Source organism: Homalodisca vitripennis, chromosome 7, assembly GCF_021130785.1.
Source record: "Homalodisca vitripennis isolate AUS2020 chromosome 7, UT_GWSS_2.1, whole genome shotgun sequence".
Lineage (NCBI taxonomy): Eukaryota > Metazoa > Arthropoda > Insecta > Hemiptera > Cicadellidae > Homalodisca > Homalodisca vitripennis.
This window is the reverse complement of record NC_060213.1, coordinates 58515238-58742483: the sequence shown is the minus strand read 5'-3', so window position 1 is coordinate 58742483 and position 227246 is coordinate 58515238. Positions and strand designations below refer to the sequence as shown.

Below are 227246 nucleotides of genomic sequence, written 5' to 3'. Positions count from 1 at the left end.
ATTGAAAATCACTGTTTAAATGTTGTATTTTAACCCTTAAACTGCAATCTTCTTCTGTTGATTAAAATCCCTTGCTCTCAACACCTATTATAGTACTCGTGGTTTAAAAAAACAATGACTTATAAACAATTTGAAACATAATAAACAGCTTAATAACTTTATTTCTTTTTTTAATTCTGATGTCAGTGACAGTTACTGAAAACCAGTGATGATAATTTTGTTCATCATTGTATTGTAACTTATGCTACTTCTATCTGCAGCCTTTGGTCTTGTTTTTGTCATTGTTTTGAGGTAAATATATAATATTTAAATTGATATAATTTATATTATAATATTATTAATATATAACATATTAAGGACCAAGAGTATGCTGTGGTATAAATTGATGTGTTTTATGCTATATATGAGGTCAGTTTCTTTTTTAAAACCTCACGATATGTCTGCCAGACAGGTGGCAGATCCGTGGTGTTGGCAATAGTCGGTCGTGTATATTTCCCTCTACATCGTCACTCTAGATTCCATGTAGGTAGTGTGCGCTGAGCAGCAGTCTCACAAACATGGCTGCCTCTATTGATTCTCCCGCAAAATGTGAATTGAGTAGTTTTATTTGTTTCCTGCTAGCAAAAGGGAATAGTGCAACAGAAATTCATCAGAGAATGTGCTTTGTTTACGGAGGAAATGTTAAGAGTGATGGTGATTTACTTGAGTGCTGTAAAAAGATATTGACTGACACCCACAAAAATCACTGAATGCCGTTAAAATTGAATGGTCTAAAATTTTAATCTAATCTATTTGTTAATCCTAAATTCTAAAAAAAACTATTGCACAACACTGTGGTATCAATCAACACCCAGATGGCAATATAACAAACAATTGACTCTCCCTAAAAAGCCAATGCACAAACAATATACTCTACAGAATCTTCGATCACAACTGGTGGCAAACCTCCACATCGCAAAACTGCTATTTATGTTTAAAGTACAAACATAAAATATTAGAAAAAAGAGAAAAGATCATACAGCATATAAGAAATCTACTTTATACGAGTACTTCACTTGAGAAATCATCACTTTTTCCACACACTAAGAACTAGAAAACATTATACTCTACCTATGTACTTTTGACATATGTGTGTAGATCTGCTGCAGGCTGTGTCGTATTGGCCTCAATTTTATTGTTATAAACAAATTTGTTCAGTTTGTATGAATCTTGATTTGATGCAGGTAACAAAACAATGGAGCTAAAAGACTAGGGAAAGAATTATTGGTGTTACACTTTCTCATGAAGGAAATCTAATATTTATTTCGTACCCACAAGTTATTTGGTAGAAGGTGCAAAAAAGTCTTGTATCTTGAATTTATATTCTATATTGGTTTTGAAATCGTTAACAAACAAATTGAGAGAGAGGATAAAGCTATTGACTTTGTACTTAAAATATACACCATCACCCACATATGTGTATAAGAGCAGGAGCAAACAATATATCAGCTTTTGAATCAGAGGAAACAAGACCATCTCAGTTTCAGTAAATGGTGCTCAACTGTTACTTTTAGAAAACAAATTTGGAACAACTCAACAAAACAGATAAACTTGTGTATTAATATGTTTGTATATCATGTCCTTTTCCTTTTAAAAAATATAAAAATAAATAACAAAATTGTAGAAACAATAAATATGCAACTTAATGTTTGAACAGGTCAAAATATAATTTTCTCAAAAGATTCTCCAAGCAGTCCATTTCCAAAGTTTTAAAAGGATCCATTTCAAAAGGATTACCAAATCTCAAATTTTCAAATGCTTACATACGAGTATAATAGGATTTTAGATATTTTCCATAGTAATTTGTTACGTAAATAAGAACACTACATTTCAAGGATTGAAATCTACCATCTTCCTAAATTTCTAAACCTCTAATAAATTATAAGTGGTGGCAAATGTCCGAAATCTTATTATTTTTTAAACCATCCATTGTAAATTTAACAAACCTTAAACATCATTCTGTTCATCTTTTCAAACCAAACCACTTTTTTATTGAAAATTTTCTGGCTCCAATAGTGATTGGCACAGAGGTTCCAGTGATTTTGAAACATTCTTTTCGAAAATTGCCAATAAAAGTCTGCAATTAAGGTTTGGAACCTGGTGTAAGCGCTGCTTAACATAGATGAATCACTCCAGACCACCGTCAGGATTTTTCAGCTCTGAGAATTTCATCAATAATAAATGTGAAACATACAAATGTTAGGAATTTTGTAAATCTTATACACAATTATGAACTTAAAATAGTGAAACTACCTATTGACCAACTCACATGTATGTTGTTAAAACATTCGAACTACAAATAATATCTATGCTAACAGAACTCATAAACACAGAAATTGTACAATGAGAAAAGCTCATATGGCTCTTTCGCAAAAGGAATGTTTTACTAACACAACATTATCTACCCGAGTTTACCTTAAAATGAGGTCGTAATTGAGCATAAGGTATCACCAGCTTCAAGTAAAAGAAAAGTTAAGTATTATTTATACTTATTCGGGGAGAGCAGGTTTGAGGATTGTAACCCCCATTAATACAAATATTGAGGCAATATTTAAAGTGAAAATATGCTAGTTGAACTCAGTGGCGTAGCGAAGGGGGGGGTCCGGACCCCCCCCCCGAAATTTTAAGACGTATTAAAAAATAAAGCATGGAGCAGGAGAAAAAAGGACAGTTATCATTACTCTTGTCTACAAACATTAAATTGATTGATTTCACTGATTGAAGTGACCGTTGTTAAAAATATAATTGTCCTTTCGTTTAAATCATAAGGTATAAAACGATACTTTTGGGCTCGGCCTTTCGAATAGTGTTGTGTAATCACGGTATTTCTATAGGGCGCGGTCACGTGACGTCGCAAAGTAACCTGAACCGTAACACGGCGAACAGTTTAAATTAGCGACCACTTCGTTCAAATTCGTCGTGGGGACGTAAAGTGACTGCTTAGAATTTAGTTACGACGTTGATTTTAGGTATCATTAAACTGTAAACGTGTATATAATTATTGGAAAAAATCACTTTCGGTCGGAAAATACACTTGAAAAACTACTGATTAGAACTTCAACTAATTTGGACTTCAATAATTGAGGTAAACGTGGGGTTTTCGATTGAGTTAGGACGACGATTTTTGTTATCATTAAACTGTACACCGTACCTATATAATTATCGAGAAAAAAAATCACTTCCGGTCGGTAAATACCGAAGAAAAGCTCTCAACCAATTCAAGTTTTGACGATTTTGGATTTCATTGGTTGAGTGGTTGAGGTAAAAGTGATACTTAGGATTATGTTAGGACGGTGATTTTAGGTATTAATTGAACGCCGACTAATACATATATAATTATCGAGAAAAAAACATTTAATCATTTTAAATTAGAAACTATGGAGTCCCACAGGGATCTATACTTGGACCAGTCTTGTTCCTTGTGTACATCAGCAGGCGGAACTCATCGCTTCTGAGAGGGAAAAAACTGAATTCATGTATTCAGTACGATGTCCTCATAAAGGAAACTGATTCCACCAAGTTCCTCGGAATGTACCTTAATCGAAGTCAGACTTGAGACAATCACATTGAAAGTACCTGCTCAAAGGTTTCTTCAGGCATTTATGCTCTACGGAACCTTTCAAAATTTTGCTCCTGGGATGTACTAAAAATGGCCTTGTACACCCCCATATAATGTACGAGTCGAGGCTATGGGGCAGCTGTTCTAAATACAAATTTGAGCGAGTATAGTCAAAAGAAAGCTGTCCGCATCATTTCAAAATTTAAATCCCAAAATTCATGCAGAGATGCCTTTAGGGAGCTTGGATTCCTAACTTTGTCCTGTCTCTACATCCTCGATGTCGCCCTGTACTGCCGATTTAAGTGCGAGTTCGTCCGGGGCAGGGACGTCTATCAATACGGGACAAGAGGCAGGGACAACCTTCGGTTACATCCGCACAGAACAGCCGCATTCAAACGTTTGCCATCCGAGGTTGGTGTAAGCTGATCAACAAGCTCCCTGATGAAATCAAAAATTTGAATTAACCAACAAAATTTAAAGGTCGATTGAGACATTTTTTGGTGTCGAGGGTGTTTTATTCAGTGGAAGAGTTTATAATGAGCCGCTGGGATGAAATTTAAAGTAATTATTCGATCATCCTCTATTTCTGGTGGTAAAATTTAGAAGATTTTAAAACGTATGGCTGTAAGTATGTATCAGTCTTAGGAATGAGTGTGGACTGTGTATGAACGGGTATGAATGGGGGCAATTTAAAATAGATATACATATTTCTAAATAATTTAATTTGACGATTGTGTGTAATTTTTATTATTGTTGACACAATAAAAAGTATTTTTATTATTATATTATTATTACCTCCGGTCGGAATATACCGAGGAAAAGCTCTACTGAATCAGATTTTGACGATTTTGGATTTCACTGGTTGAGTCGTTGAGATAAAAGTGGTACTTAGAATTATGTTACGAGGGTCAGTCAAATATAAACAGGACTTTTATTACTATACCCAACGTCCAGGTTGTAGCAGATAGCCATGTTGCAGTAGTGGTAGGGGGCAGCCTGGGGGAGGGGGAAAGCTGCAACAATGTGTTCTCAGTGCTGTTTTATTTGTCATTGTAGCCATGTCTGAACAAGTGGTTGTACCTGCAGTTGCGCAACGAATTATTATTAAGTTCTTGACAAACGAAGGTGTTAAACCAAGTGAAATTTTTGTTAGACTGACAACTCAGTTTGGGGATAAGACTTTATCACGTTCTCAAGTGTACGATTGGGTTCAAAGGCGGACGTGAAACTGTTGAAAATGAAAGTCACAATAGGCGTCCAAGGACCAGTTTGATTAATGAGAACATTTGTGCTGTTCGTGAACTTCTTGGAAATGATCGACGCTTAACGATATATGAAATTGCCAATGAAGTGGAAATTAGTCATGGTAGTGTGCATTCCATCGTCACAGAGCATCTGGGTTTTCGGAAAATTTGTGCAAGATGGGCCCCTCGGCTTCTGACTCTCGATCAAAAACAAACCCGAAGAGACATTTGCCAAAGGCTTTTGAATCGGCTTGAGAGAGAGGGGAATGGTTTTTTAAATCGCATAATAACCTGTGATGAAACGTGGGTCCATCACTACACTCCTGAATCCAAAATGGCGTCAATGGAGTGGCTAAGGAAAGACGAAACTCGCCCTGTGAAAGCCAAAACACGGTTGTCTGCTGAGAAAGTTCTTCCCACCATCTTTTTTGACTGCAAAGGCGTTTTGATTATTGACTTTTTACACAAACGTCGTACTGTGAACGCTGCTTATTACTGTCAACTTCTTGAGCAAGCAAAAGCAGCCTTTCGGAACAAAAGGCGTAATCAGCCAATCAGAGATGTCATTTTGCTTCATGACAATGCTAGGCCTCACACAGCTGCCTTGACCCAAGAGAAATTACGCCAAATTCATTGGGAAACATTGGAACATCCTCCCTACAGCCCAGATTTGTCTCCATGTGACTTTCACCTCTTTGGTCCTCTCAAAGAAGCACTTGGTGGAAACAGTTTTGAAAGTGATGAGGAAGTACAGGAATTTGTGTGCAATTGGTTCAAGACACAACCTCAAATCTTTTATGAAGAAGGGATCCATAAGCTATCCTCACGCTGGGAAAAGTGTGTGAGAGTTGAGGGAGACTATGTAGAAAAGCAGTAACATGTAATCATTGTATTGTTTAGCTTTAATAAACGTATAAGTTAAAAGTCTTGTTTATATTTGACTGACCCTCGTAGAACATTGATTTTAGGCATCAATTGAACGCCGACTAATACTTATATAATTATCAAAGAAAAATTGAAAAAATCGCTTCCGGTCAGATAATACACCGGAAAACCTCTACTGATAAGAACTTCCGACTACTTTGGATTTCACTGACTGAGGTATTATTTCATTTTCCTTAGTATATTCCGATCGGAAGTGATTATTTTTGTTTTTTTTTTTCTCGATAATTATATATTTATTAGTCGGCGTTGAATTAATCTCTAAATTCAATGTCCTAACATAATTATAAGTACTACTTTTACCTCAACCACTCAACCAGTGAAATCCAAAATCGTCAAAACGAATCAGTAGAGAGCTTTTCTTCGGTATTTACCGACCGGAAGTGATTTTGTTCTCGATAATTATATAGGTAGTCGAGTACAGTTTAATGATAACAAAACATCGTCGTCCTAACTCAATAAAAAAATACCACGTTTACCTCAATAAACGAAGTCCGAAGTAGTTGGAGTTCTAATCATTAGAGTTTTTCAGGTGTATTTTATTTCCAACCGAAAGTGATTTTTTCCGATAATTATATACTCGTCTACAGTGTAATGATACACAAAATCGTCATTATAACTCATTCATAAATACCCCAATCAGTGAAATCCAAAGTGGCCGAACTTCTAATCAGTAGAGTTTTTCCGGTGCATTTTCCGACCGTTAGTTTGATCTGTACCCGAGCAACGCTCGAAAATCGCCCTTCTTTTCTAAAGGGTTTTCGGCCGTCAATGGTCCAATGTCCCCGAAGGGGTATTTCATTTTCTCCACAGAATATAGTTGAGTCAATTATAGGCTTGAATGAAGCTCTGTTTTGTTTTTTTTCTTTCTTATCCAGTGAATCCAACATCACTTTGGTGCCTTCTACTCGGCCAAAATCGAACTTCGTAAAGTTTCTGTAGCTATACAAGAAAATTTGTGGTAGCCTACTAGAGTTGCTGTGAGAGTTTAATTTGCCTATTACATCTTTCCACTTTCTATAAGGCGTAGTTATTAAAGCTCCATATTTTTGGTATTTACCTTTTACCAGTGAATTCATTGGCAAATAACACACAAAACGTCCCCCTGATCCTCCGGTTTCGGACCCCCCCCCCGAAAGAAATTTCTGGCTACGCTACTGGTTGAACTATTTTTTTTATTTTTTTTTTATATATTGTAACTATTACAGCAGACAGATAGTGTATCACAAGACTCATACCTGAATTTTTCACGGGGAGACGAGTCCATCTGCATTCTTATATGGGGTTGATAGTAATACAGCCACACTTCCAAGCTAAAGAGACATTAATGGCAATGAATACCTACCAATTATTTCATTGAACATCTGTTTTTTTTATTAGTTTACTTGATCTTAATCGTTTTTGAAGTTTACTTGTTGCTAATCTTATATTATTGACTTTTGTTGATAATTAATGACGATAGTGCTAGTAGAAAGTAGTGATGCTATTGCTGAGTGTATTAATTTAAAATCTTAAATTTCTTATCACACAATTTTACTTGCTATTACCGTTACGCTTTTCGGTATTGTTTGTACAAGAACTTCAGCAAAACTTTTAGTTACAATTTGCAAGTAATGGATGAGGATATGAACTCTGTTTAACAGACCTATTGTCAGTAACACACTCCCTTGGAGAAATAAGTCATTCTGGGTTCCCTATATAGTTCTCAAAAGATCTTATATCTTATAATTATAACTGTCAAGAAACAATTGTATAAGGAGTATAAACAAAAGGTCGACCCAGTTTCTTACTACAGAATCAGATCAGGCATCGTTGCAAAGTAATCACTGCTGAGTACCATAATAGTTACTTGAGGCATATTGAGTTATCTATCCCTTACAATATGCATGCTTTCTAGGATCTTGTTAGGTCTTCTCTGTTTGGCCAATTGAACTCCAATATCGTCTGGTTTGCAGATCAAACTGGAAAGTAAATGTCAACTTCTTGCATCATATTTTGCTCGTTCCCAGTATATGTTGTCACAGTCACAACATTTTAACTTGACACCAGTTCCTGAGTTCCAGTGTTTGGCCCGTCATGGTTGTTTGCATTCCTGTTCAGAATGTTACATACTCTGTTTCTATTTGTGGACTATTCCTACCAAAGTTAGCATTATCATTTAACATTTAATGATGTTTATAAAACTTTCTAGTAGTAGCGAAAATAACTTATCTAACCCATATCTCCTAAATATCTTATCGTAAATAATATCACATTTGAAGCGGTTTTATTTCAAAAGGCAACACGTTAAATAAAGAACTATGTCTTTACTATCATCTGATTATTACTGTTAACTGTAGTTTCTTCTATTGTAATTGAGGCTTGAAATAAAAAAAAAAAAACTGTGGTTGTAAAACAAAATGTATACATTTAATAAATTTAAGCTATTACGGGTAATAAATGCTTGCAGTTGAAGTTGGCAATACATTAGTACATGAAAATTCCAATTTAAAGGGTGTGTAAGGTTTAGTTTAGATTAAGGTTGTGAAATATTATGATGTATTGTGAGCAAGGGCTGCTGTGAGAGGATTTAATAATAGGTCAGATTGGCAGATTGAGAAAACTTTCTTTTAAAATATCTAAACATTTACATACATTTACATGATTAAAACAAATGAGTGACTTTTCTACATATAAATTAAATATATGAAATAAGAAAATATGAATTCCAATATTAAACTATTCATTTGATTTCTACACATTATAATCCTTTCTTTTCATTATTTAGGTACAGGTACCTTGGAATTGTAAATGATTAATGAACCCTGATATATAATATAGTAGTCCTAAAATTAAATACAAAATTATCTTAACTTACATTTTTTTTGCACTTGACACTTATTACGCCTAAAAGATATTTCCCCGCACACGAACACAATCACTGGCACTCCCGAACGTCGCTTTTCGAATCCCGTCCTCAACTTCCTCCTCTCCCTCGTTGTGGTGGTTTTTGATGTTGTTGCCCCCGCCAGCTCTCCAATGACCACGCCTATGCCAAATCTCTCCATCATAATTGGTGAGTACCAATTTTTCATATCAGCATGGCTGTCCCTTACATCGTCGCACGGTTTTTAGAAATAAGCATTTCCTGTTTGTTCATCATCAGTGTCTGGGCGGATGTGCGTATCCACTTACATCCGGAGGATGTTTGTCTCGAATTGTAATACAAGACTTCCTTTCCAGCAACTATCTGTACATTGATTCTATGAATTTTATTATACGAATAATTACGTATGTCTTACAAGGGAAAATTAAGCTTTTTAAAAGAAAAGATCCTGAGATTGAATGGTTCATTAGCTAGCAAAGAATATGTTATTGAGGAATTTGAGACAAAGGCAGAGAGGTATAAAAATATAATTGACAAGCTGCTTAAGGGAATAGAGGGCTTACAATCTCAACTGGATAAAGAAAAACTTCTGGGGCAAGATATTCAGAAACTTTATGAAGGTAGTGACCCCCTTCCTTCAGCACCTGGGTTGATTAACCTTAAAAAGAGACAAGATCACATGGACTTTGAAATTGATACACTCAGAAGAAAATTGGAACAATTTTCAAAATATCCTCAGGGAAGACCAATATTATGTGCGTGTACTCAGGAAACTTTAAGTACAGAGACAGCAGTCGGTATCTTCAAAAGAAATTGGCGGGAAAAAATTAATTCAACTATCAATCAATCAATCAATCAATATTTCTTTATTACATGAACATTAAGTACAGTAATATAGTCAAACATAGTGTAATGTAATATGAAAAGTCACTTAGGTGTTTGTTGCATCCAGGAACTCCTCCAGGCTATAGAGTGGCGTCTTGACAAGGAATTCTTGAAGTGCTTTCTTCAGTAAGTTTCCAGTTAGCAATTGGAAGTCTTCTGGCAGTTGATTTCTGAGTTTTCGTCCTTTGTAGGATGGCTTTCTTTCAAAGAGAGCTGTTCGATGGCGGGGTAGAACATATCTGGAGGCATGTCGTGTGTTGTAGTAATGGAAATTGTTGTAAGTGTCAAAATTGAGTCTGTCATCATGTAGAATCGTTTCGTATACATACAAAGCTGGTACAGTCAGAATACCCAAACTTGGATACGCTTCCCTGCAGCTTTGTCGAGATTCAAGATTGGCAAGGGATCTAATTGCCTTTTTTTGAAGGGTGAGTATCCTTTTCAGGTTTTCAGTAGAGCTGCCCCAGATGATAAGACCATATCTAATGTGGGACTCTACCAGTGCGTAATAAGCAGCTTTGACGGATCCCTGAGTACCCACTGATTTGAGTCGCCTCATAACGTATTATGCCTGCACATATTTTATTGGAAATGGTGCTCACATGATGACTCCATGAAAGTGTACTATCGATAGTTAGGCCCAGAAATTGTGTTTTATCAACTACTGATATGTCTGGAATATTTGTTGGTATTTCCTTTTTCCTACTGAAATGCACTTGCGTTGTTTTATTAGGATTTATTGCCAGATCATTCAGTGCACTGTATTTGATGGCTTGTTGGAGAGAAGTCAAGGAGTTAAGGGATAGTTCATCTGCTGTGTCATTTTTTTATAAGAAGGGTAGTGTCGTCTGCATACATTATGCAGTCAGTACTGGAGCTGCTGATGAAAGTAGGGAAGTCATTAGTTAGAAGAATAAAAAGAACTGGGCCGAGTACCGATCCTTGAGGCACACCTCGTGCCATTGGTTTTGGAGTTGTTGTGTACGATCTGGTGATGCAAGATTCAGTATGCTGTACCTCCACAAGTTGTGATCTTCCTCGGAGGTAGCTGGAGAACCATTTGTTCTCTATGCCTCTTACTCCCAGATTTTCCAGCTTTTTTAAGATTAGGTCATGTCCCAGACAGTCAAAAGCCTTACTGTAGTCAAGAAATAAGGCTGTTACGTACTTTTCGTCATCTATGCTGTCAATGATTGATTCTACTAGGCTAATAATTGCTGATATGGTTGATTTTTCTTTTTGAAATCCATGTTGGTTGACTGTGATTAAGTCATGTTGTTTAAGGTAGGCCATCAATCGCTTCAGAACAAGTTTCTCTATGATTTTTGCAAATGTAGATATTAGCGAGATGGGTCTATAGTTCTGAGGGTCTGATTTCTTCCCTTTCTTGTGTTTTGCATAGACCTTTGACACTTTAAGCCTTGAGGGGAAGTGACCGTCGGCAAAAGATTTGTTAATGATTGCTACAAGGGGTTGGGTTAATTCATTTGCACAGAACTTCACACTCTTTGAAGAAAACTCTAATATGCCACTGGACGATTTGTTTTTCAGGCTGCAAATTGTTTGATTCACCTCGGTCCAAGTTGTTGGTGTCATGCAAAATGACTGTGGCAAGGGAATGTGTAATAAGGTCGGGTTTTTTCCTGTCCACCCAGGTGTTAGGGTATGTATTATTTTGGTTTTGAATTGTCATGCCAGCCATCTGAGTAAAGTAAGTGTTAAGGCTTTCGGCTACTTCTGTAGGATTATGTAGGGTGGTATTGTTGATGTTTAGGGCACTCCTGGTTGCACTGTTTCCCACGCCTCTCATTATTAATCAAACTCCATAGAGCCTTGGTCTTGTTGTCAGATTCTTCTATGTGCTTTGAGTTTGCTTGCCGATGCAGTGTTCTTAGTTTTTGGTCATATATCCTCTTACTGCTTCTCATTATTTCTTTGTCTCGAATGTCTCCTGTTGTTTCATAGGTGTTGAGGGCTCGTAGGTAGGAGGCTTTCATATCGGCAGATTCCAGGTCATATTAATGAGATGGTTTGGTAGGGCCTCTGTTCTTGTGTTTCCTTTGTGGGCAGCAGATATCTAGGGCAGTACAAAGGGTGTCATGGAATATATTATATGCAGTTTCTGTGTCTTCAGCAGTTTGTAATTGTATCCGCAAGTTAATCTCTTTTGATAACTTATTTTCCAGTTGTTGTATGGTATCTGTAAGGGATGCTGATCTACTCAAAAGTTTTTTATTCTTATTTTCCAGTTCCTCAATTTGTGTTTCGTATTTCATGTGGCCCAGTTGGTCGGAGTCCATTATTTGTTTAGCCAGATGGGAGTTTTTTTAGAGTCAATTCATGTAGGTCTTGCTTTAATTTATAGTTTTCTGAAAGAAGTATGTTGCCAGCTTCAGTGGCAAGAGAAAGGGATGTTTCTAGATCTGAGTCGTTACTATTCTGTATTTTAGTTTGAATGTCATTTATGATTAGCTCACATTCTTGTGCCTCCACCTGCTGTGTGTACTCAAAATCCTGTTTGGAGTCATGGAGAACACTATTTGGGTCATCACATTTACAGCTATTCTAAGATTGCTCTGCTTCCAGTAGTGCCTGATTTATTAGTTTATTTTTAAAGTTGTCTGTTTTTAGTTGGCCAAAGGTTGTCTTATATTCTATATAGGGGAGCAGATCAGCGTGTTTGATTTCTGCAGTTTTATTATCACCAAAAAAGGTAACTCTGTATTTGTTTTTATTTTTGCCAAGATTTGTGTCAATAATAACAGCTGGCCATTGTGGACAACCTTTTAGTTTTGCAAACACATGTTCTCCTACAGAAAAAGTTGTCTTATTCTGCTTGTCCATATTATACAGGCCTGTATAAATTTTGTAATGTAATATCTAGTAGATTTTGTCAAGTTGTTAAAAATAGCAGAAAGAAAAAAATTAAATAGCTATATAGTAATAGAGTTGAGGTAGGCTCTGTAGAAATGTGTGCCAATGCTGAGTTGTTGCTATTATGTCAGCTTGTTGATGCTAGGCTGTGCAAAATATTGCCAGTTGGCGGCCTTCATCACTTCTGTGTGTAAGTAGGTCACCACTACTAGGTATGATGTGACAATTTGTACTTGTCCATATGGCTCATCTTATACTTTATTCAAAGAATATAGGCTATTATGTGGCAACTGTAAAATAATTTTGTGTCTAGTTAGGAGTGCGTTACTCTCAGATATTCAGTTAAGTATGCAATGCATGTACAATGTATGCAACCAATTGTAGAGTAATATGTTGTAATGAAAGTTAGTATAATGTTTCAAAATTCTGAATGTAAACAAAACAATGTAAACACAGCAGACAAGATCACAGCAGAAGACACTGAGGATCAGAGATAGTCAGGTGGCCAACAGCTGGTTTGACCTTGACCTGTTACTACAGGTGGTTTGATGTGAGTTTGGTTCTTAGGTTAACTTTTGATTGGTGAAGCATAGACCGCCTGTTACTACAGGGCTCAAGTGCAGTGTAACTTCCTGTTAGTGCTATCAATTAGATAAATATTAATTTGTAACCATAAGTCTCTACAAATAATTTACAACTAACAGCCCCAGTTCAGTGGTGAATGTTGCTACAAGCTTTCAAGCTGTTGGTGGTCTCGATATTTATTAAAATCACAGTTAAATCCTCACTAAAAAACATGTGCTTTCATCTTCTATAAAAGTAAGTGACCTATTTTTTAATTTAACTTTTAAAATGGTTTATTAAAATTCAAACTGTATGTCCCACTTAAGTCTTTATTTTTAAGTTAAATGTTTTATTCACTATAAAAAGTCAAATCATTACTGTATGTATAAAATTAGATATTTAAACTGTCACCTGCACCACACCACCATCACCACCTAATCACTGAACAACAGAACAACAGAAAGAACAACAGAACTAAAACCTCCTACTCAATTAACTTCCCCTTACTTGGACAATATTAATGCTAAAAGGAAACTTAGAAAGGAAAATCACTTCAGCATTTCTTTACAAGTGGAAAAGAGTATGTTAACCATGTCACTTTATTCTGGAAAAACTAGGTTACTCAACAATCCTCCTCAGCAGAACATTAATATCACAAAACAGTCTCCACCTACTATAAATAAAGATCAAACTCATTCACTCAACCCAGAACAGGAAAAATATCTCCACCAAATACTGCCAAGTTACTCAGAGAAGGGGAGACTTATGAGGAGTCAGCAATTATATTGACAGGCTTACCGGTACTGAAACGCCAGGACTTTTAACCAACGGACATAACTTGAAGATGAGTAATCACCCTTTAACTGAGAGAGCCAGCCAAACTATGTTAAAGAAACTGAATAAAAACACCACTAAGGGAGCCAGCCAAACCCTGACTAAACCATCAATCAACCCTGCACAATCAGTATATGTAGCATCGAATAAAAGTAAAGCAGTTTGGAGAATCATAAAAAAGCTCTGAAAACTTGTTCCTTCACCCATTTCACTCTAAACATGAATAGAAAAAGGTTGAGGACACCGACATTTGGCTAATCATTTTAATGACTAAGTTACTTTTATACCATTGCAGAGAAGACTACAGAATAATGGATTGTATCCAAGGCCAACCTCAAACATATCGTCAAAGAGTAAGTACCCCATGGAGAGTAGACGGTAATCTCAATTCTCTCACACATATAACTTTATGGATACACAGCATTTTAATTAACCTCATTGAAACACACACTGTCTTCAGGTATTGACAAATTCCATCATGACTACTAAAATATAGCAAAAAAGAACTCTCTTATTCCCTGACACAATTAGTGAACTATGGCAGAAGGCATTTTCCCCTCCTGTTTAAAGATTGCAAAGGGGTATCTATTACACAATCATCATCAACATGCATCAAAAGACTGATTTATGTTAGTTGCATGTGGTGCTAACATGTTGTTTGCTGAAATGTTATGCTCCAAATGGCTTGCATGAAACCTTTCTACTGCATTTTTGCATTGAATCCCGAGGCCTTATTGTGGAGCTGATTGAAATTTTGCTGCTATATTGTACTTCTTAATTACTCTTCTGGCCTATCGAACATGGCGTATCCATTAACAACATGTCCATATTGTTTCAAGAAAGTCCTTAATTCTAATAAAGAGATAAAATGTGATAAGAAGTGCAGTCGCTGGTTCCATGCGGCTTGCATTAGTATGCCAGAATCCAAATATGCAGAATTGGCCAGAAATACAAGGAAGAAATGGCAATGCGAAAGGGTGGATTGTTTGCCTGAGTCTCCTTATACTGTCCTATCGTCACAGATGCCTGAGCTACTTTCTAAACTTTCAAATTTAGCATCTAAGGATGAGATTAAAACCATCACTAATGGTATTAAGCATATAAATGACTGTTTACAGGATATAGCTACGAACCCCGCATCGCAGCTTCTGGAGAGAGGATAGCTAAGTAAGGAGGAGAATGTTACTACTTTGTCAGAAACTGGGGTTAAGTTGGACACAATGACTGAAGATATTTTTGCCGAAATAACTGATCGTAACCGCCGTGCTCGGAGTGTCATTCTATAGAACGTTCCTGTGTGCCAAAACTCCAACATCGCTAAAAAGAAGGAACATGACATAAATCTGTCACTTAAATATTTTTGACTATTGAACAAGCCCTTCCTGATTCCCTGCTTCTCTTTCGGTTAAGGGGCAAGGAAAAGAATACCCGACAGCTGAAAATGATATTAAACAGTGAGCATGATGCACGTTTGTTTCTCAAGAACTTTAGTCCTGAAAAGCTCTCACTACTCGACGGTTCGTTCTCAGAAATCACTGTTTCTTGTGATAGAACCAAAAAGAAAAGGGACCACTTAAATTCACTGAGGAAATCACTTCAGGAGCGGATAGGTGCTGGTGAGCGGGACCTCACAATTAAATTCGTTGATGGTATCCCAAGAATCGTCAATAAATCAGTAAAAAATCAGGAACTGCAACCGGAGTTCCGCAATAAACATATACTATCAGAATGTAAATGGCGATTTGAATGTCGAACTTGCCAGTTGCGTTCACGATGTGGTGATACTCACTGAAACCAATCTACTACCCGAGATTCAAGATACAGAACTAGGATTTAGTAATTATATTGTATACAGGAAGGACAGGTCTAATATAACTAGTTCGAAACAGAGCGGAGGAGGTGTATTGGTTACTGTGGATAGAGAGATACCATCTTCTTTGATTCAATGTAATACACAGGACATTGAGTGTGTCGCTATTGCCCTCTACCTTTGCCATGATTTTAATATAGTTCTGTCTGGAGTGTATATTCCTCCTATTCAACCCCTCCAAGTATATAGGAACTATTGTGAGGTCGTAGAAGAAGTTATGGCTACAAGAAATTATGACTGAATCTGTGCTGGTGAGCGACTTTAACCTTCCTGGTGTGGATTTGCCAATTCCTGCTAGTACCATTGAATCGTCCTCCGTGCGTTTGCTAAAGGAACTTGTATCACTGCTTCGTGGTAACCAGTGTAATGGTGTGAAGAACAACCGCTTGGTACTACTGGACTTGGTTTTCTCTTCCATTCCGGATACTATTGTCCTTGAGGATTGTCGCCCACTGGTGAATATTGATCCTCAACATCCGGCCCTGAATGTGAGGGTACACTTAACTCAGTTAAATTACTCCTCTGCGTTACTCCAACTTCAGAAGATATGATATGCCAAACGTATTTCTCGATCTTCAGTCGTTGGGATTTCATGAGATGGATTATCTAAAGAGTACGGACGAACTTTTCAGTGCATTTGGTGAGAGTATTAGGGACACAATATTGGCCCACACTTATATGAAGAAAATTGGTACTTCTAAGTTGCCATGCTGGTTTACGAAGGAACTAAATCACTTAACCTTGAGGAAGAAATCACTCCACAATAAATATAAAACAACTTTCTATTCCAGTGATTACAACAAATTTTCCCACATCCGTAATCAATGCAAGCTGCTATCCAATAAATGTTACAGAAACTACATCGCTTTTACTGAAGATAAGCTCAAAAACAACCCTAAGGTTTTCTGTGGTTTTACTGAAAATGCCAACAACTCACCTGCTGCATTCTCGCCATGAGGTTTGGAGATCTTACAACTACCGAATCAGCATTAATGAACTCGTATTTTGCTCAGTTCTTTTCTTCATCGTTTTCCAAACCCAACTCCAATCAAAGCAACTTGGTCTTGCCTATCGAAATAGACTCGGAGGACTTAATGGTTGACTGTGATGTCACATTTGAGGAGGTTGAGAAAGCTCTTGCCAATCTTGATGTTTATAAAGGTTGTGGACCAGACATGATTCCGCCAAATGTATTGAGATATTGCAGTCCAGTTCTAACCGGCCAAATCCATACACTTTTCAGCAGATCGCCGCAGAGTGGCGTCTTCCCTGAGGCTCTCAAGCAAAGTTACAATGTGCCAATTCACAAGGCGGGGGGGGGGGGTGCTATTGATAATGTTTGTAATTATCACCCTGATGATTGTAAGTTTCTTCAAGATGACTTGACTGCAATACAGGGATGGTGCGAGCAGAACAATATGGCGCTTAATAGCAAAAAGTGCTTAGCAATTACATTTCACAGGGTCAAATCACCAACACATTTCAATTGCAGTATTGGTGGTGATTTCATACGACGGCCTCCTTCGGTTTGCGATCTGGGTGTGGTATGGACACCTACCTTGAATGCCGACGCTCATATTGCTAAGAAGTGCCTACAACCCACACGAGCCCTTGGTTTTTGATGCGATCTGCTAAGCCTTTTAATGATCCTGTTACACTAAGAACGTTGTACTGTTCAATGGTAAGGCCGACTGTCGAGTATGCCTCTGTAGTGTGGTCCCTGCACCAGTCAACCATGATAAGTGATCTCCAAAGGATTCAAACCAAGTTTTGACGTTATCTGGGCGTCCGAACTGGTTTCCTGCACAGAGAGGTACCTGTGGATCGTTTGGATGAAGCGCTGTGTATTCCACCATTGGCAGCCAAAAGAAAATTCCAAGATCTAATGTTTCTTTATAAAATCATCAATGGTCTGATTGATTGCCCTGAGTTGCTAGAACGTGTGTTTTTCGTCTGCCTTCTCATACAAGATCCAAAGAACTTTTTGGTAGATTCCACCATGTGACTAATTATGAAACGAACAGCGCCATGGTCAGGATGCAACGTCTTGGAAACTCATTGCCTGAAGAGGTGGGCTTCTTCTTCCTGTCGGAAGCTACTTTCCGAAGATCAATCAAGGACTTCCACTTCTCTGGTAATCATTAGCAGTTGTGCTGTTTGTGTAGATATTTAATTGGTGGTGCCTTTAAAGGACCACAGTATCACAAGTTATCAGTAGTCCTGTGATGTCTCACTGTGATCAGTGCCAGTATTGCGAATGGTGGTGCACTTAGAGGACCACATAGGTATTTTGGAGTGGCTGTGTGATATATATATATATATATATATATATATATATATATATATATATATATATATATATATATATAATATTCTCTTATTATGATTATTATTATTTATATTACTTATAGTATTGTCATTGGTTGTATACGCTGTCGCTTTTTTTACTGGGATACCTCTCATGCACGATGGACTCTTGTTTAATTAATGTTATTGCCTGCTGCCATCCGTGTAATATATAGCTATTGTGTACTTTTTTCTTCAAATATTGAATGCTTATTATAATGTAGTTGCATGTAATGGTTTTCCGTTAAATAAATAAACCACTCTAAAGATGAAGTCCAAAACTATCGGCCCATTTCCTTACTACCCACTGTTTTTAGGGTGCTTGAAAGCGTAGTCCTTAATAGACTCATTGAGCACTTAACACGAAATAATGTACTAATAAAAAGGCAACATGGCATCATATCAGGCGGATCTACAAGTACAGCACTTGCAGATCTTGTAGAGTTCATTGTAAATAATCTAGATGTTGGAAATACTGTTTCAAGCTATAATATTTTATGTAGCAAACTGGGTTCAGCAATTCGAAGAACTAGAACAATTTTCACTGTAGAGGCAGTTAAAGTTGCATACTATACACTTTTAGAAAGTCGTGTAAGATATGGAATTTTGGTTTGGGGAGGCACATCAGAAGAGAATCTCTAGATATTTTAGTCCTACAAAAGCGTGCTGTAAAAGCACTAACTTACTTTGCTGTAGCTAAGAGAGTCATACAATGATTCATTCAGAGAATGCGGAATACTTACAGTACTCTCCATCTATATGGTTGAAGTAATTATGTATCCTGTACAGAATCTACAGAGACTTGTTCAAATCCATCAACATAATACAAGACATTCCCAACAGTTTGTCCTATCTACACATCTCCTAGGACACTTCCAGAGAAAGCCATCCTATGCCAGAGCAAAGTTTTTCGATTGAACATTGGTAAGACGGGTTCTTTGCTGGGAGAAGACGATTTAGATTTCAATGTAGTATTGTTGTCGACACAGTTTGTTTTTAAAAACAGTAGATTGATGTTTCTTGGTTATTGTTTATTATTTATATTGGGACTCAGTTCACCCATCTAAAGGTTAAATAAAGAAAATAATAATTTAAAATTGATTATTTTTCTTGAAGCGTTGCCACCACCAAAAGTCAAGTTCCTAGCATTGTCAGATTTACTGTAGTAAAAACTACTTGTGTTAAACTGCTTTAATTTGTAATAAATTTGTATTTTGGGTCAATAATCTGTAAAATATGAGCATCAATTGAAGCCCTTGTGATAATACTTTTATGATTAAACAAATTTGGCTTATTATTCACTGATATTCTTTTGTGAATTAAAACGGACACATTAATAAATGGTCTGTAATATAGCTATATATCTATCTTCCTGTTTCATTGAAAACAATGTTCTTGTTGTAATAGTTTCCGAAAGTTTTATTTAGTTTATTACTAAACATTATCGTTTACATTTATTATTCAGTTTTATTTTTTTAGGTTCAGTGTACTTGCTTCTGAGAAACTGATAAATAAATGACCTTGGTCAGACAACCAAGATTCGATAGTCAATTATGTAAATTTATTACTGTATGTGCAAGAATAATAAATGTTGCATTACTGTGCCTCCTCTGTTATATCACAGATTGCTGTATGTAATAGTCGTTTAATTCAGTAACCAAAAAGAATATCGAATATGTCATTAGAATCTGTGTTATGACTAGTAGGATGACATTAAAATGTCCAAAAACAAAAATAAATGGATTTTCCTTCGATTTATATTTGTGCACATTCGTTTGTTATAGCCTCATTTTTTTGTTGTCGGGCGATCGCCAAAAGTTAAATTTTCATTTATATTATAGCCGTTTGTGAACATCATAAATTAATAATATGCTCTCAGAGGCTGTCAAATTTGCAATTTGTAATATTAGCATTTAAGCATATTCCAGGGGAGTGCTCCCATACCCTGCGGTATGACTCGGATATACGGGAAACTCCTAAATTCCTTGGCATTATTAAACACCAGTTGGTCATCCTAGATATAACATATAACATGTATATGATGTTATAATACAGCTTATAGACCACCAGTGTGCAAAATTTAATTTAAGCGAATAATTGGGAATAGCGTCAGGAGTGTTGTTTTAACTAGGAACGCGCGTCTAACAGTCTTTTAATTTCTACGACAGATTCCCTGATGGCCGATACATCATGTTTGGCGATTCTATGTTACTGATAGATTACAGAGCAACTGTATACAAAATTTAATTGAAGTGAATAGTTCAGTACAGCTCAGCAGGATCTTACTAAGACCGGTAGTTTTAAACAAATTTACTGGGGCCCGGGCCGAGCTCCGCCACACGTTCACGTGGTAATGGGGGCTGGGCATGACGGAGCCCGGCTAAATATCTTTTCCGGGGCCCACCAAAGCTGAATATGACCCCGAGCGTCACCAGTGATTTTTAATCATGAACGCGCGTCTAACGGGTGTTTAATTTATATGGTAGGTCTCCAAACGGTGGACACCTGATTTTGGCGATTGTATGTTGTAATATAGCTTTCATAGGATTTGTATATAAAATTTCTTTGAGGTGAATAGTTTAAAATAGCTCATGTGTGATGTTTTAACCATAAACGCATGTCTAATTGATATTTAATTTAGAGAATAGATTCCCGGACGTTTGACACTTTAAGTTTGGGCTTTTGTTTTATTATGTAACTAATATGGCATATTTGAGAGTAGAAAATTGCAACTTTTGCACACAGAATATAAAGAGCAAATAACTTCTTGAGGTGTGGACGTCAAAGTGACGCTAACTTCGCGGTGGTAGTGGTAGATCTCATTTATTTCAACGAATCCCTGGCCACCTAGGTATTCACTACAACAAATACGTTGACAAATTAGATAAAGACGCAATAAAATAGCACCAAAGTGGCAATTTTGTACCTTCTATCAGCTGACTCCAAGGCCCACCGACGCGCAAAAAATATGCAGTTACAAATGAACAGTTGTACCAACCGTTACAAAGGGCAAATGGTACAAGCAGATAGAAGAGATAACATTTCATAACCTATGGTACAGCTGAACAGATCTAAAGGGGGTGAGAAATAGTGAATATTATTATATTGATTTGGATATGCTAGAGTCAATTCTAGGCTTTTTGATATTAAACAGTATTTTAAAAGGTTGTGTTTAAATTGGTCTTTTGCTCAACAGAAAAACGCTACCCCACACTACCTTGCAATGTCAACCTAAACATTTGCAAAAGGTTAATGTTTCAAGTAATTAATAATTTAATTTTAACACAGCATTAAAGGAATTGCATGGTTAAAACACAAAAATATAACAATATATAAAGAATTAAATAGATTTTTGTTAAAATACAAGAATATATTTAATTACAAATTGGTTACCATTACACATAAATGCTTTCCTGGTGTCGGGTTCTACATCCGTGGCCTAAATTTCGGTTTAGGAAATGTCTGAATGAGAAGACATACCGTGATACCTTGACCTAATGCATCCAAAATTAGAATCCCAGCAAACCCCTCTTATAGTAACCAAATACAAATATTGTCGGTATATAAACATCATCCCAGTAACATTATATAGACCTATTATAAAATTGATTACAACAGAAGTTTAGTCAAAAGAGAAGTACGAGGCTGTATGGGTCACCATCAAGCCAATAATACGAAAACAAAATTCCGAGACCTTTGCCAAAATTGACCACCAATTTCACTTTCACTATTAAAATTTAAAATGGCCGATAGTTAATGTTGTGATTGTTTTATTTAACTATTATGCGTTTGAGAATACATCAATTTGTGTTAAAATCATGAATTAAACTTCTAACAATGTCAAGAACTGTTGAAGTGACGGACCAAGGTAAGCTTTATTGTTATGTGCCGAACGATTTTCGTCAATAAACATAACCTTTCTTCGGTTGGCACAATTTTTCTATAATTTCGGGAGAGTTGTTTAAATAATAGACACACAAATTTTAGTTTCTCATACTTTAGAGTATATTTTAGAGTATTGAGCTTATATACAACTTAATACATTTTTACTGAAGACCCTCACGTGGTAGGCTTATATCTCAAAATAACTGACCCTGTTTGTATAATGATGAGAAGGGTGTAATGGAATTGTAAGTCGCATTCTGTGCAGTTTTATAAATATAAACTTTAATTTATTTAATGAATGTTGTGTAGCTAAATGTTGTGTTACAGATTTTTCGTTTCACTGAATGATGGCTAATATCTGAAAAAATCCTGTTTCCTTCATAAATGTATGCTTTATTCCAGATTAGTCTATTTAAAAAAAAATGCTTAAAAAGTGAACAGAAAAAGAGTAAAAAAACGGTATTTATTTACATTAGCGTGACCATGGAAAATGGACTTTTTTTCATGGGTTGGGCATTTATAGCCAAGTATTATCACAGGTGCATATGAACTGGGGGGAAAGTATATTATTGTATTTTATTGATGCCTTTCAGACATTATTGCGTTAAGGAGCAGGGGCATCACGTGATCTGGGATTCGACTTTTGCAAGCTCGAGTTAATTTTTTTTCTAAAAGAGCAAGCAGTGCGCAGCACTGTGCAGTGGGCAGGCATCGTTGACAGGATTAATGTATTCCATACTTGTCTTTACGAATTGCTTCCACGTGAGATACCGAACATCCAACACAAAGGTGTGCCATTACCACTACTGAACTAGGAGGTTAAGAATAGACGCGGAGGAACAACAGTAGTTCAAAATGGCGTCCCTTCTTTATTTGAGAAGGCGCGGAGTAATACCAAACTGTCAAATATGGATAGTGTTGCCAGAGGTACAATAATTATCGTAAGGGTATGATAATTTCATTGATTTTATGTGCCGGTAAGATACACGATGGGTAATTATTATCGTACCATGAAAGATTTTTGACAAATTTATACAAGTAACAAACCAAAAGTTAATTATAACATAATTTATTATATGAACATAACATACTTTTTCATTAAATGTGTTTGGTACGATTATTTTATATGAAAGTACGATAATTTCTCGTTGTTGGTATGATAATCGGTTTTTAAAATCTGGTTATACTGAGTTTGAGCAGACGCGGAGTTATAGGAAACTGTCAAAAACGGAGTTTTCAGAGGATTTAAAAAAATCGTAGCTCCTTTGATTTTCGTTGCCGACGAATTTTTTCTTCAATATTGTTTTCAGAAAAAATTGTAGTTTTCAGGGAAAAAAATGAACATTCCTTTCCATGGTCACGTTAATGTAAATTGATACCAAAAAAAACAGTTAAGTTGATGAAAGCTTTAAGTTTTAAAAAGAACATAGAAAAACGAACTTCAGCGGCAGCAGTATAACTTAGCGGTCACTACAACAATTTAAATCATCATAACCAAATTATCGATTAGTAATTCCTGAACTATCAAATGTTCTAATTATAGTTAGTCAAAATTAATTATTTCCAGCTCTTTTGGTTGTTTTAAATTACAATTTTTGTTTAAAATTTAGGGGAGACTTTAATAAGCTGCCTACACTTGTTATTCAATTGCTATTATCGAACAATTTGAGATATTATCCAACTTCGATGTATGTAAAAATCATACATAATAAGAGTTATAATAAATTACCATAACGAGAAGAATCTCATACAATACAATTTTCAACAATAAGACAACAAAACCAACTATGGCCGAGACTCAGATATTAAAGAAACCTTCCAATATTTACAACTTGCCCAGCTTGATATCAATAAGTAACCGCTTTTGTGAAATGGAGGAAACAATTCTCCCCATGTAAATTAAATGAGCCAAACCCACATGTTGAAGTTACTTCAACAAATCTCGTCACTTGTAAGAAATATCTCACACATTTTCCTCACATTCATAGCCATTTTCAAAGTCTCAAAATATTAGTTACTTCTTGTTGTTTACTGTTTACATTAAAATTACTATATAACTAATAAGTTGAAATCATATGATAAGTTAAATAAATTGTAATATCGAATTATCCTTCAGATAAAAACAATCAAACCATTCGATGAAAGTAATTGAATAACGAGTGTAGGCCGCTTATTAATACTCTGCCCGAACCACCGGTCTGTGAGACCGGGTGCAAATTTTGATTTACTTTGTTGGCAATGTTATGAAGTATTTATCGCTTCCCTCCATGGTACCTTCCCCCCAACTCTCCCTCCACATAGCAGACCTGTTTCCATTCAGTTGACGTATGACGCACATGAGACCTTCGTCTATTTTTAAAAACGTGCCGCTCTCTCATACCAGATAGTTCTTTTAGCGCCCAAGTTTGTGACAGTCTTACTGACCGATGGTTCATTATACGCCACAACAGGCGCTTATATTTTTATTATACTGTACTTAATTTGTTTTTTGTAATTAGTTTAGAGTGTAAAAAATGGATCCAGGACAACCAGGCACTGGATGGTCAACATAGCTAGCATCAATGCTTACGTCTTCTTCCTCAGCAATTATAGTAGTCTAGTGATTACAAGATTCAAGTTTACCAAGGCATTGGGAGAGAATCTTATCAAGTCTCATCTTGAAAGAAGATTGCGGATCCCTACATGTCGGATTTGCGGATTTGAGACATGACGTAAAAGACACCATTCAAGATGATTCTGGGGAACAACGAGGCAGCAGTAAGACCAAACGTTCCTGATGACAAAATGAAGAAGAGAAAGACTTGTCCATCAGTAAAAGAGAGGAAAACTGCCAAGTGCTTAAGGTGCTCAAAACCAGTTTGTCTTGAATGCAGTCGGAAGTTGTGTAAGGACTGTGCTATTGAATGTGTCCAGTAGGGAATGCTGCAGACTACAGACTGAGACTACTGACAATTATATTTGTGTCCATACACTGTTTTCTTCATATGTTCATATATTGTTAATATATACATGTAATATATAATGTTATAGTGTGGATTGGAATATTAATTCATTATTTTCCAGACTGGAATTACATAACTCACTTTTAAGTACTTATAAAATATAAATTACGATCAATCAGTCTAAGAGACCAGTGGTTCAGATAATGTACATTACAGAGATGGTTCTGGGAGAGTGTTAAAGTCTACCCAAAATTAATAAAAAAAAAGAAATTATTCAAAGTGTATTATTTGAGAAATGGCTGTACATACAGTGGCGATGAACATACATTATTTGTGTCACAAGCTGTGAGATACATTTATTTTTAAATACAGTAAGAAGTGACTTAAGTTTTACGCTGCTTTGTTTTTTTAAATTAGATAAATACATAAATTTAAGACTGCAGTATAATAAGCGGCCATCTCCATCATTGATATTCATAGTTATTTATAATACCAAACCCAAACAACGATCTGAATTACATTATAGATCTTTCAGATTATAGTGTAGTTTCAGCAGTTTTTATATCTAAAAAATTAATAATTTAATGGTGAATAAAAAGCTATCTAGACTATGTGTATTTATAAAATGTAATAAACAAACCAGTGTAACATTTAGTTACTTATTACTTTGAAGTATCACCATTGTATTTGCAGCCATTACTCCAATACCACATAAATAATTTTAATGATAACTATATTGTTATTAAATATATTAAAAAGAGCTGGAAGTATTTTATTCATAATATTTAAAATAGAAAGTAGGAATGCACAAATAAACAAAAAAAATATTAATATACAAAAACCTAATTTAAATTGACTATAAACCATGGTTTAGCTCTTAAGGGTAATGTAATTACAATATCGTGCAGAAATGCAGAATTTTTTTGTATAAGAGAAAAGATGGAGTTTTTCTTACTTTTTTATTCAATCAATAATAATATTTTTTAACATATAAGAGTGTTTGTGTATCATTTCATCATACAATTACCACATTGACCTATTAATTTTGAGCGATTTTACTTTTAATTTATCCTAAATAATCCTAGGAATTTTATTAAAAAATATATTTCATTTTTTGAGTTTGATCTTACTACATAGTTTTTGTTTTTACGTATTAATTTAAATGTTTTGAGCTATCTTGCTAATTAATCATAAATTCCCAGGAATTTATGATTTTTGGGATTATTTCCTCCATTTTAAATTCCCAGGAATTTTATGTCACTATTTTTGAGTATAAAATGCTAATTTAGTATGCACACCAAAATGAATAGACTGGAACTGAATTAGCTGTTATTGCCTACTCAATCAGCTGTGTTAGTTTTTAATTGTTGCCACGTCTTTTTTCTTTATTGCGTTTTCAGGAACATTTCAGTCTTGTACTGTATCTGTAGCTGGTGTTTACAGGATCATTCATCCCTGCATCCCAAAGACCAGATGGCAGTTGGAGAAAGCCGCGGAGGGTGAAGGAGGGCTACGTACCCCAAGAGGAAGTGCCACTATACGAAAGCAGGGGGAAGCAGTGGCGAGAAAGCCAGGTCCGGCAGTACCCAGTGGGTTATGACCCAAGCATTATCCGGGCGAAGGAGGAGGCCAAGCAAGCAGCAGTGCGCACACAGATACCTGGTCTTGTCATCGAGACTGAAGGTACTAACAAGTTTAGATTATTTGTAAATTTTGTATTGTTGAGTAAACTCTGTAACAAAATTCTATAAGCAAGTTATCTTATAGATTTATATCTATATCTCTGTAAGATCCCAATCTATATTATATCTATATCCCAATCATCTATAAATTGGGAAAAAATGTAACTTTCTTGTAGCATAACTTAAACCTCCTTCTGGCCAGTGACTTATTTTAAGTTTCTCTAGATTCATTATGTAAAAACCAGCAACTCATTTTGAGTTGCTATGTCAACTCCACTTCTTTGACTTATTTAATCATCAAATGGGGCTTTAACTGTGACAAGTATGATAGATATCGAAAATAGGTGTTGACATTTCTGATAAACTACATCACTAGGCTTTAGCAACTTATGAATTAGTAGTTGAATAGTCAGTATTATAGTTGCAAGAAGGGTGGAAAAACTAACTATATTCCCAAGTATCATACCAAAAAAAATTTTAATTTTGTATTATAAGTCAAATCAAAATTCTCTTTATTTATCCATGTACAGCTGGGACTTGAAATATCATCATTTTTTGTAACTACATAACTAAAACTTTCATTTGATTTGAATTGCTTTGAGCTATTTTCATTCTTTAATTCATTGGGCAGTTTTTGAAAAAACTCCAGTATAAGTAGTTTTTTTTTTAATTCAAAATTGTATTTTTTATACAAAAATGTTCCCTTTCCTCTAGTGTCATATGAATGTTGTATATCACTTTCCTTATATTCTTTGCATCTTAACCCATTGCGGATCGTGAAAACGGCGCGCGTGCGGGCCTTAGAGTACGAATTAATCCGTATTGCAACGCAGCACCCGCAGTGTTTGCACGCCTACCTGCCTGCTTAGCGCGCTCGCTAATTATACATGTTTTGTTTGTTTATGTTGTTATTTATGTTATATAAACATTATACAGATCATATTAGACAAGTATATTATACTAGAAGTATATTCAAGTATATTCATAAATATCCTCGGAAGCACTACTTTGAGCGTTTTTATTGATATTGAAATGATGTTGAAATAGAGTTTCCACATCCGGTGATGTCCCAGGAACAATGTCTGAAATAGTCTGAACATCTGAATCATGGTCACTAGCCCGCTCGTCACTGTCAACATTAGTATCCGCGTAATTATGAAAACGTGGACAAATACGCGTGATAGAACCGTCTCCATCCTCAATAACACTATCGATATCACTTTCATCACTTCCACTTTCTAATAATAGTCTATCTAATTCAGATGATCGTAAATTGTCACCCATTTTATTTACGTACACGCACACGAGGAAAAGGAAAATAGAACGCCACGACTGTACGCCTCAGACAAACAATTTGTCGCAAATAATAACGTTATTGACCGATAACGAGGGGAGTATATGTATACGAGTATCAGAGATAAGAAAGGAAGCCAGTCCAGGAAAACTGACTATAAATATCTCCGAGACTTATAACAGCGATAAGCGTTCAAAACAAATGAGTCATCCGTACCACGTCATCCGCGTGAGGGTCACGTCATTGTGCTTTTGGTCCACGCCTCGCTCCGCGTCACCCTCACGTCGTTGATCCGCAATGGGTTAAGAAAAGAACAGATTTGAAAACATAAAAACTTTAAATTTGAATCTCGCCAATTAAGTTTATGGATAGCTAGCTCTCAATGCTTTTTTAATCTTAAGAATTCTATCCAAGTTTTCCTTAGAAGTTGCGCTATATAAACCAATACCATAAGATATATGGGAATATATGTGGGCAAAATAAACTAATTTTAAAACATTTAGGTTGCATAAGTGAGACATTCTTCTTATGGCGTACAGGCCAGAGCTGAGTTTTGCTAGAACATAGTCAGTATGTTTGTTTCAGTTTAAATTGGCATCAATATTCATACCCAAGAATTTTATTTCTTTAACCTGTTCTATGGTATCTGTGCCTATGATTATATGGGGATTTATTTGGCGCTTATTTTGTTTTATCAAGTAATTAATCAAATTTGTTTTTTGTTTATTTATACAAACATTATTTTAATTACAAAACTGTTTATTATTAGCCAATTCATAAAAACTCACTAGTTCAATTTCTTGCTGTGACTTTGCTGGCTGATATTCTCAAATTAGAATCATACAAGCATAAATTATCTGGTAAAACATAACTAAGAGATTGTAGTAGACCTGTAAGGTAACATAAGAAAAGTAAGAGGCCAAGAATAGTTCCCTGAGGTACGCCATAAAGAATTGGTTGCAAATTAAACATAGTTTTTAAAATTTTGGTTTGGTTTGATACATTTGTAATTTCTACGAATTGACTTCTTTTAGAAAGATATGTAAGTCATATATTCCATATATTATTAATTCCTCTCACTCCAATATCATGCAACTTTTGGAGCAAAATAGAAAAAAATGAAATGAAATGAAACGTTTATTCTCTCTTCACAATCAATTAATTGTAACAAAACAACAACAATATTATACTTCTATACCTAGTGTTTGATCAAAAACGTGTTAACTAATTAGGATGTGTATTTCTATTGTTGAAAACAAATGTTATAATAGGAATTAATAAACAAAACATAATTATAAGCTGATGCAGAACTGCTGAGAGAATAAGTACACATGCAAGAGAAGATAAATTCTTCTGTTTTTGCATGGGAGTCACCAGTATTTTATATTTTCAATTTGGAATTTTACTGTTGTCTCCTGTTAACCTGGGCAAGCACACATGCACACAAACACACACACATGCACATGCACACACACACACACACACACACACACACACACACACACACACACACACACACACATACACAAAACACATATCCACACATCCAATATGAAAACATATGCTATCACATGTAATATCATTACCGTATCTATTCGATCGTATCTCACTTGATGCAACTACTTTTGAGGCAAAAATAATTTACGCAAAAGTAAATCTGTTTATAACTTTATTTTTTTAAATAGATTTTTTACTTATTCTTTAGGGGGACATATTATCTTACCTGTTTGGTTATTATATTATTGTTTAAGAAAAGTGTAGTTAATAACTAGTTTAATACAGCAAACAATTGTTCCAATTGATTAGTATCATGATTCAAGAGCCAATCCTTGACACGGGTTTTTAAGGTTTTCATTGTGGGTGAATTTTTAATGTAAACAGGTAAACTATTGTAAAACTTGGGTCCGAGGTATATAAAAGACTTCTGTAGCAAAGAGCTATTTACTCTCGGTGGCCTGATCATGCCGATCTGCCTGGTAATATATCCTCCATGTGTTGTTTGCAGATCAACAGTGACTCCTGGATTACCACTAATTTGGAAAAATAACCATAGCACTTTAAAAACATATAAATGTCGCAGTGGAAGTATTTTTAGCTTAAAAACAATGGAAAAGCATGTTCACGTCTATTTTTCCAAGAAATAATTCTAATGAATGATTTTTTAATACTTGTAATTTTCTTTAAATGTGATTTTAATGTACTGCCCCAGCATGACAGACCATAGTTTAATTTAGAATGAACAAATGCATAATACATTTTTATTAATACATCGTCATGACAAAGTTGTCTAATAAAATAAAATTTTCTAAGAAATACAAGTAAATATGTTCTAATTGTTTTTATATGTATTTTCCAAAGAAGGTTTTCATCAATGTGGAGTCCCAAGTACTTCACAGTGTTGCCCTGAGTAAGGGTGACACAATCACATTGATTCTGTTGACAACTCAAATTATGGTACTTCAAAGGTTCATCATAATTGAAAGTTTGAGTTAATGAAAAATTTATATATAGTGATTTCTAAGCATTTAATGCAAGTGCATTGTTACTAAACCATAATCAAAGATAGTATAGATCTTGTAGGCTATATAATTCCACAGAAGTCGTTCAGTTGGGGCACTATAAGATAAAAGCTGTATCATCAGCGAACCCAGTGAGTTTACCATAAAAGGAACCATACCATACCATAGAATGCTCAACACTGTCAAATGCGTTTGACCTGTCCATAAAAATTCCTACTACACTTTCACCTCTATCAACAGACTCTATTATAGGTTCTAAAATTGAAATTGTTGCAGACAAAAGTGACTTCCCTTGAGGAAATCCATGTTGCATGTCATCAAAGATATGATATTTTTCTAAATAAATAATTTTTCATAAAATTGCATGTACATGGTTTTTTCATGTCTTTCTCATTGCTTTTTTTGTGTATAGGTATTACTTTGGATAGTTTAAGCTTAGGAAATATGCTTGACACTAGAGAAGAATTAACCAAATGAACGACAACTTTACAGAATTGTGATTTAGCTGCTTTTATCATTGTCATTGGGATCTCATCATATCCACTTGAGGGTTTACTTTTGAAAGAATCAATAATACCACATATCTCATGTTCACTAAAGGGTTTACAGCAGAATATTTGCTGGTGACACTAGTTATTTGTACCATTATACTGCTCGTGTTGACTTGGTCTGCTACTTAACTGAATCTTACATAAATTATTATGAACTATGTTGACAAAACAGTCATTAAATGCACCACTTATCGTAACAGGATCTGAGATAGTTTTCCCATCTAAAGTAATATTAATATTCTTTTGTTTGTATACATTTTTATTTCCAATTTATGAGTTTAAAATTTGTCAAGTTGTTTCATTAATGTTATATGAATTCAATATTCCTTATCAAAAAAGACTTTTAGTTTTATTCACAATCTTTTTATAAATATCAGATTTAATTTTTAAAGTTGGTAAAAGTTCTTTATTTTTTGTTGAAAAAACTTGTTTTCTTAAGTTAATAAGGCTCTTCTTTTGTTCTGTAATTTAATTTGTTCTCCAACATTTGCTATCTAGATTTTTCTTGAAATTTTTTGGAAAAGAAAAATTAAAGTAATGCATAAAAGTCTGCAAAACTAATCATATTTTTAATCAGCATGGGATAAGTAGATGTTAAGCCAATCTTCCTCTTCCAAACTTTTAACAAAACTATTGATATTTTCTTTGAAAAATGTATACGTTATTTGTGTTAGATTTTGATTTTTCCAACAGCTGGTATTAATGGGTAACTCTAGGAGTTGGCCATCATGATGAGATTAAATTGTAATAATACCTACAATTTTTAACTAATTGAGAGGTATGCTTGTCAGAAAATAGTCTAAACTTGATGTGGAATTGGGACACACTTGTGGGAAAATCTACTAAGTAACCCATACCATAGGTTTAGAATATTTTTTAATTCCAGGTGCTCTTTAGAATTGATTAATACATTAATATTTATGTCACCTGCAATAATCAGATTTTTACATTTTTGTAACATAAAGACTATTAAAAGGTGTAATTTATCTAAAAATTCAAAAGCATTACTGCTGAGTGATCGATATATCCCTACTAGTTTAAATTTATTATTTTCAGCAGAATACTCCACTGCACAACAACAACATTCAAATCTTTTATCTTCTAAAAGCCCAGTCACTTCCGGAATAACCACCTGCCTACACTTCACACATGTGTTTGAGAGTAAAGCCACACCGCCCTTTGTGGTTGAATCTCTACAGTAACAAGCATTGATCACATAGTTATTTAAATGTAGTCTTTCTGTTTTTTTTATTTAAGATTTTTTCAATAAAATTGTTAGTTATTTTGGATTTAGTTGAACCAAAATAACTTGCAATGCTTATGCACGTGTCATAAAACTTTCTATATTCTAGTGGAAGATTTTTAATGATTTTTTATGTTTTATGTTATATTATAAATTGAAGATTCACTTATATCAGAATTTCTTTTTGTTCGACTAATAAGTTTAAAGTGGAGTCAAGAGGCTAAGACCATGATTGCTTAAGATTTTTTGTTCATAAATTCTTAAATTACTACCAAAATGGCTTTGTTTTTCCTCTTCATTATTTGGAGTGTTGAAGCCCTGAAATCCATTCAAAAGGCAAGAAATGCTGGTCTGGTTGCCTGTGGCCATGAGGTGGCAGCAATCACAGTCCTGGTTAGCATCTGTGGACTGGAGATCAGAGCTCCCCTATAATATTATATATATATATATATATATATATATATATATATATATATATATATATATATAACTGTATATATAATTTGTGAACTAGAATTTTAATATTGAACTTGAAAAGATATTAACACTCGCACAGAAGAATCCTTACAAAGACTAGTGGTTGCTGAACAATTTTAGTGAAATGTATATTTATATATAATACGTGTACCTTTGCAAATCGGTCAAAATGGGCTTTCCAGTGCAGAAGTTACAACTGGTCATAACCAGTTGGAGGATTAATAGATTAAATAAATTTCTGTTTAGTAATAAAACAATACGCTCTATGACTATATACCTCCAAACAATGTAATAATAACAAATTTTATGAATTTTCAAATCAGTTAAAAATGTATTCAATTAATAGTGGTGTATTTACAGGCAAGAAGAAAAAGAAAAAGAAGAAAGGTGGAGAAACCGTGGTGAATGAACAGCCACAAAGCAAGAATGCAAAGACTGAAACAGTGGTTAACTCGAACTCTGAAGCTGTGGACGAGTGGCAAACTGTCCAGTCAAAGAGTGCAAAGAACACAAAAGCTACTGAATCCTCAACACAAAATGCTGCTCCTGCTATGGTTGACCCATCCAAGCGTTTAAAAAATCTTAAGAAGAAACTGAGAGAGATAGAAGCGATTGAAGCGAAGATTGCTACTGGTGAAATAAAAAAACCCGACAAAGATCAGGTTGATAAAGTCAATAGAAAAGCTGATGTATTGAGTGAAATATTTGCTCTAGAGTTGAGTGTAGACCAGTGACGATTATTGATATACATAGAGTAAAACATTGTACGTTACGTCCGATCAAGAGTCATACTCTAGCAATCATTGCAATTTTTTTAGGTTACATGAAGGTTTTAAAATTTTTATTTATATTGTAAATATTTGTTTTCAATCATGTCTTGTACATATATACATTCAATGTTTTGCAGTAGGCATGAGCCAGAATTTTCATTTAAAACACATCAATGTTTTATAATAGTCGTATTAGGAGAAATAAATCATTTATCACTGAATAGAACATTATCAATGTTTTTGTAAAGACTTGTTTTTGTATCCATACCTTCTCTGATCTTGTATTGTATCTTCCCTCTATATATCATCATTGAGCTAAGCTCTTATTATTGTCTGAGTTATGGGTTGAATTATGTTGTATGGATCCCTTATGTTTGCTTGTATCTACTGAAACTAAACGTAGTCCTCTGACAGCATGCTACTAATGCAAGGTGTTATTTAAACTTCATAATGCTTTATAAAACTAATGTTGGTTTTGATCCAAACAACTAGCATTGATTAACCACTAACATATCCTTCTAGTCAGACGTAGGTGGTGGGTCAACGAATGGAAACATATTGTGACCTGTATTCTGTAGTTCAGTTTTAATAATTAATTAGTGTTGTGTTTAGTACAGTGGAACTTGGATAATTCGAATCTCAAGGGACCAATAAAAAAATTCGAATTATCCAAAAATTCGAAATAAAAAAGTTAAGAATTAAAGGCTTAAAATAATGACACTTCACATCTTTGCTGAAAACCTTTATTGAAAATAACATGAATGGTTGTAAATGTATGTTTTTTTCTATGCATTTCTACTAAGCAAAGTAAGGTAAAACAGTGCAAAATTGAAAAATTGAATCATGAATTGTTCTAAAAAAAATACACAATTACAGTATATGTTTATGAATAAAAGAAAAATAAGTTGAATAGTGATAAGAAACATTATACAGTACAATATTATTTAATTTTTTCGAAAGAAGTCGGAAATCTTTAATTGTTTTTCGAACGTTAAGTCTTTCAGAAGTGACAAAAGATTCTGCCATATTCAATGAATTGAAAAATAGACTCACTTACGTCATTTTTACTTTCAAAAAAAGTCTTAGGTTTCATGATGTGATGTGCTGCTGCTTCGGCCGCACTCGGAACGTTTATTTCCGCCCCAACTGATGACTCACACCGTCTTCGTCACTCAAAGCCATGTCGCCATCTTGTTTATTGTTGAGCACTTCAGCGATGATCTCCGCGTATGTTATCTCACCCACATACTGCAACATCTTCATCCACGTTGACAAAATCTTCAAAAGAAATGGCAGGGTCAGTAATGACGTCCTCCCAGCCGTCAACTGAAGGTAACGCTCGTCCGCTATAATGTCGTTGGCTTTTTCGGCGTCGTCCTCCTTTTTTACAAAACCAGCTTTTTTTTAAAGCAATGTTTTGATCGTTTCGCGCGTTACTTTGACCCAAGCTTTCTTGCACATGCGAGAGGCTTGAAGAATGTCTAACTTGATTTTTTAGGGCGTCACAATCTTCAGTCAGTACGTACTCAACCAATAAACGTCTGTAAAAATGTTTTAGATTTTTTATGATCCCCTGGTCCATAGGCTGGACAACCGAAGTCATATTGGCAGGGAAAAAAAATTACTTTAACATTTTCCATTACTGAATCTGTGTTGTGCGCAGTACAGTTGTCTATAAACAAGATAACTTTTCATTTTTCTTTTATGAACTTTTTGTCTAAGTTCAACAACCATTTCTCAAAAAGGTGACTGGTCATCCAAGCTCTTGCGCTGTTCACATACTCCACTGGTTTTGATTTGACGTTCTTGAAACAACGGGGACTAGCCGACTTGCCAATCATTAGTAAAGGCAGCTTTTCTGATCCGTCCATGTTTGCACCAACCAGGAGAGTAATTCTCTCTTTACTCAGTTTTCCTCCGTGGCATTTTTCTTCTTTAAATGCGAGTGTTTTTGTCAGGGGTGCATTTAAAAAAGTCCCGTTTCATCAACATTGAAGATGTCCCTTTCATCCCGATCCTGAATCATCTCCTCCAAATCTGTTTTCCATTGGTTGGCTTCTTGTTGATTAACGCTTCCACTTTCACACAAATGGATTTGAAACGAAATTTTGTTGCGATATTTGAAGCCGTCAAGCCACCCTGTACTAGCCTTAAAATCTTTTTTTCCCCCAATTCAGTAGCAAATTGTTCAGCTTTGATTCTTATGAGAGGACCACTCACTGGAATCTTCTTATCGCTAGTTTGTTTTAACCACTTTAAAACACAATTGTCCAAATCTGGATTTTCTGGCTCCCTTAAACTTTTCCGGTCTTTAATGTTCTCACTTTCACTCCCGAGAATTTTTTCTTTATTCTTTAAGTAGGTGGACAATGTGTTAGGAGGAATTCCAAAGTCCTTGGCAATCTCAGATTTTTTTTAACCCCCTTCTCTACTTCTTTAATTGCCGCTATTTTCTGAGCCAAAGACAAAGTTTTGTATGTTCGAGGGATTAAGATACGAGGCGACGACATTTTTGCTCAACGAACAAAGAGTCAAACACTAAACAAATCATATGTAAAATTACGGAAGACAAACAGCACTGTATGTAAACAAACGACAAGCGAGAAAGTTCACACACCCGCATAGTTTGTCAAGATAGGACTAACCACGTGAAACTAACGGTTGAATCAATTTACAAAAACAAAGAGCTGGTGGGAAGTGGAGTGGGTGGGGGTGGAGTGATCTTGCAGGCAGCGAAGCTTGTGTCAGTCGCGAAGAGTCACGTCTACAAAACAATAGGCGCGGAAGCATACAGCCGAGCCGGCCGGCCTGGCGGGAGGGTGGCTAGATCTGTGTCCAATGGCCTTGAAGCAAGTGCCTTGCGATTAGAAAGAGTGCAGCGTATATTCGCGAATCTTTCCACTTTAAAATCGGAATTGGGTTCGAATAAAAAGTTCGAATTATCCAAAATAAACTTTGAATTAACCACGATATTTTTACATTACTTATATAGAAAATGCTAGGGACCAATATAAATATTCGAATTAAAGAAGATTTCGAATTATAGAAGTTCGAATTAGCCAGGTTCCACTGTATTTCTACTAAGTGCATGTTTTAAAGTTAGTGAAGTTGACACATAACATGGTGGTTGTGATTCCTGACATAGGCGTGTAACAATGCTCTGGTATGATTTGTTTATTTTAACCTAGTTTGTAATTATTCGTTAGGTTAGTTATTTACCTGAAGAAGAGATCAGTTTGCAGATCTCTAAACGTACTGTTACTGATTTTTTGTTTCACTGAACGATGGCAAATGTCTGGAAAAATCCTGTTTCCTTCACAATCCTTCCATCGTCAAAAATAAACTTCAAATAAAGAATATCCTTCTGTTGAAGTTCTGCCACCCCTTTTACTTTGAGATAAAAAAATAATATAGAACAAAAATGTCTGTCCCACTCCCCCTCAATCATCACCAGACTTTCAGTCTATTGTTTTATACATACATATGCTACGGAATGTGCCGATATTAATTTTTTTTCTTCAGTCACATCTTTTTGGTGTGTATAGCATATTTTGTGCAGTACATTATGTTAGCATGTTTAATTTTATGGTGTGTGACTTGTCAAAGCTCTGAATTTAAGGTACATGCTTAAATGTCTTGACTTACTTTGTCTTGTTAAACATTTTTTAATTTGGCTAATCCTTTGCCTGTATATGGATTTGTGTTTCCATTCCTATATATTAAGTTTTTGAAACCTGAAGAAGGGGATAGATGCCTATCATCAAAATGTTATATTTTATTCTTGTTACATACAATGATGTCAAATGTCCTAAATCTGTTATCCTTTCATATCACCCATTGTTAATAAATTTTAAACTACGAAACTTATGTTCGGCCATGTGGAAGCTCTAAAATTGGACAGAATTGCATGTAGTGTTAAGACTGAGATAGACTCCCTTGCACTAGTCATACTTAATTGACGGGCATTCACGTGTTCCACCCTCAAAATACAGTAGTTATATGAGGTTAAAACTTATCTGTTTAAGTAAGTGAAAATAAAATGAGCAATACTTACTTGCATTTCAGTTGAAAATGTTACTATAATTTAGGGCATATTATAACTGTATCTGATAATTTTAAGTAACAGCAAACAATATGTATTATTACAATGTTGAGTTTAGCTCCAGTTCACTTTTCTTTTAGTGCAGCATCTAAAATCTGACACTGTCCCAGATTTCACTACTGGAATCTGGAGTCATGTTCATCTGAAGGGAGCCAAAAAAATTGGCAATGGAACTCTTTACATCGGTTTGACATCACAGGTATCTATACTATGAAATATAATGTAATCCAGGTGAAGAGGTGTTCTCCTTGTTTCATCAGATGTACTATGATGTTTTTACACGATCTCTAAGCATGGTGGAGCAACCGAGTTTTCTACACCTAAAGTAGCTATGGTGAGAAAGGTTGATTCAATGTGGTTGAGTTCAGCTCCAGTTCACATTTCTCTTAGTGTAGCGTCTGGAATCTGATGCTGTCACAGACTTTAACTCCTGAAATCTGGATCAGCTGCACAATTGAGCTGATCTCAATTTAGCCCTGAAACTGGCAATCGTCATTTATACATAGTACGGATACATAACACTTAAAAAATGGCTTACCATCTGACAAAAAATTACTGCCAGTTTCAGAGTTAGATAAAAAAAAAGGCGGTAAACTAGGGAAGTTAGAACTATTTTTTCCTTCCTGAGAGAAAAGTGAAAGGACAGTTTGTCCTGGCCCTTAGTCCTAAAAAGGACCTTTGCACCTCCCTTACTTTAATTTTGTATCTTTTAAGTTAGAACTATACTTTAAATTGTATTTCTGGACATTTTAACCTGATAAATCAAATAAAGTTTTTATACAGTAAGTTATGGATTATGATAAAAAAACATTCTTACATTAACCTCAGGCTTAATTATTGACCTTGCAGTGTTTTGTTAGTTCCGTTGCATATAACAATAGAAGTTTAGAACAAAGGTAATGCAACTGTATGCATACCTTTCCCTAAGTGTGATCTCATATGACAAAGTCACCTTAAATCATTTCATCTGAAAAATCATCCAACATTGGAAACCAGATCAAAATTGGTCAAGCCGTTCGACCTGTTGGTTAAACTATATTTAAGTATATGAAGCTTTACTAAACTATATATTTAGTTGATATATTTTAGTAGCTATATTTTAATAGCCTTTAAGTATATGAAGCTTAATGGGGAAATTTTGAATTTTAAACAGATTCCAGTTTATTAATTGCAGAAAATGCAAAATTCCAAAAAAGAAAAAAGAAATGTTTGAGGGCGATTGACACCAAACCGTACAGTTGGTAACTTTGATTTATATTCTAAGCAGCTGCCAATAAACTTAATATAATCATTTCATTATCTCATTTTTAGGTATGTATTTACAAAACTTTGGCTTCTTCTGATGTCTCCGTCTAAGTATTTAATATAAGCAAATTTCTGAATTATAATAACCACTTCGCATATTTCAAATAAGATATTTTGAAAAACTAAAATGTTGAACATTTGTAAGGAATGGTAGAAAGAAAGATGCGTAAAATATTTTTGTTACTATGTGTTAAAGACTTGTTTAATATAATGATGTAAATAGTAGCTCAGCTAGGTCCAGCACTCCTACAGTCCTTTAGAAGAATTTAAAGTTAATGATAGCAAATCTGCCATATTTTGGTATTTTTTATCACCAATACATAACTTATATAAAGTAAACAAAAGATATGAGTGTAAAGTACATATCTCCCTTATAAACAGGTTCGAAATGGAAAAACAATCGAGTTTAATTTGATGCATGTATAAAGTAATTTCAAAACTATTAGCAATTAAGGAAGCAGAACATAATCACTATTTGGTGGTAGAAAACCAAACATTGAACCTACCATGTGTTGAGTCTGATATTCAGATGTAAATACATGTACAACATGAGTCCCAGTTAATCAGTTTTTTCCGATACCAGTCAATGTTGTAGATCAAATTTTGATTTTTCCATTTTGACCTTGATTTAGGTTGCAAAAACTCCACTGTGCGGTGATGGCAGTGCAGCAGTAGTTTCTCGGAAGCTATGCTACCAGTCCCGAAAACTGCATTGTGTGCCAAAAAAAAAAAATCATTTGAGGGGATAAAAACTTTATAATATATCAAAATGTACTGAAAAAACAAACTAAGTGGGAAAACATTACAAGCGGAAATCCTTAAATGCAGATTTTTGCACTTAAAGGTCCAATTTTTTTTGTTAAATACAGAATGGACGTTATAAACATGAAAATATTATAACAAGTTTTCACTGTATGTTACATGAACGAAAAACAATGTTAAGTTAATGTAAACAAATGCCATTGTGAATAAGAGCAAGATACTAGACTTGTTTGATGTACAAGCTTATGGATTCCTCTATTTTATAGGTTACATAACGAGGTACATAATTTGAAAATGTTGAGTTGGTCTTTATTCGATCTCCTAATTTGCTAATAATAATAATAATAATACTGCTCCTAATATTAAGAGAAATAATACAATTAAATAATGGTTAAAAACAAACTTTAAGAAGTCTAATAAATAAATTCTAAACCTTTTCATTATGAAAATAAAGTTAAGGAAACATTTTTTATTTTCCAGCCTATATATTTTGTACAAATATTTAAATTTGTAAATCAAATTTTAACATGTAACTACAAACAGTGACCTTAATGTAAGTGAAGAAGCCTCAATTGTAATGAAATGTGCATCACATACATTTATTCATGAAATACTTGGCACATCCATTGTAAATAACCATATCAAATCTTGTGACTGGAATCATTACACAAATCATGACAAGTTACAAAATATATAAAACTTTATTTACATTAATTCACAAAATGTACAAAAGCTAAACTGTAATGTATAACATTGATACAAGGTAAGATAAAATGATGGAAAACTAAACCTGTAACTCTTACAATTTTAATTCAGAACAATTAAAATACATAAACAGTACTTCTACTTGCATTATTAACAATCTTTTACGACAGTTGTTTGCTGGTTGCAGAATATGGCACACATGACATTGCTAACCAAGTGAGCAGTACCAAAAACTCAAAAAACAATAGTGAAAACTCAAACTTTCCTCTTCCAACAGTCATAAGATATATAATAACTAATATGTTTTCTTCCAGTTTTTGTTTGAAAATAATCCTTTCTTCGCGCAATGAGTTTCTAATGGGTACCCGCTATCACCTTTAACTACTGGATTAATCTTAATTTGTAGGAGTTTCACTTGAATGAGCGGATCTCAGTTTTTAAAATGTTGTGGTTGAATTAAATTTTACAACCTGGTTTTTATTTAGGTTATTGTTAATTTTTTACTTGTAATAAAACATGCCAATAAGCAAAACGAAACTTTTAAGTATTTTAACTTTTATTGTAGAGAACATCAAATTAACTATTTTGGGTAAATCAGTTCATAGACTTTAAAAGTTTATATAAAAATGTTGTGGCTTCCCTTTGTTCAATATACGGCAAGTGGTAAAAACGGCACAGAAAAACCACAAGGATCATGTGGATACAGGGTTGTTATCAAAGTATAAAAGAGTGAAGGGTGTTTTCAGACTATAAAAATAATTTGAACGCATTGGAATCTCTAGAGAAATTGCTGTATTTTTGTAATAAAAAAATACATTTTTGATATATTATTAGAGGAAGATCTTTTAATATTTTACTCCACCAACCATTCCATACCTGTAAATTAAGCAGTTTTGTAATTTCCTGTATTTATTTAACTTTTTAGACATTTCAATTTCTTCATCTAAGCAACTGTCTTGATTTTTACTTCATACAATATTTCAAATTAACAAAGAAATTAAACTGTAAAGATTGTTTTAAAAATACTTTAAATGTAATACAATTTTCATTAAAAGGTATATTATAACAAATCTGACTTTTCAAACTGTTCTAATAATTGGCATTTAGTTGTAGATCTAATTTAATTTTCAACTCTACGGCTTCTATCATTCAAGTTAATTGCCCATCTCAGGCCTATAAATAAAAGTAATAAATGTGTATGCTAAATAAACAATGTTATTCTTTCCAGAAGTTCATTGAATGATATGCTAGTTATTATTTCCCTATTAATTGTTTCCTGGTGTAGAAAAGGGATCTTGTGCGTACAATGAACAGATAAAAATATAGACATTGTTTGCTTTCCTTCAAATACCACTCTGTGCTATGGTGTAAGGCCACACTTAATTCTGCCTCAAATAAGTTCATTGCTTAAATATCAGTCAATTCCGTGGGAAATTGAGGACTGTGTAAAAACAAAGGGGTAGTTAGTACCCAACAAGTGGAGTCTGTAAAAATCACCAAAAGGTACACTTGGATGGTGGGTTCATAGGAGTGCCCAAAGGACACTGGAAGACCTGAGAGAATTCTGGAGAGTTGGTAAGGCTGCCAAATACCCGGAACATGTGAGGGCTGTGAGGATCGCTCAGGACCTCCTGGAGAAGTGATTCCTTTGTGCTGGACTCACACCAGTTCTAGAACAAAGAGAATCGGGCATTCTATCAAGAGGAAAAGAAAGCAGAAGGGACTACTTCTGGTGAAACCCATATGGCATTCTTGGCTAAGACAAAATTTACAATTGAGATACAATGTGAAATTGGTGCAATTTAAAAACTTCTAATCAACAAGGTACACAAACTAACATGTACAAATCTGTTTGCACTACATTTCTGTTTGCATGACAGTTTTTCAGGAAATGGCAAAATCAAATCACACCCATTTCCCTTAGTTACTTGGCCAAGGATTTGCAAAGACGACTTATGGCTACTGGAAAACTAATGTTCTTAACTGGGCAGAATCCTACTTCAGTATTGAAAATTACTGATGCCAACCAAATGTGTCATTGAAGCATTGTTTCACAAGTAACTTCTTGAAATATTCCAGTCTCAATGTGGAGACCCACCTCATCAGTCAGCTGAATTAAAACTGAAAAACTTCCAGAAGTTCATTACGTAAGCAATGTTTCGACGCAGAGTGAACTAGAAGACTGATTGCCACTGCCAAACAGTATTGACGCCAGGTGCAAAGTGTAGTAATCAACACCTTCTAAAATACACATACATTGTACAAGAATAATAAACTACTCTTCCAAGGTACTGATACTGATAAACTTGCAAGTACTATGTTGGGACTCCTCTATCCATTTAACTACATAGCTTTTGTATTCGTGAATTTTTATTTTCCCACTACCTATCAACTGTGATAAAAAGGAGTTACAAGAATATCATGCTTTTTTCCAAACAATTGAACTAGAATTAACACACACTAAATTAATTCATTACCCTTATGCCTATTACTTACCCAGAAAGTCCTTCCTTAGATTTCAGAATAAGGTGAATTTAAGTGTTTCGTTAACTAAATTCAGGTGATAATCATTTTCCTTTTAGATGCTTAATTTTGAGAATAGTTAAAGACATTTACCATGTTTAGGATTTTAAAAAAAAGTAATAAGTTGTTTTAAAAGGTCTTTTTTTATTCAAAACCTAATTTATGGCATATCTTATTTTGTAATATAGTGTAAGCTTGTTTAATTTAATTTGCATTATTTATAATTGATTTATTTCTTGACGTTCACTTTTAAACATGTACTTGTTTTGGTATTACTACCGAATATAAATATGAGTTTTTTAACACAACCATCTCAAAGTCGTAATCTCACCCTAGCAAATGCGACGAAGAACAACTGTTCAGGTGAAAACTGCTCAAGCCCTGGGAGACGTTTCTCAACTCCATTGGTCTGTGTGAAACGCCGGTAAGCTGCAAATGCTTGGTGAAGACCCCCGTTATCAGCCATGTTTTCACCCAGTGTAACCACTCCATTCATCTGTAAAATTTAAGTGTTTCACTAAGTATTGTATTTAATAAGGAACAAAATGTTAATGGACACTATAAATCCATTCTAATGTTCTATAAAGATTTTAAGATTAGTTGGTGAAGTAAATGAACGAAATCAAACACAAATCTAAACGCACATTGTAATACTCTGGATCTGCATTGAAGCATTCACAATGCTTGTGAGCTTCATACAACCTAAATTTAAGGTGAGACAGACCTCAAAGAATTTGGGAGAATAATTTTTGGGATAGGGATTACTAAAAAACTTTTCAAATGTAAAGGTTGGTCGAGCCATACCTCATTTGAAGGTCTTTATTCACTGATAATTGTAGAAAAAAAGTTTAGTTCATTTTGCTTCTTGTATACAAGGTGGTCTAAAATGTCAAAATTGTATGGTTTAAAGTCTTTTTACTGTTTATTTGTTATAAATTTTAGTAAATCCAAATTTTTATTCAAGGTTACCAAATAAGTACTCTTTCTAAAAATATGTTACAGTTGTTACTTCAGCAAATTTCCTTTTTTTTAAATAGTTCAAACTTGTAAAACATAACAAATTTAAACAGCAAGGTATGATTTTTATTACACCTATTTTGAGAGGTGTAATAGATAGCTCTCTTAAAAACTAAAATTTTTTGTCTTTGAAGTCTGGCTTTATCTTCTTGGATGGTTAAGAAATAGTACCAAATATACAATTTTATATGGTTAAGCTTGTTTGGGGAATTAATTTGTAATAATTTTTGTTGAAAGAATACATTACTCTGGTATTGCACTATTCCACCACGAGAGAATGATAGAGTACAAGAAAAAGTTGACCACAGACATGTGGTTCCAGTCATAATGATTTGTGCTGTTTGTGACGTGTTAGAACTTGAAAAAACTCACATAAGCTGTTTTCATTAGCATCTCATCCAGTTGAGGCACCCTGTAGTTGCTGTACTGCCTGACGAAACACTTGGTCTTGTCGAGATATCTCTCCACGGTGCCGTCGGTCCACCACTGCGCCAGATTTCCAAACCCATCACTCTGCCTACCTGAGAATAATCAAACAATACTCTTTACTCCAGGGGTGTAGAGGTAAATTTTATTGTGGGTTACGGGTATATAAAAAAGATGTGTGATATTTAATACTACCCAAATAAATGGAGGTAAGGGGTCCTATTCTACAAAATGTTTTAAATGCAAGCTAAGGTTACAGATTTTTAGTCTACCTAGACTTGAGCTTTCTCTATAATCAATAAAAGTGATAAGAACAAACGAAGCAAGTAATAAATTATTATATGCTTGTGCATCGTTAGATAAATAAATTTTGTTGTCTAAATAATTTATACTATCGGTGCAATAGAAATGTTCTAATTTTCTAAGAGTAATCTGATTAAAACTTACTGCCTTTTCACAGTTTGTTTTCTGTTACAAACACAACAAAAAATTTTTAAAATTATGAAAGCATGTTATGAACTTAATATACTTGTAAACTATAACTAAACAAAGGGTAAAACATGCATAACTACATACAAAATAATATACAATTTCACTTGTCTGCTATCGCTGCAAAAGTCATGTAAAATTAGGAAGAACAGAAAGATCTTGTACCTTAATGTGTGGAATTTGGAAGACATGATACATGACACAATACTAGCCAATTGCTCCAATTTGTGGCAATAAATTATATGGTTTTTTATGTGAGGAATCAATGAAAAGGGAGGAGAGTTCGGTTAACAGTCCTTTGTTACTCTTTATTCTAAAGATTATTATTAACGATAGATGTTAGAAGAGATAATATGACACAGACAAAATAATTGAGCCATTACTTTTCAAGAACTTCCGGTAACAAAATCAAAAAAGCAATTCATCTCAGAGTTGAAGCAATTCATGCTCCTGAGTAGGAGTGATGACTTGTTGCGAATTCTGTAATAAATATATTACTAGCTGTTACCCTGTAACTTTGTGTCTCCGGAGAATAAAAAAAAATAATGGCACACTTTAATAGGCATTCTAAACATTCCTCTGATTACGTAATGGTAGTTGGAAGATTTCTGGAACCATTTTAGAATGATGAAATGTCACAGACCAGGACATCGGAGCTCTGAGGTGAGAGAGAAACGTTCTCCTAGTGTGCACCAATGAGATAACATGAATGTTTGTGCAAAATTCATCCTATATCTTTGAATAGTTGATTTCAGTAGTTGCTACTAAAAATTTAAGACCAGTGGAATGAAGCTCTGAAGTTGGAAACCATAGCAATTTTAGTGCATATCTATGAGATAGTATGAATGTATGTGCAAAAATTCAAGGTATTATTTTTAAAGTTATGGTTTTTAAAAACAGCAAAAAGTGTGTGGTGACCTACTTTTGTATTAGCAATAAATGCCATGGTGTTGATTCACCGCCACCCCATATACTAAATTCTTTTTTAATACCTATGTTTGAATGTTTTGTCATGACATAATGTGTGCGTAATACTCTTCTTTTAACATTTTATGGTATTTAAAAAATACATGTGGATTGAGTCCCGAAAAAATAGAAATGATCAAACGATTACCATCACAGCACTGCCATCACCCTTGCAGCTAATAATGCAGTTTAGAGGGTTGAAATTGCATCAAAAATTCTATTTGCCCCAACCAATATGTTTTACATCTGAGAGGTACACAAGGTCAGTTTGGTACTCATACAACCAACAAATAAAATTGGAATAAAGATCCAAAAATTGATCTGATTTCTACTTTGAGCTCTACTTAAGAAATTGAAGCTTCAGTTAAGTGAAAGTTATGGAGTTGAAAGTGAATTTCATCCTTCAAGAAAGAAACGACTGCTTTAATTAGTTTTGATTTACTTGACAATATTAAATTCTCATGACATTCCTCTTGTGATTTTTCTCTAAATTAGTCTACTAGTTGTGTTCTTGTCTGTCTTCTATCCGTGTCTTCTATTCGTGTGGTAGAGACTTGAAATTTGGTACATTAGTTCCTCTTTGTCGAAGAAAACGTATTGATTTTGGAGTCAATTGATCAAAATCAAAGGAAAAATAAAAAAACTAACATTTTTACAATTATATTATCAGTAACCATGATGGCAATGAGAAAATTATAGAATATAATTATAGAAATTTGAAAACAAACTATAAACAATCACAACATTTTATTATGTGACACAATAACATGTAATGTGATGAAGAGTTTGGATTATTTTGTAAGACTTTCGTTACATTTTGTTGTGTCCCTTGATACTCCTTGTATTGGTTTATTTGATATAATTTGTATGTTTTATTTTAGCATAAAATGGGCCTTATTGGAATTGATTCAGATTATATGCACATCTCTCAAACTATGTAAAAATTGTCTCATAACAATGTACACAGAACAGTGAAAACTATACACAGTGAGATACATAAATTATTATTAATATTAAATTTTCATAATTGCTCTATTGCCCTATCAAATTATAAACTGATATCCCAGCTTTACAACTAATGCTTGAGTTGTAAATATTTTACTTTTTTAAATTTTTGATTCACGTTTATAAACGTTATTACGTTGCATAGAATGCTAGTGGTTTGTTTAAGTTTGATCAAACTAAGGCTTACCAACGTCATCAAAAGCATGTGTGATCTCGTGGCCAATAACCACTCCTATGCCTCCATAGTTCAGAGCTCTGAAAACATATTTTCTTTAGAAATCTCAAATAAAAATTTTGCTTTATACTAAAATAAAAAAAATATTTCTATTCAAATATATCTCTTTGATATAATAACAAAATTATTTAGATGTAAATTTGTTCAAAGCCACCACACATAAACTTGTTCAACTTACTCGGTTCTACCTTTACCAAAGAAAGGTGGCTGCAGGATACCAGCAGGTAAAACTGAAACAATCATTAATAATATAAATGAGAACACACATATATATATATATATATATATATATATATATATATATATATATATATATATATTAATATAATATAATTATTTAATTATGTATAGAATAGAATGGAAGATCTTTAATGCACAAATGTTTGATTGGTTTTCAATCAGTGTAAAACAAACTGGTGCATTGTCAAAATATAAAATACTAATACTAAAATTAAAAACAGCATAAGCCAAAACTAGGTTAGTGAAGAATAATAAAAAAAATACCATTTAAATATTCACCTACACTGTAGTAACATATTTCAATTAAAAATCTTTAAGTTTTGCATAGAATTATATGTAATTTAACGATTTAAAATATACTGGAAGTTTGTTATATAACCATAATTAGTGGACTTCTTTCAAAAAGAGTTAAATTATGTATCTGATACCTAAAAATGGTTTTATGTCTAGTGTTGTACATGTTTTTACTTAAAATTGTCAAATGATAAAGGGTCTCTGTATACTGCTATAAAACTTTCATAGATATAAAGGCAAGACAAAGTAAAAATTTTAGTTTGTTTGAATACAGGTTGGCAGCTAGCTCTATTATTTGTCCTCATCATTGCTCTATACAGGGTGAGGCAAACCACCCGTACAGTACGTATAGCGGCCAAACCAAACGAGGTAGATTATTCGTAACAACTTAAACCCCCCTATTTCCACCCCAAAGAATTTGGAGAAATTATTTTGAAATCTCTAAAAACTCCCCAAAAGGGTAGTTTTTTTGGGGGGTAGGGGTGGTTTTTGGAAAATTTTCAAATGTAAAGGTATGTTGAGTTATACCTCATTTTAAAGGTATTTCTCTGCTGATTATTTTGATACAAAAAGTTTGAACTTATCTTGCCGCTTATGTACAGGGTACACCAAAACGTTAAAAAATCGGGGGTTTGTGGGTAAATTTATTGCAACTACCTGCAAAAATGTAGAGAGACGATATTTTTATTGAAAACTAATGATGAGATGGCTTATCGAAAAATATCATCGAATGCCACCCTACCCCAAAATTTACACATTTTTAAAAATACATAGAATTTTGAAATACTTAACAGCCCCAATCTAAAAAAAAATCAAATAGCAACCTAGGTTTGTGTTGGTACATCATTAGAAAGGTCTTTAAAAAATAAACATTTTTCTACATTTAAAGTTTGTCTCTATCTCCAATTGTTTCAAAACTGTAGTACAAAAAATAGATTTTTTTAATAACTTTACTCAATGTATTTATTAAAAAGTCAGTTTGCAATGTGCAAGTAAAAAAAAAGTTCCAACAGTAAACTCGTCTCTTATGTTTATGATTGAAAAAATACTGTATCCAATTTTTTAAAAAGAGTCTTTTAAAATTTAAAAAGGTATTGGAAAACTGTAAACTACAATGTCTTACGATAAGTGCTGAGTTCTCTCATGAAACAGGAAAATTACCCAGTTATTAAAATTAGTACATTTTCAATTATAAAAAGTTTTACACTTAAATTACACAAAAATGTATAGGAGAAAAACCTGTTGTTATTTAACCATTGATGTGAGTGCCATGGAAGGAAGGAGTATCCTGTCATTATTTAAACAAAATAAACACTTCAAACTGGCTTTGAAACAAATCTACCATGTTACAGCAGCATCATGGTAAACTATCAATATGACAATTATCAAACTAAAACCAACAATAACCTAACCTAGTAACTGACCTCATGAAGAGTTAAAACCGGTGCTCAAACTGCAACCCATTGTTTTCCAGACCGAGTTCAATCCTTAAGGTGAAGCTATCTACAGCTCTAATTATCTCTTCTCTACTGGTCGTGTTTATTAGCCTCCCTTATCCACTGCATCATGTCGTCTCTAGTTGTTGGTCTTGATTTATACACTAGTTCTTTTAGTCTACACCACAAGTAAAAGTCCATACACGTTAAATCAGGAGATCTCGCTGGGTAGTTCACAGGGCCGCCTCTTCCAATCCATCTGTCAGGGTATTGCTCGTTTAGAATTAATCGAGAATCTTCGGCATAGTGTGCAGTGCATAAACCACATACATTATAAGACTTCCTCAGGGATTTCGATCAATAAATTAGGCATGTGACCAATGAGAAAGTTGATATAAACTACTCGGTCTAGGCGATCGTCAAAGAAGAATGGCCCTACAATTTTGTTACCGATAATACCGCACCAGGTATTTAGTGTCCAGTACCTTTGGTTGTCCACTTCTCGCATCCAGTGTGAGTTTTGAAACGGCCCAGTATCTCATATTTTGAAGGTTCACTTCTCCATTACTCCTAAACGTGGCCTCATCCCACCACAGAATGTTACGGTGAAAAGTTTTGATTTTGTTGTAGTTTTTCTCGAGCCCACAAACAAAAGTTCAATTCTATGAAAGTAATCATCTCCATGGAGTTCTTGATGTAATGACATCCTAATGGGTGCATTTTGTGATCGTGAACGATTCTTAAAACAGATCTTTGACTCATACCAGAATCAAGAGCTACTCTTCGTGTAGAATCATGCGGATCTAGTTCAAAGGCTGCCAAAACTTTGGGTGCCCTATTACTTCTCACGGGTCTAGCGAGTTCCTTTCCTTTGTTGTGGTCAGGTTGAACATGACCTGTATCACGAACTCGACTAGCAAGCCTTTGAAAAACGTTCCTGGAGTGATGTTCGCGGTCTCTGGGTAACGTTGGGCATAAAGAAGAGCAGCAGCTGAGTAATTTGGAAACATTCCCCTAACACCATAAGCTTCTGGAATGCCTCCTCATTTTAGAGCGGCATTTTAGAACAAACAAAACTTACACTACGTACTTTAAAAAAATTTAAATTAATTCTTGTGACCTCATACCACGTGGTCACAAGAACAACTGAATAGGGAGACGATAATAACAGAGATTAGATAAGAGACTAAGGAATTGGTTCCAAAAGTTCTTCTAGGGGCAACTCGTGTATTTGGGATTGTTAGAACACCACGGTTAGATTGCTTTTGAAAACATGTTACACTGATAGAAATCCTAATGTGTTTTGTACTAGCATTATTTAAAAACAAATTAAACTTAAAAGTCCAACTTGTTTTCCATTTGTTTCATTAGATTTTGATATTACTACAAACTAACTTAGTAAAAAAATTATTAAAAAATCTATTTTTGTACTACAGTTTTGAAACCATTGGAGATAGAGACAAACTTTAAAATGTAGAAAATGTTTATTTTTTAAAGACCTTTCTAATGATGTACAACACAACCTAGGTTGCTATTTGATTTTTTTTAGATTGGGGTTGTTAAAGTATTTCAAAATTCTATGTATTTTTAAAATGTGTAAATTTTGGGGTAGGGTGGCATTTGATGATATTTTTCGATAAGCCATCTCATCATTAGTTTTTCAATAAAAAATATCGTCTCTCTACATTTTGCAGGTAGTTTGCAATAAATTTACCCACAAACCCCCGATTTTTTAACGTTTTGGTGTACCCTGTACATAAGCGGCAAGATAAGTTCCAAACTTTTTGTATCAAAATAATCAGTGAAGAAATACCTTTAAAATGAGGTATTAATTCACCATACCTTTACATTTGAAAATTTTCCAAAAACCACCCCTACCCCCCAAAAACTACACTTTTGGGGAGTTTTAGAGATTTCAAAATAATTTCTCCAAATTCTTTGGGGTGGAAATAGGGGGGTTTAAGTTGTTACGAATAATCTACCTCGTTTGGTTTGGCCCGCTATACGTACTGTACGGGTGGTCTGCCTGTATAACTGGAAGAGAGTGAGAGATATGAGTAAAGGAGATTTTGGGTTTCCGTGAAACGCTGAAGTTTTATGAATCTCAGCTTCTAGTTGGCATTTGTATTTTCAATTGAGTTTTCATTCAGATTTTGTTTGGAAGGATAAGGAGTTAAGTGCAGCATTCAAAAGTTGTTATTCTGTAGCCAGGAGTCGTGAAGGTGGAGGGAACCCCTAATTTTGGATGTTCCCTTTTATAAGTACAATTTTCTGCATACTATATATAATAAAATACCTACCTATTATTATTATTATTGATTGAGAGATAGTGAAACCTCACTCGTGGGGCTGAGACAATGTCATTTATGTCTGTCTATCTGTCCACATGATAATCCCAAAAACAAACTGACCTGAAGACAATATTCTGCCTTCATTTCTATATAGGCAATATCTACAATGATTGTGCATGTCACTATCAACGAACTATACTACTGGAACGCGCACTGCCCATAAGCCACATGTTGTGTTTTCCCCGGTCGCACACAGCTGTGCGTTGCGGGTGTATCCATGGACTTGCAGGCGCTTAAAGTGGGCAAGAACTCACCGAGTTGAGCGGCGATCAACGGGACGATACGGCATCACGTCTTCTCATGCCGAAACACGACTCGTTGTTTAACGCGAGATTTTGCTTTGTTGGTTACTCTTCGTGATCAGTACGTCAAGACCTCTGCTCTGAGCAACTCAACTGGTTTTTGTTGTTAATGTTGTTTCGTAATGTAGTGAAGAGTTGCGCTGCGCACAACTGCACGTCCAGATGGATTAATGGCAGCCACTTTTTTCACAAGTACTTTTTGTAAATAAAACTTTTGACATGAAAAAAAAAAATCCAACTTAGGAATAAGGCAAACGTTGGTAAAAATAATTTTATTTTTCTAACACGTAGATTAAGTATGTCATGATTGTACATTTTATGTAGTTTACTTTGAAATAAAATACTGTCAATAAAAAAGTTGTTTTTTTTCACCTGGGAAATATTTTAATGTCTGTAATCTTCGTTTCCGTCTTTATAAGTAAATACCAAGTCAAAATCTGTTATTTTGATATTGTACAAAAATCTGTTTTTATATTAAAAATAAAAATCCACAGTAAAAAGCAGTTATTAACATTTGTAATAATAAATAAATTGTGGTATCTAACAATATTATTAAGTCTAGAAGGCGTTTTAAAGTGATGTTAGATCATTACTAGAATGTCTGCCATATGGGCGGAGTGAGTTCTTGCCCATTTCCAGCGCCTGCAGACTCGGAACGCAGGCCAGGATTTCGGCTCGGTTTCTCCGGCCCAGTGCGCGTTCCATTAATATAATTCGTTGGTCACTATAGCATTTGGATGGAACTGAAATCACTACCTGCCATTTACTCACTGTTCTTCTTTAATCACAGCTCGACATAGTTCAGTTGGGAATGCTCTTTACATTGTTTTATCTAAACCGTTAAGCGCAACAAAAACAAACTTAAAAGTACGTTTTCATTCCTCACTGTACCATTCAGTAGCACTGTCGTGCTACTGATCCAGATTCCCACAAACTTTTTGTTATCTGATAAATACTCATTGAATTCATGCTTTGAATTAATTAGCATTTTCTAACACAAATTAAAAGAGGGCCTTTTTGAAAGTTTTTTAATAGCTTTACTTTAATATATGAAAATATAAATTATCTTACAAAACCACTACTTATAACCTAAGATTTTTTTATACCTCGTGAAATTATTAATTTCTCATTAAATGAATTAAAATATTAAGAAAAACAGTATGGATTATAATTTTAAGTTGTTATGCCAACAAGCAAAACCACAATATTTTAAGGTTAGGTAAATTGTTTGTATAAAATTTTCTATTTAAAAATTGAATTAAAAATGGAAACCCTTTGTGTAGGAATTCAAACTACATATATATTCGCTTTTCATATGAAAAATTATATTATTTATTTAATAATTAGCCAATAGAATTTTCAAAATAAAATACAATATAGTATATTACGTTGTTATTAATTAGCTACTGTTACAACAAATATAATGTTATCACTTTAAAAAAGCACATAAGCTCATATTAAACCAGTCAATTACAACGATAAAATGTTCTTTTCATTGCCAATGGTAGTTTTCACAAAGTCAACTAATGATATTGAAATTAAATTTCTATAAGTAAAAAGCCATGTTTGAATTTAAGGCAGGTATGATTTTCTAACTGTTTATGTATTCACTCAATAATTCACATATTTTAACATTCAACAACAATATTCATACTTAAAATACATACTGATTCTGCTACATTTCTAGGAATACACCAAGATAAAGACTTTACCTGGAAAGTTCACATTGAAAGTGTATGTAATAAATTAGCATCTGGAATTTTTGTCCATCGAAATCTATCAAAGCTTTGTACTACGGTACTGATGTTTTAACGATAGCTTACTATAGATTAATATTTCCATACCTGTCCTACGGAATTTCATATGGGGCAGTTGTGCCATATCAAACTTGGAAAGAGTATTCAGGTTGCAAAAAATTCTGTTCGAATCATAGCAAAATTGAACAAGAGAGAGTGACGTCGAAGTGTCTTCAGGGAGCTCAACTTGCTACCTTTACACAGCCTATATATTTTAGAGACTTCATTACTGTCGATTTAAGTGTGTACACAAGGCAGTGATATACGCAGGTATGAGACCAGAACCCGGGAGCGCTTTCGAGCCCAACACCATAGAACAGCAGCATTTCATGCCTCCCTTCTCAAGCTGGGATCAAACTCATTAACTAATTAACCCAACAAACCAAAAAACCCAATTAAAACACTACCTGGTGTCTTGCACCATTTACTCAGTTGATGAGCTCATGGAGCACACTCAGGATTGATATTCGTGGTAGTGTTGCAATCCTGGGGGTTGATCCCACAAATTTAGTTTTTTTGTATGTGTATGAATGTATGCCTGTATGCAACTATACAGAAAGAATGGGTTTAGTTTTTAAGATAAATAGAGTGAAAGATTGGTATTATTACTGAATACCGTAATATAATGTAAAATGTACTGTAAACGCAATAAATATATTCGATTCTATTCTAGGTATCATTACAGAAATGAATAACTCTAATCCAACATGGCGGACACCCATCATTCTACATGAAAGTGGTCCAGTTTTAAAGTGTGATTTAAGTGGGAAATTCAACAAAATGCCTACTTTTCTTCACAACAAACACAACCTTTAAACTGTAAGTCCATTTATTTCCAAAAAAAAAACTACACTTAGAAGAACTTGAGAATACTTTATTCAAGGAACAAAAATTTCAAGCTACTTAAATTAATCAATCTTAAGCATAAACGTTCACTACAAAACAATTATTTATCAATATTAATGATATTTGCAAAATATTTAATTTATACCATGAATGCACAAGCCTATAAAAATTAGACATACCATATGGAACAGTACACGCGTCATACAGTGACCTACTTTGAAACTGTGTGGTAATATATCAATGTATGAACTACACAGACAAGTAGTCGTGAGGTGCTAACAACAACATCGCTGACTGTGCAAACATCAACAAACTCCTCACTTGACCTACCATACTGCTGCTGGAGCACTGACCTTGAGCTGCTGACTGTGCAACTGACAACGGCACCAACACTCGGCTGTTATTTATCTACATCTGACTTCCATCACCTATCTAGTTTAGGCTGTCTGGATCTTTCTACTTGACAAGGAACTAGATTACTCCTCAAAATCAAACAAAATTGTACACTTCTTTTTATTAATTAAGTATTAATACAACATTTTATTCATCATGACAACAGCAATCAGTCAAAGCTAGAATAAAAAACTGTTTACCATTTTATTCATCAGGACAACAGCAATCAGCCAAAGCTAGAATAAAAAACTGTTTACCATTTTATCACAACTGAGAAGCACTAGTGTACTACAGGCGGATCCCAGAAAATTGAAGGCATTATGTCATCTTTTCCTTGTGGAATCTGCTATATCAGAGTGAGATATAAAGGCATATTGTGTACAGGCAATTGTAAAAGCTGGTTCCACTCTAAATGTCTGAATTGGTCAGGTAGCAAAATCAAAAAACTTAGTAAAATAGAAATAGAAACTTGGCTGTGTGTAAATTGCAAATGTAATAACACTATTGAAACAAAGCTTGAGAACCTGTTAGAAAATAACACTTCCACTCAACCACAATCTACGATGGAAGATGTTCATACTAAAATACAACATTTTGAAAATACAGATGACTTAGAAACCTCTCTAACATTAGCTGCTGAAGCAGGAAATGCCCTACTAGCAGAAAACAACAAACTCAGGCAGGACCTGCATGCTTTAACACTAAGAAATTCCCAACTGGCAAAACAGATCTCCAACCTAAATACTTTGTCAGAACTAACATATCAAGCTAAGATAGAGGAACTTGAGTCGCAAAATGAATCCCTACTCAGTAGAAATGCCATGCTAACTGATGCACTAACAGAAATTGAGAACCAACTTCTGAAAGAGAAACAATTACAAGTTGCATTAGAAAAAACATTTGAAGAACAAGACGCAAGCAAAGAAAAAATAATCGATATCCTTGAAGGAAAAATCAAACAGCTTGAAGACAGCATTAAAAAATTAAACAGTACAAAAAAATGTATCTATAATAAAGAAGAAGCTACTGTCATTGACTCCGGAACCCAGACGAATAATCTTGACACCCCTAAACCAAGCAATAGTTAGCACATATCCTGGTCGAACTAACCAAGGCTAAAATGTTGACATGACCACATGGAGTCAACAATAAATGATTTGCAATGCAAACTACAAAACACAATGACACCTGCAGAGCTAACTTACAAAACGTCTCCAGCTAAACAACCTCTATCACCAAATTGCACGAATAAAAAATTTAAAAAACAAGGATCTTGCGACCTCGTGTCGTCGCGACCGGAAGGGGGCACCTTCCAGAGGAATAATAACCGTGGATCCGCCACTAGATTCCCTCTATCCAAAACCTAACCAGCTTTGATGACTAAAGATTAACTAATAATTTGGATATAGTTCCGAAAGGTTCCCTAACAATTATACCAAGTCCCAGGCCACGTACACTCACTTCTACCGTACACTCTACCCGATCGCTGCACAACGACTCCCCGCACAACCTCCGGTCTCTAACCTAGCAGGAATCATCCTACCAGAACCTGTCCAGAAGAATTCCGGATGGTAGGAGGCTCCTATTGTTCAAGCTAAGAGCCAGAGGTCGGCGCAGCTGGCTATCGCGTTCGCGGCTACGGAAGAATTACGCGCGCCAAATTCAAATCTATAGCGGCACTCGCCGCATCCTCCCCTCCTTCTCCGAGGAGTTCAAAGGCTTAGCCATTAAGAGTGGTAGAATGGGTGAGAGGAAAGTTATCTGGAAGTGAATCAGTTATAGTTAAAATGAGCCAAATATCTTAAACTAGAACACAGAGCTTATAAAATTTCAAAAAACACTACTATGCAGAAAGGCGGTGCAGAAACCGCGCCCATTCTCGCTGAACAGCTCCAGTCCTCAACCACAGACAAATTCAACCCATAAGTAGAAAGCAACTAAGATCTATCTATCACCAATATGTCACGTACCTGCTATATACTTCTAACTCTTCCAAGGTTAAGGTTGGGCTTCTTTAAAAAGTTTATTTAAATTATAGAAGATAATCTAGGTCAAAGGAATCAGGATTCTGGAAACCGTGTTTGACTGAGAGTCACAACCTTCATTCAGCCCCATCATCAGACTCAGATTTCCCTCCAAAAATAGGCCAAGTAAGAAAGGAGAAGTTAAGGATATTTTATTCTTGTGTAATTCATTAGAATATTTCTTCCATTGTAGCTGGCCATTATCCTAGTCCTGTTCCCCTTACTTCCCTCCCCCCCTCCTTACAAAAGGAAATGTTATTTGTAAGGTGTAATATGAAAGAAGAATGAAAACAAACTCAAATTAAACCTAATATCACAATGGCTTTTTCGGAATAGAGGAAATATCTAGTGGCAGATCATTGTTGTGGAGTTGGGAGAATGCACTTTTTAATATGGGATACATGTGCTGACCTCACAAATTTCTTGGTTTTGGGGTCACGCAAGACAACTGTTACAGGGGAAGTAAAGGTCTCAATTTCCAAAGGTTTAGACCACATAAGTTGCAACTTGGCTGAGATGTGTTTGGGTGCATTACTCAGGTTAAATAGTCGATACATTACAGTATCACCCACTCTAAAGGGAACTTGTGCTCGACCTTTATTATACTGTTTGGATACTTTATCCTTAGCATGGATCAGATTGTCTAGAGCTTTACTCCATCTCTGTTCCATGTTTCTTGGTTCAGAATTAGATTCTAGAAGTTGGTCAAGATTCCATTTATTTTCCAAAGGAGTGCGTATAGAGTATCTAAAAAATATTTCAGAGGGTGATGTGTCAGTGCTCTCGTGCTTAGAAGAATTAAAGGCGGTTTGAAAAAAATGTAGGTTTTCATCCCACTGAGTATTGTCTTTGTGGTGGAAAATTCGCAAGGCAACTCCGTTTTTTTTGTTCACACGTTCAGCGTGCGAACTTTTTGGGTAATAAGGAGAAGTCCTAATGTGTTTAATCCCAAGCTCATCGCACATGTTTTTGAACTGATGAGATTTGAAGCAACTGCCAGAATCGGAGACAATAGACTGGGGAAACCCAAAGTAGGAAAACAGGCTTTGTTTAAGGGCATTTACTGTAGTTAAAGCTGTTGAATTCTTAGTTGGGATCATGACTGAAAATTTGCTAAACGCGTCTACAATGGTTAGTAGCCACTGGTGACCACGTTTAGTTCTAGGGAGGGGACCAACATATTCAATCATGATCTTTTCAAAAGGTCTTCGTGCTAGATCAGACGATAGATAACCATATTTTGTGTTTGGGGCTTGCTTACAGCGCTGGCACTGCAAGCATGATTTAACCATGTTAGTTATTGTTGTTGTAAGATCAGAACTGTAAAATGTTCTTTTTAACCGATTTAGTGTTTTGGAGATTCCCAAATGTGCTCCAACTGGGGACGTGTGATACATGGCAAATAGCATGTGGTGTAGTTTTTTGGGAACAACAACACGCGGTCTGCTCTGGGAAAGGGTTTTATAGACTAAGACATTATCAATTATTTCATAGTTTGCAGGGTGTTGTCCAGACTTAATTGACTTAATTATATTTTTTAATTCTGGGTCTAGGGCTTGATGTTCTCTTATGTCTTGGAAGGCTTCTGGTAGAGAGAAAGAACTAAACATTTTGAGGTAGGATTTTGGGGTTTGTTTGTCGAAGGTGTTGAACTTGTGTCATGATGTTGGGGAGTTGTGGGGCCTTCCTCGTACAAACGAGAGAGGCAGTCTGCAACAACGTTCTCTTTGCCCTTAATGTGACTGACTTGAAATTTAAATGTATTTATTAAGGCAATCCATCGTGCTATTTTTCCAATTTGCCTGGGGTGGTTCAGCAACCAGGAAAGAGCACTATTATCCACAAAAAGAGAAAATTCTATATGCTCTAAGTAAATTCTGAACTTTTCCAAAGCAAACACAACAGCGAGAGCCTCCAGTTCAAAGGTTGAGTAGTTCTTTTCATGGAGGTTCAGGGCACGACTGGCGTAAGCAACAGGTGCTAGGCTGCCATCCAAAGTTTCCTGGAACAAGACCGCACCCACAGCCATGCCAGAGGCATCGGTCTGCAACGTGAAGGGTTTTTCGAAGTCGGGTAGCCTCAAAACAGGTGAAGATACTAAAATTGCTTTAAGGGTTTTGAATGCCTCCTCCTGAGAAGGTCCCCATATATATGGAACGCCCTTTCTTTTTAAAGAATTTAAAGGTTCCGAAATCTGAGAAAAGCTTTTAATGAATCTCGAGTAATATGAGCACATTCCCAGAAACCTAGAAAGTTGTTTTAAATTCTTTGGTGTTGGGTAGGAGTCGATAGGTTTACTTCTGTCACGATTTAGACTGATTTTACCATTATGAAATATGTGACCCAGGAATTCGATTCTAGGAGACGCCACAACCATTTTTTCAGGACTAACAGTCAGACCAGCATCTCTAAGCCTGTCTAAAACTATTTTAAGATGCTGTACATGCTCGTTGAAACTGTTACTGAAGACAACTAGGTCATCAAAATAAACAAAAAGGAATTTGAATTTTATATCTCCAAAGACTTTGTCAAGTAGATTTGCCAAAACCATGCCACCGGATGCTAAGCCGAAGGGCAGATAGTTGTACTCGTAACAACCTGTGCTTGTGACAAAAGCCGTGTATTTTTTGGAATTCTCGTCAAGAGGAATTTGATTATAGGCGCTTACCAGGTCCAGGTGGGAAAAATGAGAAGCCTTCCCTAAATACTGGAAAGCTGACTCCACAGCATGGGAGTGTTCTCCAGCTCAACCATCTTATTTATGAGACGGTAGTCTACCACCATGCGACTTTTACCATTCTTTTTCGGGACTAAAAAACGCCGGACTTGAATATGGAGAGTCACTAGGACGAATAATACCCTTACTCAACAGGTCTTTAATATGGCTGTTTAGCTCTTTCAGTTTGGGAGGAGCATAATGAAAAGGCTTTGAGCGGACAATCTTATTAGTTGTTATACGGATGGTATAAGATATTAAGTTGGTTTTGCCAAGGCATGGTGTTATGGTATCCGGGTACTGCTGCAATAGGTTTTTTAAAATGTGTTTTTGTTTTGTGTTCAAGTTTTCTCCTAATGTTGGTGCTGTATGTTAGGTTGAGCTGACTGATCCTGGAATTGATTAATAATTAAGGTTGTGTCTTATGTTGTTTTTTTGTGTACTATATTGGCCTGGATGGTTATTTCCTGATTCCAAGTGTGAATGACCGCCATTACGACTATTTTGAGGTTTATAAGGATTAAAGTCACGTGACCGGTAATTTTGGTAGTGGTGTTGACCGTTAGTATGGTTAGAGTGGCCACTGCTTCGGTTGTAAAACAATCTGTTGTTCTGTTGAAAACTTTGATTATATGGTATGGAACTATGAAGGGATGTAGGTGGGGTACGTTGGTTGTTTGTGGAGTGCGGCACTCGCCGCAATCTAAGAAACAAAATATCTTCAGTATCTCGCTACAGGTAGCAAAAAATAAAGAACTCCAAGAAATAAAAAAACACAAAAATGAAACCGTCAAAAAAACACCAGCTAATAAAATTGCCAAAGAGTTTGGTACTTTTCGTGTACAAAACAGGCCCCCAATTACAGCAACACAACTTAAAGGTAAAACGCTTGAAGAATTTTTAATGGAACACCTACAATAAGTGACAAGAAAAACAATCAAACTACCAGACGTTGCTCAGGACAAAATTCCAGATACCAGCGCTTCAACTCATTTTTTAGAAGACCACCACATGACACAGAAAAATACATAACAACACCAAACCGGATCATGATGCAAGACAAGACCCTGCTCCTACCCCAATACGCAACATAGAGTTAACAAAATTAAACCTGCTAGAAACCAATGTACTCCTCCCAAAAATATCCTAAATAAACAAAAACCAACAGATGCAGCACCCAAAAAAAGGAAAGACCCACAATTTCTCCAAAAAAAGACACTTCACTAACAATACTTCATCAAAATACAGATCGAATCTCAAATAAAATAGATATAATGACTGACCTCCTCACCAATACCTATCCAGATGTCCTCATAATAACAGAACACGGCCTCTCAAAGTCAAATCTAGAAAATACCAACCTAGAAGGCTATACACTAATAGAGAGTTTTTGTCGAGAGCACCACCAAAAAGGGGGAGTGGTGATACTAGTGAAAGATGAACTCAAGAACTACACTTCTGGACTGGAAAGAAACATACATAGCCAGGAACTTGTATGTGAGCTGTCTGCAATAAAACTGACAATAAAAAAACAAATCACATACATTGTCGGAATCTACAGACCAAACACGAATTTGGACGAAGCCATTGACATCTTATCTAGCGCGCTAGAAACTATACCTACATGGAATAGCCCAGTACTGATAATCGGTGACATCAACATTGACTGCCTTGAGACATATAGAAACAACAACCAACTCCAAGAGACCCTTAATTCACACAATATCACAAGACATCAACTACCACCTACACGTATCACCCTGAACACTGCAACTTCCATTGATATGGTCTGCTCCAATCAAATTCCCTGCAAACCAACAGTCAATGTCATTAACACTTTCATATCCGACCATACAGGACAACTGGTGACACTGAACAACAACAAGTTCAATCCATTTGACCAAATTATGTATAGTAGACATTTCACTGACAGAAACTTGGAACTGCTTAATAGGTTATTCAAACAGGAGACTTGGAATGACATTCTCAGATTGGAAACGGTAGAAGACACTTATAACACATTCCTAAGAACTCTGACGTATAACATGGATGTAGCATGCCCACATACTCGAACTCGCAAGAGGAAACCGCAACAGCCAACTGTACTTAACCAAGAGACAATAGAAAAGCGAAATCAGTTCCTAGCTGCACAGGAAAAATATCTGCTTACTGGCTCACATGAAAACAAGGCTAAGGCAACAGAAAAGAAAAGGGAATATGACATTCATCTCAAAAACCAAAGGAAACTTAAGACATCTGAACACATTAATAAAGCAGAAAATAAAAGCAAGGCAATATGGATTATAATTAATAAGGAGAGACACAAAAGTAAAAATGGTAATGAAACGATAAAACTTAACAATAATGGAACTTTAATTTCAGATCCCATAAAGGTAGCAGACCACTTCAATAAATTCTTTGCTAATGTCGCTAATAACACCCTACTACAAGCTACATATGACGGTCACCTAGTTAAACGACCTTCCACTATACACAACATTCAAGACACGCTTACTCTCTCACCGACAACTGAACAGGAAGTTAGGAAAACTATACAGAAAATGAAACAGAAAAAATCAGCTGGTTTTGACGACATCTCGACTAAACTTATTAAAGCATGTAAAGATCATCTAATATTACCTCTGACCAACATAATAAATAAGTCATTCACACAGGGCATCTTCCCAACAAAATTGAAGTTAGCTAAAGTGTACCCTAAACTCAAAAAAGGGGATCCAACACAAGCCAGTAACTATCGGCCAATATCCCTACTGCCTGCAATATCCAAAATTATCGAGAAGATTGTGTTATCAAGACTATTAAACCATCTCAATACTAACAACCTTCTTCCCCAAGAACAACATGGCTTTACGGGAGGTAAATCTACATCAACTGGACTGACAAGCATTGTCAAATATTTAATAAAAGCAATAGACAAAGGAGATACAACAACTGCTATTTTCTTGGATTTTACAAAAGCTTTTGACTGCTTAAGCCATGACATGCTAGTGAAAAAGTTGAAGGCTCGGGGAGTGGTAGGGAAAACTGCTGACGGGGTTTACGAGCTACCTAACGGACAGAATGCAAACGGTAGAAATAAGAAGCACAACACAAGGAGTGACAACAAAAACTACCTCGACACCACTGCCAGTCAGTAGAGGAGTCCCACAAGGCTCAGTTTTGGGCCCCATACTGTATATAATTTTTGTTAGTGACTTCCCTGACTACCTCAGAGAATACTGCTCTATGCTATTGTATGCTGACGATACAGTACTCCTGTTACAAAACAAAAAGCCCACGAGACTGGAAATAGAATCATATATAGCTATAATTATGGCAATAGAATATTGTCAAGCCAACGATCTAGTACTGAACAGCACTAAAACTCAGCAACTAATACTTGGACGAAGCAAAGGAGAAGTTTTGGAACTACCAGAGGCTGAAAGAATGCAAAATGTAAAGTACCTTGGACTAGACATAGACGAAACTCTCTCCTGGAATGACCAAATAGACCAGCTATGTGGAAAACTCAGTACATCATTGTATGTGCTAAGGAGATTAAAACAAGTTGGTGGTCCAGAAATAATTAAATGTGCATACTATGCTCTCTTTGAAAGCCACCTGAGATATGGTATAGCCATCTGGGGCAGCTTCTCGAAAACTAACACTAACAGGATCATGGTGCTGCAAAAGAAAGCAATCCGCATAATGTCAGGATTAGGACCAATAGATTCATGCAGGGAAGCTTTTAAAAACTTAAATATTCTAACAACAGTTTCCCTATTCATATTAGAAGTAACTGTCCATACCAGTCAACAAAACATACCAAGAAGAGGAGATGTACATTCACACAACACAAGAGCAGCAAACAATTACTCACTTCCCTCTCATAGATTGACTCTATTTGAGAAGCAAACTACTTATATGGGCGCCAAATTCCTGAACATACTACCGCCTGAAGTTAAAAATCATACTGCAGACAAACAGCAATTCAGAAGGGAACTAACCAGATGGCTCCAAGAACGTCCCTTCTACTCAATTAAAGAATTTCTTAATTGGAGAACTGATAACTTATTTACACTTACACAACCATTGTAAACTTTATTAGATGTAAACTTTATGACACCATTCTAATCTTGAAGATTATGAATAAAGAATTTTGTCTATTGTCTAATAAATGAATGAATTAGCTTATTTCCATCAATTTACAATATATACAGGAACAGATTATACACGTAAATGTTGCAATACAGGTATACTGTGTTGTCTGGTAAGTTTACTTCAGATGTCTACCACACAAAATATAATACAAGAATACAGTTTGTGTATGAGAAAAAATATGAAAATTCTCACTATAGACGATGCCATAATTTGTTATTAATATTCTACACACTTTTAGCAGTTGGAATAAATACTTACTGATAGAGTTAAGCTGGAAGTCTATGTAAGCATTTACCACTGCAGGGCTGGCTGACCATCTGTAAAAAGACATTCCTTGATAAAATATAAAGACTCACATTTTTCTAGTAGAGTAGGTACAGCATGTAGCCCTTACAGCACTGTAGTCTTTAGTCTCTCCTGCATCCTTAACTATAAGTACTCATTAAGAGCAGACTATAGCAGATCTGCTTACTTTCAGGGTCTGTCGCTCACATCTCAGGAAAAGCTTTTCCAATCCACTCTTGCCAACATTTGAGATGATTGGAAAGTCCAGTTAGTGGTTTACTGTTGACTGTGCCTCTTCATTCCAAAATCTAAAAACTCTTAAGTTACTTAATCTAGGTCTCGAAAAAGATATTTAGAGAGGTTCCTCTGGTTCGAGAATATTTCCAACAGAAGTCTTTTTTTTTGGCAGGTTAAAAAACTGTTACATTACTATTCCCGAATGGTTTTTAAACAGTTTTGGCTGTCTGAGTCAGCTGTTATTTAGTCATTCTGCCAAAATGAAGTTTTAACCTTACTCACCCACTTTTTCAAAATTATCTCTCTGAAAGTAAGAGACCAGACCTGACTACTTTTCTTGAAAATGAGTCCGTTTTCACATTTCTCTCAATGTTCTAGAAGCTTTGCATGAGAGGTATTTTGTCAGTTATTTTAACATTTGGTGACAACTTATTATAAGACGAATCAACTTCCAGCTGCTTCTCTGCATTGAGAGATAATGTATGACCCCTTAATCCCTTTGAGTATGTACATATGTTGTCTACAATAGTGGATCTATATCCCACTTGCTAATCGTTCGATAGAACATGCTCTTAAATTTTTCTTCGTACAATTCTAAATTATACAATGTAATTCTTCTGTTCATGCATGATGATTGGCACATAATAGCATATTATTGAGCGTCTTGTCTATCCTATACCTATTCATAACTTTCTTCATTGTCCTAATGGAAGCAAGTAAGACTAGCCTCTCTATAGCATTTGGCAGGTAAAGTTCCCCTCAACCTGTAAAAGATCCTTTTCCTAATGCACAATACTAAGACTAATATATGTCTTAAAGAGTAAACTTTGACCTAAATTCCAATTATAATTAGGGTGTCCAAAAAGTCCCGGGTCGGTTAAATATTTTTCAAAATATTTAAAATAGAACTAAAAAACCTTACACAAAGTTACTGGACATAAAAATCTATTTTATCACATATTCAGTGATCCGCTACTTCCTCAGGGGGGCGGCCCGCTAGGAGTCAGAAGAAAATCTTAAATGTAAGCATAGGTTGATATGCATATCAAATTAAAGGTCTATATTAGTAGAGTACAGAGCCGCAAACCCGACCTCAAACGGATAACCGAGTCAAAAGTGACAGCCGTTCAAAGATGGCAAGAGTTTGGGTCCAAAAAGTCCCGGGTCGGTTAAATATTTTTCAAAATATTTAAAATAGAGCTACAAAACCTTACACAAAGTTACTGGACATAAAAATCTATTTTGTCACATATTCAGTGATCTGCTACTTCCTCAGGGGGGCGGCCCGCTAGGAGTCAGAAGAAAATCTTAAATATAAGCATAGGTTGATATGCATATCAAATAAAATGTCTTTATTAGTAGAGTACAGAGCCGCAAACCTGACCTCAAATGGATAACCGAGTCAAAAATGACAGCTGTTCAAAGATGGCTAGAGTTTGCAACTTAGGTTAATGTAACAAAATACACTGATGAGCTTTTTGATTTTAACTTTACTAACCCAAAACTGTTTATAATTGAATCAGTCATTCAAATGACCCTCAAACACCTCAAGAAACACATCATGTCCATTTTTTAATGTTAATAAAGTTAAAGTCAAAAAGCTCATCAGTGTATTTTGTTACATTAACCTTAACTGCAGTTCACAGAAAGCCTATTATATGGCGCAAAAACACACTTTTATTGCTGTTGGTCAGGAAGGAGTTTTAGATGACCTATATTCCAGGGAGAGGGGGAGGGAGAGACCTTTGCTCAGCTTGCCTCATCTCGTCCTGCAAACCTGCTCTGCATGTTATACAGATAAACAACCAAACACGTCCATAATATTCTTGTGACATATGTAACTTATCGATCTGTTGTCACTAGTGCATCTACTGTGCATCGCATTATCGTTGTTCTTTGTGTGATAGTGTCTTGTACATGATAAATGTTTTATCTTGTGTTATAGTACATTACAGTTGTGTTGAGTTCAAATTATAACATTATATTAAATTATTATAACTGATTTATTATTTGAGTTCAAATAAAAAAGATAAAATAATAGCCAAGGTATAGAAAATAGAGTAATAATTGGTAGTTAATTTTTTCAGTATTGTTATACAGGGTGTATATTATGTCTGGAAACACCCAAATATATCCTTTAATAATTTAAATATAAATTTTGAAACCTCTTACAATCGTGATAGAGATTGGGCATCTACTTTTTGGAACAATGTTTTGTTATGTCACACCAACGGGGGACGTCCTGCGAGGGTATCGTGAATATTCTTATTGGAAGCCTATACCTTGTGATACATAATTTTAAAGGTAATAGCTTACTGAATTGAAATGCCACAAACCGCATCTCAAGGGAATTATTCTATCAGAAAATAGAGCATTTTTAGTATTGAAATTTACTGATGTTTCAACAATGTAATTTTAACATGGTTCTTGCCACAAAATGTGTTACACTAATTTTTTAGCATTTTTTAAATGTTCAATTAAAATAAAATAAACAATTTATTTTTAAGCTGGTTTCATTAGTACAAATTTACCAGTTTTTTATTACAATGAATAAAACTTATGAGTCACTTTCTCTGATTACTTATGAATCTGTACTTGGTGTTTTCCAGTCAGCAGGAAGGGTTTAAAGAGACAAAGGTCACTAGCCTATGAGAAACATTATTGTGTTATAATCATCTGGTCTATCTGTCTACAGTTTCAGTTTGTTGAGCATGGAGCTTTCACAGACAGGTCTAAGCTTGGGAATTACAAATGGACAAAGGTCATATCATTCCTGTCGAGTTAATCAGTGTCTCTGAAGCATTGCTGTCAACAAGTTATCTAATTACAGTAGTTCAGTGTTTTTATTTTGGCATTTTAATGGAAATTGTCTGAAAGAGAACGAATTACTCTGTTGATGATGCGAGGATATGGCGATCGTCAAAGATCTTATCGGGAAGTTTGTAATTTGTTTAATGACAACTTTCCCAGAAAGGAAATCCCATAAGTGTTTTCAACAACATCAAAAACTATTGAGCGTTTTGAAATGACAGGGAGTGTACGTAATCGGCCAAAGTCGGGTAGGATACAATCTGCAACAGATGAAGAACATGCACTAGATGTTTTGCAAACATTTATTGAAGACACCACATACATCGCTCAGAAAAGCTGCACAGCAACATGATATGCACACCCTATGTCTGTGAGTAAGATTTTGAAAATTAATAAATACAAACCCATTTAAAGTTCATTTAGTCCCAACAGTTAAGTGAGGATGATTACGACAGAAGAGTTGAGTTTTGTGAACTTGTGATGCGCAAATGTGATGACAATAGAGATTTTCTGACCAACATACTATTTTTCTGATGAGGCAACTTTTTTCCTAAATGGCAATGTTAACAGGCACAATTGCCGTTACTGGGCTAGTGAAAACCCACATTGGATTACTGAGTCCCATTCACAGCAACCACAAAAACTGAACGTATGGTGTGGAATTTTAGGTAAACAAAATTGTTGGACCCTTTTTCATCAATGGAAATTTAAATGCCGAACTTTACTACAATATGCTCCAAAATGAAATAATCCCAGCTATTCAAATTGCATCAGGAGAATACTTTGATAATGTATGGTTTCAGCAGGATGGTGCTCCACCCCATTATGGGAGACAGGTAAGAGAGTATTTGGATTTAAGGTTTCCTCATAAATGGATTGGCCGAAGAGGAGAAATCGAATGGCCTCCAAGATCTCCGGATTTGTCACCAATCGATTATTTCCTATGGGGTCATTTAAAATCCAATGTTTATAGAAGAAAGCCTCATAATTTGGAAGACCTAAGAAACAGGATTATAGAGGAGATTGCTTTGATAACTGAAGAAATGTTAGGCAACTCTGTCGAATCATTTTACACAAGATTGGCTCATTGTCAAACCGTAGAAGGAACACAGTTCGAACAATTGCTTTGACACCAAATGCAGGTAAAACGTTTGTTGTAAGACTTTTCTAACAGCATACATTATTTTTTATGTGTAATAAGAAATCAATAACATAAGTATTTCCATAATTGTACTGTAATAAAAACTGGCAAATTTGTGCTAATAGAACCAGCTTAAAATGAAATTTTTGTTTTATTTAATTGAACATTTAAAAAAAAATGCTAAAAAATTAGTGTAACACATTTTGTGGCAAGAACCATGTTAAAATTACATTGTTGAACATCAGTAAATTTTCAATACTAAAAATGCTCTATTTTCTGATAGAATAATTCCCTTGAGATGCGGTTTGTGGCATTCAATTCAGTAAGCTATTACCTTTAAAATTATGTATCACAAGTATAGGCTTCCATTAAGAATATTCACGATACCCTCGGCAGGTAACGTCCCCCGTTGGTGTGACATAACAAAACATTGTTTCAAAAAGTAGATGCCCAATCTCTATCACGATTGTAAGAGGTTTCAAATTTATATTTAAATTATTAAAGGATATATTTGGGTGTTTCCAGACATAATATACACCCTGTATTGTAACATGCATTTGATCAGTTTTCTAAATAGGTATTTGTAGATTGTTGTCAATGAAAAGGCTAGTTTAAGGGTTTTAATTTCTTGCTCAACTGTTTTGAGAGTTTGTCTTTTAATGCTTAGTAATAAAAAATTAGCTTTGAACCTTCCTAAAACATTTTTTAGTTATCTTGGCACTAAAGCGAAATTATAAAAATCATTAGCAGTCTGCCAAAGGGTTAAAATGAACAATTTCGTACTTTTAATTTAACAAAAATAAAATTTTTATACAAAATATAAATAAACTGGAAATTTAATATCAACCTACTCATATCTATCAGTTGGTTTACGAAGCTTCGTAAAAAGCCTCTTCACTTGAAATGTCTTTCCGTTTTCAACATTCTTCAGATGATTCGGTCCTGCAGTCAACTGAAAAAAAACAGTTTTTATATAAACACTATTAAATGTTTCTTCCGCTCTAATGAGAGCTAAGAATGATCAAGTACCATTTCATCATTATAAAAAATTATTAAACACAATTATTATACAATTCTCTTATTCTTATCATTTAATTATTTGAGATTACAAATGTCTAATGTCTTTTTTAGTAAATTTTGGGAAGTTATTTCATTTTGTATCATAATAAATAGTCTTGAATAACTTTATTTGATAATTCTAATATTAACATTACGTTGAGATTAATTTATAGATAATGATCATTTAGTTACTAAATGTCTAATTTCAGGTTAAATTATGTTGATTTTATTGTTAATCATATTTATTCATACAAGCAAATTAGGAAATAAATTAATAATTTAATGTTTAAATAACTCAATCCAATAAACTCTAATAAAAAGATAAGAACTTATAAAATTGTAACAGTATTTTATTTAAAACTAGTTCATACAATTGGAATTTGAAAACATAATTTTGATTTTTAAGTTTTTAAAACATTTTTGTGTACGGAATTTTGTAGTATCACTTGGATTATAAGTTTAATAAAAGGAATAAATTAGAATAAAGACTGATGCAATACAACAATTCAAAACCTTTTTATGAGCGATTTAGCCCAGTTTATCACTTTCAATCTTAATGGGGGAAGCACTATGTATGGGTTTGGAAATTTGCCAGAGTATATACCTTTTTATTGAGGCCTAAAAAAATTGTATAGTTTTTACGGGATTGGTTGCAACATTAACTGTATGTAGGCTGTCATTAACTGGACTACATGCTTAAAACAATAAATAAATGTTGGTCACTCACACTAAATATAACAACTGAAGATTTTTTTTTAATATCTACAACAGTTTAGAAGCATAGTAAGAATGGAACAGACAAAACAAGTGAAACAGCTGATATGGGCAGGAAAAAGATAGATGGGAAGAGTGCTGGTACCTCAAATTGTATAATTCACATTACCATAGGGAGACAGCATCAAACACTTTATGTGGAGTGTTACCTCACTATAGAAGTGCTCCAGGTAGGACTGATTGTTGAACCAATGTGGATAACCAATACACTGTGTCATCTGGTGAACCTTGAGCTGAGCTGCTCTCCTGGTCTCCTCATCCATCCAGGATACCTTCTCCAGTTGTTCCAGTAGTCCAGCTCGGAGATGACCCACCATCTGGAGAGCCTGGAAACAAACATGGCTGGAGAAGAAAGAGGATAAAAATATGTAACTGTACTTACTTACCACCTAATTTAATGAACAACTTGTTTAACTGCAAGATAAGCAATAGTAACTCTAATGCAATTCCAGAAAATAAAATTAGATTTCAGGAAAAATATTCACTTACAGACTGTTTAGCCTCATCATCAAAATGTAGTTGGACATATTTGTAGGCTACGGCAAATCTCCAAAGCATATTGGTACCCAGCACACACTCTTCCCATCTGTAATAATTAATTTGGTATAAGAATTCCAACAATCTTTCATATTTTGTTTATGAATACCCATATGTTATAGTCTGGGTGTTTTTGATGTCAAAATTAAGTAAGGAAATTGTTTTGAATGTATTTGTTGGCGATCTTTTCAGACGTGGACTCCAGATTCCCAGAGGTTAATTAGGTTTGATTAAATTTGTGCCAGCATTCGCGGTAAAAACTCTTAAAAAACATCTTTCTTACAGACTATAAGCATGATTCAGCTATGAGTAAGCTTCACCAAAACAAGTTATGTTGATTGAATTAATAACATTAATGGTAACTAGCAGTAACTGCGGCTTCACACACAATTTCGTCTTGAAAAATACGGATACCATGGGCAAATTCTTTTTAAATGAAATTCCAAACAATCCTGAGATAAGAGATAGTCACTAAAAAATATCCCAATATTTTTATTCATTTTATATTTAAGTTTAAAGAGCAGTGTTTTGGAACCCTGAAGTCAGAGAGTGAAACATTAATAACATAAAAATAAAATAACGATAAAAATAAGCATACTAACATTGAATAGCATGCAAGTGAATGTGCTTTTTTACATTTTTGTAAAGTTAGTTGATGTAGAAAAGTGTAGAAGTAAATTTTTTACTACAAAATTAACAAAAAATAACAAAAAAGAAAACAACAAACGACGATTCAACCACATCAGATTCCATTAGTGTCATGAATATCACTTGATATACAAGGAGTTCTATTATCAATAAAAATGATACTCAATGAGTTTTATTATCAATAATTATATCATACAGTAATAATTTGGGTATGTACTTTGCACAATTTAAATAAAAAGACATCTGAACAAAGAATAAAATGATTTGTGTACAAATAGCAATATACACTGCACAGAAATAAACAAAAAAATCACATCTGGGGAAACCATAAAAATTTGCAACTAGAAACTAGCACCTATAAAAATGAAAGACAACTGAACATAAAAAAAACTCATTGGCTTTCGATCAATATATAATTAAAAGGTCTGTGACTAGTAATTTATTGGTAAAATACTAATCCAAACTTTCGGTGTCATGATCAAAAAAATATATCAAAAGTATATATTTATAGCCATTGTAATTGAGTCCGGTCTTAATATTTTTTGTGCCATGGCTCATTTTGCTTTGTTTCCCTGATAAAAAGAAACAAAATATATACATACATACATCGGTCTGAGTCACTTACTTCTGTCAAAAGACAGAATATAAATTAGCTTTTACTATAAATTTAAAGACTATATATCTAAATAATAACTTTGTCTTTAATATCTGCATTACAGTAGTGACCAAGGACTGCATTCTTAATATTTGCTAAAACGTACAGTTAAAAGTAAGTTTCCTAAAACTTATAATATCTGGATAAACTCTGCGCCTAACAGCATTTCCTGAAAAAGTTGTAATAAGAAGTTTTGTTACTATCAAGCTTGCTCATTGCTTCTAAGACGTGTAAGCAAATGTAAAATGTAAAAAAATTATAATAAAAGTTAAACTATTAAACATGTAGTTGTGTTTTAAAATACAATGTTTTCACATAACAGTTAATTACATTTAATAGGCTCTTTCAATTAATAACATTTATTTGCTGTAATGCATTTATGGGATTCTTTTCAACATTAATAACTAGTGGAATGTAGCTCAGAGAACAAGAATAAAGTAATTAGTGCCTTTTATGACATGTTAAAAGCATTTGACACAATCTCACATGACAAACTGCTATATAAACTTACATTTTATGGTTTCAATAGTTTGGTAGTTTAGTTTGTAGGGTCTTACTTATCTGAAAGGCTACAAGCAGTTTATTATGAATGCTACTTTTCACAATACTTAAATGTAAGAACTGGTGTCCCACAGGGCTCAATCCTGGGCCCAGTATTTTTTATTACTTACATAAATGATTTACCTGGTACTATAGCTACTAACCATGCAAGCTCTTATATGTTTGCTGATGTCCTGGCTGTACAAGTTAAATGTAATAATATTTTATTTGCTAACGATGTTCTTTCTAATATTAGTGACACTATCGAGGACTGGTCAGCTACCAATTCATACTCAATGATACTCATTTATTACTGGTAAAGATTACATACATTGTCACATTGAAAACACAATATTGACACTTTGTCTTAATAAAGGTAAAACCACCATCTAGACAACAGAACGTTGACTATGTTAAATTCTTAGAAGTTATTCTTCAGAGTAACATCAAATAGGATAGGCACGTTTAAATGTTATGCAATAAAGTGTCTAAGGGTATTTTTATATTAATTAGGGTAAGATATATTGTAACTACAAACATCCTCTTACTGTCTACTATGCCTACCTTCATAGTTTCTTATCTTATTGAATTATTGTATGGGGCAATGATTGTAACACACAAAAATTATTAATTTTACAAAATGTGCTATTAAGATTATAGCTAATGTAAACATAAGGACTCACTGTAAACCTTTATTTAAAAAGTATGGTATTCTTACAGTACCTGCACTTTATATTTTAGATTGCCTATTGTATACAAAAAGAAATTTACTTGCCATACCTACAAATAGATCTGTACATAACCATATGACTAGAAACTAAAATTCTCTTAGAATATCTCAATGTAGTCTTAAAACCACTTTAAATGGTTTTACTGAAACAGGCATTAAACTCTACAACTCTCTTCCTTCTCATCTGAAATCTCTTGAAATTAATTGTTTCAAGAAAAGTATAAAAAGCTATTGATTAATATCAGCCCATATGACATCAGTGATTATTATGCTGTAATTGTCATTGTGTAATAGACACTTGTTACTAGGCTTAGGCAATGTATATCATAGATGATAGTTCACGCTAAATTTGTTTCTGACACTGCTATACGTTGCAAAGATGTTCTGGCAATAAAGAATTTGAATTTGAGGAATTTTTGAAACAGAAATAGGCTTATATGTTATCCAGTGAACCTAAGAATGTCCATGTGCAATTTTAGTACAATAGGTCCAGAAGTTTTTACGTAAACGTGTAACACACATATGAATATACAGACTCAATTCAATTTTTATACAATAATATAGATTCATATTTTCTTTAAAAAAAAATTCTGTATCTAATTATTTCTAACTGTGATAGACTTTAATTATAATATTGTTTTAAATTGTAGATTTTTAAACTATTTGAATCGGTTAAATATGTTCAGAATTTCGAAATAATCATAATAAAAAGAACAGAAGTCAGTTTCTATATGGGAATTATATTTTTTAGTTACTATCAATATTTTACAATAAACAAAAGAAACCTATCTGTTTGTGTGTTTAGAAAGATAATTAAATAATGCATTTTGCCCACCTGGGCAAATCTTCTGTTGCTCCAGACAAAACTTTATCAAACTCAAAGGAGAGTTGGGCCATCTCGTAGTTCAGGTCTCGGTTGATCAGCTTCACCAGTCTCCAGTGCATGTAGTTCGCTGTCAGATCATAAAAGTAATTATTAGGCCTAATTGTAATGAATGATCTCAAGTTTAAAAAATAATAAAAAAATTAAAGAATAAAATTACTTTTTTAAACCTTTGAATGTTTCTAATATTTTTTGAACTATCATTTTCATGTAATTGTTTTGAAACATACACATAACAAATTGATAAAAGAAGAAGTTGCATAATGAACTATTTACATGACTTTTAGTAGTACAGTATCAATAACAACAAAATTGTATTTTCTATATCCATTTAAATTACAATATATTTTAATAAAATATTTTCTTAAAATTTAAAAATCACTTACATTTCTTAAAAATTTGATTCTCAAATTTCAAATCCTAATAGCTTTACCCAGATTTTTTAAAAAATTCTTTGCTAAACCAATTTTTACTTAAGCCTTTGGAGACTACCTAAGAACACAAAAAGTGATCCCAGAATACCACACCATTTTAAAGGGGTTTGCAGATCTTAAAAACTGTTGAATCTACAGCAACAACATCAACATCAACAACAACATCAACATCATGAAGGTGGGGGGAGACCCACAAGTGAATAGCAGGAAGTATTATGCTTGTGCTTTTTAGCTTAAAAATTGTGGTTTAAATAATAGCTTTATGTGTTGAATTTTGTGCCAGTGTGTAAAGTAAGTTTCGCTCTTCAATAATCAGGTGACAAATTTAAAACACTTCCAAAATTAAAAGGAAGAAGTTAAAATTATTATATCTTTTTAATTGTGCATGGACATGAGAATACATTTATTGTTATCAAAGATTGTAGATCATAAGATAAGATAGACAGTAGCTGGACAGAGTTTGTAGTTTGACTCCACCCTTTTATCAAGGATATAGATGATGAGATGAGATAATCAGTAGCTGGACTGAGTCAAATTTTCTGGACTGGTAACAATTAAGTTTTCTTATCACAGTCACCTGATAGTAGCTCACTCGGTAAAGACACAGTCCTCTCTGACTTCTGGTGGGCAAGGGTTCAAATCCCACCTTGGACATTTACTTTTTGCATCAGAGTTGAATAAATATGTCTGTATAAATTCATTTGTTTTTTAATTGTTTTATTGTACATATTATTCTTTTTGTCAATTTAGGACATTTTACTATTACAACAGCAAGTGAATTTAATTTTAACTTAAATTCTATTAGGTCAAAAGACTTATAATTTTTATTTGTGTTATCCCTACGCGCAACTATTTTCAATACTGGAAATAATCTACCTTTCTGATAATGTGCATAACTAAATAGTAAAAACAAAATTTATACAAATGGAGAACGCAAAATTTAAAAAGGAGATTTAGTTATTGCAAAAATTAGAGGGCACTCGGCCTGGCCAGCAATAGTTGAAAGTGTTGAACCTAAAGGGAAATCACATGTATTTTAATGTGATTTTTTTTACTATACCAAGGAGAAAAGCGTTTGTAGGCCAAGTGAGTTGACTCCATATGAAGAAAACAAAACAACATTTTCTTCAAATGAATAAAAAAGCTAAAAATGATAACCTTTTTAATGCCATTAAAGAAATAGAAGATGCCTGTCAGATAAAAAAACAAAGAAAAAATCACAAAATTTAAGCAAGAATATCACCATGTCACCTGTAAATAGTTCAAATCATACACCCTACCCATCTACATCCACACCCTTAAATAATGAAAAAACTGTGGATAGTCACAATATCACTAAAGATGCGGCGGTGAACACAACTATGACTTGGATTTAAATTTTCGGTTGAAATGCCCTAACAGATAGGTGTATCAATTGGATCTAAGCACAAGGCAAGATAATAATCCCTCTGAAGTGCCAGAATTAAACAAGGATCAAACAAAAGAAAGTAATAACCCGGATTTCCCAAACACAAATACTTTTAAAAGAGCTTAAAATCAGCAAAAAAAAATGAAATAGATAACTTAAAAGTTGTTATCGATTTGCTTAGGGTGGACAATGAAAAACTGACTGCTGAACTTAATGAAGCAAGGAGTGGAGTGAAGCAAAAGAAACAAATATTGGTCAAAAACAGATGTTCTCGTATCAATGAAAGTAATCAGCTTGTGATTATGGCAGATAGCCATGGCAAAAATATTAGTAGTCTTGTCCAACAAAGAACTCTCAGAAGTGTTTTTTGTCATAACGTTAGACCTGGAGCAAAAGTTCAGCAAGTCACTGATGAAGTTACAAACGTAAGAAAAACTTAACAAAGGATGATTATCTTTTAATCATGGCAGGGTCTAATGATGTGGAGACTTCAGGGATCAATCGTCTAACACAAAATGTGCAGGAACTAATAAAAAAATACAACTGACACTAATCTTATCATAGCTACTCTGCCAATGAGACACGATCGACCGACCCTGGATTTGAAAATTTCTAAATTAAATACAGAACTGGAAAAGCTAATATTAGAATCTCCTCTAAAGCCTCAGATTTTTACCCCTTCATCTTCTTCCTCGCCATTTGTTCACAAAATCATGGATTACATTTGAATAAAAGGTCAAAGATAAAGTAGCTGAAATGATTGCTAAAATTACTTCTGCAAGCTTGTAAACCCAACATATCTGAGGTGAAAGAGTTAACTATAAAGATGAATTGTGAAAACCCCAAAATAACTTAAAAAAGTAGGAAAGATTCAAGTTTGTAGAGGCCGAGATAGGCGGTGTTATAGAGGAGTACAAGAATGATACATCTGTAAGCATTTGCTCATGCGATCTCAAAGCGATTTCCATCATTATCGACACATGTCGGCTGGCGTGCTGTCGTATTTAGGAATAAATTTGGGAGACCTCAGCCAAAGGATTGTGTTTTGGGAAAAATTGGCTTGTCAAGAAATAGATGATGGAGCTGTGTGTATACAGTCTCGTGACCAAGTCTAGTTTACTGTGGTAAGCCTGAACTGATAGACTACGGTGCTGCCTTCAACCAATTGACGCAAGACTTTACAACCAGGGGTCTAAAAAACCCTCATTTGTTCGCTTACTATGGGATGTCTGAGGGACCTTATCTTGCCCGAAACAATTTGCCCACTAACATTGTTAATTTTCAAAACGCCACAGGCGCATCTGTCTGCATTGTGTCCTGTGATCAACCAACAGCGAGAAGGTCACTCTCAGATGCAGACTCTCCCACAATGAGTTCTTACAAAAACTGAAGGAAGCAATCAATAACTGCCAAAACAACACTCCAAGACCACAAGTAGAGTATCCAGAGCCTCAACCAAAGACCCAGAACAATTTTTTCCAAATGTACAACCGGTTGAGCCATCTTTAAACTTTCAAAAAATTTATTGCACAAAACCCAAATAATTAATAAACTCAAAAATTATAAATCTTTTTCCATCAAAATATTCAACATTTACAGTCACGCAGAGAGCAATTAGAAGTTATCTTGACAGAATTAAATCCAGACATAATAGTTTTAACCGAACATAATATGAATAACATTGAGCTGGAACGATTTTAATCTTCTAAATTATTTCCAAACTACAAATTATACATGCAGCACTACAACAGGAGGCGGCGTAGTTATCTTGGCCAAAGAGAGTTTAAAGATGAAACAACTGGTTTCCACAAAAATAGATGTACTGTGTCAAGATAAGTTGTTTGAATGCTGTAGTGCTAGATTTGAAACAGACAAGCTTAGCTTTTTATTGGTAGGAATATACAAAAACCCCACAATTCGAAAATTCAGAGTTTTTAATTCGCCTGAATAACTTGTTTGAATTTTTAATATCTAAAGGAAAGTATGTCATCATCATGGTTGATTTCAATATTGACATCCTTAAAAATACAAATGAATCAAAAGAGCTAAAGAATATTCTTTTAAGAAAATGGAATGAAGTATTTAATTGACTTCCCAACTAGAGTCACTGCCACGTCTAAGACATGTATTGATAATATAATACCTAATATAAGTATGGATCAGTTAAAAGTTGAAGGAGTGGTAACTGCACTATCAGATCACGATGGACAAATAATAGAACTAATGAATTTTCAAAACAATACAAATAATCAAAATTTAAAATTTTTGGACACACGAAATTTCTCTCTAGATAACATGAATTTATTTAAATCACTTTTAGAAAAAGAAAATTGGCTAACCCTTTTTGAATCATCTATTGAAAATAAATACAACACTTTTCACAACATTTTTCAATATTATTTTAATTTATCTTTCCCGAAAATTCTAAAAAAATCCAACAAAACCAAAAAAAAACATGGATTTCAGAAGAACTAAAGGAAGAGAAAAATAATCTCATCCATCTAAACAAATTATGTTAGAAACTCAGGCTTAGAGATGTTTAAGAGAGATCTTAAGAATAAAAATCAACAATATAAATGTAATTTAATGAATGCAAAGCGAAGTTTTTATGATGAAAAGATTAAAAACTCTGAAAACATAGGTAAAACCTCATGGGAAATCATAAATAAAGAAACAAAGAAAACTTCATCCAAGGTAGCAGAGAAAAGTTATGTTTTAAAAGTCTGATAAGGGACTGTTTCAGACCCTAGCCAAGTGGCAAATAGTTTTAATAATTATTTTGTTAATATTATTGAAAACCTGTTAAGTAGTATGCCCCCAACTCATGATGAAGATATAACTCCTACCAAAATTCCCGAATTTAGGTGTCCCCCATCAGATGAAAAAGAGGTAAATGATAATCTTGAACTCTCTAAAAAACAAGTGGTCTAGTGGGTACGATGAGGTCCCCATTAAAATCATTAAATTTGCAAAGGACCCCTTAATAAAACCCTTAGTACATTTAATAAATGCCTCTTTCATCTCAGGGATTTTTCATAGTCAACTCAAAATTTCAAAAGTTATACCAATCTTTAAAAAAGGTAGGAAACTGAAATTCAAAATTATCGGACCGATATCCATTTTACCATCAATTTCGAAAATGTTTTGAAAAAGCAATGTATTTAAGACTAGTGACACATTTAGAAAAAATATGATCTTTTTGACTTTGAACAACACGGATTCCGAAAAAAACAAATCTATCATTACTGCTTTAATTTGCTTTTATAGAATCAATTATCGAATCAATGGATAGGAAAAAATAAGTAGCTGAATCTTCATGGACTTGTCAAAAGCTTTTGACAGTATTTCCCACATTAAAATGATACAAAAATTTGAACAAATTAGGAATAAAAAATTATTATTTAAAGTGGTTTGAATCCTATTTAACAAACAGACAACAATTTGTAGAAATAGCCAAAGTAAACAACAACAGAATTTTGAAATATAAATCAAAAACCAGAAGTAACTAAGTATGGGGTACCCCAAGGGTCAATTTTAGGCCCATTGCTATTTATCTGCTACATAAAATACATGCCTATGTGTCTTAGTCAAATTAACCAAACAAAAAACCAACTCTGCATTTACGCAGATGACTCCCAATCTTATTATCTCTACAAAGACAGATACAGAACTAGAAATAAACTCTTTTTATTCAACTATCAAAATTACAAGAATTCTTTTTTAATAAACAATTTAATCTTAAACGCTCAAAAGACTAATTACATGTTGTTTACAACAAAACAAAATAGGAAAGATAGCCAAGTCCCAAATTCATATTGATACTGAGGTCATATCCCAAGTTCCTAAAACCAAATTCCTAGGTATTTACATTGATAGCCATCTGAGTTGGGATCAGCATATTGACCATGTCTTAACTAAAATTAATTCTGGAATTTATGCTCTAAAAAGGTTGTCTAACTTATGTAATCTAACTGTATTAAAAAAGTGTATTTCATGCTCACGTTCAAATCGCATGTATCTTACGGAATATGTGTGTATGGAGGTACATCCAACCAAAATCTCATAAAATTTTAATTTGCCAAAAAAGAGCTGTAAGAGCAATGTTAAATTTACATAATGATGACTCGGTACGACCAACATTTCATTGATTTAAAAAAATTTTAACAGTTCATAGCCTGTATATTTTAGAATGTATTATTTATGTCAAAATTAATTTAGGAAAATTTTTAACACACAATGATATTTACCATTACGACACACGTAATAAAAATAAAATAGTTTTGGATAATCATAATTTAGAATTGTTTTAAGAAGAAAACCACATATAATGGGTGTAAAGTTTTTTAAATCTTATTCCAAAAGAAATTGGCAAAATAAATGATCAGAAAAAATTCAGGTTATTGCTTAAGAATTTCTCGCTTAAAAATGCTTTTTATACATTTGATGAATTTTATAGCCTAAGAAACAACATGCAACTTAATTGAAATTTTAAAATGTTTTCGACAAGGTATTAAAGCATAGATTTAGACATTTAACTATAAGGTTTTAGATAAAAAAATTATATCTGGAACATACTTAGATATAGTCTGATGAATTGTGACACTATTTATTGTATTTCAATGTACAAATATGATAAAGATTATTTGAATTGAATTGAATTGAATTGTCTAAACATGTTTTAAGATTTTTCAGCGGCTCTCGGGAGTCATTAACTCCTCAGAATGTTCATACCATCTGTGAGGTTTCTCAAAGGACCCTAGCCATATAAATATAAAACTTCATATTTATATCTTTTGTAGCTGCTCAGAGATGTAATATATTTGTATTTTTGCATTATTGTAAATTGTAATTACTTTTATTAAAATTAATGTTTCTCACTTTTTGATCCATTTACTAGTGAACAAACATCTTCTGTTAATGTTCATTCCTAGGTAGCAAACACTGTAATACACAGAAGTTGCATAACATATGCAAAAAATTGAATACATAGAAATTGAATTGGTAGATATACATGCCCCATAAAGGAAAATATTATAATGTCCACATTTTTAATTACTTACATAATATGTTTTTATTAATGCTCTTTACTTGTTCAACACAATGTTCATTATTTTAATACTTATACTGACATCATCTTTGCAATACAGTACTCTTGCAATAAAGATGACAATGTTTTTAAGGATTCTTGAACTGAATCCATCACTTACCAACGACTCTGGAAGATGTGGTCTCCAGGAGTTGAACCATTTTGAAAAGGAAATCCAACTCTCTCACCACAACTCTCTCAGAGTATTCTATCTTAACATCCATGTCCTTGAACAGTCTCCGGACCATTTGCAACCAGTCTATCTGTGAAAACCACAACAGATTGATTTAAAATGTATTTTAATAGCTAATACTTTGTTTATTATTATTAATACCATACTATATAGTTATTTTTCTTATCATATGATATATCACTGATCCGTGCACAGTGCTTAGAGAAATTATATTTTTATAAAAAGCCAGTCTACCACGTCATTGTTTAAAAATTTTAAGTCTCAGAAATCGGAGTTGTACTTATATAAAGGGTATTCTTTAACAGTATGATGTATTGTCTGCAAAGGTGTTCCATACTCGCATTCGGGAGATTCCATTCAGTCCCATTTATGCCTCATATAACCACACCTACCAAAGCCTGGACCAAGCCTTCCTCAGGAAGTCCATCCCTATGGGTTTACAATTAGGTCTAAATTCAAACAGATTATTTGTGGTCGACAGGTAGTAATGTTTAATATATGATCAAACACTCCAATAAATGAAAAATTTTTATTTTTATTTTGTGAGGCCTTTCGTGCTCAAAGAACACATCGTCAGACCCACATAACTGAAATAAAAGTAAAGTAATAATACAAACAATTTAGATTTAAATAAAAACATATGTCTTGAAAAATACAAAGAGATAAGATTTTAAAGGCCAGGAAGTATGTCTACTGTATATATATAAAAATTAATATTTAATTAGATTAAAGGCAGTAACGGTGAATTTTGTAGAGGTCCAGGCTCATTATTTACTAAATAATTTTGGTTCTTCTGCATAAAAATAGTTTTGTAAGCATCGAGGAATTTGTTGTTTTTTATTTCTTTTAATAATTTGACTTGTGAAAAGCAGTGTCCAGTATGAAGTGCATGTTTTGCCATGGCCGATCTTTCCTCTTGTTGATACTTCAGACATGCTTTATGTTCCTTTACTCTCTTTTTATTTTCCTTTTTGTTTGGCCAATATATTTTAAATCACAGTTGTCACAATTAATTTCATAGATTCCAGATTTTTCATCATCGTCTATTTTATTCTTTGGATTTCCTAATATGTTTTTTAGTTTTATTTTGGAATTTGAGGATACATTAATACTGGCATGTGTTTTAAAACTTTTAGCAATTTCTGTAGTTAAATTGTTGTAAGACACAGATATCCATTTTTCAGGTTCTTTGCATTTAGTTTGATAGAGAGTTGTTCTAGAATTCTTTTTTCTAGAACAACTCTTTTGTTGTTTTCTTTTTCTTTTTTATCATGCTGTCAATCATTTCAATTTTGTAACCATTAAATAATGCAATTTCTTTAATTTTCTTTACTTCCTTTGTATAATTTTCAATTGATAGAGGGGTATGTAAGAACTTCTTCTTCTAGTTTACAATAAGAAGAAGCTGGTAAAATGTAGGTAGTAATGTATTTATTTGTTACTACATCAATGATTTCGTCTTTAAACATATAGTGAAATTTAAAGTAGTATTCCAAAATGAAATAGGTTCTGACCATGAAATATAAGAGAAATAAAACAGTTTGAAAGCTCTTATTATCAAAACAATGGGAGTATGTTTGTTTGTGTGTTACTCATTTACGTAAAAACTACTGGACCTATTGTACAAAAATTTAACATGGACATTCTTAGGTTCCCTGGTTAACATATAAGCCTATTTCTTTTGAAAATCCCTCTGAGCTACATTCCACTGGTCATTAAAGTTAGAAAGAATCCCATATCCCATAAGAAATGCATTACAGCAAACAAATGTTATTAATTGAAAGTGCCTATTAAATATTATGTGAAAGCACTGTATTTTACAACACAACCATATATTTAATTAATTGAACTATTATTATGAATTTGTTTACATTTATAGTCTTGGAAACAAAGAGCAAGCTCGATAGTAACAAAACTTCTAATTATAATTTTTTTCTGGTAATGCTGTTGAGTGCTGAGTTTATCCAGATATTATGAGTTTTAGTAAACATACTTTTAACTGTACATTTGAGCAAATATTAAGAATTACTTAAGATAGAAATATCTGTAAGTAATGTTTGTTTTCAGCCTTTGTCCAGTTATTTTCTAGCCACACCTCGTATTAATTTGATAATTTGAAACAGAAATATCTTTGCCTCATAGCAGGAAAATTGAGATAAATAGATTAAACTACAATTTGTTTGTATATGGCTGCAACTTAAACTTTGGTTTTATAAAACTATTGATGAATAAGTATTAGAAAGATCATGACTGGAACATGAAGATATCACTGACACATCAAATTTACAATTTGATATTATTCCTTTCAATGTGGTTTTTAATATGTAAGGTAAATAAGAGAAAAACGTTTCCTACACTCAAATACATCAGTACTGTGTTTGTTGGATACAAGAAAAATAATGGTATGTTGATTCTGGAAATGAAACTGGATTAAACTATAATATCTTACCATAGGAGATTCAACAGCTGCAGAATCCGTCCATTGCTGTAGCTGACGCAGTGTCATATCATTGTACATTCTACGCCCGTCTCTGCGCATCTCATTGGGAGCTGTCAGCTAATAACAAGCATTATGTGATTTACAATTAACACATTGTGTCTAGAGTTATAATGGCAGCAGAATATCAAATTGAAAACTGTAGGAAGAAGAAGAGCAGAATTTTTCACATACCGGGGAGAGCTGTAATATGGCCAAAACTGGTTGTGCATCATATCTTTGGTAGTATTTTACATTAAGAATAAATTATATTGCTTAATTTATTAAAAACTAAATTAACCATTGTTTTCATCATTCACAACATTATGAAAGTAACAGTGCACTGGCAACTGTATTCTTGCCAAAGTCTGGTTCAATTTACTAGATGCTGTCAATTAAAATTGCATATCTAATTTGTAATACTTTTTGAATTTGTAATAATAAATATCAAATTTAAAGCTTCAGAAGTGTATAATAGGCCATTTAGTACTTTTGGTTTTGTTGCATTTTTTTTTTAGTTCCCATTACCTTTTTTTGATACCTTGTAAGGTTTCAAGATCGTGGCTGAATACATTTTTGAGAAGTATAAAATAGTTTATCTGTTTTATAATAGCCAGCTGATCAATTTAGCTGAATCATGCATTCACCTTGTCAAGTCAAGTCAAGTCAAGTCACCTTGAGTATGTTTGTGAGCCAAAATTATACCTCAACAATTTTAAAATAGCACTTACATACTTAGTCTTACAAAATAATCAGAAATTATTGATTTAAAAAATAAATAATGGTGATTAATGAGTTTGAACTGTTAATACTGCATTTGAGAAAACAAAAGCCAAGAAAAGAGGTATTGTAAATGGATATTGTCCAAATGGGTTTTATATATATAATTCTCATTTCCACAATGGAATATCGTAGTAAGGTATAATACGTATAAAACTATATATTTACAGTAGAAGACATGTAGCTGTGTGCATGAACAGAGTAGGCCACAGTTGTACAGTCATGTGTAAAAATATTGTTTAGTGTAAAATCACCAGTGAGCAAGAAAGATAGGCAGTGCCTAGTCTATGTTTGAAGAAACGCATGGGGTTCACCTTTGCACAATGCCTTGTCACCACCCTCACTAGTCAAGGTTGTGGGCACAGCTACACGCCTCCTACCGTACTAGTAATGTCTTCAAAACATACGAAAAGGTATTAAATATGTATCTTATTTTCAATAAAAAATTAAATAATTTATAAAGTTAGGACAAACGTTTAATGCCATTTAACATGTTACACTGTAGCAGATCACATCACACCTACTGTAGCCAGTTCCATCTCAAACTGTACAACGTCAGCTGCATCTTGATAGGCTGAATCCTCAGAGACCTGTTCGCCAGTGGCCTGTGCGAGTAGCAATGCGGCCTGTGCCACCCAGTGGACGTACGCAGTCAGCTGTTTCTTGTAGACAACACTATCAGCCAGCATGGAACGTGGCAAGACTAGTGATGGCTGATCAATCTATCAACAGGCAAGTGTTAACAGCAAGAATAGCTGTGGTTTTACATGTGAGATGTACTTCTGTGAAGGTCATCAGGGTTACATCTTTGGGAATAGAGTATAGGGTAATGTGAAAAAAGTAATCGAATACACAGAAAATTATTATATTTTTTGCTAATTTGTTACAGCACTATTTATTTGCAAACAAAATTCTTGTATTGCTTATATTAAAAGTAGGTTCTTTAAAACTATCTGCCACGTATTTTTCAGCCCATTTTCTAGTCATTAAATTGCACGAAATATATATCCTATGGCTAAATGCTGTAAGGATTTATTATTATTTTGAATATGCAGAAGATCAATTTTTAAAATTATGATTTTATGGTTTATTTCAGATAGTGAGAATAGTAGAGGTGTGCGTCTGCCATCAATGTGTTAATGTTAAAGTTGCACACTTAAGAGGCAACTGTTTTGGCGGCAGGCCATCTTTATTTTGAAATATATAAGAAAAATGCTACTCTCCTTTTTAGCCTCATTTTATCTGTCCCCTGGATCTGATCAAAGTATAACAAGGGGAGATTCAACACAATATAGAGTATTGTCTTTAATTAATAAAGCCATAGGCAGAATTTGATCCTGCAATAACTAAATGTCAACTTCCAGCGACTATTCTTATTCGTTTATTAATCATTGTAAATGTTATTAATTACTGTTATGAATGTAGTTAAGAATGGAATATATAATTATATATCTATAGCAGCAATCATATTTTGTAATAATACATTACAAATTGTTGAACATGTATTGTTTTTAAACTTAAAAGTGTTATTCGGATTTCAAAACTCATGATATTTTTTAGATTATTATTTTAAACTTTTCTGTTTATTTCCTTACAAAAGGTTATACAATAGTTATTGATATGTAGTAATAATTTCACTTTCTGTTGACAGCTTGATTTTTCCCATTGTCTGCATTAAATAGAATACACCACAAATACTTCCCTAGCATTTTCCTTCCTTTTAATCAAGAGCTGAACATTCAGTATTTCTGGAGTAACACCCAGTCAACCTCAGAAGTTATGATAGTAAACATTTTTATTATAACAAGTTTGGTGTTGTTTTATTTATAGAAACTGATTTGATGTGCAGTTAAAAGATATTTGTACCTAGTTTACTCATTCAACAATTGGAAGAATAACAAGATTATAGGTATTTATCATTGTAGTAATATGTTAACCAAATCTGAAAAACAACATAGCGAGAGCTCATATCCATACGTTTCTTCAAGTACCAATAGTTAAGCATGCATAAAAGTTAATAAATAAAAAAATGATGATGACCAAGCCAAAGTTGAATCTAAAAGCAAAAACGTACACCAAAAAGAAAAAAATACAAATGAAATGAAAATGTACAACACAGATGCACAACTGCAACATGTGGTCCACAAACCACAATAAATATCCTAGTAATCTTTTTTAATAATCCATGGCCAATAATTGGGTGGCTGAGTGATCTGCGTCTAAGGTGTTCGACTTTGGATCTGAGTTAGAGATAGCACAGGATCAAATCCTGTCTGTGACCATAACATTTGTTAACAGTACTATTGATCTTTTACTGAACTAACTCTTGCCCTTATTTTGTTGATAAGATCTGGCACAGGCTAGTGACCAATGGGGATGGGCAGAATAAAGCTGAAAAGTGGATTAGCCCCTATATTTTTTAAAATAAAAAGGAACTTCCATTTAATAATTAATACTTACTGTGATAACGCTAATATTGGAGTTTCGGCGGTCAGGGCCAACATAGAAGAAGATTAGTGGGGAGAGGCCCCAAAGCTTCATGAGTTCTGCAGACATGAGCTGCCAATCGAATGACTTCTTGTACCAGAGCTTCTGAGCCATAGGCCAGCCTCCATACCGTTTTACAAGCTCCGCTAGTGGCTTCAGGCCTTCAGCCTCCACGCTCTCTGCATATCGGACAACACAGAATTACACAAAGCCGGTACTTAGTCTTTTGATTATCGGTTATAACCAAAATGGTTAGGGTACATGAGGGTATAAATGTGTCACCACATATTGTTCCATGCTCTCTAGAATCACATAACCTTTCATTGAGAAAATGAAAAATTGTTAGACTTTTGGGCTTTGTCTTTGACAGAGAAGGTTTTTTTATGTACAATATGATAAAAATCTTCAGTTTTAAAATTTATACTGAAAATTTATTACATGAATTTAGATAAATCTTATGGATTAATAATAAAGATACCGATAGAAACAGCTTATTTTAAACTCAAGCTTCAGCTTTTAAACTAATTACAAAAAAAAAAAAAAAAAAAAAAAAAAAAAGTGGACGATGTATACATAAAAATGTATTAACAAAACAGCTACTGAGTACAGTCTGTTTAGACATATGTTATTCTTATTTATTGTGCTATGGAATATAAGAAATAGGAAATCTCTGAAACAAATTTTGAGGTAAAGTTAACTTGTTACATATTTTTGCTCATGTAAATTCAAAATTATGCAAACTTAAAAAAATATTCTAAAAATTATTACATTTTTCTTTTATTAATTAGTTAATGAAGTATACTGAGTGACCCAGAACTAGGTGTCTACCAATATTTTTAGGTATTATTCCTGGACCAAAGACAAACCAAAATATCAAGAAACTTTTAGGTTTCTTTTGATTAAAATACAAGAAAATAAAGATGTTTATAATCTACAAAAATAACTTTATTTAAATAAAGCTTCTAAAAAATCCGAATTTTTATGTAATTAGATATTTAGGTTATAAAGGTGTATACAGAATTTCAACTTATTAAAACAAGCTGTTCTTAAATAATCCATTGTTAATGGTGGGAATATCTAGCTGCTAAACATACATACGGTTTATTTTGTTTGATCCATTTCATAATGTAACATATTTGATGACACTGTGGCAATCACAACACATTTTCAAAGCCTTTGGCAATTTGAAAATGTTTATCAATGTTTTGGACAGAAACAGAAGTGAAGCGTTTTTATTCTGAACACTACTTAATTGGGCATGACATTTTCGAGTCATTTCTATAAAGTTTAAATAAAATTTTTTCATTTCCATTAAAAATGTTTTATCTTTTTTACTAAGATGTGTAAAAATTTAGAACCAAAAATTAACAATGAGGCTGAAATAACTAATTTCAATGGTTTCCTTGAATGGAGTTTTGAGTGAGATAATCATGATGGAGAATTTGACTTAACCAGAATACTTACTAGTATCCATACAGGCCTTGTAGCTTTGTCTTGCATTTTTCACTGGAGCTGGATCATCATCGGAATCTGGAGCTTCCAGTAAATCTGAGAATAATAATGTTTATCATGAACCAGAATACTCTGACAATATTTAAGTGAATAATTTTTTGTATTTTCTTTGTTTTTGTTTAGCGAGTAACTAACTGGTTTTATTTTTGTTGTGTCTGTATTTTAGTTAGTTAGTTACAATTTAAATTTGTTACCTTCAATAAATTTTGTTGGAAGACCAGCCTACTTGCTTCAAATTAAACAGGTAAATTAAAGAGAGTAATCAAAGAGCTAGCATGAATCATGATTCATTACTTTAAGTAATTTTCTAATGCTTTGACTCATGTTACTATTACCAAAATTGATATTCCACAAGGTGAATTTACAATGCTGAAGAAAAAAGATATATTGGAAAAAATGAGAGTTCATATAAAGGTATTACAGAGACATACAATATAAACATCCATTTGTATAAAAATGCTTACAGAGTACTATGTAGGTGACGATTAGGTAAAATACGATACATGTAAAATCAAAATATGTTATATCTTTGATTGTATTAGTTACATAAGACACAATTGAGGAGTGACAAATCAAAACGTGTTTTGTCACCAAAAATTCGATATTGAGTTATGCACATGGTTTTTTTTCCTCTCACTGAATTCTATCAACCTATACATAGCAAAAGGCACCAAAAAATGTTTTGTCCCATGTAACTTAAGTAGGAAAATCATGAATTTAATCAAACTGTGTTTTGTCCACACCCTCATTTGGATCAAATCATGTTTTGTCCAACAACCAATGGGAGTCAGTCAGCGAAGTGTTCTTATTGGTTCAATGAGTCATGTGACCATGTTGTGTTGATTTCACAGTGTTAGAGGTTATGTTACAGTGAGTTCTGTAAAAATTTATGGCATTTTTGCTTGTGTTTTAAAAAGGATAAACAGTAGTTTCAGTGATGGAAGAGTTTTCAATTAGTGAGTTGGATGGTGGAGTGCCAGTTTCCTTAATTAACAACGATTCAAGAAAAAGAAAAAAGTAACAACTAAGGTTAAGGCAGCTAAGCTTAAAAGGTATTCAGCTCCAACCGGATCAGTGTTGTTTGTTCCTTGCAAACATAGCACATCACATTTGATGTGTTGTCAAATTAGGCCAAGAGATGTCAAAATTCTCAGGGATAAACTGTACAAAATCCCAGATAAAATTAGACAAGACAATATTGTAGCCAGTTTAGTACAACCTAGGCCAGTGAAGAGGCGTAGGCCCCGTAAGGAACGTAGTGAGCTACCAAGTTCAGGTAAACATGCATTCTCAGTTCAGTACTTTATTCCTTCAGTAATCAATAATAAACGTATTCCAGTCTGCAAGGAAAACTTCTTATCCATTACCAAATTTGGGCGAACTAGGCTAGCAAGTATAATTAAAAAGGTAAATTCTGGAGATGCAATCGCTGAACATAGAGGTGGAGATAGAAAAAGTAGAAAAAGCATTGCAAAGAAAGAAAATGTTAGATAATTTATATCAGGGTTGCATGCAACTGAAAGTCATTACAATAGAACAAAATCAAAAAGGGTTTATCTGAGCAGCCAGTGTAGTATAAGAAAACTACATAATTCATATTACTCAACGCTTTCTGATGCAGAAGGTAGCTTAAAAGTTAGTTTTTCTATGTTCAGAGACATTTTTAGAAATGAATTCAACATAGGTTTCAGAACTCCAGCGTCTGATGTTTGTAGCCAGTGCCTAGTAATAAAAGAAAAATTGAAACAGGCGCCACCAAATTCTCAAGAAAAAGCTATGTTAATGGCCGAAAAAACCATCCACAAGAGGAGAGCAAAGGCATTTTACGACTACATTAAAACGGAACCTGATAACTCCATTTCATTATGTTTTGATCTCCAACAGATCCAGCCGCTGCCTAAAACTTGCATTCAGGAAGCATTTTATCTAAGGCAATTGAATTTTTATTCATTGGTAATAGTTGACTTGGCCACAAAGGACCCTATTTTTTACACTTGGACGGAAGACCAATCTGGAAAAGGAAGCACAGAGGTCTCATCAGCACTTTTTTTATCACCTTAACACAATGGACTTCAACGGTAAGACTGTACTTCGTTTATTTTGTGACGGGTGCGGTGCTCAAAATAAAAATAACATAGTACTTCACACACTTATGTTTTACATGCACACAGTAAATACAACCTTAGAGGAAATTCAGATATATTATCCCGTCAAAGGACACAGCTTTTTACCTGCGGACCGGATTTTTGGCAGAGTAGAGAAAATTCTAAGAAAGAACGTCACAATTTTATCGAAAGAAGATTACACTAAGTTGTATCAACAAATTGGACAGGTCAAACAACTTGGAATTGACTGGCAAACTTTGAATACGAAATCCTTGTCAACGTACTTCAAGAACTTAGAAGCAATTAGTGTAATGAAACGAAGTTTCATAACCAAGAGAGCAACTGTGACAAGTCAAGTGAAAAATAAAGGCAAACAATTGGTGACAAAGAAGAAAGTTATTAAAGTTGGCGTGAGAGCTACAAAAAACTACCGTTTTGAAGATATGGATGAAGAGAACTCTGTGACTTTGTACAAAAAGCAAGTAAACGACAAGAAGATAATGGATATCGCACTAGAAGAGATTCTTTTAGGCCACCCAATTTCAAGTGAAAAGAAAAAGGACGTTCAAAAACTGTTAGAGATTATGTTTGGACAGGACTGGGAGACCTTACCAGGTGAATACTTTGAATGGTACAAGAAAATCATCAATGACACTGAGGCAGTAAATAATCAAGACAATGACAATGATGAAGTTTTGTGTGAGTGTTTGGAAGACGAGGTTGCCATAAGAATATAAACAATGATTTTTTGAAGGTGAATTAAATGCTAAATAGTTTTATCAATGTATTTCTTAATTTTCAACTGTAGGCAACTTAAAATCAATGTAAATAATACACTTTTTGAACAAACTATACTGTTTTACCTTTATTATGACCCCTTATCCATTGTCGTGGTTATAAGATATGGTTCGATCAAAGCGTGATTTGTCCTTGAGTAATTTAAACAAAACGTGTTTTGTCCAACCCGTTTGTTCAAATAGTGTTATGTCCAACTTATTTAAGCACTTTTTACAAAGAAAAAGGAAACTTTTAACAGAAAAACAGAGTTAATTATAATTTAAATCGTATGAACTTCATAATGAGGCAGCCTAAAGAATGTAAAGCTTAAAAACATATGATCAACAATTTTTTGTGATTTCCCAATATTTTAGTAACTGTGACAAAACACGTTTTGATTTGTCACTCCTCAATTTAGCCAAAAAATTAAGGCACACAAAAAGAGAGCGTTCGGTAGTGGAGTGAGTGGCTCAGGTAGTAAATATTTTAGCGGTAGCAAAAAAATTTGTACACTAAGGGTGCAGCCCTCATCCATAAGAATAATGCACCTCCTGTGTAATAGTACAAAATGTAATATGAATGAAATAAGAATGTAATCAAAGTTAGTATTCATGAATCATCAAAAATTGGATTCTTTTGCAACTTATAAGTATTACAATACTAAGTCACCATGTTATGGATTTGGAAAAGTTCCATTTAACTTAATGTTTACCATTGTGATTGCTATTTGTAGATAAGAATGTACATGGGACATTAAACTGTTTATGGTATTTTTAAAATGTAAGGATTTGAATGATAAGTATGTTCAAATTTTCCCTTAGCCCTAATTAATTGTTTTCATGTTATAGAAATATTTTGGATGAATCAGAATGATTGAGGATTTAGATAAGTCTTATTCTACCAGAATTTTTAATCGAAACAATTCTTTAATTTTACTGTAAAATATAATTCCTCTTGCGTTTTGAAAAGTTTCCGTTGTGTTTTAATCAAATTTAATGATAAAAGGTATGAGGCTATTAAATAACGAGACTGACGTAAAATATTTTATTTTTATTTTATACATAATCTCTTGTCACCTTCAATATACACTCCTTCTTTATCCCTACAACGCTCTATGCGATTTTTCCAGTGTTGGAAGTCATCTTTTGTCAGCTCCTTCAGATCAGGCACCATTTTCTCTTTTACAACTTTCAGAGACTCAAATCTTGTTTCTTTTAATGCAGACTTCACCTTAGGGAACAGGTAGAAGTTACATGGTGCAAGATCTGGTGAATAAGGTGGATGTTCTGACACTAGGATGCTGTACTTGGCTAGGAACCTCTTGAAAGATAACGTGGAATGAGCTGGTGCATTGTGTTGCTGGAGAACCCATGATTTGTCATTCCACATTTTGGGGTGTTTTCCCTTACTCTTTGACATAGTTTAGAAAGTACCTCAAGGTAGTAATATTGATTAATTGTTTGATCTCCAGGAACCCAGTTATGGTGCACAATCCTATGGATAGAAAAAAAACAACAATCATCATTGCTTTAAATTTTGACTTACTCATTCAAGCTTTCTTGGCTCTTTCCAGATTATAAGTAAAAAACCATGTTTCATTACATGTTATTATCGTTTCAAAAAAACTTCTGTTATTTTCAATCGCGTATAAAGTGTTAGTACAAACATTTTTGCGAGCTTCTTGTTCAAATGTTAAAATTTTTGGCACCATTGTAGCACACAATTTTAGCATTTTTAAACTGTCATTCAAAATTTGCCGTACACATTCATTATCAAAACCTACAGTTTTACAGATTGCGCAAACACTTAATCGGCAGTCAGACAAAATCAAATTAGTGACTTTTTCGACATTTTCATCCATTTTAGACGTTGAAGGGTGACCTGCGAATCATCTTCACCGTCTTCTCTGGCATCTTTAAAACACTTAAACCATTCAAAAACATTCAGCGATAAAAATTCACTGTTATACACTTCTTTTTTACTAAATTATAAGTTTCAGTAGCAGTTTTCAAAGTTAAAAGTAAAATTTTACAATAATTCGTTGCTATACGATTACACTAACAATTACCCATACTTTTATCTGTTATTTTCAAACTAGTACTGGAAACAATATGTATCTGTCAGTAGAAAGTACCTTAAATACTAGGTTCCCAAAAGTATTTAAAAGATATGCTATATACCTGTGCTGATGAGAATAACTGTATAACATGTAGATAATACAGTTGATAGTCAATAATACAAGTCTCTAGGTTCTTTTTTATCAAGCCTTATCACCTGGATGGGCAGACAGACAGACAGATGGATAGAGGAGAAGATTTTAAGAAGCAATTATCAGATCCTTAATAAATTATTAGTGCAGAGCAGGCTTAATCATAATGGTAAAACAATTCACAATTAACAAAAGCTAACTTTGCTGAAAAAAACCCTCAGCAGTGTTCAATCATTTAACATTTCACTCTAGTCACCAACACCAACCTCGGAGCTGAATGTAAAGAGTCTTGGAGACCAGATTAAACTGGTTGAAGTGAGACTCCGTGGCAGGCACTGGATTATTCTTGATCCACCCTCCGCAGGAGAACTGGTAAAAGTCCTGGCAGGGGTCTACGGAGAGATTCATAGAGGCCTTGAGCTCCTTGGCTGTATCACAAAGTTGAAATCAGCAGTGGTCAGGATGGTAGGAAAACTGAAGAAGTGTAGGAGACTGCAATCTAACTGCTTATGGAGGATGTATGGCCAGGTTCAAAACTCAACAAACGCAATGAATGCAATGTAACCTGGACATACCTTTACTGGATCAATCCCTTGAGAATGATAGGTATTTATAGTGTTTTGAGATTAAATCTGCATAAAAAAAAGAGTGATCTAAAGGCACTATTTAAATTTGACTGTACTATTCACAGAGAAACATTTTACTTGACCTACACATTATTCATGAAACCTTGATACCTACAAAAATAATAATTTATATAATATTTTTTTAGTAATAATGAAAGATAATTAATAAGTAAATGATTGAGAGATTAGGCAGCTAATCCAGTGAGAGGATAGAATCTTGTATAAAAGTTACTATATTGACAGATAAAATCAGCTTGTGGGACTGTAAGGGTAACTGTTCTGGAAATTTTTACTCCCTAGAACAACAACAAAAATCTGAAATCATTATAAACTAATGCTATAACTATCACTGTATTTTGTAAATTTGAATTAAGGTAATTTTTTAACAGCGAGTATTTACCTGCAGCCATACATTCAGGTGTGGAGCAGACCTCTGCATTTTCTTGGGTATTTCTTTGCAGACCTAGAGATGGTGGCAGGTTGCCAGCCTCTGCGTTGAGGATGAGATCTCGGAACATGAGAGGACTGTGAATCCTTGCGGAGACGGAACAGCCCATAGACAATGCTACTAGTAGCCTGTCAAAGGTTGAAAACATGTTGAGTATTAAAGAAGACAAAGTGGTATATTGGTTTTAATTAAGAGAGAAATTTATAATAGTATTATGCCATTTAAACTCACCTTGGAGGTACTGTATGAATGCTGTTGCTTGCACTTGTTTGCCTAGAATAATTTTCTTGTTACCTTTATTTCAATAATTAAAGACCTATTGCTCTTTTTCACTCCTACCTTTTACAAAGTACTCTCTACCTGGTCTTTTGTGGGTTTACTATTATTTTGATTTATACCACTTATACACAATCAACTATCAATAAACATGGATAATAAACTAGTGGATTATTGATGAATGGTTGGATGAGAAATGCTCTCCATGCAAATACAGAGTAATGTACAGCTGATAGTTCTCATAACCAACATTTCTTTTGGTTTAATTTTCTATCTGTAAATTATAGTTTTGCCTAAAGAGCAAGATGTAACTAAAACATTACTTAAGTGAAAAAAACTGTAACTATACATAAACATTGTTTTTTTATATACCGTACTTTAAAATAAAATTGATTGTTATTAACAGTTTTGAAACAGCATCCATTTAAAAACTAAGTGTCAATAAATAAATCAAAAGACACGAATTGAAAAACAACTCAGGATTAAGATTAGCCTGATTCTATTAAAAAAATATTCACAGTTTGGTTGTTAAAATACTATAGTTTTTTACTCTTAATGTTCCTGATTACATATAATTTAAAATAAAATCTTTTAGTTCATCAGCCACAAGATTAAGGTTGATTTCTGTTGGTTTCTAAAACTTAACCTTTTAAAACTTCATTGCACTGAACCATCTGGCTTCTAACACCTCTGGGATGTGTAGTACTAAATTCCTGGGACAACCTACCCTCTGGAAGCCCATGGGTACTAAGTGGTAAAAAGGATCACCTAGGAGTGGCAATTCTACAGTAGAAATCTACAACCTCTAGGACTGTGTATAGGTTACCTCGATCTACTATTGATGTCTGCATTGAGAAAAATGGCCTGGAATATCTGAAGTGTTTACAATAGATTTTTTGGAAGTGTCACTCTCTCGCTTTGGTTCTATAACATTCAGACTTTAGGGGCTTCTAAAATCTAAGAGCATCCAACCTCTAGGACCTCAGTCTGTGTGATCTTTGAAAAACCTCTCTGTGTCTCCAAAGATTTCCTTCGCTATATTCTGAATTATGTGTGTTACAAACTTTGGAAGGAAGCTCCTAACTGGAAGGTTCCTGTCTTGCCTAGGATCACCGATACTGTTGGTACCATGTTGCCCTGACAGAGCAAACAGGTACAAGTGTGCTCTTCAATATTTTGTATAAACTTAGTGGTTTTTTAGAACTGCCGAGGAAGTGTTTTACATCAAACTGTAGTGTTTACAACCAGCTTCAAGTGTATGTGAGTAGTTTTAATAAAATCTGTGAATTAAATAAGATAAGGACAATGTAATCAAAGTTTTTTCATGGAAATACAAGAATGTTAATTGAATACAGATAAAGAATTATCAGAGATAAGACATCCTGACCTCTGGACTGTAGATAACCGAGCTCACCTCTGGACTGTAAACTGAGCTGAGCTAAGACTGGGCCTGAACAGGTATCACTGCCAACTGTCAACTACACCCAACTTTGTTTACAAACAAACTCACATCCTTGGAAGGGAACTATTTATTCTACCACTAGCTTTAATAATTTCATACAGTTATTGAATTTGCTATTTATTTATTATTATTTATTTATTTTTTTTAACTGTGTTTAAAATATGACAAATAAAAAACAATTTTTTTGTGGGAAGTGTACAAGGGACATAAAGAAAGCTAAGTCCATATTATGTAGGGGAGCATGCTCTAAATGGTTTCATTTTAAATGTATTTCCTTAAGTAATGATGACTACAACAAAATCTACAAAACCAAAGAAAAATGGTATTGTGAGTCATGCTTATCTTCTGATATAGCTGAAGAGCTTGACTTGGAAACAAGTTTAATAGAAATAGATGTTACTCAGGAACTCGAGAATCAAATGGAAATCATAAACACCTTGAATGAAGATTTGAGGCAAGCACAGGAAGAAATACAACAACTCAAAAACCATAGTGTACAGTTAGAATACTTAGTTTTGCAAAAAGAAGAAACTATAATAAATTTAGAGAGAAAAGTAAAGGAACAAAATCTTATAATTAAGGAGCCTCATTGGCCAAGTTTACCAACACGAGATAGAGAACAATTACATGTTAGTCTTCCACTGGTTCATTCAACTCCAGAAAAAAAGTACACCAGGGATGGCAAAAGAGCATGGAGTTCTAAAAAAAACCAAAATGTTGCTTCTCCATCAGTTGCAAACACTAAGAAATGTACAAAATTATATGAAAAAGAGCTATATAAATCACAAAATTCTAATTTTAATATAGTACCGGTAACTCAAAACCGTTTTGAAGTTCTTTTATCTCAAGAAGAGGATGAAAAAGAAGGTGAACGAAAAGAAAACACTTCTGATGATGAGAGACCTGGCAAAAATAAGATTCTCCTCTGCGCTGATAGTCATGGTCGAAATTTAGCCTGGCATCTGAACAACATACAACTCCCTAACTGAATATGAAGCGGTGGGTTTTATAAATCCCGGGGGGAGATCAAAGCAAATTTTGAAGAAAAAGAATATTGAAGGGGAAAATTTAAACAAAAAAGACATTTTGGTACTCATGTGTGGGTCAAATGACATTGCTGAAAATGAGGCTGAAGAGGCTCTGTCAAACATATCTGACACATTGGACAACACAAAAAACACCAATGTCGTTCTGGTTGAACTGCCGACGCGATACGACTTGGTAAACTGGTCTTGTGTGAATCGAGCTGTATCAAGGACTAATCTGCGCTTGAAGGAGTTAGGCCAGAAATACTCACACGCTACAGTGGTTGATGTGAGTAAAGCAGAGAGACACTTCCATACTCGTCACGGCCAACATCTCAACACCCGAGGGAAACAGGTTAGCAAAGATGATAGTTGAAAAAATTCAACAAATCACAACAAGTGAGGCAGAGACAGTTCCAGCAACTCAGCAGTCAAGACAGCAAGTAGAAGAAGATCTTTCCTCTTCAAGAAGTACTGCGTCGGAAAACTGCCAACCCTTGCAGCTGGGCAAGCATCCAGGTCAGACTACAGCGACAATAAATCCTTAAATATTTTTCATTTAAACATTCGATCCATTAGAAATAAGTTAGATTTGTTGGATTTATTTTTAAGTAGTTTGAATTGTCATACTGTAACACTAAGTGAGCACTGGCTTTATACTGAGGAAGCCTCCATGTATGTTCCATATGGTTTTAAGATAGGAAATATTAGTTGTAGGAAAATGTCACTAGGAGGAGGAAGTGTTATATTTGTCAAGCAGGATGTTGATTTCAAGACTATTGATGTGGATAGTTTTTGTATCGAAAGAACCTTTGAAGCGACAGCAGTGATTCTGTCTAGGGAAAACCTTGCCATAGTTACAGCTTACAGACCACCAGATTCTAATATAGACATTTTTCTTAATTCTTTGGACACACTTTTAACTTTTCTGTACAAAAAATATAAAAGTTCAAAAATTGTTTTAACAGCAGATTTTAACATAAATATTGTAAAGAAATCATATGAAACATATTCATTTTTAAATGTTTTAAGATCTTGTAACCTGTACTGTCTGAATCAAGAAGCAACTAGAGGTAAAGCATGTATAGACAATATTGCCACAAATGTATCTAGAGAACATGTTGACTGTATAGTTGTAGAACCTCACTTATCGGATCACGCAGGAATTTTGGCAAAGTTTGGTTGTTTTAACCCAAAATTAAATGGTAATAAGGAAGTAAAATATGTTAGAAACCTTTCATATAATGCCACTTTAAATCTTAGGGAAAATTTAAAAGCTGTAGACTGGTCACATATTGGCAATTTTTCAGAGGTTGATCAAGCCTGTGATTACTTTATTACTAATGTGACAAACTCTCTCAATGAGTTTTGTAAAGTGAAGCAGATTAAAACTAACGCTTTGAAAATCCCACACCATAAATGGTTTACATCAGAGTTAAGAAAATTTAGAGTTTGTGGTTGGCCTTTATGATAGGTTCAAAAGTAGCAAGGGTACACTGAATGAAAATTACCATAAGAAGGAATATTTAGGAGCTTTAAAATAGTACAGGTCCAAAATTAGGCAAGAAAAAATAAAGTCAAATGAAAACTATATACAAAATGCCACAAATAAATGTAAAGCAGCCTGGAATGTAATAAAAGCAGAAACTAACTCTGGCAATAACAATAAGTATGATCAGGCAGCAGGCATACAATGTGATACATTTAATGACTATTTTGTTAATTTAGTAAGTAATCTAGATATAGGTAGTGGTTTAAACACTGGTGTATTGGAAAACAATGCAATAGAACTTACAAATAATTACGTCTTGAATTCTAATAGGGCAATAGAGATCATTATTAGTTGGAAAAAAATTGTAGATAGTGACATTTTAAAATTAGTATCAAACTTGAGCTCATCAAGGAGTGAGGACTATTACGGGATATCTAACAAAGTGGTAAATGACATCATGACATAATTTTAAGACCTCTCACCTTTGTGGATGAAGCATTAATGCTACACGCGGGGGAAATTCTGTTTGCTTGCGCTCTTGCTGGAGTTTCAGAGGCTCTGCTGATTGGGGGACAAAAACCAAATACCTTACATAAACAGAACCCACCATGATCTAAAGTACTTTAACATCCTGGAAACAGCAGAATTGACTCAAGTGCTCAGTCACTCATACCGATGTACAAGTAGTGTTGCAGATCTTCTCTCAATTTTCTACGAAGAAGGCATGACAACCAGCAACCCAGAAAGCAATAAGTCAATGCTGATCTGCCCTAACGGGATTACCAACCTGCAGATAAATTCTGGTCAATACAAAATTCCTGGTCTTCAAACAATCTGAAAAGCTTGAATTAAGCAAGATGGGGTAAACATTTTCAACCATCCATGAATACCAAGGGAGACAACAGGCGTGAGAACATCATAGTAATACGAACATCCAAGTATAAAGATGAAATATATGACTCACTGCCCCACTGCTTAGTCGCCATAACCAGACATACAGGATCTTTTAATACATTACACCAACAGCAGATGATCTCTTGAGCAAGTGGATAAAAAAATAAATGGAAGGAACAAGAAGTTCAACAGTCTACTCCCGAAACTCACCAAATCTCTGCAATAGTTTCACACTAAGAAAATCTCACCACCAACAGGTTCAAATTTCAGCAGCAACCTTCAGTCTACTGTGTTCCCAGACATTCATCGCTATGAGGATGGCTCATATGTAGAACTACCTGCCTACCTCAAGAGACCAAGACCTATAATCTCAACCAAAAAACCTTATTCTGTTGAAGAATGAGAACGAGATAATAAGTATTGGTGAAACTGTAAGTACCTTAAAACACAGACATTCTATCAATTAGAACCAAGATCAATGCTGAAAATCAGGGGCAACCAGAAGAACAAAGTAGATCAGAGAGTAGATTCTTGTACAAAAGGCACCAAACTCTTCACATTTTTTAGCACAGGCAAAAAGGAAAAAAGTGAAGCTCAAACAGACTCAGCTTTTCCCGACCAAACATTCATAAACTCAAAATTAACAAAACGCAATCCAGACAAGGTAAATTTATAAGTCCCACACTCCCACCAACAACCAACAGATTTGTCGGCCCAAATTAGAAACGCAGATGGAAAAAACTCACCTGAGAAACCAAAATTCTCCACCACAATGTAGACCGACTTAGCAACAAACTTGATAGGCTCAACCATTTCCTTGATCATTCTAAGCCTGACATAGTTGTGCTGACAGAACATGGACTTAGCAACAGCATTCTTCCTAACGCTAATCTGATCAATTATAACCTCATAACTTCCTATTGCCGAGTCAACCATCTCAAAGGGGGCGTGTCTATATACAAACGCAAAAACTCTAGCCAACTCTGTAAAAGATCACAGCATTGCTAATCTAAGTCAAGAATTAATCTGTGAAATGGCTGCCGTAAAAATGATGACAGGGAAAGGTGATCTCTTTGTCTTGGGGATGTACCGACCTCCAAATGCTCCTTTTGATGAAAACACTAGCATTGATTGCCGAGGCTTTGGACACTATTCCGCAAAATAACTGCGGAAATCTGTTTGGTTGGAGATCTGAATGTTGACAGTCTGGAAGATACCAATGAGAAGTTCCTCCTCGTGATCTTTTAGCTTCCTATGACATAGCTAGGCTTGATCTACCACCAACAAGAATCACCAACACATCCATTATCATCCATAGACGTTGTGTGCACTAATCTGAACAATACCATGATAGATGTAGATATTGTGGACACTGGCATAACCGACCATACAGGGGCAGTTATGCACTATCAAGTTTTCTTGTAGATCTAAAAAGAACCCAACATCTTGCAACAGAACCTTCACCTCTCGTAATGTGGGACTTTTTAAAAACCTAGTGTCTAACCAATATTGGGAGAAAATCTACAAGGCATCAGAAGCAGACATGGCATATGATAACTTTATCAACATTTTTGACAACCGTGTTAGACATAACTTGCCCTTACAGAAATTCAAAACGCAATAGTCAACGATCTAAGCTAACCATCTCCAGCCCAGAAGCAGATAATCTAAGAAGATTATATATTGCTGCTAATAACAGGTACATTCTCACAGGTCAGGAAGAAGACAAAATAGCAGCCTCGAGAACAAAAAGGAATATGACTTAAAATTAAGATCTATCAGGCGTAAGGCTAATGAAAAGTTGATAACTGACTCTGAAAATAAAAAGTAGAATGATTTGGAGTATGATTAATTGTGAGAGGGCTTCAAGAATGAGTGCTGAACAAGAAAAATGGAACTAAGCATCGCAGGAGAGCAACTGAGGAACCCTTGAAGATAGCAGAACATTTTAACAAAGTTCTTTACAAACAGTGGCAGAAAAGACTTTAAAAGCCAATAACCCCCAAGAACTGTTGGTACAGGTGTCTTTCAGCACAACTCGAGGAGCAAACTTGTTGCTTTCAAACCTACCAACGAGTGAAGAAGTCAGGATTATCATCCAAGGAATGAAATCTTCAATGTCAGCTGGTGTAGATGATATCTCCTCAAGACTTCTGAAGCTCTGCAAAGGAAGAGTTGTGTGCTCCTTGAAGGACTTCATAAACAAATCGCTTTCACAAGGAGTCTTTCCAAATAAACTAAAAACTGCCAAAGTAATTCCTCTGCATAAACAAGGTCAAAGAGATGAAATAACCAATTTTAGACCATATAACTTATCCCAACGGTATCTAAAGTCATCGAAAAAGTTGTGCTAATAAGACTAATTGAACATCTTGAGTTTAACAAGCTCCTACCAGAGAGACAACACGGCTTCATCTCTGGAAAATCCACTACAACTTGGCTGTTGACCTGATTGAGTTTGTTATCGATAGCTTTGAGTCTGGAAACTCTGTTGTTAGTACCTTTCTTGACTTAAGCAAGGCTTTCGATTGTCTTGACCACAGCCTAATACTGAAGAAGCTTGATTCCTCTGGGAATATGGGGAACACCTCTCAAATGGTTTCACAAGCTATTTGTGTAACAGAAGACAGATTGTTGAAATCAAACATGTTATTGAAGGGTCAGTGAGGAGAGTGGCTTCAGAACCTAGGGGTGTATCACGGGGCGTGCCCCAGGGATCCGTCCTGGGACCCGTTCTATTCATCTTATTTGTTTCAGACTTGCCAAAGTACTTAGAAGCTTACTGCTATCCCATCATGTATGCTGATGACACGGCCTTACTCACTACCAGCAGGTCTGCAGAAGAACTGGAAATAAATGCATACATATCTCTAAGTATGCCACAAGACTATTGTGAAAAGAACGACCTTGTGTTCAATGAAACAAAAACAAAGCAGATGAACCTGGGACGACTAAAAGATAGGGTATCAGGACCTCCTAATATAATATTGACTGACTCACTAAAACACCTGGGAATGATTTCTGGATAGCTGTCTTTCATGGACTCTGCATGTTGACTACTTGTGCCAAAAAACTAAGCACGGCAACATTTGTTCTGAAAAGGGTAAAGGCCACCAGTACAGATGAAGCTATGACCACCGCTTACCATGCTCTGTTTGAGAGTCACCTACGATATGGTGTGGTACTGTGGGGCAGTACATCTAGTACAAATATTCAAAAAGTTCTTGTCCTGCAAAAAGCGTGCCCTAAGGACTATGGTGGGTCTATTGCCGCATGAAAGCTGCAGACAGGTGTTCAAGGATCGCGGAATCCTGACAGTAACAGCTATCTATATTCTGGAGGTAATTCTTCACGCCACAAAGAAAAACTTGAAGAAGCCTTGGAGAGACTTTCGAGGGCATGCAACTAGAAACGCACAGGATTACATCCTCCCACTACACAGGATGGAACTCTCAATATGCCGGCGCAAAGCTCTTCAAACTTGCTTCCTTTTGAAATCAAGAGAGGAGACAACAACACTCTGAAAAGAAGACTGCGAAACTGGCTGCTTGAAGAAACCATCTATACCCTCAATGAATTTATTGACCGCTGCAGGAACTACAGGACCAACTGCACACAATTAATAAATAAACCAATTTTTGACTTATTGTTAAATCCTTTAACTTTATTTGTAAACAAGATTGTAAATTCTGTGACTCTATTACATTTCTTGAAGAAATTGTTTAATAAAGATTTTTGACTTGACTTGACTTGACTTTATTTTTAATATGATTCTGGAACAAGGTAAATAACTAAATATCCAAAAGCTTTTAAGATAAGTAAAGTTACACCCATTTATAAAAAAGGAGATAAACTTAATCCATCAAGTTATCGCCCAATTTCCTTGATACCAATATTTAGTAAAATTTTAGAAGGGTGTATAAAAATGCAACTAAATCTTTTCTTTGTACAAAATAATTTGTTCTGCGATCAATAATTTGGATTCATCTCTGGATGTAGTACTGTAAAAGCTGTAGAAAGAGTAGTAGAAAAAATTCTAATTAAATTTTGAAAGTAAGTTTCTGACGTCTGCAATACTGATAGATTTATCAAAGGCCTTTGACTGTATTTCTCATGAATTAATAGTGAAAAAATTGTTTTGTTATGGTATTAAGAATAATGAACTAAATCTTTTCAAATCATTCCTTAGTTGTAGAGAGCAGATGGTTGTACAAGGGCAAGACAAATCTAATTTTAGAGAAATAAAAGTGGGTGTCCCGCAAGGTTCAGTGTTAGGACCTTTACTCTTTGTTATTGCCATCAATGACTAAGCTTTTAATACACCGTGTACAACAATATTGTACGCTGACGATACCACTCTCTTAAATTTTGATCAAAATCTTGATGAACTTGTTAAGTTAGAAAACCAGGCAGTTAAAAGGGCATTAGATTGGTTTGAGGCTAATAAACTTATGGTAAACAACAGCAAAACTGAAAAAATAATTTTCTCTTTGAATCACACAATATATAAAGACATTAAGCCTGTAAAGCTTTTGGGAATGTATCTAGATAGTAGGTTAAGCTGGGATTATCACATTGAAGAACTGTGTAAAAAACTGGCAAGGGTAACCTATCTTTTGAGAAGGTTAAAAAAACTGTGTATCAAGAAATATGCTAACTATGGCCTACTATGCATTTTTTCAATCTCATTTGCGTTATGGCATAACCCTATGGGGTAACTCTTGTAATTCCAAAAAAGTTTTTGTATGGCAAAAAAAAGCCCTTAGGATAATAAAAAATGTTGAACCTAGGGCGTCGTGTGTAGAAATTTTTAAAGAACTATAAGTAATGACCCTTTATAATTTATATATACGTATATATTGCTGTTTAATTAGTGTTAAAGAGAGTCTTGAGTTGTTTAAAGTACGGCAGGAAGTACATAGATATCCAACTAGATCAAATTATTTCTTAGAATTGCCTCAAATAAAATTAGAGAAAACCAATAGAAGTCACATTAAAATGAAACTTAAATTTTTTAACAAATCACCTGAAAAGGCACGGACTGTACCCCTGCAAAGTTTTAAAAATATAACAGAAAGGTGGTTTAAACAAAATGTGTTTTATTCAGTGAATGATTTTTTGAACTGTGATATTAGTAGCCTAAGATTTTAAATTATTTATTAATTTATTTATGATATTTTTAACTGTGTGTAGATTCAACTTTTAAACCTTACATTAACTTTGGTAAATAATTTATGTACATAGTTTAGTTTATTTATTGACTTTCATATTTATTCAATTGACTTACATGAAAAATATGTGCCTAATATGTATTTTTTAAGGTTTATATGCTGTGATCATTGTAAATAATTAGCTATGACTTTGTCAATTGCATTTCTATGGATTGCCTAACGACAATAAAAACCTTGAATCTTGCAGCATTTAGCCTCTGGTAGGTTTAGCAGATTCAAACACCTAAAAACATCTGGGGGCATTTGACAGATTCCCATGTCTCAAAGCTCCCTAGGATGTCAAGCTTTTAGGAGCTCACAGTCTTTGGGATGTCTCGTTTAGTTGCAGCTCTCAAACACTGAAAAACCCTTCAATCTCTTGAAAGTTGTGGCCTCTAGCAGATTCCAGCATCTAGAATCTGTCATATTCTATGAGCACTTGGCCATTGAAACAGCCAATCACAAACAAACAAACAATCTCTTAAATCCCATGCAATTTGGTTTTGTTATGGCCACCTTTTGTGACCTGAGCACGGCTTTTGATTGTGTAGACATCAACAATCTTGTACTAAAGTTGCCGTACTATGGTTTTAGTGGCATGCCACTCTTATTTCTAAGATCATATTTGAGCAATAGGAGACAAATATTTAAGATAAGTGGTCTCAGTGAGCAGATGTACGGTGTCCCTCAGGGATCCATACAAGGCCCATTATTATTCTTAATTTGCATTAGTGACCTGCCACCATCTGTCCCAGCTACAAAAATTCTATATGTAGATGATTCTACTTTCTTAAATACAAGCAATAACCTGGAGGAACTGAATCTTATTATACAAATGCTTTATTAGAAGCTTCAACTTGGTTTAAGAGCAATGGTATCCATTTACATGAAGCCAAAACTCAAAATATTTTATTTACTCTATGATGATCTTGTAATTCTAGCCTTCAGGGCAACATCTCCAACAGTGCTAAATTCTTGTGAATATTTGTTGACAAAAATTTAAATTGGGATACCCACATCAATTTCTTCTCCACAAAATTATCAAAAGTAATTTATCTTCTTACAATCTATAATAAGATATAGACTTGTTGTTGGGCAATGCAAATAGGTTCATTATATCCTCATCCTCCAAAAGAAGTATAAGAATAATTTCTAACTCTCAACCCCTGGAACACTGTAAACCTCTTTTTATTTATTTAAAAATTCAAACTATGATAAATCTTTATCTTTTTGACCTGATACAGTATCTTTTTAAAAATTAACATTTATCACATAACAGATACTTTGTATGGAATACTCGTCTGTCTGAAGAGTAGGTACAAATTACCGCAAACCAAATGTACCCGGACGGTACAGGTTATTGCTACAGGCACCGATCCCGTTCAATCCCTCCCCCCCCCCCCCCGGCGGTGTGCCCCTGCTTGATATCACTTAAAAACTTCCTTCTAGGATCCATTGATTTAAAATAAACACAAAGACACATAAACGAGCACACATTTATAAATTTTCAATAGCAATGCACTCTTTTTTTAACAGGGTGGTGAGAAAGATTGCAGTTAATTTGAAATATGTTTTTTTATGTGTCTTTGTGTTTGTTTTAAATCAATGAACCCCAGAAGGAAGTTTGCTTGATGGAAGTCAAAATAAGACTGCTGATTATCCTATCCATTAGACATAATCCTTGGTTTTCAGTCCTAATAATTCAAACCTAATTAATGCCTGAAACATAAAGAATTTCATTCCGATAATACAAAAGGAAAAATAACATTAATTTTCATAATATAAGTTTAACAATGTTTCTTATTCATTACAATTCAAACTTTAAAAATGTATATTTTATGAAAATACAAATATTAGGTGGAGCAAAAAGTATGGTCGGACTTAAAATGCGTAGTAACAGTAGGATCACCAGACCAATGAACATCACCAACCGTAAGGTAGTCTGCCATAATGCCCAGTTAGCCCAGAAATGGAACGTTGAACATCAATGTTCGCTGAGGAAATTTTTATTAGAAAAAATAATGTTTAGTTTCTGTTCAACAGGTGTTTTGATATGGCATCTCTGATCACAGACCAATATAATTTTGGGTGACTACATTTCATACAACAGGATCTATAATAATGTAAAATTTATTGGGTGTCCCAGTTCAACTACAATTCTAGGGAACAGGGAGAATTTTAGAGCACAAGTGTTTCAGATACCTCGTCAGTCCTCTAGGCTGTGGACTGCAACTTTGGATCTTAACCATCGTTTAATACAGCTTATTTTACATGAGTTGAAGTTTCACCCACATAAAATGATGATCACTCGCTTTGAGATCACAAGCTACGCGATTATGAGCACTGAACACGGTTTTGTGAAATAATGCTATATGTTTTGCACTCTGAACAAGTATTTGTGATGTGAGATGGAGCTTATAATATTTCTATTCATATGGGTACGTCAATAAGCAGAACTGCAGGTACTGGTCAGTGAAATATCCTAATCAATTAAAGAAAGTTGGAAGTTAATTAAAATTAGAATTACAATTACTTAACCTAATGAATCAATTAATAAGGCTGAAAGCCAAGTATTGTGCTAGTTGATAGGAAAATCAGCAGAATTACCTTGAAGAATACCTCCTAGAGTCCACTGATTTTAGGGAACACATAAAAGTATATACACATATATTTTGTTTTTAATGTTAAAAAGATGGGAACATGATGGATAGCAAAATCAAGAAATTTTCCAAACCTAAACCTGGGATTAGTTCCTCCCTCCACTCCTTTCAGCAAGCTAGAACTTTCAATACATATTGTACTCACTACAATATCAACAGTAAATTTATACAGTGATACAAGTGTCTAGAAAAGGTGAAATAGTGAATTGGTAACTCTTTTTGCCACATTGACTCAGCAACCCAAAGTGGGCAGACAACTAAAATGCTCTCTACTGGTTGACAAAGAATGCAGTGCAATAAAAAATTTCTAAATATGTGTACTTTCGTGTTCTTCCAAATCAATGGACCCTAAAAGTAGTTTTCAATGTAACCCTGCTGATCTTTCTACCAACTAGCAACAAAATGCTATGGAGAATTTTGAAGAAAGGCTTCTAATGTGCATGAATGAAGAAGGTCGCCATCTTCCTGAAGTAATTTACCGCAAGTGGGTGAATGTTGCTTCTACATAATTAAATTTATGTAATTGGGTTAAATGTTGATTCTGTATTATGGTGAAAATCATAGAACTTATACTTATTTGAAAAGCGACAATTTCTGTGTGCCACCTTTAAAAGTAATTTTTGAAATTCAAAACAACACAAACAAAATAAAATGCAATTGTAAGTCCAGAATAATTAAGAAAACAGCTGATATTGGGAGGAGATCAATGACACACTGAAATGTGTGTGGCTCATTGGCTATTTAGCGGATGCTCTGGCTGCCAAAGTGTATGTAAAGGTCGCAGCAGGCCTGAGCTCTAGTAACTTGTTTATTACAGTCTAATTTATGATTCTATAAACAACAATGTATTACGTTTTAATCCTTACAACTTGAATTTCCTGGACTCTGTTCTTCCCTTGTACTTGCATTCATTTTCAGCAAAAATGCATAGCTTTACATAAAATATTGTTATGAACTTATTATGCTGCAACATATATTTTACTTATAGATTCTGGTTAAAAAGTATATTGGGAAAACATTACTAAGAAAAAAAAACAAATAAATAAAGAGGTAAATTTATATTTTTTTTGTTCTTAAACTAAAATATAAAAAAAAAAATTAAAATATCAGTTTGTGAAATTGCATATAATTAAATAATATTTTTTTAATGTAATGAAACTAAAACCCTTTTAAAAATCTTTTTATTACATACACATGTTTCGATTTTTAACCATCATCAGTGTACATTAACCTTTAAATAAATAAAAAAAACCGAAACACGTGTATGTAATAAAAAGATTTTTAAAAGGGTTTTAGTTACTTTCATTACATTAATTTATATAGATAACCCTATAAGTGGAGTTAATAACATAACAAATATTTTTTTTATTTATTTGTGATATAGCACAGGTATAGCTAATGTAAAAAACTTTTATGGCACATCAAGTTTTACTTAAGTTTTTAACATACATAAAATTACATACTTTTGTCATATTTAAAAATTTTTTGGGCTTGATTAAAAAAATTCTTACAAGCCCAAAAGCCTATTTAAAGTTGTAGAATGTTCAAAAAAAGAGTATGAACAGGGACTTTTATCACAAGGTTTTCATAAAAATTGTGAAAACTTTAATTTTAGAAGTTATAATACTACATTTATATACTGTGCAGTAAATTTGATTATACCAAATACAAATGAGACTTTCATAATATTATAGAACGTTGCAATTTAAAAAAATATTGCAATTGGATTGGAAGCCGTTTTAGACTGCAGAATAACTACTTTCTACACTATATCAGAACCCTAAATAAGGTGAACAACAAAGTATATAGGTTACATTACCAGAACATGACAACTGGTTGCGTTGATCAAGAGACAGACATACAGACTGATCAGGAAGAGGATGGCACAATCTGTTATCTCTGTTATCAACTAGGACACCGCTCTGCTCATCTTCAGAGGACATTGACATGTTCCTGATATCACATCACCATAGGACCAACCAGAATGTCCATCATATCCTTTTTACAGTTGCCAAATTCTACACATTTCCTTTCCACTATTATGTATGTGTTCTTTAGTTCTTACTTTTACAAAATATATATTGAAATACAGTAAATCTTGATCATGAGTTGTTTTATGCCAAAACTACTTGCACTTAATAATACAAAAAAATATTGTGAAACATATGTATTTTGTCTTTCTATCCTTCCTCAGTACTTTTTTTTGAAAAAAGAGAGACCGATCCCCTTTATTACTCTATGAACACTTGGTTGTTATAGTTCAGTGATGACTGACAAATCTGATACAATTTGTTCTTATTTCTGTTTCGTAATAATAATGGAACCTAATTAAAATCAAAATTGTGTATTAAATAATTGGAATTGATATGTTCAATAATCATCAAAAATCCAAAACATACAAAATCAATACTAATACTATTTAGATTTGAATTAATAGGGAGATCAGCAAACCTACCTTGAAAACTATATTATACAGTCCACTGATTAAAGAAACACATACAAGTACACATATTTTACAAGTGAATAGACAACTAGAATGTTTTCTACTGGTGGAGAAAGATTGCAGTGCAATCAAACATTTCTAACTATGTGTACTTTTTGTGTTCTTTCAATCAGTGGATCCTATAAGATAGTTTCAAGGTATGTCTGCTGATCTCGCTATCAACTGGTAACAATTGCTATTTAGTTAGAATTACATCCAATCAATTTATTTAACAAAAACAAATTTGACTTCAACATTCCTTTTAGTTAAAATTTACTGAACAGTCTCATTTTCAAAATAAACTTTAAACATTATAACATTATACATTGTAGACGCTTCTTTCTTATTGGATTTTATTTATACATTTAAAACAAACACTCCAGTATATTTAAATGTACTTCTGTATTTATGAAAACAGTAACGAACGCGATTTATTTCTCACAGAATAAATTGAGAACGGTCACCAAAAATCACTTTAATTTTGAAATACATTATTATTTATGAGGATTTATAATAGCATATATATTTCACAATAAAAATCTATCAAAAACTAAAATCTCTCTAAAAATCAAAATGAAACATTTTCTTTCTGAAAAACTGTATTAATCAAATACACTCGGAATCAGGGGCCTCAAAATTTAGCCAAACAGTTTTTTAAACTATTAAAATTTTATATGTTTATTGTGTGATTGTTAAAATTAGTAACTATGGTTATTAAACATTATAAACAAGTCTACGGTTAAAACTATTATCATTAGCATGTCGGTGACGCGAACCGAGGATTTTACCCTCTACCAAAACGCTCAACGCGCCTAAAGAAGTTTTCACTTAAAAAAAAACAAGTGTTTGTTTTTAAATTAATTAATTATAGCTTATATTATTCAATGATTCAGACATCTATACAATCCAATTTAGCTATAAAATATGTTAGATTTAATTAAATTAAGAAGTAAATTGTAGACAAGATTCAAAAGTTCCTTGTTTTGTTTTTTTTTATTCCTGTTGGGTTCTCTGAAGTGCTAATTTCTCTTTCTATGGTTGGCAGAAATGCTGGTAAAAGCATTGTGACAACTAGCATTCTTTCTATACATGACTTGTTAACGCAATTAAGAACCCTGATTTCCCCCCTGCATTTTATGAAATTTTGTATATAATGAAAACAGTTTTAACACAAAAAAGGAGGTCAGATTGCCAGAATTTAGGGACTTTAGTAATATTTTAGGAGCTTGTTTTATTTATTCTCATATATTGCTGTCCCAACATGAAGTGGTATAACTGCTTTAATTTCAAATTATTATGTTTCCCACAACTGAAAACATCTGAAAAAAGGTTAACTATATAATGTAATAACTTTTAAAAAATACACATACACACACAATTGCATCCATGACTACAACTGTTGCTTATTGACACGTTTACAATTTTGCGCTCTTAAAAATTGGTTCGATACTTACACCACTTTATGTTTTGGGGGACGATATATTTTAACGTGACTTTGACATCTGTTAGTTTAGTTTGGTTTTTATTTATATGCTTACCAAAGTAAATATGGCATTTACACCCCTTGTAGTGTAAATTTTACAACAGATGATGTTGTACTTGTAGAGTTTTTTATGGATAAGAGTTTTATCTGCAGATTATTTATAGAAGAATAATCTAAGACAGTTAGTCACACTAATTAGGCATTTTTAAAACGATTTCCCACTGAAGGAAAATCACACTAATAAAAAAGCAAGCATCAGCAAATTGCCTTTTTCGAGACCACTTGTGTCCATAAAGTGGGTGTCTACAATGTATTTCATTATTACTTGTTTAAGTTAACAGGAAACTGGATCTAAAAAAGTTAACAAAACCAATACATTACTGAAAATTTATCAACAGTTTATTATAAACCAAACAAAATTTGTACCTATTATATAATTTACAGTACATAAAACAACACACAATGATACACAAATTTCACAAAAAAACTAGAACTTAAAGCAATGGAATTTGTAAATCCTAAAATCATGTCATTATGCTTCACGAAAATTTCAGCCACAGAAATTTAATTATGTTAGAGGACGATAATATCACTACACTTCCAGAATTGTATTGGTAACTATAGAATTAATTTTGGAAATTCTAAAACAAGTGAACACTTTAAAGCTTAAGCTTAACAAGCCTGCAAAATGTACTGAAAAATTTATAAAAATCATGTTTATTTAGGGACATCTCATGTTTTTTTTGAGCCGTAGTAATTGTATATACAAGCAATATTACATGAATCAAGAATCAAAAATAAAATAAAATTCTAAACACACTTTGGTTAGACTAAGATATATATAACACATAATTTGCTCATATTCAAAACACATACAAATTTCTTTAAAAACTATCCATTTAAATCACAGACATAAAATTAATAATATAATTATTAATATAACACAACTGAAAAAGGTTTCAAACATTATTCGAATTTTGAGCTGATTGAAGTTTTTATGTTCAGTAACAAACACTATACTGTTACTAACCACACCATATGATGAATACATTGAATCGATGATTATGATGTTAACTATTTTATTCATCATCGAAAACAACTCAATTAATATTGACAGTGTTTAGATTTTTCTTATACACTGTGTTCATTGAATACAGGCTTTAAATAATTTACTCTATACAATAATAACATACCGGTGTTAGATTTTATGATTATGGAATCCGTAAAATATAAAGTACACAAACAAAATATAAATACAAACTCTTCTTGGTTACTGAAAGTTAACTTTAACTGTGGTGCTGGCAGTCGTGACCGAAGCTGCAGTGACAGTTGTCCAACTACATGAAATGAATCACTTTCTATAGTACTGATCACCGTGTATTACGATAATATTTGGGTACCACTAGATTACGTTTCTACATACACTTATAAATTATTCATAAACAGATTCTACCACAGTGTTTGTTCTTGTTTTCACATATTATTTTGTCTAATTTGTTAAGATGTTTACACAGCACAAGTTGTTATACATTAGTGTTAAGTTTTACTACAACGAGTATCTAATTATGTGGGTGATCAGACAATGTAATATTATAGTTTTTTTATTCTATGTCAGTTCATGTGGGTAGTTGTGAAGCGTAATCAATTAATTTATATTTCCATATATAAAACCATATAATTAAAAACCTAAACAACTAATTCCATCCTTTTGCCATATTTTAATTCCAATTTCAAACCTATTGTATATTTTTTATCTGTGCTTCCCTAAAAATTGTAGAATTTAGTTTTATGATTCCAAGGTTTTACTTGGCTTGTATGAAGTATAAGTTATTACAGGACAAACGGATTTTAACTGCCAGTTCCATGATAAAAATATTTCACATAATATACTATTAATTTGATGAGTTTTGTTATTGAATTATGATTCAGTTACTAATGTATAGTAAATGTGGTACACCCTAATACATAATCATAATCAATGGTAAGTGCCTTGTTCTATACCCCCTAGGTGACTGTAACCTGTGTATCCTAGTTACTGCAATTTGTAACTGCTCCATTACTATCCAATAGTCTCAAATTTGAAATTTTATACATGCTGAGGTAATATTGCCTTTCTCTTGTGAATTCAGAAAATCAGGTACTCCAGACAGAAGGTTTGTAAAAACGAGTCGAAAGCATTTAATGCCTCAGTGATACACGATAGTCAATAATAACAAGGTATCGTACTATAATAACCCTTACAACGCTAAATATAAATTTCCGTTCTTACTCTTAGTACGATACTATAACAAATTAATTTTAATTTTTTTAAATTTCTCTTTCAATTTAGGTTTTTGAAGTTATTGTAAGGCAAAAAAATAAATACATAAATAAAACCTGAATATTAAAAAAAAAACTTGTTATGTTTTACAAATTAAAAATGCATAACCAATACCAAACACAGAATTCATATGTCAAAAGGTTTTCTGAGTGTGAAACACTTCAAAGCACTTGTCTAGCACAGATACAATCAGTATTTCAAAGACATAAAAGTCCTATTAGTCATCTATAACTGTAAACAAATTGAACACATGATTTAACACGCAACACAACACAGGAACAAACTTTACACGCTGTTCTCAAGAGTTGCACTGGCAGTACAGAAAAACCAGTCAAAAACACCAGCATAGAGCACAAAATGGCGGTTGGTAGCTACATAAACCAGTTTCGGATCAATAACACGAGGCTAACAACAATGAATGAAGCACAGCTGTTGTCTGACGTTCGCTCAACGTTCTAGTACATTATATCACTAGTTTTACAAAGTACAGTTTATGAAAAAGCACAAAAACTTAATTACGATACTTCCCGTCATACGCAGTGTTGAGTAAATTAAGCCGTGAAAGATTTACGTACGAAGGGTTACAGTTGTCTGGTAGTGATATTTCAATTTGTATACCACAGAAGAGACTAATCAAAGACAATACAACAGCAGCATATCTCCATCCTAAAAGATGGGATAGTTGTACTGATTTGCACCAGGCTTAACTTTAAAGCTTAAACTAAACCCAGGGACGAATAAAAAAAATACAAAAATTACTCAGTGCTTAATACTCAAAGAATTTGAGGTTTTAATATTTAAAATATAATTTTAATGATTAGCTAAGGATTTACTCCTCACAAACCTATAAACCGGGACATTGAGTGTCAGTAAAACGGAGAAAGCCACAACACGTATTTAGGTTAAGACACAGGGTATGCTGATTTAAATTGCAGCTATCAACTACACATGTCTTTGCATTGTGAAAACTCAAAACGATCGTCAGCTAGGTGGAAGTTGCATATAGTATACATAGTTATTTATTTTTTAAATTGAATTGATGCAATTGGTAAAAGTATGTGTGAATTAAATCAGTGTTCTACAGGGCTAAAATAGGAGTACAAACTATAGTATTAATTTATACATTTTATACTGGTAAGTTGTCAATCACTATATTATTTATTTCAAGAAATAAATTAGGAACAATTTACAAATAGATAAAAGTTAAACTTTCTTTTAGTGTTGACAGGCATTCATATATTTTCCCTTACATTACTTACCCAATGATTATCGCAGCCATATAATATTACAATCTGTTATGTTTTAGCTAACAGCCATGCATCCGTTTATTTATTTATAAAATGTTGGGTAATGTAAACGATTTTTACATTTAATAACACAATTGGAAAAGTGGTCACCCATTTAATGGAAGACTTACTTGATTAAAACAAAATTAATTACAGAGTAAACTCAACAATCTGAGGATAATGAATGAAGACATTCCATAGTAAAAATTCTATCAGCATGCATAACAACTTTCAAATAATTGAAAACTCTTCAACTTAATGAACGTTCTTTTCTCAAATCTTTCATAAATCAAAACTTGAGATCTTTACCTCAAATTATGATGAACAGTAATTCATACAGGTACTTCTTCATTTGGTATTCACATCTTACAAGTAATGCTCCTTTGTTTAAATACACTGGATTTACTTGGACAACAAATAATTTTTTCTTCTTGTCTGAATTACCAATCACCAACAAATCCATACAATTTCAACTCATCCTATGCTTTCAAAGTTACAAGCATGTAAAAATGAAAATTTTAAAAATTGGTTTACCCTTTCCTACACATTCAACCCAGTGACATTGAACAGGGCAAGCAATTATACTGTCATAATTTGGATCCTATTTGTAGGAAAATTGTTCAATAATTCCAAATACCGTACCTACAATTTTGTTACAGTGAGGAAAAAGGCTTGAACAATAATAGGTACTAAAAGTTAGTAAAATTCGATGTTTATTCTTGTCTTCTAACTTCATTAGCAATACTTAAGTAATTTCTTTTAATTTTTCTATATACATAGATTTATTTAATGAGAGGAACGATGGAATAAATTTAAAACAAAAGTTCATGAACTTCAAAGAGAAAATTTGCCTACTTCTCTATGTGTAATAACTTTTTACATATATGCTCTAACTGTGTGGCTAAATTTGAATCGAGATACATCGCTAGAGACAAAAATTCTTGAACAAAGAGATCAATGCTTCATACAACCATTGTCACTATTAAAAGAACACAATGGAATTTCTAAGATGTCCTCAACCTACTGACTGGGCTTTAATCTTAACAAAATCGACATTCACTACTTCCCATCAGTCTTATCAGCGTATAGTCTCTGAACAAGGATTATAAAAAAAACATCCTTTTATTTACAAGATCAAAAGTGAAACATTGTCACAATGACAAAAGAAACAGAGGATACATGACTAATCTTGTGAAAAAGTAAAACAACTTGTATATTAATATACACTTAACAGAAGTATTCTACGAGGAGGTTTTTTTTCCCTAGGAATCATCGGTGTCCCAACGACTCCTCTTTGCCTTCCTCTCCTTGAGCGGACCCTTGGACAAAGGTTGTGTTACACCCTGAGGATGGTCCCTAGTCTGCTCCCACGTGTGATCCTCGGAAGCTGTGAACTGTAAGAACAAGTTAGAATCTATCAGAGGCATGTGCAGTAAAAGCAAAAAAATGTAAATCTATGAGCAAAAATCAAATTATACTATTAATTACCCAGTGTAATTTAACTCTAATCATGTACCTTGTCTTTACTCTGGCAGTTAAAATAAAACACACTGTAAATATGAGTTCATAAATTAAGGCACAACATTTAACTAAACGTAACCAAATTATAAATCCAACTTCTAGGATAAGTCTGACTCCAAAGTTGATACAATACATTATTATCAGCTGTTAATTTGAATATCATAACATTTATTATTGGTTATAGGTAGATTGACCGACTATGTGACTGTGCATGGCTGATGCCTTGCTCAATGTTGACATTTACCGCTGCCAATGTTGCTAAGCTTTTATGTAACTGTTTATGGTTGGTTGTTTTGTTATAAAATGAGATTTGGCTAGCCAGGAAGATCCAACACACAACCCGAATGATTTGAGTGATGGTGGTAATTTATTTGCATATTTACCTGAAAAAAAAAGAAAAAACTGAAGAATTTGCTTTGTTTGTGCTCCCGAGTATAAAAAGAAATAAAATGTTTTCTGGTGTCCCAGTTGAAACAGTGGCATCCACCCTAAATGTTACCATAAAGTAAGATTTTTAATAACGCTTAAATCTATTTATTATGCGTTGATCCACTCACACATCTCATATGGAGTGGAAGTGTATGGGTCAATATCTCTCTGTAATATGAACAGAATTGTATCTCTTAAAAAAGCCATAAAAATTATGTTAAATTTTAATTATGATGCATACTGTAAAAATCACTTCACTGAAATAGGAATAATGATGGTTTACAGTCTCTACATATATAAAACCGTTTTGCATGTGAAAAATATTAATGGCGCATTACCTACAAATTTTGACAAACATAGCTATAACACAAGAAACAAAAACAATTTAAAAAAAATTAAACATAATAAAGACATTTTTTTAAAGAATCCAATTTATATAGGAATGCAGCTTTTTAACCACCTCCCAATATCAATAAAATATTAATGAAATCTGACAAAATTAAACAATTTTTATAAGCATTTTTTGTTGAGGCTGCCTTGTACAATTTTAATGAATACTGGTCTAAAACAAACTCATAATTATGTTCTTTCTTTTTTCTTTGTAGTTTTAAGTAAAAATTGATGAATAAAGAATTTTTTTAATTGAATTTGAATTGGAGGCTGTAAGCCCTACCCTGGGCTTACACATTCATGGAAGAAACCTGATTCTGGTGATGACTAAAAAAGTAGTAAATAAGTGTATACATCTTATATTTTGTTTTTAATTACAAAATTGTGTACATTTAAAGTATCTTACTATTCCTTTACTATGTAAAAGCTACAATGAGTGAATCTTGGAAATATATAAACCAAATTTAAACATTTTAAAATTTATATAAAATGAAAAGCAAGATACTGTTAAATGCATATTTTTATTGTTTTACACTTTCTTGTGCTTAAAAAAATACAGTATATAACACTTATTAATTACCAATTAGCATTTTTTCAATATCTAAAGAATATGCTATAAAAGTACAAATACCAATGTATCATTCTGTGGGTTTACTAGTATGAGTTGTGAGGGTTAAGTTTCTCAAAAATAATTGACATCACAAAAATTGAGTTTTATTCAAACTGCTCTTCCATTCAAAATCTTTTTAAATTCTCCGACCATCGCTAAAATTTCAGATTCATTACTGAAACTTTTAATTGGAACTTGGTGAGGTTTTTACTCCTTACAGCCAACATATCCATATACAAAAATGACACCAACCTGACTTTGATACTGTGCCCTGAAGGCGGCTTTCATTGCTGCTAGCCTGTCAGTTCCAGGACCTGTCTTCGACTTAGGCAGCATGTCGGCAATGCTCATGGAGGGTCCACTCTGCAAATAAATTTATATTTATTAGTACCAGCTACAATAACAGAAGTGTTGATACCACAATTTCATAGTTGATTTTAACGAATTTTATTGTTATTGGCAAACATTAGAGATATATTTTTTGAAGATGAAAATAAAAAACCTCCAGAATGTAAAATGACTTCTGCGATCACTACTTGATACCCTCCACTTAAGACCTTGATGAAAATCCATAAATACAACAATTTATAACTCAAATTACTTTATTCCTGATGCCATGAATATTTCTCTAACCTTGCCTTAACCCTTTCACAATACAAATACTTGTATTTGTTTGTAAATAATATTGATATTTCAGAATACCATTTTATAATTTACCTAAATGATAATGTTCTGAAATATCACACTATTTTATTTCTATAAAAGAGGTTTGTTTATAACATATTTGTAATTTTACTTCAGTAAGTAATTTCGAAAAGAACATAAGAATACCACAAAACAAGTGTATGTAGTTTTGAATTTAGGATAAATTAGGTGAGAGACCAAATTCTCCACATAAACAATTGTCAATACAATGTAATATTTGCTACTACTACACACTTTAAATAAATGGTTAAACTTAATTTGTATTCTGATGATTATAGCTAGAAATAATAAATAACTCAGTATGATACAAATATGAACTTTAATGATGATAAATTGACATACAGGTTTGAATTTTGAAACAAGATGGAGGATACAATAATGGTAAATTTTTTTAAATACAGTTCTTAAATTTTAGGGCAGGGTGGTCGTGCTGGCTTAATGAAATAGAAATATTAGGTATTGTTTTTAATAAAATATATTGTAATTTAAAAAAATAATTGTGTTAAATTTTAATTATATTAATTTTGAATTGTTAGCCAAATTGAATGTTCCTGGGTTTTATGTTCTTCCAATGGATCACTGTTAAATTTAAAATGAATTTTCTCACCCAATGTCTGTCTTCTGCTTTTCTGTACTTCAGTGACAATATGAATTTAATAAATTAACCTTTCTTTTGAATCAAATACTGCTGAATAAAATGTAACCAGTTTCTTTATTTAAAATAATAATCTTGCTTCACTTCTTCTATATCCCTCTCTCCTCTCAACTTTTAAACCTCTGCTCTCTTCACTCTTCAACAATCATCCCTGCACACTGTATCACTGAGTTCCACTTTATAACTTTTGAGTTTTATATGTAATAAGGTGAATTTTGATTAATTTTGATATATTTAATTTTGTATTTATTATTGTTTGTATTAAAATTTTAGACAATTTATAAATAATTATTCCTTAATTATTTAATTATTATTACTAATACATTTCTAAATTAAATTAAGTATTCATATGAATGTGAGATGGGTGTATGGAATGAGTCATTACAATATCCCCTCAGAAATCACGTGAAATAAATGAACGTGGTTTCGATACAATGACGAATGAATAACAAATGATACATATAGATGTGTGATACTTAAAGAGAAGGATGAAACCACATTAAATGAGTAAATTAATTGATGATGATACATACTATTTAATAAATTGAATTAACAAACAAACAATAGGGAAAAAGGATGAACAAAATTAAAATTAGGGTTAGGTAGTGTTTAAGCAAAGCAACGAACAAAGTTATAAGTTTTTTAGTATACAATAAACAAACAATAGAGAAACATTAGATCAATGGCAAATATTTACTAAATGTCAAAGGACAGTTTTATTTTTTGGAAATACACATTAAATGAATTGTGTACCGAATAGGGGTATACTTTCCACTCACAAATTATTATCACCTCCTAATAGGAAAATGTTTATATAGTATTGATTAAAAGTGTTCTATGTCACTGGGTGTATAGTTTACACTGTTTTATTTGGGGAAATAGTATTACTTTCACACAGGTCCCAACGCGAAAACTTCAGTATCTTCTGTAGCTTTGTTGACCGAGTTTTTATATGGTTTCAAATCGGAGATATGATAAGTTCATATTTAGTGCAACATCCAGATTTGTCTTAGAAAAAGTCTCTATATCAGTATAGTAGATTGATCAAACATTGTTTCTGTTCTTCATTTTATGTAGTTATTAGGGATTAGAGTTTTCATTATATCTTCCACCGACATATTATCTTTGGATGATATATTGTGTTGTGGATCAATGTAAGCATTATTCTCATTATTAATATTGTTGTCTTCCCATTGTTTTATAGTGCCATACTCATTAAAATGTTGACATTGAGTCATTAAAATTTTCCCTAAGCAGAATGCCTTGTTGAGTGGTGATTTCACATAAGTGCCATTCATTTATTGCCATTACAAACTTCATTATAACATTTGTATTGTCTATTTTCATATTTATTGTATTATTATTAAAGTTTAGCTCTGCTTTTCCATAATACTAGCATATCCATTCCTAAAATCACTGGTTTGACAAGATGCGGTACTATAAGGAATTGTATGTGAGTAGTCTTGTCAGCTACCGTGACAGGTACATATATGACTCTGTTGATTCGTTTTGAAATGGTCCCAATAGCAGTTTTAATGGTAGTATTGGCTAGAGGCAGTTCTTCAAATGGCTTTAATGATTGTTGGTTATCTTTAAACCAAGACAATTAATAGATGATCCGGAATCAATTAAGGCATTAGTTTCTACATTATTAATTTTGATGTTAATTTCTGGACATCTTATTTGTATAGGATTAGTTATTAGTGGATGTTCTATTTTTTCATCAAAAAAGAAAATCTTTATCACATATTATGTTGTTAACTTGAACTTCACTAGTAGGGTTATAGTTTGAAGAATAATTCTGATTTAAATATCCGAGGTCGTTATTTTATAGCGCTGTAGTTTCGTATTTTATTCCTGGTGCTATGTTTTTATACCTTTGAGACTACTTTCTGATATGTCAATGAGATGTTCAGTGTTAGATGTGTGTGTGAGTTGCACACGACATATATTTTTTTCGTAATACCTTCTAAATTTTTTGTAAAAATTCCATTGGACTGGTAGAACGTCGTTGAATTTTGGCACTTGTCTGTCTACAGAATCTCCACCGGTACAAATGACTTGCAATGGTCCACATGGTTTCGTCTCAATTTGAAATTTAGGATTTTATATTTTTTAATTCACATTCATATTTATTAATACACTCGGCTAGATTGTTTATTCTATCATGATTGTTTTGGATTTGTGGTTGAATTTCATTTATAATGGTTTTGAGTTGTATTTTATTTGTTTCCGCGTTTTCATGTCGTACTTGGTCAATAGCATTTTTTATTTCAAAAGCAATTTTATTCTAGAGTTTGATTTTTGTTTTGTACCGATTCTAATATCTTGGATTGTTGGTTATTCATCTGTTGGTTTAACAAATGTCTTGTGTTCTTCAAACCTATGATTTAATTCACCTCTAATGCTGTCAGTGGATTCTTTAATTTTCAGGTCTATTTTTTCACGGAATTGGTCTTGATTGTCCCTTATAGCGTTCAATTCATTGCGGAATTCAGTTTGATTATCCCGCAGTTCATTAATTTGTCCCTCGAGTGTCTCCTACAAGTTTTGATTTCATGGCTAAGTTCGATTTTAGTTTTATAAATACAATCACTTATTTCGTTTATTTTTGCGTTTAGGTTTTCGTTTATTTTTGCGTTTAGGTTTTCGTTTAACTCAGATTTAGTGTTAATCAAATTTTCATTAAGTTGTCTTAAAACTGTTCATGATAGCATGAAGAGCTGTCGATTGGGATTCATTAGCGGTTTGCTTATTTGACCTGTCACTGCCAATGGCATCAACTGATTGAGTGTAATGAGAATGTTCAACTACAATGTTTAGTGTTGAAGGCGCACTATCTTCACGTCTCTGTAGGGAATCAGGGAAATTTACCGCGTACGTGTTGGTAGCACTGTTTTCATTCATCCGTGATTGGTTGTCGAATTCTGTGAGAATGTTGACTTGGTTAGCGCGAGGAATTGTGGGCGTTTGTTCTGCTTCTTCTCTCTGTCCGCTTTCGTCTTCGATACCGGGATTAATGGCGTCTTTGTTTACGTTTAGCATTTGGTTATTTTCCATATTATTTGTTGGAAATGGGTACCGTTTAGGGTATCTTAAATTAAAATCACGGGACATTAATTGCGATAAAAGATAGGAATAATATTACAGGACTAATGTCTTGTTAATTAAATGTTTAATACGCTGAGTTATTAAATAACCTAATCCTATAGTCTATTGACAGATGATATGAATAAATGACAACCAACTACGTACAGTACTTATGTCTAGGCTATTCTTACGATCTAGAAAATTGTCTCAAATCAAAGTTTATTAATATTTTATTAAGCCCCACGTTGGGCCCCCAAATTTTGTAATATTTGCTACTACTATACACTTTCAATAAATGGTTAAACTTAATTTGTATTCTGATGATTATAGCTAGAAATAAATTAATAACTCAGTATGATACAAATGTGAACTTTAATGATGATAATAATCTTATTCACTTCTTCTATATCCCTCTCTGTAGCCGTTTTTAAAGCTACATTGATTTATTTTTTTAATTAAAACTTAAATTAAATAAAAAATTTTGGGATCGAAATATTGGGACTTAATTTTAGATTAGATTGTGACATGTCAGGGTAAAATCGAACATGTAATCCTTTGGCAAGTTAGCACTGGTAGTTTTAATTGTTAGGAAGGCAGGTTGACTACCTTGAATTGATTAGAACTTGTCTTGTTGCGAGTATTGTTCTCCTTGTTTCATACTGCTGGACCAATGAGAGAGCACCACGGGATGTCCTGCAAAGGTGATTGGAAAGGAAGTATTTAAGCGCCCCACTCATAATTTTCACCCTTTTTCTTTGGTTATTTTCGTGAGTAAAGTTAATTGCAGTGCGCCGTATTTCTTAAATTTTTTTTTTCTGCGAGTGATTTTGAGGTAAGCACCACTTTATTGTACGTTTTATTGAAATAGTCATCTTGATCTGATATTAAATTAATTTTGTTGTCTTTTTTATAGGAAAAATTAAATTCATAGAAACTACAGAGCAATCTGAATAACTTATTCTCGAAGAACAATAGAGCATAATAGAATCATACAAGTTAGATTTGGTTCATGCTTGCAAGAGAAATGAATTAAAATTGAACTTTGTTAATAACTTTAATTTGAGATTTGAAAAAGTAGTAATTTATTAATATTTAACTGGAACTGTTTTATTGTGAATTATTAATTGAAAATTAATTGAACTTTATAATTGTTAGAGAGAGAGTTGTAATCTGAATTGCAGAGACTTGAAAGTTAAGGTTCAAATAATGTAAAGAGGAAGTTGAAATTTTATTTTGTATTTTGAGTGAACTTAGAAGTGAACATTTTTATTTTAATTATTTTCTAAGTGGTATTTCATTTTTATTTTAAAACTTTATTATTTTATTTTAGAAGAGAGCTCTGGTTTTTAGTTTGATAATTTGATTAATATTTTTATTTCTTGCCAAGGAATTTTTAAATTTACTAAAAGGTTTGTCAATTCTTTGTGGAAAATAGAGTGATAAAAATTCTGAAAACGTTGAACTTATTAATTTGCCAGTTAAAAATAAATCCATTGTTTTTTATTTAGAACTGTGATTTTTATTTTAGACAAACCAGATAATATTTAATAATTAACAATTTTAGTAATACATTGTATTTAATATTCACTAGGATCTTTACTAATCAAAAAATATTTTATATCGTCTTGGTTGTATTATTGATGATTTATATATTAATACTCTGGAATATTAATATCAACAATCCAAGTCGTTATACTCTCTCCTCTCAACTTTTAAACCTCTGCTCTCTTCACTCTTCAACAATCATCCCTGCACACTGTATCACTGAGTTCACTTTATAAACTTTTGAGTTTTATATGTAATAAGGTGATATTTGATTAATTTTGATATATTTAATTTTGTATTATTATTGTTTGTATTAAAATTTGAGACAATTTATAAATAATTATTCCTTAATTATTTAATTATTATTACTAATAAATTTCTAAATTAAATTAAGTATTCATATGAATGTGAGATGGGTCTATGAAATGAGTCATTACAATATCCCTTCCAGGAGATTTACTGTGGATACTATCCACAATCTGAAATGACACTCACAGTGCTAGCAAGTCACTTTATGTGGTTCCTACATTCATATGAACGTGAGATGGGTGTATGAAATGAGTCATTACAATATCCCCTCCAGGAGGTTTACTGTGGATACTATCCACAATCTAAAATGACACTCACAGTGCTAGCAAGTCACTTTATGTGGTTCCTACATTCATATGAACGTGAGATGGGTGTATGAAATGAGTCATTACAATATCCCCTCCAGGAGGTTTACTGTGGATACTCTCCACAATCTGAAATGACACTCCCAGTGCTAGCAAGTCACTTTATGTGGTTCCTACATTCATATTAAATGTGGCCTAGTCAACATAATAGCCTAGGTTTGTGCCACTGAGCACTCAGCTACTATGAGTAAAAAATAAATATATCAATAAGGCAGTACTTTTTAACGCTGACTCGTCTATTATTAGAAATCCACGCCCAAACATAATTTACAGTACAATAAACATTACAATATTGTATTAAGTTTTTAACACCGGATATATGCAAATGTTAAGGAACTGAGAGAAAAGTTTGTACTATCCACAAATTTGAATTAAAAACACAAATTATTCAAGCTCCTAAGCGGTTTACCTTAATTATGGGTAACTATTATTTAAGTGACATTAGAAAACGGATGTAATTTATTTTCCATTAATTCCCTAACTTATTAAACAAATTATTAAACAATTTTTGTCTTTTACATAACAAAAGTTCTTATCAATGATTAAAGCCTACTTCAATTTTTGTTTACTACAAGGCAAGTTTTAAATATTGATGACAGACAACCATTTCTACAATGACACATCATTTCTCACTAACGTTATTCAATATTAAAGTGACAACCAGCAATCATATCACAAAGAATATACTTACGGAAGCTCCACTGTCAGTGTGTCCCAGGCCTGGTCTCTCTCGGAAGCCTAGCCCTGCTCCTCCTACGTTGAGTGACTTGCCCTTGCCACCCTTAAACCTTGACTTCCGGAACCATGCACTCTGTCGGCAAAAACCACACAATATACACAACTTATAATCTACAATGTTCTCAAAAAATTAATTGTAATTTAATTGAGATTAAAAAACTGACAATTGTTAAACAGATGAGGTATACTTTTATTCTGAAACCCTAACGTGAATTAAGAAATATGTTCTTATAATACTGAGATTTACGTTTATAATCAATTTGGATCCAAGTATTTTTGTGAAGAGGTTTTGATGTGCCAGCATACACTTAATAGTATATTTACCCTGAAGTTGGTTCAATTTTCTCATTAACAGAGGCTTTCAAAATAATTTTATATTATATTTATTTTGTAAAACATCTATCACGATTTTATTCAGAAAAAGTTGAAGGACCACTTTGTATTAAAGATAACATGAAATTACATTTTTTGTAGAAAATATGTTTTTATTCACAATCAATAGGTTTGATGATTTAACAATTCTATGATTTTAAAAATTTAAAAATTGTAATTATAAATAAAAACCAAGAACAATAAGTATATTGTTAAATGAAAAGAAAAATACATTCACTTCTTTTCAACAGTCAAATTCCAAGCTTTACTTTGATTGATCAGTGTCATGTAATAAATAATTTAATTACTGTAATACTAATGTAAATGTTACTAAAACAAATAAACAAATTTTTACACAAATTTTACCATTGTCTACACATTTTTATTCGCCTTTATTGCAATGTCATAATCTACCATAATCTAACTACTGATTATAAAAATTATTATTTTAGTAACGGTTTCAAGATATCTGAACATTCACAATAATAATGATGTATAAAGATACAGGAAACTACAACAGTTCTTTGGTGGAATAACTATAGTGACAGCTGTCTGTGAAGCTACCAAAGATATGAAACGTGAATCTGGTGCAGTATAATTGAAAACTCTTAGTCCACGATTTATACACATAAAACAAACATTTACAATGCCCACTTAGTTAATTATTTGAGATTTCTCTTTTGATTGATATCAATATCATTAGAATATAGTTTCAGAAAGTAATAAATTTAAAAAAAGAATACTCAAAGATTTAATATTAGGTAATACCGTTAAGAACATGATATAACAACACAATATTCGGTCTTTGCTACTTCCAGGCTAAATAGAATTGGAATGTGTAAAGTCTCTAAAAACAAAAATCCCGCAGTCTACCAAAATGAACATTTATAAGCAATGTGGAAGGAGTGTGAATTCAGAGTGCATCCTGGCTATGGTTTATCTTAGGGAAAATAAGCAATATAAATATTTTGTACTATTGAACCACTTATAACAATATATACCTAATGATCTTATCGTCCTTTATACACTAAGTAGCCTCACCTGGTTGGCAAGATCCAGTAAAGCCTTAGGCACAGGCTGGTTGGCCCCCTCTAGGTTCCTGACCAGGTGTCCAGCGAACTCCTTGTCCTTCTCTGTGACCAACGTGTGAGCTGTACCCTTCTCTCCAGCACGCCCTTTATGTACATACAAGAGTCAACAACTTTGGTACTGATCACATTACAACCAATTAATGAACGGATAAGATTGATTTAATAGTTTTAGTACAATACTTGAAGGCAGAATTTTAAAAATATAAACACTTTTTTATTCATTCATTCATTGCCTATTTTAAGAAAAGTGTTTCTTACGACATGTATCAGATCTGGTGCTATATTCGGTGAAATTTCATCAGCAGTAAAATTACATATTTTTGTAGAATTAAAACATCCTTCATTCCACTACAATTACCTCAGAGTCACCAAGTACCTGAGAATTCACTGAAAGTTAAGCAAAAAATGCTATTCTGATATAACTGATAGGTACATAAGATGAGCCTTTTAAGAAGAAATATTACATGAAATTTGCAGTTAAATATGTAATGTGCGAGTCCCATGTCAGATTTTTGTCAATAAAACTCCTAAAAATTTCACAGATATCTCAAAATCACTATCAAGGTTATTGTGTTTCAAAGGCTAAATAGCATTTTCTGGGCCTTGTTATCATTTACTAGGATATAATTATAGTTAAATCTTTAGCTATAAACCAATTATTAGCTTCAGTTAGTGTGTTCTGTGCAACAACCAAGGAATAACATAGACTGGCAACTGCGCGCTGGATTTGATGCTGGGGGCCGCTGGGTGACTAACTTTTTCATGTTCAACATTTAAATGTAAATTTGTTTTGCTCGGTTTTGTATTTTCTACCAAAACTTTTGTTTTGTATCATCGCCGTGGTCATAATATGATGTTTAATAGTACAAAATATCAGAATTTTATATTAACTTTAACTATGTGTTCTAACGGTAAAATTTGAGCCGGCAGCAGACTTAGGTTCTGCCGGTGGAACCAATGAGTGTGCGTAGATCGGCTTCAACTCTTATAATGCGTTACGTATAGGGATTGCCAGTCTATGGTATTCCTTGGTCTTTGGTTCTGTGTCAAGAGTGAGAGCTTATTGATATTAGGCGTAATGTTTGAAAAAGTAGTACCATCAGCATGAAGTATAGTACTAATCATATTGACAGAGGATGGCAAATCATTTATTGCTACTAAGAAGAACAATTAACCCCTGAGGGACACCATAAGGAACTTTCAATTAAGGGGACCAATTTCCATCACTGTATACCTGCTGTTTATGGTCTTTTAGGTAGGATTAGAAAAAACAGAAGTCTAGACCATCAACGCCATAATACTTCAATTTATTCAGTATATCACAATGATCCACACAATCTAATGGCTTGCTTAGAGCAAAACTCCTGCTCTCAAATGCCATAAAAATCTCAGTCACAATTTTATCACTGACTTCAACTGTTGATTTTCCCTTGTGGAAACTAAACTGACTGGCATTCAGGTAGCCGCTACACTCTAGATAACTAACCAGCTGGTCATTTATTAAAAGCTCAAAGAATTTAAACAATATTGGAACCAGAGAGATAGGACGATAGGTACTAGGTTCTTCATGTGCGCTTTTTTTTAAATAGGACATACTTTAGATATTTTAAGTTGTGCTGGGTAGTAGCCCTCTTCAATAAAAAGAATCATACTAATCGAAAGAGGATCAACAATGGCCTAAGCTATGTTTTTAAAGATGTTATTATTCAGTCCATATGACAGTGTACTATCCAAGCTGATGTTTTGCTTCCTAACAACCTTGACAACATGATCTGGTGTAACAGATGACCATAAAAATGTATTGTTGTCAGTTCTTTTCTTTCTAAAAAATCATTTTGAAACACATTAGGCCTACCAAATTTTCCCTTGATTTATTGGACCAAAACTACAAAAATGTGTTTTAACTTATTATTTATAACAATACAGGTTAATTTGTAATTTTCAGTTCTTATAGCTCCAGCATATTGTGTATACTTGAGTTGTTTGAGCGTTTTAAAATCATTTGAGCTCAAGTTAAAAACCATAAACTCAAATTTTGAACTATTCACAAACCCCTAAAGTAATGATTAACCCTTTTAACCCCGACGTCCATACTATACGGACATCGAAATATATTAGTTTGTTTGTAATGGTTTGACTTCGTATTTTGTCAGTCTGTGACTGAGCAATTGCAGTTTGTCTCGACTGACTGCTCACGCTTGTTGCAGACAGCTGAATATCACGTGGTTGTGAATATTCCGTTTTCTTCACAGTTTTAGGTTAAAGCAGTGTAAAGTACGGCAGTTAAAGTTTAGTTTATTATTTGTTTGATTTCAAAATGAGTAAAAGACATCGTTCAAAGTCTCCCGTAAGTGAAAATACACTAATTAGTAACCTAGTTGCAAATGGTGTGGATGTGATTAGTGACCCCTATTGTTTTTGGTGACCACAAGTGCTTAAAACATTTTGTAGTGATGTAAATATTGTTTTTAAAACTTTTTTAAAATTTAGATTATGAACATTTTTAGTTATTTTGTCAGAAGAAATAACTTTGGTTTTATGTTTATTTTAAGTACTATGAATTTCAAAGGTCTTGTTACATTACATGCCCAGAAATGGCAAAAAGAAAAATGTACACGGCTTTACAAAAATTGATGTTACTCCACTTGTAAATAAGGTAGGCCTATAATTTTTGTTTCCTTTTATTAAGGATTAAATATATCATAAAGTAAATGGGTATTTTTGTGTCAAATATTTTTTTATCTACAGTGGAGTCCCGCTAATCCGAACACGTGTAATCCGAACGTCGGTTAATCCGAACAGGTCCAGGAGGAATTATTTATAACGATAATGAACAGTTATAGGAACCAATTACTTAAAAAATGGGTGCATCATTTCGTACATAAACAAAAAAACTTTAATTAAATAGACATACAGTATTTTATTAAGACAAATTGTGTACGGTACAATACATAAATAATGAAGTTAAATACAGTACCAAATTGAAACTTATAGGTTAAGTATGAGTTAAATTACTGTATTAAGAAGTGAAATCAAACAAAAATTGGACGTACAGTACTGATATTATTATTGAGTACAATATTAATTGTTAAAAGACATAAGTTCAGTTATTGTCTTCTGTCGCATTGAAGAGAGTTTATTGGATGACTCACATTGCTTAACAATAGAACTCTCACACTAAATACGGTAAATGTGCTTAGTATTCGCAAACACGTTTTATTTGTCAAGAAATACAATGCAACAGTCAGAAAACATGTTTTAATAAACAATGTTGATAATTCTATAACAAAATAGACCCATTCTCAAGTTTAAACCCGTATTTTTCTGTAATTCTGGCTAATCCGAACAATCACATAATCCGAATAGGGCTCAGTCCCAATTAGGTCGGATTAATGGGACTCTACTGTATATGGTTTCCATGATCAAACTTGAAATGTTTTCATTTATATTTATTTTTTATATATGTATATGTATGTAAAAAACTTTTCTTTCAAAATAATAATTTTATTTGTATATTTCTGTAAGCTACATGTATAAAGAAGTAAAACAAAAAAAGAATTACCTAAATATCTTAATAAATAACTGAGTTATGAATTTTTTACAAAACCCTTACATTTTGTCTGAAAATGGCTTGGGATTTCTGGCACATCACTTGATTGAATGGCCGGGGTTAAAAGGGTTAAGCGGATCTTCCTAATATGCCCGCACAACTAGATTTTAAATAACTAGAAGCACCCACCTGTCCTCCCGATCCGGTGGGTGTGGGTGTCAATATCTCTGGCTACGTCGTAGTTGACCACTGTGCGAATGTGGGGGATGTCCAGACCTCGAGCTGTCAACACGTCACCAGACACAAGTAAACACCATGTCGTAACACATTAGCAAACTGACTCAAATTGTGGGATGATGATTAATTAGATGTTATACCTTCTTGTTCCATATTAGATTTAACAAGTTTCTGCATGCAAGTCAGATCTAGCAATCGAATACTGTAAATAGAGTCTACTGTGCACATGTCCACACAAAAAATAATCATCAATGAAATATAGTTATTTAAGCAACTTTCTGTCTTTCTCAGTTATTACATTAATTTCTGTACAGCTCTTAGCCCAATGGCTATATTTTTAAACCTTTTACACTTTTGAGAACTTCCTGATAGCTAAGATATTGTGAAACAAACAAATAAAAAACATCAAAATGCCAACAACAACAAATGCTAACAACAACAAAATGCTAACAACAAATTTGTTGATGTATGTCTCAAAAAAAATTATGACAACTATGATTTATAAAATATTTCAACATCTTACAAGAAAGCTCAAAAACAACCAAAAGTAATGATCAGAAGTATTTTCCATGTATAGTTTAATTAGCAAAGTTGGTTAAACTATTTTAATACTTAGAAGAGTGAGATAGTTCTGTTATTACCGGCAACATCGGTGGCGACTAGAATGCTGACCTCCTGTTTCTTGAACATGGTGATGACTTTGTTTCTCTCCGTCTGTCCCATGTCTCCATGGAGTAGTAGTACCTCAAACTCCTTCAGCGTCAGACTGCTCGCCAGTTGTTCTGCATCCAGCTGTAATCAACATACAGAGGGTGGCTCTTTTATTTGTTACTGGAAACAATCCAAACCTTCAGGATTTACTGCTATTGACAATTTTTAGTGATCCAGATACCTTTATAACTGATCACAGTATATTTGTAGTATATTTATGCTTTAACACTTAGAGTGCTAATCCCGTAATTTTACGGAACGGCGAAACTTCCGAAGAATGCTAATCCCGTAGTTTTACGTGGTTGTCATTTCAATTGGTATTATATTACATTGTCCGTATTTAAACGTGTTTTGCCTACTCTACAATGTTATTTAGGTTTTTAGTAACACAATTCACCGCTAGAAAGCGTCAGATGTATTGTATGAGGTTAATGACAAAGCAACTTCGGTCGCGTTGTTTACGTGCCGCTGACGTGACGTTCGTTGCAGCCGGCAGTCGATGTCGCAATCATGGCTTCTCGCAGCTTGAACGACGTTGCGATCCGTGATGTATTAGATGAAGATAGTTTTATTGGTGTAGATAGTATTTTTGACGATTCTAACATTGATCCTGATTTAATGGAAGAAGATTAGACACATACTTCAGGTAAGAATAAGTAAGTCTATTTATCAGTCTAAAAGTTTGGTTATGTTATTGTTTTCGTGAATCAAACTATAATTTATATTATAATAAATTAACTTTATTCAACTAATATTCTATTCTTATGAATAAAATGAAAATATATTCATATTTTACATAGTATATTATTATGTTACAGATGCTGAAAACAGTGCTGACTGGGAAAGTGATGCCAACGCATCAATATGACGGCATAGTTTTTTCTCAAAAAACTACAAAACATAAAAACATGATTTGTATTATGCAAAGGACAGTTTATATTTGTAAATGGGTCATTGTAAATAATTGTATATATGCTTAGTTTAGTAAGTTAGATAAAAAAACTGTCTCAAAAAATAATTTTTTTTCCAAAAATAAATGTTTTTAAAAAACATTTTTTATATGTAGTTTTTTAAAAAACCACTAACAATCTCACGTTAAAAGAAAGACGAAAGTAAGCTGAATTAAGGCATGTAAGTATTTTTCTCATACCTTAAATACTTTTTTTTAAATAAATGTTTGAAAACCACCAAAAACGCCCAGCATTCTACAGAGTTACATGTCATTTAGGGCCAGCACTCAAAGTGTTAAAAAACCATGGATGATTTTTTTATCATAACCAAAAAACATACACATGGATTTATTTAACTTCAGAAGAACTTAATTATTGGACTTTATCTCTTAAACTTTCTTTATAACTATCACAAATATTTTGCTATCCCTCCAATACACTACTAGACTCACCTTCTTGGTGACAAAGATGAGAAGGCTGCCGGCAGACAGGAAGGAAACAATGTGTTTGACGAGCCAGCCCAACTTTGCATGTTGGGGCAACACTGTGACAAGCTGGGACACGTCGGTGTTAGCCTCGCCCACATCGCCCTGCACTATACGCACAGGATCAGTCAGCACGTCGCGTGCCAACCGTTCCACTCTGCGCTTAAATGTGGCACTGAAAAGCAGGGTCTGACGGTCAGGCCGCACATGATTGCAGATTGATCGAACTTGCGGCTCTGTCAAACACAAATTGTTAAATTAGTTTGTTTCTAGTGGAGTACTATAACTAATATTGTAATTATTGCAATAAGTTATATAATATAATAAACTTGTCAAACATTCTGTTGGATAAAACATTTTTTGTTGTGATTTTATTGATTTTTTAAATGTTGTATGTATTTTGCACAGTATATGTCAAAAAACAGTAAAAATGTTTTTATGTAATTTTGATTCCAAAATGCCGTAAGATACATCTGAGAATTCTATTACTAATAAGACTGGGTCAAGCTCACTATACTAATCAAACAAAGCTTAGAGCTTTAGAATCCCACACCGGATTTTAACACTTTATACCCTGAGCCCGAGTATAGGTCGGGCCGCGTCGGCAGCGCCTGCTACCGGCGCCCGAGTATAGATCGGGTTGTGTTATTAATTGTATTATTTAGCTCAGTCATCTTATTTTTGGATTCAAACACTTTGATTATGTTCATTGGTTGTCTAGGTTTGTATTTGTTGGTTTTGAGATGCCTGGGTCACGTTTTAGTAATGAAATACGTATATTTTTCGTCGTATTACAAGCGAGTCTAGACAGCTGATTGTAGGCGCCGCGGTTGATCGTCGGTACTGTCAGTTTGCTTTGTAGTGTTTCACGTTGTGTGTTGTGAGTCTTAGTAAAGTCTTACTAAGTTTTCAACAAATCTTGCCGACAAATACTGAAGCAAAATGTTATAATAATGTATTCTAAATGTGAATTTAACTGTTTGTAAATAATCAGAACTTTAGTTTATTACTGAATGAAGTAAAGGCAAATGCAAGCAATGTGAGGTTATCCGTATGTTTTGTTTTGTATTTACACTCGCTTTGTTTTTTCTTCTCGACTTTCCGTTAATTTTCTTTTATATTCTTTACTTATTATTTTCGAGTTTAAATAATATGGGCGGTGAAATCAAAAGTGATGCAATTCGGGATCTTTTGTTTGACTCCGAGTCGGAAAGTGACGATGATTTTGATACACACCTGGGACCGAATATTGATTTTATGAACAATCTAAACGATAATGTGCGAGATCCTGTATTTGATTCAGACCATTGTGCTTTAAAAATTATCACACTAAGGCGAACTACCTGCCTATGTTTTAGCTATGTAGCAAAAACTTTTTTTGTATTTTTTACATAACATTCAATATTATGTAATAATTTTATTTTGAAAATAAACTTTATATTTGTTTACATTTAAAAAAGTATGTATCTCTATCTTTAAAAAGATATATAGTATGAGTTTTTGACATAATTACTGTAATAACACAGAATTTTTTAAAAGCATCATAAAACCCCCAGGGAGCCACACCGAAACATGTATTAAGGGCCCAGGGTACAAAGTGTTAAGAAAGAGTGAGTGGGGTGGGAACATGTTAATAGGGCACACGGATTAGCTGCCACCAGATGCACATCTAAGGCTCTATTTATAACACAGGGTTAAAGTTTACAACCTTGTTTATTTAAATTTTTTTATGTAGTATTAAAATTTTACAAAGCACATCACAAGATAGTGCTAATAAGCCACAATATAGTCGCTAAATTTTAGAGGAAATAAGTTAGAAAATGTAATAGAAATATAGTCAACATGAGGCGGTTATATACAGGGTGTCCCAGATCACCTGTCCATTATTCATAGAAGTAGAATGGTACAAGCAAGAACCACAAAAAAAGCTATTGGCTACCTGCTAAAATTAGTGTTCACTATTTAAATTTACAGGATGTTCCTGAAACAGAGGACCATGTGTTTGAATCTCAAAGATATGATGTATCAAGTGATACACCATTTTAAAGCTTGTTTTAAACCAGTTTCAAAAATTGTTAAAATTTTGATCTTTATCCATTTAAAAATAGCGGCCATACGTATTCAAAATTAGAATGTCTTCCATTTACCCTATCTACAACTTAGGATTGCTGTTATTCTTCAATTCCAACACATGATTTTTTTATGTTGTGTTAAACTTTTACAAAGCTTACTGACAAGAAAATAATGAAATCTACAACCTGGCTAGCTGGATTGTACAGAAAAACAGAGAGAAAATGTAACGGAAACAAATTTAACACGAGGTAGTTATACATAATGGACTGTCCAACTAACCAAAGCCCATGTCGAACATCCGATCGGCCTCATCCAACACTAACATCGTGACCCGCTCCAGGTTGGTGGCCTTCATCTTCACAAGATCGATGGCACGACCAGGAGTGGCCACCACAATCTCTGCTCCCCCCTCCAGCGCCTTGCTCTGCTCCCACTTGCTACCGCCACCGTATGCGCAGACCACGTTGATGTTGTATGCCTTGCCGAACCTCTTTGCCTCTGCATAGATCTGCAGAGTTAAAACAAATATTACAGTTAGTTAACAAATGTAGAAGACCAAAGTCACTATTTATTTGGATTTTACCACTAACTTATATCAAGTAATAACTACTAAAATTCAACTTTCAAGTACAGCAAGGCTAATATAGTAAAACATATTTTCTGTTCTATTTTTAAGAAATAATTAACATTAACAATTTGCAAGAGCGTACGTGTTGCGTGATGCCACTGCTTAATTTTATAGATGCAAGTCTTAATGGCGATACAACTTATGTGTAATACGTTTGGAACATAATCGCGTCCCCAGTGTATTACCCAAGGTTTATATTCATACAACTCCTAAACTGGATTTTAAACCTTCTTACATGGATTTAGTCATAAATTTACTTAGTAATACATAAATTTTTGATTTTAACTCATAGATACTGTTTGTTATAAATAATAAACCACTAAGTTTATTTTGAATCTTTAATAAACAATACTGCAAATCTTCCCCTATAATCCTGAAGCTCGGAGTAGCCCAACACAAAAAGTCCATCTTGAAGGATTAAAACCGGGTAGGCTAAGTGAAGCATTCTGGACAAATGACCAAAGGAAAATGATTTCAATTATAATCAACCATAATACTATGGCAGAGAACCATAATTTCAATCCTCATAATATGATAATAGATCTCCAAACTCACTTTAACTGCATGTCCACAGGCCAGAGATTCAAATTCAACTGTAAATAAAAAAAAAATGGTCAATCCCTCTGTGGTTTAGAAAGAGCCTAACGAGCACGAAATGTATCATTGGGTGAGGTCAATAAAATTATAATATTTTACTTATTACAAACAATTTTTAGAACATTCTGAAAATGAAGTGAATAAAAATAAGCTAATAGAATAAGGAAGAATAAGCACAGAATGGTATGCATTATCTTTCAACTCAGTGTTGCCTATATATATAATTGAAGCTTCAAGTAAACTTTCAAGGTCTATAGGTCAGTTCGGTTTCCAAGACACTGTGTGGACAGACAGACAGAAATGAAAATTTTCCAGCCTCTAAAGTGATAGGTTTCGTTAATGCTCAGCAAATAAATTTTACCTGGTTCAGAGAAGTAGTGTAGTAATATTTCTATTTCCCATTGCCGGAATAATGCTCCATCTCGTGTTCCCTCATTCAAAGGCAAAAACTTTAATATAAAAAATCTACATTTTGGTTTCCATACCTGAGTAATAGTTTACAATTGCTTATTTTCCTACGGTCAGATAGGTCAATCTGCTGCAAACTTGCCATGATTGCAACTGACTTAAAAGCTAGCATAACCCATCCCTGGTTTGACAAAAACAATGAATATTCTAACAGTGTCTAGTAAAACTAATGTTTATTCATTTAAACGGGTTAGAAAAGACTAGGCGTCCAGATTTTCTTACGATATTCTAGCCTTAGTAAATTCTGCCTTGTTATTCACCTAAGGTAGAACATTCTTGGAAACTGGTTAGTAAAAGTAAATACTAGTTTCTATTCACTTCACCCATTGTCATTGTTTCAACACCTATTTTAACCCTTTGAGGTCTCAATAAAAATTGCTTCGACTGTCCTCAGGTCGTATTTAATTTCTGTTAGAGTACAGTTCTTTGACAATACAAAAATGCAATTTTTAAATCCCTTTTTCTGCAACTTTTTTATTTTTTTCTCTTTATATATCAATGTAAATAACCTAAAAAGAATATTTACATTATTTTATAGTATCTTTTTATAACTTTAAGTAACATTTAAAAAATATAAAAAAGTATAAAAATATAAAAAAAATAATTTTTATTTCTTTATACATATGTAATAAACCAAAATTACATGAATACAGGTGAAAAGGCACTAGGATCTTATTAGATACATGTTATTCATTATATTATATAATATTATATATAATACATTATATGTATTATAATTTTGCCTTGGTCCAGCCCTAGGCCTACTTTGGGTAACATGTCTACTAGTTTGTAGCCTAGGCCTAACTCTGTTATTTGCATCTCCTTGTCCTACTTCTATCACATTATCCACGAATTGATCAAATTCTTCCCCATCATTACCTAAAGTTTCCAATCCAAACACATCACTTTCGTCGTCTAGGTTACCGGCGTCTAGGTTACCATCATTTACCACAATGTTTCCAGAAGAATTTTCACTATGATTCAACTCACAATCACTATCACGGTCTTCTTCAATAATATGTTTTTCATTTTGGATACTAATTTCACTGAAAAAACTATCACAATCATCTAATTCATCTAATATCTCGTGATCGTCAGTAAAACTTGTACTTGGACCAGCCATATTTGTAAACACGGTGCAAGTGCAGACGTCAGTTGGTCTTCTATTTTCACTTCCAATGCCTCCTGTATCGTGAATAAAGATCGATGTAGCATTCACGTAACCAAAATAGAAGTCCAAAGTACTGAATAACTCAAATACCGAACAGCAATAGGTTAGAAATGGCCAAACAAGCAGTGACATTATCTGGTCGACCTATTGTCGACATGCGAGCGTTCAGCGAAACTGCCGCGGTCGACCTATAGTCGACGACCGATCGCAAAGGGTTAAGAAGAACTGGAATAACCTTCCAGTCTGGTAAACATCAGCCACCTGCTCATCCTCTCCTATCAAAACTTTCATGATCAAGAGTTAAACCACCTTCATCAAGAAAACCTTGTAAATGACAAATGTTGCAAACTGAGGAACAAACACCCAAAACGGTTGATGCACTCCAGTTCATAGTATATCAAATAGCATCAGCAAATTAGCAAACGTTTCAAAACAACTGAAGCACCAGTATGACTGCTATCAACTCACTTGTTGAGACAGCTCTCTGGTGGGTGCTAAGATGAGGCCTATTGGTCCGTCTCCGGGCGCCAACTCCTTCTGGTCCATTATATGGATCAGCATCGGCCAGATGAAAGCCGCAGTCTTCCCACTGCCTGTCTTGGCTATGCCTAAACATCATCATAAAACATTGGAGTCCATTATTCTACTGAACTTTATAGTAAATTGTCAACAATGTTACCTATTATATGCACATTTCATCACAACAGTGACTTCATAAAGCTTACTCTTCTATTTTGGCAAAAGTAACATTTCAGATTCATATATGAAAATACAAGTACGACCAAACATGTGTGCATTTAATTATTGTATTCCACACAGCATAACATAACATAACAGCTTACCAATGATGTCTCTGCCACTGAGAGCTGTGGGCACGGCCTGAGCCTGTATGGGGGTAGGTTGCGTGTACTCGGACTTACGGATTGCTTTCATCAACTGTTCATCGAATCTGCAAAAAGAACACAACTTGATAACTTTGCTCGAGAATAGTGTTTTTTCATACAGTGTTGGTATAAAGTTTCTTGAACTTATTGGTCACCTTACATTTTGTTTGTGAATAAAACAAAGCTGAATTAAAAATAAAACATTAGATAAACTATTAATATCTCAAAATTATTTTTTTCAGATTCAGCTAGTATTATTAAAAAATTTTATTTTTACAAACTTTCTACCCTTTTCTGTATAGAAATACTAATATTTCACTTAACATTTGACATGTACTAAACAGTTTTTGAAATGACATAAAACACGTATTTTAGAACTTTTGGCCAAAATCCTACCTAATTATACTTTTACCACTATTTTCTTGTACATGAGTAGTTTTAAAAACTACTTTAACGAGCGTTAGTTCCGCGGAAATACCGCGGTCAACCTATAGTCAACAGCCGGCCTCAATGGGTTAAAGTTGTTAATAATCGTTTACTTAGTTGCTTGATAAATGGTTGTTCATTTATTTCAATATTTCGGTTTTACTTATTTCTTGATTTTAACTACTTCACCAATACTAATATTATATTAAAAAATTATATTAAATAGTATAATTTATTTTCTTCCAGGTAATGGCACCAACGAATAACAGAATGAAGTGGTCAAGAGAAAAGTTGGAGAGGGATGAAAATAAATACAAGCTACATCTTGGAAAAAAAAGAGAAAGAGACGAGGAAAGCAGACATAGGTCAAAGATCCTTCTTATTCCAAACATACACTCTTGCCACAACTTTAAAGTGTACGATTCATCTCATGTCTTGATGGTCAAAACCAATGCATCCTGATGTTAAAAGGTTACATGTGTATTAGAGGAAGATGAAGCTATAAAACACCCACAATTAGGCGCCGTCTCCACTACAGCATTGTTTATTCAAAAACAGATTTCTGAAGAAGAAGAAAATGAAATTCTTACTCCACAACAGAAACAGTAATTATAATTATTCCGGGATGTATGTCCAATTTTCAAGCTGACCTTGAAAAGGTGGTGGTCTATAATTTACCACTGTCTACTGTCCTGTCGCCAGGCTTGTTCGTGTTTACACAGTACGAAGTTTCAGGTTTGTAATAAGTCACTTCAACAAGCCATTTGTAAAAAAGGCTTTGTCTAAATCCCTCTTAAAGCTAAATCCCCGGCACCAAGATTATATCTAATGGATAGGAAAATAAACAGGTTTTGTATACACTTTTAAATTAGTGGCCCCTAGAAGGAGATATTCAAGGAAAGTTTGTTAATTTTCTTACCCATTATAAATCTGGCATTTATTCATCAGCTGTATTATCTGAATCAAATAGCAGATCACACTACTATAAAGCTAATGTGGGTAAAATATCCAAACACAGGATAAAAAATGTCACAGGTAAAACATCAGTATAGCTCATGTACTGCTTAAACTTCACATTTAGAAAATGGAAAAATATATCACTGTATTTTGACTCAAGAATTTTCCTCCTGTATTTATTTAAAGTAACACATTTGTATTTTGATTGTAACATACATGAATATAATAAGGTTGAAAAATTACAAACTTTGTGTTATTGTCATGATACAGTTCGTGACGGATGTTTTGTGACTGCAGCCACAGGGAGTATCACAGAACAACTATGTGATAAATACTGAGTAGTGAGTTTTATTTTTTAATGAATTTCTTTGCAAATAGCTACAAAAATAATATACTGAACATTACTGTGTGCTCTTTATGACTAAATAACAAAAAGAGGAAATACTGACCCAAAATGGGCAAAGCTGCTGACGGGACGAGGTGGCTGAGCTCCTGTCACCTTGAGTCCCAGCGTGTTGTGTAGTTGGTTCACCTGATCCTCAGTCATGGCAGCAATTTCCTCATGCACAGTATAGAAGTTCTTCTCAAAATCTGAGTACTTGATCTCCGAATGGTCAATCGGAGGGAGAGGGTCAATTATCTGTAACCGACACAAATTGGTGAACGAATGTTCATCGTAGAGTGTGAATTAGTCGTACAAATTGATTCAAATAGAGTAACATAACAACTAAGCAATTACGGACATTTTTATTATTTTTATACAAAATAATTATTTCGAGAAGACATAGGATGTTTTTGAAATCAGGAGGGATTGTCATCAGTTGGAGATGGGAGTAAGGATATGTGGAGTGGAAGACGATGATAAGTAACGTTTTCACGATAATAGCAGCAGATAATGAATTGTTGGGTCAATGACACGTTTGTTTACAACTTCAGTATCAGAACGAGCAAGGGGTATCAGACAGAATATAGCAGGAGTTACAAAACAGTCTGTTTCTCCTTCTCCTCTTCCCACACCCATAACTCATAATAAAGGGCGTGTTGCCGTAAAGTGTGGTAGACAAAGATGTCCAAGTCACTTCATATATATATATATATATATATATATATATATATATATACACGTTGTCAGCAATTACTCGATTCTCGCATGCAGAAGTAGATACGCCTACAGTACATGAAGGAACATGCAAGGTGAATCATGACAGTTACAAAATAATTAGATAACCAAAAGACAATTTAGATTATATAAATATTCATGGATGCCATTCAAATTGAGATTCGAAGTAATCCTTTTTAAACATTCCTAGTAGTTGTTGGTTTATAAATGCATGTTTAACTAAGGCATGAAACTGAAACATGAGTAATGAGTATCTATAAAAAAATCAAATATACATAAAATTTAATATTAAATTCTTGGTTGATAAAGCATTGCCATGCCATAGTAAGATGATGATGTGCAACCAAATATCACAAGATCAGCAACCTTTAACATTTTATTTGTAACTAATTAACTAAAGTTGGTACAAAAACTTAAAATAGTTTAAGTATAAAGAAGAACTTCAAGCTTTAATTATATCAATGGCTAAATAATTATCCAATTCCTGGTTTTTTACTTCACTTCCAATATGTTGGTGTAATTTAAACTGAAATGTTACTTCTTTTACCTTAGATTTCTTAGGTGCTATCGGGTTGCCATCTTCATCATACTCTATCTCAACATCCGACTCATCATCTTGCAATCCAGCTCTCGGATTCTCCTCCATATACCTGAGATACACACAGACTTTGATAAAAATGACACAATACAGTATTATGGACCTGGATACATGTGGGTATAATAAATCATTACTAAAATGCAAATTTAAAAACCTTTCATTATACTTAATTTGTTTGTTGTTTATCATGAACAATTACAAAACAAGTTTTGAACATTTTCATTAATCACTCAAAACTGTTAACCCTTATAATTGTGTCATCTGACATTGTACTTTCGCTGTTCGCATCTGACATCATTTTTGTGGCCAGTTAGCAAAGTCTTTGATTAGGAGATCAATCTAACGGCAATAATACTAACAGCTGAACAAAAACAATTGTAGCCTACTGTTGTTTTTATTAGTTGAAGTGTTAATCTTATTTTGTATTTTCGCCAACTGAAAATATTGTTAAGGGGCACCTTTTCTTTCAGAATCCAAGGTTATTGACAAGTTAGAGAATGATGACGAATCAAATAATGACGAAAGTGAACATAGTGATGGTAAAATCATCCTGCCAACGATTACTGTCCTGCCTGGATAATTTATCAGGTAGTGAAAGTGATGAAGGCCTAACCCAACATCTAATAAACGTGATGGTGTAGATGGATTTGACAACTGTTAATGATGGACCTGATTTTCTACATTTTCCTTATACTTTAATAAGTGGATATAAGGAATCTTTGAATCAAAATATACCTTTGAGTATTTTAGTCATTTTTTATGTTTTTTACCGTTGAAATACTAAATGAAATTTTTCTGAAACTAATTGTAATGCATATGAGAAAACAGACAAGAAGAGACTGCATAAATCTATCTGGTCCACTTGAAAAAAATGTTTTCTCAGAGAAAATAAAGGGTTTATTAGGTGTTAAAAACATGGCAAAGAATCCAAAGCCATCCATACAAGATTATTTATCATCTGAATGGGTACTTCACGAACCATCTATTGTAAGTATATTTTGAGAGACAGGCTTTTGACAGTTGGTGAAATACAAAACTTTTTAGGTTAGGAGTGGCCTTTTTTATAATATCTTAGAACAATAAATAGGTGTTAGGAATTTAAAATCATTTAATATAAATGTATATACACATATTACTAATTATTTGCTAGAAGCTGTTATTCACTTTAAATATACAAAAATAAATACAAGCTGTGGGGTCAGGTGGGGAAAAAGTGTGAGTGTATAGGGTTCAACAAATATAAAGCAACTTGAGTTGAAAATAAACATTTGTGTTTTCAGCAAAAGTACTGCGTTCTTTCAATACTACAATCAATATAATTTAGTCACTCATTTTGCACCAAGCAATTATTATTTATCATTAAACCACTTTCTGGACATAGATTAGGTGTAAATTCTGTTTTATTATCTTCTTTAACAATGAAATAAAAATCTATTTCCAGGTACACAATATAATATTGAGCTTATAGAAAACTTTTAGAAAAATATACAGTTTATAAAAGGTAGAATTTTAGGTAGTTTTTTTAAGACAGTAAACATAATGTACAATTTTGATCAACCTTTTTATTTTTAGTTTCAGAATTCCAGATCATTTCAACCTGAGACACAGGATCTACGAAGATCAAAGTATATTTTTAATTCACAATGTACATCTCATCCTCTGAATTATTATTTTCTTAAACAAAATGGAAGAAATTCCACTAAAAGTTCTGTATAATCATTCCTTGAATTTTCATTTTAAGTTTGTCGACAAATCAAATAATTTTTAATATTGGATGTCATTACCAAGTAGCCTTCTTTCAACTTCTTCTGCAACAAACGTTATCAGAATTCTTAGATTTACATATCAATGAAATTAATATTTTCTTGTATTTGTTATAGTTGATTAATGACGTGTACTATCTTCCTTTAGTAAAGAAAGTTTTAACAAAAAGATCTGATTGTAATCTTGTCTTAACTGCACATAAGGCAAATTTGTATCATCAGACTATGTGACGCATCTCTAAAAAGTATTACCATAAAGTAAATGAATGAAAAAAATCCGATAATTTTAATTACATCAAACTACTCACCTGTAATAGGACTCCTCAACATCTTCTTCTTCGATGTCCCCTCGAATACCTTTACTTGGATCGTCTTCGACCGAAGCCTCTGCACTAGCTCCTTTTTTTATACTTGCAGTAAGATCTTTTTTCACCTGGGAAATGAAATTTACAAGGTAATTTACATTACAGCTATTGTTTTAAAGCAAGAATTAATTTACCATTAATCTGTAAATAAGAAGCTTTTTTGCTTTTCTAAGAATCTTTTGTATTATAAGCAATGTTATGAGAAACACATTTGATAGGCCTATCACTCACGGATATTAAACATAACATCACATCCGGCAGAAGATAGGACAACTGACACTAGATCTATCAAATATTGTGTTTCTTGTATTATTTATTTATTTGTTGTGTTTTGTGCTATGTCTCTAAATTTTAAACAATGACGACTTCAAATGGATAATCCTTGCTTTTAATATTTATTGACACTGACACCAGAAGATGACTTATTAAAAGTTGAAATTATAGTATTGTATGACTACTGTTTGAACTGTTTGACGAAGATACGTTGTTATTGTCATTAGTCAATCCACTGTTTAGTACTATATAATATAGCAAATAGTCAGCTAAATTAATTGTAAATTATTTAAAGAGTTTAAACTCAACTATTTTTACTAGGAAACTCATTCTGCTAACAAGGTCAAACAATAAATATTAGAATTACTTGTGTGTGTATTTTAACTATGTTTTTATTCAATTACAGCTTTAACAATATTACAACGTTTTAAATGAGAACATCTTATTTGATGTCCGAATGTAATAAACAATCACCTGAGTCTCGATCCCAGCCATGAAAGCGTCGAGAGGATCTTCCTCCGAGTCAGAATCAGCCGCCGCTGCTGCCTGGCCCTTGTAAGTGGGACTGCCCGGAGCTGGGATATACTCCAGGGCGCTATTATTGGTCTCATCTTCTTCATCAAAATATCTAAAAACATAGGATTTTTGTAAGATTATAGATCTCCATCCAAGTGATTATTTACAACTAGTAATGACAAGGCTCAATATGATCTTTTACAACACAGTTGGCATTTACGCATCAACTTGGTTTAACTTTATATTAACATGCTGACTTATGGTTTCATTATATCGTTTGAGTCCATACAACACGTGTCATCAGGTCGTCTTGTCATTCTATCTAGCAGCCAATTATTAAAGTATTTAGACTAAGTAACTATTAGAAAAAGCCACAGACAAAACAAGAAACACTGATTTATACTGAATTTTGGGTACTTTGGGATTATACCGACCACACCAGTATGAAGAACACAAAAATAGAAATTTATAGAAACAAACATGATAGAACGAAAAAAACAACTCTTCAATTACAAAATTACAAACTTACAAGCATTTCCAGGTATTGTGATCGGTATTGTTGTCGCTGTTATCTTATCTTTCTCGAGAATCCTGATTACGGCAGGCCGCGCGGCATCACGTGATTTGCACGGTACATCATTGCCTTTCCATTACAATTCAATTTATATTTCTGATTAGCCCCTCTAGAATTTGATATTTTACTGATAGGTACTATCTCGAGGGATGTTTTTCTTTCGTCGACATCAGCGCGGGGCAGCACCGAAGGTGCTGTCGAAGCCCGCGCTGATGGCCGGAGGCACTCGCATTTTGGGTGGCGGAATGTGATCAAGAATAAAAACAAGTTTTGAGTGTTTTTTTAATAAAAAGTTTAGTTTGGTAAATGTTTGTTTTTGTTGAATTTTTGTGTTTGGAGAAATGTAGAGGTAAAACACGGAAGTACAACAAAGCGATGCACCAGCTGAACGGGCGGCGAGACTCTGCAATCACGTTATCTACTAGACGCTCGACTTTGACCTCTGTCTGAGGATGGGGAGGTGTTTGCGATAAGACAATTCCTGTTTTATATTGACGAAATATTGTTCTACGCTAATCTAGTAATCAGTAGAAACGAAATGTGAAATAACGATTCATGTCTGGGTGTGGTCGGTATAATCCCAAAGTACCGAATTTTGTTTTATTTCCTTTTTTGCTGAATATTGACAATATTCAATAGGGTTCTAAAAGCTGATTGCAGTTATGATGGCATAAGTAAACAAGCCAGGACACTTGTATCCTGGAATGCGTTTATTGGTTTTTTACTTTAGTGAAATTGATTGTTCTTTACAAGTGTAGGGATTGTGATTTATTATCTAAAATCTGTGAAAAGTTGTTTAACTGACAGCTCAGGACAGCAAAATCAATTTCAGGATGTACTATGTTTCTTTGTTGTCTGACAGTAATACGTTTTAAGCATTCAAAAATGAATAAATATAAAAATATTACTATTCATTTGCAGTGAGCTTTGTTATGACTAAATTATTCCAGTAAAATAAAAACATGAAAATCTTATCTTACTCAGCTAAGATATTGGGGTATTATTAAACCTCTGTGCTTTTAAATTTGCTGTGGTAAAAAAAGGCCCCACTAAAGGTGTAAAAAAAGTTAATAACTACTGGCTATCTTGATATTAATTACCACCCTTGCATGATGTAATGGACAAAGATTTAATCTGGGGGGAAACGTCAATATCTCACATTTACTGACTCAGGTGTGTATACAACATCTTAATACCAAAAGGGGACAATATTAAAATAAATGGTACTTTGGGATTATACCGACCACACCCAGACATGAATCGTTATTTCACATTTCGTTTCTACTGATTACTAGATTAGCGTAGAACAATATTTCGTCAATATAAAACAGGAATTGTCTTATCGCAAACCCCTCCCCATCCTCAGACAGAGGTCAAAGTCGAGCGTCTAGTAGATAACGTGATTGCAGTCTCGCCGCCCGTTCAGCTGGTGCATCGCTTTGTTGTACTTCCGTGTTTTACCTCTACATTTCTCCAAACACAAAAATTCAACAAAAACAATCATTTACCAAACTAAACTCTTTATTAAAAAAACACTAAAAACTTGTTTTTATTCTTGATCACATTCCGCCACCCAAAATGCGAGTGCCTCCGGCCATCAGCGCGGGCTTCGACAGCACCTTCGGTGCTGCCCCGCGCTGATGTCGACGAAAGAAAAACATCCCTCGAGATAGTACCTATCAGTAAAATATCAAATTCTAGAGGGGCTAATCAGAAATATAAATTGAATTGTAATGGAAAGGCAATTATGTACCGTGCAAATCACGTGATGCCGCGCGGCCTGCCGTAATCAGGATTCTCGAGAAAGATAAGATAACAGCGACAACAATACCGATCACAATACCTGGAAATGCTTGTAAGTTTGTAATTTTGTAATTGAAGAGTTGTTTTTTTCGTTCTATCATGTTTGTTTCTATAAATTTCTATTTTTGTGTTCTTCATACTAGTGTGGTCGGTATAATCCCAAAGTACCAAATAAATATTATAGAGCGGGATCTCATTTTTTGCCAGCCATAGATTACTTACTAAACGTTGCATTAATCAGAAGCAGGGTAATGCTCATAATACAAAATTTAACTTACTCTTCTTCTGTTTTGGATCTCTTCTTCGGGATTCCCCATGAAGCAGAGAGAGCGTTGTTGGTGATGGCTGTCATGGTAGAGTACCCCTGCTTGCTGAGGGCACTGTTGGGGGGCGGAGGGAGGGCATTGGCTCTCTCTGACCTACTCTTCACTTGGAACCCAGAGAAACCAAATCCTTTTGGTTTATTGTCACCTCCTCTGTTGGAGGACATTGTGACTAGTCTTTCTCTTACACTACAGGAAAAACTGGAACAAGAGTATGGGTATCAGAAAATAATAGGCCTAAGCTATTAATATACTGCTAGCAGCTAACTACACTGCAGACGTTTCAATTACAATGGCCCTAGGCATTTGTGATCATACCCTCTAGAATTTGATCTTTTAGTGATAGGTACTACTACCTCAAGGAAAGTATTTCATTTGTCCTTTGGTGCTGCCCCCGCACTGATAACCTTATGCATTTGTCGGGCTGATATAGACTTTAATTCTCAGAACATCTAAATTAACAAAAACAAAAACGTCTTATTTGGGTCAATATCCCCTGATTTGAGCATTATTGTTATTTTACTTATCCAAAGATAGCACAACAGCTGATGTCAGCAGCAACCGATACAAGGTTAACTCACAGTCACAACAAGGCCACGTCAAGCCCAGTACAGATGTAGACCAAGAAAATATACAATAGGGCAAGAAATCTAGTTCCACTTTTAATGTTCTATATCTTCGTTATTTGTTATTTCCAACTCTTTAAAACTCTGCATTCTTTTTCAGGAGGCCGATAGCAATAGGTTAATAATGTGAAACTCATATATTCCACTCCAGCCGTTAATTTAACATTTATCTTGAATGATGATGTGTACATCTAGCACAATAGTACAATGCCATTACAGGAATTTCAACTGCAAGATCCCGGGTTAAACTTTAGTTAAAATCCCAAGAGGTTTTCATGCAGTTATTAAATATTGAATAGTACACCATCAATCTTGCCCTACTTTGTCATACAGGCCTAGGCCTAAACTTTGAAAGTGATGTACCCAATGTTAGAATCTTACACCCAAAAAATATAACATTTCTATAACGGAGATATCTACATCTAATTTTATCAAAATTTCAATAGTTTTAACTTACTAAAAAAAGGATTTTTCTGAGCCAACGCTTAAGACTGAAAAATAGCCTAAAAGTACAGGTTATGGTTTACTCAACTTCCGATGATTCTGTCAAATTTAAAAGTGGAATAGTTAGATAAATCATTGATTAATGTCAATTTACATCTAATTGTTACATGTATATAACATTTTAAAAACCTAATCTAATAATAGTAATCAATGCACTTACCGAAAACAACACTAACATTCCACAGAACAGAAGTCAACAACACTAATATATAATTTTTAATATTAGCAGCAGTCTACAGTTGTACTGCTTTAGTACACAAAGCCCAACAAAACCACTACAAAACTCATAGAATAACAAAATCCCAAAACACTACGAAAAACGGTAAAAGGATAAGAATATTACAGAGAAAGTGGCTGAGCTGTTTGATACTTCATAGGTACCTCTTAGCACACATATTTATGTTTTCATCAGTTTTTGATAAATTATTAATGTCGAAATAGGTATGTTTGTACTTAGAAGAACACTGCGAATGCCCAAATGTGGTTACAACCTTTAAGAACACCATAGTATTACGTGACAATTGACTGGTCTGTTCACTGGATTTCGCCATTCATATTTTATAATCCGTTTGTAAGACACGTTACAAGGCTTGTGAGTATGAATTTGCTTTACTTATAGTAGTTTGCCATCCTAAATGGGTAGAATGGACTTAGAGGTAAATGTAAACATACTTGAGAACGTTTGCTGTCGTCGATTCTTTTTTGGTTTATTGTGGATGCTGCTTTCAGGATTATTGTGTGGGTTTTATAATTGATAACTGTTAATTGGCTACATTCTTTTGTTTTGTTCCGGTTTTGTAATTGAAGTTAAGTATCCAATCAGTTTTGAATTAGGTGGAGCAAGCGATAACTACCAAGAGACTTGCCTTTAATGCAGTATTTTATATTATCTTAGCCCGCAAAATCTATTGAGAGCAAGTTTGTTACAGTTTTCGTGTTAACCTCAGGAGAAGGTTTTATTTAATCAATAACTCGTTTAATAAACAAAAGTAACACGATTACAGGCATTGGTCACGTTAGATAAAAGGAATCTTCTTACAACAGAAACTACACTCGTCAATAAAATAACTAAAACTACTTATTACGAACTCTTAATATATTATAAAACAACTAGGTTGTCCAATTAGCCGACAGTCAGGAATTGTAAGGACGCTGTAAAACATTGCTCAAGGAGAAATAACCAAAGCCTCCTTCTAAATTTTAAATGGGTTGACTCTGCTATGAGGTGCATAGGGAGTTTGATAAACAAATTAATTGCTTTGCAACGGAGACTTTTTTTGGGGAAAAAAGCTGTGTGATGTGCAGGGACTTATTTATTTATTTACATTCCAACGGCAATATACCAATTTACACTTTACAACAAGTTGATGGCTCATGTTAAGAAGAAAACAAAACAGCAAAACTTAACGAGTAAAACAAACAATTGGATATAACAATAGCTATGCTACAAGATGCTGAACTGTCAGTGCAATGCCTTACAACTAAATCTGACATTGAATACTTAAATACTTACACAACGAAGATATCCGACAACTCTGCCACAAACGCTAATAATACGGTGACTAGAAAGTACTACGAATCAGATAACAAAGATAACAGAAAGAACAAGAACAACGGACTTAATAATAACCATAACAAGGCAAAAATATCAGAGCAATGAATAACAAACGAATAAATAACAACACTATAGAATAACAAAACGATAGAGAATGTGATTAATAACAAAAAAGAAATTGCAATAAGACTATGATTATGACTAGAAGAGATGACTAATGCAGGTCTGGGCTGGAGTCCGCAGCAATGCATTTGATGGCTCGAAGGGATGTGAAGAAAAAATCCACAGACGAGCTAATGTCGTTGCCGAGTCGCATCAATCGTGGGATGGGGCTATGTCGGAGGTAGTTCCTGGCGGCATGACTCAGCTCAAACAAATGCTGCTGCCTTGTTCCTGTGGGGATGCGAAACCGGATCATCTCAAGTAGGCTGAAGCAATTGATCTGGCAGTTTATGAGCCTGTACAGGAAGGAGATATCAGCAACTCTTCGTCTGCACTCCAGACTCCGAAGACCATACGCAGCCGACAGCTCGTCTCCACTGAAACGTTAAAGTATCTCATCCCAGAACGGCATCCCAGAAATCGCACAAAGCGTCTCTGCACTGACTGGAGCTGTTTGATATGTCCATGTTGGTATGGGGACCAGACCACAGAACAATACTCCAGCAGCGGGCGAGTAAGTGTCCTGAACATAAGGGCAGCAGCGCCGGTACTCAGCCCGTGTTTAACTGTCCGGATGATCAAACCCAATGACCTTGAGGCTCTGGAGCAAATTTGGCTGATGTGGGAGCCAAATTCGAATGACGAGTCGATTAAGACGCCAAGGTCCCTGATTACCTCACACCTCTCCACCCGGGATCCGTCCATGGAGTACTCAGCAACTATAACAGTCGTCCTCCTACTATAGGAGATAAGCTTGGTCTTCAAAGGGTTCACAGACATTTCGTTGGAGGTGCACCAATTAAGAACATTGTCCAGGGCGCTCTGCAAAACCTGGCAGTCGTGGATAGATGTTACCTCAATGAAAAGCTTAATGTCATCAGCAAATAGCAGGAAGGGAACACCAATGACTTCCTTGATGTCATTTATGAATATCGAAAAGAGAAGAGGACCCAGATGGGAACCCTGGGGCACTCCAGAGCTTGCAACAAAGGAACAAGATAGGTGATTGGCAAACCGGACGAACAATCTTCGATCAGAGAGGTAGCTCTTGAACCATCGCAGCATTACCCCGACGACCCCGTATCCCTCCAACTTAGCAAGAAGGTGCCGGTGACTTATTTTGTCAAAAGCCTTGCTAAAGTCTATGTAAACTGCATCCACTTGGTTTCTTCGGCTAAGAGCGTCCATCACATAACACTGGAGTGAAAGGAGGTTTGTTTCCGTTGACCTTCCTGCGAGGAAACCGTGCTGCTCATCAATGATAACATGCTTGAAGAGAGGCTGCAACATGTCCAGAATGAGGCTCTCAAACACCTTACTCAGGACAGATTGCATCACAATCGGTCTGTAGTTAGTTGCGTCACTGCAATCGCCAGACTTCATTAGGGATCACGAATCCATCCTTGAGAGCATCAGGGAAAATTCCAGTGGACAAGCTGAGGTTGAACAGAAAGCAGAGCGGAGGGGCCAGTTCGGAGTGACAAAACTTGAGGACCCCCGGAGTAACCTCATCAGGACCACATCCCTTAGCAGAGTCAAGAGCAACGAGTTTTCCGTGAACGGCATCGAGCGAGACAGAGCAATCAGAGAAGACAAAGGAGGTATTGAAGGGCGGAACAGGCAGAGCTTCGGAAGATGCAGGTGTGTATACAGAGGAAAAGTAGGTGGCGAAGAGCTCGCACATCTCAAAAGGAGTAGAGACCTCAACGTTGCCAAGTCCAAGTGAAGAAGGAGTGGTAGATGTGCGATTGAGGTCATTCACGAAGCTCCAAAACACCTTGACGTTCGAGGAGATAGTAGAGTTGACGTAACCCACGTAGCTAGCACGGCATTCCCTGGAGAGGGTCCGGCAACACTCTCGGATTCTGCAGAACGAACGATAGTCCATCTCATCGTGAGATCGTTTGAACCTCTTGTGAAGTATCTTCTTAAATATGACTAGCTCTTTCAATTCTTTAGAGAACCACCTGACTTGAAGGTTGTTAGAAATTCTTAAATTATACTGATGATTACGAGGAATTTTGAAATGTTCAATGTATCGAGTTAGAAAATAAAAAGTTTCGCAAATATAAAGACACGGAAAAGTAAAAATATGGAATACTTAACAATCTGTTCTAATGATTGACGCCTTTGGAAAAATTATTACTCTGATTGCTCTTTTTTGTGAGCGGAAATGAAACAATGCCCTATTGTTCTCACAACCCCCTATGGACAGAGCATAGACGAAATGCGGGCAAATGAGTCCGTAATAGGAAGAAAGAAGAACATCAGAGTTCGATGATCGAAATCGGAGTGGAAGTCGCAAAATTCAATTTAACTCAAAGTTTGTTTGGAAATGTAAAGTTAGGGAAATTGAGATAATTGGGACAGTTTACTCTATGCTTTCAAGACTGCAAATGTAAACAAATTGAATGTTTTTTTAACAGTAGTCATTTATTTGCAATATATTCTATTTAAGAAGAACAATAAGTAAATATAATAAACAGAAGCAACTTTAACACTTAAAATTGAGTTAGCTGGTAACCATTGATAACACTAACGTAATCAATTCAAGAACCTAAAAGGTAGTTCCAGGATAGCAGACCGGTGAAATCTGTAGAATCATCAAAATATATATATCTAACTCATGAAGGTTTGGGTGATTTTTTAATCTTGAAAAATAATTTAGACTGAATTTGATAGTTCCTTCTTTGACAGTTAACAGTTAATATGTTCAAATCTTGATGTTACGTTAGTTGGATACATATCAAGGCACTTTTTACAATTTTTCTTACTATTTTGATTTATACCTATGAATTACCTACAAAATTGAATTGCTTGCTGTGCTCCATAACTGAACACCATAGGCCCGTACAGGTTTTAAGATGATTTTATATAATAGTAACTTGTTCTTCAAGTGGGTGTTAAATAACTGGAACTCTTAGCTATGATGAGTCAAGCCGTTGGCATTCCATAAGGCGACTTTCAGAAGAATATTCATTTTAGACGAGAAACAAGAATAGTCAACAAATTAAGTAATGTACCAAACTGTTCTGCTTGTTTAGATTAAATATTTTCAAATCGTTAGAAAATTAAAATTATTTTTGACTAACCTTCAGATTCATCCATGTGTCTGTTAGATTGTTATTTTCTTTTGAAGAAAACTGCCATTTCTGTGATAATTCTGCAAAGCTTGAGCGAAGATACTTCAGTGACTAAACTACTCGTATTTTGAGAGTACTGGTTTTGGTTAACGTTGGGTTGTACCCTCCAGAGTTAGCCTGATTGTTTCCAAAGTCTTTTTTCTTAGGGAGGGGGAATTGTTTCTTTTATATTTACAATACACGAGACAACCTTTGTAGTTAGCCGGATGTCCACCAGAGCATAAAACGCAAGAAGGGGAACACTGCTGAACGTTTGTTGCAAACTTTGTACAACGTTACTGGGAACATTTTAATACAACGAAATGTATTTTGACAGTAGGATTTAGTATGTCCATAACGGTCATTGGCAATGTTACATTGAGCAACTTCCTTCTTTATATTGGGTGGTTCAAATAAAACTTTATTGTTTGATAAATACTGATTTTGAAATATTTCTTTATTACGATTGCAAGGCTCTAAATCAATAAAAAACAGAGGCATTGCGTTCTTCGTGACTCTATTTCTTACATTGACTAGATTTCTTACTTTGTGCCAGTTTTTTTTGATCGCTACTTTTAGGCTTCAATAGAAATAGAGTAACGCAAATTCTTCATCACAACCTTATTAGCACGTACTGGTAAGTATGGAAACTGACGTTCAAGATTATGAGTTCTATTACTATTTCCCGGTAAGCATCGGGGGATGATGGATAAAGTTTAATTCTGTCTTGATTGGGACATGCTTATGATTAGGTCTACTCAGTTTTACTTATCATTGAGTCCAGGGCTTTGATGATCGGTGACACATTTGTCATTCATAACAAGTATGTGGCTGGCTTCATTTAGGACACAAACATAGGTTTAAATCTTGAGTTGTTAGCCATGATATCTTCATCTATTGAATTTTCTTTGTTAAAGGATACCATTTCATAGGTAGCTATTACAGAGTTGAATGGGGTCATAATATTTTTTCCCGGTAGCTTTACTTAAACAATGGTGTTTGAATCCATCCATCCAGAAGTAATAGTCCTTTTGCTGTTTCTCGACTTAACTGTTTGCCAATTATCTGATTTGTTATCAGAAATGTATAAATACGATGATTTGTACTGATTTAATTCCAATACGTTAGAGTTATTCCTAAATGAGGAATTGTAATCATGATCATGTTCACGAGGATTATGTTTCTTATTGTAAGAGAGATAAACAAACATACAATTCTATTTACGTCCTTAAACGGAATAATTCAAACTAAGGAATTCCCATAATTGACACTAAACTAACGAACTGATTGTACATGATTATTCATCACGCTTTAAACATAAATATATACAAAATAAATCAAAATAAACCGATAGTTATATTATTTTTTCCAGAAAAAATAAAAATAATCAAATTGAAAATAGTGGTAAAATTAATTAACATATACTTGTGCTGCCATAATATAATGTTTACGCAGAACAGTGGATTACCTATATTGAGGTATATATACCTGTAAAATAAGAAATCTTTTTGTCAAACAGGTGTTTTGAAAATAGTTTATTATGTACTAATATATAATTTTTGATATGTAATGTATCCCCAGTTATCTCATGAGTGATTGAAAGAGGAAATCAGACTAATAATTAATTTTAAAAACTATCTGTTTTATAAAAGAAAGCCATAATAAGAGTAAAGAAATTACACATAATAGATCATGTTCAGAGATTTAAAAATCCCCCTTACCATTCTTATTTCATATTGTACTTCGCATTTTCGTTTTAAATATAATTTGAATAATTATACATATCTAATGTTATTATGTACTTTTTCATATTTTTTCTTGTCCCTAATTGGTTCAAGTTCAAGTTCAAAACTCTTTATTCAAATCAACATTTTTAGTACATAAATATCACAGATCCCAATGCGCTTCACAGGGCGCGTGCGGGAAAAGTTTGGTTGAAGTTCACGCTATATTTGAACCTTGATGTAGATCATGGTTTGATCTACTGTGTTGTTCAAGACCAACCTGAAGCAGTTCCGTGGACAAAACCTGTGTCGTGCTGTGTGTGGATAGACGTCATCACCGTAAGCGCAAGGCACATAGTATTCCCTTCATTTCTATTTAGCGAACACTATTTTACCTCTTTTGTAACTCTCCCAATCCAGCTCTCTCTTTTATATTTTAAAAGCCAAACTGCAGAGCGCTGGTACTATCATGAGGCTGATGACACAGCGGAACATGCATTCTCTGTATGCAGACGGTGGCAGGCAGAGAGAAGAAATGGGGTGCAGCAACTCACTGTGGAGAATATTGTGGGGAAGATTTCGGAGCACTCTTCACTAAGGGGCATGGGAGGACATAACTCGAATGACTGAGAAAATCATGACACGTACAGTGAGAGATGAGCCATGGGAATAAACCGACCCAAAAATGAAGCAATGAATTAACTGAAAAGCTAAGACCCTGCAAGAGCTGCAGTAATACTGACTGGTGGTTCCGACTCTTGCAGGATGAAGATCATTGAGGGGAGGGTTTTAGTGGGTGAGAGCCTCACATGCCTGGGGAACCGTCAAGGATAGGCGGTACTCTCTAGGTATCTGGTAGAGATTTCCCTCTCCTCTTGAAACAAAGAAAAAGTCTACTGTTTTTACGAATCATCGCTCTCTTTCAGACTCTACACTCATTGAATAAATTTCTGTTTATCATTTAGGAATTTCTGTTATACGTCTATAAAAATCATTTAGTTCCCTACATAGCGAATTTCGCTTATAACAATACATCTTCGTTTTAAAAGTAAATGTCAAGAATTTGCTTTGAGAGGTAGCTGTCTAAAATTTTTAATGAAATTAGGAATATATGTGCATTAAGTTAGGGATGAAAACTAAAAAAATATGTATGGTGAAATAAATTAAAGCAGGTAAAAATAAAATGTTTATTTTTTCTAGTAAAATAGCTAATTATGAACATTTTCTAAATTATTTCTTAAAGTTACTGAGGAAACAAATACAAACATATATAAAACACGTGTTAACCTAAACTACTTCAACATTAATTCGACTTTAACTTAGTGGTCTTCACAGCGCACATTAACCTCAATGAGGTTTTGATGATATAGACGACAGTAGCTACGGTAGCAGCCAGGGCCGCTAGACAGACAGCGATGACATCTAGCAGATAATACTGGTACCAGGTGAGATGTACGGCAGCGCTCTGGAGGTGGGGAGCTCCACCGTGTCTGATGACATACTCAGTCCAGTACACTGCAGTGTCCAGGGGACTCTGTGGGCGGTCCAGGAACCTTTCAGAAAGCTTCTTGGCGTTCTCGGCATAACTATAACAGACCAATTCAACATTGAACACATTGAGGTTGTTTAAAATTTTAGGATAAATAATTCCCTGTAATTTCCGATGAGAAAACGAACGTTATTCTGATGTCAAAGTCAAACCTTTTATTGCCGTCGACAATAATACAATTATGTGGCAAAAGTCATACCGAATAAATCTACAATTTTTACATTCGTTCACAATACCACATTCAGACATACAATCGTTACATTCATCCATACCACTCACTCACCAATTCTCTCCACCGCGAACGCCAGTGTCAGACTTCCAGATTGGAGGTCTCCCAACTATAATTAAATAACTCGTCCCCGCTATAGAATGTTTTAGATGCTAAAAGCGCTTTAGGCGAGCTTTTAACGCCTTGTTCGCAATGTCCATCCTACCTCAGGCCAGTGACGTAACTAAGTCTTGGCTTTGGGGTGGGCGTGAATCTGATTGAAGAGTGCACCCCACTAGGAGGATGGAGTAAATAAGAATAAATCTAAATCTGAATAAATGATAAGGCCATAATTCAAAGTAAAGTATTGAACTACTGTTTTACGAAGTTAGATTACTGGTATACAAATCTGTTTACATTTTTGGAGGAGAGTTCTGTCTTCCTCATCCTTCTCCCCCCCAGTCATGCAACTGTCTCATACCATCGAAAGGTATCGAAAATTTAGAAATCCTTACTTATCCTCCTTATAATTCACCTTTTGTCATTGATCAGCGTGTTGAGGGCGTACGACAGGGAGGTAACGCTGATGTTGTTGTAGTCGACATGGATGGCCACCTTGTTCTCCACCAGGGCCGCCACGTTGTTGGGCTGATCTCCGTACATCGGGATACCCAGGATCGGCACTCCGCTCACCACCGCCTCCGTCGTACCCAACAACCCGCCGTGCGAGATAAACACCTTCACCTTCGGGTGGGCTGCACAGCAGAGATACATTAGGCTTAGAATATTTCAATAACAGTTATTATTTAACAGGTAAAGATATCTCCTTCACTAGTGCTAGATTATTAAACAGTGTTCTCTCGAACGTTTCTGAAGTTATAGTAGGTAAAGTTTCTGATACAAGCGTTCTTTCCTGACATTGGTTGGCCCTTAGAGCAAAACAACCGTCACGTTTCTCACCACAAAATCGAGATGCTGACAGCGGAATTTGTGGAAATGCATTGTATATGATGGACAATGCCCATCATATTTTTATTAAGTGGACTTAAAGTTACAAAGTATACAAAATTCAAGAAAGTGTCTTTTCTCTGATGTTCTGAATTTAAATAATATTTTATTCACGATATTACTTTAATTTGTCTGTTATTAAAAGTATATTTTTGTATACACGATTCAAAATAATTCGGTTCAATAGTTTGACTTGACACTGATTGGTTAATTGGATTGTTACGAACGTGATAAAAAATAATCAGTAACACCATGTAATCGAGTGTTACTGATTATTTTGTATCACTGAATGATGGCGAATATTGAACGGTGGCAAGTTTCTGTACTTACACGATATCTTATATAACTCGTTTATTAAGTTTACCAAAGTGTCATTGATAGGTCATTTCAAATTTTTTACTGTTGCCCGGGGTAATTTGATGAATTAATACGTATTATTACGTTGAAACTTCGTTAATGTGATCGTTTGTATAATTAATTCTTTAGTATAACAGTCAGTGGTAGTAAGTAGTTCAATCTGTTGTACATATGCGTTTAAGCTAATAGAACTTATTATGTACAAAACGTTATATTATGCAATGTGTATTTTATGTACTTTAATAATTAATATGTCCTTCACAACTTGTCTGAACGGATTCGCCAAGACAATTCTTTCTAAGCAAAGGAATTACGATGAATCGCAAAGCGTTTTAAAATCAATATATTTTACGCGAATGTACACCGAATTATCAATTAGTTCCCACTGTAAAAACTACAAAATATAAGTAATGTTATGAAAACTAATTTGTTTATTCGGTTAAAAGTCTCTTTCACTTCCAAATTTCCATAGAAAATACGCTGAACGAATAAATTAATATAGATCTACTGTAGATCATCACTATTAAATTGTGGCCTATTCCAGAGTTGAATCTTTTTTCTTAATCTATTAACCTAGAAAACATTACAAAACCGTTGCCGACAGCTTACTAATCTAGAGTTCCCTGCTGTCCGTATTTACTCAGTGGTAGTAGTGGTAGTTAATAAAAAAAGTAATATAATTACCTAATTTTGTGTTTAGAGAACTAATCTTCTTTTGCAAAAACGTAAACATTTTCAGGGTCCTTTTTTATACACCATTTGATACAAAACAGCTATCATATTTTTAATATTAAAAACTCTATGTCATGCTCTATGTCAGTTAACCGGGAGGAAAACTTGGCAACGCAGCTTAACTCTGATTGGTTGAGGTTAAAAGTAGTGGTCCGTGGATCCACGCCCACTACTGTCTTCTTTGCTGCACTCTCGTATAGACAAGTCTCAAGGTGTGCATGTGTTTCCTGAATTGAACGTGTCTAGTAATAAAGGAAATGACCTATATCAGAAGGTCTTTGTTTACCTGGATCAGCCAGTTCGTGAATTAACTGGATGTTAGCGCCTCTAATAAACCCTTGGTGGATTAATGAATTCATCCTTGGGTTCAAGTTAAAAATGTTTGTCTGATACACACACACACACACACACACACACACACACACACACACACACACCAAAGATTAATTGTGACGGCTTCGATAAATTTCGTTGTTATGAATATCTAATATTGGAGGTTTTTCACACACCAGTTTGAAAAAGCAAGCATTTGAAATAAAAGGATTTTTATTGTTTTACATTACTATTGAAACATACGTGGAGCAATGTTAATACATTTCTTATTAACAAGTAAATGTTAATATGTACACTGGAATAACTTGTATTATTTTCATTATTATAATAGGTTAGAGAGTTAGTATGCAAGATTTTTGTTTACTATAGAGTAGGCGTGGTGTATTTGTGGTCTACATTGTCAAAAGGAATGACAATCCAAACCCAAGTGTCTCAAATTTGGGCTTGGAAAATATTTATTAATTAATGTTAAATTCATGGCACTTTAAGATACTTTCCTGAATTTAAAAAAAATTGGAAAACACTTTTTTATCACTCAACGTGAAAATAAAGGGATTTAAAATTGGAAATTTAGGTACTTCTGTAACCAGGGCGAAAGAAATACAGCTAAAGAAAAAAATGTGAAATTTTTACAATATGTATACATGACGTAGTTTTAGGAAGTGATATGATTTATTAATTTTATGATTTAAGAAAATTACTAGTTTTTGTTAAACATAATTTAATAGAGTTACATTTTTTATATAGGTAATGTTTTACCTAAATTTTAAATTGTATTAAAAAAAACAAACAAAAAACATAAAAGTAATATGTAACCTCACCCAATACATCTCGCTGAGGAAGCCACTTCATGAGCTTGACATTCTGTGGCAGTCCTGCCACGCTGTCATCCTCCCACTTCCACAGGACACGCTGGGGCAGAGTCCTGAACACATCGATGAACGCCCTCACCTTGTCCTCTGGCAGAGTCGCTCCTCTCAACATCGAGCCGAAAGAGAAATACACGACACCGTCTGCGCTCTCGTTCATCCACCGGTCGAGATCCTGCACAAATTAAAGTAAAGGATTTGTAAATTCGATCAAGAATTTTGATTCTGCTATGTACATTTCCAAACGAGAAACATACGCGTATAAAAGTGAAATGTAATAGCGTTTTCCATAAGAAAAAATGTCACAATATTGAGATGATAGGAATGATAATTCTAAAATTATTGTTCAAAAGCATTCATGTAAGCATTAATGTAGCACAATGAAAGCTTGACAAAAGCCATCGCTTTTGTATAGTGTACTGATACATTAAAATAGGTGTCTCTATGAATATTCAAAACACTCTTTTAAGTGAAAATTTACTTCATGGTGTAATTCCAAGTCAGCCGTAAGGCATTTAGATAAAAAAAAGCAAATTAATAAGCAAAAGTTATAAACACCACAAAAGTTGTCGGCTCTAAACTGGCTCAGTAATTTGGATTTAGCTTTGTGACGGGAGATTTTAATATTATTTTTAATTTATGACTCAAGAACTTTGTTCTTACGTACTTTTTAATAATTGTAATTTTTAATTTATTTATTTATGGATAGCTGCCTTTGTCCCCCATACGATATATATATATATATATATATATATATATATATATATATATATATACCACAACTAAAAATTGTATTATAAAATATTACGGAACAATTATAACCAGAAGAAGCGTTTATCACTATTATGACAATTAAACTAATATTGTTTACACACATAGTCCCATTTAAGGTCCAAGCAGTTTTTTAACGTATATGTATATTATATAAAAATTGATAAGTAAATAAATCCCAATTTATACATGCATAAGGAATTCAAGTATGAACAACATATGCGTATGGGTCAAATAAATTCAAATACTCTGGATCACTCATACAAATAGGCTAAACATTACTTATACCTACAACAATGTTTGGGTATGAAGATTTGATTTAAGTATGTAAATATTTCATATCCTAATAAAACATTCTTAATCTTATAAAAAAAAATAAAATGCATCGCAAAATGTGTTGGTAAGCGCAAATCTCGAGAACGGCTGGACCAATTCAGTTAATTCTTTTTGTGAAATGTCCATTGAAATCCATGGAAGGTTTTTATGAAGCAAATATAAGAAAAGTTACCTGAAATATTTTAGAATTTAGAAAATTTGTAGTTTTTTTTAACTTTTCATAATCCAAATTAAACTGGAACTAAACAGCTATTCTCACCCTTCAGTTTTATGTCGACAAATGGCAGAAACATTTATTTACATTTAAATTTTATGGAATATTAAGTAAACAGTGCTTGATCAGTAGTGTAATGCAGATAGTAAATAAAAAGTTATTATCCAAACTTTACTCCAGATCGCGCCAGTGATGAATTTTAAATCATCTAATGCATTTTATATATTATTAAACACTGTTATAAAACCAAGCCTAATGAACAAAGTCATGAATGTTTTCACGTACGTTATTTTAAACTGGTGGGCTTTCCTTGACACTGTGGTATGGCATTTTAACAGTGGCTTATGGGAAAGCAGAGAAAGTAATACTAACATGCCTCAACGTAACAAAAAAACTGTTATTTTGGAATGTTGCGTAACCTTAATATGGATTTCTTTCTTTTTCCCTTATACCGTAAAGTACATAGGAAAAGGGGAGGACTTCTCCCTAGGCCGTAATAGGTTTCTCAGTCCTACTTATGTGTGTATATTTTCTTCATCAGGACAAAAAGGCAAACCCAACTATGTCCCTGGAAATATTTGAGAAGGAAAAGTATATTACAGAAGCCCATAGTAGTTGATTTTGACCAAAGTAGAATTTCCAAGAATTGCATAATCGAACTACTATAGTATTTTGATCGAGGCAAGTCGGCAAGCTAAATTCATGTGACATTAGTAAGTGACTTTAAACGGTCTGCATTAGGTACTTTTTAATCGAAGTAGGGTTCTTGGCCCTACACGTAAGCATACTCTATTTTCTTCGACAGGACAAGGAAAACTCTAATATGGTACTGGAAATATCTTAGACCTGATGAAATATGTGATAAAGGCTAGAAATAGACATTTTTTGACCGAAGTTTCTGAGGCCTGTGTGATCCGAGATTTGTAATTTTCTTGATCGGGCTGACAAGGCAGAATCAGCTGTGACGTTATGTATATAATTAGTTTAGAACCAGAAATGCTCCTACACGTGCCAAACACGATATAATAATTAATGTTAAACTCTGATACTATTTACCATGAACTTAATTAATACCTACCTGATGTATGCCTACTTACGTTTTAAAATTTGCATAGAACTCGCCATCATATTACATCATAAGTGCTTTTAACTAAGTAATATAAGGACTTTGGTTCTAAAGATTGCGTGCGAAGCCGCGGGTAACAGCTAGTAATATTGATAAATGCGAAAGTAAGTTTGTTTTTTACGCTTTCACGCGTAAACTATTCAACCGATTGCGCTGAAATTTTACAAGGATATTCCTAAGAATGTCTCTTGGATAAACTTAGGCCTATTCTTATTTTTCGTAAATCCTTTCGAGCTACGCCCCACTGGTCTTTAGTAGCAACGAAATATCACCACCTTGGTAATTTCTGAATAATATTAATTGAACGAGCCTGTCCAAATATAATCAGCTGTTCTGTGTAAACATTATTTATTATTTTAAATGTGTTTACGTTTTTTATAGTGAGTAACGTTTTTTTCTAATAAGTACTCATAATTTTAATGCCGTTTTAGATTTCAGCGATTAGGTAAGTAATAATCTACATCAGAATGTGTCTTAATTAAAAACATAAGAAGGTCAGAATCTAACTACGAAGACTCCTTCGAAGCAGTCGACAAGAAAACTACGCTAGATGAAAGTTCACTGTTTGAACGAATGTACCAATTCCAGTTATAAAGATTTATAAATTATCAAAAAATGTTGGTACTTTGGGATTATACCGACCACACCCAGACATGAATCGTTATTTCACATTTCGTTTCTACTGATTACTAGAATTAGCGTAGAACACTATTTCGTCAATATAAAAACAGGAATTTGTCTTATCGCAAACCCCTCCCCATTCCTCAGATAGAAGTCAAATGTCGAGCGTCTAGTAGTAGATAACGTGATTGCAGAGTCTCGCCGCCCGTTCAGCTGGTGCATCGCTTGGTTGTACTTCCGTGTTTTACCTCTAGACATTTCTCCAAACACAAAAATTCAACAAAAACAAAACATTTACCAAACTAAACTCTTTATTAAAAAAACACTAAAAAACTTGTTTTTATTCTTGATCACATTCCGCCACCCCAAAATGCAAGTGCCTCCGGCCATCAGCGCGGGGCTTTGGCAGCACCTTCGGTGCTGCCCCGCGCTGATGTCGACGAAAGAAAAACATCCCTCGAGATAGTACCTATCAGTAAAATATCAAATTCTAGAGGGGCTAATCAGAAAATATAAATTGAATTGTAATGGAAAGGCAATTATGTACCGTGCAAATCACGTGATGCCGCGCGGCCCTGCCGTAATCAGGATTCTCGAGAGAAGATAAGATAACAGCGGACAACAATAACGATCACAATACCTGGAAATGCTTGTAAGTTTTTGTAATTTTGTAATTGAAGAGTTGTTTTTTCGTTTCTATCATGTTTGTTTTCTATAAATTTCTATTTTGTGTTCTTTTATACTAGTGTGGTCGGTATAATCCCAAAGTACCAAAATGTTTCTATAAATTTAAAGACTAAATTAAAATAGAGACACGTCTTAGTTTTCGTTTTACAGAACTAGGCTTCTCTAATCCGTGTTGTAAATTTTCTTGATCGGAAAAAAAACAAAATAAACAATAGAACAAAACATACAAAAAAAACGAAGTAAAAATTATAATGACCACAAATAATATACTTGTTGACGTATTTTTCTTGATCGTGAAAAAACAAGGCTCGTCGGAAATATAGTTAACTCCAACCAGCAGTGGTTATTAAAACGTGCAACGCCTACTAAATTACTTGCTAAGCAGCGGGTAACTGCTAGCAGTGCTTATTTAGGAGCAAATGCTGTCTAACTTTTACTATACAATTAAAAACAGTTATGAAACCTATCTAAACTGCCCTTGACATAAGTAGGCTTCTCAGAGCTGTGTATGTATATATATTTTCTTGTTCGGGAGAGAGGAACAACACCAGATTTGGAACAAAAAATACTAATTTCGGAGTAATTAAAATGACCATAAATATAATATAGCATATATATATATATATATATATATATATATATATATATATATATATTATATATATTAAACTCATTTTCTTGATCGTGGGAGAAGGCAAACTTAAACAGTGGCCGTCAGAAATATAAATTTACTCGAACCAGAAGTTGCTCATACAGGTGCAAAACCTATCCATACGAAACCGCGGGTAAATGCTAGTAGGTCTATAAACATATACCTTCAATATCTTATACGTTACTTCGCTTAACCTAATAATAAATGGTTGTATTAACAAAGAACTATCCATTTAATATTAATTTAAAAACAACCCTGAACCACTTCTCTATTTAGGTATCTTAGTTGTAATATAAAGCAACTCCTTCGTATAAAGATACACTAGCAAAAACACGCTCCGACGATGCGTGCCGTGGCAGGGAAGTTTTTGCTATCTGATCTCATGGCTCCGCCCAAACAACCTTGGACTAATATAGAAGACAGAACATTCAGAATTTTTTGTTTTTAGAACTTTTTAGTAATGCGCTTTACTGTCTATTGCACCTTTTGTATTTATCTTAATCAAAACTATTTTTACACGTTGTTAGTTCTTGTTACTGTACACTACTGGTTAGTTACTATACTTAGTATGTGGAACTATTTTGATCAAAACGTAGTTCCATAGAAGTATAGTAAATTTCAAATATAATCTTGTCAATTTATTGAAATTTTACAATTAGATAACACTGCATAGTTGACTAATTCAACAATTGTGTAGTCTAAATTAGTTTTTATAAACTTGATGGAGAGTTTTGAGCAAAGCAGTTGTACAAATAGTACGTTTTAATTAAAATTACTTGTAGTAAAATAGTAGATAGTGCTATAGAATATAATATTTGCATTTTAAATACTAAAAATTTATAACAGATAGTGTACTTTTTCGAAATAACACTATAGGAGAATTAGGAGGATGTATTATAAATGTAGCAGTTTCAACAAAATATAAGAAAACACAATGTGGTTAGGATAGTAAATTGCAAACGGATAGTTTAGTATGTAATTCTGATGAATTGTGTCACTGAGTATCCAGAATGATGCCGGCTAATCTATGACTGATCCGGTACAGATTGGACGAACCGCTGTCAAAAAGCAAAACTGAACTTTGCTCTCCGAACAGGTTGGGCAACCAATGGAAATAAAATCACTGTTAGCCGGCGTTATTCAACAATATTTTGATATTCATACAAACCTATCAGCTCTGTTTCACGTCAATAGTATTAAAAAAAGAAAAAGAAAACACCACAATTGGAGGCCCAATTTTATGTAATTATTTAAGTTGCTGGACTCTACGTTAAGTGTCTCAATATTATTATTAAATTTATTACTGGCGACACTACTGGTAATAATGGTCAGTAAATTCCAAAGAAGTTATTGTGAATTATAGGCTACTTTGTAAATTCTTGATGGAATAAATGATTATTATTATTAAATATTGTTTCTTGGAACGCTAATTTCTTCTTTAGGCAGTCTTTGACTTGTATAAATATAAAGAAAGAGAGTGAGTTAATTGCACATATATAGGGAAATGTTCACCTGAGGCAATGGCTGCGCGGGTTGTAGGTTGATGCCCCCGACCTCCACGACTTGTGGAGGATAAGGCCTTGCGCCGTGCATCGTGAAGTGGGAGTTGACAAGATACAAGCTGATACTCCTCGCGGCGTCCTCCACTGTCCACTCGCTCGGCCCAAGGTGTCTCTCAAATACCTCTAGAGACCTAGGGGTCAACGCGTGTTTATAGAACACGTTATAAAACACCAGAAGGAACGTGTTCCAGAGTCTGTCGGGAAACGCCATACGAGAGTTTAGACCACTGAAGAAGTTCGGGATGTACGACGGGTTTTGCGGTGCCGCGAACGGAGTCAGAGTCCAAGGCGTGGGATAGCTGGAAGCAAAGCCTATCACAGGGGCTCGGAACTTCTTAGCCAACAACAAGCACACGTCTTCGTTGAACATCTCGATGAAGACGACGCCAAAAGTGGTGTTCTTCGAGAGAAGATTCTGCACGACAGGTGACGGAAGAAGCTTCCCGTTGGTCTCGATCTCGAACATCATAAAGTTTATCACATCCAGGATACTCGGCTTGACCATATCAAAAGTTAAGGCGTTCACCAAGATTTGTTTAAACGGTCTCACATCGACAGACGTGTAGTTCTGAGGAGGTTCGTCTCGTGGAAACGGGGAGACGACAACGACGTTGTGTCCTCTCCTGGCTAGCTCCTTCATGAGCGAGTCGAACACTTCGAAATGACTTTTTACCCCGATTGGGAACAGCCCGAGAACATTCTCGCCGCAGACCAAGGTCAGCGAACTCACAAACAAGAACGAAACGAGCTTCATCGCCGACGGTTAACACACGACTGATGATGTCTGTAATTTCAGGGGCCAACTCTAGAGATAACCTTTCGCCCTGCCAGATTTTGTGTCTCGGATTCTCGTTCATTCATTATTACAGATTGGAACGTTAAAAAAATCATAAATTGAGTATGGTACTAAGATCGAGAGAAAAAGGGTTGCATCAGACTGTACAGTCTGTTTAATGTGTCTAAACTGTGTATCTTTAATACTTTATTCTAGATTTTTTAGAAATATATAAGAGAGGATCGGGTTGAGATAGGAATCCTTTTTAATAACCCACTAGTATTTTGTTTAAAACCTTTTGGTTCCATTGAAAAAATCACAGCTTGAATGGATGTTGTATCAGAACGAACCTCAAAAGCAACGGATTGGTATAGAATGAACTTGTAGTTTTCAGTATGCTTTAAATTTTGAATCAACGAATTACGTCTAAAACCATGTTGCTTTAAATTACAGGTTGTGTGTATAAATAAAGTCAGTGAAAATGCAGTTATACAATTTTCGTAATATCTATGGCCCATAACATATCAGTCAGTTACATATATATAACTGACTGATATGTCAGGTTCATATAGTACCTGGGGATATACAATATATATATATATTTTTAATAATTTATATTATATAAATTAAGTATTATATTCCAATAAGAAGAAGCTGATGTGTGTGTGTGTGTGTGTGTGTGTGTGTGTGTGTGTGTGTGTGTGTGTGTGTGTGTGTGTGTGTGTGTGTGTGTGTGTGTGTGTGTGTGTGTGTCAGCTTCTTCTTATTGGAATATAATACTTAGTTTATAAACAAACACTTCTATAATTATTAAGTGTTTTATTAATTAATAATAGTTTATAATAATAATAATTTTTACAAGTACAATAGACATACTTCGTAGTCTTTAAAATTTTATTATTTTGTATTTTTAATGACATGTGCTTTATTTTAAGTCTAAATTGTTTTTATTATTACTTTAACCACTTTTATTTCAGTTATGTGGGTCTGATGATGTGTTCTTTGAACACGAAAGGCCTCACAAAAATAAAAATTTAAGAGTTACTGGAGTGTTTGTTTATAAATTAAGAAATATACTACAGTTGCAAAACGATCTATTTTTTAATATTTGTATTAATATAAGTGTAAAGAGATAAGTCTGAGGTGTCTTTTAGAACGAAATTGTAAAAAAATTAATACAGGCAGTATAAGAGAGTTGTTTCAAAATGTCCATAGTGGGAGGTCCTGGAAATTGAAATTTCATTTCAGCCTTACTTATTTCGTTTTCCAAAATTACACACTTTTCATCGAAACTGGCTCGGAAACATTATACTACTTTAACCCTTCAATTAAATCTAAATTATCTCGGAAGAATCTGGAGTATGACGCCAAATCGTTTACCTTACATATTAGCAAAAATTATCAATTATCAAATTAAAAAAAATATTCTGGTTTAGGGAGTGGAAAGTAAGCTTAGGAAGTAAGTGTGGAATCGAGGTAAATTTTAATGTTGATAACAGCGTTGAGTTGGTGGGCCAGTTGACTAGAGTGGTTGAGGCGATGCGAACAGGCTGGCGAGTGGAACGTACAGGTCGTGCGTGCTTTATTACGTCTGTCTATCATCCACATTATTTAACAATCAAACTTGACCTTGGAGATGAGACATTCCTGAAAGATTGTTATGACGTGAATATTATGTCTTGAGCAATTAAGGGGCAGGCAGGCCTGGTTGATTTGAATTACAAACCTTGGTTTCCTGATGGTAAAAGTCATGTTTGTTCTTTGTGTAACCGGAATGAATATTGACGGACTTTCACTTTGTGAGTGAGTATTTGTTCTATTCTGGCAACGATTCGGAGAAAATGGTTTGGGAGTAACGTGCTAAGCGAAAAAGAATATTTTGACTACCTTGATGGAAAGGATTAGCTTCAATTTGGAAAATATATGAGAGATGCGTGGAAAATGCGATGGGATTTAGTCTATGAATTTAATTTTTAAATATAAAAATTTGGATGGAAGACTTTTAGATAACAGTTGTAAGGAGCCCAAAATAAAATTAAAACAAATATTATATTATTGTGTGCGTGCGTGCGTGCGCGCGCGCGTGTGTGTGTGTGTGTGTGTGTGTGTGTGTGTGTGTGTGTGTGTGTGTGTGTGTGTGTGTGTGTGTGTGTGTGTGTGTGTGTGTGTGTGTGTGTGTGTGTGTGTGTGTGTGTGTGTGTGTGTGTGGAGGGGGTTACATATCTATTGGACTTACGAAATTTTATATTTTCCTTTTCTTTTTTCTGATATTTTGAACCTTATTTGAATCGCCAAACTTAAAATATCTATAGTTTTGTTAATAACATTTTTTGTATTAATTGTAGTTATAAGAAGTGTACAGAAGTGCCAACCAGACAGACGGCCCAATGACCATTGTATTTAGTGCTAACAGTTGTTCCTTACTTAGGATACATAAATATTAATTTAATTTTAATAGAGCTAGAAGCTAGTTCCTATAAAGGTTAGTGAGGGTAATATTTTGTTTTTGTATAAATAAAGCACTTTTTCTTCTTCTTCTTATTTCGTTTTCCTTTAACATTAATAACAATATAAATGTTCGGGGTCTATATAATATTAAACAGAAGGTTCGGTTTAGGCCACATCATGCATGTTAAAGACTTGATCAACTAGAGTAAAGATAATCACTTCGCTCACACGCTATCTTACTTCACATACCATCACAATTGGCGCAACCTCTACTATGCTAATTGAATTTAATAATGCATCTTTAAAACTAGAAAAAACTTTTTCATGTAGAGATATGAGAGCACCTGGGGATTCTTCGAATATTTCTAGGAGACAACCCTTCCCGCTTTGCAGGCCAGCACAAATCCACTAACCTCGACTATTCCGTCGTCTTCGACTGTATAGAGTTCTGTAGGATGTTTATTTTGAGTTGTGATAAGCATCTGAGGAAACTAAATATTCTAGGTGATAAAACTTTCGTTCATAAATTTGAGGATAAATCACACGAATCTAGGTAAAGCTCCTTGATAAGGTTCACACGAAAAACATTAATACGAAAAAGCCTAAAATTCTAATTTATTAAAATGAACTTAAATATTTATCAGGTTTTCTAAAATATTTAAAAAATGCATAAAAAAGTCTTATAACATATTTAAAAAACAATAAACTTTCAAACCAATATGTAATTCGGTTTCACGCAAGGCAAGACAACTGAAGATGTGCCAATTGATGTTTTCATTATTATACGACAGTTTTGATAACAGGTGTAAAGACATCTGTACTTTGCGTTGACTTCAAAAAAGCGTTTTATCTTGAAAATCACAATATTCTGCTGGAGGAAATGGAGGCAACTGGTATTAGAGGTGTAGCACTAAATTGGTTTTCAAGTTTTCTCACGGGTCGCACCCAGTAACTCCGAATAGGTCATTTAAGCTCACCCCAGGTCGTTAAGGCCGGAATGTTCCAGGGTTATGTGCTGGCTGCAAATCTATTTCTTATTTTCATAAATTATTTATTGAATAAAAATTTTAAAGGTAACATGTTTGCTTTTGCAGATGATATTGCGTTTCTACATTCTGATAAAGTTAAAGATAATCTCTCACTCTTACATATCTGTAAGTAAATAATACGGTGTTTAGTGCAGAGAAAACAAAATATGTAAATTTTGATCATAAAACTTTTGATTTTCAATTTCCAATCAAATACCGTAATATTAGCTGTAATAATATGTTTTACTGCGATTGACCAACTATTGAAAAAGTAAAATCCTGTAAATTTTAGGTTTATCTGTCGATGACAATCTAACATGGAAAACTTATGGAAACCTTTTGCATAATCATATGAAATATAACTTACGTAAATTTTACTTTCTTGGAAACTTTTGTGATATCTAGCCTTATCGCTTGGTTTATACTTTGGACTGACTATAATGTAGACTACAGTATGACATTGTTTCTTGTACAGGTGGGTCAAAGACAGTTATTGAGATCTTAAGAAGAACGCAAAACATGTTTCTACGCATTTTCTAATAAAAATAAAAATTAGAATCTTCATTTCCTCTTTGCAAAAAATTTGAAAATCTTTCCTATACAATGGCAACAGAGGGCCCTCACGGAGCCACTATAATATGCGTAGTATAATAAGCTCAGGTTATTCATGTTACCAAAAGTAAACAAGTTTATAAGAAACCAATAATATAACTATATATCACTATCTGGGATCGAAGTATTTTAACAAATTACCTGCTAAAATCGAAGAAATGCAAAATAAAAACTTCTTTAGTAAGAAACAGAAAATATGGCTTTTAGGTAAAAATAATCTCACTTGTTTACAAGAAAATATATACTAATTTATATGTGTGATTGAAATTACCATCTCGCTGATGCCCTTGTATTAAATATGAAACTGTGTTGCATATATGTGAATCCAAATAGCATCTTAAATGCAGTTTTAAAAACGATATATCAATTGTAAAGAATCTTAGTTAAGATTCACTGTAAGTATTGTTGTCAGCCAATCTGATCTAATCTAATGTTCACCTCCCCCACAACAATACACACCACCAACACCGCAAAGCTGCACGTCAACTGTTATGATTATAATGAACTGAACTTAATTAGTCTATTGTAATTTATTAATATGTATTGTTAATTTGTTAACTAACCACAATTACTGGAAACAGTGGTTAGTATATTCCATCATTGCCATGTTTGTCAATTGTATGTGTGTATACTTACTAGATCATGTATAATTGAAATAAAATTTCTCAATTTTAACAAACTATATTATAAGAAATTGAAGTTTTATTTTATATATAGTACGCATCAAAGTAATTTAAGTAGAAACCTGTATTTAAGTGGTTTAAGAATATTAAATGTCCGTGATGTATTCGGCAAGAATAAACGAACGCTTTTAATTTGCCAAATTGAAAATATGAGCAAAACTATAATTTTTAACAAAATTAATGACAACCAGTGCTAATGAAGTTTATTATAAATCTTGAGTTTATTATTTAACTGCTGCCGAAGATTTTTATCTTGTTATTTGATTAAATTATGATATTATTTAATTTCATGTGCTTAATCCAAAAAGTTAATTTTATGAATGCATCATGGAAGATTTACTCAATAGTATAGAAAATATCAAATAAATGTAAAGTTGTAATGTTTGTAATGGTCTTTAAGGTTATGCTAGAATATAATTCAACTTCATTGAGTGTAATGTAAAAGAACATATTTGTTATTCTTTCAGAGAGACAAGACTCAACTAATGTGAACGACAAAGAAACATAACCTATAATCTACATTGGTTTCAACCGCTTGTAAATGAAATGCATAATGTATGAATTCTTATACGTGAAGTCCGTATATAATGTAATGTAGGGAAGAGGAAGGGACAACTGTAGTCTCTGTACCTGTATAATTTTCAAAGAGTACCCTTTCCCTTGTTCACGTACACAAAACTTTCGTCAAATCATAAGAAAATGTTTTTAATAAAATAAAATAATCTTTTGAACCAACCAGGAACCTTACTTACTATATAAACTAAGTTGGAAATGTAGCCTGCTTCCTTAGAATCTTTATTTCAACCAGGTACGGTTTGTTTATGATTAACGAAAAACATTGTTCAATGTTTGGTTTAGCATCATCAATAATTTGTAATTATTAGAAATACAGAGAAAGTTTATGGAACGTATAAAATAATATAACAGAGATTGTTTTTCAAATATTTCTCAAGCACTGCTTTACAAATTGGTTTGTTGAAAATTATGTAGATTGTATTGTAACAAACGATATTTATTTCTGATCATGTGTACCACAAGAGGAAAAGGTTCAGTTGTGAGCTCTACCTTCAAATTTATTGGCTGAGCTTTATCGAAGCCTATCAATCGTGGAGCTGAAAAATTGTCAATACTGCCTGTCTGTCTATTTGTCCGCAAGAGATGTCGATAACGGACTGACTTGAAGTTTTGCATGAAGCTTTATTTATAGAAAGTGTGATAAAAGTCCCGCACGGGCTTGATAATTCCCGAAAGATCACAGGTAAAACAATAAAATTTGGTACATAATTACTGCATAAATAAATGTACTTTTAGAAGTAACTACCATTTTTTTGTAATTTCAGGGATACAGCCCGCAAGGAGTCAGAAGGCAATCTTAAATGCGAGCATAGGTCAAGTAGTACAACAAAGTTCTTTATTAGTAGAGTACATTTATGCAAATCTGACCTCAAAGAGTCCACTCTTTAAAAAAATACGCTGGTTTAAACTTTGAAACATTTACAATGTAGGCCCTGTTCTAGACGGTTTAATATTCTTGTCTTGGCTCAAGTTGTGAAAGTTAAACTTAGTAAATGAATACTGGAAAATGCAACACTGAGTTGGATAATGGTGCATGTCACTCCATGGTATTTGGCTGAGCGTTAGTGAATATGTTTTTAAGGATAACTATGATGGCATCGAGAAAATAACAGTATATATATATATATATATATATATATATATATATATATATATATATATATATATATATATATATATATATACAAAATCCAATAATTTGAGATTCTTAACATGTTACTTTTTATTCATAAAGCAAAAAGGAACAGAAGGTGTCAAGCTAATATTAAAACTCCGTAACAATATTCCAGCGCACTCTTTCTTGTGTTGTGGTACCTTCCCTAGCTCCCTCAACTTTTATTATTTGAACACTGTCATGTCACCTAATTTAACGAACAAAAATGGGAACGCATTGTTTATGTTAACGCATATGGCGAGATGTCTTGAGAAAGATTTCATCTGTTGACTTTGATGTGGTATGGCATATCCTACCTTGTTCAAAATGGTACGTACCGCAGGGAGACGTTTCGGCGAAGCCAAATGGATTCCGGCGACATCCACAACTTGAGGCGGGAACGGCCGAGCACCATAGAAGCTACTATGAGTGTTCACTAAATACAAACTTATGTTCTTCACTAAGTCTCGCACTGGTGGTGTATCGCTTCCGAAAAATTTCTTCACCACCTCAGTCATCCTCGGTTCTAGCAGGAATTTGTAGAACAGTCTGCAGGTGAGGTCTAGAAATGTGTTCTCAACTCTCTGGTAAAAGTTCAAAGTCCCACTGTAATCGCTGTAAAACCCGGGAATATAAGCGGGGTTGGCGGGTATCCCGAACCTGTCGACAACCCAAGGGAACATGTGGCAGGAACCTATGGTGACAACAGGAGCTCTGAACTTGTGCGCAAAACCTAGGAAAACGTCGTCAATGAACGTCTCGTAAATAACGAGGTCGAAGACGGTCTTTGAATTTATCAGAGCCTCGACCTCAGGGACACTCAGGATTTTCTCGACGTCGGCGAGGTAGTCGAAGAACCTGTGAGCGACGGAGAAGAACCTTTCGGGAATCACCGATAAAAACTCCACTGGCAAGTTGTTCTTGAACACGGTTCTGTCAGAGCTGACATCGATGTCTGTGAGGTTCGCTATCGAGGTCTTCTGAGGGAACGTGGTGACGGTTGTCACGGTGTGCCCTCTCTTCAGGAGGTCCTTGATGAGGACTTCGAACACGACGAAGTGGCTGCTGGAGAGAGTCGGGACTATCGCTAGTATGTTGGCACTTCTCGCGGCGGCTGCTAAACACACGAACAAGCACAATACCTTCATAGTACTGTGTGTAATTCAGTACTGAAGTGCGCCGGCAGGCAGCCAGCTCGAAGCGCTCTAATGATCTTTTGTGTCACAGATGATGCTGAAGGACATTCGCATCTAGTGACAGTGGTGGGGGAACATCCAGATCTGGCAATTGACTTGCAACATATGCTTACCTTGATATCGTACAACTCAACAACACTTTAACGTTGAATTAATCATTCGGTCGATAACAATAACTACATCATTGAAAGTTTCGATCACTCCTCAAACGTTATTCTACGTGCTAGATAATCAAATTGATTGAAACAAGAAATATAAGGATTCTTAAATATACTTGAATTATTGACTTTGTATGTAATATCTCGTGGAAAAGTCAAGGAAGTTTTACTTTGTAAATGCTGTGTTAGCAAGACTTAAAATATAAACCATAAGTTGCCCACTTGAAAATATGTTTCTAATGGATTGAGTACGAATGATAATAATTTTTTTTCGGTTTTACAATTGTTTTATTTATAATATTTTATGAAGTTGTTCCCAAAGTTTGCAAAATAATAACAGTCAGTTAGTTTTACACGGCTTAAACTCATAATAACTGTTTGGGGTTTTATAAAGTACCTAGTTTAAAGCGTGTACAACAAACGGTATGAAATCTTTTGATGGGTTTTTATAAAACCAAATTAAAACTATCACTAACCTCCGATTTACACCCAACAGGGATCACTTCTGGCTGGTTTATACCTTCCAGTTGAACCTACCACTGGGCACAGCAAAAACCGATGTGTCACTTAAATCTGGGCAACCTTGTGGATGTAGCGACACATCGCTAACCGCAAATGTCGAGATTCTGGGGTGCTAGGGTAATTCGATAGGTCCAGTCTACTGTGGGAGATGGCTGTTGGAGTTGGTGGGGTTCGTTCCCTAAGTATCAGAGGTTCTTGTTACCTTCAACAAGGGTGTGCCACCCCCTGCCTGCTTTGACTGGAGAGGCTGGTTCAGAGCTGGCCTCACCTTTTTTCCGGGGGGACATGACAGATTAGTGCCCTCTTCCTCATGAATCTCGATTGGAGGTGGCTCCTACCCCCTAACCTACCCATCCTGAATATCCTGTCATTCCGGATGCAGCGCTAAGGATTTTATAAGACTATGTGAAATTTATAAGCTTCTTGTCCTAAGAGAACAAAAAACCTCCGATTTATAAGCTTTGTCATTTATTTTGTAAGGAACGTTACATAGAAGCCTAGGATAATTTGGGTCAAAAATGTTACAAAATTAATATTTAGTTTTTTCATTTATAGGCTTAAAATACTGACTTTTAATAGTGCAAGAGCTCAGAAATAACGGGCAGGAAACGTATTTTTTGTTGAATCAATATAGGATTCTCCCCTAAGAAAGAAATTGATCCTCAGCTTAGTTTTGTGGGGTCAACATGAGAGGGTATCGAAAAGGTAAAAAATATCAGAAGTTAATTTTACTTGGGTTATACTTTTTAGCATAATATAGTGCTCTAAACCTACTACGTCAGAAAGGTAAATCAGAGTTAAACATAACTATAGTGACCGACTATTTGGTTGAAAATTACGACTTTCAGCCTATTTATCCTGACTGTAACATAACATGTGATTCACGTGTTCAGTAATTGTTTTTATTAAACTTATGTCAAGCTAAAATACGATTTAATTTAAATTACATTTTTAATTCTTCTAGTTCTCTCTTTGTCCCTTACCAAAACTAGCTCCAGTGAAGGTGTAGTGACAGTGTAGTTTCTGTCGTGATTAAAAATTCATTCAGTGATTAACAACCATCTACGCTGAGTGCTTAACACGCAAATTATACTGACCTTAGTCTTCGTATTTAAATCGACTATTAATAATGGATAAAGAAGGATGGGTGTAAAGTGTGAAGATACGCAGTCCGCTTATTAGGCAAGATCAGCTGTTTCTTAGATAAATTAACTAAACGATAAACCAATAACGAGTTTTTTTTTTTTTTTTTTTTTTTTCTTTTGCTAAGCTTTAGCGAAGTATGTCTGTCCGTACGATATTTCGAAAATGAACCGACGTATAGACTTGTCATTTTGTATGAAGCTTCATTTATATATTAGAAAAACTGAGTTCGATGATAGTGCATGTCACTCCATAGGATTTGGCTGAGAGTTAGTGAATATGTTATTATTAGTCTTATGGGTAACTGTGATGGCAACGAAAAAATAACAGAGTATTAACAGAATATATAGAAGGAAACAGGATTTTTCCGGACATTTGCCATCGATCAGTGAAACAAAACATCAGTAACATTGCGTTTCGAGATCTGCAATCTGATCTCAACAAAGAAAAGAATATATAGATTTGTAAACAAACAAAATCCAATCATTTGAGATTTTGTAACATGTCGCTTATTCATAGGGTAAAAAAAGAAAAAGTGAGTAAAGTCAATGTTAAAACTCGGTGACAAGTTTTCAGCGCACACTTTCTTGCAGTGTGGTACCTTCCTTGTTGACCGGAACTTTTAATGTTTGATCACTGCTATGAAACATAGTTTGAGAACAAAAATATGAAAGCTTTTTATAACAAGATATATTAAGAACGTTTCATCTGTTGAGTTTAAGTTTTACGCGAAACTTAATTTTTTACATAGACAAGAAATAGTTATATGATGTTGCATATCCAACGATTGAGTTTGTCTGAGTGTCGTTGAAGGCAGGAACAAATGACTCAGTAGGCTGATACAATTTCTTTTTTGCCTGCCGGAGGGAATGTACATGTGTCCTTATGACTCATCTATCTATCCTCAGGACCTCTAGAGAATGAAATGGGCTATACATTTGAAAGTTTGCCAACCTTAGTAAAGCCTGTTACGCGACACGTGGTGTGGAGAACTCTTACCTTCTATAAAACAGTACGTACCGCAAAGAAGAGGTTTCGGAGATGTCAAATGGATACCGGCAACATTCACAACATAAGGCGAGGGCGGACGAGCACAGAACAGATTGGATAACTCGGATAACTCATGTCATAACTGATGCACTTAACCACGCACAACTCCCGTAGCTCAGATCTTAAGAGTGGTCTTCAATACGCTCAACGTCATTAACGGGTTGGCGAGACGTAATTTTATACAAGAAACTTGGTTAAAATAAAATCTAACCTCAAACCACCTTAAAGATCCAATTTCCAAGCTATAAGAATATTGAAAGAATTACACAAAGTTATTTTTTCTGATAAACAAAAACATTAACATGAAACCTCAGACGCGTTCCGATGCTTTTTAACCACACCATAAATTGGTTATGATCTACCAAAATGTTGTGAACGAATGTAAGGGCCTAGAGTGGTTTAAGGTTTAAAATTGTTTTTATGAAGTAAAATTGGTCATGATCTACCAAAATGTTGTGAACGAATGTAAGGGCCTAGAGTGGTTTAAGGTTTAAAATTGTTTTTATGAAGTAAAATTGGTCATGATCTACCAAAATGTTGTGAACGAATGTAAGGGCCTAGAGTGGTTTAAGGTTTAAAATTGTTTTTATGAAGTAAAATACAAGATAACTGCTACGTAAAAGCAGGACAACCGAGTTTTAAATATTAATGATGACAAGTTCGTTATAATTTTATTGTAAATTTTATCACTGTGCTTAACTCGATGCAGGGTATAAAGAGGCATATTAGGTTATACCGTCGGTTTCTATTCAATTACAAGTATAGATAATAAAAATAAAAATATATTTACTGCATTATACAATAAATGACATTTATTGAATTGCGAAAATATAAATTACAGCTCACCACAGTTTTCTCCATACACTGCATACAAATATACATTAACTCGCCGATTTTTACTCTCGGTCCCATTTCCGACGTCAGTCAAATTTGCACTGTTTGAGGAGCAGTATAAGCTCTTCTACTGTTTTGTATATCAAATTTGAGTCATGTATATTTATATTTGTACGGTAAACGAAACGTTCTTACAGAAAAGCGTTGTCTTCGTTCAGAGCGAAACTTTACACATATTGATCAACTTTTGAAAACTAGAGCACACAACAAATAATAATAAACCTTTCCTTCTACACAGTAAAAACTATAATACTGCCATTACTCTATGCTTTTAACTCGTTATTGCATAATAATTCCTGAACGTTTATGACCTATTACCTAGTTATATAAAACTTAAAAATTATATTAAAACCTTAAAAATACTATAATTTTTGAGTTTTTATCTTTTATTATTTTCAGTGTCGTAAGGCCTATAGGAATTCATGCTTAAACTACGATTGTCCTCTGACATTTCGCATAAAATCAATTTTAAACAATAGAACGGCAGATAGGCATAAAGAGTTTTATCTCGCAGGAGTCTTGAACCCCCCCTCCCCTTCCGCTTTCGCGGCACTTCTAGGAATTTGCTTATCATACGAGAATGACTCAGCTAGCTCTGTGGTGTGATGCGTTTCTTCATAGACGTGTCTGTGCTCAAACCTATGATGTAACCACATTGTTTTACTGTGTGCCCTATAAATGCTAGAAATCTTCTGTATTAAGGGAGGTCATGTATGAAATATAAATAAATATGTACAAAAATGCGAGTCTTTTAATACATAGAAACTATATTGTTGTTGTAATGAGTTTAGAGTAGTGTAATGGCAAAATAAAGCACTTGAAAACATACAATATTAATACAATTATCAATGTTACAAAATAGCCAAGGAATGGAATATCACTAGTCTACTATTGCTATACTATTTATCGAGAAGAATAAGATTCATAATTAATTAATTAATTAGCTGTGATTTAGTTTCTAAATGACACAATGTGTTTCAATATTCATTTATAGAAGCTGCATTTATAGGGGTCTACTACTCTATTTAAAAATTAAGCTTATTTCATTATACATTTCGACATTGGAATTGAGAAAAAAACACAGTGTAAAATGTACAAAATTTGTTTGACAATTGATAAAGTTAGTATTTAATGTACTGTCCACTATAAACTAAACGAGATACTTAGTCGATTTTAAAATTTGGATGTCTAGCATTAAAATTGAAACCAATTTGTAAGAATTCAACAATTGTTATTGAACGAATAATTTATTAGCTATAATTGAACAAAATTACTCAATAAAGGTGTTACAAGCCAAATAAATAAATAAATAAATTGTTACCACAAAAGAGTATCACATTGAGGCTAATAATGTGGCGGAGTATTTACTGGAATTTGACGAGTACACGTCTTTTAACAGCTTCTTACATAATTAAAACGTAATCTTTACATGTCATAGGCGAATAAAGATAAAACCAAAATAAATAATGTACAATTTGACGTTTGCAATGGTACTTCATCACGCTGCGCAGGTTAACTGACGTTATCGTACTATAACAAATAATGAAGTGGTGTACGCGGGTGTTTTCAAATGATTGTTGATAATTTATTACAAAACGTCACCACGAAGGTTCATTCGTCCTAATTTGTTTAAGAATTTATAGATTACCTTTTTTATAGAGGTGAGTCATATACTTTGCGATCTACTCAAGTTGTAAAAAAACCTTGGTAACACAGTATCCTTTCCAAAAGGGATGTTTTATGACAATTATTTAATGATTTGTAGTTTGAGGATAAATATATTTTAATGAAGCATACATAGATTTAAATACACTTGTACCGATTGTATAATAATTCTGGGGTAACTGGATTACCGGTGGAAGGAGTAGGCCCAGAAGAATGATAAGGACTGGACAGTACAAAATAGCCTTCTATCAGCGAGGCGCATTAACATTACTTTTACATCGTCAATCTGAATGAAAGATTACCAGCATTTATTTATGCAGTTTTTTTATCATGCAATTTCCATAAGCCAATAAATCTATAATTAAATATTTTTATTACTATTTAATGCATGTGAATGGTTTTTGTCCTAAATATGTAAATCCAAACAAATAAAACAGTTTTCCGTAGCTGGAAATTAGACTAAGACCAAACAATAATGGAGACTTGTAATGGCTACTACACTTCAAATAAAAGCTCTCGTTTGTTTATGCTAAAATAAAGCATTGCCAATCAAAAAGCCTGACGAGGCACAAATGTAGAGTAAACAATCGCTTATCACTTGCGACATGGTGACTCGGTGAACATACATTATAGTGACGCCATATATAAACACCTCTTTCCCTGTTTAAACAATTAAAATTCATATTTTGACTGTCAGATGTTCAAACCAGGGACGTAGCCAGTGAGGATATCCAAGGGGTCCAGACCCCCTGATGTTTTAATCTATTTCAATTACTTTTTTAACTATTATTAGTATTATTTAAATAATTCTGTATTGCAGACATGTACTGCAGCTGAAAGTTCGTTCTAAACATTGAAACGAGTCTAGAACTGTTTAAGGAACAAAGAGCTGTTGACTGCACTTGCCTTACTCTCTGCCCACTATAGGAAAATATCAGTTTCTCAAGAGCAAGTACTAGATACGATGGCTCAGACATCAAGGTAAATTTTAATTTTGTAAAAACTCCTTTACATAATATTATAATTTATCAATGTAGATTTTTATTTTTGTACTGTATTTGCAGACAATAAAACCATAGTTTTGTATTTACATTACTACATAAGTCTAATAAATTTCAGTAATTAATCTTACACAGCCTGCTAAACAGTGCCTCCACAATTATGAATATCAATTTGAAATTGAAGAAGAGGCCCCCAAATTTTGTCTGTACTCCCCCCTATAGGTTTTCCTAGCTACGTCCTTGGCTAAAACAGATGATTTTAGCACCACTGAATCATGGAATAGCGTTACTTTTCCTTATGGAATAATAATTACTAGAACATGAAATGTCAGGATAATCGTTTAGAAGATTCCGTGTGCTTTTGCGTCGTGATGAAAATTATCGTTCAGTAGGGCCTACTTGTCTCGAAAGTTCTATTGCGAGGCTCGATAGCAATAAGGGTTACTTCCAAGACTAGCCTACTAATTAAATGCACTATTAGCAAGTTATGATGTACTAGGACGAATTGAGAATTAAACTAAAACAATTTTTATAATTATCTATGTCGCTATAAATCTACATACTACTCCATAAACGATATGCAGTGTATAATGGTCCATTAAAAAGTGTGGAAGGCGAGATCTATTTACATTGCCTAAAAAATAACACAGCCTAGTTTTCGTGTCAAAAACGAAATTTCCCAATGAATGGTCAGTTGTGCTAGTTTTGTTGGGGACCGAAATGGAAGGGTGTCTAAAATACCAAATAAATACATTTTTCACTTGCGAAATGTTCAGATTAATATATTAAAAACAAATATTTGGCAATGTCAAAAAAATTGTCATATCAGCGTCAGTTAACGAGATAAAGATAACAAATTTTAATAAAATTTAGTCGTTTCAGTTTGTTTATCTGTTGGACGATGCTGGTATAATTATTATTTAGATGTGTGTGTTAGTACCATAGGAGAGCTCCTTTCTGATTGGTATTAATAGTTTCTAACTAAAAATGCCCGTGAAAAAGAATAATTTTGTATCATTGCCCTCTTTGTTGCCCTGTCACTATGAGTTTTGGAAGAAATCCATTTATCAATATCAAGAATGAATCATTATATTATGCAATATTGCAAAACAGCTTAGATTACACTATAACTATCAATAATCTGAGTCTCAAAACATTGACTTTTCGGAGAATAGGCCTTGCATACTCATGGAGATTGTGTGGTAGACATTTTGTTTGGTATAAAGCTAGTTCTACTACACTAAATCTTTTGTTCAGGGTAGTAGTTCCGTTTAATATTATAGTAACTGCCTCACTTTTGTGAATTAAATTTAAAAGGTGAGTATTTTTATTGTTGTCAACACTTTCTCAATCAATAAAAAGTGTGTTTAATGTACGTTGGAAAGGGAAGGGTTGGTTCGATGCGAATGTTGACTTCAGCTCCATTTCACCTTCCGCTTAGTGCAGCGTCTGAAATCTGAAGCTGTTACAGACTTGACATCGACAAAAGTCGGCGACGAAGAAGCTATGAACAAACTCTTTCGATACTCCTAAACTACAAAGTCACGTGTAATCTAGATTAAGAGTTGTTCTAGTTATCTCAATTGACCACCTGATGAGACAATGAGAACAGCTCTTCATCCAGATTACACTTGTCTCTGATCCCGAAATGATGCAAGTACTTTGTTTAGAATTTCTTCGTCGCCGACTTGTTTGGATCTCTTCAGACGGACGTGGACTCCAGATTCCAGAGCTGCACTAATCGGAAGTTGAAATGGAGCTGATCCCAACATTCGCAAATAATTAATAAATTTCTGTAAAATATTTATAATCGTGTTTCTTTGTTTGCCGGTAGATAGCGCACAACTACAATGTTTTAAGTGGTGACAGATTTTAGCAATGGATGCAATATCTTCTCATAGACTGTACAAGTATAATATATTATCAAAGCTATAGAGCAGAGCATGCTGAACTGTGGACAAAAATATCGGCTCGTGGATTAAGGATGAATGAAACATCATAATAATGTTAACAGCTATTAAAAGTGTCAAACGTGTTTTATTTTTGTCAATGCTAAGTATTTTCAAGAACTTCTGTAATGTCACTATTGTAGGTGATGATCTAACTACTGTTATATGAGCCTGCTTCAAGATCGTAAGATATGTAAAGATTAAAGTAAATTTAATTTAACTCGTGGTCTGATAGCATTACCTCACTTAGCGATTTCGGCTGCCTGACGTGGATCCCGCCAACTTCTACCACTTGAGGCGGCAGTGGCTTGGAGGAGAAGAAAGTGAAGTGAGAGTTAACTAGGAGCAAACTTGAGTTTCTCGCGGTGTCTTCCAAAGCGGAGGTCTCGTCTCCGAAATACCTCTTTGACATCGCCTCAGACACTCTGTTAAGCACGAATCTTTGGTAAAGTTTGGCAAAGAGCACCTGAAAGTAGGGTCGTTTAAATAGCACTTAATACATGCCAGCTAAACCAAACAGCCCAAATTGTCTGTTACAAAGAAAGAGTTAGAGCTTTCATGTCACGGACCAAATCTCGATTTGCGTGTTACAGAATAATCGAAAACTTATTATGACAATATTTTGTTTGATTTTGATCAAGCTAACACAATAAAATCAAAATATACTATTAGACTTAAATTTAGTCTTGGAATGTTAAATTTTGAGCCATATTAATGTTGCAAAATAATGTTTAAACAATAGTTTTAAATTAGATCTAACAAATCTAAAGATTTGCTTTCCGTACCTTAGATTCGTTGATGCACATATAAATACTGTTATTACATACTCTAATAATTGTGCAGTACTTATTAAATTCAAATAAAATAAAAAATATAATAATTTTATGGATATTTTATGTACCGGTATGTTTAATTTGAATAACAAACTATAAAATAACTTTTTTTAGACAGTTTGACCCGTATCTGATAGAATGTCATTTAAATAGATTCAACAAACCTGTAGAACATTTAACGTCCGCTGTGTAAGTCCCATGTTGTGCGTAAACCCACTAAATAAGTTAGGAGAAAAGGCCAAACCTGCAGGTGCTCCATAGAGGTCCATCGCCCAGGGCATGGGTGGGCAGGAACTAAACGTTATCAAGGGGGCGTTGAATTTCGTCGCAAAACTATAGAACACATCACTTGTAAACTGCTCGACAATCACTAAGTCAAACTTCCTCTCGGAATTGATCAAATCCTGGACTCTTCCGAGCCTGAAGACATTTTCGTTCTCTTCAATCTGCTTCCCGATTATCGCCAGGACGTTTTGGAACGCCGTCGGAATTTCCGGGAAACTCCCCAAGGACCAGCTGCCGTTGAATTTCTGTTTCGCCTCCATGATGTCGATGTGTTCGTATTTGTTCGAGGGTGCGCTCAGAGGATACCCGCTGACGAGCACGACCTCGTGACCTCTCGAGATCAACTGGAGCACGAGCGGTTCGAACACGGCGAAGTGGCTCATTGAGAAGGTGTGGAACACGGCGAGAATGCGGGCGCCCGTGGAACACTGCGCTAGGAACAGGAACACCACGCTGGAACACCTCATCATAACTGACAGCCGAGGCTCACGGCTAACCATTACGACACTTTGCCAGTATTAGCGTGTCATGCGCACGACTGGGTCAGTAGTGGTAGAAATAACTGACGTTACATCCTCGCTGAGCCGCTGCGCGCATTGTTGTAACGTGCGCTTTGCGTGGCGTTGTTTACTATCTTATCGCGCACATTGCCTCGAAAAGAAATAGGCCATGTTATCGGTTATTGGAATGAACTTTTATACAATAGATAATAATCGTTTTTCAACTGGTATCCTCAAACTAGGTCACTACGTGAGGTGAAACCATTATTAAATCACAAGCGGCTAGCTGGTACCTGCAGTTTGATTTAAAATTTTGCATGAAGCTTCATACGTATAGGCAACACTGAGTTAGATGATTCGAAAAGCGTTAACGAATAAAAATAAAATTGTTCTTATGGGTAACCATCAAAGAGAAAATAGCTAAATAAATAAATTTGTAAACAAACTGACTACAACCATGTGAAGGGTTAAGATGTGATATATACGATTTAACACGTAGCCTAATTACTCCAATACATAAATCACCTTCTATTGACGAATTGTGCAGATATTTATTATTCAAACACTGCTATGAAACCCAGTTTAATTAACAAATACGTTAATGTATCATATAGTCATCAACCCGAAGTACCTTTTTCAATTCACCGATGTAGTTACTTAGATTTGGGACATTGCTTATATTGTTGACGAGTTCCCTTTGCAGGGAAAAAACAACTTAACATTTGTTCTGTAAGTGATTACAATATTCACGAATAATTACACGAATCTGAATGTTATGTCTTGTTGTGTTCCTCTAGAATCTCTCAACTCTAATTATTGAATACCATTAACGTGTTTTATTAAGTCGTTAATGTGTTGCTCTGAAGTCGTTACTACAGGATAATCTCAAATTATTAATAAATCTACAAAGGTAGATCTCTTATGGTACTGTGACATTTTAGTTTCCATAAATCATACAAAGCAAAATATTTGTATTGTGAAATTAGTGTACCATAAAAAATACGATTTGAAGATTTGTAAATACAAATATTTATAACTATTAACGTTGCATTTATAAAGTGCCAGGTTTTCGGAATCCCAGATGGCTTTAAATATAAATGGTTACAGACGAAAAAACATTGATTACAAAAACATGATTCTGTTGATAGTCAACGTAATAGTTGTCACATTGCGGGAGTTGTCGGCGTTCAAGGCCAAACAAGAACAATAGACCAAGTCATTAGAAATAATAACTGTCCTTATAATAACAAGCAGCTGTCATTGTTACGCAACAAAATAACTGTTACTTTTTGTCACCGCTACAGTCAACAATGGAAACTTCCTAATGATTTCTTTCAAATAGGTTTACCAACTTTCCAGTGTTCGTTTTCATTGTTCATGTTGTTGAACAAGTTTAAGCAAGATCTCTACTTAATATTACTTCCTATTTACTTTTTTCAATATGCATTGGGTAGTAGAGATGTTTTGATGGATCAGTAAATTGGTTTGGACACTCTTTAGTCTGTCCATCAGTCTATCCTTTAGTATGTTCATCAGTCTATCCTTCAGTATCCATCATCTATCCTTCATTATGTCCGTCAGTCTATTCGTTAGTCTCTTCATGATGATTGGTGACAATAAATACATAAATTCCTGTCAGAAGCTATTAAAGTTGTCAAATATATTATGACGTTCTGCGTGTAAGAATAACTTAAGAATTGCTCCAAACGAGGTTTACGTTATTCAAGTTGTATTTTTAACCAATAACACTTTAATACATATTTTACTTTGTTTAAAAATCCATATTGTACACATATTTGCATAAAAGTTAAAAATATAATGACCCCCCAAAAAACACGATAAAAATCATTAGACAGGTTAGGCAAATTTGTGACTCTTCAATATTTTTTAACAATTTTACTGTTACGTTAAAAAAAGAATATGTTGCCAAAACTGAAACTTGATAACATTTAATAATTTTTGTCAAAATTGGAAGAGGGTGGGGGAGATGATAGAACTTGTTAGTTATATTAATACAGAACAAGTTCAGAAAAATAATTGACACAGTGTTATTTGTAGAGGATTTCGTAATGAAAACTAAATTAAAAAGATCGTACTTCTACAATTAATATTTCTAAAGATATGAGCTTGTAAACAAAAAGGTTGCAAACGTGACTTTTTAAGGTGTGAGGAGGGGTAAGTAAGTAGTGGCGGAAGGGGGGTGCTAGACACTTATGTACTTCATAGGTATGTATTCGGCATGGGGAGCAAGTTCGCTTTATTGAATTTTCATCTACCAGCAGTTTAACGGAAAAAGTTTGACTGGACCTCAATTTTTCCTGAAGAAACTTTCCGAAGTTGGTTGGAGTGGAATATATGTGCAACTGAGCTTCGTCCACTAACTCTTCCAGTTTGGTGTCGTGCTGATAAATGTCGTTCTATTATCATATCTTGCAGTTTTTAAGGTAGTCCTTTATGGTTTCTCCATCAACTCCATGTCAAAATAGATGCTGTTGGATTCTACTGGCCTTATTGAGGTCTAATCGTGATGACCAGAAAACTGACTAGAGTCCCAGATAGATTTCGTGCAGGAGAACCACGTGTCTGCATATTTCGGGATTTGCGATCTCTTTAAGATGTTTTTCTTGGGTTTTACCACAGAGAAACGTTGTTCTTTGTCAGTTTTTATAGTTAGGTTAATCTATTATGATTAAACCATTCCAAAGACATTTTATTTCATGATTCAAAGCAGAATTATAGTGATTGGAGTAGACTTGTGAATAATTTTTTACCCTGACTCTAGGCAATAAATAAATAAACAAGATATGAACACGATTCTACTGTATGAATATGAATTGTGACTTAAGAGAATGTCATGTTACACAACTTTATTATATCACTCAACACAACATTAGACACTGTGACACTTTGGAGCCAAAGTATTACAGAAATACGACTTACGTGTTACGAAAATCGGTTACTTATGCCACTTGAGGTGGCCGAAATTCCTTCTTTCATCGCTACTAATTCCCCAAGGGAAATAATCTGTAAAGTATGTTTTATGTGTTCAAATATGGCTCTTTATGATTATCTTAAGTTGTAAAAATCCATTTTCGAGGTTAAAATCTGTTTACAATTAAGTGGAAAAACAAAAAAGTAAATTTGGCAACAGAGACGCTGCCGTTCATGGCATAAATTTCGTAATATTTTCCGCTATATTTGGCTTTATAGATTTGTGACTACGAAATGTTGAAAGAATTAGCCAAACGTAAAACCAATTACGCTACAATTTATGGACTGGAATCACAAGCAATAATAACAGGTATTATTTGTTCGATAACTTTTTGTAAAATTAACATAAGATTTATATTATTAACTAGCATAACTATAATTAACTAGCAGTTACCCTGCGGCTTCGTACACAATTGCGTGGGGTTTGCTCCTGTGTAAGCACTTCTGGTTAAAGTGAATTATATTTCCGACGCCAATGTTGAGTTTGCCTTCTTCCCAAAAAATATGTTAAAAAATGTATATTTATGAATATTGTAATTTGCTCCGATCGTAGTACTTTTGTTCCATAGCTGATTTGACTTGTTTCCCGAATCATGAGAAATATACGTACACAGATCTGAGAAATCTCCTTTTGTAAATACACAACTAATTTATATTTCATAACAGTATTTAACCCTCCAACTGTTGTTTATCAAAATTTTGATAAACATAACCCTTAGCGGATTGTTGTTCGTCAAAATTTTGATAAACAAACATTCCCTTGCATAATCACTCATAACAGTATATTTCGGCAACGTATCGATTCGATTCATGCACCATTGGATTCGGGGAAAAAAGCCTAAGGAATACTATAGTTTTATTCCTCTTTATATTGTAGTTGCAACGTACCAAGTTCGTAGTTTGGAACGTAAAAGATGTGACCGCCATGTTGTCGATGCCGTCTGAGTTGTTGATGTGACGAGTCGTGTTTATTAGTAAGTTTTAGTAGGTTTATTTGTGTTTTAGTGTTGTGTTTAGTGTGTGGTGAATTGTTAAATATTGCAGTAGTGCAAATAAATATATTTTAGAATAAATAAATTTCTCGAAAATTTTTCGCAAAATTTTTGAGTAATGACAAAATGAAACTTTTTTCGACTCTTCAAAAAAAAAGTTATGGAATTTATTTTACTACTGCTGTATAGTTTACTTCATTCTGAGTAATAAAATATGCAATATAACATGTATAGAAGTAAAACTGTATTAGTAAAACTTTTATTAGCAAACTCTTACATATACACTATTTTCACAATTTATGCGCATCGCTGCTTTTTGTTATATAGTGTTATTATAGTTTCATAAATTTGTATAATGCTTATGTGTTTCTGAAACTAGAATAAATTCGACACACAATGGTACTCTCACTTTTATAGTTTTCTTACTATAACTTGGTTTGCTAGGTATGGTCCCCCCCCAAATAAAAAAAAAAATGTAAATTTTGAATTTCATGGGAAAAAAATTTTAGTAAACATTTTTTTAAGGCCAAATTTAAATACTAATATTATTATATGTTTAATTCTGAACACAAAAATATATACTTCTATATATATTACTTTTAATTTATATTTTTAATAAATGTTTTAAAAAACCCTTGCACGAGGCTCGAAAACATGCCGCCACTACAGGAAAAAATGACTGCCAGTTGGAGGGTTAAAAATAAAGTAAATTTAGACTATATTGTCTCTTATACCTGCAATGCTAGTAGTTACCTGCTGCTTTGCACGCAATTTAGATGTTGCACGAGTATGACCACTGCTGTTTCGAGTGAATTGTATTTCCGACGCCAATGTTGCGTTGCCTTGTTGCCACGATCAAGAAAATGTGTCAAAAAGTTTATATTTATGGCCATTGTAATTTATTTTGTTCTTAGTATGTTTATTTCATACTTGATTTTCTTGTTTCTCGATCAACAAATTATATATCACAGATCAGAGAAGCCTACTTCTGTCAAAAGTGAAAAAGATGGGTTTAATACCAGTCTTTAAATTTATAGTAAAAGTTAGATAGTACCATTGTCTTTTAGATCTAATACTTAATACTTGCTAAAATGTTAATTTTAAAAATACATTAACAATGATTGTTTCTTTATAAACTTAAAAATATTATTTATATTTTAGAATATTTAGAGCTGGAATTGGTACATTAGTTCAACAGCGTAGTCCAGCGAACTTTCAATAAGCATAGTTCTTGCAGACTGCTTCAAAAAGAGTATTTGGAGTTGAGTTCTGAACATCATATGTTTTAGGACATTTTCTAAGGAAGATTAATGGACTGCCCTTATAGAGTATACTCAATATAAATGTAAACACAATGAAAATAAAAAAGCTATGTTTACAGTTGATTATATTAGACATGTGCTATCAATTAATATTTCAAAACTTTAGAGATCAAAATGGGATTTTTCGCTACTTTAAAGACCACTGGGGCGTAGCCCGAAGGGATTTTCGGAATAAGAATATGCCTATATTCATCATTGAAACCGTATGAATGCCCATGTAAAATATCAGTTCAATCGGTTGAATAGCTTACGCGTGAAAACAAAACCAACATACAAAGGTACATTCCCATTTATGATATTACTAGATGTTACCCGCTGCTTCGTAAGTCTGTAGTATACTTAGTCAAAGCACTTATGATGTAATATAATGGCCCCTATGATATTTTTCAAACGTAAGTAGGCATACGATCAGGTACGCATTATTTCACTGTTCATGGTTAGACGATCAGAGGTTGAGGTACTAACACTTGTATCATGTTTTGTGCGTAAAGGAGTGTTTCTGGTTCAAATGAATTATATTTCCGATGCCACAGCTGAGTTTTCCTTGTTGCTCCAGTTAAAACATGTACATAGGTCTCAAAAACCTACTTTGGTTAAAAAAAAGCAAAAAAAGTTCCAGCTCCTGTGATCTACTTCCGGTTTAATACATATCCAGTGCCATAGTTGAGATTGACTTGTCTCGATGAAAGACATATTTACCTACTTAGAACTGAGAAGCCTATCTCTTTCAAAAATTGTCTACTTACGCGAGTTTAAATTCACTTCAAGTCTAATTTATTTACAGTGTGACCCGATCACGAACATATATAAAGCAGGATATATGAGTGTGTAAGTGTGTGTAGAGTTCGGAATTCTACTTCTGTCAAAAAGCGTAGACTTCCAGGCTGTTATTTCCAGTGCCATAGTAGAATATGCCACGTTGTCCTGATGAATAGAAAATATGTAAACACGTACGACTGAAACCTACTTTTGTCAAAAAGTGTCTACGTACGTCTCTTGCAATCTTCTTTCGGTCTAAGATACATCCAGTGTTATAGGCTAGATGAGTTTGCCTTGTCAAAATGAATAAAAAATACATACATACTTAGGCCTGAGGAATCCGCTAAGTTCAAAATCATCTAGTCCTGACGGAAGGAGGAAATCTTTAGAAATTTTATGCAACATTTGACTAATCATTTATAGTCTTGATTTTGGGACAAAGAAGCGTCAGATTCCAAACGCTGCACTAAGAAGAAGTGGCAATAAAATGAACATTCACGTTGAATCATCCCTTCACATCATAGCTACTTGATGTCGTTAGAGTTAAATATGGATTTATAATTAAAATCGTATTATTAATTAAATTTATTTAGAAGTGTACAGTGTTATAATTTGTTACTTTTAACCTTTTTAAGGGTATTACAACAAAACAAATATATATATATATATATATATATATATATATATATATATATATGTATATATCACGGAAATACCTCCTCTTTAAATGAGTAGCCCTTAACTCAAAGTTAACATTTTATTTCTATAAAAAACTATATTAAATGGCGAAAGTAAAAATGTAATGTTTAATTTTGCCCCCATACCACAAGACCACATTCAAACATAGAAATATACATACACCCGTTCTTAGACCAATGTTTCTAAACAATTTTACGCCGTCACACATCTATTTGAAAGGACCGTCACGACAGACGAGGTAGCTCAATCTAATAACTGTAACTTACTACGAAACTTTACTATTATTAACAAAATGATATGTTGACAATGGATAAAGGGAGGGGGGGTTGAATGTGGCGCGGGGGTTGAATGTGGCGCGGGGGCAGAACATAACGGGGCCCGGCCGAATATATTTTCCGGAGCCCCCCTAAGCTGAGTACGGCCCTGAATATACACATATATATATATATATATATATATATATATATATATATATACATATATATATATACAGTACAAATGTATGGTTCCATATGTCAGTTTCAAAGATGGTTGGTGTCACAGTTACGTGCCAGAAACACGCAGACATTATGAAATACACCAGTCAGTAAAAACGTTTAAAACGAGTTTTTAACGCCTCGAGCATTGGTGCATTTTCTGCACCATTCGGCTACATGTTGAGAAAGTGGAAACCTGCCTGCAAGGATGGTTTCATAAACTACCGTTCTGTGTTTCACAGTGACACTCCAGAACTCGTAGGGTAATTAACTGACACCTGTCATATGCGTAATATATTACACCAATATTCTGTAAATACTACACCTCGGAACCATTTTATGTAATTAACGCTCTAGTAAACATTTATTTTAGTAGTGTGGCCTTAAAAGTTTTCCATATTATTAAGAAATGTAAACCAGCTATAGCACTTTTATTATTTTTATTTTTACTATATTTGTTGTAATATAAAGTTATAGATTGTCAATTTTAGAACATTTCCAAATTTACAAAAGTACGAAGATTAATCCTGAAGTACTATTATGGAAATATGCTTTAACAAAGCATTTATAATTTTACTGAGCAATTAAACTTTATAAGATAATTATATATCAATTAATTACAAAATTTAGCCATGAAGGTAGTTACAACACATATTAATTCAGTTTGATTATTTTTTTTATTTATATTTATTTTTATCTTAACATATGTACCCGATGACGAATTCTCTGAATTCAAAATGTGCACACCATAGATAAAACATAATAACAGTGACATAGGTGGTTTATATTTCTGAATAAAGGTTTTATTACACTTGGTAATAAAACTGTAATTGGAATATAATCCATGCAGAACCTTATTTTTATGAAATATACCCGTTTTAAGTAATCACTATCACACTGGAATTCTCAAGAGAAATTCTGAATTTTCTCCGATTATGGCCTTAGAACCAGAAACCGTCATAACCCGAAAATGTAGTATACAGTACCTGTATTGCTTTATGTAAAATACAACTGTCTTGTAACAGCAGTATATTCCACAAATATTTGAACCACACATGAATGGAAGACACACGTCGATAGTCACTCTATTGGCTGGCTATAAGTAAATAAACAAGTTAATATTAAAATATTAACTAACTGGATCAATTAAATTAGTAGATTTCAATATATGGTTTGTCTACAAATTTATATCAAACTTTTAATTGATTATTGCCACTCTATTGTTGATCGCAAGTCTATAAAACAGATGTAAATTAAAAAGTTTGTTCATACAGTTTTATTTTAATTAGCTGAGTTACCTACGGTCCTTATCTATGGCTAATGTTTTTACGAAAACAGCCATAATGGCAACTTTGTAAAGAAAGGTTAAGTATATTTTTTGGCTAGCAACATTTTATACTGAGTGCTGCGTGGTATCGTCGAATGTTTTATGGAAATCCCTCTGACGGACGCAGCATTAATTGATGGGATAAGACGCGTAAGGAAGCGGGAGGCTTATTGTACACATCGCGTACAGGTAGGCTATAACAGGAGATCGAACCGTCGAAACATAAGTCCAAAAAAGTCTGAGCGGCAAAGCGGACGTGAGTTGAATGTTCCTAAGTATGCAGTTCACAAAGTTTTAAGGAAAAGACTTTTAATGGTTAAAAATCTCAACTACTGTATGCTTTGAAGCCAGAGGACAAATTAAAGAGGTATGACTTTGCTGTTGTTATTCTGTATGAAAATGGATCTTGCCATAAGTTTATAAACCGAATTGTTTTTAATGTTTAGGCTACCTTTCACTCGTCTGGAAATGTACATCATCATAACGTTCGTATATTGAACAATTAAAGCAACGAATAAGAAATGCGATTGAATTAGTTTCCTTCAAGCCCCGATCAAAATATTGAAGCAAATCAATGTTCGCTTGAACACCTGTCTACAGGGCGATTCACGGTGTTCATATTTAGCTCAGATAAACTGACGTAACACTGTTTAAAGTACTCTTTAATCATATGTTAATCTCATTATTATATTGTGTATACTTTTGTAAATAAAGCTATGACTTGTGGACACCTGTATAGGATAGTGCTGCTGCTGCATTGAGGTACCCTGTGAACACGTAGTTGTACATTACACCACATCCTGCACAATGGCGCTACCAATCAGACGAAATTAAGTAGTTGTTACTTTATCTACTAGAGAGCGTTAAGATCAAATTCTACAACACGGTAACTCAACCTCAATAACTTTACTTTTACCTACAAATGTGTAGTACCAGAAAGATTTGTGGTTGAGCAGAAAGTCTATTTTGAAATGTTTGTGGAATTATTTTGAGATACGATGCCACCAATACCAAAATTTGGTTTTGTAAATGTTTTATCCTTCGTTGTCTTTATTCTTGGTTATTATAGAACACGCCACCAATAATCCCATGTTTTTGAAGTTTTACGTGTAGGCGTACTTTGAAAATAGCTCCAAATAGTTTGATTTTTTAATGAAATTTCATGTTCTAAATTTGTAATAATATAATTATTTATATTGTTTAAAAAAGCTTGCCTAAGAAAGTACTTTTATTATTCTTTTTTCAATTTATAGTGGAGTATGTGTCGCAAAATGGTATAAATCTCAACTTCAAACTAGTTCTTATTCAAAAGAAAAAAAACTGGTTTTTTATGATCGATAACAAATTATAACCATGATATGAATTTTTTAATGAAGGAATTTTGCATGGAAAAATGACTTTTAAATGACTAAACACTTCTTTCCAATAGTTTGTAACACACGTACTTTTTCTTCCAAATATACCATAATTTTTACTCTCAAATTGTAATACATTGTGAGCAAAAGTTCATCAAGACCGGACTTTATTGAAAAGGTAACATATAAATTTTTTCTTTTTTGCTAATAAATGATGTTAAGGAAATACTTTTGGTTTATGGAGGCCTTTTCAACGTTAACATTAATGTTTAATGAATTTTATCTGAGGTAAATCAACTTTTAATTTGTTACAGGTGATGTTATTTAACCGAAATCTTAGCAGCACTTTTAAGAGTCTTCTTTTTTTTCCAAAAAAAGGTTTTAGATTTTTTTATTGAGTAGCAAAAAAACATACATAGGTATAGTTAATAAAAAGGATGAAGTTTAAAAGTTACTCCTAATAAAACATTCAATCAGACTTGTACCATATGATTTTTCAGACGAACGTATCTCAAATTGAATGGTGCCACAAAAATATGAAATCGAATTTCACGTTACTACAACTTTTGTCCTATATGAGTAAAATAAATTTAAATGAAAGTGGACATAATGATGACTTGTGGAGTTTGATCTTAACGCTCCCTAGTAGGTATAGGAACAACTACTTCACATTGTCTGGTAGGTGGCGCCATGAAGTGGATGTGGCATTATGTACAATTACGTGTTGGCAGCCTACCTATCTCAACACATTATTATATTGTAAGCATATTCTACTTAATTGTAGAAACCTATTTGAAATACATATTGGATGATTTTCGTAACAATTCCATTATAACCCGACAGTAGTGTGCATATTCTTACCAAATTTGATAGAAATCGACATTGACGGGTTTTATAATAGATAGGTATCAAATTTTACAAATGGAAATAATAAAATCGGCTTCTTTGACGAAACAAATATAAGAATAATTTAGCTTTTAGCTACTTAGTTCATTACTGTTTTCTCATATATATCGTAAATTTATTCTACGTAAAAAGATATCGATCACTATTTGATTTCCCCATGACGACATCATACTAACTTTGCCCTTGACCTTTAATCTGAACCTTTTAATAGAAACATAAATCAACAACATAAAAAGTTGCGTTTAATTGTTTACCGATAACACTCTAATCTTAAATCAGTGCTCTTTAAAAGACTTATTATGTGCTGTAGTTTCAATGTGATTGTGAAAATCGAATACAACAGCTATAAATATATTTAGGTCTATTAACTGAGGTTCGTTCTTAACCAAAAGCAGTTGATACTCTGGAAAAATAATATAAATGCTACTTCTAAACCATTGTATTATGTTATTAATCTGATACGCCTCAGCCATTTCTCAATGATGAACTAGATGACAAGTAAACATATATGATAACTAATTCTAAACCGGTATATTTTATGTTATTAATTAGATACGTATCAACCATTCATCAATGATAAACTAAACTTCAAGTAAGCTTATACTGTGACTTTAGTACTTTTAATCAGTACTGTTAAGCTTGTCTTGTACTATAATAGCTACTTTTAAACTGGTATATTCTGTTATTAATTAGATACGTCTCAACCATTCCTCAATGATAAACTAGATTTCAAGTACAATTATAAAATTATGATAACTACTTCCAAACCGATCGAAACGTATATTATGTTATTAACTGGATACGTGTCATCAATATCTTAATGATGCACTAGATGACAAGTACATTTACATTCACTTTACTCAGATTTAAAATATTAATATTCTTGCTCCAGTTAAAAGGAAATAAATGTAATCGTAAGGGTTGTTACATTGTATTTAAAGTTTCATTTAATCAAATAGTAAATCTTCATATCCTACAAGCTCCCTAAGGTTTTCTCTTTTTACCGCAGCTAAAAAATATTGTCAATAAAGTATTGAAGCTGGTGTCTGCTCTTTAATACGTTTGTTCAATTATAGCATTAAGTTAATAAACACTAACAACCACGAAGAAGAAGTTTGGTGTTCTTCCTAAGAATAGACTATCAATAGAGATTACTTAAGAACCAAACCCTTATGTAGACTATCCAAATTATCTACTGTATTTAAATTACAATGTACAAATCTCAACAAAACGCGGTAATATAGCAAGTATGACAGCACTAACTAGTAGATATAAGGTTCACTCACTCCTACCATAACGCCCTCGTTACATCGATGATCGCTCGTCAGTGAAATAAAGGGGATGATTGTTCTGCAGCGTTATATGAGAGTCGATACCTCTGCAGTGATGATCGCTCAACTGTAATAAGTAACAAAATGGTTGTTCTGGAGCATTATAGTGCGAGAGACAATGTACCTCTGCAGTGATGATCGCTCAGCATTTATAAATAAGAAATGGTTGTTCTGCATCGTTATAGTACGAGAGATAATATACCTCTACAGTGGTGATTGGTCAACAGTAATAAATTTAAAAAAAATGGTTGTTCTGCAGCATTATAATACGATAGACGATTTACCTCTGTAGCGTTGTATGAGAGAAGGATAAATACAGGATAAAAATTCAAAATTGTGAAGCACTAGGTGATTTTTATTTTGATTCGGCTAAATTTTACTACGTAATAAGTAATAGTCTCCTGAAACTTCTAAATTAAGCTTACGGGTTCATTTGGCAATAACGATTCAAAATTGTGTCATTTGTTGTTTAAATATCAAAGGGTTTGATACTATTCCCAAAATATTAAATGTTTAATGATAAACAATACAAAATTGTCTCCTTAAAATTCAAAACATGTCTGTGACCCCAAAAAGTAAGACTCTAAATTCTAGTACATATTGTTACGAGTTTCGGTTTTAATCTTGCTAAGCACAAGTATGGTATGATAAAAAATGTAACGACTTTTCGGAGCCCAAAAACTATACAGGATGACTTGACAAAATTCTCGTGAAAACTTCCTTTAGACGAAAAGTCGGTGAACAAATTTTTTTCGTATAGAACATGTCCATGAATGACAACAACGTCTAATGAGTATTATCTTAAGGCCAATAGTTAAAATTCGCTTAAAACATATTCATAGAAAAAAACACGAATTTAAGTATAGGAATAAACATGAGAATGTTTTCAAGAAATGCACTTACTTACAAGGAAGAATTTAAAATATACTTAAAACCGTTACTGGGCTTATAACACATAACAGGTTCACTGGTTTGTAATAAGTATCACAGATTTGCAATGCAGTTATTATCTGAGTTATTTAAATATGTTAACCTCGAGCCAAACAACTAACGAGCCATACATGTAAACGTCAGCAAAAATAACATAAATACCGTTTCATTTTTTGTTCTGCTGTTACATAACATATCACTTATAAGATGAAAAGGAACATGATTTCCTTGACTGTATTTTCAAAATTCTTTGTGAAACACTGAATATTGTAGATTAAAACTGATAATATCAATGATTTATTTTACTTTTTAGGTTTTAACTGTTATAACAAAGTAATTGTTAGGACAAACTACTGCCTAATTATCCAGTATACGGATAGCAAATAGAGAAAAACGTTTATACGTATCAACAGTTTGAATATACTTAAAAATTCAAATTAAAGTCTGCTCAATTACAAGATTGTTCTTCTCTTGTATTGCAACTAAGGTCACGAATAGAAGAGGAAGTTTTAATGCATAAATCAGAGTGTGCTTTATTTAGGCTAAATGCAAGGACAGGACTTTATTCTATCGAATATGCTTCCTGTGACTTTCTCTTCCGTCCAGTCCCAAGACGATCGTAAGGGCTTTCTTCCGCTAAAGGGAAACCTTGTTAAAGACACGGAGGCTACAAGATCCCCAAGAAATGCAATAAACCCCAAAGGATTCAAAGTTACCAAAATCCCTTCAAATGATGTCTAAAATTCAGAAAATCGAATACAATAATACCTATTTTAAAATCCAGCAATCACTAAGCCAATTTAATAAGCTATAAAATTACCAAGGAATGTTTTATGGTTGGGAGCTCTAGACCGTTTAAAATATTTCTTAAGGGTAGGATGGGTTGAGACTTGTTTCCAAAGCTCCAGTAAGAGATGGGCACAGAATTACCCGACATTCGTTCTACGTTCTACAGCGATGCTCAACTTTCGCCCTCTTACTCTACTCTCCAGTGATCCTTCGGATATCTCAGCGATCATCCCCCATCACATCCTGATTGGGATCTCCTAACGGCAGTCCCGCAGCCAGCTCCTCGGATCTTCCGAGTAACCGCTTAACACCTTGGCAACGTGTCCAAGCCCTTCATCAGCGAGTCTGGCGAATGTGGCAGGTGGAATATCTGCACACTCTCCACCACCGGTCCAAGTGGACCAAGCCACAAAAACCCTCAAGATAGAGGACTTGATGTTGATTCATACAAATCCTCCCCCTCTCACTTGACCTCTTGCCAGAGTTAACGCTACCATTCACCAGGGATCAGTCCATTCAGTACGCGTGGTCACTCTTAAGATTTCAGTGGTCACCTTCAAAGCCCTGTGATGAAGGTGTTCCCACGCCATTTAAATTAATTGAAAATCACGCAACCAGTGATAGTTTAGATTAGACTAGTCCTTACTCTTTTCGGTGTGTGTCATATTTCTTCAACGCTGGAAATTGTACGCTTCAAGTTTTACGTTCATATAATAGTAATCTTATTTAATTAAATATAAATGAGTGAGCTAGAGAGATCAATTGTTGCCTCTCGAATAACAGTTCTAAATTTATCACGGCCGAACCACCCCTGTGACCACCCCTATCGGCTTAGACAGTGGGGTTGCATCTCTCGTGCCGGTAAGGTCGTTGTCACTCTTGACTTGATCTACCTTTTCTCTATATTACACCTGTGGCTGTGCCTTCTGAACTAATTCACTTCTCTTCCATCCTATCTCATCCTCTCTTTCTCACCAATCTCCTTTATTACTTTACTTCTTTTGTTCTCCTTTGTTTACCCTTTGATGTTACGCGTTGTGCGTGGTAAACTTAAGTGTTTCTCGTGAACGTTGAATATTCCATCAGTGTGAAAGCTTGGGATACTCTACCTCTGGTATCGTGCGCCCTGGTCCAAGGATTCCTCATGTGGTTGTGCTTGGGAAAGAAAACTTCTATTCGTGAGTGATTAAATTTGGCACATTCCATGACATTTATATATTTATCTTGTCTCTTTACGAACTGTCGGAAATTGGAAACCCTTACTGGTATTTACGTAACACCTTTAAAATAATGATTGTGAAATAACTAATTGATTTTTTAAATTCTCATCTTTATACGACAAAAGGCATCCTGGATTTACTGACTAAAAAAGTTTTCATAACCTTAAAGAAATCCGTGTTTTTACTGCTGGACAATCTTTTTTTATTTACTTTTTAAAAATCTAAATGAGTTTTAGATTTAGTAAAAATTATGCTTATGTTTATATTCTATTGTATTCTTTGGTCTGATAACGGATAAATCCATCAAATATTAACTTGTTTTTAGACCCTGTGATGATGAATTCTGACCTTGTCAAATCTGGGAATCTATCAGATTAGGGAAGCAGTTATTCGAAATCAGTATTTTTTCTTTTGAGGAACATTCCGCTTGGGCTATTACTTTCATAATAGGTAAAATTAATAAATTTTATTATTATTATTATTGAGAAAAGAAAGAAAACTGTTGTTTTTATAACAGCATTTACCTAAGTTATGATTTTTTAACACTGCAAAATTTTTCATATATCCTGTTAGAATGTGCTCTCAACCCATCAATATGCACCGAGGAAGGCCCCATACTTGTAGCTCGCGTATTGATTGTGTTGTATGTCAGTGAAAGGGCTAATTACAAAAAGTTCATTAATTATTATTACATAGTTTATTAAAAATTAATAATAATGTGAACCGGAGGTATAACCATCCTATATTATTAGAGTGTATACCACTCAGGATTTGTACACAACATACTTCGAACTGTTGGAGGTTACCGCATTATACGAATATAGTTGATATATTTGTTTCACATTTTTAACTAATTTCAGACTGGTGATGGTCAGGAAAGTTTCACACATTATTGCAGTTTTCAAGTATAACCACCGCTTTGTGTCACGTCGAGGAATCTCCACTCACTTTGTTGGTGTACAAATCTCCGTAAGGTAGTTAATTCTGTCCTCTTATCTCAACATTCTCAAGCAAGGGTTCATTAATTCTCGGCGCCCCAAAGAATCCAATTCCATTTCAACCCTGATGCTGCCTTTCATCGAAGCAAAACAACTAAAAATTACAACGATTTTATCAGCATGCTCAATTTTATTATGATAGTTGACTTTCAAATAAAATACAGTAGTCAGTTTCGTCTTAGCAAATAAGAAAATTTAACACGTCCATATTATCTTAAAAATTTAAATTAAATTAATTTAATTAAAAACATAATTCTACAAATACTTATGTGGTAAAAAAATCGTAAGAATGTTTTTATTACATTTTCAAATTCTTTCCCACCATTCATGACCTAACTGGGTAAAAAGTCTAATTATTTAAAAAAAGAAATTCAGGAACGAGAGTAGATTGAAAAAGCCAATTACATAACAGTTAATATGGTATGGAATAAAAAATTAATTTGAACTATTCTTGGCGACCCAACAGCATAAATTAGACACGCCTAGTCATTTTTTGTAGGGTAATAACTAGTTTTAGTTGATACAAAAAATATTTTTTACTCTTTGCGTAATGCGGTAGCAAGGCCACAAAATCCGACCTCATTACATGCAGTGCAGCTCATGTAATGTAATACGCAAGCCAAAAGCCGAGACACTCGGCGCGGCGGTGAGCTAGGATAGTTACGTGAGCTGTCCCGGTGACCGAGATATTTCAAACCGTCTCTAGTCTCTCAAGCCAAGGTCAGTGGCTAGGTCGGTGGTCGGGTTCCCAGCCAGCCAGTCATACATCACGTTCCTATACACTGCCAGCATTCAACATTGATAAGTGCTGTAGGTCACACTTATCAATGGCAGAATTGGTTTAACAGTTGTGTAACACACACAGCTGCCGTACCTGGGCGTCTGGAATTATTAATTACATAATAATATTATTCTATTGCATTTTTGTAACAATTTAACATTGTATCGTAATAGTCAAAATCATGTCACATTACTAATCACCAAATCCACACAACTCGGCCACACTGACTCCAGATCCAGTATTTTTCTGAAACCCCAGTTACCGACTCATCATGGACTAATCAACCGATTAAAAATGCTTGAGACACTAAAAGGCGTTTGCTGCGATTGAGATTGTTGGAATTTTTTATACTTTCAGGTAACCTGTTAATTTATCTGACACTAACCTCTTGCGGCAGATATTGTGATGACAGTCTTTAATGCTGAGTTCGTATTTGTCCCAACCTCTTGTTTCAATGATGAACATCCCCGTCGCGAATTAAATCTTGATCGCCAGTATAGGGACACATCTTCAAGAACGTAGAGGCAGAGCAGATTCAGCAATCCAAGTTCTGGAAGATTTCCTGCACGATTCTCTGTAGTTTAACTTGCCAATGATTCTCACAACCTTTTTCTGAAGTTTGAAAACACGCTCCATTTTGCTTTTTGCGCATTTCCCCCAAAGTCTCACTACATATTCATAATTAGGTCATACACACATGCATCTTAATGCCCGGCCTTGACTGCCCAGTGCCCAACTGTCAAATAAAAATAAAGTTCACTATTTTAGAAAAAAAAAACCGCATTATTTTCACAGACAGCTGTTAATTACTTTAACGAGTCCACTTTCAACTGATAACCTTCCATGTTAAGAAACGACAAAAACAACACTTTCCAGATAATAAATTCAATCAAATAGGCAATAAAACTGACGGGGACTACATTCATTTGCCTGTTTGCTTTAACCCAATCTTTGCTTTATAGTCCAGTCTAATCAATTTGTACTTTATAAAAATACATCATGGCTTTTCTTGAAATCAACATGGAAAGGTTATCAAACTCTTTAAAATATGAAACGATAGTACTTTTCTCAGATTATATTTTTTAGCTTGAAATACTTAAAACCGACAGTCTAGTATTTATATAATACTTTTAAACATTAAAAAATTAATTTACTTAAACTCTTAAAGTTCTAATTTATAATGACTAATTTAAATTGTCGATATTGCAGGCGTTTAGTTATTTTTCAGCTTGGAGGCGTATACAATAAATGCTATAAGTAAAAATGACATAACTGCACTTACATAAACTTTGAATGAGTTATGTATTTGGTATTATGAACAAGTATTATTATGTAGAGCTATCAGTATTATTTATGACTGCTAGTTCTATTCTAGTAATAGATTTAAAATGGCGGGTATTTACATACCCTAATCCTAATAATATTATAAATGCGACTGTGCATTTGTTTGTTTTGCTTTCACGCATAAACTATTGAACCGATAGCACTGAAATTTTACATGGATATTCTTAGGACTTCTGGAATGAATATAGGCCTATTAATATTTAAAATTCCCTCCAAGTTACTCCCCACTAGTCTGTAATGCAGCAATGTATGGGGATGTGCTCATCTTGGTATCTAAAGTTGTGTAATATGAATTGACAGAGGCTGTTAAATGAAATAAACTATTCTGTGTAAAAATTGTATTATGACAGCACGATCATATGTTTAGTTAATTTACGTTATTTTCCTTACATTTAATGAGTGAAAGGTTAATAAAAGTAACACCACTTCTTATTTCAAAATCGTAGCTACAACTTGTCAGGGAACTTGTCTCTTCATCGGCTTATATAATACTGTCTTGTTCTTAATGCAAAATACATTACTCATTCAAAGTTCATGTAAGTGCAGTTATGTCATTTTTACTTATAGCATTTATTGTAAAAACCAATTTATTTATTTTGGATTTTAATGAAGGAACTAAATTGGGATTGTGTAGATGTAAGGTATTGAATTTGGGGACTGGGCACTAGCTTGATTCAACAAACGGTTCGCTCCGTGGCTATCAGAAGCACAAAGCAATACACCAGATACTGAATGCAATTTTTATGACAGAAAATCATCGAGGGGACATCGCATACAGTTCTCACTGTTTGTTATTGTATTATGTATCATTTTTATATATGGATGACAGCTGTCATAATTCAAGTATTGAAATGTGTCAGTATTATTGATATTGATTTTAGTTTATAATTTTCAATAATATATATATATATATATATATATATATATATATATATATATATATATATAATTTAAAAAACAGTAAGCCTACTGTTTTGAATCCAACCTCATTACAAAATTATATATAGGTCTATTATATATTGTTTTATGGGGCAAAATAACGTTTTGGTATAGTTTTCGTTTCTGTAATTTTAATAGTCCGGTGCAATGTAAATTTTGTTACAACAGAAATATGTATTTCTTCTGGTGACATTCACATGTACTCAATGTATCGAATCAATTTGAAATACAAAAGATTTATAACAATAAGATTAGGAAATACTATGAGCATTCCAGAACACTATTTATCTATTCTTCTAGACTCATAAACAACGAAGTTGTGAATTTTTCAATGTTAGAACGACCGCTATAATGTACAAAATGGTGTACCAACCTGACCAACACACTTATCTGAGATATTTTGTAAAATAACTTTTGTACAAAGGTTTAACTCGTTTTTGGAATATGTTTTCCAAAACCGAGTCGCGTTATATGTAACGTGCACCAAGTTTGAACCGGGGTGGGTTTGGGTTCCGATGGTTACATTCAGTCAAGTTATGCAGTCGGTAAGTACAATGTGGAGAATTGCAATAGCCTGATTTTGTATACAAAATCTACATAAAAATACAAAATTTATTCTAAAATCTACATTATTCATGATTAATCAAACTTGCTGGTGAAAACATTGATCCTGTATGGTGTATATGTATGAATTATACTGGTTGTTCGCCAAATTAACCTTTCCAAAAGTGATAATTACACTGATTGTCTACAGCGATGACCAATGTGCAATATTTTAGCCGCATATAGAAACTTCCAGCTGTACTGAAAGGTATATTTCTTCTTTTAGCAAATACCGTCATGGTAATTAGTTAGTTCTTCCTCTGAGAAGTGGACTGTACTGCCCATGGGCGTACTTCCCCCAGTACTGACTGCGTCACGTGCGGTTCGCGGTCGAACTGGAAAGTTCCAGGAAGGAAAGTGCGCTCCAGCAGAGTACAGATGGCCCGCTGGGGTTTACCGTTGCAGTGGTATCGAACTGCTGAGAGAGGCTGCAATTATACTTAAATTGCTTTAATTGATCTGACCAGATCCTGGCCAAGTATTGAGCGTAACCGACCACGTGAATAATTCTTCATGTGTCATCCAGACTACAATTTCTTTAGTATACATTGCAATGAGAAAAATGGGACTTAACACTTACATGTATTTTGATACTAACTATTAATGAATTACTCACTACAATCTAATCGATTTTATTATTCATGTATTGTTTCATTTTGCTCTAAGAATATTGAAGAACAATATGAAGATGTATTCAATACATTTGGTAGTACAATTTACCTTATTAACCAAACATGGGGGCACATACGAAGGAGCACATGAGGCTCAAGTCTCCGCTCCGAAATTTTGAAAAAGAAACATTACAGTTGCTCCCAGTAGTTTGGTTTAAGCTAGAACACATTTATGGCGCCTTAAAAATTAATTTCCCGGGGTAAAATTCCCGAACCCCTGTTTTGGAGGGTATTTGACTTGGCAACCACCACTCAGTGTCTCAGCCTCCTATGAAATAATATATACGCCACTGAAAACCAAATGACCTGCTAGCAATTATGGATCGCTTTACTAGGAGACGTAAAAAGGTCAACTACAAGTTTTGTAGACAATAATTACACAGTAGTTGAACACTGTGACAGCGTCAGACGCCCTAGTGCACTTGTCTTATTAAAACACTTATTATCGCTCAAGATAAGAGATGCAGTAAAGGTGTTAAGCTAGTTAGTTTTGATTTAACACATGTTTTCACTGATAATGCCGGAAAGTTTTTGATCAACGTTTAAAAGATGGAAAATCTTATGTACTTGTACGTGCATTTCCTCGTATTTGTTGCTCTTCATATATAGCCTGTGTGTGTGTGTGTGTGTGTGTGTGTGTGTGTGTGTGTGTGTGTGTGTGTGTGTGTGTGTGTGTGTGTCGTTTTTGTATTTGCTAATCTTTTACTGTTTACTTTAAAAATAATGTACCTTTTTGAAATGTTTGCGGTGTTCTTTTTTATGTAAGAATTTACGAATAAATCTTTTCTATAGAATAAATTTTTTCTAAACGACACTGACAAAACTGGTGCAGTAAAAGTAGATCTTACGTACGGTTTTGGATATTTTGTGAGGTTTAAAGGTAGCGACGCGGCTGTATACGTTTTTAATAAGTATATTATTGTAACATCGCAGCAACACTAGTGTTTACTCACACTTGTGTGCTGCTTTCAATTATGATTAAAACAATCAATACGTACATTTCTGAGTCATATCAATTCAATGAATTTTTATTACCAATTTAAACGATTTAAAGTAGTAAGCTTTTACATTCACACGACATCTCTATCTAGATTGTCGTCTCAGATAAAACAAATATTACGCATTCAAAACGCATACTTTTAAAGGCCAACAAACGTGCTTATGACTATTTAAATTCTTAGATTTTTACGGTAAAACTTTTAAGTTTTCTGAAAACAATAAATAACATGTCACCTATATGTTAAGTCAAACCTTCAAACCTTCTTCAAGCTATAAATCCATTATTACTTTCATATTTCAACATGCCGGCCATATTTGACAGCTAGATTTTCTCCTAATTTGTCTTAACGAATATTTGTATTGGAAAAAGTAGATAATATTTTGCCACATGTTGATTATTGCCATTCACGTTATTGGTCACAACAAAGATTTGTGAGTTTGTTGTGATTGGTTATAACGTAAGAAATACAATTTATAAATATGCAAATCTGATTATATCCCGCCCACAGCTTAAAATAACTTATAGAATCCGATGCATGTTAACGATTTTCCTATCCCCTAAATAGAAAGTAATATTTAGAATGTAAAGCAGTGAATTAAATCTTACCTTTTGGAGAGGCTTAGGTTTCTTGACATGGATGCCACCAATTTGGATGACTTGAGGGCTGAGTGGTCGAGATCCATGTAGAGTGTGGTGGGTGTTAACGAATAACAGCGAGGTGTTGAGGGCGAGTTCCTCCAGAGGAGGAAGAGAGTCTCCGAACCCTCTCCTAGCGATCTTCTCTGACATGGGGTTGTAGACGAACTTGTACAGCAGTTGAGAGACGGCCAACTGACACGTGTTGATAATTCTGTGGAGGATGTCCAACTTTCCGTATTTCCTGAAGAAGATCTGAGGGATGTAGGAAGGGTTGTCAGGATTGCCGAACCTCGCATTGCCCCAGGGGAGGATGCTGCATGAAGACATTGCGATGACAGGAGCTTTAAACTTGTGGGCGAACCCCAGGAACACGTCGTTATTCCAAAGTTCTGTGATGATTAAGTCGAATTTCTCATCGGAGTTTAAGAGTCTCCTGATGTCCGGATGGGAAAAGGTGAGCTCGTTGCCCTCGATTTGCGACAGTAGGAAGCGGTGGTTCTCTATGAAATTTGTTGGCACTTGTGGTAGAATATCAAATGGGATGTTGTTGAAGAAGACGGTTTTGAAGTGTTGCAGGTTGATGTCAGTGTAGTTTCTGACGGGGCGGGGTTGCGGGTAGCTGTTGACAACGGTGACGTCATGTCCTCTGGACGCGAGGGCAAGAAGGAGAGGCTGAAAGAAGTCGAAGTGGCTCTTGGAAACGGTGGGGAACACGGCGAGAATCCTGCTGGAATATACCGTTGGGGAAAAGAGGAACAGAGCGAAGAAGACCCGTGAGAACGACGGAGACGGTAACATCGCGGAGAGAGGTGTGGACCGACTGAGCGCTCTCTACCAGGCCGCTGAGAGTGGTGGCGCTGGCATGGGCCGTCTTATATCGGTACTTACTTACTCATGCTAGTGCCCATAATCACTGCAATGTTTGACAATAATGATAAGTCAATGTTAGCTAGCTTGCCTCCATTAAACAAGTCTCATGTAGGTTAATACGGCAATTTGTAGCCGTTTGTTCGGTATTAATATGTACATTATGTTTTAATAATACTTACACGTTTTAATAAAAAGGAACGGAATAATTATTTGTTGAGTTTCTGTCGATATTACTTTGAGTACCTAAATAAATTTTTTCACTTTTATTGGTCACTCCAAAAATAGCATAAAATACGTTCTTCAGAATATTTTAAACCCCTAAAAAACTATTACTTACCGTTGATATGTAAAGTAAATACCAGTTGAAGGGGGTATGGTATCTCACCCTTGATGCGAAAATGAAAGATTACTGAGATAAAAATACGGTTTTATTACAATTTGGCGATATAAAATTTTTTAAGTAAGAAAACAAACTCTTGTACTTTTCGATAACCAGTAGACTACCCACTTATCAAAACACGTTAAAAAATAAATTATGAACATTTTCTTCAAAATGCATGTATTAATTTGAACATCTTCGAAAAAAATCTCGTGATTTATGTCATGGAGTGACATGCACTATATCATTGAACTCATTCTTTATAGAAATGAAACTTCATGCAAAATTCTAAGTCGATGCATCAATTCATTATCGATATATTGTGCGGACAGCCTAATAGACTGACAGACAGAAGCTTTCTATTTTTTTCTATTTTAAGCTAACGTCAGTAAATAACAAAACCCTTAGATTATTTATTTTGAAGGCTAACGTTCCATAGTCAATCAATTAGTCTTTTAAATAGTGCATTTTACTCTGGGTGAAATTTGATACTGTATTCTGATACTGATACTATATATTGTTCCAAATTTTTATGAATTTTGTATTTTAATGAGGCTCTGTTATAAGCTGAGCACACCAAAGCTGTGTCATCGGATTAAGCAAAGATTGATGAATTCAAATTCAGACTTAACATAGGCTATCATTTATGTAGCCTATACCAAAAACATTATAGGCCCTAAAGCGCCTCCTTGTGGTGTGCCGTAGCGCAAGTACATTGTATCACTCAAAACATTGTTCACTTTTACAGCCTGTCTTCTATGATAACAAAAGGATTCCAACCACTTTAACGCGTTACCACCTATACCATATAATCTCAATTTATTTATTAATATATTAATATATAAAGCATCAAATGCCTTCTGCATAATCAAGTAATTCCAATTGTGTAATTCCAAGTGTGTACTTATGTTTATTTATAGAGTTAGTAATGCAACTTATATGTTTGTCTATGGCTATATCTGTACCCCTCTCCTTCAGAAAGCCAAACTGATTTCCTGAAGAACAGGGACCTCCCAAAAAAGTAATCTAGTAACTTGGTTTTTATTACTACTTCAAATACCTTTGCTATTATGTTCATTACAGAGACCGGACGGTATGATGAAACACTAGAGACAACACCTGCCTTATAAATTGGTACTACAATAGCTACCTTAAAACTATCAGGACAAATTCCTAAACTTAAAGATTCCCTAAAATATGTAACAACAAAGGGGCAAAAATATCCATATTTTCCTTAATTGTTCCGCTACTTATACCATCAACCCCACTACTAACTTTATTTTTTAGTGATTTAATGGCATTTACCATTTCATCAAGGCTACAATCAAGGCCTTCAAGGTGCACATTACATTCTGAAATATTATCATTAAATAAATCAAAACGAAAAGCTTCGGATCGCAACTCGGAATAATACTTGTAAAATTAGCTACAATGTTTTCATTACCTTTATCAATCAAAATCACATCTCAAACTTGGATATTATTTAAAGAAGTTTTGTTCCCCTTTACAAATTTTTGTATTACATCCTATTACTTTTTTGAGTCACCATTGTAGTTGCTAATCAATTTTCGAAAAGTAAGTAAGCTTGTCTCTCTTTATCTGCCTTGCTACATGTCTTGTTTTACAATTTCAAATAATCGGTTCTTTTCATGTATCAAGTTAATAACGTAATCTGTAATCCATTCTTTTCTTTTCCTATTATTGTATTTATTTTTTCAAAGTACTCGATGCATTAAAACAATCACAATAGACTTTTTTAAAGTTTGAGGCAGTCAAATTTACATCATTATTACCTTAAAAATAGAAAACTCCAGTCAGCTAAATGCAAATGTCTTTTCAGCATTTTTTAAATCCAAAACGGAACAAAATATTATTTTTAATCATTGCTTGTCAACTCCCAACAACCTTAGCGTAATGATCATATCCAGCTCCAAAACGCAACTGTCAAATTTGATTTCTTTTGAGTTTCTTACAAGTATATGATAGGACATAGCCTACAGTTATTAAATATTCTAGTAGATTTATTTATTAATCTTTCAAAGCCATAAGATGAGATTAAGTTTAAATAATCCCTCCGAGAGCCCTTATTCTTCAATAAGTAATTATTCATATTACCTATTAACAGTAGGATTACAGGATTTACTTAAAATAGCCTCAAAATCATTTTTAAACTGATTAAAATTAAATCTACATTGTTGATATATATATATATATATATATATATATATATATATATATATATATATATATATATATATATATTGCAAAAAGTGAAAATTGAACAAGATGTTTATCAACAGAGAGATTAAAGGTAACGTTAACGAGCTCCGATGTAGCAAACAGATAACAGCTGTGAGTGTGGCGAAGGTCAATATCCACGTAAACCACAACGCCGCCGCCCGCCTGGTTGTCTTGACTGGGTTGGAATATCATGTCTTATCCTGGCAGCTGATAACGATGTTCTTCGCCGCTCTTTATCCAAACCTCCGTTAACGATATAATGTTATATGAAAAAGGCAAACTGTTCAAGTAGCCAGCTAGTTCGTCAAAGTGTTTCCTTAAACTTCAAACATTTAGATTAAATATCTTGAAATTATTCGCTGAAATAGGATAAACCATTTTATTTTACGATCACAGCACTTTTGGGGGGTGTTACATAATGTGAAATGTCCCCAGACTGATGAGTGATACCGGCAATAAGCCTGTTCATATCATCCAGTGTGGCAATATGAATCTTGGGACAATTTTCATCCTTTCGGACAAACACCTTGCCCGCCTCAGTCTAAACATATTTGTAACCATGATCCCCTAAGTTGCTTAGATTGATAAAGTATGTTTTTACAAAATGGGGTCAGATGGTCGTTTACATGCGCGCGCGCGTGTGTGTATGTGTTAACATTTTCATGTTGTAACTTTTTATGATAAAAAATGTTATAAGCATATTAAATTGTTCCAAAAACGAGGATGTGGCATGGTAGCAATAAATTACAAAATGTGTTGGTAATTATTAATTACTAATATTAAATTGCGCAAATATGATTCGTGTTAATGAATGCTTCTGAAACTTTGCACTCCCGCTATCTTGAGACCTCGAGATATAAAACATGTGAGTAAATGTTGATTAAAATTAAATTTCTTGCTTCTTGCTGTGAAATAGTTGAGTTTACATTTTTGAACAAATACGAACAACTACTATACTGAAATATTTTACTCGCCAGAATTAGATAACGAACTCATCAAAACTACGTATAAGTTGAGTTCTATCCCTGTACCATGTTTAGTTTGAATCTTGAAATCGTGTCAGTTATCTTGTTCATCATTGTTTACACAATGTTATTGTATACAGCTTTACGACTTTGTACGGGCGATATCTTTACACTGCGATATTGAATGACATTCGAAAGTTGTGCAAGAATCAATGTAGTTTGGAATTATGTAAAATTTTAACTGTCATTTTTAAGGAAAATAGTTGATTATTAAATTTGATAAGTGGGGAAATGTGGTGTCTGCAAATCCATCTCCAAGAGCTGTAAGGTTTAATATTCAATAGATTTTATTTTTTGCACGAAAATCGAATGGACTCTTGAAAGATTTTATTGTTTGAGACTGGTTATAACTAAATTTGTATTATAGTGGTTTTTGGGTTCTGAAAACCATGGTAGAAGAAAATGAAAAATATCTTAGGGTGATAGATTTCTATAAAATCTATTTAAAAAGTGCCATTGTGAATAGAATTGCCGTGGAAAACCGTGTGCACCACCTTTCCATCAGCTGCTTCACACTTGCTGCTTTAACACTGAACTGGAGTCATCCTGATCACCTTCATCTTCCAGATAAAATCCGATACCAATGTTGGAACATGCCCCTCTCTAGAGACTGTGTTAATTGGAAACAGAACAGGCCTGTCCGTCAACGTCTACAACTTCTCCGGCAGTCCTTCTTGTATTTGGAGCTGGAGCAGTTTCTACGGAGCTGGGAACTACAGCGTGGTGCATGCAGAATGGGACTCAATCATGCAATTCATAGTCCACTTCCATACTAACTGTTCAGGATTCAAGTCATTCCTAAAGCCACTGCTGCATTTGGTGGAAAACCCTGAAATAAAGTCTTGCTGGGATATAGCTTTGGTGGGAAGCCTGAGGCAATATCTCCAGTAACCTTGTAAGTGAGGTCAAGCAATGTCAATTTAATCTAAAGATTGTAAAGATGTGTACAGTTAAACTACTGTACATATCCGTTAGACACATTCTCCATAAGTTTCAATGCCATCTGGATAGATTGAATCGTCAGTGGATTCTCAATGCTTGCGTTTTATTAGTTAGTCTATTAAGAATCTGAGCTACCTTGCCTTGGTCGAAAGTTCCCGATCTGGAGTCATAACCATTCATTGCACGGAGAACAAAAATTTGTAAAACCTTTATCCAATCCATTTCACGAATGGTACAGATATGATTTCCTACATTGTGGAAGATGCCGAATTGTTGGCTCCTACAATATTCTTGCATATACTGTACCTTTACAGCCAACACCAAACACGGCAGCTATATACCGAAATGGAGTTTGTATTGAGTTATTGAGTTATCCATTGTAATTATAATTCAATAATTAAAGTTTTTTTATCAGTTTTGCTTGAAGGAATTGGAACACATTGAGACCCTTAGCAAAAGTTCCTTCTTGAGTCTTACTTGAATGTTCAACATCGACTTCGAATCTTCCTGTTAAAACAATATAAAGTCCGAAAACGACTTCTATTGCTCATGGCGACACAACTACTCGTAAATGTCACTAGCTATTCGCAAATAGCCAATAGAGGTACTGAACTTGTGAGATGATGAAGAGGAATTTAATTACTGTTTTTAAACCTACCCAATACTCAGTCATTATTGTTCTACCTTTTAAATTTGAGTTTTAATTTTAAATATACATGAAAAAACGTAATAGAGTTTTTATAACTCTCGGTGTTTATTTTTGTCGTACGTTTATAGTAAACAACCCATTCTAACTTTCCTGTAGTCTGAGAAATTAGAGTCTAAAAGAACAGCTGTTTGGTTGTTTATGTACTATCCTGCCAAGAAGTACTATGAGGTTATTGTGTTTCTATGTCTGCAATATTCCAGGAGATAAAAGGCGATTTGAACTGTATAAACACACAATCTAGTTTTTCTTGAAATCGGTAGAGAAATTTCACCTAAAAAAGAAATTAATCGTAAGCCGAACTAGTTTTGGTGTTGAGGTCAAAATGAGAGGGAATCAAAAGGGTTAAAAATATGAAATGATACTTTTTCTAAAATAATATTGTTCTTATCTTGACACACACACCGCCAACCGTCATACACGCAAATAAATCATACGTCAAATTAGCGGCAACTAATCATATACAGATCCTTCCTGTATATTATGAAGACCACCTTCATATAAGGTTCTTCCTATCTTTTTATATAATTGTTTCACCATTATATAACTATTATTCACATGTTATATCATTTCATATTTTAACCCTTTTGATACTTCACATTTAGACTCGATTTTTTTCCAATCACGACCCTTTGGGGTAATCCAGAAAATCATCAATAGTTAAAAATTATCATTTAGATTTAAATACACCAGAGTGTTTCCCAATAAGGTAATTCTGCAGAAATGTCGTGTATGATATCCAGTTGTTTCGCTTCACCTGGAGGTCTACCAGTCAATTCAGGTCGTAGTTAGAACAATAGAAACTAAAATCTAAGCATTTAATAAAATTAAAGGGTCTTTTTCGTTTAAGGGCCAGCACAAAAGACCCTACCTTGCCTATTCAAAACTCAGATCACGCGATGCTTGCCCGCTGAGCAGCGTCTTGCGCTGCTTGCTCTTTTAGAAAAAGAATTAACTCGAGCTTGCAAAGTCCAAGCCCAGATCAACTCACCACGCTTTATTGAACAAGAAAAACTAGACAGAACTAACGCGGGTTTCATTACAGGTAAAAGATAAGTGGCGTGTGTTTATAACTGATAAGATAAGACGAGTTTATACTAGAAGTAGTACCTGGACTACTGCCCTACGAACTAATAACACAAAAAAAAAACGATTAAATGCACTGTCAGTCAGGTATAGTATGTTTGTAAGGTGCTGGCCCTTAAACGAAAAAGACCCAAATTAAATTCTATACTTGGGACCAATAATTTAACTCTGTTTTATATCAACAGAGCTTCAAGGTAACTATTATTTAGGACCAAATTTGGACGTTATCAGTAGATCGAATACAGGTATTTACAGTTTGCATAGAATTCTCAAGATTTTGAATGTGAGCTTAAAATTCATTTGCTAACAAAGCGTTCCTGATTGTTATTAGTTATTTATATTTTATTCGTGTAATTGATGTACACAAAAATGTAATTTTTCTTGAGTAAAAAAAAATTATTAATAATACGAATCTCATATACAAAATGATTTAGAGATCACGATATTTCTTTACTTCGGTTGTGTACATATAGCTATTATGAAAATTTAATTGTTACAACCAGACATAAAATCAAATAAACGCATCATTGCATAACTTGAAGCGAGTCAAGCATATCATCAGTAATTTTATGTCTAGGTAGGTCAACTATAAAACACGTTTTAATAAACATCTAGTTTTTATATATCTTACTCTTAGATTTTTGGTAAAATTGTCTACCATAATTAGACAATTCAGGTAGAAACTTACAGAGCAATGTAACGGTAACAGCGAATGACTAATATATTTCAAAATAGTACAATTGGCAAACTAAAAGTGTTGTACTTTAGTTTTTCGTTACTACTAACACTGTCAGCACTATTAACAAAAGTCACTAATACACAACTACCGTCAACATCAATAGAGATAAGAATGATGTTAAAACTATTACTGATTGGCCGTTCAAAGTAATTATTGGTAGGCGTTAATTAACATTACTCTCCGTCTCTCTCGCACGAAGCGCGGGAAGTTTGCGAAAGGGGCTGCTTTTGTGTATTTCTCAATCCCAACTTGTGCATAGATTCTTCATTCTGAAAAAAATATTAACCGAAATTTACGTGTTGTACTGACTCAGTCAGCTGTTTCAGATAAAATATCAAAACAAATAAAACGAAACTGAACTATGGTTTGACTACGAGTATAAATTCAGTTTAACACAAGTTACAATTTAACTCGAATATTGTTATCAATTTGGGGTTTACAACCCCCCAACAACCCCCTTAGATACGCCAATGTTGTTAACTTTTGAGGTTATCACAAAACAATGAAAATAAGCAAACTAAGTTGCAAAGTAATAATTATTTATCTCAGTCAACCGCTCCAAGAAGAGTGTTTCGACCGAAATAAGTGACCTTAGCTTGCACTAAGTCGTTATCAACAATGTCAGTAGAGTCGTACCCTCGATGGAGTAGCATCAGCAAACGGCATAACAGTATGTTGTTACCTAAAAAAATAGGCGAACTAAGTTGCAAAGTAATAATTATTTATCTCAGTCAACCGCTCCAAGAAGAGTGTTTCGACCGAAATAAGTGACCTTAGCTTGCACTAAGTCGTTATCAACAATGTCAGTAGAGTCGTGCCCTCGATGGAGTAGCATCAGCAAACGGCATAACAGTATGTTGTTAGCTAAAAAAATAGGCGAACGAGCGGAAGAATTGTTTGCATAGTTTTCATCTACTCCACAACCTACAGTGTCACTCCTCAGAGGTTTGAGAACAATTTGATAACTCGAATCTTCATAAACATGTCCATGTTCTTTTTTTTACAAGGGAACAATACTGCTGAAAAGTGCAAAGCTGACCTTCATACAGTGACAAAAACATGTAATTGCGGAACATAATGGTATGTTTGGTGTTTATATGGTTTTACTTATTCTCATGATTGAAATGAAAAAATCAAGTATAAGTGAGTTAAAACTACAATTTGATTTATCCATAACGCTGGAAAAAGCGGTATTGTGAAAAAATGAATGCCAAAGAAAGATCTAACGGATCTAGCATATCTGCTGTAAATTACCTAAACCTAATAGTTCTTTTTATTCTTTTTAATAGGCCATATTCTGCCCCCCTCATGGGTCACTGGCCTGTGCGCGGACCTTATCAAACACATTAAGGGGGAGATACGATAAAGTACAATGTCGATAATACTGGTAAAAAGTGCAACAGGGTCACATACAGGATTTGAACCTGCGCTATCTCTAACTCGTATTCAAAGTTGGTCGTAAAGACCGCACAGCTTTACCGGCGGTTTTTAATTGTAATTTAAATTACAAATGCTCGTAAGCAACAAACGGGTACAAAAAAGGCACTACTGAACATGCTAGATGTACAAAATGTAGTAATGACTGGCATAAACTGGTCAGAATATTCTCCAAATTAGACATATTAAATGATGGAATTTCATAATTGCCTTTTAAAAAACCGAAGAAGAACAGAACACTGGAAGGCGGGTGTTTTTTAATAATACATAATTATACAAAACGTATATTATTGTTATTGAAACAAATAAAATGTGATTTGGTGATGCTTCAACAAGAAAACAAACTTGAGTACTTGAGGCAAACGTAGCTCCTGAACCAGTAGAGATATTGAAAAACTCTCAATAGCAAAAATGTCTTATTTTTAAGAGTATAATCTAAAAACAACATAAAATACAGGGTGTTCCATAAAGAATTTTAAAGTTGGCCACCATATTGGAAAATGGCGGCCATCTTCAAACAATTTGAAAGTTTATTCCTGAGTGAAACTTAAAATTGAGCAAGTTCCAAATTTAAAGTGTGGTGCTAAGTCGTGTAATTAAAAAGTTAGCTTTTGGATCACTTTAAAATTAACCCGGTATATGCCTAAGTTTGACAGCTGCGTTAAACTCCTACACCGCTGGCGCGAGTAAACTTTGAAATTTTGAATTGGTGGTTAGCACAGATTATCATTGGAAATCATGCATGCTAAACCCATTTTTCTAGTTTAGTATTCGAGTCAGAATCCAGTATAGAGTACTATAGTTTTTACTAACAATCGCAATAGCCAAGCACTCAGGCCTCGTATGTTTCAGAGAACGCTGCAATTAGACTTCAATTGGCACAGTTGATCTAACAGGGCCCGGGCCAAGTACAGTTCGTGATTGATCACAAGAATTCTCGCCCTGTCGTCATTAAACTGTATTTTCACTTTAAATACTGCATTAATGCATATCGCGAGATAACACAGGTAGTTCCGTTTTAATTTACAAGTAATATAAAAGAACATGAACATATATGCATATTTTTTTCTAATTTAGACAATCTAAACAATCCAACAACAGTCAAACTGTAGTACGCTCCACAAGGAGATATAAAAAGATTAAGTTGGTATAATGCATTAACTTGTACTTTTAAAGATAATGAATGATGCCATAAAGTTACACGTTGTAACATTTAACTGTTTAAATAAAAACATTTAATTAATAAGAAAACTATGTTGTAGTAAAATATTGATAGGCACTTGAATTAAAAGGTCTGATAAAGACAAAATACATATGAAGTCAGGCTACACAATAAATAATGCCACTGAAATATATTTTTAAAACTATTATTTTAACTAATATTGCTTATTGCCATGGTAAACAGATGTGGATAGCCTACCTAAAGAAGTAAAATTATGCTATATGAATCTCTTATATTGTCAGCATCTCCTCGAAGAATAAAGAGATTTGATATCTTAATTAACACATACCCTTCTAAACAAAAATTATATGTTTTGACGCATGAAAGAGTCTTACCTCTTGAAGGGGCTTAGTTTCCTTGATGTGGATGCCGCCGATCTGGATAACCTGAGGGCTGAATGGTCGAGATCCATGAAGTGTGTGGTGGGTGTTAACGAACAGAAGCGAAGTGTTAAGGGCGAGATCCTCCAGAGGAGGAAGAGAGTCTCCGAAAACCCTCTTGGCGATCCTCTCTGACAAGTGATTGAAGAAGAACTTGTAGAACAGTTTGGACACTACCACTTGGCACGTATTAACAAGTCTCTGGAGGAAGTCCAACTTTCCGGATCTACTAAGGAAGGTATTTGAGATATAAGAAGGGTTGTCAGGATTGCTAAACCTTGCGTTGCCCCAGGGGAGGATGCTGCAGGAACTCATTACGATGACAGGAGCTTTAAACTTGTGTGCAAATCCCAAGAACACATCGCTGTTCCAAAGTTCTGTGATGATTAAGTCGAATTTCTCGTCGGAGTTTAAGAGTCTTGTTATATCCGGATGGGAAAAAGTCGGTTCGTTGTCCTCGATCTGCGACAAGAGGAAGAGGTGGTTGTCCAGGAAACTGGCAGGAATTTGAGGTAGAATATCGAAAGGGATGTTGTTGAAGTAGACGGTTTTGAAATCTTTTGACAAGTTGATGTCAGTGTAGTTTCTGACGGGGCGGGGTTGCGGGTAGCTGTTAACAACGGTGACGTCATGTCCTCTGGACGCGAGGGTGAGAAGGAGAGGCTGGAAGAAGTCGAAGTGGCTCTTGGAGACTGTGGGGAACACGGCGAGGATCCTGCTGGAATCGGTAGTCGGCGAAAAGAAGAACAGACAGAAAACGATATTTATGGCAGACGGAGACGGTAACATCACGGAGAGGTACGTAGGCCAACTGAGCTCTCTGAGGCTCACTGGGAGTTGGTGGCGCTGGCAAGCGTCTTTAATCTGTATTTACTCATGTTCCTACTTATATCACTTTAATATTTGACAACGATAATAATACACTGTTTGTTAGCTAGTCTTCAAAAAAGCTTTAAAGATTAATAGCTTAATTTGTTGCGGTGTGAGTGCCTTCAATATTTACATAGTTTACAACAATATTCACGACCATTAATAGTTTATGATGAATAAAAAGTTAAATAAAAATTATTTCAGCTAAAGTTTTTTTAAATTACAGTGATGCGTTCATTTACTAGGTGTTTATTAATGTCTCTAAAACATTATTTAAATCGTGTGTATATAATCTAGTTAGTTCCAGCGGATATTATTTGGCTGTATTTAAAGGACATTTTAAAAAGAGGCACTCTAGATCACTCGTAATGAGGAAATAGTTTAAATATAGGATATAATATTCGTTACCACAACATAAGGTACTGTAATTACTTAACTTTAAGGTTTAAATGTGAGATGGCGAACTAATTATACACCTATCTACCGTTCTTTATACTTTGACCTTGAAAGTATTTTAAAATAAGTATAAATGTTAGTTATTAATGCATTTGTAATTTCAATAATTAATGGCTTGAAAGGAACATACATATTGGCAATAATTCTGTTTCTTTTCATTCAATAAATAGTAACAGTGATCTACTTTTTCAATCTTTTAAAGTAAAAACCGCAAACATATCTATTGGTTGGGGATAAAAAATCAAATCTGGAGAATAAAAGGAAGGTAGGGAAGTAGCAGATATTCAGACAGTTTGAAGTTCAAACAACAATGCGTAGCCGTGTGGTAGATAACAAAAAGTCTCTTAAAACCTAAATAATTTCACAGGGTACTACAAATTATTTACAAAGGAGGGAAACCCATAATAGAAAAAATAACTGTTTATCCCCTAAGAATATTTGTTTTACTTAAACATAAACTCTCTGTTAAACTTAAACATAACAACGCTAAAATAGGACCAAAAATAAAATTTATTTATGACGACGGGAGAAGTGATCTGTGAAATAGACTTGGTAGGGATGGGAAAAAGCATATATTACCACAAATTTCAATTATATTTGTTAAACAAAATAGTATAATAAATAACTCAAAAATGTTTTATGAATGAAAAAATGTATAGATTCATGGAGCCTAATATTGTGGCCAAGGAGTACTTGAAAAGATGAGGCAGTACATGCTGTCACTAGTATAATTTTTAAACAATCACAATATTTGTAACGAAAAAGTATTTCCTACAGTAAAGAAAATCATTATGGATCATGGGAGTTGAGATATTTAAGATTGTAGAAGTTTAGTGTAGGGCATAGCACACCAGTGTAATAAATAATTCTTTATTTTTCTTTGATGATAGAATAGTAGATGACAACAATGTTTTATGGTCATAAATATTTATTTTATATAATGCTACTTCTCGATTTTCAATCCACAAAGTTTCGTCACCATATTCGTTCGAGATAGTTACATTTCCTACTGACACTGTGACATATAGAAGTTTAAACAGGGTGTGTTAACAATTGCCGGATGCGTGTTAGTGTAAGTGTTTTGACCAACAACGTTTATGGGCAAAATCCAGAAAAGAAATAAACACCATTAAATATTCTTATTGGTCATCATGAATTATATTTAACAATATTTCTCGTATATGGAGTTTACATACATGTTGGCCAACCAATTCAAATGGTGAACTCTCGTCGTTTTTTTCAGTTTTTACGAGTATGTCATCAATAGACATGGTTCTGGAATAACCATTTTAAACATCTTCTTAAGATACCGTCAATATAGATTTCTTGGCAGCCGTAATAACTGATTATTAAAGAATCCGATGTGATAATTATCATATTTGAAATATCCTGGTTCCAAATCTTCCTCAAGTAGGCTAACCTTTGCAATGATTTTTGAAATTGTATTCCTACGAGTAGCTTTTTCTGAATGCTGCTCAATTTGAAGCAAAGCAGCAGGAATCATCTCAGGCCCATAAAATACATTGTTTATGAATGATTGGATAGATGTAGTACCATGGATATAAAACTCAAGAATGTCTTTGCCGTACCAGCTCTGAATTTGTTGTTGTTTTGTCGAAACCACTTGAAATTGTTAGTAAACTGTGGTAATTAACTCTGCATAAACTCCAATTATTTCTGAAAACAGATTTGAGTTTATAATACCTCCTGTTTGTGTGTTGCCCGTCGGAAAGTGTTCTCCAACTCTGACTTCCGTCAATCCACAATCAAGTCAGTCTTATCTCTGAATTTTCTCTATATTCTCGTCTTATTTTGAGCTACTATTTCATTATCTTCAGACCTCATCTGCCATTTTCTTATTGGGAGTCGATAACGAACGTGAAGGCACTCAGTGCATGTAATCAAGCAGTACAGTACAGATAAGCCAAATTGGAGCCTCATTAAATTAGCTCATTTGATTGGTAATTTATGAAGAATGTCGAATTTCTTTCAACGAGCCTCACAAATGTAACATCTTTAGGTTGAAAGTAATCTCGATTATTGATTTGAAACTTTTGTCATCAAATATCGTGAAACTAAGTGTAAAGGATATTTCAGTATTCTTTTCACTAATAATTTGCTCCACAAACTCACCATTTCATTGTCTTTCGCATTTATTCAGCTAAAGAAACGTCCATTGACCCCTTCAAAAACCGAATTTTGATGACAGGATAAACCATAGTAGGTAATGATCGAGGATTTTTAGAAACCAAAAAGTACACCTTTATAGTTGGGTTGGGTTCCTAATCACCAATCGCAAAGGCACAAGTGGTATATTGATTTAAACACGCTGGAATCATCAGAGTCCATTCCTAAGAATATTTGCTAGTATGGGCAAGAGCTGCCGTCGAAGCCTATTTTATTATCAAAGCACTTAATTTATAGTAATGCAACGAAGAAATCACATCTTTTTGAACCTCAATCATTGAATGTATTAATTGTTTAGCTGAGACAGAAAATATTTTTTATAAGTTTCATTACTCGTTAGATAATTTAGGAATAAACGTACATTTCTGTCACATTATTCAAAATAAGTTTTTGGTCCTATCTAGGTTTTAAACACGCCTGTTAAATGTTGTTGAGTCTTATACAATATTTAACAGAGCCAGGTATTTTTTTTATATTTTTAAGGCGTACGTATGCGCAATCGATAAAATTCACCCACAATGTGCATACTTTATGTTACACAAATCAAATGTAAGCCGGGGTACCTAGGGAAGCCAGTTATAACCTTCATTTAACATAAAGAAAAAATTAAAATTATGACTTTTATAACAACTTTTGTTTGCATCCATTATAGAAATAAGTATTGTTATTATTTTTCAATCAGTTTTTATATATTATTTTTAAAATACCCAAAGAAATAATACAAGAATTTGTAAAACGATTTTAAGAAACTATTAAGATAAAACGCTCAACTTAGAAACAAACAGAGTTAAGCATGAAAATCACATTGAAGAAACGCTAAGGCAGTATAAATGAGTGTGCCAAGGATATGATGAGGCCACCGGCTTATCTTGTTATGGGATGTAAGCCTTAGGTAATGGACATACGGAAAATCAATTTTTTCGAGCAGATTCACCGTTCAGTTTTAATGTTTCTGCTAAGGAAATCGTGGTTTTGCCTCTCTGTGCAACGATTGGAATCCCTCATTATGACATCATTCTTTCCACGTCACTGGGGTTTCAAACTTGAGAAAAGAATAGATTAATTTCCGTTGGAAATTTTGTTATTCCGACGTCAATCAATTTTGATTTCGTTGAATAAAGTTTGATTCATAGAAATTTACAGCATACGGTGATTGGAGATGTTCCTCAGGTATAACTGGTTACCCAATACAGGCCCCGAACCTCGCATGATTCATAGACCTTACAATTAGGCTTTAATTACTACAATTAACCTGGGGCGTGTTCGCTCACAGATATAATTTAGGCATTGATTTGCCTCTATAAATTTATATCAGCTAGGTTTAAACTGAGCATAAAAATACGGCAATTTAATAGTTACAACAATACTAGTAAATTTAAATCGTATAATGCATCTTTAAACTTTGTATTCCACAGTCTTATTTCAATTTAATGAGAAATCAATATGGTATTTAATGTAAGTTTGTGCTAACTAATTACCATCTAGCTGATTAGATATCCTTCATCACAATGAGAGGACGCCCCTCTCTCCAAGATTCATAGGAACATTTTTCACGCCGTGTAGTAAACCTGTGATGCCTTGTACCATTTACTATGAGATCTAACCATTACTTAAAATACAAGATAATGCCGCTATGACAACCACATATTTCTTTATTCCTCCTTACTTTCCAATTTAAAAAGAACACACAAATTAACTAGTATTTTCATATTTTCAGAAACTAATAAGTACAGAACCCGGAATGTATGTACTAAAAAGATTATTTTGACATTATGTTTAGTAAAATTACAAAGTGACCAATAGTATGGGATAATGAGTACATTAATACATTACTGAAATGTATTCCTTCCTTACTAATCATATTTTTGCTATAGTTAGAACACACCACATACATACACACACACTCTCCCCCCCTCTCCTCCCAACGATCTCCTCCCTCTCACCCACTCTTCCCCTCGTCTTAATACATTTATATATGCATACACTATTGGTTACTCTACATTTACCTTTTTCACAATTAGTGCATTATTTAATATAAATAAAAACAAACTGTATAGACATTCACCTTCTGGAGATTGGTAGGTTTCTTGACGTGGATGCCGCCAATCTCCACAACTTGAGGGCTGAATGGACGAGTTCCGTAGAGGCTGTGATGGGTGTTAACAAATAGAAGGGAAGTGTTCAGAGTGAGTGCCGCCAAAGAAGGTGCAGAGTCTTCGAACGCGTTTTTAGCGATCCTCTCTGACAAAGATTTGTAGACAAACTTGTAGAGCAGTTTAGGTATAACCAACTGGCACGTATTCACAAATCTGTCGAGGAAGTTTCAACTTCCCGTATTTCCTGGAGAAGATTTGAGGGGTGTAGGAAGGGTTGTCGGGATTACCGAACCTCGCATTTCCCCAGGGGAGGATGCTGCAAGAACTCATTGCGATGACAGGAGCTTTAAACTTGTGGACAAACGCGAGGAACAAATCACTGTTCCAAAGTTCAGTAATGATTAAGTCGAATTTTTCATCGGAGGATAACAAATTTCTGACGTGCGGATGGGCGAAGACGGACTCGTTGTCCTCGATCAGCGATACGAGGAAGAAATGACTCTGTAGAAAATTCGGGGGAATTTTATTCAGCATATCGAAAGGGATGCTGTTGAAGAACACTGTTTTTAAATCTTCTATGTTGATGTCCTTGTAATTTCTGACGGGATAGGGTATTGGGAAACTGTTTATCACTGTGACCTCATGTCCTTTGGTGGCAAGAGCGAGAAGTACAGGCTGGAAGAAATCGAAGTGGCTCTTGGAGAATGTGGGAAATACGGCAAGAATTCTGCTAGAGCATACTGTCGGGGCATAGATGCAAATTCCGAAGGAGATAACGAGAACGATAGAGACGGTAACATCGCGGAAAGAGGCGTAGGCAGACTGAGCTCCACACATTACTCGCATATTATTAAACTGTAGTGGAACCGGCACGAACAGCCTCCTTTGTGTAATTAGTTATTGTTATACTTAACCATGTTTGATTGTGTGGCACTAATTTACTTTACTTATTCTAGGATAATGATTCAAATCTGTATAATTCTTAACAAACATAAAGAGAACAACATTATATTGGCTTGATATTTTTCTGTGTTATAATAGAAACTACGTCATAACGTAATTGATTGCAACCAATTAAAAAGTAAATACTTGTGTTTTTTTAATGACCATTCCTTATTTACTATACTTTTTAAATTGAAATATCAGTACAATTTTACAAGGAAAATCCAGATTGGAGTCTCGTTTAGGCCTTGTTCTTCAATTGGTTGTGTGTTCACATAAATTTCTCTGAGAATAAAGAGAATGTTTATGCATGTGCATGGTTTATGCAAGTTTTAATAATTTAATAGATCATAAACAGTGAAAAGGTATTTAATATCCATATCCTTCTGAATCAATCTTGTTGTATATAAAAACACGATAAAAAAATAAAAAACAGATTAAGTACTGAGCTTTTGAAATATTAATAGGAATAATTTGAGTGTAATACAGATTGCATTGTAATTTAGATATACTACTTCATTAACCTTAAAGTTGAAATTTAATCTATTCTGTAATTTCTATTGCGGTTTCAATTGTATTTTACCCAAAATTTAAAATTTAATGTTTGGAAAAACAATGTTTATGAAGATGATGTGTGTAAAGTTTTGTTAAGCATCCAATAGGTTGTACATAAAACCAATATTGTTCACAAATACCGTTTTAGGGTAAAAATATAGAACTAAACACATTACATAGATTTTAACAGGCTATACCCAGATGCCACCTTTGGTCAAATCGATATGATCCTTTGCATAATATTTACATATCTTATAAGTATGTATTGACATGTATACATAATAAAACGGAGAGGGAATAAAAGAAAGCTCGTAAAAAGCGCTGAATCAAAGATATAAATTCCTATCCAAACATAGGGTTTTTAACTCAACAGAATATTCCATTGGGCTTGCTGTGCGAATAAAATACAAGGATATTTACGTAACTAACATTATATAATGATACTAACACATGCATAGTACAACATACCTCTGACAAAGTTAACCAGTAAATCGGTCAGGGTCTCTTGAAGTAAAAAATCAAGTGATGATTAAAGATAAGTAGAAGCTAAGAGCCAATTTGGATTATATAAGTACACAATCTTAATTTTTATATAAATGATATAGGCAGTTCCAAGAAAGAAATTGATTTATATAATGCAATATACATTTAATATTGTAGTTAATAATGGATAATTTACTTACAAATTACTAATTAAAATACTAAAACGGAAGTTTATAAATTATGTTTAACGTCATACTTTATATTATTATATTTGTACTTCATCATAAACCATTAGCACAAATTTGCCGAAAGACAGTAATCGAGATCCAAGATTTTTAACATTTTTTGAGATTTTTCTGCCCTCAACCCATACCGACTAAAAATCCCCCCCCCTCTTCACCAGGCTTTATTTAGACTCCCGCGGAACTGCCGTTAGGTATTATTTCACGGGGGAAGGCATCAGCCGAAGCTCTTGCTACTCAGAGGCGGATTTAGAAATACAGGCCCCTAGAGTCCACCTGTGGTACGGGTCCTGGGCTTTTGGTTTATGCCATTTGTTAAATTAGGGACAAAATGGTGATTTTTAAGGGAATTTGCAAGATATATTTTGTATTGTCTGGCCTAAAATATTAGTGCTTCGTTAGTAATAATATAATCTTTGTACCCATATTGAATAGAAAATTTAATACATTAGACAGCTGTAATCTCGTTAATTAATATTACTGAGGTTATTTTATAACTGAGGTTATTTTAGTTAAAGATAAGCCACAAAAGTAAACATAACTTACACTAATGTGAATTGGTAAGTAAACAAGAAAAGTACAAGCGATATTAAGAACTTATGAATAAAACTTTAACAATAAAATAATTATGTTGTAAATCGTGTTGCTGATTGGTTTCCATCCAAACTTCCCTGTAATGAAGCCGTTTATGATGTCCTCATGGTTGACTTGTTTCAGAATGTCTTGTTTCATACTAAGCAAAACTAAAACGTTTAGCCTGTCTCCTGGCATAGAGGTCCGGAGTCTGTTCTTGATCAGCTTCAGCTTAGAGAATGATCTTTCGGCAGAGCAATTAGTCACCATCAAGGAAAGTTACATTCTTAACGCCACTTCTACATTAGGAAAGGAATCTTTTACTTTATTTTCCAACATACGTTGATACTTCCACCTTTTTTTACTAATGTGCTTTTCACTTTTCTCATATTCATTTTGAAATTGGTTGGAAAAATTCTTGAATTGTAAAACTTCGTTGCTCAAATCTTCGTCTAAATCTCCGTTGTAGCTGTCTATTAGCGCTAACACCTCATAATTAACACGGTCATTTTATGTCAACGTTCAGAGCATGTCCAATTTGTTAGGGAACCAAAACCTCGTATCGATAAATCCATATGCTTGAAGACCCTTTGGCAGTCTACCTTCAAGTTCATCTATGACTGTAGTGAAGCTTTGGGTCCGGAATGTATCAGATTGGGTTAGATCAACTTCTGAAGCTTTTACATAGCCGTTTACGTTTTGATTCGACTTCAAATTCTTATTCTAGACAGTTAATTTGATAGCTTCCTGCTCATACTCCTCGAAACTTTCCCGCTTACCTTGAATCAGGCTTCTTAAAGAGTTCAATAATGATGTGGCTGTGTTCACGTCGATTCTAGGGTTTTGTGAAGATTCACTAGTTTTGTTTACTTGACCCTAAATATTACCTCAAAAAAGGCATTTACAGTCCTGTCTCTAACTTTATCATTTTTCGAACTAAACCCAGAGCAGTCAGCAACATGAACTCTTGCTCGCAATCACGCAGATGTCTCTGCTGCCCGCTCCCCGCACCGGTGAGAGCCATTTAAATGCACGCCAACCCGCTGCTCTGCTCCCAATGTCACCATACATTAGCCCTGTACATTCACAATCATGGTTTAGTATCAAGTATGTACGTACTATATAATAAAACACGATCAGTGACATTATTTTGTAATTTTAATTGCGGTGCGGGCTCCTAGGCGCGCGCCTATGCTTAAATCCAGTCCTGATTGTACTGGTGTTAGGGCATCCACCTCATTATTCCGGCGTTTCTCTGTTTCAAGCTCTCCTCCTGTTCCTCCCGTCGTAGTTCAATGAGGATTTCCGTGACAAAGGCGCAGACTTCCCAGGTGGTTTCTGATGCAAGCAT

The 227246-nt window shown here is 33.9% G+C and overlaps 4 protein-coding genes across 4 annotated transcripts; 1 reads left to right on the top strand and 3 right to left on the bottom strand.

The window, feature by feature from the left end:
• Positions 1 to 21715: 21715 nt before the first annotated feature.
• LOC124365861 (partner of Y14 and mago) lies at positions 21716 to 33617 on the top strand. Its single transcript, XM_046821947.1, has 3 exons — positions 21716 to 21891; positions 26294 to 26533; positions 32977 to 33617. Exons 1-3 carry the CDS (start codon positions 21861 to 21863, stop codon positions 33348 to 33350), a joined length of 645 nt encoding a protein of 214 aa, XP_046677903.1. The 5' UTR covers positions 21716 to 21860; the 3' UTR covers positions 33351 to 33617.
• A 6620-nt stretch (positions 33618 to 40237) lies between these two features.
• On the bottom strand, positions 40238 to 109451 carry LOC124365860 (neprilysin-4-like). Its single transcript, XM_046821946.1, has 18 exons — positions 109160 to 109451; positions 94274 to 94449; positions 93514 to 93675; positions 88109 to 88192; positions 86618 to 86823; positions 84682 to 84879; positions 83351 to 83458; positions 80830 to 80971; positions 73733 to 73850; positions 70277 to 70373; positions 69937 to 70113; positions 68806 to 68906; positions 63739 to 63797; positions 47100 to 47151; positions 46874 to 46941; positions 44173 to 44321; positions 43115 to 43279; positions 40238 to 41930 (listed from the first exon to the last, which is right to left on the bottom strand). Exons 1-18 carry the CDS (start codon positions 109165 to 109167, stop codon positions 41754 to 41756), a joined length of 2247 nt encoding a protein of 748 aa, XP_046677902.1. The 5' UTR covers positions 109168 to 109451; the 3' UTR covers positions 40238 to 41753.
• A 2227-nt stretch (positions 109452 to 111678) lies between these two features.
• On the bottom strand, positions 111679 to 148617 carry LOC124365859 (ATP-dependent RNA helicase DDX42). The gene is made up of 16 exons (XM_046821945.1): positions 148494 to 148617; positions 147159 to 147404; positions 144462 to 144615; positions 143658 to 143782; positions 141536 to 141638; positions 140318 to 140508; positions 138444 to 138550; positions 138070 to 138209; positions 135017 to 135245; positions 132632 to 132900; positions 131160 to 131310; positions 130471 to 130563; positions 126682 to 126815; positions 125222 to 125341; positions 118114 to 118224; positions 111679 to 116305 (listed from the first exon to the last, which is right to left on the bottom strand). Exons 2-16 carry the CDS (start codon positions 147368 to 147370, stop codon positions 116174 to 116176), a joined length of 2271 nt encoding a protein of 756 aa, XP_046677901.1. The 5' UTR covers positions 147371 to 147404; positions 148494 to 148617; the 3' UTR covers positions 111679 to 116173.
• Positions 148618 to 156069: 7452 nt separating this feature from the next.
• LOC124366726 lies at positions 156070 to 218350 on the bottom strand. The gene is made up of 7 exons (XM_046823326.1): positions 217447 to 218350; positions 206432 to 207295; positions 183016 to 183240; positions 173535 to 174359; positions 159905 to 160127; positions 157189 to 157408; positions 156070 to 156482 (listed from the first exon to the last, which is right to left on the bottom strand). Exons 1-7 carry the CDS (start codon positions 218278 to 218280, stop codon positions 156200 to 156202), a joined length of 3474 nt encoding a protein of 1157 aa, XP_046679282.1. The 5' UTR covers positions 218281 to 218350; the 3' UTR covers positions 156070 to 156199.
• Positions 218351 to 227246: the final 8896 nt, after the last annotated feature.

Coding starts and splice junctions, on each gene's coding strand:
- LOC124365859 (XM_046821945.1), bottom strand. CDS start 147,370: ATGTCCTCCAACAGAGGAGGTGACAATAAACCAAAAGGATTTGGTTTC. Junction 132,901..135,016: donor GATGTTCGACATGGGCTTTG/GTTAGTTGGACA, acceptor TGTGTTTGACAG/AGCCGCAAGTTCGATCAATC. Junction 125,342..126,681: donor TACTGGATCTTGCCAACCAG/GTGAGGCTACTT, acceptor TTTTGCCGACAG/AGTGCATGGTTCCGGAAGTC.
- LOC124366726 (XM_046823326.1), bottom strand. CDS start 218,280: ATGTTACCGTCTCCGTCTGCCATAAATATCGTTTTCTGTCTGTTCTTC. Junction 207,296..217,446: donor AAACTAAGCCCCTTCAAGAG/GTAAGACTCTTT, acceptor GCGGCCTGGTAG/AGAGCGCTCAGTCGGTCCAC. Junction 160,128..173,534: donor CGCCGAAACGTCTCCCTGCG/GTACGTACCATT, acceptor TAATTTGTGCAG/GATCTCGACCGGTGGATGAA.
- LOC124365861 (XM_046821947.1), top strand. CDS start 21,861: ATGTCAAGAACTGTTGAAGTGACGGACCAAG. Junction 21,892..26,293: donor TGTTGAAGTGACGGACCAAG/GTAAGCTTTATT, acceptor TGGTGTTTACAG/GATCATTCATCCCTGCATCC. Junction 26,534..32,976: donor TCTTGTCATCGAGACTGAAG/GTACTAACAAGT, acceptor GTGTATTTACAG/GCAAGAAGAAAAAGAAAAAG.
- LOC124365860 (XM_046821946.1), bottom strand. Junction 88,193..93,513: donor TCTTTACATTCAGCTCCGAG/GTTGGTGTTGGT, acceptor TATTATTCTCAG/ATTTACTGGAAGCTCCAGAT. Junction 84,880..86,617: donor CCAATATTAGCGTTATCACA/GTAAGTATTAAT, acceptor GCCTGTTGATAG/ATTGATCAGCCATCACTAGT.